Source organism: Culex pipiens, chromosome 1 (genome assembly GCF_016801865.2).
Source record: "Culex pipiens pallens isolate TS chromosome 1, TS_CPP_V2, whole genome shotgun sequence".
NCBI lineage: Eukaryota > Metazoa > Arthropoda > Insecta > Diptera > Culicidae > Culex > Culex pipiens.
This window is the reverse complement of record NC_068937.1, coordinates 12,352,446-12,570,678: the sequence shown is the minus strand read 5'-3', so window position 1 is coordinate 12,570,678 and position 218,233 is coordinate 12,352,446. Positions and strand designations below refer to the sequence as shown.

Below are 218,233 nucleotides of genomic sequence, written 5' to 3'. Positions count from 1 at the left end.
TTTACGAATTTTACAAATTTTACAAATTTTACAAATTTTACAAATTTTACAAATTTTACAATTTTTACAATTTTTACAAATTTTACAAATTTTACAAATTTTACAAATTTTACAAATTTTACATATTTTACAATTTTACATATTTTACGAATTTTAAGAATTGTATGAATTTTACGAATTTGACAAATTTTACGAATTATATGAATTTAACGAACTATACGAATTTTACGAATTATACAAATTTTGCGAATTTTACAGATTTTACAAATTTTACGAATTTTACAGATTTTACGAATTATACGAATTTTGCGAATTTTACGAATTTTACGAATTTTATGATTTTTACGATTTTTACGAATTTAACGAATGTTACGAATGTTACGAGTTTTAAAAAATTTACGAATTTTACAAATTTCACGAAGTTTACGAATTTCACTAATTTCACTAATTGCATGAATTTCACGAATTTTACGAATTTTACGAATTTCACAAATTTCACGAATTTCACGAATTTCACGAATTTCATGAATTTCATGAATTTCACGAATTTCATGAATTTCACGAATTTAAGAATTTAAGAATTTAAGAATTTAAGAATTTAAGAATTTAGGAATTAAAGAATTTAAGAATTTAAGAATTTAAGAATTAAGGAATTTAAGAATTTAAGAATTTAAGAATTTAAGAATTTAAGAATTTAAGAATTTAAGAATTTAAGAATTTAAGAATTTAAGAATTTAAGAATTTAAGAATTTAAGAATTTAAGAATTTAAGAATTTAAGAATTTAAGAATTTAAGAATTTAAGAATTTAAGAATTTAAGAATTTAAGAATTTAAGAATTTAAGAATTTAAGAATTTAAGAATTTAAGAATTTAAGAATTTAAGAATTTAAGAATTTAAGAATTTAAGAATTTAAGAATTTAAGAATTTAAGAATTTAAGAATTTAAGAATTTAAGAATTTAAGAATTTAAGAATTTAAGAATTTAAGAATTTAAGAATTTAAGAATTTAAGAATTTAAGAATTTAAGAATTTAAGAATTTAAGAATTTAAGAATTTAAGAATTTAAGAATTTAAGAATTTAAGAATTTAAGAATTTAAGAATTTAAGAATTTAAGAATTTAAGAATTTAAGAATTTAAGAATTTAAGAATTTAAGAATTTAAGAATTTAAGAATTTAAGAATTTAAGAATTTAAGAATTTAAGAATTTAAGAATTTAAGAATTTAAGAATTTAAGAATTTAAGAATTTAAGAATTTAAGAATTTAAGAATTTAAGAATTTAAGAATTTAAGAATTTAAGAATTTAAGAATTTAAGAATTTAAGAATTTAAGAATTTAAGAATTTAAGAATTTAAGAATTTAAGAATTTAAGAATTTAAGAATTTAAGAATTTAAGAATTTAAGAATTTAAGAATTTAAGAATTTAAGAATTTAAGAATTTAAGAATTTAAGAATTTAAGAATTTAAGAATTTAAGAATTTAAGAATTTAAGAATTTAAGAATTTAAGAATTTAAGAATTTAAGAATTTAAGAATTTAAGAATTTAAGAATTTAAGAATTTAAGAATTTAAGAATTTAAGAATTTAAGAATTTAAGAATTTAAGAATTTAAGAATTTAAGAATTTAAGAATTTAAGAATTTAAGAATTTAAGAATTTAAGAATTTAAGAATTTAAGAATTTAAGAATTTAAGAATTTAAGAATTTAAGAATTTAAGAATTTAAGAATTTAAGAATTTAAGAATTTAAGAATTTAAGAATTTAAGAATTTAGGAATTTAGGAATTTAAGAGTTAAAAAATGTTTAGAATTAAAAAATTTTAAACCTTGGATTTTTTTTTGTTTTAATTTTGATTAAATTTTCTATTGGGAAACTTGTTTTTATGTATTTCTGTCTTTTCTTGGTTGGCTTGAGACTTAGCTACTGTTAAATTTGATGACATTTATGTTTATATCCGCTCGAAAGTGAAATAATGTGTATGGTGTGTTGGTAAGTTTCATGAATATGATTTAGAATTCCGTGAAAATTTACATTTTTAGGGTAATTCATCTCAATTCGAGGAAAAATAAATACATTTTCATCCAAACTGAAATAAGTTTGTTTCTTAATTAGTAAAAACGTTTGAAGCGTTTGGTACGGTAGGTCCACGCATCCTTCCTCCCCTATAGATTGTGAAATCTGAGATCTGTAAAATTTTATTCGTTCAAAGAATCCTCTCTGCGGTAAACGCAACGCAGTAGGGCTGGTCACTTAATGTTTTGCAATATATTTTCGGATGTTCTCGGATGTATTGCAATTATTAATATTGACATGAAAAGTGCTTGGGGCGTAATTTAACCACGAGACTTCCCAGCATGCTTCCATCGTCTGGATTGCGTCTGGGTTAGATTAGAAAAGATATGGATAATGTTGGACTTTCTTTTAGTACTATTCACTGAAACGACTCAATTTAATTTTGTTTTTATTTTCAATTATGAGTAAAACCTTTATATGCTTACATACATATACATAGATGGTTAATTGAATATTTCTTTTTGTTTCCATATGTGTTTTTTTACTTCTTCGTCCTTTGCTTTCCGTATTAAGTTATACTTAGTTTGTTTCATTATGTTTACTCCAATTTCATTTTAAAATGTCAACACTTTCGCCGCACTGTTCTCATGCTTCATTTCGTGTGCGCGCGCTTCACACACATCAATAATTAGCTTCAGATTTTTTGTTCATTTTCCTAGTTTTTTTTTTTTGTGTGTGTTTTTGTTTGTTTTAATTATTATTTTATTCACTTAACGGATGCTTGTTCAGCTTTCATTCTAATGTTTTTTTGTCATTACATCACACCAACTTTTTTTGTTCTTATTTTCTTTTTTTCTTTCACATTTTCTTTTTTTATTCAATACGGGATTATAGAGTATAACCTAAAGCGGTCTACCTCGCTCGAGGCGAACGGCTTTCGCCGTTCCCTCGGACATTTCAAAATAAAAACACTCTTTGCTGTGACAGTTCACGATTCGATGAGCAATCTGTTGTTTTTTTTTCGTATCTTTTCCGTGTGTCGACCGGTTTTTGTTTAGTTTCCTTCTTTGATTTTTTTTCTCTGTTGACAGGAAGTAAAATAGGACGATAAAGGAAACAGAGCAAACTATGCTAGGCAAACTAAGCGACGTTTTTTTTTTTTACTTTGTGTACCACAAAATAATCCAGAGAAACAAGATCAATCGTTTGCTCCTTGTGTTTATGTTTTTACCTTTAAATTTTAATAGTAATCACAGATTAAGATTTATTCATCTCTTATTAAATGGCTATTTTTTTTTGTTTTAAATTTTTCTCATTTAATGTTTTCCTCTTAAAATACACCAAAAAATCAATAAACACATTTCCGTGACGTACGCGTGCGTGTGTGTGGGTGATGTTTTCGCGCTGTTATGTTACTCACTAGTTGTAACAACTCGCGCCGTTTTCAGCTTGCACGTTATTTCTAACTTTTTTGAATTCTGGTTCCCTTTCGTGTAGAGCGTTAACGGATAAGATAGCTTGTGTTAATTCACCTTCCTGTTGATGACTGTACAAAAAAACGGGTTACTTGCGACTGTAATGTCGTTTAAATTTAACTAATTTTTCGGCTAGCAACTCTCATTGTTACACTGCTTTATCGGGGGGTTTGCAAAACATTCTGTATAAAAAAGAGGGCGGTGTGCTGTGGATGGGGGTTACAAAAAAACTATCGGTTGGGTTCACAAATGTGCTAATATTGATTTGATATTAGTTTGATGTAGAAAACAATACTAGAGACGGTGTTTATTTGTTTCTTTTTTTCAAATTACGGTACGCGTGAAAAGACGACTGAAACCTAACCGGACAATTTGTATTTATTTTTTTTTGCTGGACTACGATTGTTTATTTAGCTAGTCTCTGCTTGAGTGGTGATTTTCCTTGATAAAATTGTCATAAAAATGGATAAATAAAACGAATTGTTAAAAAATCAATAAAACATTAAAAATGCAAACGTCAAGCCATACAAAATCATTCACGGAAGAGATCCGGCAGCAAATTTGTACTGACTTGACGTTTGCTGAGGGAGTTGAAAAGTTTGGTTACGTTTGAAAACATCAATATCATCGATCTGGACCAAGGTATTGTGGATCGCAAGCAGTGACATTCACTTAGCAAACATCAAACCAGTATAAATTTGCTGTCGGATCTGTTGCAGAAAAGATCCAGATTGAGTTTAAATTGACTAATTTGTAGATAAATTTCACTAAGTAAATCAGTTAAAAATTACCCAAACAGGAGCGTAATTCAACCACAAATGAGTAAAAACTACCAACATAACTTCAACATGAGTAATTTGAAGTGAACATGTAAAGGACAAAATCAAAAATTAAATTTAATCGAAAATCGATCAAATCGTGCTTGCCATTTCATTAGGGCACATAACTTTTTTAACCAAGAGTGTGTCCCTTTCACACCTTATGTAAACTGTCATTTGAGTGAAAGGGATACACTATTGTTTACAAAAGTTATGTGCCCTTTTGGAATGTTAGGCTCCAAATATTAACTTTACGGAAAATCACATGAAATCCGCTTTCCGTGCAAACCATGTTTTGACAGCTGGAAGATCTGCCTTACCTTGAATAATCCACACACCTTGGACAATGACGTTTGATGATTTCAAACAATGCACGCTTAAATGAAATTACGTCCAAAGAGATAAATTTTAGCCAAGGTTTTTTTACCCAGTGTTGCATTCCTAACTGTTTTCTAAATTTGAGACGTACGGATGGAAGATCGACATTGATCACATGAAAATATGCGTAAAGCAAAGGACCTCAAACGAAAGTTTGGAATGTTTGCAGTAAGTTTGATCAAATATCGTCAAAATAACGCTGAGCTGAAAATCACCACCGGTAATACTTTCATTTCATATAATTTGTCTAATTTATTCTCCAAAGCTTCGCATTGTTTCTTTTTACCTTTTTGGTTAAATTTTAGAATAGTTGATCGTTGATTTATCTATCTACCTAAAATGATATTTTCATCCTCCCCCTTCTATCTCTTTTTCTCAATTGGCCCTTTTGCTTTGCTGCGCACCTCCCCATCGAAAAATTCAATACTTTTGTTTCACCTTTGACGCGGGACTACGCGTCACTTCTACGCAGTCTACAGCGGTAATAGAAAAGCGCGCGACACTACCTTTCAGCATTTGCCTAATTTTGTCACTCGCGCAAACGGTCCCAAAAGTGGTCCATTTACCCACCCCGCTCCATCTTCGTACACATTAACTCAGTACACACGCACCCTTTTGCTCCTCTAATGGATTTTTTTGCTGTTATCAGGGGACTTTTTTTTCTGTTCACTAGTTTCTTCTTCTTGTTTTACTTATACGCGATTGCATCAACTAACTTTGCGGTGTAACAAATTCATTATTGCCAACGGCTTAACGACGACGACGATGATGACGGCGACACGGGGTACTATCAATGTGTGTGTGTGTGTGTGTGTAATAACAACGGTGGCGATTCAAGCTCCTCATTCTCGTCCTGCTTCCTAGCTTTGTTGTCCTTGCTCGTGGGGAACTATTTCTGGTTTTTTTTTTATTTTATTTTGTTGTATAATTTTTAGCCTTTTCTCTTTTTCTACACGCACGCATCTTTTCTTCAGTAAAACGAAAGACTTTGTCGTTTTCCATTTTTTTCCAGTTGCATGTGTGTTATTTTAGCTCTTTTGTCTACTGTTTGTTTTACTTTACTCTCAATAGAGATACTTTTTTCGTCTATTATTTACAACAATTACTCAACGTAGCATGCAAAACGGGTTTCCCTTCCGTTCTTTCTCCCATCTCCGAATTGATATTGCGAGAAAATGGGTGTAAAATGTTGTGACTCGGTCAAACGGAAACACAAAGGAAGTTTGCATATATTTTTTGTTATTATTTGCAACACTGACTGTGGGTTCAAACTGAAAGCCTGATGTGTTTGGTTTGATCTTTTCTCCTATTGCAAAGAGTGTAGCGGATTGTTAACAATTATTTCTCTTTTCTTGAATTCTTGCTTTTTTTTTGCTGTGGTTTAACGATTATATCACTACATAATTTACCTTACAATTATTGTTTAATGTGTGTGTGTGTTTTACTTTTGTCTTCGATTTACCTTTTTTGCTCGATTCACTATTTTTAATCAGTTATAGATTTTTTTGTTTACCTTGCATTAAGATCTATGTGTTTAATTTCTTACCGTTGCTTCATTTTTAATCTGTCAACTATTTACAGAGCGAACTGGTCGCTGCACTTTTTTTTATCTCATTCTTTCCAGAATCAACGAAAAAGAAAGAGCGTCACCGAGTGGAAACAGACATTTTGACAGGTGTCACCCAAGTTTAGGTTAGAACTGAAGTTACTCAAAATTTAGTTGGGTTACCCACTTTTGCGTTGTTGAAGTCATGACAGCTGTAAGGTTAATTTTTCGTCAAAGTAAAAATTTTCATTGCGGAATCCAGCTCTTATTGGCTAGTCTATTGCCTCTATTGATCGATTTATTGCGACAGTACAGTAAAAAGTTGCACATTGTTTGCGTTTGGGTGGTTGTCCTACATAAAGATTTGTCCCTTTTCGTCCCCATTCCTGCTGGTCGTTCCGACTGTCTGTGATCTGCTAAAGTTAGGTTCAACAAAATAAATCCACAACAAAAATAAGTAACTTTCCCGATTTACCCCTTCCCTGTTCCAACTGCCCGGTTGACTCTTTCTTCCCTTTCGATCTCACACATTCACAGTTGATCAGCTTTGTTTCTCTTCTCTTACCTTCCGCGTTCTCTCGCTCTCCCTCTGCCCCTCCTCAATTACTAATTACATTAGTTTAGTTGTTACACTACTCTACTAGAATTAACCCCGCGCGTGCTTAGTACAAAACCCACCCCGTTTTTCGCGATTTTTTTGTTGTTGTTGTTTGTTTTTATTATTTACTTTCCGGGGGGCCTAGTTTCACTAGTCGCCCGGATGTTCCGGGCAGCTGCGATTCACCTCGAACCATTTGTCGATACATCTACAAGACGAAAAAAAAAAAAGAATGAGTCCAACCATCAACGACCCCAACTTTGGGTACACTCACCCTTTATGGTAGATGCATAAGCATGGTAGTCTAGCAATGATATCACCGGGACATAAATCTTCTAAACATATAACACATTCACCCTTGGCATCCGTTAAGCAGTCCTCTGCGGGTTGCGCGAATCCGGGAGCAGCGTACATAGAAAAAAAAATGGGTAAAAGGAGAAAAAAACGGGTAAGTTTGACGACGACGGCAGGGTTTAAGGAATGAGGTCACGCTGCGGGTCCAGCCGCACATGTCCTGGCGGTCGTACCCACCATTGTAAGACAAACGAGGTTTCGTTAGGCACATTACTAAATGACACTCTATATCGTCGGGCATGACAAACTTGCTGCACACTGGACATTTGATGCCTGCCGGAGAGTGGAGAGAAGGAAGAAAAAAAAAACATGTTCTGTGAGTAAATCATTCCGATGTGGGTGCAGTCGAGTCGAGGTGGACAGGACTTATTTGGATTTGGTGGGAACAGGTTCTTAAAGATGATGATTTCAAAATTCAAGCGAAAACCCAGTCATTTTAGCTACACCGTTGAAGAAAATAAATTCTTTCAACGAAACATCCCTGCGGTAACAATACGGTAGAGGGCTGGCCGTTTTGACAGTTGTCGTTTGTTGATCCAATTAGGTTGAAACACGATGCCACAAAAAAGTAAAGGTACAAAAACTACTCAAAATTGAGTAAGGTAAATTACTTTGTCATTGTGATTGATCCGTAACAGTGAATTTGATTTCGAGCAATTCTCTACCAAAACCGGAAATGGATTTTATTTGTGTTTTTTTTTATTCGGCTCAAACTTTGTGGGGGCCTTCCTTATGGCCTAAGAAGCTATTTTGTGTCATTGGTTCACCCTTGCAAGTCTCTATACAATTTTGGCTGCTGTCCATACAAAAATGGTACGTAAATAATCAAACAGCTGTAACTTTTGAGTGAATTTTCTGATCAATTTGGTGTCTTCGGCAAAGTTGTAGGTATTGTTGAGGATACTATTTAATAGTTACACGAAAAAAAAATTGCAGATTTTTCAATTAACTTTTTTCACAAAACTCAATTTCCCAAAATACGTATTTTTTTTTATTTTCGAGATTTTTTTATATGTTTTAGGGGACAAAAACCCGCAACTTTTGAGCCATAGAGAAACATGGTCAAAAAATATGCCGTTGACGTAATTTTTAAATGTAATATTGAATTTCCAATCGAAAAGTACTTTACAGATTTTTTGATAAAGGGCTCCGTTTTCAAGATATAGCCACCGAAAGTTTGATTTTAGCTAAATATTTGCAGTTTTCAGATTTTAAGAAATAGTGACCATGAATGACCATTTCTAAATTTATTTTTTTTGAAAAGTTCAGAAAATATACTATAAAATTGTTCATGAGACATTGAAGATTGGACCTGATTGGTTGCTGAGATACAGCGACTTCAAGAAAAAGAAACAGGAAAATTGAAGTTTTCTAAGTCTCACCAAAACAACTCACCATTTTCTAATGTCGATATCTCCGCAACTAATGGTCCAATTTTCAATGTTAAAACATGAAACAATCGTAAAATTTTCCGATCTTTTCGAAAAAAAATATTTTTAAATCAAGACTAACATTTTAAAAGAGCCTAACATTGCATATTGCGCCCATTTATAATGCTAGTCTTGATTTAGGTTTTTATTTTTTTTTTTTTCAAAATATTTTTTTTGAAAAGATCGCAAAATTTCACGATTGTTTCATGTTTTAACATTGGAAATCGGACCTATAGTTGCTGAGATATCGACATTAGAAAATGGTGGGTTGTTTGGGTGAGACGTAGAAAACTTCAATTTTCCAATTTCCAAACCAATCAGGTCCAATCTTCAATATCTTTTGGACAATTTTATAGTAAATTTTATGAACCTATATATATATATTTCGCTAAAATCAAACTTTCGGTGGCTATATATTGAAAACAGAGCCCCTTATAAAAAATCTGTTAAGTACATTTTGATTGGAAATTCAATTATACATTAAAAAATTACGTCAAATTTGTTTTTGCATGAAATTTCGATTTTTTTTCCAAAAATCACCATTTGACCATGTTTCTCTATTGCTCAAAAGTTGCGGGTCTTTGTCCTCTAAAACATATAAAAAATCTCAAAAATAAAAAAAAGTTGAGTTTTTGTGAAAAAAAGTTGATTAAAAAATCTGCAATTTTTTTCTGTGTACCTATTTTTTTCTCAATAGTCCTCAACAATACCTACAACTTTGCCGAAGACACCAACTTGATCAGAAAATTCACTCAAAAGTTGCAGCTGTTTGAATATTTACGTACCGTAAACCGGGGTGACTTTGATAGGATTTCAATTTGTTTTTGGAATATTTTCCAACAGGTAAGGTTTTTCTCAAGATTATTATTTTTAAAACATGTACTGGGGGGCCACACAAAGTCCATGCACTATTTTGGAAAAAAGTTTTTTCAATGGTGTTTAGAAAAATAGTTACGTTAAAAATTCTTAGTTTAAATTCCGGGGTGACTTTGATAGTCATAGTTTTTCTGGTTGAAATCATATTTAAGATGTTCAAACTTTATTTGTACGTTAAATGTACCATCACTAAAGTAGCTGATATAGTTTTTCAGAAAAAAAATCAATGTTTATATTTAGTTAACTAAGTTTATAAGCTTTTTTACAAAATACATATAAATTTTAGGTAAAATTGTTAAAAAGTCGGAATTTTGCCTGATATTTATTAAAACTAGTTTTGTTTATACAATTATCGATTTATATTGCATTTTGTACTGCATTAGAAGCAAGAATCACAAGTTTTCAAATTTTACATGAAATTTGTACAACTGAAATTGCTTATAAACATGGAGATTTTTTTTTTAAATTATGTTTCAAAAACACATATTATTTATTATTTACAAACTTACTTAACCTTCTCCTAGTGGAAAATTGTCCAAGGAATCCAAAAATGCATTCCGTTTTCCGATTCTAAATCATGTTCATTGAGAAAATCATGACACTTTGAGAAGTTAAAAATGATGACTTTCATCAATATTTTCCTTACTTTAGTTAACTAACTTTTTAAACTTTTAAAATTTTTAGAACAGTTCTTCTTGAGGTACTTTGAATACTTTCTTACCATAGTCAGTATGATTCTAAGCCTTTCCGTAAGTATTTTAATTGTACTCTTCATTTTGCTGGAAAATTGCGAACCTATCAAAGTCACCCCGGCTATCAAAGTCACCCCGTTTTACGGTACCATTTTTGTATGGACAGCTGCCAAAATTGTATAGAGACTTGTATGGGTGAACCAATGACACAAAATAGCTTCTTTGGTCATAAGGAAGGCCCCCACAATGTTTGAGCCACATAAAAAATACATAAAATAAAAATGGTCGAAATCGACCGATTTCGTAGAGAGCTGCTCTTGAGTAAAAATGACACAAATTTGGCATTACTAGATTAAACACATGTTTAGGGTTACATAAAATTCTAGAAATGTCTAATTTCTATTGAATTCAGCATTTTGGAAATAAGCCTATAAAGGTATCAAATTTTGTTTGAATCCGAGTTTAACTGAGTAACTCCTCGCCAGAGTGTAGCCACAGCAGCTGATGATTTGTTATGAAAACAAAGAGCCTTTTAGGGGTTTTTTTCACTCATTTCTAGGAGAACTTCACCAGTTTTTGAGAAATTTTACCAGAATTCGAGTAAAACTCACACAGAAATGAGTTAAAACGACAACGACCAAAACTCTTTTTAGGGTAGGTTCGATTTTGACAATATCTCAGCGAAAACAACAACAACAACAACAAACTAAGTTTTTTTTTTAAATGTGCGTGCGGAATCAATCTCTCTCTCTAAATTTTGCATGAAATTTACTCAAAATCTGGAAATGCTCCACTAACTCATTTCTGAGAAGGTTCGGAAAACAGAGTGATTTGAATTTGGCGTGAACATCGTTGAAAGAAGTCATTCACGCTGACATGGAATGGGTTATTTTTAGCACATGTTGAACTTGACCATAATTTTTTCAGTGGAGTCAGGCAAGATTCCAAACAAAACTGAGATGTATCAAGTAAAATTGTCACGTTAATTCCGTATCGAAACCAATTCTCACGGCACTTTGACAGCTCGTTTTTTCCCCCATCTCGCACCGTCGACTGACCGTTGTCCATCAATCTTAATTAGTACCGTACAGGTAAATTACTTTGGTCCGAAGCAGAAAAAGGGGGAAAGAGGCAAAAAATCGCCACCGTGTTGGTCCACTAATGGAAGGAGGCCAATCGATATAGCTATATCCATATGTAATTCAAGGCCATTTATTGACATTGCTTTTGGACTCCCGGCATCACCACCGCGACCACTACTACTACCGTTCCACTCTGCTGGCTCTTTTCCGAGCGCACACAAACACACACTTTAATAGGAGTAGTAAATCGTGAAACTTTTCTTTTTTTCGACCAAGAACCACAAATCGTCAGGTTGTTTTGGGCATTTTCGTGCATTTTGTTCTCATTTTGGGCCTCGTTCATTATTCAATTTTAATGCGAACAATTATGTATATGAGATGGTGATCCCTTTTTTTCTGCGCCGCAGTGTTGCCAGACGATCCGACGGTGTTGCACGGCTAAAAGTTGTTGCAAAATATTTACTAAACTTACTTGAATAATTTTTTAAAGAAATGTTTAAAAGTTTCTTCATTTTTTTATTCTAAAAGTGCCTAAAATTTTCCAACAGTGCACATCCCATTAAGGCATCACTTTACACAGCTGCCAGGAGTTTGGGATACCGATCTAATTGCGTTTTTTGCTGCTTCTTCATCGGAGGATGGAATTAGCTGCTGACGAGCCGACGACGACGACGGTTGTTGTTTCAAAATTTGGGCACAAAAGGTTCGTTGGTCGTAAAAAAAAGTTAATTCTCAGGCCTCCGGTGTTTCCCCGCGGTGCCGCGCCACAGACAGCTTGGTTAGGGATGTTAATTTTGAGGTTAAGTGGGGTGAAATGGGCTATTCTGTTTTGATAAATGAAATATTATTTTTTAAGTTCAATTACATGTAATTTATTGTCTTTTACTGCTAAAAATAAAAATTCTGAAATAAAATTTTTCATAGGGGTAATTCTCCGCCAACTCACACAGCAGTTGCCCCGACCCCTCTTCGATTTGCTTGAAACTTTGTCCTAAGGGGTAACTTTTGTCCCTGATCACGAATCCGAGGTCCGTTTTTTGATATCTCGTGACGGAGGGGCGGTACGACCCCTTCCATTTTTGCACATGCGAAAAAAGAGGTGTTTTTCAATAATTTGCAGCCTGAAACGGTGATGAGATAGAAATTTGGTGTCAAAGGGACTTTTATGTAAAATTAGACGCCCGATTTGATGGCGTACTCAGAATTCCGAAAAAACGTATTTTTCATCGAAAAAAACACTAAAAAAGTTTTAAAAATTCTCCCATTTTCCGTTACTCGACTGTAAAAAATTTTGGAACATGTCATTTTATGGGAAATTTAATGTACTTTTCGAATCTACATTGTCCCAGAAGGGTCATTTTTTCATTTAGAACAAAATTTTTCATTTTAAAATTTCGTGTTTTTTCTAACTTTGCAGGGTTATTTTTTAGAGTGTAACAATGTTCTACAAAGTTGTAGAGCAGACAATTACAAAAATTTTGATATATATACATAAGGGGTTTGCTTATAAACATCACAAGTTATCACGATTTTACGAAAAAAAGTTTTAAAAAAGTTGGTCGTCATCGATCATGGCCGTTCATGGTCACCCGCGACAGACACGGACGACGAAACAAAGAGAAACGCAAAAAGTAACTTTTTCAAAACTTTTTTTCGTAAAATCGCGATAACTTGTGATGTTTATAAGCAAACCCCTTATGTCTATATATCAAAATTTTTGTAATTGTCTGCTCTACAACTTTGTAGAACATTGTTACACTCTAAAAAATAACCCTGCAAAGTTAGAAAAAACACGAAATTTTAAAATGAAAAATTTTGTTCTAAATGAAAAAATGACCCTTCTGGGACAATGTAGATTCGAAAAGTACATTAAATTTCCCATAAAATGACATGTTCCAAAATTTTTTACAGTCGAGTAACGGAAAATGGGAGAATTTTTAAAACTTTTTTAGTGTTTTTTTCGATGAAAAATACGTTTTTTTCGGAATTCTGAGTACGCCATCAAATCGGGCGTCTAATTTTACATAAAAGTCCCTTTGATGCCAAATTTCTATCTCATCACCGTTTCAGGCTGCAAATTATTGAAAAACACCTCTTTTTTCGCATGTTCAAAAATGGAAGGGGTCGTACCGCCCCTCCGTCACGAGATATCAAAAAACGGACCTCGGATTCGTGATCAGGGACAAAAGTTACCCCTTAGGACAAAGTTTCACGCAAATCGAAGAGGGGTCGGGGCAACTTTTCCCGATTTCGTGTGAGTTGGTAGAGAATTACCCATAGATAACTCCGATAAGACAGTGTGCAAGACAGCAGCTCCAATTTCGTAAAGATAATGTGAAAACTAGAGCAAAAGTAAGCAGCGTAGATGAAAAAGAATAGTAAAAATAATAAAATAAATCTAGAGCAAAGAGAGTTGCCTTCTTGCTCACGCACTGTCTTGCTCGGACGAGACAGTGAGCAAGCCAGCAACTCTCCTTTTTCAAGATTCTCCCTATTTCTCCACTCTTCACATTCTCCAGAGGAAAGAGAGCTGCTCACTTGCTCACTGTCTTGCCGAAGTTATTTCTTCATTCTGCAAACTTATTAAAAAAGTTGTAGAGAATTTTCATATCATAATTTCAAATTAGCTGAAAAAAAGGTTTTAAAAATTTTCAGAAAGTGTTCCATTCAACCCCAACTTTCCCAGGCCCCTTTCAGCCCACAACATTGTACCCACAACTCTCCAGAGCGTGGGCTTCTGGAGGGATTTGTATTTACATTTTCGCCTTTTCTCACCAGAACCAGACACACACACACAGGAGGGAGTTACAACAATGTAACATTTTGCGAAATGGCTTTCGGTTGTTCTATACAGATCAGCAACTTTCAAGAAACGATGTCCACATGGAACGCACCACCACCACTAATCCGACGACCACTTTCTGGCCAACCACCAGATGCTGGTTCTTCCAGCCTTAAAATAGGGTTAAACCATGGGACCAAGCACCTGCTGACGGGAGCGCGCGCGCAACAGTTTTGTGGTCAGAGGAACTTTATGATGGGTGAGTGGAGGAAGGTGGACCCTTTTTGGCGGGGATGGAGGAAGGTCTAATGGCCGCAACACACTAATTGGGAGGGCATATCCATGGATTATAACCGATAGGATAGGGACAAATGGGATTTTCGAGTGTGCGTTACAACATTACGTTTGTTAGCGAGTATGACAGAAGGTAATTGCCAAGGCAGGTTAATGACATTGGAATAGAGAATTTCTTTAGGAGGTATCAACCTTTCTGAAAAGTGAGCTCAATAAATTTATAGTGGTTGATTCTAAGTTGAGTTGAAGGGTATAATTTTAAAATAAGTAAAATAAGAAACCCAAATATGAGCCTGATTGGTTGAAACTACAACTTGTGAGAGTCATTTTATCACTGTTCCCCGTGTCTCATTGATGACTACTCTACACAGAAAAAATAATGTAAATTTGGAAGCTTTAATTTTGGAAGGTTGAATATTACCTCTTTTATGATGTAATTTTACCTCAATTTAGACTGAAAAAGTGACATTACAACAGAAAAGTGGTAAAATTACACATTTCCAGAGGTAAAATTACACCTTTTTTCTGACATAAAAGATGTACCCCTTCCCAGATGTAATATTACCATGATTTTTTTTCTGTGTACCCTAAATGTGGTCATAGCCATTTTTAGAGGTATTTTTTGGACAATTTTACAGATAATACTATCTGTTGAGACGTCGCGCCCGGTTGAAATACCTCGTACGAACACCCCTCGTACGGACCGAACCCAAAAGTGGGTAACGGTCAGGCATGCTATGAGTAGTATGACTGACAGGGTGGGATGAGCAAATGTAAACATTGCAAACGGAGAAGAAGGCGAAGGTAGATTTCTTGTTCGAAGGTAATTTGTAACGCGATGGTGAGAATTTAGTCTAATTATTGAAATTAAGCTAGTTTTCGACCGTGTTGTGAGCGGAGGCTGAAGAAGTTCGGCAAAGGAGAACGGCGAAGTCGTCCAGTCGGGCAGGGAAAAGTCCTGGAACTAGAGAAAAGATCAAGTTAGTATTTGTTTACAAATGTTAGGTTAGAAAAGCAAAATGAATTAAGCTAAATTAGGAAATTACTTACCTACAGTTTCTGCAGTTGGAATCGCGAACGTAGTTGGTTAATCAAAAGGCAAATCAGGAAACCAAATGTAAGTTAAACCTATAACAATATTATGAACGATGAATTAATAATAAACATTAGCTTTTAGCTGTTAGTTACCAAGTAAAACTGGTCCACTCTGCTGAAAAGAGGTTATCCGATTCCCCGCAATACTATCAAATTAGAAGAATTCAGTTTCAAACAAAAAGCCATTCGAAAACATGCGCGTAAACTGCTTAGGCCCAAAATTTGAAGCATTTCCAAAATGTATTTCCAGTGATATAGCCATATTAGTGTTTTTCGTCTTATTTTTACCCTATTTTTTTCCTATTAAATTTTTGGTTTTATACAGAATCATATACTGAGCATCAAATTCGAAGTTCCGGCTCTTTTTCGCTCGAAAGATCGACAAGTCGTCAAGTCGAAGCATAAACGCCAGCACATTTACGCTTGCGCGTGAAATTAGTGTTCTTTCTGGCTTCTGATATTAGATCGACAAAGTGCAATATCGATACATATTCTTTTAGTTATGCATAGACTGACATCAAAGACTGAGTACCCTTTATTTTTTTTCTAATAATGTCAATCCAATAAGTTTTTCCAAATTAAATATAATTATCTTGCGACCCATAATGTACTTCTGAAATAAAAAAAAAAAAATGCATTCAAAGTTTAGTCTAAAAAGATTCGAAGCTTTAGGTCAAATTCTCACTGGGTTGTATCATTATGTTTCTGAAAAATTAATTGCACCAATATATTTTTCGGAGTGTCACCATTTTGTCTCTTACGTTAAGTAAGAGAGGGATAGACTGCTTGTTTACAAATGCAGATTCGCACTGTTGAACTGTTGCTACGGATTTAAGTATTTTTTTATAAAAGTTTTTTTTTTGAATGAAGGGAGGAGGGAGCTCAACAAAATATATTCGTTAACGTTCAGTTTAACTTCAATGTGAAATAAACGTTTTATTTTTTTACGTAGAAAAATTGATATTTTCTTGTAAAAAATATTTGAAACAAATGTTGCCTTACCACTTCATTCAGCATAAGATTTATTTGTATTTTTTTCACTCTCGTCACCAAAAATACCATTTAAAAATCCGGCTTGCCACACCGTATTTAAAAAAGAAACAAGGCTGGTAAATTTCTGACAAGGAAGGCAACATATTCAAAGTATGTTTGCATGGCAGTTGCGGGTTTGTTTGCATCAGATTTGCTCCCTCTTGCTCAGGCCAAAAGGACCAAAATCACCAAATTGACGAAATCGATCAGAATGACCAAAATGATCAAAACGGCCAAAATGACCAAATCGGCCAAAATGACCAAATCGGCCAAAACGGTCAAAATGACCAAATCGGTCAAAACAATCAAAATGATCAAACGGTCAAAATGATTAAAATTACCAAAATGATCAAAACGATCAAATGACCAAATCGGCCAAAACGGTCAAAATGTCCAAAACGACCAAAATGACCAAATCGGCCAAATTATCAAAATTACCAAAACGATCAAAATGGCCAAATCGGTCAAAATGACCATAATCGATCAAAATGACCAAAATGGTCAAAACGATCAAAATGACCAACATGGTTAAAACGACCAAAATGTTCAAATCGACCAAAATGGTCAAAACGGTCCGAATGACCAAATCGGCCATACGGTCAAAATGATCAAAATGACCAAAATGGTCAAAACGATCAAAACCTCCAAAATGACCAAATTGGCCAAAACGGTTAAAATGATCAAAATGACCAAAACGATCAAAATGACCAAATCGGTCAAAATGACTTAACGGTCAAAATGATTAAAAAGACCAAAATGATCAAAACGATCAAAATGACCAAAACGACCAAATTGACCAAATCGGCCAAAACGGTCAAAATGGTCAAAATGACCAAAACGATAAAAATGACAAAAACGGCCAAAAAAAACCAAAATGATCAAACGGTCATAATAATTAAAATTACCAAAATGATCAAAACGATCAAAATGACCAAATTGGTCAAAACAACTAAACTGTCAAAATGATTAAAATGACCAAAATGATCAAAACGATCAAAATGACAAAAAAAAAAATCAAAATGATCAAAATGACCAAAACGATAAAAATGACCAAATGGGTAAAATAACCGAAATGATCAAACGGTCAAAATAATTAAAATTACCAAAATGATCAAAACGATCAAAATGACCAAATCGGTCAAAACGACTAAACTGTCAAAATGATTAAAATGACCAAAATGATCAAAACGATCAAAATGACCAAAACGACCAAATTGACCAAATCGGCCAAAACGGTCAAAATGTCCAAAACGACCAAAATGACCAAATCGACCAAATGATCAAAATGACCAAAATGATCAAACGGTCAAAATAATTAAAATTACCAAAATTATCAAAATTACCAAAATGACCAAAACGACCGAAATGACCAAATCGGTCAAAACGACTAAACTGTCAAAATGATTAAAATGACCAAAATGATCAAAACGATCAAAATGGCCAAAACGACCAAATTGACCAAATCGGCCAAAGCGGTCAAAATGATCAAAATGACCAAAACGATAAAAATGACCAAATGGGTAAAATAACCGAAATGATCAAACGTTCAAAATAATTAAAATTACCAAAATGATCCAAACGATCAAAATGACGCGTCGTGCAGTCATTTATAAGTTTTAGCTTAATTTTATTAGAAAAATAGCTTTTATAAACATAAAACAGAAATTAGAAGATGTTTAGCAATATTATTGTGAAAATTGTAGATCACTTGTACGTTACGATTCCTTACAAAATTAGAGGGGAAAAACAATATTGATGAAAATTAAAATATTCATTTAACAAAAACTCGTGCCATCTATTGGATTTTGTTTAACGATTATTCTTGCATTTATTATCAAAATTGTTTTTTTTAAGCATATAACAAATCCAGAGCAACATTTGAAAGGGGCGGTACGACATTGCTCTTACGGCCTTTCATTACACGCGTTTAAATGGGACGAAAGGCCGTAAGAGCAATGTCGTACCGCCCCTTTCAAATGTTGCTCCAGAAATTATGAATTAAAAGCCACTAAAGGAGCATGAGTTAAGTATACAAAATCTGAGATTTTTTTTTAACACGCCAACTCGCCTTGGAGTTATGAAACAGCCAAGCGCATTCGTACCATAAAGCGCTCAATGAAAATCTAACGCGCACTGTAAATTCTTCCAAGCAGCCGCTAACCTGTCCGGATTTCACGAGTGCATGCACGAGTTCCCATACATCGCATCCAAAAAATACACTGAAAGCCCTCCCATCCGTACACGAAATACGGTATGAATGTGTGAGTTCAGGGTGTGCATGAAAGCTTTTGGACAGTCGCCATAAAAGCGTGCGAGCCGAGACGAGAGCAGGGAGAGGGCAACGTTCATAGGGCCTGTGACAGCACGAGCTAGACCATCGCTTGCATCAAGACACTGTGACGAAGAGTTCGTCATTTTTTAAGTTAAATTATATTTTTTCACTGGGCCTACAAAGCCTTATGGGCCATTCAGGGGATTGGCATAGAGCCGATTTAGAGACATTCCCTGGCTCGATTTTTTGAGGAAAAATTAAGCATCTGTGCTATTTTTTTTACTGTTATGTTACTACCGCTAATTTGTTAAAAATACAATAAATATCAATGAGTTCATGCAAATATTTATGTTTTTCTGATCTGTGGTTCCAACATCCTAAATTGCCAAAAAAATAATCAAAAATGCCCTATTTGCATTATACAATGTATTTTAAATAGTTTAAAAACAAATTTTATCACAATTGAGTAAAAATTAAAACTTAGATAAGATTTTGTTTACAGAAAGGCAACTTTTTATTTAATTTGAAAGAGTTTTGATACAAAACCTAAAAAAAATGTTAGTCCTGAAAAAGAACTAACATAAAAAGATAATCAAAAGCACACATGATATTCATTCCATCAAATCTGTGTGTGTGTGCGTGTGTGTGTGTGCAACCAACCAAACGGGACCACGCGGTCGCTTCTTACAAATTGAGTTGTTTCCATGTATTTTTAGATCTACATTCTATACATGCAAATAACTCGCATAGGCATTTGGAAGGTGTTGACTCTGCCGAGCTTCGGTGACCCATTTCTGCGCTGGCTAGCCGAGCGCGAGGTACTTCAGCTTTATCGACAAGCCCCGCCCTGAAGAACGTTCGGACCAATCGGATTCAAACGTTATTTAGAACTTCCGAACCCTTGTCAAATGGACAAGGACCCAGCGCGTATATAGTTATATAGTAGTAACAGTATTCCTTATTCCAGTCATAGCTCACCAAGTTGCGAAGGCATAGTGGTTAGCATTTTTGCTTACCAATCCAAAGGACGGGGGATCGAACCCCGACTCGAGCGACTTTGATTTTTCGTTCATGTTCAGAGTTTCAAGATTTATATTTCCTATACTTTCTCGTTGGGAGCAGATGGGAATCGAACCCAGGACCATTCGCTTACAAAGCAAACACCGTGACCAGTCAGCCACGGCCGCTCCTTCATGATATTCATTCCATCAAATCTACTTCGATATCGATCCAGTTCACGGCGCTCCTGCCCCTCTGCCAATCTGCGCTAACTTTTCCACAAAACATTGCAATTATTTGACCAAGTACAACCAACTAAGCAAAAATCCGTTCCCCACTGCTGCTCCTCCTCCTCATTTACCAGCATTTTCCTCTCTCGCGTGGAGCAACACGTGGATAAACACGGCCGCCGTTTCCCGCAACAAATGCGTTCAATATTTTACAACACAAAAGCCAACACCAACAAGAACAAAAAAAAAACACAACAAAAATAATAAATAAATATTTCGAGGTCGCGTTCCACCTCCCCCTCCCCCCTTCCTTCAAAGCCACAGAGGAACGCTCAAACGCAGAAGGCACCACTACAAGGTGAGGTTGGTTGGATAAAATACAGAAAAAACGCACCAGAGATCCGTACATCAAAACCAAGGAAAACCGCACGTTTTGTGAGTGCGATTTGCCTGCTGACTTTTGCGAGGGGGGAGGAGGGGGCGGCTAAGTAAAAACTTGGGCACAATAATTTTCACCAAAAGCAGGAAAGCAAGCAAAACAGCCAAATGGCAAGGCAACACGAAACCCCGCTTGGAGATATGGAGTACACGAGGCAAAACAAAAACTACTACTTTTTTTCGGGGTAGGATTCTTAGAAAGGACGCGGAACTCGGGCTCAAAGTATAACGATAAAGTAATCAGTATGTTTTATTGAGTGGCCATGTGAAGGAGTTGTGAGCAAATGGTGCCATTGCAAGTAAATCAGCACTTAAGTTTTTTACAACATGTTAAAACGGTTTTTATCTAAAATTTTTGTAAGAAAAGAAATTTCTTTGTTCTCATAGCATCTCAGCTTGGAAGGCATCGGTGGCGGGGAACATTCATCTTTTTGAGAAGGCGCCGGTATTGACAAGACAATTTAAAAATTTAGAGGGTTTCTGAGTGGGGATGAAAAACTCTAAAACAAGTTAGATATTCTGAATTTTTTGGCAGTAAAAACACTGCTATATACATATGTTTTGTTTTTTTTTTTTTTTTTTTTTTTTTTTTTTTATTTTTACTTTTTAGCAATTTAGAATATGTGAGCAACTCTTTACTAAATCGGCCGATTTCGACCATTTTTATTTTTTGTATTTTTTATTTGTCATTGGTTCATCCATACAAGTCTCTATACAATTTTGACTGCTGTCCATACAAAAATGGTACGTAAATATTCAAACAGCTGCAACTTTTGAGTGGATTTCAATTTGGTGTCTTCGGCAAAGTTGTAGGTATTGATGAGGACTATTGAGAAAAAATAAGTACACGGAAAAAATTGCAGATTTTTTAATATTTTTTTTTTCACGAAAACTCAGTTTCCAAAATACGTTTTTTTTTTTATTTTCGAGATTTTTTTTATATGTTTTAGGGGACAAAACCCCGCAACTTTTGAGCAATAGAGAACATCGTCAAAAAATCTGCCACTGAGTTATGAATTCTTGAAAAAATAGTGATGTAATATTTAATGTATGGCCCTTTTTAGAAGTTTTGATTTATTTTTTTCAAAATATTTTTTTCGAAAAAATCGAAAAAATTCACGAATGTTTCATGTTTTAACATTGAACTTAAAAAAAAAAAAAAAATATATATATATATATATATATACATACATATATATATATATATATATATATATATATATATATATATATATATATATATATATATATATATATATATATATATATATATATATATATATATATATATATAATATATATATATATATATATATATATATATATATATATATATATATATATATATATATATATATATATATATATATATATATATATATATATATTATATATATATATATAGTATATATAATATATATATATATATATATATATATAATATATATATATATATATATATATATATATATATCTATATATATATATATATATATATATATATATATATATACATATATATATATATATATGTTTTAACATTGAACTTAAAAAAAAAAATATATATATATATATATATATATATACATATATATATATATATATATATATATATATATATATATATATATATATATATATATATATATACAGCAATTCCATTTGAAAAGAGCCTAAACCGAAAAAAAAGTTCTCCGATCGGGCTCAACATTTTTCTGAGGGTTCCTAGGCCAAAATAATTAGACCCGTATTTTTTTGTTTGGCCATTAGGGTGACCTACATCGTGCTAGGGTGGTTCGAAAAATTGCAATTTTCGTCATTTTTCGCAAAAACCACTTTTTTCGAAAAATCATATCTCCGCGCCAATTCATCCGATTTTAGCTGTCTTAGACGCAAAAGAAAGGTGATGAGTTTGACTATTTGAGAAAAACAGTAAGAAGTTCCAAAAATCTAGCTTAACTATTGAAAAAGTCGTATGAAAACTTAAAATGGCGTTTTGACCGTGTTGCGTCTTTCAATTACGAAAATTTTGATACCCAGACATGTATAGGTCATCGCTGAAATTTTTAAGTTATCGCAGTTTTAGTGAAAAAAGTTGATTTTTTGCCGATTTCGTCATTTTCCTGTTTTTGCGCGTGGCGCGTCGAAAAACTCAGTTTTTATTTTCAAAAAATCATATCTTGTAAACGTACGGTTCGACATCGCCAATTTTTTGATATTTTATGTGAAATTTTCCGAGGAATCCGATAAAAATATTTTCAGACATAGGCTCTTTGGTCCAGACACGGTCAAAACGCCATTTTAAGTTTTCATACGACTTTTTCAATAGTTAAGCTAGATTTTTGGAACTTCTTACTATTTTTCTCAAATAGCCAAACTCATCACCTTTCTTTTGCGTCTAAGACAGCTAAAATCGGATGAAATGGCGCGGAGATATGAAAAAAGTGGTTTTTGCGAAAAATGACGAAAATTGCCATTTTTCGGACCACCCTAGCACGATGTAGGTCACCCTAATGGCCAAACAAAAAAATACGGGTCTAATTATTTTGGCCAAGGAACCCCCAGAAAAAATTTGAGCCCGATCGGAGAACTTTTTTTTTGGTTTAGGCTCTTTTCAAATGGAATTGCTGTATATATATATATATATATATATATATATATATATATATATATATATATATATATATATATATATATATATATATATATATATATTCACAATTTTTAAAAATCGAAAAACTGCAAATATTTCGCCAAAATCAAACATTCGGTGGCTATATCTTGAAAACGGAGCCCTTTATCAAAAAATCTGTACTTTTTGATTGGAAATTCAAGAAAAATGAAGTCAAATTTGTTTTTGCATTATATTTCGCTTTTTTTCAAAAATCACTATTTTTTCAAAAATTGCTAACTCAGCGTCAGATTTTTTGACCATGTTTCTCTATGGCTCAAAAGTTGCGGATTTTTGTCCCCTAAAACATATTAAAAAATCTCGAAAATCAAAAAATACGTATTTTGGGAAACTGAGGTTTTGTGAAAAAAAGTTGATTAAAAAATCTGCAATTTTTGTTTGCGTGTACCTATTATTTTTTTTTTTTCAAAAGTCCTCATCAATACCTACAACTTTGCCCAAGACACCAAATTGATCAGAAAATTCGCTCAAAAGTTTCAGCTGCTTGAATATTTACGTACCATTTTTGTATGGACAGCAACCAAAATTGTATGGAGACTTGTATGGGTGAACCAATGACAAAATAGCTTCTTTGGTCATAGGGAAGACCCCCACAAAGTTTGAGGCAAATAAAAAAATACAAATAAAATCCATTTCCGGGTTTGGTAGAGAATAGCTCATGTGCTTACTCAAGGTGGTTTTAAAGACACTAAAAAAGTAAAAAAAAAAAAATGATAATTCTGTTTATTGGAATCCCCGGCTTATAAGACTTAAAAAATACAAAAAATACTCTAGATTTGGAGTTATCGGCTTGAACAAATTAAACATATATTACACATTATTGCATCATCTTAAATTCCAAAACCCACAATCAGCAAAGACGAGACAGTTTGTCCAAAACAAAATCAAAGATTTATGGAACAGAATGTGACCTAGTGGTCCTGATTAACACAATGAGTAACACGAATAATTCTTATAGGTGGATCGATAAGTGACTTCAACACAAAGGATACGAGCAGCTACGCAGTTACTGGTTGACTACCTTTATTCTGCTCTATTGAATTGCTTTATGATTTGTTTCTTTGTTATTTTGGGTTCGAAAAAAGATTATAAATAAAAATATTGTTTGACTAAAACATTGAAAAATCTATTTAAAGCAATCCAAAACTTCGTCATTTCTTTAGAAAACCTCAAAATCAAATATAAAAAAAAAACTGATAAAAGATCAAAAGGCCTGCCTCGATATGACCACTAACCAAAACGACAAAGGCTACTACGACCGTCGACGAGTGTCGCGATGACGTATGTTGGTCAAATATATAATGTTGTTATTATCACTTTGAGGGAGCTATTTTCCCACTCGCGAGCCAAACAACAAACGAAACGTTGAACAAAAAATAAAACACGACGGACGGTCATCCACGCGAAGAAGCACACGACGAGAGAGCTTTATTTTTGTTCTTCCTTGTGCTGTGTTGAGAAGGAATCCCAACACCGTGCTAAACAGCTGCTTTTGGCAAACTTTTTTATTCGAGGCTGGGTGTTTCGCGATTTAGGGTAGAAAGACCTAGTTTTGTTTTTTTTATGTTTTGTTTAAACTTAAGTTAAGTATAAAGTTATAAAGTATAAAGTAAATTTGCAAGGCGACCTAAGGTCGGATCAAAAATGTCCAAAATTGTAAAAAAAAATTGTAGAAAGCTATTTAAATTGCTGAAAATTTTCTCAGCCCTTCGAATATTTTTTTTCAAAAATAGACAAGGATGTACACAATTTGAAGAAAATTAAAGAAGATTTTTGTTTTCACTTAAGAATGTAATTTTACATCTTTAAAATGTTTTTTTTGTGTGTACATTTTCGATTTTCTTTAAAAAAAAATTGTTCCAAAAAATCATAACTTGGCCAAAAAGAACACATCCGTCATAAACCCATCAAAATTTTGCGGCATGTCAATTACAAAACATAGGAATTTCACGGTACTCTGAAAACTGCTCAAAAATGAATCCGAAAATGTGTTCTTTTAGCATAATTATGAACAGAAAAGTGTCTTAAAAGTTTGCAGTAGTCCAAGATGCAAAATAAACCCCCTGAACGGTGCTCAATATACCGTAATCGTGAAAAAAAAAATGTAATCCGAGATTTTGTTGTCTATCGATTCCTTACACCATAACGCACCTCTGAGCAAAAAATGCAAACATTCGCTGATTTAGTTTTCTAAATACAGCCCTTTTAAGATGTTACATCCGATTTTCAATAAGAAAACCATAATAATCTATACAATTTCGGCATTTCAAAGAATATGCATTTCGAGATAATGCTGAATTTTGTTTTATATGACTGTCAAGTATCTCTGGGCAAAGTTTCAGAAGGTTGGCTGATGTAGTTCTCGAGATACAGTCATTTTAAAATGTTATTTCCGACTTTTTCTAAGAAAATCTATAAAATCGATACAATTTCAGCATTTTAAAGAATATGCACTTCAAGATAATGATTGATTTTGCTTTATATGACTGTCAAGTATTTCTAGGCCGAGTTTCAAAAGGTTTGCTGATGTTGTTTTTGAGATACTGCCGTATTAATATGTCATTTCCGACTTTTAACGCCGATTAAATAGATTTTCTTAGAAAAAGTCGAAAATAACATATTAAAATGGCTGTATCTCGAGAATTACATCAGTAAACCTTCTGAAACATTACCCAGAGATGCTTCACTGTCATATGAAGCAAAATTCGTCATTATCTCGAAATGCATATTCTTTGAAATGCCGAAATTGTATAGATTGTTATGGTTTTCTTATTGAAAATCGGATGTAACATCTTAAAAGGGCTGTATCTCGAAAACTACATCAGCGAATGTTTTCATTTTTTGCTCAGAGGTGCGTTATGGTGTAAGGAATCGATAGACACCAAAATCTCGGATTGCACATTGCGTGCGGCATTTCACGGTATATGCCAAATTTCACGGCCAGGGGCGAATTTCACGGATTACGCGGCTTTCGCGATATCGCGAAAAACCACCAGCCTTAGTCATAACCTTTTGTCAATTTTTCGAAAGGCACTAAATCGCTCAGATACATGATAAAAATAATTATGCAAAGTGGCTTACTTGGACATAAGGAATCGATTTACAAAGTTTCATACAAATTAAAAAATAAAATTTTCTGGGGTTTACAAGGATTTACAAGGTTTACTAATAGATAATTTTCCAAATTTCATGTTTTAGGCCAAATTATAACATTTTTGAAACCTTTTTTTTTAATTTTGTGAAAGTCTCATTTTTTAACAATGAAAATTGTACCAATAGTTTCGGAGATATTGTCAGTTGAAAATTACATACTAATTAGATGACAATTAGAAAAAATCATCGATTCGAATTCTTTGTAAAGCTATACATCTCATAAATAACTTGCTTGATTTTAAAAATTCCAGAGAGAAAGTTGTAGGAAATTTGCCAAGCTATTCAAAAATATTTTGTTCAAGAATTTTTTTCTCTCAAGATGTCAAGAAGCAATAACGAAAATGCAGGGTGACCACTCAAATTCCATTTTCAAATTCCCGACTTTTTTCCAGACTTTTTCAAAATGCTCAAATAATAGGCATTTCTTATCTAAAGAATGATTTCAAACAAAAAACTGTCTATAAAAAAGTCAATTCCACCGAAAACAAAAATTCTCAATGAATTATTAAAAATATCCAAATAGGCGTCATCCATAAAGTATGGCACGCTCTAGGGGGGGAGGGGGTTCTGAGCAAGTGTAACATTGCATGTTATAAGTATATAAAAAGCGTGACAAAGGGGGGGAGGGGGGGGGGTAAATTTTGGCTGATTTTTGCGTGACGTACTTTATGGATGAAGCCATATAGACATTTTTTTGTAAATACAGAAACTAAACATCAATTAAAAAAACTTCAAAAATGTATTTTCATTATTATGATTCAGAGTAGGAACACAAACAATAAGTCTTTGAAAAAATAATCGAAAGTTAAACAATACTTATAACTTCCATGTTATTTTTCAAATTGGCAAACGTATAGTTTTTGATACTTCATTTCAACTGGAAATGACAAAAAGTTAAAGATAACTGAACTTAAAATATCGTTCCTATTTTTTAAAAACTTCATCATCAATTTAAATCAAAGAACGGTTGAAACATAATTGCTGTTGTTATTCATTCAAAGGATTTAGAAAAATGTCGAAGAATTCATAAAAGAAAATGATTTTGCCAAGTTCCCTTTTTAATTTTGTAATTTTGATATTGAATTTTTTAATCAATGTTACTTTATCTAGTGGTCAGTATTAAACCTTTTTTTTCTATGAAAATTCAGTTTGCTATGATTTTATGTTTTCCTACTTATTTTAAGCAAAATGTTTGAAGAAACAATTTTGCAATAACTAAAAATTTCTTGGATTATTTTTTTACAATTTCAATATTTTCTTTATGGTTTCAAAACGTAAAAAAGTTTTTTAAATTTGGATTTTATTTGATTTTTACGTTTTCCGAAAACTGAAAATCAAGCTTTATCTATGGTAGGTAATTTACCCATATCCACAAAAAAAGTTCAAGGGCAACATTTGGAAAAAAACATATTTTAAATTACTTAATGAATTTAGTTGAACAATTTAAAAAATTTAACAAAAAAAACCATTGCCAAACTCAAGTTGGAATCTGTTTTCAAATATTCAATTATGTGACAAAATGCAATAGAATCATAATTCTAAGCTGGCAATTAGGCTCTATTTTTATTATTAGTTTTTCATAAACTTTACCTCTTGTTTGATGAACAAAAATTAATAGCGATCATTTGATTCATAAAAAATATTTTGAAAATCTGTGTCAAAGACTCCAATATTCAGAAAAATTTTGAATGTCTTAAACAGCTTTTCCATATTGAAATATATTGAAAGGTGAAAATAACCTTAAATTAAGTTACTAAAGCATAAATGAGTGAATTCAATTGGAAAATTGTACAAAATAAGACAAAATAAATTATTCAAGAGTTAAAAAATAAAATTTTCAAACAAGCATGCTCAGAATTCCCGACTTTTTAACAAAAAATCACAAATTCCCGACTTTTTCCCGATTTTTGGCGGATTTTGGCCAATTCCCGACTTTCCCGATTTCCCGACTTGAGTGGCCACCCTGAAAATGTATACCCAAAATTGGCTTTAATTTGAAAACGGTAAATTTTATCAAAAAAAATGTTATTACTTTTCGCGCGCTATGACTCAGAAGATGCCTTTTTTAAGTCTCCTAAAACATATCCAAAAAAATCTAAAATAAAAAAACCTATTTTGGAAATTTAACTATTGGTGATGAAAAATTGAAAAAAATCAGAATTCGTTTTGGAAAGTTTCAATTAATTCCATTGGTAACGCTATATTATGACAGGGTTGCAAGATGATCAAATTTTAAGATTAATTATTTTTTTTTTATTTTTAGATTGTAAGTTTATATTTCAAAAATGCAACACCTTCCCTTGTCCACGTTGTGGCGAGCTTAAACTCGTCGTCCACGGAAAAAGCGATTGTTTGTAATTTAATTATAAACCCTGCACAAACATATACTCACACACACACAACCATACGAAACAACAACAGTGCCAAAACGTGTGTTTGTTTGGGTTTGTGCTAACTCTACAACACAACACAACGTCACTCTGCTGTTTTACTCTGCTGTTGACGTTGGGATTTGTGTTGTTATTGTTTTGAGTTGGTCACCTCATCGCAGCTGTCCCTGAAGTATGTCTAATTTTCAACTTTTTAAGCATATAAAGTTAGAACGGCAGTTTTTTTTAGGAGCAAGGAGCTTATCCCGCATGGCAAAAGTAAAACAACGCAGTCTGACAGCCACACAAACAATTTCAATTTGATAAGATTAGTGGGGAACTGAACTGGAAGTTTGCTCACAGACTACCCACAGCGTTCCAGAGAGAGTGAGATGTAGCGTTCATAACGATGGCAGGAGTAGTGGGATCACAGACAATTGACTCATATTTTTTTTGCGAACATCAATTGTCAAAAATGCTACGCTAGCGCCACAGTGACGTGTGGTCAATCCGGGAACTAACCAAATAATCAAATTTAAAAAAAGTTTCGCATCCACTCGTCTATGATGTTTTACCTAGTACGGAGTGTGTCACAAGGCTCTAAGTACATAGGAGAAGACTACGACGACGACGCCGAGGACGATTGGCGACTAGACCTCCAAGAGCAGCGCTTCTTTGTGACGTGAAATTGATTGTAATGCGCACTCTTGTTCACAAAACCGTCTCGCAGGGGAGCGTCTTCTGGGTAAAAACTCATTGTTGAAGCGTGTAATCATCATCATCATCATCATACGGATGGGATGCAAACATATTATACAAACGCATAAAAAACGCACATTGCCGTCGTAATGTTATCCGACGACAAGGTGGAGAGAGGGAAATCCTTCCCTTTCGTATTTACAAAGAGCAAAAAAAAAGCAAACACACTCCGGGTGTCATCTTCCGACTGGATGACCTTAAGAAGTGAACCCAGTGCCTTTCGATTGCTGATAGCGCACCCTTGTTGCCTGTTGAGTATTTTCCTTTTTCCTCTATTTTAGTCTGTACAATATTTGGCTTACTCTGTGTGTTGACCGACAGCGAGGAATCACACTCTTGAGAAGAGGAGTCGTCGTTGATAAAAGCTGCAAATCGAGAATTGATTGCAGCGTTGTACCGCTGTACGTGTGCATTTTCTGATAAGCGATGTGTCCGGCGACTTCATGAGAATATTCTATTGTATACTGGTCGTTTGGAATGATTTAGTCATCGCTAGGTTAGAATTTAACAAGAAGGTAACAAATTTAATTTACTAGGTTTTATTTTTTAAACATTGCCAAAAATCATTTTTTCAACCAATTTTTGATCTAAAAATAGCATTGGAAAGAAGAACTCTACAAATTTAAGAAAATTCTAAGGTTGAATGTGTGACTTGTTCCATGTGACTTTGTCAATGTTTGTCTAAAAATGTATTTTTTTCTGGGGTCAACTTTTACTGTGTTTTTCACTGATATTTTCTTCATTATATGTAAAAGTAAGTATGCAGTAATATTTGTAGTGTCCCAGACTATGCCTCTACTCTCTTTTTTACAATGTATATAATAATGGTGCCAGCAGAATAAAATAAGCAATAAATTGAAAAAGTGACTGTCAAAACATGAAAAAATAGGTGGGTCCTACAATGTAATTATAAGAAGTGGTAGACTATGCCAAAAACCACAAAAAAAAAAAACAAATCAAGATAAATGCAAATAAAAATACTTTAAATAAAATAAGAGAAGTAAAGTTGCGTAGAACGAAAGTTGCTCAAAATGACCTCCTGAACAAAGAAAAAGTAAATATTTTCGAAAAAAAATGGGCAGTAGAGGGTCAACGTCTGTTTGTCTGTGCCGGTATTGTCGAGACTCGGTTTTTCAAAGGCCTCTGAATTACAAGTTTTGATAAATAAATTTTGAATCACAATAACTAATCAAACTTTTTCATTCTGCATCATCACATTTATCACTTCGCCTGTAAAAACCTTCATACAATTTTGGCAACTTTAAAAATGGTGTTGAAAATGAGTGGTAAAAAAGCTGTCATTTGATTATCTCTGCATCAAAAACATAAGAGAGTATAGCGACCGTCACTATAGCTTGTGAGTAGAGGGTGACGATTCTCGAGATTTTCAATTTCCCGGGAACCGGGAGTTTTTTTTACTATACCAATAGTGGCAATACATTAAAAAAGAAAAGTGAATAATATGATAAATAACGACTCAAACTAAAATTTAAACTTGTTTTTTTTTCCTTCATAAGGTCAATTTAAAATATTCATTGAAGCAATATTCACAGTTATCAGGAAAACCCGAATGTTCACAATTGGCGAACATTAACCATACCAAGATTGCCAGAGTTTTTTTCCCCAAAATATAATTTAATATTGAGGTTGACGTGAAACACAAAATGACTTATTGACATCAAAAAAGGAAATTACCTTGATACAGCGAAAAAAAAAAACAGATTTTTAGGATTGCTATGCTCGAGAGAGGATATGGAAATTGAGCTTATTTTAAAAAAGCTTTACCCTCTTAGAAATGATAAATAAAAATAATATTTAAAAACTTTAGATTTCATTTCTGGGGTGTAACTGCTTTAGGTAAATTTTGGGGTCCACATTGTTTTGGATTCTCTCAATCAGCGATGGAATAATCATCATCGAATGAAAATCATTGAATGTTCATCAAGAGAAAAAATCCAAAGGGAGCATGCTCTCCTCTTTCGCGCACGAAAAATCGGTAAAAAGAATCTAAAAAATCATCATCTTGATTATTCGGCGGAACATCTTTTTCACTACTACCCTTGCAAGTGTAACGTCACACGTCGGAAAATGACCTGTCACATTTTGTAGATGGTCAATGTGTGTAAACAAAGTGAAATAAACATTTTTAAGTGGTGCTGACAAGGAAATTCACAAAAAAAAAAAACATCAGCAGATTGATTTTCTTGGAGAATTTCGGTAGCGTTTTTCTTTTGCGTGATTTGCCTCCTCTCTCTATCGCGGGTGAAGAAAGTTCGCAAGCGAAATTGATTTTTTGCGATTATTCCATACCTGCTCTCAATTATAATTATTGGAATTTAAAATTAACACTTTCTGAAAAAGAAGATTAGAGAAGAATTGAAATCGAACTTGGACATCGAACATTGAACATGGAATATTCTAATCAATTTAGAATTTTCAAAAAAAAAAAAAAAAAAAAAATCTGATTAATTTATACAATTCTGTATCGATATTTATAAGTTTAAAATTTCCCGGGAGTCTCGACCGAATTTCCCGGGAATCAAGGGGTCCAAAAATGGTCGATTTCCCGGGAATTCTCGCTCATCACTCTCTACTTGTGAGATCTCTTCTTGTGTCTCGTGATTCTCAGCAATAGTATTCTCTCTTTATCACTCCTCCCCTTCTCCTCGACAATGCGCTCTCACCGCGGAGTCTCTCAATCTCTCCGAAATCTGTAATTAGAGAACGCGAGACGGCGATTAGGAGCCGACCACGCATGACGTCCCGCTAAACCTGCACTTGCGAAATTGGTTTTGTGACGGCTTTTGTGGAACGTTGTTGCGGTGGGATGATCGTGAAAGCGGGAATGAGAGAGAAAAGGAGAATGTCAAACGCGAGTGTGTAAACACAAAAACGTGTTCGGCTATGTTCGGCGCTGAGAGTATCAATACGGAGAGCAGAGAAGATGTATTTGGGGCATTTATATAATTGTCGTTGCTGAGAGCTGATAGTTTGATATTTTAACAGCACTGGTCAAAAATAAATATTAAGCCATTTCAAAAAGTTATTCTTGATTACTCAATTTCAAAATCATTTTAATTAGAAAAAGCAGATAATTTCACAATAGTTTCAATTCCTAACATTACAAACCAAACCATTAGTTTCTGAGATATCGCGAGTTGAAAAAGAGAACTAATTAAATACATGGAGAAAAACTTATTTTTCACAAAAATAGTTTTAAGGGGCTGTATTACACAAACCAGCAGTTCTATAAACAAAGGCAAGACATGAAAATTAAAAGAAAATTTTCTCAGCTCTTTGAAAATATTTTCTGCAGGGCTGCTTTTCCTTCGTAAAGTATTTTTAAGTTGCAAAAAACATGACCGTTTTTTTCCGAAAAATTTCACCTTAATATCTAGTTTTTTAATAGGTATGAAACACACAGCTTATAAGATCTTTTCAAAATAATAAAAAAAAACTCTGGATATGTCTAACTTAAAGCAGTACCTGGAAAAGTCATTTGAGAAAATGTTACTTTACATCTAAAACAGGGGTGCCCAAAGTATGGCCCGCGGGCCAAACGTGGCCCGCGGACCCATTTTGAATGATCATGTAATATGGCCCGTTGACCACTTGTAAAGTGATTTTATCCTTTTTCAAAATTAAGGTTTATTTTAAGCTTTTTTATGCTAATCTTTTTTATTTTTTTGTTAATAAAAAATAACTTATGATTGATCAATATTTTGATCCTCACTTTAGGATTATAGTTATATTATTTAGGAAATAATTTGTTCAAAATATTTTGTAATTAAAACAATTTCACACGTTTCAATGTGAGTGAAACTAGTAAATATCGTCAAAACTTTTATCAAACATTTTTAGAAATAACAAAAAAACGTTCAAGTTTGGCTTAGGTGGAATTCTATAATAGTTAAATAAAAGTTTTCTTTATTAATAGCCCTTTTATGAACTGACCCTCAAACTTACATTGTACTTCCTTAGGGATTCGAACTCATTACAGTTAGATAACGAATCTGATTGACTATCAACTGATTCAGACAGACAAAATGTGGAAATCTGAGAATCAAGTTTGCAGCAAAAATTTTACAAAGCTTTCGTCGATCAACCCACCCCTCCACCATTATTAAAAATTGGCTCGAAAACCAGGAGCAAAAATATATTTTCAAAAAACTTAACAAAATGAAATTTAAGTGCATTTAGCTGAAATTAATTAAATATGCATTCCTTTGAGCATGTTTGGGTTTATTAAAAATAATTTGAATTTTAGTAAATTTTCGATGTAATAAATAAATGTTGTTTCGCTTTTTTTTTGAAAATAATGATTGCAGGTTAACTATACGGAAGCTTAAATCATTTTCCAAAAGTTTTGCCTTTCTTACCAAAGAAAGGTATAGGTTTTACTTTAAGGCTGGACGTCATTTTCATCTTCGTAAATATGTCGATTCAGCATGAATTTTTATCGGAAAAATCGCCAAAAAATCACACTGCATCGATTTTTTTTCATTGAAATGTTGAAATTCTGGATCTCAACGATTTTTCATTAGCCACACTTAACTTATAGATGAATTGTTCAACATGTAATGTCACCACCATTTTCGAAATATAAAAACAAAACTGTTAATTTTTTTGAAAACACAAGTACATTAAGCTAAAAACTTTTTTTTAAATACCAGAAACAACAAAATCAACAATACCGATAGAAACCAGTTATTTTGTGGTTTCTATTATTTTGAATACACATTTTTTTTAAATAACAGAAATGTAATCTTTTACATTAAAATAACGATTTTTTTTAACAACCTTTTTTGTAAATTTGGCCCGCAAGCTCATTTGAGCTTTAAATTTGGCCCGGCCTCCAAAAACTTTGAGCACCCCTGATCTAAAATGATTTGTTTTTGTCAATATTTTTTTCAAAAACCATATTTTTCTTCAAAAGATTCCAGCTCCGGTACTGCACCGGCCTAAACTTTAGCACAAAAAAAAAATGTCTTTGTTAGTCCCCTAAAACATATAAAAAGATCGGAAATTTAAAAAAATACTCATTTAGGGAATTAATTTTTAGTGTTAAAAAGTCAAATAAACAGATAGGGGATTTTTTCCCGGTTTTCTTTTTTTCTGAAAAATCCCAATCATAACCTCCAACTTTTCCGAGGCCATCAAATCAGTCAAAAATTCCTTCTCAAGATTCAGATTTTTCAATGTTCACTCTGTTACTTTGTATAATTTTATCGAGCTACATATGTTTATGGTACGTGTCCCTATTTTGGACCTAACAAATAGCTGTATTTTGGAGTAAGTATTTTAACTAAAATAATGGTGAAAAATTCTAAATTCAGCAGGAAGTGATGAAAATTTTACCTGTTCCTGATGTAAAATTACAGATTTTGACACAAAATCACAACACTATTCCAAGATGCAATATTACCGTATTTTTTGTCTATGTAAGCAAAGTTCTCACACATTCTGGCCTGTTCTCGCGGACCATTAAACCGAAACTTGAAACTTATCAAAACTTCAGTTAAGTACTTTTTGATTGCAAATTTGATTTTAAATCGGAAAATGAAAAATTTCATTACTTGGTCAACGATTTTTTGCACAACCTGGAAACTTCTGAAAAGTTGGCTTTTGATGTCCCCTCAAACATATCAAAAAATAAAATAAAAATAGTGTTTTTTTTTTTTGGAAATCAAGTTTTAGTAACAAAAAGTGAAATAAAAAATCGCCTTAAAATTTTTACCGTACATTATTTTTTTCGGTGTAGTCCTTATCTATACCTACCACATTGCCGAAGACACCAAATCGATCAAAAAATTTCTTCAGAAAAACAGATTTTTGAATTTTCATACATTATTTTTGTATGGATAGTTGCCAAATTTGTGTGGAATATTATATGGACAAACTAGTGATGCAAAATGGCTTCTTTGGGCATAACTACCGAAGGCACCAAAAAAGTTTCAGCCGAATTGCAAAATACAACAAAAAAATTTAATCACCGAAATCAGAGAGAACTGCTCTATTTTGGACCTTCTATTTCTACTGCTCAGAGAAAATCCCCATGAGCTGTCTCCCAAATACGTTGCCATCCTAGCTGGGCAAAAAAAAGATTCTACAAGAGAAAAAGTTCTTAAATCGTTTAAATCAACATAATGCTACTGCTTTGCTCCAATATAGGTACTATGTCCAATATACTAACATTGGCCCTATTCGCATTCCCATTTGGTGTTCCCAATAATTTAAAAGAATTTAATGTTGAATTTTTGTGAGTTTCTTGAATAACCTGAATGTACTAAATTGTAGTTTTAGAAGATATTAAATTATTGTTTAAAAGTATTCTTAAACACCCCGTTCAACCCCATACTGCCCCCCTAGATCCTAGATCCCTTTTAACTTTCGGTAAATATGGCGCAACGCCCCGGTCGCAATCAAAGAGAAAGAGTTTCGGGCTCCCTTTTGGGAGCACTTTGAACAACAACATCGCCTCTATAGGTCCAGAATACTTGCACTTGGTTGATTCTAGGCAAAGGAAAAGCACAAAAAACAGTTCAAGTCCTGCCGAAGCCTCAAGTCAACTTGAGGACGCGAGGGTTTCGGCAGTGGGGTAGGAGGGTGTCAAACCAGCCGGGAACGGTGCCAGACGGTTATGATGATGGTAATGGGTTCTCCTCTATATAGAAGGTGTCGAGGCGGTGGGATACCTTTCACAGAGTATGAAGTCCCCCTGTTCGTTCAAAGCTGGCGTCAGGTTTGAAAGTGGTCAAAATGTAGAAGACTCTTTAAGGACATACTAAAGTTACGACCTTTCCGTAAGTTAGTCTAGATATGAACTAAATGCACACTGCTAGTCAACGTCGTCGTCGTGGGCAGCAAGCAAATAATCGCATTCACAGCTCTGGCAGCAGAAGGAGCTTCCTCGAGTTTACCGTCCATTCCGATATTAGGTTGAGCGCGAAGCAAATATTGTTATTATAATACACTCTACCAACCCCTGAAGCCCTAGTAGTGGGGAGCTGCAACGTGGACTGACCACGACCACGCACCACAAGTTCTACCAGGTTCTACTCCGTTGAGGTGGGCAAGGCTCTCGAATTTAAGGTTGGCACTATGAGCGAAATTATCCAACTTTTTCAGGAATCTCTTGAGTTATACTTCCCGAACGCAAATTTGAACATGATCAATATCAACCGACTTCCAACCTTTCAATCCAGAACCTCGAACCTTCGCCGAAGAAGCGCGCACTGTTGCAGAACGTGGCCACTAGCTACTACTACCACCACTACTAGCAAGCTGCTCTTGCTGGAATCGGCGAAGGCACGCGAACTCAATTTGACGCCCCAAACACGGACCAACCGGACCCGGTCCAGTTGACCTCGGAACGGAACGGAAGGCTGCCTGCACGCACATCTCCGCAATCTTTGGCGGCTCTCTCGTTCTCACTCTCACTCTCTTGCTTAAACCGCGCAGTAGTAGTCGTATAATGGGATTAGTAGGTTTAGTCGCCGATCGTCGGAGACCGGTTTCGTTTCAAGTTGACGGACGACCTGCTGTCGCGGTCACCGTCGCCGGCCTGATGGAGATTGAGCGGCGAAGATCTGAATCTTACAAACCGACCGACCAACCAACCACGCACCATGTTGTTTCTCTTTGCTAATGTGTTAAACGCTTGCTGCTGCTGCTGCTGTCATTCGTCGGCAACACATAATCGCTGGGATTGCTACTTTGGTTTGACGTCAGAGCCGGGCCACTGGAAGAGAACCAGACTTTGGACATGCGGTGACATTTCGAGTCAGGGCAGGAAGTACGTGACGGGCAACTTCATAACAGTTGAAATAAATCGTAAACAGTAAAAATTGCATAGCTTTTAATTGCAAAGGAATGATTAGGGAATTCAAAAATAGTCTCACATTTTTTTCAAAAATAAAATCAGAAATTCCATTTATTTTAAAGTATTTTCAATCATTTTTTTTGATGTATTACAAAAAGGTCGAAGGACATAAGGTCGAATGGACAAAAGGTCGAATGCCAAAATATTTTTATTAAAAAAAAAGTTATATGCGATAAAAACACATATATTTTAAGTCAGATTTTTCTAAAAATCCAATGTGACCATGAAGGATAGTTTGAAAAAGGATAGAAATCTTGAAATTAAGAAGCAACTGTTTCTATTTGAAAGATTGGAAAAATCACTGAAATATTTCAATATTTTTTTTATGAGTTAATTTTACTAAAATTAATTATTTTAGTAAGCTTTCATTTAAATTATGAAAGAAATAATGGTTGTAAAAAAAGTATTAAAAAAATCAAGATTTGGTTTTTCAAAATATACTATATAGTTAAAAAAAATATTAAAGAAGTCGGACTTTTGTCGTAACTTTTGTCCCTGATCACGAAACCGAGGTCCGTTTTTTGATATCTCGTGACGGAGGGGCGGTACGACCCCTTCCATTTTTGAACATGCGAAAAAAGAGGTGTTTTTCAATAATTTGCAGCCTGAAACGGTGATAAGATAGAAATTTGGTGTCAAAGGGACTTTTATGTAAAATTAGACCGAGACCCGATTTGATGGCGTACTCAGAATTCCGAAAAAACTTATTTTTCATCGAAAAAAACACTTAAAAAAGTTTTAAAAATTCTCCCATTTTTCGTTACTCGACTGTAAAAAATTTTGGAACATGTCATTTTATGGGAAATTTAATGTACTTTTCGAATCTACATTGTCCCAGAAGGGTCATTTTTTCATTTAGAACAAAATTTTTCATTTTAAAATTTCGTGTTTTTTCTAACTTTGCAGGGTTATTTTTTAGAGTGTAACAATGTTCTACAAAATTGTAGAGCAGACAATTACAAAAATTTTAATATATAGACATAAGGGGTTTGCTTATAAACATCACGAGTTATCGCGATTTTACGAAAAAAAGTTTTGAAAAAGTTACATTTTGCGTTTCTCTTTGCTTCGTCGTCCGTGAATGTCGCGGGTGACCATGAATGGCCATGATCGATGAAGACCAACTTTTTCAAAACTTTTTTTTCGTAAAATCGCGATAACTCGTGATGTTTATAAGCAAACCCCTTATGTCTATATATTAAAATTTTTGTAATTGTCTGCTCTACAATTTTGTAGAACATTGTTACACTCTAAAAAATAACCCTGCAAAGTTAGAAAAAATACGAAATTTTAAAATGAAAAATTTTGTTCTAAATGAAAAAATGACCCTTCTGGGACAATGTAGATTCGAAAAGAACATTAAATTTCCCATAAAATGACATGTTCCAAAATTTTTTACAGTCGAGTAACGGAAAATGGCAGAATTTTTAAAACTTTTTTAGTGTTTTTTTCGATGAAAAATACGTTTTTTCGGAATTCTGAGTACGCCATCAAATCGGGCGTCTAATTTTACACAAAAGTCCCTTTGACACCAAATTTCTATCTCATCACCGTTTCAGGCTGCAAATTATTGAAAAACACCTCTTTTTTCACATGTTCAAAAATGGAGGGGGTCGTACCGCCCCTCCGTCACGAGATATAAAAAAACGGACCTCGGATTCGTGATCAGGGACAAAAGTTACCCCTTAGGACAAAGTTTCACGCAAATCGAAGAGGGGTCGGGGCAACTGCTGTGTGAGTTGGCGGAGAATTACCCATATAAGAGATAAGATGAAAAAAAACTAGTCTGATTCAGATTATATTTTCTCACCATTTCATAGCTGGCCTAGATTAAAAGCACAAATACTCGCCCAAAATGAACCAAAAAAATATTTTTTATAAAATTCTTTATTTATAGCATGTCCCGTATGGACAGCTACACAGCAAAAAATCCGATGGTAAAATCGCATGCAAAAGCATGCACATCACCTTCGTCAAAAAAAAAACACTTAATATTACACACTGCATGTACAATTTTTGCAAACATAAAAAAAAGTTGCAACCGACGGGATTCAAACCCAGCACCAACAGTAAGGACTGGCGCCTTAGCCCACTCGGCCATCAGACCGATGAAGTGCTGCTTGGAGAAACGCATATTTGAGCTTGACATTTCGGTTAATTAGGTTTCCCATACTGATGGGCTACATATTTTAGGGTGTAAAATCACATAAAATTGCATAAAATAATGCAATATTTATTTTACACCCAGGCCTTTTACACGCAGCTGGATTACTACTTTTTAGCTGTGTATCAAAATGGGGTTTTGCGTTCTAACTTACATTTTTTAATGTTTTGATTCAATTTCTAAGAAATCATTGCTATTTTTATAATATTTAATTTTAAAAACATTTTTGAAAATGGTTCATTTTTTTGCAAAAAGAAATTAAAATAAAATGCATAGAAATATTACTGAAAATTACAAGTTTATCTTGGTTAGAGCTTTTTTTTTATCAGGTAGCACTTTGATTAAAAAATGCAAAACATAAAGTACCTTTACCTAAACCAATACTTTAAAATTTACAAATTTTTAATGAGGGCTTTTTTTGTCAACTGTGTAAAGTGTGTGCGTTCAATTCTATTAAATGAAGGAAATTATCAGTGTTTGATTCGTTAAACCAACTTAAAAATGTTCATGTTGCTAAAAATCGAGTCAATTTAAAAAAATAATATCGTGTTGTTTTTTTGCATATAACATATCAACAACTCAATAGGAAAATTTTAACTCAAAATTTAAAAAATGTTTCCTCGGCCCAAATAATTAAATTAAATTTTTAAATTTTAACTAGCATTTCGAACTGCTGGTATAATATACAAATGAAAACTCAATTTTGATACGGGTTCGCAATTTTTGTGCAGAGATCTGTATTTTACTGATATGACATTATGATATAATGCAGATTAGAGAAAAACATAAACATTCATTGTCAAATGTGCGATTTTAAACCTTTTTGTAAATTAGGTAAATTCAAAGAATATCATGAAAAGTGCAGAATCTCCCTTTAAAAAATATTATTAAAAATATATAAAAAAAACAGTGTTCCCGATAAATTTTCTTTTTTTTTCATTATTTTTAATTCAGGACAAACACTTGAAAGACCCTTATTTTAAATTTTTGAACCTTTCGGTATTTTAGGAAATTAAGTAAAATTTCCTAAAATACCGAAAGGTCCAAAAATTTAAAATAAGGCTCTTTCAAGTGTTTGTCCTGAATGAAAAATAATGGAAAAAAAATGAAAATAAAAGAAAATTTATTGAGAACACTGATTTTTTTTAAACAAAATATTTCAGAAAAAAACACTATTTTTTATACCGAAAAATCGATATTATTCTCTAAATCGAACTCTTACTTAAAAATTACCCACTTTTCGAAAATAATGTGTAAAAGTTTTTTTTGCGAGATTTCAATTTATTAAATAAAAAACATAACTTTGCTGCAAAATTTTCCCCATTTTTCTCTATGTACAAAAAATGCATTTTATGATTACTTACTCAGAAAAAAATGTTCAAATTTGGAAGGTGTAATTTAGCAATTCCAGCTCAAATCAGGAATTTTTCTGGTACTTTTGTACCCGACCCTCTCCCATTTCAATGAAACTTTGGAGACATGTTATCCTAGGCCTATATAAGTCATTTTTGTGTAATAGGAGCCAATAGTACTCTAAAATAACATTTGAGAAGGGCGTAATTTATTTAAATATGTTTGTATTTTGCAATTTAAAAATTACTGTATCTCGAAGCCTATCAAAAAGTGTATCAACAAGTGGTCAAAGACAAACTTGTAGGAAATTGGACAGGATTTCTGAAAAAAATGCACTGAAATAAAAATACACACCGCTTCTATGAAATTTTGAAGTCAAATTTCAAGGTGATGTCACGATTTTTTCGATAAATTTTTTTGAGGAAATAGCCTAAGAAATTACAAAAGGACTGACAAAAAATGCAAGATGGTATGTCTCCCCTAAAAAAAAACAAAAATCATCACTGTTTTTTTAAAGTGGTCTAAACGTCCAAATTTTTAAAACCGAGATTGGGAATCGATTCGCCAGACCATTTTTCATAAAAGTCTCCATATTGACCATTGTGCTATATCCAATCTTTGGAAAGATACAGCGGTTTAACAAATTAAAATGTCGAAATTGGTGGTTTTTGGCAATTTATATATGACATACTTGATTTTTCAGTCTCGATATGTGAACATTCAAAAAACGGATCGAATGTCTATCTGCCAAAATGTCATGGAAGCTTGTACGGAGGAACAAATATTAAAAAATTGCCTTATTGTTCATAGAGAAGCCCTTTAAAATGTTTTAGCCATTTACAAATAAAAAAAAAACACAAATGAAATCCATTTCCGGTTTTCGTAGAGAATGTCGATGACAATTCACTCAATGTTTACATTGGATTGGACGTCATCAAAAATTGTCGTCAAATAGAGTCCTGTTTTTTTTAATTCATATCTATACACTTTTTCAAAAATGTATAAGAAAGTGTCAAAACTTTTCGGATTATTGTTTATTTAATTTAAAAGGCTTTGGCAAAGTTAATACAAAATTTAATTCTCAGAAATAAAAAAAAACACATTTTTATCCTAAAGTCCCATCTTTTGATGTTTCCCAAAAGGGTGTGCATCGATAAAAGGGGCTTCAAGTGTATTTTTACTTTGATGGGAGACCAGACCAGACCCAGAACAACAGAGAGAATTTTTCCGCAATAGAACAAAAAATATCAAGAAGAAATTTAAAACGACAAAGGAAGATTGTGCTTGTGCACTTACTCCTTGAGTGACAATCACTATTTGTTTGGCACGAAAAATGCTCGTCTGGAGCTGTTGTTGTTGTCGCCGTCGCTGCAGACACCCTCTTTGTGCAGATAAGGGGAAAGAGAGGGAGAAAGATTTGTCGCGGGCTAAAACGTAGTTTCATTCAACGCTGATGAGATCAGCGCAAACTTTGGCGCACAAGTGTGGAAGAAACGATGACCGATCAAGATCGTGTCGCGACACGTTTGGTACACGGTGAAAGTTGATTCGTTTAACATCTTTCGGTAGTAACTTGACTCCACGAAGGCGACGACGACCTGGACTCTGCCCTTCCGGAACGGGTGGCGCGCTTCAAAGATCATCAACCACAAGACCGTATTCTTTCAAGAGTGAAAGGAAGTCGTTTGATTTTTAAGTATCATCATTCATCACCGTCATGTCCCGCGGGCAGGTTCTTTATGATTCACTCAAACAGCAAACACACACACACACACACACAATATGGAACGAATTCTGGGAAAACCCGTGGGCCGGCGTTCAATGCACCTGTTACGCGAACGAAGTCATCTGGATGGAGTACTCAGTACAAGTTCAATAAACCCAAAGAAAGAAGCTGTCAAGAGAGCGAAAGATTAAATCCTGCTAACAAAAAGGGATCACATTGTTGATCAGCTTCCAGATGCTGTCCCTTAATACCAACAAAGAACGGGATTTCGTCCCATCAGGCCGAAATCCACGGGGCAAATACCACCACAGAGTGGACCAGCAAAGCAGCTGATGGTCGCATTCCGGAGGAACAGCTGTTGCACATCCCCAAACCTAATGTCTCCTTCCCGCTCCACAGGTCAATCCTAATCCTCGACGTGGGCCAGGAAGCACGCTTTTCATCTCGTTGTTTGAAGCCTGCGAGTTTCATCCCTACTGGATGGAGCGCAGGGTGACGACTTAAGCAGATTTTTGAATATTTAATTTTATTTAAAAAAATAAAAAATCTTTTCAAAATCGCCTCATTAATTAGTGCCGGCCAAACTAAATCAATTACAAAAAAAAGCTTCGAAAAGATAGTTTCAAAATATTTCCACAAAAGGTCAAAGATATCTGAAAATCAACCCTTTTTCCACCTTTTTCCGTCATCCAAATTCTTTTTTGTGTACAACTTTTTAAACACTTTACCAAACGTAATAATCAGCCAGTTCCGAGAAATTCGAGTGAAAAAAAACGTTACTTACGTTGAGTGTAATGCTAGTTAATATCTGAGATCCGGCCTCCAAAAAGTTCATAAATAACACTTAGGTGCTTATAACTTTTGATAGGGTTGTCAGATCTTCAATCTATTAAACTCGTTGAAAAGGTCTTTTGAATACCTTTCTAAAAATGTATAATATGATAGGGCACCCTTTTTACAATCTTCCGAACTTTTGATAAAATTGTTTATTAGCATAACTTTTGAAGTACTTAACTAAACTTTATAATTTTCAATAGCGACTTATAGACCCCAAGACGGATCGAATGAGACCAAAACGGTCCAAGTCCGAGATAACTCAGTGCAATTTTTTTGATCAACATCCCACCACACACACAGACATTTGCTCAAAATTTGATTCTGAGTCGATATGTATACATGAAGGTGGGTCTAGGAGATCAAATTAGGAATTTCTTTTTTCGAGTGATTTTATAGCCTTTCCTCAGTAAGGTGAGGAAGGCAAAACAATCAAGGCTACCCCATAAGTGTAAAGGTGCTTATTTAAAAAGTTTATGTTTCGATGGATTTCAAGGCCTTTTCTCAGTTAGGAAGGCAAAAATAAACAATTTTAATAAAGCGGAGCAAATTTCTAGGACTTCGGTAAAAGATGAATATTTGTATTTTTAGATTTGGCTCTAAGTTTTGCACGCATATCGGGGAAATATGCCCATTTTAAGCCTAATAAGCGGTCGTGTTTAAATGATACTGGATAATCTGGATTGTTCCTTGAAATTCACTTAAACCAAGTACACCAACGAGTAGAGCAACTTTTTGTGAACATTTCTGTTTATTTTCACTTTTATTAAAAGTTATGCTATTCCTTTTACAAGCATTTAAAAAAAATATTTCAAAAATGCATTCTAATCAGTCGAGTGCATTGGGCCACGCCCATTTTTCTATTTTCAGCTTAGTTCTTTTTTTCTTCCAGCGCTCTTTTGGGTGCTGCCAAAATTGACGAAATTTTAAGCGAACACTCACGAAAAGTAGCATTTATAGCGAAAGTTTCCTCGCAGCACTTGCTCACTTCAACAGGCGCTGCACCAGTATGTTGGTGGTGTTGTTGGCCACCCTTTGTTCTTTATTTGCCTTCGCTCCTCGCTCGGTTTTCTTCAGCCTTCGATTGGAACGGGTCGTCGAAATTGAAACGTCAAAAGACTTGGCGCGTTTGTTTTTTTGATGGTGCTTGCTAATTATTTACATTTTTCGGGATTATTTTTCAAGTGAGTGACTAACTAATGTGCAAAAGAACATGTTGCCGGTAGTTGGAAGCAATTTTATATCTTAAGCGCTTTGAAATCGTTAGCGCAAGTGAAAAGATATTGATGGCGACTTTCGTTAAGCAGTTCACCTCTGATCTTGCGTGTGGATGTGTGTGCCACCAAAATGATGAGAAATGGTCTCGCAAAATAGAAATTATGATCAAAATTGCATTAAATTTGATCTTTTTGGCCAGTAAATGGCATAAATTTGCATTTACCATTATAAGTTTCCATACAGATCTGAGAGATGTTCATAAAAAATGCAAAAAAATCTATGTAAATGTTCAAAAATCTGTATCTTGAACAAAAATAACTGATCCATTTAATGGTTTTTTCGCAAGGATTTTAAGAGAGGTGGGCAAAATCGCTCTTTTTTAGGAGCCGCTCATTTTCGCTCGCTCTTGAAAATGAGCCGCTCTTTTGAACGGGTCTTTTGCTCTTTTTCAAAATTTTGTCTATTTTAAAGAATTGTGGGATTTTTTATGTTTTTTTTATTAGACTTTCATACATTATTTAAAAAAAAAACACGAAAAGATTCGCTTGAGATCCATAGGTCTAAACGTTCGAGTAATTGGATGGGGAGAGCATCCAAACTTGAATCTAGGATTTTGAAGAAAATGTCTATAAATTTTACGAATGCTAAAATTAAACAAATTTGGGTATTTTATTTTGAGAAAGTGTTCTGCGAACTTTTTTCTACATTCTGATTTAATTTAAAAAAAAATCTGTAAATGCCAAAGTTTTATCGGGCAAGAGGAGTTAGGATATGGCTATTAGGTAGTTATTCGGCAAATTTTTGTCTCATATTTGTACTACAATTTGTTGGAAATATAATTAATAATACTTGTAACATAAAATCTTCTATCTTGGCTCTTTTTTCGTGAGCCATGGTGGGTTCGCTCTTTTTAGTTAACCGGCTCTTTGAGCGGCTCGCTCTTTTTTGCCCACCTCTAACTTTACCGATAACATCAAAACATATCATATAGATAACGACAAAACATATCATATTAAATTTTCAATCCTTCACTAAGAATATATTTTTTAAGAGTGCAGTAAGTTTCAAAGTAATTGTTCGCAAAATATCGTATCTTTTTGAAGGTAATCAAATTTTCATAATTTGCAATATGGATATAAAACAAAGCGGAATTTTGTGTGCATTTTTACTGTATTAGTTTTTTTTTTGAAAATACTAAAATTGTTCACAAAAGATCGCATTTTTTCGAAAATACACAAATTTTCTAAATTCAAAGTAGGTATCAAGCAAAGCGAAATTTTGAATGCATGTTCACATTATTAGTTGTTTTTTAAATACTTTTTTATCACAAAATACCGTATTTCTCGAAAATGCTCAAATTTTCAAAATTTGCAATATAGGTATCAAACGAAGCAAAATTTTGTATGCACTTTCACATAATTTGGGTTTTTTTTGGTAAAAACTCAAATTTTCACAAATTACCTTATTTTTTTAAAAGCACTCAAATTTGCATAATTTGCAACATTGGTATCAAACGAAGCAAAGTTTTGTATGCTTTTTCACTTTATTAGAGTTTTTTTTAAGAAAATAGCAAATTTTTTACAATATACCGTATTTTTTCTAAAATACACTCCAGACTCGATTATCCGAAGGCCTCGCAAAAATTTCACTTCGGATAACCGAATCACAATTTTTTTTCATTGTCGAGCTTAAGTATGGCCCCTAAACTGCGCTAAAATGATTTAAAATTGTTAAATCCAACATGGCAGCCAAGATGTCGGTGATCAAATATTGAAAAAAAAAATCCATTTCAATTTAATATGCTATCAACTATTCAAAACTAACTAAAATGGGATCGCAGAACTCGAATTTGATGATCGAAGTAAGAAAATCAAATAATACGAAAAAGTTTGGCTTTGGATAATCAAGTACTCAAATTTTCATAATTTGCAATATAGGCATCAAAAGAAGTAAAATTTTGTATGCATTTTCACTTTATTAGAGTTTTTTTTTTGTAAAAACCTAAATTTTCCCAAAATACGGTATTTTTTTCTAGAATACTCAAATTTTAAAATTTTGCAATATGGGTATCAAATGAAGCGATTCTATTTTTAATTATTTAAAAAAAAGTATTTTTTTATGGCCATGGTTGACAACACCATACATTTTATTTCGAAAAGATCCCAAATTTTTGCGACAAGTTTCCTGTTAAGATAGCCTCTTAAAGAAAAGCGATTATTATTATTAAGGGGTTACATACATATAAATCAGCAAAAATGTCGGAGGTTGGTTTGAGCACAAACTCAAACTTTTTTAAAATCTGTTTTCAGGACAATAAAAAATACATTTTCGTTTTCGTTTTCGTTTTACGGAGCAAGGTGGGGGACGCGGCCTCAAGTCAGTCCAAGTCCGGTTTCTTGTGGAAAAAAGGGTAGTGGCCGAACTAGTATTGCATACCAAATGAACACCACCGGAAGATATAGGGGATCGGGAGGGGGGAGGTGAAAGAAAATTAGTGTTGATGTGAGTAGTAAGAACTTGGATGATTTGAGCAGTTACGGTAATCTAAGTTTAACACTGAATAAAGAAAATCTGAAATTATGATTTACAGCAAAAAGGCCCGGAATAAATTAAATTATTAGTTAATTAAATAAGAAAATGTAACTAATCGGAGATCTATACAAAAGAAACCTATGATGTATTCCAAATTTAAAGGAAATAAAAAATACTAGAGAAAAAAAGATGAAAACTAACTGCCGACCTGTCACGTCCGTCAATAGTCTTGTCGTACATTACAACTAGAAACAGATCTGCCAATGAAATGTTACACTTCGTTCAAATCAACTAATCATTTAAGTCCAATTATTCATCTACGGAAAACTATCTAACTTTAATCAACAACCTAAACTAAACTGTCTGAAAGTAAATTTAATCTCAAATCCCCGAATGTTTTATTATAACGCCAAATAAGGTAAAGGATCTTGTTTTTAAACCAGTCTTGCCGCTTCCAAAAACCAATAAACATAAATGAACAGTTCATAAGTTGAACACTAGTAATTAAGACGACTATTTCATGCCATTCATTTCATTAGGGCATAAGGCTTTGCAAACAAGAGTGCATCTCTATTATACCTTATGTAAACTGTCATTTGAGTGAAGGAGACACACTCTTGTTCACAAAACCCATGCGCCCTTTTGAAATGTTAGGCTCCATTTGATCGTCAAGGCTCCAGTAGACCCTCGATTCGCAACAATGGTCGATACAACCATAATCCGAAAACCGTTAGTTCAACAGATTAACGAATTTTGTCCGATATCATTACATTATTGATTGACCGAGACTCTATGGAAATTTTGACATATCAAAATGCTACGTAATAATATTTTTTTTAAATAAATTTCAAAATCTATTCTATCCTACAATGCCTAGAAGAGGCCTCTGTTTCTGTTGTGAGTAAGCGCTGGTTTCAGAGTTCATTTTTCAATTTAAAAGGGGTGGGAGACGACTAATTTGCTTCATGAACTCCTACTCGGCCTTGGGACCACCTCTTAAGACACTGATGGCTCCTAGCTAGGAATTAAACCTAGACACAGCGTCGAGGCCCGCTTCGCATGGCAAAAATGTTGGCTGGGGGGAAGTGATATTATCACGAAATTTTATTTTAAAGCCAACATTGCTAACGGCGTCGAGGTCCTTACTCATGCCCAAGGACAATAAAAAATACATTTTTAACTATTAACAAAATAAATTTGAAGACATTTGGTTGTATCATTGCCGAGATACAGCTATAAGAAGTAAGCATTTTCAAAAAACGGGTGCCTCGATATCTTAACACTGCCTTGACCAAATCGGCTCAAAATTTTGGTGAAGCCTCATTACATCGGTCCCGTGTGCATGACGAAGGCTGATTTTCAAAAAGTATATTTTAAAAAAAGATAAAAATACTTTTAAGTTTTTCATATAAAATATCGCCCGTTTTTATTCTTGTATTTTTTGAAAGTGCAAAGTTTCCCATCTCGAGATATCGTGGCGCCCGTAAATCAACTTGGTGTTCAGAGAAAAACACTCCCAAAGTTTGACAGTTCGCTTTGCGCATGGCAAAATTTGGAGCTTAAATTGTCTGTAACATGAGTGCTTGAAAATCATCTTTTAAGTGGATTAGATAATTATTTTTAATTTGAAATTTAGAGATTTTCTACATGTATGTAACTCCTTAAAAATAGTGTTCCTGAACGTAACTCAAATATCGTCAAATTTCTAAATGCCGATATCTCTCAACTTTAGAACCAATTTCCAATTCTACGAAGTGACTTAGTGTAACAATCAGCGAAAACAAACAACTGCAAAAATGATGTATAAATTGTTATTTAAATAAAAGTTAAGTTATCTCAATTGGAGTCCAAAAAACACCCAACACTTCAAGTACTGATTGACCAATCTGCCACCCTGTCCCCGTTTTCCAGGACACCGGCCCAAAACCCGTGTCGTCCTCTGTCCGCGGTCCTGTGTTGGCACTAGCTGTAACGCTTCATCGACTGCATATTTGACCCTTTTCATACATATTTGAAAAGAAGCTCCGCAATTGCAATCATCGCAATGTGCTTTCTTCTTGTCCCCTTTCGGTCGAGTTGTTGTCCAACAGTTGTTACCTGTGGACGACGGATTTTCGATTCTTTTTTACGTTTCGTTATTACTATTATTTTTGTCAGAATACCATTAGAAGCAGGTACGAACGGGGATATAAAAGGGGGTAACTTTTAAGGTTCCTTCTGCTGTATCAAGTGCTTTTCGTAGGACAGACAAAGAGTGTAGGTACTTTTGGTACGTGTCAGATCCTTTGTCTGGGACTGGCTAAAAGGGGATGGCGCCATCCCCTTTGATTGCGTCGTCGTCGGGGAAAAGGATTCGAAATGTAATCTGCCCGTGGGATTTACCTGCGAAAATGCAATACGTAATAAAAATCAGCTGTTGAACCTGTTCCCACACCGTAAACGAAGCTTAGAAGCTGGGAGAACTCACCATTCAAGGACCAGATGTGCGCCGGCAGCGAGGTGGCCGCGTACACCCGTCCGAGGGCGAGCGAGGCCGCACTGGCCGCGGCCGCTGCCGCCGCATCCTCCGCGGAACTGCTGTCGGTTTCCGGACTGGCGGAGGATAGCTCGTACGGCGCTCCTGTAAAGAAATAACAATAATTTAAAAAAAAATAGAAGTACCATAATTTACTTTATATACATCATTATAGTTATGCTACTGTCACAAATTTGCGTGATAACAATGAATTTATGAGTATTGTTTCCTGCAGCTTTAATTTTGTTTTAATATTCAAATACAACCAAAAAGCAGAAAAAAATAATTGAATGGTTTATTGAAACATTAGGGTGACCACTCAAATCCCATTTTCAAATTCCCGATTTTTTCCCGACTTTTCCAGAACCTCAAATAATAGACATTTCTTACCGGAAGAATGATTTCGAATAAAAAAAAACTCTTCATAAAAAAGTTAATAAAATAAAAAGGTAAAAAAAACTAAAAAAAAATCAAGCTACTGACAGTAATAGTAAAAAAACTTAATAATAAGCTCCTAAAAATTTCACTTCAAAAATGGAAACATTATTTTAAATAATGCATAAATACAGGGTTGTTACGGGAGAGTCGAAAAAAAATTAGCGCCGACCTAAAATCCGAAACCGCACAAAATCCACGCCATAAAAAAAATATCGCGACCAACATTTAAAATTTTATTTTTTAATAAAGAAAAACTAATTCAGAAAGTATTTGATTAAAAAAACTCGTTTTATGTTTGAAAAAAAAAAAAATCTTCAAGAGACGGTCAAGGCAAGGGTCATGAAAAAAAAATCTTTAAAATAAAAAATACAATATTTAAAAACCTAAAAATTTAACTTCAAAAATATAACCTCAAAATTAAATCAAAATCTAAAATTATAATATGATAAAATTTTTAATTTCGAAAGTCTAAATATTCAAAATCTAAGAATTTTTATACAGTTTGTAATCCAAAATCCTCGCTAAAATTTCACTCCGAAAGAAATTTAATTTCCAATATTTAAAATAATGTCTTCCCATAATTTGAAAACCTCTTACATAAAACAGGACTTAAAAATTGTGGAATTCAAGAATTTAAGAATTTAAGAACTAAGAATATAAAAATAAAAACGTTTAAGAATTTACTAATTTAATAATTTAAGAATTTACTAATTTAATAATTTAATAATTTAAGAATTTAAGAATTTAAGAATTTAAGAATTTAAGAATTTAAGAATTTAAGAATTTAAGAATTTAAGAATTTAAGAATTTAAGAATTTAAGAATTTAAGAATTTAAGAATTTAAGAATTTAAGAATTTTAGAATTTAAGAATTTAAGAATTTAAGAATTTAAGAATTTAAGAATTTAAGAATTTTAGAATTTAAGAATTTAAGAATTTAAGAATTTAAGAATTTAAGAATTTAAGAATTTAAGAATTTAAGAATTTTAGAATTTTAGAATTTTAGAAGTTTAGAATTTTAGAATTTTAGAATTTCAGAATTTTAGAATTTTAGAATTTTAGAATTTTAGAATTTTAGAATATTAGAATATTAGAATTTTAGAATTTAAGAATTTTGGAATTTTAGAATTTTAGAATTTTAGAATTTTAGAATTTTAGAATTTTAGAATTTTAGACTTTTAGAATTTTAGAAGTTTAGAATTTTAGAATTTTAGAATTTTAGAATTTTTGGAATTTTAGAATTTTAGAATATTAAAATTTTAGAATTTTAGAATTATAGAAGTTTAGAATTTGTATTTTGAATTTCAGATTGCCAAAATTTTGAATTTCGAAATTCAGATTTTTAAATTACGATTTTAGAAATTTCGAAAAAAAATTAATATGTATTTTAATTTTTTTTTGTTATTATAAAAACTATAAAAACATTTTTTTTTCGATTTTTTGAATTTCCAAAGCTTTGAATTTGGAATGTTCTGATCTTTTTATTTTTACCAAGAATGTTCAAATATAGAAAAAAATATTTTTACCGATGAAATTCCATTCCAAAATTCGAAAGTGGAGGCCAGCTTCTGTAACGTTCAATCAAGCTCATATTTAGCGCCCACCTGAACAAGCCCCAATAATAGTTTTTGTTACACATTCTAATGTCTATATCTTCGGGAAATGTTTGTAATATTTGATTTACAAAATTAAAAATTGAATAAATCCAGTATGAAATTAAAAATAAATAAGGTTAAAAATCATTACTCAAAACTCAAAAGAAATCCGCGCCTGAGCAAAATTAGCCAGCAAATCCGCGCCAGATCCGCGCTATCCGCACGAAACGCGCCATTCGCGCGATCCGCGCCGTCCGTAACAACCCTGTAATTAATCTTTGAAAAACAACCGAAAGCTTAACAATAATTATAACTATAAAGCTATTTTTTAAAATTCAACAGAAAGTTTTTTGAAGCTTTTGGTACGTTTGTTTGAAAGCTAGTTCCGCACTGAGTGCCTCACTCAGAGCTGTCAAAGTGATTTTTTTTGAAGAACCTCACTCTAGTTCCGCACGTGTTTCGCCGCCATCTTGGAAATGAAACTCTAGTGCCGCACTCGATATTTTTTTCAGTTTCATGCGAGTTCCACGCACACTGACACATGACGTTCGATTGAACTAAAACTGGCACCGACGAGTGTGGCACTCAGTGCCGCACCGACTGTTCAAACGAACGTACCATTTGTTTCAACTGGTAATGACAAAAAAAACAACAAAATTTTATTTCTAATGTTTTTATCAGGGGGTAGCGAAGAAGCCGCCATCTTGGAAGTTCAGATAACAAACACTGAGAATTAGTATTATACATATTGCTACCGTAACACGAAGTGTGTTATTCTGGTTGAACTCAAAAGTCCCATGCAAATGTGTAAAAACAAACTGAAAACTGTGTAATGTAAATTTTCAGTGTACGGGCGCACTGTTTGAGCATGAGCATGAGCATGAGCATGGTTGACTGCCAATGAGCTGCTACTCCGTTATTGACAGATCAGCTGAAGTTAAACAATGAATCAAAAATGATCAGTGGGAGCCAACCATCCGTTCACTGTTTAACCCCTGAAGACCCCGACTTTATTAGTCAATACCGGCGCCCTCCCAAGAAGCCTGCAGTTCAACGAAAGGGAGGAATGTTAGTCCGATAGTTGAAGTTGCAGACTCATCAAGCACACAGTTTTTCGCTATATACTTGTTGATACCGCTTGAGACCGTTGAATCCACAGCATCTCCTTCAAGCATCACGTGATAAATTTTTTTTTGGGTTAGTAGGATAAGGTATTGGCTTTTCGATGCCTCCCGAGCTACGACGCTATGGGAAGGACTTTCATAACAGACCCGTCGGCGAGCCTTCCGAGCAACGATGCTATGGGAAAGTCTTTCTGGTTAACACACAAAATCACACAGTTATTTTGCTCCACTATTAACTCGACGATCCAAATTGTCAGTGCGTCTTTCGTTCATTATATAGAATTGGCTTTTTCACCGCAAAACAAAATTAAACCTTATTCAAAAAATTTAAAAACAATCCACCCGACGCCGTGCCTTCCGATCAACGATGATATAGGAAGGGCTTTGAAAATCACAAAAGAAATCACTTTTCACTCCGCATATTTTTTACGACCACGAGTGTACGGGCGCACTGTTTGAAAGGAAAAAAAGGTAAACAGAAAAATCACTTTTTTCGATATGAATTTTTCAGCCAATATTGGGATGGAATCTCCAATAATGTGATAGAATTTGCCATCAGCAACACAATTCAAGTGTTATTTTTGCAGGAATTTATTGCGAAATTACGAAAAATTGTAAAATCAAAAACCCAAACATTGATTTGTTATGGGTTTGTTATGGGTATTTGACAGCTAGTGCTTTTTTTGTGGGCTCTCATTTGACAACCGTTCTGCTGTCAGTTTGCTTTGGTCTGAACAGGGTTGCCACTATGAGAAAGTTTTGACCAATTTTGGCAAGGTTTTTAATTTTTAGATCAACATGTAAACACGAAAACTATTAATGAAAATAAATCTTTTTTTTTTTAATTGTTGATGCAGTCTAGACTTGATTATCCGAAGGGCTTGGCAAAATTTCACTTCGAATAATCGAAACTTCGGATAATCGGGTCTGTAACCGTATATTCCTAGGGAAATATCAATTTTTGGTATAAATTGGGCACATTAAAGCGACCAAAAGTGACGTCCACTTAACGAGGGGACCACCAATGCATAATATTTTCCTGATGAAATACAACAATAAAAGTTAGTCCAATTTATTTACAACGCTTACTTTTATAATTCTTAAATTGTGACTTGAAATTAAATTTAAGTTTGAAAAAAGTATTTTATTTATTTATTGAACATGATTTTTGCATCCATTTACCCCTCGGTCATTTCGGTTTGTTTTGGTTTTTGACGTTTGTCTGCTGTTAACTGGGCTACGGCCCAGTTATCGAACAACTACTGTATAAATACCAAATTTTCGTATTCGTGAACGCTTCAAAATTGAGCTTTTAACGGAGCACAGATATTTTAGTATCTTCGATTTGCAACAGCCTTAAAGCACAAAACAAATCAAAAATAGATTTATATTAAACAAAAAATAAGCTTTTTTTTGATTTAGAGGTTTTGACTGAAAGTTGAAATTTCTAAACTTGTCTGTGGCATAAGCACGATGATCCTCACCTGCACCGGCGGACACCACGTCCGAGCTGCTGCTGGTGGAGAAGGTTCTGGCCCTAGGACTCGACTGTCCACCATTTGCTGTGCTGGCCTTTATTCCCATCTCTTTTCATACAAAGGGGAAGGCTCTTCCGGTCTCCTTCTTAGGTCGTCGTTCCGACACTCCTGGGGATAATCCTTGACGGTTCTGGGTTCTGATTCCCACTTCCGGGAGCCAGACTACAAAGAGCCCCCCGCCGCTCGCACCCTCCCCCCTTTTCAGATCTCTTGCTCGCGGATAAGATTCTCTCTCACTGACGACGGCGAGAAGCAGAAATCAACTCAAATTAACGCAAACAACAAACAGAGAAATAAAAAAGCAAAAAAAAAGCAACGACCACCGTTTTAATCCGCGAAATCACACACAGACACTCTCCCTACATAGTAGATTTCGTGGGGACTCCGCACTCTTGGCCCGCAGGGCCTGCTCCAGGCGATTGCTTGCTTCCTTCTTCCGGATTTCGTTTCTTCGCCGATGTCGGTTCCCGCGGGAGGGATGGTCCCTCGGATTTTGACGAACCACAGACTGTGTGTGTTCTGTGCTCACTCACACACACACACTCAAACACAAAGATTTGTGGACCACCCGCCGCCCTGGCCGGAGAGGGGGCTTTGGCGAGGAGGCTCAAGTCGGCGACGGACGGAATATTGCTTCTCGCTTCGCTCTGCTCGTCGTTCCCTTTCTTGCGGGGAGGGGACCTGCTGCTGACGACTGACTGACTGTTGTTATTATTATTCTGGCCGCGCACACTTACACGCAGCACCGAGCACACATACACACACACGCAAAGTGGGACGATTTTTTCGCTATTTTTTTATTCTATTTTTTTCCTTCTTTCTGCTGACGATCAGTTTCACTGTGCCAAAAGAGTGGGGAAAGAAAACGACACGACGAAGGCTTCGTAAATAGATCTCTTGTCGGTGGTCAGCACGGAACCGATCCCACGGCAGATTATCTAACCTTCCTCTTCCCGTGGAAGGAAACGATTGATAAACAAGACTCTCCCTCTATCGCTTTATCGGGTCAACTCCTGTGGTCTGGGTTTTTCCACCCCACACTCTCGAGACTTTGACTTTTTCCTCTATTCTACGGCAATCTTCCTGCTCCGACAATCTTCCTTTTATTCCTCTTGCCACCAGGGTAATCCGTTCTCAGCTGCTTCCGGTGGTCATATCCGCTTGGACCAGCCGCTCCGTGTGCCTCCCAACAGGTTCAGTAATCCAGGCAGGGCCAGCTCACCACCATGTTCTTCGTCCCTCGCGCAATTCCGAGAGGACACAAAACAAAGGAGGCCCTGTGCGAACTGTTCCGGCCAAAAATCCTTAATCCCCTCCCGGAAAAAACCCGTTACCCGCGCGCGACACCACTACAATCCGGTCCACGTTCCGACGGCGACGGTCGTCACGGCTTTCTGCGCTGAAGGTGGAAAAATTCTCATCGCAAGGAATCACCTTTTTTTTGCTGGACTTTTTTTTTTCTCCTTCAAAATCGCGAAAAAAAACGCACTTTATGGCCTATCTACAATCACTTAGCTTAGAAAATTTCACTTAGCTTAGGAATTTGAATCAATGGAAATGAATCTGAGTTTCTACAATGGAAAAATAATCAAATTAGAAACTGACGTTTGGTTTGGAAAATTTCAAAATCTACGGTAAGTTGACGTTTCCATATCAAAGGTAAACAAACAACTGCATAGCAACGTATATCAGCCCAGCAAGTTTTCTAAGTTGATTGTGGATGACGAACGTAAGCTGCAGACTTTCCTAAGTAACTACTTTACTTAGATGTTCTAAGCTAAGTGATTGTAGATAGGCCATTACTCCGTTCCGACCCGAATCTGACTGAAGTGGCGAACTGACAGTTCGCTGAGCGCTGCTGATGTGTGGGGGGTAGAGTGAGGGAGATGGAACGAAGTTGCGGTTTAGGTGCTGTCTCTGTCGCGCTCAGAGTGACAGGTGATAGAAAGAAGGGCACAGCGCTGTTTATGCACGCACAACTTGAAGAACTCTTTAACACAAATCGAATCTACACTTCACAAGTATCTTTTTCAAGTTCACCCGTCGTCATTCTTTAAGGTCGTCTCCTGGGGTGCAAATCAAATTTGCAAATTTGTAACAAGGCTAAAACAGCTGTCCCTTTTCGCCCCATACGCCCCGATTCACCCCAGATAACTGGACAACCTAACCGAAAATTATGATATTCTAAGTTCCAACTTTCCATACGATTTTCCAGTTCAACCCATATAACCATTTTAATGGTTGTAGTACCTGAACTCGGGCGGACCGACCCATTGATGCCCTCGGGCCTCTCTACAGCAAATCGATTCGAACCGCTTGTGGCTAGGCTTGTGGTCTCCTGCCTTCTACACCTGCTATTAACCAAATATGGTCTGCAAGCTACTATGCAAGCCATTGAATGGGAGAGGAGTTTTTTTTTTTCATAAATTTGCTCCTTTCGTTGTCCCGTCACGCAAAAAAAAATGGCTGGCAAAAACTCAAATTTCAACTCAAATTTCAAAAAATAAAAAAAGCTAAAAAATTAAGTTGAAGGCCACGGTTTCAACATTTGAATGAAAAAAGTGTTTTAAAATGCATCATACACCTGTCCAGTTGTTTTGCAATAATTTATTTCCAAAATTTCTAAATACTAACGAAAATTTTAATTTTGCGAGAAAAAAAAGTTTTGCGGTGCTGTAATAGGGTATTTTAACTATTAGTGGACCCCCTAGTAGAGTCGAAGCACATTTTTCATAAATTTTCAATATTTTAAGCACTTTTTCATAACCCTTTGTACAAAACAATGAAAACTGAAGTCTTTTGAACAATTTTGACTATTTGTTTCATCAGTTTATTTATTTTTGAGCAGAAAAATAGCCACTTGAAAAAAAAAATGTTTTTGCCTGTTATGGACCCCCTTTTCCTATAGTGGACCCGGGTCCATAATCCGATTGTGGACCCGGGACCACTATAGGCAAACTGTTATTTTTATACCAAATTTAACCGATATTTAATGTTATGATGCATGGTGAAGGTCTAATGATAGATATAATGAACAAAAGATGGATTTTGCTCACTTTTCACTTTTTTTTGTTAACAAATTTGGCTTTAAACAACAACAAAACCTAACAGACCGATTTCCGAAAAAGATCAGAGAAAACGTTTCAAAAACCACGGTAAGCATAAAAATAATTAAAAAACGTAATTTTGATGCACATTTTTTCATATTATGTACATAAATGGTTGACCGAAACTAAACAATATATTATAGATAGCTTTGTTTACAGTTGCTGATAAAACCACGCATGTTTATTTAAAAAAATGTTTTGTTCTTGATTTTTTATTATAAAATATCATTTTAAACTGCAATTTTGATGCTTCAGTTAAGTAAAATTGACTATAGTTTTCATCAATTATATTTTTTTACGGCTTCAGCATTTTTGGTGCTTTTAACATGAAACAACTATATTTATACTCATAATTGAAAAAAATATGCGTTGAGGTTGATAACAACAAGCCGGTGAACAAGCATTTATTGTATGTTTAGGAGAAACTTTTGCTTAAATACACAGTTTTCTTAATTTTTGAAGGTTTAATTAACAGGGGTCCACTTTTGGAAAAGTTTGGATTTTCGTTGTCCTATATTGGACCCCCCTAATTTTTGCTCGAAAATGAGCAGTTCTTCGCTTTATTTTAGTAAAGTTCCTTAAACTTTCATTAATTCGACTTGCTGAAGTTAAATAATCAGTCAAAAAATGATTGGATAGTTAATTCAATCATAAAATATAAATGCAGTCTTGTTGTGAAAATGCTAGTGGCCATGGCTGATTTCAGATGTCAAACTAAAACTCTTATTTTGGTGAAAAGGACAATTCAATATCAGTCAACATTGATTTAAATGATGCTGAACATGCCAAATAAAAGATTTGTAGACAACAACACGCTTGAAATTGTGATTTTATTGAATTTTTCATCAAAAACCCTTCAGAGGGTCCACTATAGGAAAGGGGTCCACTAATGGATAACGCATTGTAATTTCATGAAAGTTCAAAATATTTTTAAACGAATCCAAACATGTTAAATATGATTATCAATGCAGAAAAAGGCATTTAAGATTGTTCTCAGTTGATTAGACTTCTATTTCCATTGAAATTTTGATATTTTTTTGAAAAAATATAATTTTTGCACCCTGATTTTTCGGACCAATTTTGAAACGAGGGGGGGACTTAAACTTTAAAATTTATATTTGCAACGGCCTAAAAAAATTCAAAGAAAATTTAAAAAATTAAAGAAATCTAGAAAGAAATAAAAAAAAACAAAATACTAAAGAACATAAAAAAATATAAAAAATAAAAAAAAATAAAAAAATTTAACAAAAAAATCAAAATAAAAAAAAAACTTTAAAAAAATTAAAAAATATAAAAAAAATAAAAAATAAAAAAAAAATAGAAATTAAAAAAAAAAATTTAAGAATTAAAAAAAAATTAAAATAAAAAAATCAAAAAAATTGAAAAATATAAAAAAATTGGAAAAAAATTAAAAGATTGAAAAAATTGAAAAAAAAGAAATTGACAAAATAACTATTTAAACTTAAAAAATAAACAAAAATCAATTAAGCTACCTAATTAAACACATTTTTGTATTTTTGAATTTTAAAATTTTAAATTTTTTGAATTTTTAAATTTTTGAAAAAATTAAGCTATTTTAACGCATTTTTTAATTTTATTTTTGAACTTTGATATTTTTTTGAATTTTTTTTTGAATTTTTTACTTTTTGAATTTTCGAATTTTTGAATTTTTGAATCATACACAAGAGCAGACATACAAAAATCTCCGAAACACGCATTCAAAACTTTGCCCCCCGGCTTGCCGGTACTTGTCGGGTATCAGAAAATGAGTACCCGACACATATTTTTCTTCTACAGATGAACTTGAGATCAAATTTGATACCTGCTTTGCTAATAATCTAATCTAATCAGACCCTAAGCGCAGCCAATCTTTCGAAGGGATCCTGGAGAGTGCCTTAGATGAGATGACGCCTAGCACTCTTCCTGTCATTAATCAACATTTGTAGAGCGTCATTGCATTAGAATGCATTGAAACATCACGAGCGTTAAAGTGGCCAGGCCTACTGCGTAAAGCCGTATCGCAGAGATGACTCGTAATTGGGTTGAGTTTGAGCACGGAGTGTTCGAACAACAACACAATTCTGAATCGACAGGGGAGGAAGAAGTGTGGGGACACACCACCATACGCTCCGAGATTTTTTGATGTATTCGTTGGGAGCACCATGCTAAGAAGGTTTGGTACTCCAGGACCCTCTGGGATGGGACACTGTATTTCCACGAATGCCCTGGACACTATTTGCCGTGGTTATAGCGCCACAACTCGCTCTTGCTACGCGCGGTGGGAGACTCGGGGGCAAACTCGAGAGCAAATTTGCTGGGTATCAAATCGAGTAGCAAATGGTTGAACTTTCGACATTTTTGAAAAATGAAATAAACTTTTAGCATTTCTAGGCATACAACACATAATTATTGATTTTGAAGGTAAACGAGAGCAAAAAATGATTAAACCCCGCGGTGGGCTTGTTTTGGTGGCAAATTTGCTACCCTAGCGGTGGGTCCGATTGATCCTCACGGGCGGGACAGAAAAATAAATACTCAAACATTGTTTCTTAAATCTGGAGTTTTTTTTTTGAAAAGGTCCAATAAACCAAATTTCCAGTTTTTGCATTTTGGGTGTTTTTTAATACCCCTTACTCAAGGCGGTTTCAAAAACACCCAAAAATGCTCAAAAAGCAAGAACTGGAAATTTGGTTTATTGGTCCCGAGATTGGTCCTTTTCAAAAAAAAAAAAAAAAAAAACTCCAGAAATGTAGCATGCTTTAGCCTAAAAGTGAGTGACTCCTTTTACCGTGCAACAAGAAGTCATTTTGCTTTAGCGCTCACCTTTCCTTTCCGAAACCTTGATTGTTTACATCGCGCGTTCCGTCAAAGCGCAAAGTACGCAGCCATTCTCTTGACAGATTAAGAATCTTAAAAAAAAGTAGCGGCATTTTGTTTTTGCAGTCGTGGTGCGTGGCTCTAAAATTTAATTTCAAGTTTAATCTAACTAAAAGTGTAAAATTTGTTGTAAAAAGTACATCAAAAGTTCAATTAAGTGACAAAGCACAAGCGAAGCGTGAAAGATGGACGAAGAAACGCCGGAACTGCTGTTTTTCGACACCTTTTCGCACGACACCTACGAGGTGAGTTTTTCGGTCTTCTTATTCTTCCCGGCCGGGACTAAATTGTTTCCTTCCGCAGAAGTTGAACCTGGATCTGGTGCAGTTTCCGAAGCCGGTCTACATCACCGAGGTGCGCATCATCCCGCTGGGCGCGCGCGTCCAGGCGGACTTTCCGGGCGGCGTGCGGCTCGGGGCGACCAATCCGTCGCTGTTCAAAATCGAGCTGTTCGTGAACGACCTGGGGAAGCCGGGGGCGCCGACGTTCGAGTGTCTGGGGGACTTTGAGTACAACCAGAACAACTGTATCCACCTGGAGTGCGGCAAGCCGGACGATGGCGCGCGCCGCATTCCGACGGACGGGCTGGTGCTGAAGGGATTCTACACGACGATTACGTTGGCGGTTTATGGGATCTTGACGGCGAACATTGCCGAGCCGATTGTGTCGCCGCGGGAGACGACTCCGCAGCCGGAGGTGGCGCCGGTGGAGGTGGTGCCGGCGGTGGATGGACCGATTGCGGAACCGGGTGGGGTTGGGCAGGAGTGGCCGGAGGAACCACCTGCGGTGGTGGTTGCGACCGAGGTGTTTGTCCAGAAGGAGTACCCGGAGCCGGCGGATGGGGGCGAGGATATTCCGAAGGATCCGCGTCCGTACGCTCGGAGAGCGTTGCACGCGACGGCGGTCGTCTGCCCGGCGGAACCTTCCTCGCCGAAGCACGTCGTCGTGGAGTGTGAAGGGGCGGGGGGGAAGAAGCGGGTTTCCCGCTCGACGGAACGCCACTACGAGCCGAGGGGTGCGAGGGGTCGCTCGCACGAGTACTCGCGATCGCCGAGCTTGTGCAAGGACTATCAGGGCGGTGCGGCGCCACCTGTCGGTGGCCAGAAGCGCGAGTGGTCGCGCAGTCCGCATCGGGGATCGTCGTCGCGGCGGATTCGGAGCAGCTCGTACGATCGGGGTGGTGTGCGGAGGGGATCGACGGATGATCGCGGAACGACACGGGATGACCGGTCGGGGCGGCGTCCGCGTTCGCCGCTGGATTCGCCGCGGCGTCCCCGCTCGCCGGATCCGCACGACGATTACGACGAGGATGACTTCCGGAGGGGAGGTCACGGCAAGTACGGGGATAAGCCTCCGAGAATCAAAACCACTTCGGTGTCGGCGGCTACGCCGCCTGGTGTTGGAGGGGTCGAGGAAGAGGGGTTGGCTCCGCCAACGGAACTGTTTGAGGCCATTTTGAGCGACGAAGAGATCGTTGAGGACTTTGACTATGACGTGGAGTACGAGATGGGTGGAGGAGGTGCTGCCGGAGGGGAGGATTACGGCAAGGGATTCAATCCGTTTGCAGCGGTGCTGAAGAAGTTTGAGTTGGGAGTGGAGAAGGGCGGTGACGAGACGAACGCGGTTCGTCAGTTGGAGATTGTGTTGAAGAACAATCGGTATAACAAGAAGACGACGCTGGAGTTTGGAGCTGAGAGTGGAGACTTCAAGGAGGGGTTCGTCGATTATACGGAGCAGATTGTACTGCTGTTGAACCAGATCTTCAGTGAGACTCCGCAGAGGGTGAAGTTCGAGCGGACTCTGGAGGATTGGATCGCGGGGAAGAGTGAGGGCGTGGAGATCATGCTGAACTGTATCAAGTTGGGACTTGACGTTGATCGAGCTATGACGCACCCTCAGCCGGCGTACAAGCTGCGCCACATGAAGGCAGGGATTCGATTGATTGAGTTGCTCGGAGCAACGGACGCGTTCATCAAGGTCGTTCTGGAGCAGGAGGACTTCAACATCTTCGACAAGCTTCTTGGCTTGTACTCGCAGAGCTACATGGCGCTGTCGATCAAGCTGATGATCATCCGATCGATCTGCGCCTGTTTGGACACGAAGCGCGGCTTGGACTACTTCCTCAGCCCGGAGTACAACGGCTACCAGATTCTGCTAGATCTGATCCAGGAAAACCCCTCGACGAGGATCAGCTTCGCGCTCAAATCACTATTAAAGAAGATCAACCTGTACGAGAACCTGGATCTGGTGCGCAGCACCGTATCGGACGTGTACGCGACCCGCAACGACCCCGCCTTCAAACCGGACCCCGCCCAGCTCTCCGTCCTGGAGAACTGCTTCGCCGAACTAACCAAGGCCATCACCTGGGACGCGATCGCGTACAGCCAACCCAAGCGCTTCCTCCCAGTCTCCTCCAAGTTCGAGATCCACAAGGACATCCGCTCCTCCGTCACCGCGAACCGCAGCTTCGTCGCCTTCTTCAACATCCACCACCTGCTCGAAACGATCATCTTCCTCCTCGAAATGAAACTCCCCTCCTCCTCCCTCATCGGTGCCGTCTACGACCTTCTCTCCGCCCTCCTCAAAAACCACCAAAAGCTCGACTACCTCATGGAGAACGTCGACGCCGTGAACGTCCTGCTCAAGATCCTGTTCCAGCACTGCCCCTCCTCGAGCGCCGACGAAGACTTCCTGCACGACCTGACCCGCGGTCAGCTGCTCGGCCTCGAGATGGCCTACAAGCTGCAAACGCTGTACTACATTGACGCGATCGGGCAAACCCGCGAGGACGTCGACCGCCAGGTAGAATCGCTCCAAGCGCTGTTCCAGCTGGCCTGCAGCTTCGGCAAGCGGTACGTCGTCGAGGTGATTTGCATGGAGCAGAACATGAAGTTGTTCTTGGAGTTGATTGACGGCGAGAAGCGCGCACTCGCGAAGGAGGGTTCACCTGGGATGAAGCACAAGTCGCCGGTGCTGAGCTACAGCGTTGACTTGGTTGATTGCGCCGTTCGTCACTGCGAGCACGTCGGATATCTGGTGCAGCACGGCGAGAAGCTGCTCAACCTGGTCAAGACTCACGAGCAGTTCGAGTCGTCGGTTAGTGCGATGCTGCAGGAGATGGCGGTTTACCTGAAACCGCTGGAGATCCACGAGCTGTTTACGTACGAGGACATCAACCCGCTGGTGGAGCTGATGAAGCGCAGTCTGGAGTTCATCACGACCTTCCCGGGCGATCTGATCATGTCGCTGCGATTGCTGCGCTTCCTGGGGATCCCCGAGCACGACGGAATCGTCGGTGCCAACCCGAGCCACGTCGAGCTCAAGTACAAGTACACGATTCTGCAGTTTTACTCAGCCGACGGGAAGACCCTCCTCATTTCCATCCTGGAGAAGCTCAACACGTACTTTGACCAACCGGCGCTGCACGCCTCCAGCCTGGCCAGCATGCAGGGCGTCCTCCTAACCCAAATCCTGACCCCACTCGTCCAAATCCTCCGCAAAATCATGACCTACCTGATCGAGTGCCGCAACACCGAGTTCAAGGACCTGACCGTGATCGAACCCCTGCTCCGCACCTACGCCCTCATGCAGAGCGTCCCCGTCAACGCCGCCGCCATCAACGACGCCCGCGAAGTCCAAAAGGACATCATCAAGATCCTGCTCACCTTCACCCAACCCACCCCAATGGACGGCCTCGACACCAACAACATCCACAAAAGCCTCTGGACCCAAATGGTCGGCGAACTCATCAAGTTCATCCTCTACGGCCCCAACTACTTCATCCCCGGACTCCTCGTCTTCTCCGAACTCCTACCCCTCCCCCTCCCCATCCAGTGCCGCCAAGAACTCACCCCAACCGAAATCAGCAAACTCATCAACGAACGCCAACTCTGGTCCGCCCACCTCCATCCACAATCCCCCGCCATCACCGAAATGATCCAAACCATCTGCCCCTCCAGCTACACCCCCCTCCTCGTCATCTTCAGCCGCGTCTGTCTCCAACTGTCAGACCTCGCCCCCAACATGACCCTCCTCATCTCGAAAGCCATCACCGACCTAACCATCCAGGAACCCCTCCTCCCAAACGCCCCACCCGACGACCAGAAACCCCTCAAAGGACTCGCCACCACCGCCCACGCCCGGCTCTTCTCCTTCCTCGGCAGTCTCGTGTGCCACGCGTCCGTCAAAATCTCCGTCCTCTCGATCCTGTCCGGCCGCATCATGGACCTGATGACCAACATCCTGCTGAACCCGGGCCAAACCCCAGCGCACCAGCAAACCCAGGAGAACATCTACATCGTGTTCCAGAACCTGCTGGATTCGGAGTTTTCGATGGTGTTTGCGAACATTTCGCCGATGATGCAGCTGGCGTGCTCGCTCCCACCCAAGGAGATCATCGAGAGCTGCTGCGGCACGATTGTGGAGAACATTGCCAGCGAGGAGGTCGGCATGGGGGTGCTGGTGGCGGCGGTGCGGACCATGCTGCTGCTGACCGAGCATGAGTGAGTATTGATTTGAGCTTGAGCCTTTTTTCTGCCAAAAGTAACAATTCGATAGGGCGAATCTGCGTTTGTAAACAAACAGTCTATCTCTTTTGCTCTGTTAGCAAAAATGGGCAAATAGACGAAATTTGAGCCAAACGTTGAAAATCTTAGCGAAATTGATTCAGATTTAGCGATGTTCAAGAACAAAAGCTGGACGTGCGCGCTAAAGGCATCGTGTCTCGAGTTGTTTGACGGATGGAGGTGGAAGAGACCTCCGAGACGGATGATTTCCAACTCATCCCCGGAAATCGGAAGCGGAAGAAGACCCCTGAGATCACCGGAGCTGTCGTCGGAGAAGGAAAAGTGGAGCAGAATGTGCTCAATAACAACAAGTTCAGCCCGCTAGCGGAAAACAAAAACAACAACAATGCCAGCCGGCCAGTCGGCAGGTAAACAAAAGCAACCACCTTTGGTGGTGAAGAGCACCACGGATTTTTACAAGCTCGTGGCAATAGTGGAAAGTTGTAAATTTGGTTTCAACCCGATTTACAAACTAACCCGATTTGGAACCAAGGTGACCTGCTTCTCTGTCAAAGATTTTGACAAGTTGCAAGAGCTGTGGAATTCTACACCCACGAACGACGGAGCGAACGAAATCATCGGGTGGTTCTTCGTGGTTTGCCTGATGAACTGAAACCGGATGAGGTCAAGTACCTGCTGAAGAGGGATCTCAAGCTGGAAAAGTCCACCGTGGACGAAACTCCGTACATTATGGTCTTCCCCAAGGGATACACCAATCTGAAGAAGCTCTCTGCAATGAAAGTTGTGACAAGCACTATCATCCGGTGGGAGGCCTACCGGAACAAGCGGCCGAACGCGACCCAGTGCAGGAACTGTTTGCAGCTTTGCCATTGGACCAGAAACTGCCACCTCAAGGGGAGGTGCAACAACTGTGGGGGTCCCCACAAGACCAAGAAGCCGAGCCGAAGCGGTGTGCCAACTGCTCTGGAGCCCACGAAGCCACGGACCGCAGCTGCCCCAAGCGTGCGGACTTCATCCGGAGGCGCCAGCAGGCGTCGAAACCAACACCGCCGGCAAAGAAGGCGGAGAAGCAGAGTCCAGCAGTTCTGGCGTTTACGCCGGCGGAGTTCAATATGGAGAATCGAAGGATCGCCCACGACCCGCAGGAAGCAGCCAAGGTAGCTCCCGAGACGGTGGAGCCACGGAGAAGGAAGCCGGGGAGGTGCTCTACAGTTCGGCTGAGCTGTGGGGTATTTTCTCCGAATACATCGGCAGGTTCAAGACCTGCAAGACCCGCTTGGACCAAGTAACCCTCGGTAGTTACATGATCTCCAAGTATGGATTTTACTTTTATTATATATTAGATTTTAAACCGATCCTCGGTCCCAACCTGGTCGTAGCACCTAAAAGGACCTAATAAAAATAAGTTATGAATAAAAAAAAAATCGATTTATTCCAAAACATCAAAAACCAAAGGCAAAAATTTGAAAAGAAATCGAAATTAAAAAAAAAAGCTTCAAAAAGTTAATATTAAACCTGCAAATGAAAAATTCCATGTCAAACTTAATGCTTTACTCGGTAAAAAAATATAAATAAGGAAGTAAAGTTATGAAAAAAAAAATCTCTTTTTTTTAAATATTCTATAAAAACAAAATTTCATTGAAAAAAACACGATCAAAATTTCAAAAAATCCAAAATTTTCACGTTTAACAAATTAAAAAAATAACATTTTTTTTTGTGAAATCAAAAAATCTGTTCTTTTTTAAGAAAATATTTTTTTTTTATTTTTAATAGGTAATCTCACTAATTATCCCTGGGCCTTGTAAAGTCAAGGGGCATGATTTGATCCTAGTGCATTAGTTAAAATTTGGGTATACATTCTTTTTTATAAGCACTATGGACACCACTTCATGCTACGAGAACTCGCTTTGGCGCAGACCCAGGGCTTAAGCGCTGACCGATAAGCTGTCTTCGTGAACTAGGTAGTTCTCCGATAGTGAAAATATCACAATTGCACAAGACACCGCTGCTTCTGTGACTTTTTCACTATCACAATGTGGGATTTAGGTGGGACTTCAGGATAGTACAATTGATTTGTTGCTTAGCACTAGCATTTAAAATAAATCAGTATCTTTTCCAAATCTATTTGATGATAAATTTAGTTGCAATTGTTAAGTTAGAGTAATGCTGTCAATAAACTTTGATAGATGTAGAATACTAGGCATTCTTTTATGTCAAATTGTCCATAGAGTCTCGATCAATCAATAATGTAATGATATCGGACAAAATTCGTTGATCTGTTGAACTAACGGTTTTCGGATTATGGTTGTATTGACCATTGTTGCGAATCGAGGAACTACGGATCTTCTGACGTAAATGATCATTTCTTTTTAAAATCGCGATTTCTATCCTATTTGTACATTAGTTAACAAATTTTTATTGTTTTTTTTTATAGAAGTAGTACTGCAACAGTTAAAGGAACGTTTAGTTTTGAACATTAAGTTTAGAGGATTTTAGATTAAAATTGAGATTTTCAATCCAAAGTAGTTAGCAAATGAATATTTGGACTTAAATGAATAATTGAATAAAATGGACTTATGAATAACACACAACTGTGCATTTATTCTAGAGTCAGATCCATACAGCGTCAGTGTTTATTTGGTCGAAGTGTACTAATTCATTGGCAGATCAGATTCTTTCAACATCAACGATGTGCGGCTGGACCACCCTCCAAAAAAAAAAAAAAAAAAAAAAAAAAAAAAAAAAAAAAAAAAAAAAAAAAAATAAAAAAAAAAAAAAAAAAAAATAAAAAAAATAAAAAAAAAAATAAATAAATAAAAATAGGTAATCTCACTTATTATATTTTTTTAAATCTAAAATTGCAAAAACTCTTGAGTTTCAAAAAATTTCAAGAAAACAGAAATATATATATAAAAAAAACAGTTCTGTACTGCATGTACAGAGTTTTCGAGAATCCTTTCAGCTGTGTCGAAAACTTAAAATTGGTTGTAAAAGAAAATCTTTTCAAAGTAAAAAAATATAAATATTACAAAAATTACAAACAAAAAAATCATTGCAAAAGTAATACGCCGAACGACAAAAACGATTAAAATTTATCATTCATAATTTCTAAAATAACAAAAATGACAAATATAAAAAATAAAAAAATTACAAAAATGACAAGTATATTAAAAATAAAAAAAGCTAAAATGCCAAAAAAATAAACAAAAAGTAAAAAAAACGAACATATCATGAAAATGCACAAAATAAAAAATACAACAATGCAAATCATTACAAAAATAGCAAAAATGGCAATAATTAAAAAAAGGTCAAATGACAAATATGTATACAAAAAAACAGAAATTCACAAAAATGGCCAAAATGGTCAAAATGACAAAAAATGACACAGTCAAAGACCAAAATAGTCAAAATGACCGAAATCACTAAAATGACCAAAATGGTTTAAATGACCGAAATGACCAAAAAGACCGAAAAGACCAAATGATCGAAATTACCAAAAAGACCAAAATCACTAAAAGGACCGAAATGACCGAAAAGACCAAAATGACCAAAATTGTCAAAGTGACCAAAATGACCAAAATCACTAAAATGATCAAAATGTTCAAAATGGCCAAAATGGTCCAAAATAGTGAAAAAGACTAAAATGGTCAAAATGACCAAAATGACCGAAATTATCGAAATGACTAAAATGACCAAAATGGTCAAAATAATTAAAATGGTCAAAATGACCAAAATGATCAAAATGACTAAAATGACCAAAATAACTAAAATGGTCAAAATAACCATGACCTAAATGACCAAAATGACCAAAAAGACCGAAAAGACCAAAATGACCAAAATGACCTAAATGACCGAAATGATCAAAATGACTAAAATGACCGAAATGACCGAAATGATCAAAATGTTCAAAATGGCCAAAATGGTCAAAATAGCCGAAAAGACCAAAATGACCAAAATGACCGAAATGACCAAAATGACCGAAATGACCGAAATGATCAAAATGGTCGAAAAGACCAAAATGACCAAAATGACCGAAATGACCAAAATGGTCAAAAAGACCAAAATGGTCAAAATAACCAAAAAGACCGAAATGATCAAAATGACCAAAATAATCAAAATGATCGAAATCACTAAAATGACCAAAATGGTCGAAATGACCACAATGACCGAAATGACCAAAAAGACCGAAAAGACCAAAATGACCAAAAAGACCGAAAAGACCAAAATGACCAAAATGACTAAAATGACCAAAATCACTAAAATGACCGAAATTACCGAAAAGACCAAAATGACCAAAATGGCCAAAATGACCGAAATTCTCAAAATGATTAAAATGACCAAAATGGTCAAAATGACCGAAAAGACCAAAATGACCAAAATGACCGAAATGACCAAAATGACCGAAATTACCGAAATGACCGAAATGATCAAAATGACCAAAATCACTAAAATGGTGAAAATGTCCAAAATGACCTAAATGACCAAAATGGTCGAAAAGACCAAAATGACCAAAATGACCGAAATGACCAAAATGGTCAAAAAGACCAAAATGGTCAAAATAACCAAAAAGACCGAAATGATCAAAATGACCAAAGGTCAAAATAACCAAAATAATCAAATCACTAAAATAACAAAAATGGTCGAAATGACCACAATGACCGAAAAGACCAAAATGACCGAAATTACCGAAAAGACCAAAATGACCAAAATGGTCAAAGTGACCAAAATGACTAAAATGACCAAAATGTTCAAAATGACCAAAATGGTCAAAAAGACCAAAATGGTCAAAAAGTCCGAAATTATCGAAATGACCAAAATGGTTAACATGACCGAAATGATCAAAATGACCAAAATGGTCGAAATGACCAAAATGACCGAAATGACCAAAAATACCGAAAAGACCAAAATGACCAAAAAGACTAAAATGACCAAAATCACTAAAATGACCGAAATGACCGAAAAGACCAAAATGACCAAAATGGCCAAAATCACTAAAATGACCAAAATGACCAAAATGGCCGAAATTATCGAAATGACAAAAATGGTCAAAATGGCCAAAATGGTTAACATGACCGAAACGATCAAAATGACCAAAATGGTCAAAATAATTAAAATGGTCAAAATGACCAAAATGACCGAAATTATCAAAATGACTAAAATGACAAAAATGTTCAAAATGACCAAAACGGTTAACATGACCGAAATGACCTCAATGACCATAAAGACTGAAACGACCTAAATGACCGAAATGATCAAAATGTCTAAAATGACCAAAATCACAAACATGATCAAAATGACCTTAATGACCAGATGACCAAATGGTCAAAATAACCAAAATGGTCGAAATGACCGAAATTATCAAAATGATTAAAATGACCAAAATGGTCAAAATGGCCGAAAAGACCAAAATGACCGAAATGACCAAAATGACCAAAAATACCGAAAAGACCAAAATGACCAAAAAGACTAAAATGACCAAAATCACTAAAATGACCGAAAAGACCGAAAAGACCAAAATGACCAAAATGGCCAAAATCACTAAAATTACCAAAATGTTCAAAATGACCAAAATGGCCTAAAAGACCGAAATGGTCAAAATGACCAAAATGACCGAAATTATCAAAATGACTAAAATGACAAAAATGTTCAAAATGACCAAAACGGTTAACATGACCGAAATGACCTCAATGACCATAAAGACTGAAACGACCTAAATGACCGAAATGATCAAAATGTCTAAAATGACCAAAATCACAAACATGATCAAAATGACCTTAATGACCAGATGACCAAATGGTCAAAATAACCAAAATGGTCGAAATGACCGAAATTATCAAAATGATTAAAATGACCAAAATGGTCAAAATGGCCGAAAAGACCAAAATGACCGAAATGACCAAAATGACCGAAATGACCAAAATGACCGAAATGACGGAAATGATCAAAATGACTAAAATGACCAAAATCACTAAAATGGTCAAAATAACCAAAATGACCTAAATGACCAAAATGACCAAAATAACCAAAATGGTCAAAATGGTCAAAATAACCAAAATGGTCAAAATAACCGAATAGACCAAAATGGTAAAAATGACCAATTGACCTAAATGACCAGACGACCAAAAAGACCGAAAAGACCAAAATGGCCGAAAAACCCAAAATGATCAAAATGACCTAAATGACCAAAAAGACCGAAATGATCAAAATGACTAAAATGACCATTAGCAAAATGACCGAAATGAACAAAAGGATCAAAATGACTAAAAAATCGAAAATGGCCGAAATGACATAATGACAAAATTACCGAAATGATTAGTAGCATAGCATAGCATAGCATTGGTGTCTACCCGTAGCTGCTACTTCGTTATTGACCAGGACCCCCAAACATTGCTCCGTGGACCACAGATGAAAAGTAGGAACCAATCATCACCCCTTCGCAATTTTCAAAGGTCCCTATCGTGCTGATCAATACCGACGCCGGCCACGACCAGTGGTAAGACACGGGGAAGTGGATGGGAATGTTAGTCCGATACTTGAGTGATGGGACCGCCAAATCGACTGCGTCTCCGACAAAGTATCACATGAGTTTTGAGGGGTTAGTAAGATGGGTATAAGGTCAGGATTCACTGTGGTAGGTGATGCGACCATAAGCAATTTGTTTATCGGTTGAAATTTAAAAAATCTTAGGCAGCCGGCTGCGGAAAGATACATAATTAATTATTTAAAAAAGTTTTTTTTTTTATAATCGAACGCGTGCCAACCGAGCAGTAATGCTGTGGGATGGACTTATCAGTATCTTCATACTATTTGAACAATTTAGTTACCGAACGCAAAGAAAACAGGACACCGCGTAAACGATTGTTATGAAATTAAAACAATAACTTAAACGATCTAAACCGGCGGCGTGCCTTCCGATCAACGATGATTAAAGAAGGACTTATGAAAAATAAAATATCAAATAAAAGGCTTCAAAAAACACAATGCAAAGTAACCGCGAGGTCCCGCTATACAAAATCGAATCTTAACAGCGATACAACGATAATGGAAAAAATAGAATTGCAACTAAACTAACTAAACGATCAAAAACGCGTATACTTAGGGTAATAATAAATTATGAAACGACGAAAATATTCAAAAGGAAAATTTATTTTATCGACCGATTTTTTTAATTTTACGCGGCTTTAAATATTTATTGAGCTGAAAAAAGGAAACAATAAACTCAACCACGCTCTCAAACACACATAAACCAATACGCTATTCTAGCCTGAACCATTAGATTTTAGACATAGATTTTTATCATAATCAAACTTCCAAAATAGCTAAGTACCCAAAATTGGGCTGAATTTCAAGGACAATAATTACGGACAAGTGTGACTACTGTTAAAGCATAGCATGCCACTCAGTGAGTGACACTCACTTGTCCAAACAGTACTCACTCGCAGTTGGCACTCACACACACTCATCATCCATTCTTCTACACGCACACTCACACATTCTTAAGACGTCATCAAGAAACGAGCTCACCCATGTATTACAGGCTGGCAACAGCTCGCTTTTCCGCATCTGCTACTGCAACATCAATATTGGGTGCAACCCAACCGCACCGCCCAGACGACGGCAGCGTTGAACAAATCCATTTGTCGTCGGGCCCGCTGCCTATGACGTCCGTGTGTCCACCTTCCGGTCTACACCAACCGTTTCTATTAGAAAGCACCAACACAATCAAACGATTTTCGTAAATTTCACAACAATTTCTTCTCCGAAACACACCCTTTCTTTCCGCTCCCCCTAGACACTCACAAACCCAAGCTCGACATAAAACGAGCTCACCTGATCGGCTCGTAGTAGGCCTCACAAACACCAATCCAGCCATAAATAATAAATAAATCTAAAAAAACTAACTCTTGAATTCAACGTATTTTACACAAAACATTTAAATCAAATCCTTCCAAATACATTTTTAAATAAGTAGATATATCCAGCATAACTCTTAACGCATTCATGCATATTCCGATTGGATTTTGCTCGGCCGATTTTCAAACACTAAAATCCAGAGAGCTTTTGAACGCATTTACTTTTCTGATCGGGTCACACATTGATTATTCCACTGCGGGCGGCACTTCATTCGCACGCGTGCTTTCTTCTTGGGATGACAGCAGCTGATTTTCTTTTCTCTTTTCTTTCATGCGCTATCCCATGTAAACGATGTAAACGCCACTAGCGCATCTTCCGTCACTCTCACTCTTCCTTCGTGTATTCCCCACCGACAGCGACACCGAAAAAGCTTTACAAAAAGCTTCAATTCAAACCACGTGACGTTTCTAAGGGACAAAGTGAAACTGAAAAACACAAGCGAAGACTACAAGAGCAAAAACAAAACAAAGATTCCTTCCATGATTTGACGAATTCAAAAGCGAATATTTGATTCTAATTTTCGATATTCCGGCTGAACTCCATAATATTCCGACTCAAAACTTCAAAAACTATCATTTACTACCGATTACAAAACCAATGAGCGATTATTCACACTTATTTTCACAATTTGCCGCGGAGCCTCTTCACGACCGACCCGATCCGACCAATCCCCAAACATCACCTCCAAAATTACCGAAATGATTAGTATGATAAAAATCATGAAAATGACAAAAATAAAAAATAAATGTAAAAAATTACAAAACATGTAAAATTTACAAAAAAATCTTCGTCAAAGTTGTAGAGGATGCCTTATGTTACGGGCAGGCCTACCATATAAAGTTCAGCGCACATATGATTCGTTGAATCAGGTTATGTTTAGTGATATGTGCATAGAAAATTTTGCATTCTGTAAGATGAATCAATAAACATTGAAATAAATCAGTAAATTTCCACACATTTCCCTCCTCCGCAGCATCACCCTCTCAATCCTGCTGACCGCCGTCGAGAAGCGCAAGGACGCCATGCTCGCAGTCGTCCAAAAGTTCGCCGACAAAGCGCGCGAGGCCCCGGACACGTACCGCCAGCTGTTCATCCTGCTGACCGAGTTCTGGCGCTCGCTCATCACCATCGACGAGACGGCCCTGGTCGGATTTAACCTGCCCAAGCGCACCATCCGCCTGACGCCGGAACAACTGGGGGCCATGCTCGTTCCCAAGGTCATCAAGAAGGAGGGCCAGGAGCTGCCCCCGTCCGAACCGGGCGATTGTGGCCAGCTGTTGAAGGAGTTGCTGGTGTTTTTCAAGCCGGAACCGAAACCGGACGCGGAACCGGAGGAGGCTGCCCAGTTGGTTCCGCCGGTGGTGGACAATTTGGAGGATAATTTGTTGATGTTGCTGGATCAGCTGAAGGAGGCGAAATCGACGGGCGGCGAGTGTTTGTTTGACTTTGGCGTGGTGGAACCGTTGCCACAGGCGGAAGGCATCGTGACGCAGTACGCCTCGAGGAGCGTGTTTATCGTGAGTGAAGAGTTTGAGGATCAGCTGAAGGCGAGCTATTGGTTGAGCTTTTCTCCTTGCGATGAGGATTTGGAGCGGGAGCAGATTCCGTGCGACCTGCAGGAACTGGCCAAGAGTTGCCTGACCGGGGATTGTAACTTGACGTCGGATTGCAAGCGGTTGCTGCATTTGTCGGCGTCACCGCACTCGACGAGGGACCGCGTGGCCACGGCGCCGTGCTTCCGGACGAGACGGGTTGAGGTGGAACCCAGCACCGGGAGGCCGGAGAAGAAGATTTTCGGTGAGTTTGGGAAATGGCCCCCTTAAAATACAGCTCTAATATTTGTTCCCTATTCCAGCAACTCCCCTCCGCGGACGCGGCTTCACCCGTGCCCCCATCACCCGGGGAGACCTGTTCCGGTCGCGCCCACCAAACACCTCCCGCCCTCCCTCGCTCCACGTGGACGACTTCCTGGCGCTGGAAACGTGCGGCGCTCAACCGACCGGGCCCACCGGCTACAACAAGCTCTCGCGGGACATTATCACGATTCGGGGCAGCGGCCGGGGACGTGGCCGCTCCTTCTCGGATCGTGGCCGCTCGGGCGGATCGGGTTCCGGTGGGGGAGGTGGTGGTGGTGGTGGTGGCGGCGGGGGAGGTTGGAATCGCGATCGAGACGTTAGGCATGGCCCGTCCGGGGATCACTTTGGTGGTGGGGGTGGTGGCGGCGGTGGTGGACACAACCACTACCGGGAATCTTCCCAGAACCACTTTGGGGCGCCGCACGTGCGGTCCCGGTCCGGGCGTGGGTTCAACCGGTACGGCGGAAGGCCGTACTCGAGGCCGATTTAATAAACGGATTGTGCTGCGACATTATTGTGCGGGCTTGCACGCTATCATTATCTGATCGTGAACATGCAAATCATGTCGAGTGAGGCTGTGACGGCCAGCTTAACGTATGTGTGTGCATTTATCTAACATTGACTATATTTCACTATGAATAAATATGATTCTTCAATAAAATTTGATTTTGCCATTTTTTTTCTTCGTAGAACTCGCAAAAGAAATGACATACATAACCAGTTGGCGAAAGAAAAGAGACGAAATTTAAATCTCAATCTCTTCCTCTACAAAGCTTTTCCTTCTGTGCTGGGCAGGAAGTTACGTGATCGAGCTTAGATGAGGGAGTCGAATGCTAATTTGTGGAACGGATTGCAAACCAAAATTTTGGAGCGTATTCACCTAGTGGCAGTGGAAGTTTCGAAAAGAATTGCTTTTCGATACAAATGCTGAAAAGTACAAGCCCACCGTGGGTAGCAAAAAAAGCAAATAAATAGAAATCTTCTCGATTTTAAAAATGTCTTGATTTTTTTGTGTTTTCTTTTGTTTTATTGTGATAGCATTTACCGTTTTGCATGCATTTTGTGTTTAATTTTGGTGGGATCAAGCCATTCTGAAGCATTATCATTACAAAACTACCTAGATAAACATTCAATAATTCGCTATTCAACAATTTGTAGAATTTTTAAAAATGTTGAGATTTTTTTTTTATTTTTTTTTTTATCAATTTTATTCAAAAGTTTCAAGATTTGAAACATTTTTATCTTTGAAATTTTAATAAAAAATATTAACTACGAGCCATGTTTTTCACATGTCTAGAATTTTATTTGAAAAGGACCTATAAGCATAGAAAACAAAATAGCTTATTAACCTTTGACAAAACTCCAGATTTGAACAACGACCAATGATTTTCCTAAACGTTTTTTTTAATTTAGGAACTTAAAACAAAATTTAATATCTTGAGCATTTTTAAATTATTGTGAGATTTTTGAAATATTTTTTGTTTATTTTTGATTTATTAATTTTTTATTATTTCAGAACTGTATTGTTGTTTGAACATTCATGCTCAAACTAAATCCATGTCAACGAATCATCTTCGTGGTTAACTTTACGCAGTTGGTCTGAATACAAATCATCTCAACATTCTCCAGGATGATTTCGAAAGGTTAGATTGGATACGATACGACGAGAATCTTTTAGGTTATATTTACAAATTAATTTAAGAGTTTTTTTTTTAATTTTTTTTTAAATTTTTTTTCATTTGTTTTTTTGTAATTATTGATTTTACTTGAACAGAAATTTTCAATTGTTTTTTTTTACCAACTCTTCAAAATAAAGGTGAAAAGTCTCATGAGTTATATATTTCAGTAAAAAGTTCGTGTAAAACTTTGTCGAGACAAAATGATGCAGCAACATAATTAATACAGATTTTTCTAGAAGAGACGCAGACACTGCTTAAGCGATGTGGCAACCGAGCGATACGCATGCAAGGGGGTGTGGCTGCCAATCCCCCGCGTGGTCAAAAAGTCGAAAAAGCCAAAAGACCCGGCCTTTGAGGTTATGCAAAAATCACCCTTTTTGTAGCTACAAAAAAACTTTTTCTTTGCATAACTTTGAAAGTACTTCACTAAACAGAATAAAATTTAATAGGGTCTTAGGGGACCCCAAAACGAACAGAATAAGGCGGATCCGGCCAAAATCAGTACAGTCAGTTCTGAGATAATCGTGTGGAAAAAAAATCATGTCTACACACATCCCCACAGACATTTGTTCAGAATTTGATTCTGAGTCGATAGGTATACGTTAAGGTATATCTAGGAGTCGTATTTAAGAAGTTCATTTTTCGAGTGATTTTATAGCCTTGCCTCAGTGAGGTGAGGAAGGCAAAAAAAATGTTTAAAATGTCTTAGCTTTTAATGTTTGTTTGGTTTTGCTGATAACAAATAATAATAAATAATAATAAGAAATTTTCTTCATTTTCAAAGCCATCCCGAGCAGACGGAAATAACTTGAGAATAACATTTTTTGTTATTTGAAAATACTAGGCCAATAACATGTTATGTTATGTATAACAAGATTTTTTATTCGACGATATGATTTTTTTGTAATTGGATTGTTATTGTAATAACAGACTAATAACAGTTTTAGTTATTCTTCGAACAAATGTTTGTTATTATTTTTTGTTATTTTAACAACTAATCCGATCATCCCAATAACAGTTGGAGTTATTATTCCATAACAAAAAATGTTATTTCAAAGTTGTTTTGGCTTTCATTCAATATCAGACCAATAACAAATTTTGTTATGATAACATAAACTGTTATAAAACCCTTATGCAAAAATGGATTTTTCAAGAAGATTACATAACAATTTCTGTTATTTTAACAGTATTTGTTATTGAAATGGCATGAATTTTGTTATTACCGTCTGCCCGGGAAAGATTGTAAAATTAGGTGCGGAAAATTTCACCAATTTGAAAGTGGGATTGAATGGGAAAAAACCTGCAGAAAATGAATTGAGAAGGATGCATCTGCCTTTATAAAAATAATTTGTTATATAATTGATTCCTATGAGTTTTTAACATACCTATTTCAAACATCAACAGTTTTTAAAATCGAAAAATAAAAAAAATGAATATGCAAATATGCATTTTACTCTAGTTTAAAAAAATGTAAAATTTGACAAAAACAAAATTTTTGCGATAAGATTTTTTTTTTAATTCAAAAGATGTTTAATTCAAAGCGATTCAATGTAATTTCAGCTGATTGCACTTGAATTTCCATTAAAATTTTAAAGTTTGTTGAAAAAATAAAATGTTTTTGCCCCCAGATTTTTTTGTTTCGAAAAGTATTAATTTTCCCCGAGCAGACGGAAATAACTTGGGAATAATAATATTAGATATTTGAAAATACTATGCCAATAACGTTTTATGTTATTCAAACAAGATTTGTTTTTCGTCGTTATGATTTTTTTTTGTTATTAGATTGTTATTGTAATAACAGAATAATAACATTTTTAGTTATTCTTGAAACAAATCTTTGTTATATTTTTTTGTTATTTTAACAACTAATCCGATCATCCCAATAACAGTTGGCGGTATTCTTCCATAACAAAAAATGTTATTCCAAAGTTGTTTTGTCATTCAATCAATATCAGATCAATAACTAATTGTGTTATGATAACATAAACTGTTATTCAACTCTTATGCAAAAATGGATTTTGCAAGAATATTCCAGAACGCTTTTTGTATTTGTTATTGAAACGGCATGAATTTTGTTATTACCGTCTGCCCGGGTCAACATTTTTTTAATTCAAACGATTCAGTGACAAAATACATCAACATCTGACTTATAATTTCACTCAATGAATGTTTTTTTTTCTGAAATGCAAAAAAAAAGTTGTACTCGGTGAACCTCGTTGGATAAATGTACGACTCGTGCTGAAAAAATCCTCTTTTTTAACTTGTTGCACAAACTACTATTTCGAAACAAGTGCTGAAAAGTAGAACTTTTCAGCATTTATTTGAAACGTTTCGCGATTCGATTCTGTTATTTTTTGGTACAAAAAAGTAGGCTATTTCGTCGTTCAAGAATGACAGTTTCACGACGGAATTACCAAAGTATTTAAAAAAACGGCAATAATCATCATTAAATTAAGTTTTCCATTAAAAAAAAACTAACCGCATGACTGTTTCCCTCGCCAAAAAGTAAAACCAGCAGTGTTATAAAAACGCAAAAAAAAAAAAAACGAAAAGGTTATCGCGCGCGCGACACCACACCACATCACATAATGGGTTTAAGCTTTCGCACTATCCAACACCCCGCGATATCTCATCCACGCCGGGGGAAGCTTAATTATAATAAGAAATAGTAGGGTATTAAAACAAATCACGCCGAACTTCTCTCGAGCAAGAGTCACAACTTTGGGGAGCGACTTGAAGAAGCTTTTAAGCCGCGCACACAGATTAGACCACAAAACAATAAAATATGGCTCAAGATTCGACGAGGTTGTTGGTCATTCCGACTTGAAGATTTGCACAACAAAATCGAATCGGCGTGGCGTTGAGAGATTCAAATTTGCGCAGTTGCGTCTCGGGCTGAGTCAGTTCCTGGTCATTTTTGTGTTTGAAATGTTTTAGTTACTTTTTCTGCTATATTTGAGTAAATATTAGTATAAATCTCTTTAGAGTAGTTTAGGGGACATATTTAGCTCGACAATCGAAAATAAGACAGAGAAAAAATAATTTCAACCCATGATTTCTCGACTCAGCATTTGTTTGGGGACCATCCATAAACCACGTCGACACCTATAAATCTCAAACGGTGTGTGAGGCGAGAAATAGCCAAAAAGAGAACAAATCGTAAATATATTTAAAAAAAAAACAGCAACTATTACAAACAAAAGAAAAAATCTCAAAAGAGTGATTTCGAGCAGCACGGTTCGTCCATATTCAGCAAAGGTTGTTCCACGACACCAACCGGAAACAGCAGCGAATCCTCCTCGCACGAGTAGTACAGCGAGCTTCTGTCGCTCGCGTTGTCCAAGCTGAACGATTCCGGCTCGTCCGTCGCAATCCGAAAGATTTCCACCAACTCGTCCTCCGCAGTGGCCGTCCACGCGTCAACCGTCGCCACCGATGCTTGAACGGTGGTCGTGGAGGTTTCTGGGCGTTCCCGAACCGGATTGCGGACCACCGGCACCTCCCGGATGACCGGAGGAGCTGATGGCGGAGACTCGAACCGGCCGAGGAAGATGATCGAGTCGGACTCGGCTGCCGATGACGTTTCGGGGCGCCAGCCTAGATTTGGTGTGCGGGGGGTTCGTCTGCGGGGACGCTTCGGTGCCGGTTCCGGAGTGGCGCTAGGTCTGCAGGCCAGTCGTTTCGAGCGCCGTCGGGGGCTAGGATTGTCATTAGAGGTGCCTCTTCTCATTATTTCTTTTTTGTGGAGTCTTTTGACACTTGTCGGTTGATGTGTTAGCTTCTGGTCACTGTGAACTTGGATCGGATTTTTTAGCATTACAAATTCGAAAGTAGAACAAAACCAAAATTCCCACCAAGCAAAACATTCTTAACTTAAAGATCCTCGCGCATCAACCAAATCCCACTTTGAGTGGCGGAATTAGATTACCCTCACTTATGAATGCTGGTTGTGGCTGATCCGTCCCCTTACGAACCCGTAACTTAAGGAGGTAGGGGGATCGACTTTCTCCGCGCGCCGGTCGTGTATCAATGAATACTCTACACCACACACAACACTTGACTTCAATTAACGCGGCCATCTCCAGAGAGCACAGGACAAACTAGAGCAAATCTCGGCAACTCAGAGGCCATTGATGTCGTTGGCGAAGAAGGGGCCTTTGATTGAATAATACGTTTCCTGAAAGAGCCGTTTTGATTGAATTATAAGCGCGTTAGAGTCCGCGGCCCGGTCTTGCACGCGGTGGCCCTCCCCTTCGTGTGCAGTTTTGAAGTTTTTTTTTTCGGAAATTTCTAGAAAGTGTATGTGAGTGTGTCCTCAATACATATTGGTTTGAAATCGAAAATTGAACTTACGTTATACCTTTGACTAATTTTTACCAAGAAAAATCATCACCCTTAATAGTACAAGAAGATTTAAGCCATTTGCCAAATGTAGCAGCGCTGCCAAAGTCAATCTTTTTTTTTCATAAAATTATTTTTATTAGGTCCTTTTCGGTACTGGGACCTGATTAGGACCGAGTCGGCTTTTGTAATTACATTTTTTTTAAAGCTAATCTAATCTAATCTAATCTAATCAGACCCTAGCGCAGCCAATCTTTCGAAGGGATCCTGGAGAGTGCCTTAGGTTAGATTACACCTAGCACTCTTCTTGTCATTTATTAACATTTGTAGTGCGCCATTGCATCGGAATGCATTGAAACATCACAAGCGTTAAAGCGGCCAGGCCTACTGCGTAAAGCCGTATCGCAGAGATGACTCGTAATTGGGTTGAGTTTGAGCACTGAGTGTTCGAACAACAACACAATTCTGAATCGACAGGGGAGGAAGAAGCGTGGGGACACACCACCATACGCTCCGAAATTTGGTTGTATTCGTTGGGAGCACCATGCTAAGAAGGTTTGGTGCTCCGGGCCCTCTGGGATGGGACATTGTGTAATTACATTTTTCTTAAAGCTAAGAGTATTTACAGAGGATCTTGTATGTAAATGTTGGTGGGAAGGGAGCCGATTACCCGCGGCCTACTCGGGGTTAGTACACACAAAGAAAAAATACTCTAAATTTAAAAAGATCGTTCGTTGGATTAAAAGTTCACGTTGGTGAATATTCGTAGAAAGTTCAAACTTTTCAATTTAAAAGTTGAAAAGTTTTTGATACTACCATGCATTTATGGAACAAAATCGTTGTATCGGTTAAAGTGTTTTACTTTTAATTGGAAAAGAAACCTTTTATAGCAAGAATAATCAACATTTAATTAAATTTTAATACTACAGTGATAATTTCAGAAAAAATGAGTATGATTCTAGGCTTGAATTTATATTTATTTTTAAAAGTTTTAAGCAGTATGTTAAAAAAAGACATTTTGTTATTGTTTTTAACGCCAGCATCACCAGACCCACCAAAGTGTTTGGAACTTAGTCGTACACGGTTACACGAGAATATCAAAATGAAAGAAATTCCACAGTCGTATTAAAAGTTAAGACTTTTAAATCAGTTAGTAAGGAGATTTTCAAAAACTTTACCATTAAAAGTTTTCATTTTTTAAACAAGAAAAAAAACTTTCCCTCGAGCTAATTTTAGCAACTTTTTAAATCAAAAATAAGTTACTTTTGTCATTACGGTAATATTTTTTTGTGTGTAGGGAAGGGATTGATGTTAAAGACAAGGCGTGGGAAGGGGGATTGTGTAGGGGTCTTGGTTGGCTCTGCTGGCCTTTGTTTTCGTCCTCAGCCGCAACTCGGTATCCAGCTGCTGGGGCGATCTTGCTTTGCTTCCGGTGCAAACCAGAAACGACGGCTTTGTCTGAAGGCGAGTAATACTAACTGAAGGAAAACTAACTGGAGGAAAACTAACTGAAGAAAAACTAAATGGATATTTTGGAATCTAAGAAAGTCAATCATTCCACAATTTAAAACAATCCCTATGCTTTACCAAAACGCTGTGTACGCAAAGTAAATTATACATTCCATAAGTCTAAACGAGTCTGCTATTTCATAACTGAGACTACACATGCATATGTAACTATTGAAAGGTACGTTTTAAATAATGAATGCGATTATCAAAAATGTCGATTATCCAAAGTTAGAATATCCGAAGGTTTCGTAGAAACTTCAAGAAACTTCAGAGCATTTTTGGAGTCATATTAAATGTTTATATTAACAAATTTTGAACTCAACGATCCAAAATTAGACAAAGATATTTATTTTAGTTTTCGAGGGCTTAGGACAATTGAGTTTGGACTTGGGTTAACAAACATTTTTTTATTATACTTGTTGTAATGTGACGGATTTTATTGATAGTTTTTTATCGATCCATTTTAGTAAATCATTTATAAGTGATTAGTGGTAAGTGCATATCTGGAGTTTTTTTGAAAAGGTCCAATAAACCAAATTTTCAGTTTTTGCTTTTTGGGTGTTTTTTAATACCCCTGACTCTAGGCGATTCTAAAAACACCCAAAAAGCAGAAACTGAAAATTTGGGTTTATTAGACCTTTTCAAAAAAAAAAAAACTCCAGATATATATTAGGATGTAACAAAAAGGACTTATTGGCGGTCATTCAGGGGTTTGTTCCGATGGGCATTCTGAGCCCAATTCCCAAATATGAGCTTGATAGGACGAAACAGGAGTTGGCGCTTTGTATTTGAATTTTAAATGGGATTTACCCGTAAAAAATGTCACTTTTTGAGGCATTTTGGCCACTGAAGCATTTATTTTCATTATCACTATCATTAATAGAGGCTGACGATTCTCGAGATTTCCAATTTCCCGGGAATCGAGAGTAGAATTTGGCCATTTCCCGGGAATTCCCGGGACCCGGGAGTTTTTTTTACTATGCCAATAGTGCCAAAATGTAAAATGAAAAGTATTAAATTTGTTTCTTTTTAATAAATTCAGTTACAATTAATTCATACTAATTCTATGAAACATTAATTTAAGTAGCCTCATTATTTGGAGGTTCTATAGAAAACCTTTTGATTTTATTCTGAATCTGCAAATACAAAATCGATTCTTAAGTTTTTTAAAACTCAAAATTGTATTTTAAAATATTTACGAATCTTAATTCGCTCTGAGTGATTTTTCAAAAGTTGCATAAACTGGTAATTTTTTGTAAAAAAAAACTAATACAGCTAATATATAATTTCCCAGTATCGGAAATTTTGCAATATGATACACCCAAAGTTCAGAGTCGAGATAATCGTTCTCTCAAAATTTATTGAGGGCTCAGTGCCAAAATCGATAGAATAATGGTACCAACTCACACCATCATAACAAATGAGTTCATTCGTTAGTTGAAACAATAAATCTCCAACAAGTGTCATACATCGACTTCTGACTTCTCCTTGGTCACCAAGCTGTGGTGGCCGAGGCAGCTAAGTCATTGGATTGGTTTGTCAAAGGTCTCTGGTTCGATTCTCGTTGTCGACACTTTTGGTTTTTTGTTTGACGGATGAACTTTTTTTGCAAATGAACCTCGAGAGAATAGTTCTATCGCCCATCTCGAGCTGTGTTCTCTGCGTCCATGAATGGTACCACTATTCTCTCGACTCGAGACCATCATTCTCTCGGACCTGCGCTGCCAGTTTTGGGTGTATAAACAACGACTCAAAACAACAAATTAAACCCTTTTTTGTAATTTTTAAGGTCAACTGTTTTTATTCATTGAAGAAATATTACAGTTATCAAGAAAATCCATACGTTCTTTAAAAAAAACTAGATTATGAGGATTGCTATGCTCAAGAGAAGACATGGGAATTGAACTCAACTTGAAAAATCTTTTCCCTCTTAGAAAAAAATTACAAAAAAATATTTGAAAATAAAACATTTGGTTTCATTTCTGGGATGTAACTGCTAAATATTTTAAAGGTAAATTTTGGGGTCCAAATTTATTTTTTTGCTTCTCTAAATTATAGTTTTTGGAATTTTTGGCATGATAAAATTTACACTTTCTGAATAATAAGATAAGAGAAGCATTGGTTTATTCGAACTTGAACATCGAACATTGAGCATTCAATGTTCAAAACAATTTTGAATTGTTCAAATGTTTTTTTTCTGTTTAGTTTATATAATTTTGCTTCGATATTTATAAGTTAAAAATTTCCCGGGAGTCTCGACCGAATTTCCCGGGAATCGAGAGGGCCAAAAATAACCGATTTCCCGGGAATTTTTTCCCGGGAATTCCCGTTCGTCACCCTCTAATCATTAACATTGAAGTTTGGAGCACCCTGGAGCTCAGTACAGACCTTCAAAATTTGCAATTTTTCGAAAAATCGTCCCCGGCAAAAAAGATATGCGTCGCACCCCGCAAAATGCCTCAAAAAGTGACATTTTTAAAAAAAATCTCTTTTTACGGGTTAAATCCTATTTAAAATTCAAATGCAAAGCGCCAGCTGAGCAGTTCTCTAGGATTTCGGTCATTCGATTTTTTTTGTATTTTTTAATCCGACTGAAACTTTTTTGGTGGCTTCGGTATGCCCAAAGAAGCCATTTTGCATCATTAGTTAGTCCATATAATTTTCCATACAAATTTGGCAGCTGTCCATACAAAAATGATGTATGAAAATTCAAAAATCTGTATCTTTTGAAGGAATTTTTTGATCGATTTGGTGTCTTCGGAAAAATTGTAGGTATAGATACGGACTACACTGAAAAAAAATGATACACGGTAAAAAAAAATTGGTGATTTTTTTATTTAACTTTTTATCACTAAAACTTGATTTACAAAAAAACACTATTTTTAATTTTTTTTATTTTTTGATATGTTTTAGGGGACATAAAATGCCAACTTTTCAGAAATTTCCAGGTTGTGCAAAAAATCATTGACCGAGTTATGAATTTTTTAATCAATACTGATTTTTTCAAAAAATCGAAATTTTGGTCGCAAAAATTTTTCAACTTCATTTTTTGATGTAAAATCAAATTTGCAATAAAAAAGTACTTTAGTGAAATTTTGATAAAGTGCACCGTTTTCAAGTTATAGCCATATTTAAGTGACTTTTTTGAAAATAGTCGCAGTTTTTCATTTTTTTAAATTAGTGCACATGTTTGCCCAGTTTTGAAAAAAATATTTTTGAAAAGCTGAGAAAATTCTCTATATTTTGCTTATTCGGACTTTGTTTATACGACCTTTAGTTGCTGAGATATTGCAATGCAAAGGTTTAAAAACAGGAAAATTTATGTTTTCTAAGTCTCACCCAAACAACCCACCATTTTCTATCTTCAATATCATAGCAACTAATGGTTCGATTTTCAATGTTAATATATGAAACATTTGTGAAATTTTCCGATCTTTTCGAAAAAAATATTTTTGGAATTTTCAAATCAAGACTAACATTTCAAAAAGGCCAAACATTCAATATTACGCCCTTTTAAAATGTTAGTCTTGATTTGAAAATTTTGAAAATATTTTTTTCGAAGAGATCGAAAAATTTCACAAATGTTTCATATATTAACATTGAAAATCGGACCATTAGTTGCTAAGATATTGAAGATAGAAAATGGTGGGTTGTTTGGGTGAAACTTAGAAAACATCAATTTTCCTGTTTTTAAACCTTTGCATTGCAATATCTCAGCAACTAAAGGTCGTATCAACAAAGTCCGAATAAGCAAAATATAGAGAATTTTCTCAGCTTTTCAAAAATATTTTTTTCAAAACTGGGCAAACATGTGCACTAATTTAAAAAAATGAAAAACTGCGACTATTTTCAAAAAAGTCACTTAAATATGGCTATAACTTGAAAACGGTGCACTTTATCAAAATTTTAGTAAAGTACTTTTTGATTGCAAATTTGATTTTACATCGAAAAATGAAGTTGAAAAATTTTTACGACCAAAATTTCGATTTTTTGAAAAAATCAGTATTGATTAAAAAATTCATAACTCGGTCAGTGATTTTTTGCACAACCTGGAAATTTCTGAAAAGTTGGCATTTTATGTCTTCTAAAACATATCAAAAAATAAAAAAAATTAAAAATAGTGTTTTTTTGTAAATCAAGTTTTAGTGATAAAAAGTTAAATAAAAAAATCACCAAATTTTTTTTACCGTGTATTATTTTTTCCAGTGTAGTCCGTATCCATACCTACAACTTTGCCGAAGACACCAAATCGATCAAAAAATTCCTTCAAAAGATACAGATTTTTGAATTTTCATACATCATTTTTGTATGGACAGCTGCCAAATTTGTATGGAAAATTATATGGACAAACTAATGATGCAAAATGGTTTCTTTGGGCATACCGAAGGCACCAAAAAAGTTTCAGTCGGATTAAAAAATACAAAAATTAAAATTGAAGAAAAAAGACCGATTTCGTAGAGAATTGCTCAGCTCCTGTTACGTCCAATCAAGCTCCTATTTGGGATTTGGGGACAAACCCCTGAATGCCCGCCAAAAAAGTCATTTTTGTTACACTCTAATATGTAAATTAGTAAATGTAAATTTTAGAATAAGCATTTATAATTGTTTTTTTTTTTTCAAATCGGTTTCTAATTTGACATTAGATCTCCTTTTTTATGATAGTTTTTTTTAAGGCGCAATTCTCAGAAAAATTTTAATTGTAATTTGGCTTAACCTTAACCCATGGCCCAAAACAGAACACGGAAAAAAAATCAAATCTCGAAATCGTAAATTGTGTTCATGAATTTGAGAACCACGAAGGAATATATTTACGTTTATAGAGGAGAAAAGCAACTCGCGACAAAATTTTGAGGCTAGGAATTTTAACAGGTAAGATTTCCATAAAGTATAAAGGAGAAAAGCTCGGAACTTAACCTCAAAGGTAAACAACCGAATGAACTTTTTTGACAGGTGTCAGTTCCGAGACTTATAATTATAATTATTAATTATTATTATAATTTTGTTCCGGTTGTTCCGTTTCGCATGGGCACAAATACGACCAGGACCACGGCAAGGACACGGGAATGGCCAGGAACAGGCACCTACACGGCCTGGGACACGAAAACGGCCAGAAGCACGGGCAGGAGTCCGGACAAGGACACGGCCTAGAGCACGTCCACGGGAACGACCAGGAACAGGCAACTACGTGGTCAGGTGCACGTACACGAACACGGCCAGAAGCACGGGAAAGCACACGGGCACTTATACGAAAAAAAAAAAACGAAAAATCTATGACCAAATCATATTTTTTTGAAAAAAAAGAGATTTTCTCAGTGTTGCCTAATTATCTCTCGTTCTCGAAATGTTAGAGTAAAGAATTTCATTTTGAAAGATTTTAGCCCATATTTAACACTTATTATTCAAATTTTCAAATGTTGGGCCAGAATTTAATATTTCGAAATAATTTTTATTGAAAAGAGCAGAAAATTTCACACACTATTTATTTGTTAACATCCACATCAATTGTACACAGAAAAGTGATAAATTGATACAAATATTTTCTGATCCTCTGATTTGCATCCACCCCCTACTTTTTGGCACTATTACACAATTTTATCTTTTTTCGAGTAAATTGAGGAGAACCTTCATATTCGAACTGCGATGTCTCGGAAACCACAGATCTTAAAAGGTAGTTACAGTACTCATTTCGAAGAAAATTATACGTAGAATCGATTGGTGCAATCCATTTTTTTTTTATTAAAAATTGTTTTTAAAGATTGACAAAAGAAAAATTATTGGTTAATTTTCGCATCCGAGAAAATCGAATTAGAATGTTGATAAGTTTGAAGTGAAAAAAAAAAAAACTATCAAGCATTCAATATATTCTTTAATTTAAACCTTGAAGAATTGCATACAAACGATTTTTTTTAACTATGTTAGTTTGTTTCTTTAGTCAAGTTAACTTAATAAACCTTATTTGAACATAAAAAAAAATATTAACAAAAAAACATTCTGCATTGTCCTCTATTCCAAACAAAACACCAGCTCCCTTACACTCCAAGCGACGAACCCCCGTGAGCAGCTTTGCTCACGTCACTCGCCAGAACATGAAAGTGAGCGCCACACTCTCTCATTATCTCTCACTCACTTTTCTTCTCTCTTCGACCTCGCTCGCTTCGCGACAGAGAGTGACCCACCGCGCGCCTCCTCCACCCACAAACAACAAGCGCACCTCTTCTCACGTTTGGAAAGGTGTGTGGTGCTTTCGTTGTGGGTTGCTGGACAGCAGCCATGTTGGACGACGACAGTTTCGAGCTTTGCTCGCGATCAGTCGCTCACGAGAGCGTCACCGAGACGGTTGTGTGTGCTTTTCGCGGCGCCTTGCCCCAACTTGGATCGTGTTTTGGTTTTTTTTGTTTCGTTTCGTTTCGAGTTTTCTTTTGTCGATTCTTTTTTTTTTGGTTAGTTGTGCCGCTTTTGTTTTTGTTGTTGTTTCGCGGGCTTTTTGATTGTTTGCTTTTCCTGTTGGGCAATCATCATCGTCGTCATTCGCGGGGCGGCTTTGAGCTGTGTGAGTTGTGTATAGGTAAAAATCAGAGTGTGTGGAGCAAAAAGAGGTGACTTTGTGTTGGTGTAAGCTTAAGTGTGTGGTGCTGGTCGTAAGTGACTACTATGACAGAGGAGTGGTTTTAAGCTGGTTTTATTCGCGAATCGGAATCCGGTTTTCGTAGGGAGTTTTTTCATCGTACATTTTTGCTTAATTTATAGAAATTTTATCGTTTTGATATTGACTAAAAGAGAGAGGGTGTTGTTGTCAGTGAAACTATTTAAAGTTGAATTTGAACAAGGATAAGTTTAACCTAATTTAGTTTTCTTGTGAGTGAGAGAGTAAATTATTAGCGAATTAGAATCTCTAAGTTACAATTTTAATTTTCCGTTTTCCGCGAATTTTCGGGTTTGCTAGTGGCACCGCAGCAAAATGCTATTTAACTGTTTTCAGTTGATTACACCATAGAACCATTTGATAATTAAAACTGAGTTTAGCTAAAAAATAATTAAAAAATATGGAATTTTCTTTGAAAAATTGTAAAATACAAAGCTTGATGAGGCTAGTACAACTTGTATTTTAAGTTTTTGTCCCTCGCATGTGATCAAGTGACGTGAGGTAAAAATCATAAAAACAATTTTAAAGCCGGATTTTCCAAATTTAGAAACAAAAATCATCGAAAAAAGCTTTACACAGCAACAGTTGTAATACTATCAAATTTAGCAAAATACCTAAGAAGTTATGAAAATATTTGTTTCCATTTTCACGAGCTGTAGTACAAGAATTCAAAACTTGTAATTAGATTTAAATTTTCTTATTAAAATGTTTGCTGAAGCAATTTCAATCGATTTTACAAGATTCTTCCAATAAAAAAAAAACAATTTTGCCCCATGATTTTGTGGGGATATAGGAAGGACTACAACAACTTATTTTAAATTTATTTCAAGCCCGCGATTATTTTTATGATAATTATGTTTATTTATATAATGTATTTAACTTAACCCTTTTAAGCTAGATTTTTGATTATTTTTGTGTTGGTTTATATTGGGAACATCATTCTTATGACCATACCAAAATTATGGCTAATTTTGGAAATTTTGATCAGGCCTGAAAGGGTTAAAATTAGACACTCCAAAACTAATTCTTTCTTGAAAGTTACACTAGTTCTAGTGGTTGTATTAATAATGCATTATTTTTGATTCTCATTTTTTGCAGAGTTATTAAATTTTGATCGATTATAATAATAAAAAAGTGAAATTTCGGTTATAAATTGAAAGCTTATTAAGAATTCTTATTTAAAACAAAATTATGGAATGTTAGCATTCAGTATAGAAACACATTTTTGGCATTTATTTTGAGAAGCATTTTTATAATGTTGCAATTAATACCTACAGTTTTTCAAAGATTTCTTGTTCAAGAAATAAACAATATTTTGATGAAAAAAATAAACTGATGTCTCCTCATTTCAAGTCAAATTGGGCGATTCAGTGAAATTAAAAATAATAAGAATTGAAAATTATGGCCAGGAATCCGTGTAAAAAATATGACTTCTCTGGATTCTTTGATAAGTATCATGATTTCCTCTAACAAAAGCTCAACTTTTAACATTTTTTGAGCTTGTTTTTTTTTATTATTTTGCTTCATTATTTTAAAAGTTTAAAATTTATGTAGCAAATACTTTTTTAAAGTTTTTCAGAGTTTTTTTTAAAGGTCCTATTATCTATTGTCTTCCATATGTTTTTAGGGAATATAAAAAAAAAACATTAGAGTTCTTCCTTACTTAAAATTTGATGTTTTTTTTTAGAATGGCAACATAAAAATTGAATTGCATAAATCATCAGCGTAAGTTTTTTAATTTTTTTTTCAGATAAACGTTAAAATTATAAAAAAAAAATTAAAAATTAATAGTTTGTTTTCCAAATATTTAAACTATGATAGATTTAACATAAAAAATAAATCATATAATTGTAACATTTCATTATTTTTGCCTTCCTCACCTTACTGAGGAAAGGCTATAAAATCACTCGGAAAATGAACTTTTTAATTAGACCTCCTAGACTTACCTTCATTTGTACATATCGACTCAGAATCACCAGCTGAGCAAATGTCTGTGTGTTGGGCTGTATGTAGACATGTGTACCAAATCAATGTCACTGGAATATCTCGTCACAGGCTCAACCGATTCTGGTCGGAATGGTTTTAATCGATCCGTCTTAACGTCCCCTAAGTTGCTATTTAAATTCATGCAGTTTTATCATGTATTTAAAAAGTCATGTTAAAAAAACTGTTTCATATTAAATTAAAATTATGGTAAAAAGGGTGGTTTTTTCATGAAACCCTCACATGTTATATATTTTTAGAAAGCATATGAGAAGACCTTTTAGGTGGAGTAAGAATTTTCAAGATCTGACTTACCTATCTTAAATTACAAGCAGTTTAAAAAATGGTCTGAATTCACATAACCTCAACTGGTCGGGATCGCCACGAAAAAGCCGTGTAGAGGGATGCCATTTTCCTCAGAGGCCGTGTCTGTATAATCTTGACAAAAAGTCTGCAGGTAGTCTGTTTTTTTACTAATCGCTTATTTTTATTAGGACCTCTTAGGTGCTGCGAACGTTAGGGGAGATCCATAAACATGTGGACACTTTAGGGGGGTTGGAATCACTATAAATGAGAGGAAGGCACCAACCACCTAAAGGTGGATTAAGTAACGTTTTTTTTATAAGGCCGATGTAAATATTTTTCAAAGTTTTTGTCCCGCGGCTCTGGCCGGGGTCGAGGGGGGCAAAATAATAAAAATAAATAAATATTGAAATAACAAGCCATAGTTTCAACAATTTTCATGGAAAAAATAGTTTTAAAATGCATTTTATACTAGTTCAGTTGTTTTGCAATCATTAGTTTTCAAAAAAAAAGGAAATATTTGACGAAAACAAAAAGATTTTTTAATCAACCCGAACATGCTAAAAAGATTCTAAACGCACTTAAATTTTGATTAAAATATTGAAGTATTTTGAAAAACATATTTTTTTTTGCCCCTGATTTTTCGGGCCAACTTTGAAAAGGGGGATAAAAAAAACTTTAAATAAAATTTGTACTAGCCTTTTAAAATATACCTACAAACAAAAACAAGGGAAGCAAAATAATGTCAATCATCAAGAATAAAGGATAGTTAATTTTTTCTTCCCTTGCCAAATCCATTGTTAGAATATCCAATAATACATCAAAATAAACTATAGTACAAATCATAGTTGAAAGGACCTCAAAAACTCTATAAGGTTATATGAAACACGAAATTGTGAAGTTTTTATTGTGAAGTTTTTATTAGTTATAAAAAAATTCTGCAAAAAAAACAAGCAGTCTAGTTATTTTTTTTGCAGAAATATTTTTATTTTGGTCTGGCAACACTGCTTTGGTATGGAAAAAGCTTGATTATTTAATAAAATAACTGTTCAACTGTTAACTTAATTGAATCAAGAAAAGAAATGATTTGTAAACCGTTAGTTATTACAAAGATTTCTGAACAATATTCATTTATTTAAAAGCATGAGCTTATTAAAAAAAAATCTAGTTGAAATTCTTTCTCTTTTGCTCAAAGGTTTTAAGTCTAACTGTTTTTTTAGAAATATTTAAATTTGACCTGGCAACACAGCTTTGGTATGGTAAAAGCTTGATTTTGTCAATAGATTTTCGGCAAATTTAGGCTTGAAACAAGCTTGAAAGAGACATAACAACTTGTTTTATTATGGAAAAATCTAACTTTCATGTTAAATTAAATTTAAATTGAAATTAAATTAATTTTACGTATTATTAGCTAGGGAAGCACCACACATTTTTCAAGAGTTTTTTTGGAGCAAGAAAGGTACGAAAACAAAAATCGAGTGTAATTAAGCGCACAAGCAAAGCCAAGTGAGAAGAGACGAGAAGACATTGACGAAAGAGGATAAAACACAAAACACAAGAAGAAAAAGAAGAACTAGAGGAAAAAAACGCAAGCAAAAAAAGCAATCACAAAGTGCACTCTTCTCCGCGGTGTGGCGCAAGATCGCGACAAGAGGAGAAAAAAAAGGCTTAGCAAAGAAGAGTTTAACTAAGAAGAAGCAAAAGTCACTCAGGTGTGCATTTGTGGTAGTTGTGTCTAAGTGTGTGTGTCCAAATAAATGATGGTATGGTAATCAGACATCGCCGCACAAGTGAGGAATAAATTGAAGCGAAGAATAGAGAGGACGGTGGATCTCTACCCTCCCCCTTCATAAATGGATAAATTCTACACAGCGGCAGTGTGGAGACCTTCCAGCCTCTTGAAAGTGTGAAATATCGCTCAACCTGTGTGCAGCAGCGGTCGTCAGCAGTCTTGTTCGGAATCTTCAATTAACGGATCTTGTCGGAGCGGTTGAAAACACGACAAGAATACACAACAAGAGAACGCAGACGACGACGACAACATCAACAATAATAAGCACAGAAGGTAATCTTCGTACATGTACTTCGCTGTGTAGATTTAAGTTAAATGCATTGAGTAGTATTCAAGATCGAAAACTTTCTTCTAAATTACGCAAACAACTTACTAGCAACACTGCTGTCAAAGTGACAGCTGTCACTCCAAAGTGACATTTTCGCACGAGTCTTCACCTCAGTCTATGGCGAAACTCTAGACTTGAAAGAAGATCTCGTCACCCATCTAGTCAACGTTATTACGCAGGAGGATCGTGTCTTGGTTACGTCTCTATAACTGTGTGTGCGTAGCACACAAGTGCAACACACTACAGCTCGAGCTTAATTTTCTTCAATTGCTTATTACGCGCGCGCAGCTCACCGACTGAGACTTTCAGATTCGGTGAGAGAGAGAGCAAGGAGGCATATTAGATGGAGACGGATGAGGTGACACTCTGAAGTCTCTTCTTATTGTTGTTTGGCTTATTTTTGGGGGGAAGGAGGTTAGGCTTTATTGCCTCATTGTCGTGTGTGACATGGCTTAGGTTAATGTTACGAGCCGGCTTAGATGGGCAGTTAGATTGCGGTGGTGGCGGCGGCGTGTTTGTGAATGAAATGCGTTTTAAGGAGGTGGTGGTGGTTTTACCGTTTGGTTGAAAGGGGGTTGTTTGAGTAAAGGCTCAATTTCACAATTTGATGAAATCTGGTATTTTTTTTGAAGCATTTGTATTTAAGTGTCTTAAGAAATCGCCCAAAACCAGGTTTTAAATATTTAAAAAATCTTTTTCGGAAAGATTTTTTTTTTAATATTTCAAATACGAAATGTTTGGTGGTTTAACTTGATTTTTTGGCTCGGTTGAATTTTAGGATTGTTCATAAAGTGGTACTCTTCAGAATATTTTTGGAATTTTGATCGACTTCTGGAAAGTTTTTGGTTATGCAATCAGTATTTTGTACTTTCTGAAGCGTAATCTGACGTTATATGAAGCGTCCGAAACCAATGATTTCAAAACAACTGGACAGGTGTATAATGCATTTTAAAACACTTTTTGCATTCAAATGTTGAGACTGTGGCTTGTAATTTCATTTTTATTTTTTTTGCCCCTCCACATGCTCTACATGAATCTTTACTGTAAACTTAAATTTCTCGAAAACTTTAAAACGAATTGAAATATTTCTTCTTTCAAAATCCTGTTGCGATATTTACCAATTTAAAGTTGTAGATGGTGTCCTTCATTTTTGGGGCAATGACGTTCAATGATGGTTCTGATTCTGATTTGTAAAAATAATCACGATTTGTAAGATGCTTCGAGCAATTCAAGCTCAAATCGAGAATTTTTCTGGTACTTTTGTACCCGACCCTCTCCGATTTCAATGAAACTTTGTAGACATGTTATCCTAGGCCTATATAAGCCATTTTTGTGTATATGGAGAAAACTGTACCCAAAAATAACATTTGAGAAGGGCGTACGTTATTTAAACATTTTTGTATTTTGTAATTCAAAAATTACTGTATCTCGAAGCCGTTGCATCGTATCAAAAAGTGGTAAAAGTCAAACTTATAGGAAATTGGACGGGCTTTCTGAAAAAAAAAAAAAACACTGAAATAAAAATACACGCAACTTCGATAAGATTTTTTGATCTTTAAGTTTAAAAGTGAAATTTTAAGGTGATGTCACGATTTTTTTGTTCAAAACTTTTGTGGAAATAGCCTAAAATGTTACAAAAAGACTCATGAAAAATGCAGGATGGTATGTCTCTCCTAAAAAAAAAATACAAAAATCATTTACTAAAACTGTTTTTTTGAAAAGTGGTCTAAACGTCAAAATTTTTGAAAACTAATAATGGGAATCGATCCCCAAACAATTTTACATAGAAGTCTCCATATTGGTCATTATCCTTTGTCCAATCCTTGTAAAGAAAATAAAAATGTTGAAAAAGCAGTTTTTTTTTCTAAAACAAACATGGCAACCAAATGGCCGATCGGGAATAATCCCTTTCAGAGCCTTAATTTCATTCAATTTGGTCATGTTAAATGAAAACATAAAAAATCAAGGGGTTATTGGTTAGTTTTAACCAGGCCCGTGATACTGACGTAGCTTGCTGAAGTCGCCACAAAATGTTTGGTGGCGCTGTTTCGGGATTAACATTTCAGAGGGTCACAAATCAAAATATAATAAATTTTATTCATTTTGTTATGGAAAAAAAATCTTGTAACTGATCAGAATGAGCTGATTTTCATTCATTTATGCCTACTCTTTAAAAAAATAAATTAAAAAAAAATAAGAATCTGCTCTTGTCAGTTGACATTTCGTATCGTTGGATATGAACCATTATTTCCAATAAATGTGAATCGGCGATTTTTTGAAATTTTAGTTTAGTAAAGTATTAATGGATAAATATAAACATTTTAATACATGTTAACAAACCAACTTCTATGGCACCTCGTGGTTTGAAAGTGTTGGTAAATTTTCGACCGAAAGCCTTCTATGAACAGCTGTTTCTAAACATAAATGTTCAAATTCAGAAACTAATTTTGTTGTTTTGTGTCTATTCTCACTGAAACCAATAAAAAAAATATCTTAATATTGTGCAAAAACATTGCTAAAATCACTTTCCAATTCACCCCATTTGTCCCGTTTTGCCCCGGATAATGGTACAAATTTAATTTCATTTTAACTAACAAAACAAAAATAAAGAAAAAAATGGTTTTCGTCCTTTCGATTTTGAGCCCTTTTCGTCATGCTACTCCCCATAATTTTGACACTAGACACCAACACTTTGGTACTTTTTAGGCTTCAGTGACAGTGTATGCAGATGACAGCCGTAGCATCCCCGTGGTTTCAACCCTCTACTGTCCAATTTTTTTTATTTTTCCCGTGTTTAGGAGGTCATTTTGAACAACTTTTGTTCTACGAAAAACTTTAGTTTTATTGTGTAATGTTTTTCTTGTTTTATTTTTAGTATTTTATTTTGCATTTATCTTGCTTAGTTTATGTTTGTTTTTGGTAGCATTTGGCCTATTCTACCACCTCCTATCATTACATTTTGCCTATCTAACTTTTTCATGTTTTTATAGTCACTTTTTAAATTTTTAGCTTGTTTTTCACATTTTTTGCTAGAAAACGGCACCATTATCATTTCAATTGTAAAAAATGCGTAGAGGCATAGTCTGGGACACTAGAAACATTACTGCATACTTCATTTTACTCAAAATATAGGAAATGTTAGTAAAAAAAACACACGCAAAGTTGACCCCTAAAAATAACATTTTTAAAAACATTGGAAAAGTCACATAAAACAAGTAAAACATCCAATCCATAAATTTTCTAAAATGTTTAGAGTTTTCTTTCCAATGCTTTTTAAATATCAAAAATTGGTTGAAAAATTGATTTTTGGCTATTTTTGCAATCGAAGCCCGTCTAAAGGCGGGGTTGGGCTGTAGAGGGTTAAGTTCTCCGTTTAAAATCTTACCAAAATAACATATTTTATTTTAATTCTATAATATTGTAGTTTTTGTTTTTAAACAGAAAAAGCAAAAGCCCAGTTTCGAATGCTTCAGATATAAGAATTGTCTGAAATAACTGATTAGTTCAATAAGATCAGTGAATTGAGTTAAATTAAGTTTACTAATTTTAAATATAATTTTCCTAAAACATTTCCAAAAAAGGGTGCCAAAAATATAAAAAATAAGAAAATGTATACTTGTGCTTTGATCCTGGAAATTTAAATTTACGGGAAATCCCGGAAATTCCCGGGATTCTTTTTCCCGAAAACGAAACTAAACGAAACTATTGGCACTACGCCCCCCGGGGCATGGCCTTCCCCTCTAACGTGGGATTTCTGCTCCAGCGCCTCTGACGAGACAGGAGAAAACGGGACCGACGTTTTACTTCACCATCCGATAGAAGCTCAGTGGATAAGGCGGGAATCGAACCCGCGTCTCACAGCATCATCGGGATCGGCAGCCGAAGCCGCTACCCCTGCGCCACGAGACCCGGGAAGGGTAATTGGACGCTCTACTCAAAAATAATCATCATCAATTTAAAAACTAACTTAATCCACCTATGTGGTTGATGCCTTCCTCACTTTTTACCAAAAATGGGTATATGAGTGGTTTCATCATTTTTTTAGATCCAGAAAAAAAACACAATGTATAACTTATGTGGTCATAACTCAAGACAGGGTTGCCAGATCTTCAATATTTTGGACTCTTTGGAAAGGCCTCTCAATTACCTAACCAGCAATGGGTCGGATGATGGATCCGGACATAGTTTACATACATTTAAGTGAGATCCGGCTTCAAAAAAGTACATAAATATCACTTAAGTGGTCATAACTCGAGACAGGGTTGCCAGATCTTCAATGTCTTGGACTCATTGGAAAGGCCTTTCAATTACCTTAACAATGATGGGTCGGATGATGGACCCGGACATAGTTTACATACATTTAAGTGAGATCCGGCTTCAAAAAAGTACATAAATATCACTTAAGTGATCATAACTCGAGACAGGGTTGCCAGATCTTCAATGTCTAGGACTCATTGGAAAGGACTATCAATTACCTAACCAACGATGGGTCGGATGATGGACCCGGACATAGTTTACATACATTTAAGTGAGATCCGGCTTCAAAAAAGTACATAAATATCACTTAAGTGGTCATAACTCGAGACAGGGTTGCCAGATCTTCAATGTCTAGGACTCATTGGAAAGGCTTTTCAATTACCTAACCAACGATGGGTCGGATGATGGATCCAGACATAGTTTACATACATTTAGGTGAGATCCGGCTTCAAAAAAGTACATAAATATCACTTAAGTGGTCATAACTCGAGACAGGGTTGCCAGATCTTCAATGTCTTGGACTCATTGGAAAGGCTATTCAGTTACCTAACCAACAATGGGTCGGATGATGGATCCAGACATAGTTTACATACATTTAGGTGAGATCCGGCTTCAAAAAAGTACATAAATATCACTTGAGTGGTCATATCTCGAGACGGGGTTGCCAGATCTTCAATATTTTGTACTAATTGGAAAGGCCTTTCAATTACCTTAACAACGATGGGTCGGATGATGGACCCGGACATAGTTTACATACATTTAAGTGAGATCCGGCTTCAAAAAAGTACATAAATATCACTTAAGTGGTCATAACTCGAGACAGGGTTGCCAGATCTTCAATGTCTTGGACTCATTGGAAAGGCTATTCAGTTACCTAACCAACGATGGATCGGATGATGGATCCAGACATAGTTTACATACATTTAGGTGAGATCCGGCTTCAAAAAAGTACATAAATATCACTTGAGTGGTCATATCTCGAGACGGGGTTGCCAGATCTTCAATGTTTTGTACTAATTGGAAAGGCCTTTCAATTACCTTAACAACGATGGGTCGGATGATGGACCCGGACATAGTTTACATACATTTAAGTGAGATCCGGCTTCAAAAAAGTACATAAATATCACTTAAGTGGTCATAACTCGAGACAGGGTTGCCAGATCTTCAATGTCTTGGACTCATTGGAAAGGCCTCTCAATTACCTAACCAACGATGGGTCGGATGATGGATCCAGACATAGTTTACATACATTTAGGTGAGATCCGGCTTCAAAAAATTACATAAATATCACTTGAGTGGTCATATCTCGAGACGGGGTTGCCAGATCTTCAATGTTTTGTACTAATTGGAAAGGCCTTTCAATTACCTTAACAACGATGGGTCGGATGATGGACCCGGACATAGTTTACATACATTTAAGTGAGATCCGGCTTCAAAAAAGTACATAAATATCACTTAAGTGGTCATAACTCGAGACAGGGTTGCCAGATCTTCAATGTCTTGGACTCATTGGAAAGGCCTTTCAATTACCTTAACAATGATGGGTCGGATGATGGACCCGGACATAGTTTACATACATTTAAGTGAGATCCGGCTTCAAAAAAGTACATAAATATCACTTAAGTGATCATAACTCGAGACAGGGTTGCCAGATCTTCAATGTCTAGGACTCATTGGAAAGGACTATCAATTACCTAACCAACGATGGGTCGGATGATGGACCCGGACATAGTTTACATACATTTAAGTGAGATCCGGCTTCAAAAAAGTACATAAATATCACTTAAGTGGTCATAACTCGAGACAGGGTTGCCAGATCTTCAATGTCTAGGACTCATTGGAAAGGCTTTTCAATTACCTAACCAACGATGGGTCGGATGATGGATCCAGACATAGTTTACATACATTTAGGTGAGATCCGGCTTCAAAAAAGTACATAAATATCACTTAAGTGGTCATAACTCGAGACAGGGTTGCCAGATCTTCAATGTCTTGGACTCATTGGAAAGGCTATTCAGTTACCTAACCAACAATGGGTCGGATGATGGATCCAGACATAGTTTACATACATTTAGGTGAGATCCGGCTTCAAAAAAGTACATAAATATCACTTGAGTGGTCATATCTCGAGACGGGGTTGCCAGATCTTCAATATTTTGTACTAATTGGAAAGGCCTTTCAATTACCTTAACAACGATGGGTCGGATGATGGACCCGGACATAGTTTACATACATTTAAGTGAGATCCGGCTTCAAAAAAGTACATAAATATCACTTAAGTGGTCATAACTCGAGACAGGGTTGCCAGATCTTCAATGTCTTGGACTCATTGGAAAGGCTATTCAGTTACCTAACCAACGATGGGTCGGATGATGGATCCAGACATAGTTTACATACATTTAGGTGAGATCCGGCTTCAAAAAAGTACATAAATATCACTTAAGTGGTCATAACTCGAGACAGGGTTGCCAGATCTTCAATGTCTTGGACTCATTGGAAAGGCTATTCAGTTACCTAACCAACGATGGATCGGATGATGGATCCAGACATAGTTTACATACATTTAGGTGAGATCCGGCTTCAAAAAAGTACATAAATATCACTTGAGTGGTCATAACTCGAGACAGGGTTGCCAGATCTTCAATGTCTTGGACTCATTGGAAAGGCCTCTCAATTACCTAACCAACGATGGGTCGGATGATGGATCCAGACATAGTTTACATACATTTAGGTGAGATCCGGCTTCAAAAAATTACATAAATATCACTTGAGTGGTCATATCTCGAGACGGGGTTGCCAGATCTTCAATGTTTTGTACTAATTGGAAAGGCCTTTCAATTACCTTAACAACGATGGGTCGGATGATGGACCCGGACATAGTTTACATACATTTAAGTGAGATCCGGCTTCAAAAAAGTACATAAATATCACTTAAGTGGTCATAACTCGAGACAGGGTTGCCAGATCTTCAATGTCTTGGACTCATTGGAAAGGCTATTCAGTTACCTAACCAACGATGGGTCGGATGATGGATCCAGACATAGTTTACATACATTTAGGTGAGATCCGGCTTCAAAAAAGTACATAAATATCACTTGAGTGGTCATATCTCGAGACGGGGTTGCCAGATCTTCAATGTTTTGTACTAATTGGAAAGGCCTTTCAATTACCTTAACAACGATGGGTCGGATGATGGACCCGGACATAGTTTACATACATTTAAGTGAGATCCGGCTTCAAAAAAGTACATAAATATCACTTAAGTGGTCATAACTCGAGACAGGGTTGCCAGATCTTCAATGTCTAGGACTCATTGGAAAGGCCTTTCAATTACCTAATCAACGATGGGTCGGATGATGGATCCAGACATAGTTTAGCATTAGCATTAGCATTAGCATTAGCAATAAAGGTCGCACAATTCCGGATGGCTGCACAACGCTTATCTTGCTGTTTAACTGTAATTAAACGTATAATAGCACTAGACTCTCATCCGGTTACAATATTCCAACACGGGAGATACCATGTTTTCCTCTTTAGATGAGCGTGTAATACTATCCAGTAAGATAAGGGGCTCCTGGCCGGTACCTTGCTAACCTCGGGGATTGGAAGGTATGTTAGTAAACATCTATCTAGAATGCGCAGAGATCTCTACGTCACCTAGTGGTATAGATGTTTGTAGGGAGGTTTTGGACTCAATGTTAGTAAATTGAAAGTTTGTTTTTTTAACACCACCACCACCACCACCAAAACCATACCATCACCACAAAAAGCCATGCTAGATTTTAATACAAATACATTACAAAACGAACAAAACCATAAAACCATCTTCCTGGCCCTGCTGCGTACACGATACTGACGCGCAATAATATTAATTACCACAATGACCCCCCACTGCATGCATGACTTGAACATGAACACGAACATAGCACAAAGAGAACACCACAAAAATCCACTTTCCCATCACCACTGCTTGCACGATACTGACGCGCAATAATATCAATTACCACAATGACCTCCCACTGCATGCATGACTCGAACATGAACACGAACATAGCACAAAGAGAACACCACAAAAATCCACCTTCCCATCACCACTGCTTGCACGATACTGACGCGCAATAATATCAATTACCACAATGACCCCCCACTGCATGCATGACTCGAACATGAACACGAACATAGCACAAAGAGAACACCACAAAAATCCACCTTCCCATCACCACTGCTTGCACGATACTGACGCGCAATAATATCAATTACCACAATGACCCCCCACTGCATGCATGACTCGAACATGAACACGAACATAGCACAAAGAGAACACCACAAAAATCCACCTTCCCATCACCACTGCTTGCACGATACTCATGATGGATCCAGACATAGTTTACATACATTTAAGTGAGATCCGGCTTCAAAAAAGTACATAAATATCACTTAAGTGATCATAACTCGAGACAGGGTTGCCAGATCTTCAATGTCTAGGACTCATTGGAAAGGCCTTTCAATTACCTAATCAACGATGGGTCGGATGATGGATCCGGACATCGTTTATATGCATATAATTGAGATCCGGATATTTGCGAAAACACATTTTTATGCATAACTTTTGAACTACTTATCGAAACTTCAAATAATTCAATAGCGATGTATGGGACCCTAAACCAAGTCGAATGCAACTGGTTCGATCAAAATCGGTTCAGCCAGTGCTGAGAAAACTCAGTGAGAATTTTGGTCACATACATACATACACACACACATACACACACACATACACACACACATACACACACACATACACACACACATACACACACACAGACATTTGTTCAGTTTTCGATTCTGAGTAGATATGTATACATGAAGGTGGGTCCAGGAGCTTTTAATAGAAAGTTCATTTTTAGAGCAGGATTATAGCCTTACCTCAGTGAGGAAGGCAAAAAAATGGGCGTATTGGTTACAAGAAATTTAAGGTAAAAACTTTACTTAATTCAGACATTTACCCAGAATTTGATTCTTAATTTTCCGAGTGTTTTTATAGCGCTTAATATTTAAAAATAAAACATTTTCAAGGGAAGAGTGTGTGCACAGCAAAAAAAAGTAGTAATCCAACCGCGTGTAAAAGGCCTCGGTGTAAAATATATTTTGCATTATTTTATGAAACACTATGTAATATTACACCCTGAAATATGTAGCACATCAGTATGGGAAACCTACTTGACCGAAATGTCAAGCTCATCTATGCATTTAACCTATCTATTCTTCAACGGTCTGATGGCCGAGCGGGCTAAGGCGCTAGTCCTTACTGTTGGTGCTGGATTTGGATCCCATCGGTTGCAACTTTTTTTTTGCGTTTACAAAATTTTTACATGCAATTGCAATGTGTAATATAAAGTGTATTTTTTTTACGAAGGTGATGTGCATGCTTTTGCATGCGATTTTTCCATTTGATTTTTCCAGCGGAAACCGAATTGAGCATAATCGTCAAAATATTGGCTTTTGATCATATTTAAGTTATAAAACGAATTTAATAAGTTTCAATTGATCAAAAGATTAACTTTCAATTGTTTTTTTGAAAAATATTTCGATAGTGAAACTTATGTTTTCATGCTTTTAGTACTTTGTGACACTGTTTTCTTTTTATAAAAAATGATTTAGTTTGGAATTATAAATTCTGTTTTTTTTTACGCCAAACCTATAATTTAAAGCAAAAAATCTGCTTTCCATTGCTTTCCTTGATTAAAAACTGGTTGAAAATATTTTTTTCAAATCAGTTTTGGATAATTTTGAATCTAAAATTCGAATAACTCTAATACGTTGTGGATTGCCTTTAACTCGTTTACATATAACTAATTTTTGTTAATCTATCCTAAAGTGCTCTCTACTGCTTGTTGAGGTTGCCAATTTTGTATTTTGCAAAATATTATAAAAAAAAAAAAAACAGAAAGTCATCAGCACCTCCAAACCGGCATCGCCACCAAGATGTGACGTGGTCGATTGGCCAGGCCAGTCCACCAGAAGGAAATCGCGGTCGTCGTCGTCTTGAAGATCTCTCGGCCACCAGCACCAGCACCTCTCTCAACTCAGTTGATTGGCTGGTTGCTTCGCCCCCCAAGTGTAATAGCGAGAGAGAGAGAGAGAGGAAGGAACGAGTTGTTTGCGACGACCGGAGATGGCCACGGCGGTGCTGCTGCTGCTGTGGGGGCCCACGGAGAAAGGCCCACTCGCCGACGAACAAAACCAGTTTCGAAATCAGCCAAGAAATGGACACTTACTTATACACTCTTACAAAGTCATCAACACGAAGTGTGATGAGGGGAGAGAGAGAGAGAGAGAGTGTATATCATAGGCCAAGTGAAGACCCGCGGCCGGGGCCGAAATCCGTTTGTGCCACACTCTGACTCTGGCGGGGTGGCCTCCGGTTGATTATATGAACAGGAAGGAGCTGTGTGTGTGTGTTGGCAGGGAGGTATAATGTACGCGTACCTACTCTATGTAGAGGTTAGGCGGACGGCAATTTATCAAAAGTGACATTTGTCAAATTGAAAATGAGTTGAAGTTTGTTAGCTTGTTAGAGATTTTTATTGTATTTTAAGAAGAATCTCAATTTCAATACAATTGAACCTATTTTTCAGTTTTGGAAATCTGATTTTGATATTGTTGTTATTTTTTTAATTCCTGGCGCTTATCCGCTGCCAAATCTGGTTATGGTATACATTGCATTGCTAAATGTTTTCTATTTGAGTAATTCTCAACCAACGTACAGCAATTCGAAAAAAAAATCCCCGGCACATCTTTGGTTTTCGTAAAAACAATTTCGTAGAGATAGTTGTGGTTGATGATCCAGTTAAGATATTTTCTAAAAAATGCTTTTAAATCAAACCGTGATTCGTTTATGAGATTTATTTGAGATTTGGTATCTAAGTGACTTCAATGTGAATTTGTAGGCACGATTTTATGGTGAATTTATTTTTTAAAGGTATTTTCAACGTTGTTAAACGATAAGGTTATCGCCGATAATTGTATCTTCCAACGGAAAAGATAAGATTTCGTTTTTGAAATACGATCATTTTATCGGTGCTATCGGACTGTAACTCATTAAAATTATCATCTTAAAGCGAAACTTACAACATAAATCTTCCTAAACTTTGACAAAATTGTTTTTTTTGATAATTTAGCAAGTTTAAAAGTATAAGTACAAAAACATATCGAATTCTTATAATGCTAAATTTCCATACTTTGCAAGATGGTTTTCAAACGATGTGAAATTTCAAATTTATTTGCACTGTTTCACAGATTTAATTTTACAAAAAAAAAAAATCCCAAAATACTATTTTTTATAGATTTTTACCGTATTACAATTTGTTTTGTGTTCAATATTCGAATTTTCACAAAAGTTTGGTAATTTGTAGAAATTTGGTAGAGAAATCAGAAATAAGCACTGTGATTTTTTTTGTACCTTTGAAAAAGTATTGTAAAAAAATTGCAAAAAAAGTTATGAAATCTCTGTCATTTTCTTCTATTCAACATTAAATTTTTAGGTGTGTCAAATTTAATCTTTTTACAAAAAATTTAGAGGGATCATTCAGATTAAACAAATTATAGATCACAACATTTGGCATTTTTGCCTTCCTCACTTTACTGAGGAAAGACTCGAAAAACGAACTTTTTAGTTAGACCTCCTAGACCTACCTTCATTTGTACATATCGACTTAGAATCACCAGCTGAGCAAATGGCTGTGTGTTTGGCTGTATGTAGACATGTGTACCAAATCAATGTCACTGGAACATCTCGGCACATGCTCAACCGATTTTGGCCGAAATGGTTTTAATCGATCCGTCTTAACGTCCCCTAAGTTGCTATTTAAATTCATGCGGTTTTATCATGTATTTAAAAAGTTATGTTAAAAAAAACTGTTTCATATTAAATTAAAGTTATGGTAAAAAGGGTGAAAAATGAAACCCTCACATGTTATATATTTTTAGAAAGCATATGAGAAGACCTTTCTTGTGGATTAGGAATTTTCAAGATCTGACTTACCTACCTAAAATGACAAGCACTTTCAAAATTTACATAACCTCAAATGGTCCCGTCTGATCGCCACGAAAAAAGCCTTGTAGAGGGATGCCATTTTCCTGAAAGGCGGTGTCTGCATAATCTTAACAAAAAGTCTGTAGGAAGTCTATTTTTTTACTCGTCACTTATTTTTATTAGGACCTCTTAGGTGCTGCGATCACGTTAGGGGAAATCCATAAACCATGTGGTCACTTTAAGGGATTTTAATTACTCTATAAATGAGAGGAAGGCACCAACCACCTAAACCCAAGTAACATTTTTTTTCCCAGGAGTTCTACAAGAGCTCTTCATGATAGCTACAGCATAGCAGTTTGGACCGCGGTAGGATAAAACTCTCTTCAAGTACTCTTCCAAACTCTTGAAGATGTTTTGAAGGGAATTTTATCCTACCGCGCTCCAAACTGCTATGCTGTAGCTATCTTGAAGAGCTCTTGTAGAACTCCTGGAAAAAAATGTTACTTGGGAAAGGTGGATGAAGTAACGTTTTTTATTAGCTATTCGAGTTGTTTTTTAACATTTTAAATCCTAAGTGTGTTTTTTTCCGTTTTTCGTATAAAAAATTATCTTTTTTTTGCGATTTTTGTTTGAGTTCCGGGGATGTCTACACAGCAAAAAATCCGATGGTAAAATCGCATGCAAAAGCATGCACATTACCTTCGTCAAAATAAACACTTAATATTACACACTGCATGTACAACTTTTGCAAACACAAAAAAAAAGTTGCAACCGACGGGATTCAAACCCAGCACCAACAGTAAGGACTGGCGCCTTAGCCCACTCGGCCATCAGACCGATGAATAGCTGTAAGGATAAACGCATATATGAGCTTGACATTTCGGTTAAGTAGGTTTCCCATACTGATGGACTATATATTTCAGGGTGTAATATTACACAGAATTTCATAAAATAATGCAAAGTTTATTTTACACCCAGGCCTTTTACACGCAGCTGGATTACTACTTTTTTAGCTGTGTAGAACTTCTCAATACTGTTCTTTAAATTAATTATATCGACAGAAAAAATTGCAACTTTATCAAAATGTTGCTGATATACAATTTTTATTTCAAACTTTTTTTTGCATCCACAATTTGTTTTTGTATTTTTCTCTAGTTTAATAAAAAATTACAGATATATATATATACCATTTTTATTTCTAAAACTCCAACTCTTGGGTAAAAAATTCGTCAGTCATATAAGAGAGAGTAAGGAAACTTGATCCCATGTTTTTTTGTATCGCACATAACTCTCATAAATTCTCACATTTCTCAAATTTCTCACATTTAAAAGAACTTTTTTCATGCATTGAGAGCTCAAACAATCAACTTTGTTTGGCTGATAAGGGTATTTAGTTAGATGAACTCTTTGAGTCATGTCAAGCGATTTAAAAACATTTTTTTTAAACTGGCATTTTCAAAATGTTAGGTGTAACTTGATCCCCCTTTCAAACTTTTGAAGAAATCATAAGCAAAATGTTTTGTATTACCCAAACTATTGATTTTCTACAAGTAACAGCAATTTCACAAAAGCCTTTACGTTTTTGTTCGAAATATAACAAGTATGTAAAATATTTAAAAACTAAAATAGTAGTTTATGCAACAAGTTGCAAAAAGATGTTTTTTTCAGCACGAGTCGTACATTTATCCAACGAGGTTCACCGAGTTGGATAAATACGAAGAGTGCTGAAAAAATCAAGTTTTGCAACGAGTTCCATACAACATTTTTTGCAATTCCAAAAAACACGCACTGAGTGAAATTTTATGTCAAATTTACATATATTTTGTCAATAAATCGTTTAAATCAAAAAAATGTTGAAAAGTGATACTTTTCGAAACAAGTGCTGAAAAGTTAAACTCTCCAGCACCCATTTGAGTGTGTGTGTGTGTGTGTGGTCCAATCCAATACCCGCTAACCGGTAGCGAAATTATGGGAAAGTATAATTTGTATCAGACTTTGTATATGCCGAATGCTGATACATATTATCTCATTGTTCGGCCCCGCATTGTTCGGCCCCGCCTAAACATAGAAGCAAGCATCTGAAGGAAACTCGATCTATATTTAGACTTCCAATCCCGTCAGGCAAATCAAACCTTAACAACACGAATAATTAATTAGTTTAAGAGAACCTATCACTGTGTTAAATAGTTTTATTGAATCACGCAAGCACACAAATTGTAACAATTAAAAAGATTTTATCTTACGTTACATGAATAAATAAATAAATAAATAAATAAATAAATAAATAAAATATTCAAAGTTCCAATTCCTGATTCCAAATTTCAAAGGTACCAACCGGGATTTGATCCCTGAACCTTCTGCTTGTGAGGCAGAAGCCGTAACCATTAAGCCACGGAGCCGGTAACTCTCCAGCACCCATTTGAGTGCTGAAAAGTAGAACTTTTCAGCATTTATTTTGAAAAGTGTTGCTATTCGATTCTGTTATCTTTGGTACAGAAAAGTAGGCTATTTCGTCGTTCAAGAATGACAGGAAAAGTGAGTAGTTTCACGACGGAATTGCAAAAATAGGTATTTTTGCAATTCCGTCGTGAGCATTAGCACTTGTTTCGAACACGAACACTTTTAGCACTTGTTTTGGAAAGTAACACTTTTCAACATTTTTTTGATTTAAACGATTTATTGACAAAATACATGAAAATTTTACATAAAATTTCACTCAGTGTGTGTTTTTTAAAATTGCAAAAAATGTTGTATGGAACTCGTTGCAAAACTTGATTTTTTCAGCACTCTTCGTATTTATCCAACTCGGTGAACCTCGTTGGATAAATGTACGACTCGTGCTGAAAAAATCCTCTTTTTGCAACTTGTTGCATAAACTACTATTTTAAACCAAAATTGATCATGTTTACAAAAGCTGGTAATTTTTGTTTACTAAACATTTGAAAAAAAAATGGTTCAAACTGCAGCAAGTCAGGTACAATCTATACTAAAGGAAACCATGAACGAAAAAACAACTAACCTTTAGGCTGATTCCAGTGACTGTAAAAATGCAGGGATCAAATCTCCCTAATTGCATTTTTTTAAACAATTGATTTTAAAAATAGTATGACGATAAATTTAACGTCAAATTTGTGAAGGTTTGGTAGTTAATAAGTTTATAAAAAAATCATGTATAAAACATGTTTTTTCAACAAATTTCAATTTTTTCTGCATAAATATACCAAAACTAAGAAAAAAAAAGATCTCTCGGAGTTTTTTGCTGCACATTCTAGAGGATCAAGACTCCCCACTCTTCCCTACAACAACTCAAAAGTTAGAAATTGGCATTAATAAAAATATAAATATAAATTGTGAAAAGATTGTCAAAATCACGTTTTTCTGACAGGACCAACTTTTTATTAAGTTTCTTGCCCCCCTTCAAAATTTCCTCATAAATCAGAAGAAAAACAACTGCTAGCATTTGAATTTTTTATTGAAAAGACATGTAACATCATTTGCAAACTGTTTATAAATAAATTTATAAATTGTCTAACGTTTATTAAGACTAGTTTCTACATAAATTGAGGTTATTCATCTTTTTTTTGAGAGCACAATTCGGAAAAATAATAAAAACAATGTGACAGGAGCATAACTGTTAAAGTGCATTAATCATTTAATGGCACTTTTTGCTTGACTTATAATCAAGAAATTTAATTTGAAAATTTGACGGATGAATGTTTCCATTTTCCCAACATTTCTTATTACCAATGCACACGGTTCCTAAGAAAAAAAAGTTCATCAGACCCAGTCATGTGACCACTCGTATCTCGATTACTTGCGTTTTTTATAGAAAAAGAAAAAGAACAACTTTTAAACAACATTAAAGTGACACTATTCTTCGAAATTTTTCAAATGCATGCTAAATTCATGTCTCATAAATTAACTCAAATTCGTCAACTGCAACGCTTATTGTCGAACCGAAATGCATTGAGACGAATATCTGCGAATTAAACCCACCCGACTGTTGATCGTGATCTCATTGGCGCGGGGTTTGTCCATGTGACTCAGTTGACACTGCGCTCAAACCGTCCACTTTCACTTGCGAATCGAGTCCGGGCGGAGAAGCAAAAAAAAAAAAAAGAGTCAAACGAGTCAAAGTGTCCAACGACGACAGGCAACACGCACGACTTATCGAACTGCTCCGGTTTTTGACAGTATTAATGGGTTGTTTCCGGTAGAGAGTTTTGGAATTTTTAAGTAGTTTGGAGATTAATTTTCGATTTTTGTTTTAGGTTTTAGGATATTTTGACATTTAATTTGACATTTCCAAAAAAGTTTGAATTTTTAAATTTTCAAGTTTTGAAACTGTCAGCTCAAAAATTCCTCACCCAGTTCACAACGCACAAAAGAGGTATAGGAAAAAAAGAGACCGTCCAACTTCCACTTCACCATCCAGGAAGTAGATTTTCCAGTCGACTGAGCCCGCGCCATTACGGCGAGCACGCAGCTCAACAACTGCGCGACTGTACGTAGTAGGTACGTCGTACGTAGAGTTTACATGCCAGACCCCGTGGCCAGGTCTAGGTACCAGCAGTAGTTGAGGCCCCGGAATTTCACAACATGTTGTTATGGAACCTCACGAACTCGTCTACCTTTTGACGATTTTTTCGAATTTTAGTGAAATTAAATTTCTCACTGAAAACATACAAAATTAAAAAAAAACATAAAAAAACAATTATTCGATTCGCCCTTCTCAAATGTCACACCCTCGAGTTTTCCGCGTCACAAGAGAAAAATAATAGAAAGAGAGAAAAAAAGTGAGTGACTCCTCTTCCTCACCGGTCGTCGCTCGTGTGGCCGATGGACTGTGACCGACCACACTGCCTCAACTTTTTAAGGTCTCTGCAACGTGGACAAGTTTTCCTCGCGCTTCTTCTTGCTGGTTCATCTTGACACATGTCTCTTGACTTATCAGCAAAAAAAAGTGAAAAGAGCGTGTGTGTCGAAAAAGCTCCCATCATCGTAGACAGCCATGACGAGCGCGGAGAGAGAACGTGAGTTACCTCTCTCGCGAGAGGGAGTGAGAATTTCTCGCGCGCTCACTGGTGACTGGTGAGATTTTTCGTTCGTGAAGAAGAGTGATCTTTCTTTTTTCGTCGTTCGTTCTGTTGATTGAGTTTTTTTTCTGTTTCAATAGTTTTATTGTTGGTATGGTTGTGACCCCTCGGGGTTAAACTCCTCTGGAACGTGTGTGTGTGTTGGCGACGACGACGACGACGTGAGCTAAGCACCATGACAGCAGATCGATTAATATCCTAAACACGATGACGGGCACAACTCGATTGACGAATGATGATCATCGTCCTCTTCTTTGGTGAGTTTTCTTGTGCAATTAGCTTGAATCGTGCGCGATGTTGTTGATGGGCACTTTTCGGTGGGGTTGACTTGCAATTTTTTAAGGTGAGGCGCGTGATAAAAAGCGCAGGTTAATGGAACGTTATAATCGAAAATTATTATTTCAGGTTTACTTGTCTCATACATCGTTCTGCTTAACTTAAAAACATGGAAACGATTTGAAGTAACTTTTTTTAAATCGAAAAACCCTGATTTATTAAAAGTATTTTAGGCTTACACCTTAATCTGTCATGACCACATTTGTCCCAAAGCGACACTTATCAGGTTAAGCCACCCCGCGGGTCCAAACAAGTTCCGAGCCCCTCAAGATTGGTCAAGCTCAAGCTGAAGTGAGCATAGTTTCACTTCCCCGGTCGTCCGGTCTCGTCATTTTGGTCGTCCGTAAAAGTGGCGCCCTCGTTTTTGAAGATTTTTTATTTGAAGAAAGAAAGAAAACTTAAGGTAAAGTGCCGACATTACTTGGAGGTAAGCGAAAGGTGAAACGAATTGGGCAAAAGTTTCTAATTGTCCACTTTTTGGGCAGCTGCTGAACTTTGGTGAAGCGAATTGATTTTGATTCGAAAGGGATTGAGGCGTCAAGGGTTTTCGACAATTATTTCATTTTTTTTCTTCAAAAATATATCGATATTACTGGGCAGTGTTCCCAGAATAATAAACTATTCCAAGTGTGAAAATTGTGCGTTACGTAACAATTTAAAGCTCCCTAACAAAATGACCAAAACGTACAAAATAATCAAATTGATGACCTAAATGACCTAAATGACCTGAATGACCTAAATGACCTAAATGACTTAAATGACCTAAATGAACTTAATGACCTAAAAAACCTAAATGACCTAAATGACCAAAATTACTAAAATAAGTTAAATGACCAAAATGACCAAAATGACCAAAATGACCAAAATGACCAAAATGACCAAAATGACCAAAATGACCAAAATGACCAAAATGACCAAATGGCCAAAATGACCAAAATGACAAAAAATCGTGTTAAGAGGTAATTTTGCTAAAAATTTAAATGATTTAATAGATTTAATTTAAATGATAAAATAGATTTAAAACAGTTGACTTTTTCAATTAATTCTAAAATGAGCAGCAAACTCAAGTTTGAAGATGATTCAATTGCGGGAAACTTTGTTTGCAAATCAGAGTCAGTAGACTGACAAGTTCACAGTTGATTATTTTAATGTTATTAAAATTATTTTTCCAAATTTCTGGTCAAAAATGACAAAAATGACAAAAATGACAAAAATGACAAAAATGACAAAAATGACAAAAATGACAAAAATAACAAAAATGACAAAAATGACAAAAATGACAAAAATGACAAAAATGACAAAAATGACAAAAATGACAAAAATGACAAAAATGACAAAAATTACAAAAATGACAAAAATGACAAAAATGACAAAAATGACAAAAATGACAAAAATGACAAAAATGACAAAAATGACAAAAATGACAAAAATGACAAAAATGACAAAAATGACAAAAATTACAAAAATGACAAAAATGACAAAAATGACAAAAATGACAAAAATGACAAAAATGACAAAAATGACAAAAATGACAAAAATGACAAAAATGACAAAAATGACAAAAATGACAAAAATGACAAAAATGACAAAAATGACAAAAATGACAAAAATGACAAAAATGACAAAAATGACAAAAATGACAAAAATGACAAAAATGACAAAAATGACAAAAATGACAAAAATGACAAAAATGACAAAAATGACAAAAATGACAAAAATGACAAAAATGACAAAAATGACAAAAATGACAAAAATGACAAAAATGACAAAAATGACAAAAATGACAAAAATGACAAAAATGACAAAAATGACAAAAATGACAAAAATGACAAAAATGACAAAAATGACAAAAATGACAAAAATGACAAAAATGACAAAAATGACAAAAATGACAAAAATGACAAAAATGACAAAAATGACAAAAATGACAAAAATGACAAAAATGACAAAAATGACAAAAATGACAAAAATGACAAAAATGACAAAAATGACAAAAATGACAAAAATGACAAAAATGACGAAAATGACAAAAATGACAAAAATGACAAAAATGACAAAAATGACAAAAATGACAAAAATGACAAAAATTACTTAAAATTACTTAAAATTACTTAAAATTACTTAAAATTACTTAAAATTACTTAAAATTACTTAAAATTACTTAAAATTACTTAAAATTACTTAAAATTACTTAAAATTACTTAAAATTACTTAAAATTACTTAAAATTACTTAAAATTACTTAAAATTACTTAAAATTACTTAAAATTACTTAAAATTACTTAAAATTACTTAAAATTACTTAAAATTACTTAAAATTACTTAAAATTACTTAAAATTACTTAAAATTACTTAAAATTACTTAAAATTACTTAAAATTACTTAAAATTACATAAAATTACTTAAAAATTACTTAAAATTACTTAAAATTACCTAAAATTACTTAAAATTACTTAAAATTACTTAAAATTACTTAAAATTACTTAAAATTACTTAAAATTACTTCAAATTACTTCAAATTACTTAAAATTACTTAAAATTACTTAAAATTACTTAAAATTACTTAAAATTACTTAAAATTACTTAAAATTACTTAAAATTACTTAAAATTACTTAAAATTACTTAAAATGATTTTAAATACAAAATATTTCTTTTTTAAATATTTTAATGGGTTATTGAGAGTTTACTTATTTCTAGTGGGGAAAGGCCAACCTGAAGCTTGTTCGATGAGATCTGTAAAAAACACGCCCCTATTGAAGCAGATTTGTTACAGTTTTGCACGCTGCAAAACTTGTTTTTAACCTGACGTGACTGGGTGCCATTTGCTGATGTTGGTCCAGCGCTTTGGTCCATTAGATCTCTCGTAAGGCAAATAAAACCCGATAGGTGTGTGACCCTATTGCTGCTCTCTCAGGGAAATGCAAGATGGAAATTTGACCAGAGATTAGCGCGTCACATAGATGGGGTAAGTTGTTATGTGAGAGGAGGAAATGTGAAACAAGTTTTTGACAGGTGGCAAAATCATAAAGCGTGAGTAGTTCACAAGATATTGATTGCAGAAAAATTTGTTTCATTTATTGATGCTGATTTAGTCACCAAGAATTCGACAAAATACAGAGAAATTAATTACAAGACGTCCACACGTTCAGCGAAGCTCATTGAATATTCAATTGGCAATTATATTTGCATTTAGAAGCTACATGTAACATGATTCAAACTATTCTAGAATCAACGCAAGTTTACACGGCGAGGTGGTTAATCACCTTCATCAACGATAACTTTGTCATCACATGCGATCTGCGTGGTAGTTCCGGGAATTTAGAGGCCAATTATTTTGTTTGGCCGTAACTGGAATCAACTGTGGCTTTTAAAGAATTTCTTACAATAATAAGGTTCTAAGTCATTTAGTTTTTGCTAAGTTTTACCGATATTTCAACCATTTCAAAGAACCATTTGTGATATTATTTTTAAATTTCATTCAAACTATCGAAACAAAAAATCTAAATTTTTTAATAAATCATCTAACCGTCCATTGAATCAACTGTGGCTTTAAAAAATCTTTAGGAAGTTTTAGCAAACAACATTATAGGCTTCTCTGATCTCTTTTTTCCGTGCAAACTAACACAAAAAAATCAACTGTCTGTCAAAACAGTTCATTCTGTATCGTCTTAAAATCAACTGTGGCTTTTCTAGATCTTGAAACAATAATAGGAAAACTGTTCAAAAATCAAACTTTTAATGTCAACAAAAACTGCTGCTTTGTTTTACGAGTTCTAACAATGTCGAACATAAATTACGTCGTGTAACATCCATAAAAAGAAAAACATTCCACCTTCGAGATGAAAGCAACCCGCCCTTTTTCTGGAAGATAATTCCGAATATAATTAATGACAAACAGCTCTTAAAATCATCACTTAACTACACCGTAAAAAATTACAACATTGTGTCAGAACGCTTCCCGAAGTGCTTTTAGCACGTTGACTGCAGCCACTAAACAAAACATTAATTCTAGCAGCGCGCCTCTAATGATTCTACCCTTTCATCGACCGGCGTCCAGGCAGACACTTTAGAACAATCTGTTAAAGGTGGGAAAGTCCCACAGGCGGCTGGCGAGATCGTGCGGCAAATTCCGGTTTGACCGGTCATTTATCAATTACTTGTTAAGATTGGGTGAACTCAGGTGCAGTGCGGGGTGCTGAAAGTTCACAGTTGACTTTTTTTTGTTGAGGGGGGAGTGAGGTTGTGATTTAAATGATTTATTGCTCGTTTTAAGAGGTTATTTTGCTGAAAATTTAAATGATAGAATAGATTTAATGTTTTTTTTACCACAGTTGACTTTTTCAGTAAATTCTAAAATGAGCTGCAAATTTAAGTTTGAAGCTGATTTTATTTTCTCATAACTTTATAGCCTACGACTACTTAATGACGGATTAGTCTTAAGGAGGTATTCAACTGCGGGAAACTTTGTTTGCAAATTAGAGAAGACTGACAAGTTCACAGTTGATTCTTTGAAGGTCATTATAACTATTTTTTTCAAATTTCTGGCCACACTGTCTTAATCATTTCCTTAATCAGATTGTCAAGAGTTGCGCCCAAACTGCCTTAACTACACCGATTAGCGACGCAGACACATACGTCAATTCACCGGCTGGTGGCAATCATTAGAAAGAGGGGGCGCCGTGTTGCAGGAAATTCACGCGGAAAGGGTGAGTGAAACAAAACGACCGCGGCAACAACGTATGTGTATGCCGTGATTAGGTATACTTTCCACCAGTTCCAGCCCCAAAAGTGTGTAATGTGTGTCGTGCGGGGTGTGTGAGTGTGAGTTGAGACTGACGCGGAAAACAATGAATAATGGCTGGTAACATTTTTCCTAAATAATAGCTGGCCCCAACTTGCTTGTTTGGTAATCAGTTGGGGGAAGGGGAGAAGTTGAGGGGGCACATGCTCAACACACGCCACGCTGGGCGGTCGTCGGAGATGACGTCGATTTTGGGTGATGTTAACCCTTTCATGGGTAAGACTACATTTTCAGCAAAAAAATAATGATTTGAAAATGTAGAAAAAAAATCAAATAAGTCAAACCGTCAAATGAAGAGCGCAAGGAAGAAAACATGAGGAAAGACAGAGAGCGAGAGAGCAACTCTCTTTCCTCTAGACCGTTCTCTCGGCTTTGCGAGAAGAAACATGGAAAGAGAGTTGGTCTCTTGCTCACTGTCTTGCACTGAAAAAAAGGTAAAGCATCAGATATTAATTGTTTTGTTGGCTTGTTTTGCTTTCTTAAAGAAAAGAAAGTATTTCTAAGTAATTTTTTTTCATTCATCACCAAAAGGGTTCGTTGCATTCTCCAAGTCTCCAAGTGAACAGTAGAGACAGCATGGGAGAAAAAAATGATGAATGACAATGAGCGAGAGAGCAACTCTCTTTCCTCTAGACCAGTCGTCCTCACGGCACTTTTTTCCAAGTGCTGTAGAGCAGCCCCTCAAATTGTATTGTTATTATCATGATATTCCAATGCTCTAGACCTCTCTCGATCTCTCTGCTTTGCGAGAAGAAACAGCGGAAATGATAGCAAGGAAAAAAACGCGAGGAAAGACAGTGAGCAAAAGAGCAATTCTCTTTCCTCTAGACCTCTCCCGTTCTATCTGCTTTGCGATAAGAAACAGAGGAAAGAGAGTTGCCCTCTTGTTTGCTGTCTTGTACTGGAAAAAATAGGCATCAAACATTAATTATTTTGTTGGCTTGTATTGCTTTCTTTAAGAACAAATGTCTTTTGTAAGTTTTTTTTAACTCATCATCAAAAGGGTTCGTTGCACTCTCCAAGTCTCCAAGGAAATAGTAGAGACAGCATGTTGAAACATATTGAATGACAGTAAGCGAGAGAGCAACTCTCTTTCCTCTAGACCCTTCTCGTTCTCTCTGTTTTTCGAGAAGAAACACTAGAAATGGTAGCAAGGAAGAAAACATGAGGAAAGACAGTGAGCGAGAGAGCAACTCTCTTTCCACTAGACTTCGTTCTCTCTGCTTTGCGAGAAGAATTTATGGAAAAGGTAGCAAGGAAAAAAAACACGATGAAAGACAGTGAGCGAGAGAGCAACTCTCTTTCTTCTAAACTTTGCTCGTTTTCTTTGCTTTACGAGAAGAAACAGTGGAAATGGTAGCAAGGAAGAAAACATGAGGAAAGACAGTGAGCGAGAGAGCAACTCTCTTTCTTCTAGACTTCGTTCTCTCTGCTTTGCGAGAAGAAACAGTTGAAATGGTAGCAAGTATGAGAGCAACTCTCTACCAATACCGGAAATGGATTTTATTTGTATTTATTGATATGGCTCAAACTTTGTGGGGGCCTTCCCTATGACCAAAAAAGCTATTTTGTGTCATTGGGTCACCAATACAAGTCTCCATACAATTTTGGCAGCTGTCCATACAAAAATGGTACGTAAATATTTAAACAGCTGTAAATTTTGAGTGAATTTTCTGATCAATGTCTTCGACAAAGTTGTAGATAATATTGTATGTTTTGCCCTTTCAAAATGTTAATCTTGATTCAAAATTTTTTACGAATGTTTCATGTTTTAACATTGAAAATCGGAAAATAGCTGAGATATCGACATTAGAAATGGTGGGTTGTTTTGGTGAGACTTAGAAAACTTCAACTTTCATGTTTCTTTAAGCCGCTGTATCTCAGCAACCAGATGTCTAATCTTCAATGTCTCTTAGACAATTTCATAGCAAATTTTCTGAACTTTAAAAAAAAAAAATATATATATATATATATATATATATATATATATTTTTTTTTTTAGAAATGGTCACTCATGGTCAATATTTTTAATAATCGAAAACCTGCAAATATTTCGCTAAAATAAAACTTTCGGTAGCTATATCTTGAAAACAAAGCCCTTTATCAAAAATCTGCAAAGTATTTTTCGATTACAAATTCAATTTTACCTAAAAAATTGAGGTCAAATTTTGTTTCGGTTTATATTTTCTACAAAAATCAATATTTTTTCAAAAATGCATAACTCGGCTGCAGATTTTTTGACCATACTTCTCTATGACTAATTAATTAAAATTAAAAAACCGGCAATTTTTTTCCGTGTACCTATATTTTTCTCAATAGTCCTCAAAAATACCTACAACTTTGCCGAAGACACCATATTGATCAGAAATTTCACTCAAAAGTTACAGCTGTTTAAATATTTACGTACCATTTTTGTATGGACAGCTGCCAAAATTATATGGAGACTTGTATGGGTGATCCAATGACACAAAATAGCTTCTTTGGTCATAGGAAAGGCCTCCAAAAAGTTTGAGTCAAATAAAAAAATACAAAAAATAAAAATGGTCGAAATCGGCTGATTGCGTAGAGAATTGCTCATGACAGTGAGCGAGAGAGCAACTCTCTCTTTTCTCTAGACCTCTCTCGTTCTCTCTGCTTTGCGAAAGGAAACGGGAGAAATCTAATGAAAAAAGAGAGTTGTTCTCTGGCTCGCTATCTTGCAATGAAGTAAGCTATGAAAAATCGAAAAATTATTAACTTTTTGGGAAGTTATAAAAGATATTTTTAAAAATTCATCACCAAAAGGGTTCGTCGCATTCTCCAAGTCTCCGTGCAAACAGTAGAGACTAGACAAACATTGCATGCAATGGCCAGCGCGAACAAAACAGCATCCCCCTCTCTAGCGGTGTATAATTAAGAACTATTGTGATGCCCCTTGGTTACAAGTTCCCGCCCCGCTTCGTTTCCCTACGCCAAACGTGAGAAAACTAGCCCCACCTGGGCGACGCGTCATGCGATATCAAACTATTCATTCTACAGGCAGGGATCACGTTTTTCCTCGTCAGATAGTTTCGTGCCGATAAGCCACCCTGGCATTTTGTGGTGGATTCGTTAGAATTGTTGTGAGGGGGTTTTGTGTTCAAGGAATTTGCATGACTTTTTAAAAATCGTCTAAATTTCTAAAATGAAGTTTAGAATATTATTAATTTTTAATTTTGTTAAATTTAACAAAATTAGAAATTCTCGGAAACACCCTAAACGCATCAAAGTGTAATCGGTGCAGTGGTTGTTTACAACCACCCACTTCCGCCTGCTGTGTGTCCGTCTGAAAGGGCCCAAATAGCCCCACAATTTGAGGCTAATTAACGCCTACTGTGCAGCAGCCTGCTGGGACAGTGTCCAAGTATTTAGATGAACGGTCGTACATCTTGAAAAAAATCAACCATCGAAAATTTAACGATCAATTTGAATGAAACTCACCACGGCAGCTAGAATTCACCACAGCTCATTTGCGCGCGCTTAACAGTTGCGTTGACAGTATGGTGAGCACGTTCACAATTAGGTGGCTCTAGTCAGCATTTTTTTGCTTTTCAAAACTGAAAAGCAGTTCAAAATTTCCCCTTTTACCCCTTTTTACTCAATAGGGTGTACAGGCCTTGAATGAAAGTGGTCACTTTTCGCCTGATGTTATTTTTTCTTCTTCTGCTACATATTTAAACAACTCTTTTTTTTTGCGCGCACTACCTTCCCTCTGACATAGAAAACGAGTTTGTGCCATTCAGAGAAGCGAAAAAAATAGTAGAAAAAAAAACTGGCGCGGCGTGTCAGTCCAAAAGCGTGAAAGTGAAGCGTGGTGCGGAAATGCGTTCACTTGCTGCAGAAGCTGTTTTTTCATGCATTATTTTCCAGCCCGCCAACCGGCTTCAGGTCGACCAAACAACGTTTGGTAGCACGAAGAGTTGGTGGGTTTGTAGGGTATTTCCACGGTTTGGTTGTGATTAATTTCTGGGTTTTTTTCCTTTTTTAAAAAAATAACCAAATTTCCTGACACTGTATGTCAATTTTACCACAGACAATCAAACATAAACTCTTTGAAAGTTTTTATAAGAATTCTCAAACGACACAAAATTTATAGCTCAAACAACTGTCAAACGCGTGTAAATGAACTGTGGTGAATTCAAAATTGCAGTGGTGAGTTTTCAAAAATTCAACTTCTGTTGCTATTGATGTCAGAACTTCTGTCAAAGTCGTCACAACATTTGGCTGCTCTCGTATGGGTGTAAGCTCGCAACAGAAAATTACATAACAAAACGAAGCAAATTCTTCGAAGCCATCTTCGGGCGATCTTCTGTGTGATTCCATGATTATACCTCTCACCGAACCCGGTGCAAAACCCCTAGAAGCAAAGAAGTCAAGATTCGATATCCGGCTTAATGCTATATACGAGAGCGCGAGAGAGACATTCTACCAGTTCGCTGGGTGACTTTTTATACCCCCCTCAACTCGATTCATATCGCTATAAAAATATTGTATAACTGTGATTTCTTCTAGACCCGGAGACCCAGCCCGGTGCCACATCATTATTATGAGATCTTCCCCTCACTTCACCTGAGAGCGCAACACTCCACCTTCACCTCCCCCCCTCTCAAGTCTTGTGTGACTTGGTATTATTTGCATTTTTTATTCAACCTTATGCCTGCTCATCACCGACTTTGGCCGGTCGTCGCCATCAACCACACACCGAATGATCACCATGATCAGCTTCTTCTTCGTTTTCTTCGTTTTGTTTTGAATGATTCTCCGGCCAGCGGTCAAATTCTGCGGTCACGGTAGCACAGTGCAAATTGTTTCTTGTTTTTGAATGCAGAGTTTTAGTTTTTTTCATGTGATTTGCAACATGTTTGCATCAAAGAAAAAACAATTATGTTGCGTTACGTTTCTGTTGTGCAACAAGAAATACTACTTTTCAAAAATTTTAACTTTTCTGCAAATTGATAAGCTTGTTTTAAACAAAATAAGTTGTATCAAAAATGGAATTGTGCAACAAAAAAAAAAAAAAATTGTCATTGCAACATTTTTTGCTGCTTGATCAACAAGGTTGAACAAGATGCTCATGGATTGTTTTTTTGTGCTTTGTTCAACAAAGCAAAATAAAAAATGTCACTGCAACAAATATAAAAAATATGTTTTTTTTGCAGCTGCAACTTTTCTGCATTTTGATCAGAATTTTTGCCATTAAACGGGTTAATTTTTGTTTCTTTTAAGTATTGTACAAGTATTTTGTGCAACAAACAAGATTATTTTGTTGAGGATCAAAACTATTATTTAACAAGTTTGAATTTTTTTTTGACAGTTACAAATTATCAGTTTAGACAAAATACAACTCATTTGCAACAAAGGATGTCGCTGGGTCATTTAGCATTGACAACATTTATGATGTGCAACACCCAAGATTAATTTTTGACCATCGTAATTTTTTTTCAAGTTTATCAAAATGCTTGGAATAAAAGAAGTTGCATATAACTTATCTTGATTTTTTTTTCTTAATTTGCAACTTTTCAGTTCGTGTCATCTATGTATGTACTTTGTACTTTGTGCGACAATCAATAAACATTTTTAACCAGCACAATAGTTCTGCAACATGACCAACATGTTTGAAAAAAAAAAAAAAAAAAAATGCAGCATGGCCATCTTATCTTATCTCGCCTACTTTTCCATAAGATTATATGCACATAGAAGTTTAACATCTCGTTTGCACAACAATTAACCCTCTACAACCCAAATTTTTTTGTTCGAAAATGGTAATTTTTCTCGTGTTCAGGTGGTTTGATCAACTTTACTCCTCTTTTTTTCTTGTTTTATGTGTTTTTTTTTCTATTTTAAATTGCATTTATCTTGTTTAGTTTATCTTTATTTTTGCTATTATTTGGCCTATTGTTTTTACAGTCACTTTATCAATTTTTTGCTTGTTTTTTAACATTTTCTGCTATCGAATGGCACCATTTTCATTTAAATTGTAAAACAATGCGTAGAGGCATAGTTTGAGACACTACAAACATTATTGCATACTTCTTTTTACTTAAAATATAGAAAATGTTAGTAAAATACACAGCCAAAGATGACCCCTAAAAATGACATTTTGAAAAACATTGGCAAAGTCACATAAAACAAGTCAAACATCCAACCCTAACATTTTTTAAAATTTCATGAGTTCTTCAAGCATCCAAAATTGGCTGAAAAAATTTTTTTGTTGCGATTTTTGATATCGAAGCCCGTCTAAAGGCGGGGTTGGGTTGTAGAAGGTTAGCAAGATTGACAATTATCTTGTGCAACAACCATAAGTGAATTTTATCTTTTGCGACTAACAAGATAAACAAATTTCTCATGCAAAAACATGATTAAAATATATCTTGTGCAACTAAAAGATTAACAGTTACGTTGTACAACTTAAAATATTTACATTTATTGTGCAACAAAATGGAATGACTTTCATGTTGTTCAACAAACATGATAAAAAATTCTTTGTGCAACCAACAAAATCACCATTAACCTTGTGCAACAAACAGGATGGAGTTTTATCTTGTGCAACAAATATGACTAAAATTTATCTTGTGCAACAAGATTTACATTTCTTGTGCAACAAACTGGATTGACTTTAATCTTGTGCAACAAAAGTGATTACAATTTATTTTGTGCAACTACCAAAATTAGCCTTTATCTTGTGCAACAAACAAGATAAACATTACTCAACTGGATTGACTTTAATGTAGTTCAACAAACATGACATAAAATTTCATGTGCAACAAACAGGATTGAGTGTTATCTTGTGCAACTGAAGTCATTACAATTTATTTTGTGCAACTAATACTAATACTACTTGTGCAACAAATAAGATTAAATTTTATCTTGCACAACAAAGATTATTCAAATTTATCTTGTACAACTTAAAAGATTCACATTTCTTGTGCAACAAAATGGATCAACTTTTATGTTGTGCAACAAACATGCTTAAAAAACTTGTGAAACCAACAAAATTAACATTGTGTTGCACAAGATTGGAACAGGATTGAGTTTTATCTTGTGCAACAAACATGACTAAAATTTTTCTTGTGCAACAAGATTTACACTTCTTGTGCAACTAACTGGATTGACTCTAATCTTGTGCAACAAAAGTGATTACAATTTATTTTGTGCAACAAACAAATTTAGCATTTTATCTTGTACAATGAACAAGATTAACTTTTATCTTGCGCAACAAAGATGATTAAAATTTATCAGGTGCAACTACCAGGATTGACATCTATCTTGTGAAACAAAGTGATTAAAACTGATCTTGTGCAACTAACAAGATTTACATTTGTTGTGAAATAAACAGGATTGACATATATTTTGAGCATCAAACATGATTTAAAATTATGTTGAGCAACTAGCAAGAATATAATTCATTTTGTGCAGCATACAGGATTAACTTTGATCTTGTGAAACAAAGATCATGGAAATCTATTTTGTGCAACTAACAAAATTAACTAAATCTTGTGAAAAATAAATATCTTGTGCAACTAAAAAGATAAACATTTATCTAGTGCAACAGACAGGATTGACATCTATCTTGTGCAACAATGATAAAAAATGTATCTTGTGCAACTTACAAGAATACGATTCATCTACTTCAACAAACAGGTTTGACATCTAATGTGTGCAACAAACGTGATTAAATATTGTTTTGTGCAACTACCAAGATTAACATTTCTCTAGTACAACAAACAGGACTAACTTTTATCTTGTGCAACAAACGAGAAAAAAAATCTTGTGCAACGAACAAGATTAACATTTATCTTGTGCAACAAACGGGGCTGACATCTATCTTGTGCAACAAAGTGATACAAATTATCTTGTGAAACTAACAAGATAAACAGTCATCTTGTGCAACAAACAGGATTGAATTCATTCTTGTGCAACAATGTGATTTAAATTTAACTTGTGCAACGAACAAGATTAACATTCATCGAGTGCAACAATCTGGTATGAAATCTATCTTGTGCAACAAACATGATTAAAATGTACCTTGTGCAACTAACAAAATTTACATTTCTTGTGCAACAAACAAAATTCATCTGTTGCCATTGTGTACAAAAATGTCGCAACAAATTTATTTTGCTCAGCAAAAAAAATCTGACACTTGATCATATACCATCTTAATGTTTTTTGCAGCATAGTCAACGGATTTTTACATAATTAAGACTCATTTTTTATCATAATACAACTGTTTGCAACTTGATCAACAAGCCAAGAATAATGATAATGCGAAAATTAAAAAAAAAATCATTCTAAAAACTGATTAACAGATTTGCTTCAAAAGATGTTGCACAACGTTGAAACTGTAAACAAGACAAGTTTCCTATTTTACCATTTAAACAGTTATAGCAAAAGTTTAGCAAAATATGTTTGATTTTACAACAATATTAATGGAACAATTCAAAGTTGTTCCACAAAACATGTTGCACAATATATATGTTTGGTTTTCTGTAACTTGATAAACAGGTTTGCTACAAAATATGTTGCACAGGTTAAACTTGTTCAACAAAAGATTTTTTTTTATTAATTGAAACTATTTCAATTTGTTCAACAAATTTGCAACAAAACTTGCAGGATTTGTTAAAACAACCCAAGTTGCACAATTGTTTTCAGTTACGACTTTTTTTTTCCACTGTGCCTCCCTCTAAATGAGTGGCCCGGGGCAGCTTGGAGACAGGCCAGGGAGTTATTATATTATTACGTGCTAGAATAGACATAACTTTTTTTTTGCTCATCGCCTCTCTGCCATATCCCGCTGGTTCCCGGTATGGTTATCTTAAGGTTGTTGATTTTTTCTCTCTCTGCAGCTTAGCTCCAAATGACCCTCCCTCCCCCTTCACCCCCTCTTTTCAGAAGGGGGGGATTCTGGAAGAATCGTTCCTATGAACTTGGGTTTTTTCTTGGACGTTGGCTCTCCAAATTGGGTACTTGGAGCAGCAGCACGTTGCCTTCTCATGATTATATGACGCGCGATCGGCAGGTTGTTGTTGTTTTTTTTTGCTCTATTTTCTATGCGTCATTTTTGCTTTGTTTTGAACTTTGTGAGGGTTTATGAGCGTTTATGATGATTCGCGCTGCGAGCATGATCAGAGAGGTTGGAAATTGCAGGTTATTTGTCTATTTTTAGAAATAATTGGATTTTTATTGCGGAGCATTATTTATAAACCTTGCTTTTCTGAAAAAAATAATTAAAGGTAGGATTAATCAAAAAATCAATTAACTGAAAACCAAGTTGGGCTACCGTTCCAAGAAACCGGTTGGTCGGGTAAACAAAACAGAAACCAAAACAAAATAATTGCGCGGCGAGCAAATTGTGTCGCCTGAACAGAGTAACGTAAAATGAGTCATTGAGCATGAGGTTCTTGAAAAATGACACGTTGCGTCGTCGTCCTCGCCGCTTAATCGCTGAGGGACGATATTTTTCCTTTTCAAAACGTGACCAAATTGCATTGTTTGTTGTTTTTTATGTGTTCTCAGAAAGAGCGGCAATTGAGTTGTTTGGCCTACATGATAAAACGTAAAAAAAGCAATTTTACAGCCAAAAAACTTCAATCAATTGACTGGAAAAATTACACACACCTCCATAACGAGAGAGGCCCCCAAACAAAAGAATTGGGGGGTGACCTTTATAAGGCAAAGTGCTATTAATTTCCATTCATCAAAAAATCCGCTCTGCTCTGCGAGCTGAGAGTGCATCAACAAAATCCCGTTCAAAATGCGAGTACTCACCTGTTGTGCCAAACCGCGCCACACTTGTGATCACATGAGACAGTCTTGGCACTAAATCAGTAGTGGCTCAAAACTGGAATAAATGTCCGCCGGTTTGGCGTTTTATTTCATTCATGTTGTGGTTGTTGTGATTTTCAATCGCGAGGCCGTGAGTGCGCCGGCACTCACGCTCTCTTGTGAGCGAGTGAGAAAAAAAATCTCTCTTCGCTCATTTTATGCTGCGCGGTCACTCACTTTTCTCACCTTTCTTACGCGGTTGCTCGAGTGTAATAAAATATAGTAAAATAAAAGCTACTTTTCTGCTGATAACCAAATATTGTTCTTTAAAGCAAGAAATCGAGGAAAAGCAGATATTATACATTAAAGTACATTTTTTTTATATTTCTTCAATAAAGATCTAAACAGAAATAACCTTTGAAGGATCAATACTCAGAGGTTAGAAAAGTATTTAAAAAAAATGAAATCAAAATCATATAACTTATTTTGCTATGAATAAACACAACATTACATTCTTTTCGATAAACTTTTATCTTTTTAACAAAAAAAAATATATACTTTGCAAACCCCTGTTTTGTTTTTGATTAATGGTCGAAATCTTAAGCTTTCTCATTTTTTTATCTTTTTTCTGTATCATTCTGAATATTTTTTCCTTTTATTTACCTTTAACTCTTGAATTTAAATTTATATTTAAGGCTGGTACAAATATTTTTAAAAGTTTTTGTCACCCCCCCTTCAAAATTGGCCCGAAAAATCAAGGGGCAAAAAAAATATTTTTACAATAAACTTCAAAATTTCAATGAAAATTCGAGTGCAACCAACTGAAATCAAATTAAAATACATTCTTCTGCATTTAAAATCATTTTTAGCATGTTTGGGTTTATTAAAAAATCTTAAGATTTTTTGAAAATTTTCGATGCAAAATCTTTTTTTTCGATACAATTTTTGTTTTTGTCAGGTCTTAGATTTTTTGAAAACTAATGATTGCAAAACAACTGAACTAGTGTAAAATGCATTTTAAAACACTTTTTTCATTAAATTGTGAAGACTATGGCTTGTTATTTAAATTTTTATATTTTTTTATTTTTTTGCCCCCCCCCCCCCCTTGACCTCGGTCAGGGCCGAGGGACAAAAACTTTTTTAAATATTTGCATCGGCCTAAAAATCAATTTTTAAATTTGAATTGTTTAGTTTTTTTAAATGTTTTTTTCATGCGTTCCTTAGCACAACCTATACATATTATTTTTTGCTTTATTTTGTTTTTATAATTTTGCAAAACTGTCTCTTCCTGCCCATTTGTTATATTTTTTTTTTACAGAATAATTTAGACATATAAAGAAGGGAATAATAATTTAAAACACAATCAAGGTTGACCTCCGAAAATAATATGTTTTTTTTTTCGAAACAGCGGCCAAGTTGCCTGAAACAAGTAAAATTACTAAAACCAAGATTTTCTAAAGATCTCCTTTCCAACGCTTTTTGAAGATTGATAAATGATCTAAAAAATTACTTTTAGCAAATTTTCAGGTTGAAGCCCGTCTAGGGTTGGGTCAAAGATTATTAAACATGCAGTCAAAGCTAAAAAAAAGTTTTTCTATAACATCGGATGAATGAAACTACTTACTTTTGCTGTCATTCTTGGACGATGAAAAAGCCTACTTTTCTGTACCAAAAATAACAAAATCGAATAGATAAAAATGCTGAAAAGTTCTACTTTTCAGCACTGAAATGGATGCTGAAAAGTTGAACTCATCAGCACTTGTTTCGAAAAGTAATGCTTTTCAACATTTTTGTATTCAACCGGTTAATTTACAAAACACATGAACATTTGATTTATAATTTCACTCAAAGGGAGTTTTTCAGAATTGCAAAAAATAAAAAAAAAAATGTATGGAACTCGTTGCAAAACTTGATTTTTTCAATGTACGACTCGTGCTGAAAAAATCTTCTTTTTGCAGCTTGTTGCATAAACTACTTTTATTTCGTTTAGAGCGTTGATCAAACAATGTTTTGATATTCCTAAACAAATAAAAAATAGCGTTTGTTAGAAAAAAAAATTAATCTGTGCAACAAAACTCAACTCAAACTACATTTAAAACCAAACCGAATTCCGAATTCTACACCCAAAACTGGCAGCGCTAGTCCGAGAGAATGATGGTCTCGAGTCGAGAGAATAATGGTACCATTCACGGACGCAGAGAACACAGCTCGAGATGGGCGATAGAACTATTCTCTCGAGGTTCATTTGCAAAAAAAAGTTCATCCGTCAAACAAAAAACCAAAAATGTCGACAACGGGAATCGAACCAGAGACCTTTGACAAACCAATCCATTGACTTAACTGCCTCGGCCACCACAGCTTGGTGACTAAGGAGAAGTCAGAAGTCGATGTATGACGCTTGTTGGAGATTTATTGATTCAACTAACGAATGAACTCATTTGTTATGATGGTGTGAGTTGGTACCATTATTCTATCGATTTTGGCACTGAGCCCTCAATAAATTTTGAGAGAACGATTATCTCGACTTTGAATTTTGGGTGTATTGATTTGGTAGTTTGACGTTTTTCGTGTGACTCTGCTATTGTTTTGGAATTAGTTACGATAAAATAAAAACTTTTTTCATATACATGATTTTTTTATATTTAAAAAAATGTGCTTACAAAAAACCGGTAATCATTTCAACAGTTTCTTTAATTAGTTGCTGAGAAAATTCTTCTAAATGTTTTAGAATTTGAGTTAATTCAGTGTCTTGGTAACTCTCGGTCCGATTTTCAATGCTTGAAAATTCAAATTTGGTGCAATTCTGAGATCATTTTATTTCAATTATTTCCCCTTTTTTATTTGAAAAAATTCGAGTTCTCAAAATCACAGCAAAATTTTAAAATAAATTTTAAAATTCATCCTTGCATTACGAAACAATCAAAATCCTTGTTTTTATCCCCCCCCCCCCTAGTCCAGAAACAATTTGATTATACAAATAGACTAACTTCCTCTGAAAATTGGACCGATGGTTGTCGAGCTGTCATAAGTGGATGAAGGAATTCTAGTTGAAAATCATTTATAAAACTAAATCTTCGCAAGCTATTTTCAACAATTAATTATTGCAAAGTGCGTGTTTTTTGAGAATTTTCGAAGCTTTTTTCAAAGAATTTTCTGAAATGGACAAAAAAAAAAATAAAAAAAAAAATTGAACATAAAACATTGCCCTATAACAAAAATTTTGAAGTACTTCGATTGAAAATTTGATTTTATTACCAAAATGATTATTTGGCTCTTGTGTACATTTTCGATGTTCATTTTTGAAATATCATGACTTTTTCGAAAAAATAATTGTGAACAAATATGTTTGCAACAGCCTGAATCTATCGCAAACATTTTTCAAAGTTTATGTTGAAGTTTAATTATTTAAATTTAAAATCAGTTAAAATTGTTTTTTCATTATTGAAAAACTTGTCAAAACAATTGTAAACATTTTAGAATGCATTGTTAATTTCACGTATGCATTTAAAATCAAATAAAGACTTTTTTAGCTTTTCAACAAATTTTGCATTTGAGGCCACAGGTGGCTTATAAAAAGATGACTTAAATGTTTGAGGAAAAAATATGTTGTCGAAAATTCATTCATATTTTGCTTATTATTAATAATGCACTGAATAATTTATTCTAGGAATTTTGCCTCCTTTCCTTATTTAGTAATTCGAAAAATCCAATTTCTAAATAAGGAAATAAGGTAAATAGAATAAAGGAATTTTGTACATTTTTTTATTAATTTCAGTGTAGCATATAAAAAAAATATCTATTCGACCAGAGCCGAGGGACAAACAAAACGGCAAAAAATAATCGTTTAAACTTAAAGTTTTAGAAAACAGCGCACAGTGGGCAAAAACGGGTGAAAAAACGGATCTTTTGATGCCGTCAGTTTCTGCTTTTAATGTAAAAAATTACGAAGAATCGATTGGTGGTACTCTCATTACCGGCAAATGACGGGAAGTGGTCCATTTTACCCCATTCTGCCTTTTTTAGGGTGTTTTTCTCGAATATCTTCAACTGTCGTAGTTTGCCGCACTTCTAAAGTATCTTATTTTATGTAAAAAAAAACCACGAGAAATCGATTGGTGACACTGTCAATGGCGGCAAATGACGGCAAGGGCCCATTTTGCCCCATGTATCCCCTTTTTAAGTGTTTTTCTTTAATATCATGAATTGCTATAGTTTCCTACAGTTTTAAAGTATGTTATTTTATGTAGAAAATCGCGAGAAATCGATTAGTGACATTTTTATTGTGCGGCAAATGGCAGCAAGGACCCATTTTGCCCCAGTTACCCCATTCTATGTGGTTTTCGTCAATATCTTTAATTGCCTTTGTTTTTTTCCTTTAAAAGTATACTTTTTTTTTAAAATTTGCGAGAAATCGACTGGTGACACCCTCATTGATGGCAAATAACGGCATCGGTCCATTTAGCCCCAATTAAGACTTTTAATGTGTTATTCGTAAATATTTTGAAATGACATAATTTCCTACAGTTTAAAAGTACGTTATTTTATGTAAAAAATAAGAGGAGTCGAGTGGTTATGTTCTCATAAGCTTCAAACGACTGCAAAGTCCCGTTTTGCTCCATTTACCCCATTTTATGTATATTCTTTAATATCTTGATTTCCCGAGGTTTCCCAAACACAAAAAAAGTTATTTTATTCAGAAAATCAAGTAGAATCTATTGTAGCTATCTCATAAACGGCAAACGACGAGAAGGGCCTGTTTAGCTCCATTTACCCCTTCTTTATGCGTCTAATGCCGTGGTTTACTTAACTTAAAATAAACGTTATTTTATGCAGAAAATCACGAGGAATCGATTAAGAACACTCTAATTTGCGGCAAATGACGACAAGGGCCCATTTTGCCCCATTTACTCCCTCTCGAGATTGTTATTGTGAATATCTTGAAATTACTATGCATTGTACAATAACGTTCTTGTAAACTGTATAGGAAATCACGACACGTTCAATGTATTGACTAAAAACACATGAAATGGGGCAAAATAGGCCCTAGTCGCCATTTGCCGTAAGTTAGAGCGTTCCCAATCGTTTCCAACTTTAAGAACCACTGCAATTCAAGATATTCAAGAAAACACATAAAATGGGGTAAATGGGGCAAAGCTAGCCTTTACCATCGTTTGACGTTTATAAGAATTTGGACCCATACCGTCATTTGCCATCAATGAGGGTGTCACCAATCGATTTCTCGTGATTTTTTACATAAAATAGTATACTTTCAAAGGAAAAAAACAACGGCAATTAAAGATATTGACGAAAACCACATAGAATGGGGTAACTGGGGCAAAATGGGTCCTTGCTGCCATTTGCCGTACAAATAAAATGTTACTTATCAATTCCTCGCGATTTTCTACATAAAATAACATACTTTAAAACTGTAGGAAACTATATTAGTTCATGATATTAAAAAAAATACTTAAAAAGGGGATAAATGGGGCAAAATGGGCCCTTGCCGTCATTTGCCGCCATTGACACTGTCACCAATCGATTTCTCGTGATTTTTACATAAAATAAGATACTTTAGAAGTGCGGCAAACTACGGCAGTTGAAGATATTCGAGAAAAAACACCCTAAAAAAGTCAGAATGGGGTAAAATGGACCACTTCCCGTCAATTGCCGCTATTGAGAGTACCACCAATCGATTCCTCGTAATTTTTTACATTAAATATAAAACTTTGATAGGCAGAAACTGACGGAATCAAAAGATCCGTTTTTTCACCCGTTTTTGCCAGCCGTCCCCTAATATGACAGTTTTCGTGAGTTGCGCGTATCCACCGACAGATGGCAAGTGGGCCTCGTTGGATTCCGACCATTAAATACGCAACTCAAAAGTTGCACGGAAATTTTTTTTTCGTGACGGCTTTCGCGGTACGCTCTTTCCAACTTTTCAAGACTAATATTTTAACATAGCGTATCTCTAAACAAGTTTTTCAAGAAAATGATTCAAGAATGCTTATTTTGTCGTTTTAAACCGAAATAAGGCTAAAACTATATTAATTTAAACTATTTGCCATTTTAAGATGTTTGGCTAGATAATATCAAAGGCCGCCATCTTGGGCCCACTGGGCCCACAAAAAGGGGTACGCTCAGTTTGTATGGGAGCTTTCAACATGCTCCCGGGCTGGTTTTTGCCCACTGTGCAGCGGTTGTATGCAAAAAAAAAAATTGCAAAAAATTTACAAAAAGCGGGAACAAAGCATAACATGGTTCAAAAATAAACTGAAAACCCGATTAAATTTATGAAATAATAAAAAAAAACATTTTTTTCAAATAGCGTAACAGCAAATCAAAATTACGATTGCACTAAGCGATCATAACATTGACACCCCACCGATCATACTGACGTTTTGTGCAACATATCCAAACTGAGTTCCTTTCTCACTTTGAGTGCCTCTCTCCAAAGTTCCACAAAGTTGTCCCATTCTCACCTTTCGATATCTCTCTCACCTCCCCCAATTCGCTCCGAAGTTCGCTCGCCGTGGGCTCCGTCCGAAAAAATCACGATCAGTGAGCTGAGCACCGTCGTCGAGTGAAGATCACAAGCCGTCTTTCTGTGGCGGCGCGTGATCACCGAAAGGAACCTGCTGACTGCTGAAACTGTTGGATACAGGAGAGGAAAAGAGGTGTGTGTGTGTTTGCGGATCAAAGTGTTGGGGGGATTCTGTGTGTTTTCTCGCGCAGCAAATCCGGATATTCGCGGGGAAGGGCGACACGATCGTGCGCCCGAAGAAGCTGAAGTGAAACTCGCGATCGCGTCGAATCGAAGGTGAAAGGAGGACACGATCTCTCGGGGTGGTGACCAAGTTGAAGGTGTTTCGATGTGGTGATCAAGCAGGAAGAAAGTTGATCGCCAAAGTGTGGAGTTTGTGTTCTAGATCGACGGAATAGCTGCGCCGCGATCAAGAAGTAAGTTCAAGTGTGGAATGAAGGCGACGAACTCTCTTCTTGTCTCTCTCTCTCTCTCTCGCTGGATACCTGTTTTTAAGTTCTTCACCACTTTGCTTTGCTTTCCTTCTTGAAACTCTGCTGTGTCGTGATCCTCTCGAAGAATCGCTGCTTCGGCTTCAACCTCAACTTCTATTGCATATACGTAAACCGGGCCCCGTGTCAAGTAAGGTGTTTTCTGTTGGATTCTCGGCTTTTGGAACAAAAAAAAAAAAAAACGTCGACAGGTCGTGATAGAGAATCTTGTTCGTTCTGCTGGTGCGGTGAATGTCGGAAAAGGCTCTTTTTGGGCTCGACCGACCAAAAGAGCAGCAGGGTTCGTGCGCTCTGCGGTATTTGGCCCTGGCATGGAATTTGCTTTTGGAGCGCGAAGGTGTGGAAGAACAGCGGAACGTAGGGAGTGATGATTTGTTTGTGGTTTTCGAGGAGTGTGTTGACTGTTTGAAGAAGATTTTTGTTATCGTCCTTTTTGGAGTTTATAGAAAATGCAAGAAAAAAATGGTTGGAAGTGTAAATAGAGGATAACGTGCAGAGTTTGAAATTTGGTCATTGAAATATAGCTAAGCTTCGTCTTAAATCAAATCCAGATTTAATTTTCAGTAGGCCTTATCATTATAAGAAACCCATAGCATATAAGATGCTCTTGAAATTTATTCAAGAAATTATAATTTGCAGTAACATCAAGGAAATCTTGACTGATGAGTTTTTATTCAGCGTCTTGAATTTAAAAAAAATATTCCTTGAGAGTGTTTTATCTTTTCTCAAAGAAAATAACAAAAAAAGGAAATTATGTTTAAAATAACAAAAGTGGGGTTTTATCAACTTTTCTTAAAAAGACTAACTTCTTGTGATATGTTTGGTGATTGTTTCTTGCCCTAGAACCAGTTTTGCATCATCAACTCAAAAGAGATAAACTGATATGAATATGAGACATTTTTGTAAACATGAGCAGCCAAATAACCAAACACGATTTTTACATTACGATTGCGATTCTTTTTAGTCAGAGTCTCAAATGATCATTCTGGTTTCTCCGCACGCGATTTTTGGTTTAGTATTTATTTTTATTACTTTAAATCTTCTATTGAAATTTCTATATTGATCTCCATTCACTAACTTTGCATCAGATCCATGAATTCGATTTTGCAAATTACTGTAAAAATATTTCAAAAGGGGCCTAGTATTTATAAATTTATTGAATTTAGTTTTCGAAATATCATAAAATCGATCATAAAATTTCACATTCATTCTGTCCGCCAAATCGTGAAAATTCACTAACCCTAGTCATAGGAAAGACCCCAAACAGTTTGAGCCAATACCAAAAATAAAAATGCACGAAATCGGCGAAATTAATTAAATTTGAAAATGTCCGTGAAATCTCGTGGAATTTATCATTTTTTTTCAAATCAATGCTAAAAAATAACAACATAAAATAGTTTAACAGCTTTCCAAAGAAAATTTACTGAATTTAATAATATTTTCATAAACTTACGAAAAAATTATCTATCATTTTTTTAAAAGTTTTTTTTTTAAAATTCTTCATACAATTTGAAATGAATTTTGCTTACTAAAATTATTTTTGATCTTTAAAACCAGACCCATTTATAACATAACAGATTTTTTTTTCTGAGTCCCGTTTAAAATTCAAGATATTTGATTACGAAGTTTGATGATTTTTAGCTTGAAAAATCAAATGATATTTTTGTTATTTTTCTGCCAAAAGATTGCAAAATATCTACAATTTTGAAAATTTACTTTTCTTTGTATTTTTATTTGGATGAAATTTTGTCCATGTCCCTTTGTTAAAAGAAGTCATTTTGGTGCTTCATACAAAATGGATACGTAAATATATGAACTTCTGTATCTGTATGAAGGGATTTTCTGATCGATTTGGTGTCGGCAAATTGCCAGGCTATGATCAGGACTTTTCACAAAAATAGTTACACATATTTCTTTAATTTGACTGTTTAACAGCAGAAGTTGAATTTCCCAAAAAGTATTCAGTCGACGCTCTGGTTGTCGATCTTCTTTAAATCAATATTACTCCATATGAAAAAACACACACAAATAAGATGCAAAATCAAATTTGCAATCGAATAGTACTTTACTTTCTTTTTCAATAAAAAGTTATTGTTTTCAAGTTAAGGTATAACATTTTGATTTTTTTCGATTTTTTGAGCTTTAAAAATAATTCTTGAAAGAATAGCACCTCTGAAAAATACATTTTTGAAAATCAAAGAAAATTTCCTATAACTTTCTCTCTGGACTTTGAAAAATCGGGCAGTTGGTTTCTGAGATACAGCCTCAGAATTCAAATAGATGAAAATGAGTTTTTCTAAATTTCATCTAATCAGTATGTAATTTTTGAACTGACAATATCTAGGAAACTATTGGTCCGATTTTTAATGTTAAAAATTGAAGCTTGTGCGAAATTTTCTGATTTTTTCAATGAAAATAATTTCAAAATTTTAACTTTAAAAAACTAACTTAGAAAAAGGCCTAAAAAGAGCAATTTCTTTATTTATATTTTAAACCAATGATTTTTTTTTCGAAATATATCTATTGAAAAGATGAAAAAATCAGTTTTTAATAATTAATTGAAATTTGAGGTCTAAAAGCATAAAAAAAACCTGAAATCCGCATTTTCGCAAAACTCAAAAAAATCCAGTTGAAAAAAGTCTAAAAATAGACAATTTTCCTTATTTGTATTTTAATCCAAAGTATAATTTTTAAGAAATATTTTTATTGAAAAGATTAAAAAAAACATCAGTTTTTTTTAATATATTGATTGAGGTCTAAAAAGCATTTTCATAAAACTCGAAAAAAATCCAATTCTCTTTATTGCATTTGAATGGTCTATCATATGTCTATCATATGTGTCATAAATTCATGGATTGATTAGTTTTTTTTTATTATTTTTTTCGAGAATATCAGAAATTTTAAAGATTTTTTTTATCAGTTTGGGGGTGTTTAGGTGAGACTTAGAAATAAAATATTTTTCTGTTTTTTTAGTTAAGTTGAAGTTTGAGTCAAATATAAAAAGAACGTTTATTTTTTTTCAGTTCTTGTGTGTGTTTTAATGTATATTGAATCGCTCCGCTGACAACATCTTCAATCAAATCTTTTTAAGTTTAATATATTACAAAGGGCATAGATTCCTAGTTTACTGAACCCGTCGCGTAATGACTCGTTGGAATTTATGATTTTCTGGACTTATCATTTCCAGTAGATCACCTTCCAGCGCCCAATTACGGTTCTGATACGATTTCAAGATATGAATTAATAAATTCATTTCGCCACCACGCCAACGCACGTGTGCAATCAAACGTCTTGTTATCTCGTCTAATTTCACACCAGACTGCCCTCCCGCGATGCTTAGTCAGTTTTCACTCTTCTCAAAAAAAAAAGCAGTAATAAATAAAGCAAACTTGACTTGAGGTCCAAAAAACTTAAAATTCAGTTTTGAACCAGCTGAGGTGAGTACATTGAATCCCCACAAATCACATGAATTAATTTCGTTGAGGGTAGCCGACGTCAAATGAGCCAACGAACTCGGCCTCAGACAGTCTTGGACGGGCTAGGGAAGACGAAGGAGAGTTCACGATCATTGAATTTCTAAATAGGAGCGAATATGCCGCTTTTCTGCTACTGCTGAAACTTACTCTCTTTAGGTTTTTTTTTCGCATAAAATTAGTGGGCTTCTTTTCGGTTTGCTTCTTCATTTTTTGCACACTGCAGGAACCCCTCAACCCCCCTCCCTAAAATGGTTTATGGCATGACCATATCAGGAGGATGAGTTTTCTTCGTTTACTTTTCTTGCAAGTTTTGCAACGCTCTGCTGAGTGTACGATGTTATGTGGTAGACGCAGTGATGTTACTTAAATGATGATTTCGCAGAAACAAAAATGTAAATCTGTAACATGTAAAATTTTACAGTGTAAATTTACCTCTTTTTCATGTAATTTCACATGCATTACAGCCCAGCCTCGATTAATCAAAGCCTCGACTATTCGAAGCAAAATCGAGTCTGAACTATCTGTCAAAAGAGTAGTATTACACATAAACAAATGTAAATTTACACATCTTTGAGGTAAAATTAAATTTTTTTTTGTTGACAGGAAATCTGTCTACATCCTCACATGTAATATTACCATGTTTTTTTTCTTCAAACTGTGTTGAGCACCACACAGCTGGGCACGTGATCGGGAACGTTTGGTCCACAACTTCTGGAGCTGGTTGCAACTGTACAACTGCAACCAGAGTGCATCGAGAACGTGGTCTGCATTGGAGGTAATAAAGCCCAATTATAAGCAGTGTATACAGCAGAGCTCATTAGTATTCCATGTGGATGGTCGTGCCCATGTAGAATCTCGGAAACAGGAGGAAAACTACTTCACAGAAAAAATAGTTTAATTTTGAAAGGTTGAAAATGTGATTGTTGTGATATGTGAAATTACTCATAAAACATGTAATATTACATGATGATTATTATTACCATGTTTTTTACTTTGTTGGTGGTTGTCATAATAATCAGTTCTTTTTTGTACTTTTTTCTAAAGTCTAAGAAAATATTTTAAAAAATATAACGAATTTTCATCAAACAATTGAATTGTTGTGCACACAATGTTGTCATGCTCGACAACTGAAGCAAAAAAGGGGTGACAAATGCAAAAATGAAAGCCTCACTTTGGCCAACTAATCCAGTCCCAACTCCAAGAACCAGCCTGGCCGGGCTAAACCCAAGCTCGGGTTGCGGTTTACCCCGACTCCAAGAAGAAACCTCCCGACGACGACGCAGGTTTGGCATGAATGGAGGAGACTCTGGAGGCAATATTAATTAAGGTAACGGTACAACTCGCTGGGCTGGGTTGGGCTGGGCTGTGCCGACCGAGTGGGTGGGCGGGGGTGGTGCTCAAACACACACAGACTTCCACCCAATGCCACGACGAGACTTGGCAAGACATGCCACAAGAAAGTTGATCGTCGTCGTCGTCGGCCTCCACAAGAAAGTCGCAAAGTCAGCGCTAAGCGCTCGACTTGTACTATCTCTATACACACTCAACGAAAATGATGCTTGTGTTGGTGTCGTGTTGTTGTTGAGTCTCTTTTTTCTTGAGGTATGTAAACGGCGTGCAGAACAAACCACCTCTTTCTTCTTCCCAGCACAGCGACACGACGAAAGTTGGCTGTTTTCTCTCTAGCTGCTAGGAAAGCCAACCCTGAAGAAGTGCGCAAACTCAGCAAAACTCGGCAAAACTGTGCGTTAGGGGCGCTATTTCGCTTGAACTCATTACGCGCGGCGAACCTCTGCCGTCGTCGGAGAAGGTCAGATTGTGTGATCAACAACGTGGAGATTGGGACCAAGATATTACAGAGACGAGTAATTTACTTTTTAAGTTTGCGCGCGGGATGATGGAAAGGTACGTTGATTGGTGCGTGCAAAGGTCTCTGGCAAGATTGAGTAGCACGGGGAAGACCTTTGGTGGTTCGACCCATCATTAAAACTGTCAATCTGGAAGCGTACACCAGGTGTGGTGATACAAAATAATTGAAATTGTTGGAAAGGGGACATCCATAAACCATGCAGGAACTTCAGTTTGGCGATTGTTCATGCTTAAAAAATTAAAAAAAAAATGTATATTAGGGATTGCCACTAAAAGGAAGAGAAATTGGGATCTGAAATTTAAAAAAAAAATGAGTTCTAGTTATCGTTTACAGAAAAATGTTCAGAAAAGTGGAAAACACCATTATTGATAGATTAGTTCTGAACTCATCGGATATTTTAAATGTCTGTAAACTTGCAAATGTCTTGATTCTGATTCTACAAAATTCTTTAATACGCTATACAAGATAATACACATGATTTCTGCATTTCTTGTAAATTCGGCAGGATTGATTCCTATTTACATTCAATTTGTTTATATTTATAAAAATGTCTTGGCTAGGCCACATTCTGTCCATATTCAATCTGGCCTCAAAATAGTTATTTTTTCAATGCTTTCAAAATTCCAGGTGGCTTTGAAAGTCTTTGTATTTTTACAAAGATTTAAAGTGTAAAATGGACCATTTGCTTTTAATGCTTGAATCGAAAATTTCTGGTTTAATGTTTGTCTGAAATTCACCAAAAAATAATGTAATGAGATGGAAGTTTGACTTGTGCGATTTTGCCAATGTTTTTTTTAAATTTGTATTTGTATTTGTATTTGTAAATGTAAATGGGTTATGCATAAATAAGTATGTTATATTTTTTGTTATTTCCCAGACTATGCCTTTACGCATTTTTTCTACAATTTAAATGACAGTAGAATAGCAGAAAATGTAAAAAAAGCAAAAAATTGTAAAAGTGATTTAAAAACAAGAAAAAACTAAAAATAAAACTAAAGCTAATGATAGGAGAAGGAACACACAAAAAATATTTCCGAATGCTTCATCATTTGTGTGTAGAATTAGCCAAATAATATCAGAAACAAACTTTAAATAAACAATAAAAAAAGGCATATTAAAATACTAAAAATGAAACTAAAAAAAAAACAATAAATATATAAAGTTTAGGATTTTTTTTTTACATTTCAGGGTTAACTTACTTTTAAAACACGCAATAAAACACATTAAATCATTTATAAAAAAAATTTAGGTTTAGCATTTTAGCAAATACAAGTTTATTACTTTGCTGCTTTTTTACATCAAAATATATTTTGATATTAAACCATTTAAATGTTTGTTAAGGTTTTTCTCCTCAAAATTTGTTCACAAAAATTAGAGGGCAAAAATAACATTGAAAAAAAGTATTGTGAATTTTCAATCACTTAAGAAAAACAATGTTTTCATGAATTTATTGACATTAAAAAAAATACTGCAGCATGATTGTTATAGTTATGTTAGGCATTTAGTAAAACTTTTGGTTAAGAAAAAAATTAAATGAAAATTAGGCTAGAAATTAGATTTTTTTATGCCTATCTAGAGCCAAAGGAACAAACAATATAAATAATATTTATTCTAGCCTTATCGTCCAAACCAATTTTGGAGAATGAATCAACATTTTTCCACATTTTTGAAGATTCCTTTTTGTACTGGAATTGCCTGTATTGAATAACACATGTAACTTGAAAATTAATTTTATATGTATTAAGTCGATATTTTCGAACTCATTTGCATTGAGAAAATCATAAAATTCTAAAAGACTCCCATTTATCAATTTTTTTGTCTTTATTTAAAATTATTAAATTTTTCATTTTTGTAAATCATTATGTACACAGACATTAAACTGATGAATATTCATTAATTCCTAATGTAATATTACACAATTTATTGCCATAAAATCTTTCATCGTTTTTTGATGAATATTACCATTTTTGTCTGTGTACCCTGAAAGTTTCTCCACCAATCTCTTTGTATTAAATGCATTATTTTGATGAACAATTTAATCTCCAACCTTTGAATAAATTTCATCGTCTTTTCGTGATTCTCAACATTTATTATGCTACTATGGATTGAATTTGCAGTTTCAATTTGTTTAGTTACACAAACAAAAAAAAGTTAATATTCATTAGGGAATGGTGACAGATTCTGTGCCAATAAAAGATGAAAGATTTTAACGGTTTCTGGTAGATTTTCATCAGGTTTACATTTTTTCTAATTTTTAAGGTAAAATTGCTCATAAAACAATTAATATTCAACCAATCAAATTTTCAACCTTCCAAAATTCTACTTTTTTCAAACTTATTATTCATACCGTCCCTTTTTTAATTCACTAACAGTTCGCAAAACGTTCCTCACTTGTCACTCATCGCAGTCTTTTTCCACTGCCCAAGTTCTCATCCAGGTCAACCCCCGGCACACACAATTCCACATTTCCAGGAAAGTCCTACAACTCTCTCATTTCCTCTCATTTGGCCACAATGACAACAGCATCACAGCATCAGCAACAACAGTATTTTTTATGTTTATGTTTTTCTACGAAATGATCTTTTCCGAATTTTAATTCACACCTTCTTTCCTCTCACATTTTGATGGTGTTTTTTTTTCACTCACTCCTCACCACGAGAGTGGAGTGAGCGTGTTTGATTAGTTCTGGATGGCACTCGGGCCGGAATTTCTCTTCCTCTTCCACGTAACGAACGAAACTAAAAAAAAAGAGTTTTAGTGCTCACCACGTTGAACGAAACACGTGAAGGTCAAAGGAGAAAGTTCGCTTTGGGTGTGAGTGCGAGGAGAGGAGGGGGAGGGGGGGTTTTGCCTCTCCCATTAGTTATGCTACGAAGTTATGCTTTGAGTGAGTGAGTGAGAGAGGTAAAAAGGGAAATAAATACACACAGCACAGCAAAATAGAACAAATTACTCTGGCTGGCAGCTGATGGCAGCCAAAGGGCAAGCTTAATTTTTCAGGTTTATTGCCTCTGTCGAGTTGTGTGCGTGTGTGCCCAGGTGACTGATGGGCAGGTAATAGACAGAAAAAAAGCAGGGAAGAAGGAAGAGTGAAGAGGAGAGTGAACACTTAAATGGCACCGTGCAAATGTCACCTGGCTCAGAATAGCGGGACTTTGCTAGGAAGGGAACCACCGCATCAAGCTTCAACAGGTGGAACAGGTGGAATTGTGTCTGGCAGAGCAGTGACAAGATTCTTGTTGGAATTTGTTTAAGTACTTGAAAGTGAAAAAAATGGAAGAAAGAGGTCGAGAATTATAATTAAAGTAAATTTTATCCAACAATGAAAATAACAGGATTTGACAATAAAGTCTCGAAAAATTCAAAATCCATGAAATCAAATTGTATGTATAATTTAAAACTTATAATTTCGATGTAATGCTTAACAATGTAAAAACATTTCCAAAACATTTGCATGTCATGAAGAACTGTACAAAATATCGTGATGATTATCGCACTCGTTAGTAAAATTTTGATCGTAATTTTCCAACAACTAACAATTTTCTCGATCGTAATGAACGGATTTTAAAATTTGAAAAATTTAAAATTAAAAATTCAGCAAGCAAAGTATTAAAAAAAGTTTGAATTATAATACAAATTTTAAATAACAATAATTCAAACAAAAAATATGTTTTTGCGAATCTGAAATTATTTTTTTTATAATTTTCAGATTTTTTTATCTTTTACACAAAAAAAAATAATTTTGATTTTTTTAGAATTTTTTTTTGAAAATTTTAGATTGAAAAGTACTTTTTTCCTTTTTCCGTTTTTTTAATTATTATGGAATTTCGTTTTTTTTTTAAATTTTCTGATTACATATTTTAATTGCTATTTCAAATTTTGATCGTAGTTTCTCGATTTACCATCGACATTTTTTAATAGTAGATGGAAATCTTTATACACAATGAAATTTCAAGCCTTATTTTATAAATATTCAAACCAGAGCTTTACAAACTGCATTTTTTCATTTTTTGTTTATTTTGATAATCCTTTGCCTTTGCAATTTCTGTGTTTTTTTTTAGTAAAAATACCTAAATTTTAAGAACAAGCAATATGTATAGCAAACGAATTTCAGTAAAACACTCAAATTTGTGAAAAAACTGTATTTTGTGAAATTGGTGAAACTGTTAAACAAAAATCTCTTATGTTGAAAAAATAGTAATTTCAGAATTCTATATTTCAGATTGAACATATGCAAACTTGTGTATCGTAAACCAGGGTGACTTTGATAGGATTTCAATTTGTTTTTGGAATATTTTTCAACAGATAAGGGTTTTCTCAAGATTATTATTTTTAAAACATGTACTGGGGTAGGCCACACAAAGTCCATGCACTATTTTGGAGAAAAATTCAATAGTGTTTAGAAAAATAGTTACGTTAAAAATTCTTAGTTTAAATTCCGGGGTGACTTTGATAGTCATAGTTTTTCTTCTTAAAATCATATTTAAGATGTTCAAACTTTATTTGTTCGTTAAATGTACCATCACTAAAGTAGCTGATATAGTTTTTAAGAAAAAATCAATGTTCATATTTAGTTAACTAAGTTTATAAGCTTTTTAATAAAATACATATAAATTTTAGGAAAAATTGTTAAAAAGTCGGAATTTTGCATGAAATTTGTTAAAACTAGTTTTTTTTTAAATAAAATTATCGATTTATTTTGCATTTTATGCTGAATTCGAAGCACGAATCACCAGTTTTCTTACTGTACATGAAATTCGTTCAACTGAAATTACGTATAAATTTGGAGATTTTTTTAAATTGAGTTTCAAAAACACATATTATATACTATTTACAAACTTATTTAACCTTCTCCTAGTGGAAAGCTGTCCATAGAATCCGAAAAATGCATTCTGTTTTCCGATTCAAAATCATCTTCATTGAGAAAATCATGACACTCTGAGAAGTTTAAAATAATGACTTTCATCACCATTTTCTTAACTATAGTTAACTAACTTTTTAAACTTTTCAAAATTTTATGAAAAGTTATTTTTGAGGTACTTTGAACACTTCTCTACCACGGTCAGTATGAATCTAAACAATTCCGTACGTATTTTAATTGTACTCTTCATTTTGCGGAAAAATCGCAAACCTATCTAAGGCTATCAAAGTTACCCCGTTTTACGGTATTTGTAAAAATACCGTATTTTGTGGAAAATTTAGTATTGGAGCAATGATGATAACAATAAATAAATAAAGTAATCGGAAAGAATCTTGTATTAAACATTTTTAAGGAATTTTGCAGAAGAAATTTAAAACTTTTATGAAAAATCCATTAGACACAGTTTAAGCTCTTCTAACGCAACTCGATGTCGCAACCTCTGACAAAGTCTCCGAAACAAAACCGATCGTCGATTTCACCGCTCAACCTCGACATTTTCGTCAAACGAAATCCAGAGGGTGAGGGGGAGCTCCAAAACAAACGATTCGTTCAACGATACACAATCAACTTCCAATCAGCGGCATCCGATCGTTATGGCAAAAGGGCAAACGAGTCACGATCGGTTCGATCGATCCCTTCCGATCGTGCGTAACTTTTTATTTATCAATCGACTCCGAATCGGGCTTCTTTACGAGTGAAAGTTTTGCGACACACGACACGACATCGGGGATTTGGTCTCGTAAAATGTAACGATTTTCGGAAGTTTGTCAAGTGGGGGGGAGACAGGAAATTATCGCTGGAATATATTTAATTTTTGAACCACAGATGTAAATTTCGTCCGATGATGAAACTGCTCGGCACAGTCGAAATCGTCATCTCGTCGTGGCCAAGTTTCACAAACACCGGTTGAAACGAAAGGGGATTCGACGAGAGTCCGAGAAACGTCGAGAAGAGATAAAATAAATAACAACACCACTTTCGGGAGGTGTAGAGCAAAGCGTGCGAGTCAAAGGATGAAACCGGTTTCGGCGAAATGAACTGACGAGGGAACAGCAATAACAACAATAAAACAAATATTATCGCGATGCCCCCGAGAAACGGAGCCACCTCGGCTTCAGAGTTGGATCTTGAAGTAGTTTTGGAGTTTAGTCGAGTGGGTCAGCGAAGGAGTTGGGAAGAGAGTTCGAAGTAGATATCTTTGGTGAATTCTGGTTTGCACTTCTTTAGCTAGGTTTTTGCTGGATTTTTCCAATTTTTATTTTGAGCTGTAAAATATTATTTAAAAAAGGCTTTTAATACCAATGAATTTTGTCAATCCAATAAAAAATAATTCAATTATTTCTTTATTATATTTTATTTCCATGCTAGTTTTTTCAAACAGATTACAGTCCAGACTGGATTATCCAAAGGTTTGTTTGGAAATCGGATAATCAAACCAGAATTTGTTTGTGTTTATTTTAAATTTCTTGTTTTAAGCATACAATTTATGTTCAGCGACCCCATTTTAGTAAAATTGGAATAGTTGATTGCCTATTAAAATTGAAAATGCATTTTTTCAATATTTTATCTCCGCAATTTTGGCCGCCATCTTGGATTAAAAATTCTAAATTACTTTAGCGTAGTTTAGGGGCCATACTTAAGCTCGACAATCAAAAATAAGACAACGAAAAAAAAATTGGAAGCATTTGGATAATTGAGTCTGGACTGATTTATTTATTTTAAAGAAATACAATGTTTATTGTTTTGTAAATTTTATAATAGCATTTAGCTAAAAACGCTGAGAGCAATTCTTGGATTAATTGGCAATGTCAAAACATTAAAAAGTAATGACATTCTGCTAACATTCGGCTAGAAATGAAAGTGCCAAAAAATTTAACAGCAAAAGAATAAAATGTTATGCAAAAAATGCATTTTTTTACAATTGTTTAAAAAAATATATAGGGAAAATTCTCGTATGTTTGGCAGGTTAAGCACTTGCTCCTAACTCCATCCAATTTGCTGATTTTCACTATTTAAGCAACTTATTTTGTAAAAATATTGATAGAAACTTGCTTGCACACTTCCTATTGACCTATTAATCACTCGATTTCAGTTGAAAACGCTTTTTATGAGCTGTAATTGAATGTCAAAGTGCTGATTAGAGGCACGCTGGAATCAGAAGCCGTTCCCCTATGAACCTATATATTTATGACATATTAAATTTAATAGCTTTTAGTTATATTTGGAAAAGAATACAAAAAAACCAAGGTTGTTAATCGATAGAATTATCGATAACGATAATGGTTATCGTCATCGTCGGGATGATAACGATAATCTATCGTTATCGTTATTCCGATAATTCTATCGGCGATAATTTTATCGACGATAACGGACGATAACTTATATTTAATATATTTCTAAAATTGACTAAAACCAACCAAATTATGTTGAATTTTCAAGCTTCCTCTAAGTAAATATTTTTTGTTAATATGGTAAGTATAAATACTAAAAAAAAACACAAAATAACGTATTTTCTCGAAAATACTCAAATGTTTATAATTCGCAATATTGGTATCAAACGATTTGAAATTTTGCATGAATTTTCTCTGTTTAAGAGTTTTCTGAAAAAAATACTCAAATTTTCACAATTTACCGTATTTTTTGGGAAGTACTAAAATGTTCTAGGATTTGCAATATGGGTATCAAATGAAGCGACATTTTACCTGCTGTTCCATTCAAAAAATTCTAAAACAGTTAAAATAAATGCAAAATTTCAAATCGTTTGATAATAATATTGCAAATCATAAAAAATTAGAATTTTCGAGAAAATGCGGTTTTTTTTGTGAAAATTTGAGTATCTCATTCAAAAAAAAAAAAACTCTAAAACCGTTAAAATACATGCAATATTTTTTTAGTATTTTCGAGAAAATACGCTATTTTGTGAAAATTTAAGTATATCATTCAAAAAACTTTACAACAGTTTAAATGCAAATTATAAAAAATTGAGTATTTAAAAAAAATACGGTACTTTGTGATTTTTTTTAGTATTTGTACCATATTATCAAAAAAATATTTACTGAGAGGAAGCTTGAAACTTCAATACAATTTTGTTGATTATAGTCAATTTTAGAAATATATTAAAAATAAGTTATCTTCCGGTATCGTGAGATAAAATTATCGCCGATAGAATTATCGTAATAACGATAACGATAGATTATCGTTATCGTCCCGATCGTTAACAACCTTGTGAAAAAACAGGCAAAATCGCTTAAACATATATGTACAGAGTTTCTTGAGGGGTTTAGTAAATTTTGACATTAACTCACATTTAAAAATATTTTTTTAATCACTATTAAGGGTAGTAAAATTTACATTTTCATTTGCTCCTAAAATAAATTTAGCGGAATTTAGTCTAGAACTGACCTGGGGTATGATAATTTGGCGATAATTTCCTTGAAAAAAAGACATAATTTCATCATTCCAAATTTCAGCCGACTTGGTTCACAGCAAAAAATCCGATGGAAAAATCACATACAAAAGCATGTGCATATCCCTCGTCAGAAAAAAGAGTCATTTTTCCTCTTAAAAATGTGTAAAAATACCAATATTCTGTTGTTATGCTGCTTTTTCAGACTAAATTGAGATAATATTACTACATAAAAGAGGTAATTTCAAACCTTCCTATTTTGCACCTTCCAAATTTACACATTTTTTTACTGTGATTAACCAAGTGGTGATTATTTTATCTGATAAAAACTATTGGTAAAATAATTTTGAACCTTTAAAAAATTTTAGTTAATTTTCCTAAAAATACACAGTAAAAAGTTGTGTAAATTTTGAGGGTGTAAATTTGGAAGGTTGAATATTACCTCTTTTGTGATGTAATTTTACCTCAATTTAGACTAAAAAAGTGACATTACACCAGAAAAGTGGTAAAATTACACATTATCAGAGGTAAAATTACACATATTCTCCCTTCCCAGATGTAATATTATCATAATTTTTAACTGCGTAGAAATCTTTTTTTTTTTAGTTTCGAAACAAAATTTTTAACTTTTTCGAAAAACGCATTTTTTAAAAGAATTTGTTGAATTTATGTGGAAACAATTTTTGTTTGAATAAATATTTTCCTGTGCAAAATGCTTAGCAAAAAAATACCATCAGCAAATTGGTTGTGTTTCTTTTTTTAATTTTTATTAGGAAAATTTCAAAAAATGTTTATATCATGGCACAGTGTTCCACAAGATTGCAAGATATTTCAACTCCACGTGAAATTTTTAAATCTATTTATGTAAAAAAGTGGAACCAAACATAGAGTCAACTGGACGCATCGGGACTAAGTTTTGAATTGGGACAGCAGTTTTAAGAACACCTAAAAGATTAAAATTAGGAAACTAATCATCACATTATTAGAGTAAAAACATCTAATTCGGCCAATCTACATATTTTTAGAAATAAATTTAACTTTTTTTTTCCTGTGTAGATTCTCTGTGACTATCTTAATCCTTGCTTTAATTTGGATTTTCCCCTAAATTGAGGCAATTTATATGATATACAGCTCACATTTATGATACAATCTATTCAACCAGTCATACTAATCAGTCTTGTTTCCTCTTTTTTCTCTCTATCTTCCAGATTGGACATGGACCCCTCTTAAAAAAAAAGTGCAGAACTCGTTCGTGGGGAATTCCCCGCGGCCAGAACATGGATTAGCTCGCGAACCTTTTAAACTCGACCTGAAGAAGGTTGACCAAGGTGATCCTCTCCGGAAGATAACCGTGGCCAACGACTTGTGTTCATCATGCCATCATTAAGAACCCGATATGACCCGAAGATAACCAGGAAAACTTCTGTTTGAGTCTGTGTGTGTGTTTGAGAGTGTGCAAGTTTGTGTGTATGATTGTGTGTGTGCGTGAATGATCGAAGGGGGGTTTTTCAAGGAAGAAGCGCTCGCGAAGATCCTTGGATCGCTTAATCGAAGGAAATTGAAAGTCATTCCCCGTACGAAATAAAAAAAATATATGATAAAAACGCATATCAGCGCGGTGGTGTCGATTAAGTCAAGTGCAGCAACTCCCGACTCGACTGAGTTATAGGGTGTTCCAAATAAGGAAGCAATCGACGGTGGTGCAAGTGCGCGTGTGTGTAATGTAATTTAATGATCTTTTCACAGTCAGCTCAGGTGCGTTGCAACAAAAAGAAGAAAACGAAGAAGCTGTGTAGAAAATAAGGAAGTTGAACGTCACGTCGACCGTTCTGTCCTCCGAAGAACCTCGAGAGGCGTGAGGGTTGAGAATTGTAGAAAACAACAACAACAAAAAGTGCATCACAAGTAAAACAAGAAGAAGAGCAACAAGAAGAAGAAGAAGCTTGGCCTTAGCCTTGAGTTGTGCGCGTTGAGCGGTTCGCCGGTGCCCGGTGCTGGCCCCCCTCCGCCGCAGGCATGGGAACGCAGGGCCGGAGGCGGAAGACCGACCATGACCGGTGGAAACCGATGTTGGCGCGAGCGGCCACGGCGACGGCACTGCTGACCGGATGGACGGTCTACCTGGTGCTGGCCAGTGTGGTGCCGGCGCGCGCAGAGTCCAAATTAGAGTTAGGTGAGTAGAGTGTCGTCAATAATCATAAAAAGTGTGATATTCTTATTTTTTTTTTCCTGTGAATAACCGATCGTAAAAATTGTTGTGTGCCACCTTTGATGTGTGTTATTAAGCACCTGTCATGGAATTCAGATCATAAGACATGCTTTAGGAAATTGTTGCCCAAAACCATTGGTAATTAATGCTTGATCTGCTGGTTGGTAATGATTGGTATCCTCTGTTGGTGTTGGGAATGGGAGATCGCCTGAGGATTGTCAACAGTTCATCTCTGCAATAATTTGAAATTTCATTAAATTTAAGATTTCTGCGATAAAGCGTTTTAATACAATTTTCAAATGTAAGATATTGATTCGAATATTTTTATATTTTTTTGGCAACAAAATGGAAATTTTATAGACGTTTTTTATTTAGACCTTAAAAATCGGACCGATTGTTGCCGATACGTTAAAAACAAAATGCTAATTTGGAGAAACTAAGAAAAACTACATTTTCCTTAATTTGCATCATTGCCAAGGTAATCTCAGGTATCTCAGCGACTAATCCTCAAATTTTCATAAAAATGGAAAAATTCAATAAACTTATTCTTAAAATGGGATATTTCTGAAAAATATTAATAAAAATTTATTAAAATTAATAGATTTTTATTTTTTACTTCAAATAAAACTCTAAGTGGCATGGTTGCATTGGTTAAACAAAAAAAATGTTTTCAATTGCAAATTAATTTTGATATTTTTTAAATTTTATATTGAATATTTTAAAAAATAATAAGTATAGTTTGATTGCATCAAATTAGATAAAAAATACATTTATTTAAATATTAATAAGTCCCTGATATAAGATTCCTTTTCTTTTATTTATCTAAAAGGTAGATTTTTCATGTTTTTTGAAACTTAATGGAAAAATAAAGAAAAAATCAAATGAAAACATTACTTTCCATCTAGTTTTCACACTGTGATTTAGAATTTGAAGCAAATCGAAAAGTGATTTGAGTGAAAATGGAAATTAATGTTATTATATTCTGGACCACTTATTGCACAATATAATTTTTTTAAATAAGATGCTCAAAATTGAACAATTTTTTTTTCTAAATTTTTGAAAGAAAAATTGTTGATGAAAATACATTTTAAATATTTTTTTAACTGTGCAAAAAGTGAAAATAATGATGAAGGTTCATTTCGGGAGTATTTTTTGAAAAGGTCCAATGAACCATTTTTTTACATTTTGAGTGTTTTTGAAAAGCCCTTAAAGCAAGAAATAAAAAATGATTTATCTGACCTCTAAAAAAAGTCCATCCGTGAGAGGTATTTTTTCTCCATATTTTGGATTAAAGTTTCAATTTTAATTTCAATTCAAAAATTATGGTAACATCTATTTTAAATTCAACAGTTTTTTTACGAAAAATTACACTTTTTTCTGAAAAATCTGTATGAAACAGTTTTTTTTTACATAAATAATAAATATGCATAATTTTCCCAAATTTTCCAAACACCGTGCTTAAATATGTGTTTGTGTGATTCTATTTTTTTAACATAAATTAAGATAATACTGCAAATTTACACCTAAATTATATGATTATAGAGTTGAAAATTAACAAAAATTTATGAAAAACTGTTAAATACACGATGAAATTTTTTGATTTATCCATTTTAAGTTAACTGCAATATTTATAATTATGAAATAATTATACCTTATTAAAAATTAATTTATTTTCGAAAAAAAATATAAACTAGTTTAATTGGTTGGAGACTGTTTTTGAATTCATTTTTTGCTGGTTTTAGCTCAAATATTTTATTAACACTGAAAAAACATCAATGTATGAATAGATTCAATATATTGTAACCTTTTGCAAATTTGAAAATTATTGAAATAAAAAAAATGCTATTTTGTCTGACTGCGTGATGTTAACCTTACACAACTAATTCAATATTATTCTACATATTGCAGCTATTTTTTTATTTGAGAAGGCCAGATTTATTAATATTTCAGTTTTAAGAAACTCAAATTCGCATAAGGCGAATGATAATTTTACTTCAAGTTTATGTCTATGTTAATGTTTATGTCTCTTCAGAAAACTGCTAAAATCTAAGAGGAAAAAATAAAATGTTTTGTAAAAAAAATAAAAAATTAATTGAAAAAAAACTAAATTATTAATTTATTAATTATTAATTTAATTATTAATTCATTGTAAAAAGTTAATTTTAGTCATTTTCGTTGCGCTTCGATCAGAGAAGATGAATTCAGCGGATTGCAGACTGGATTTCGCCATGTAAATGATGATTTAAACTTTTTTTTTTATTGAGATGATCAAATATGGTAATTTTGAGCATTTTAGAAATTTTGTAAATTGGGACTACAGATCTTGACGTTAATATAACTGCAAGAATGAATAAAGCAATTTGTGAAACTTTAAGCTCAAAAATTAATTTAATAAATAGTTTCTTATTGCCTCCTCCTCCACGTTGGCCAGAGTCGAGGGGTAAACATTTGAAATAAATGTTGTACTTGTCTTATTATTTAAAAAAATATGTCGATTTTTTGGGGTTTGTTTTGAAGATTTATCTATGCTCGATGTATGCTTCTCAAAAATTGACAAGAATTTTAATAAATTTGTAAACAAAAATTTAACAAACCTTAAAAAATGATTTGGTGTACACCTCAAAAAGAAATCGTCAGCTGTGTGCTATCTTGTGACAACGACTATTTAGTACTTTTCGAGAAAATCGATTTTTAAAGTTTGTAGGTAAATAATTCCAAAACTATGAATGAAAGAGCCAAAGTTTTTGAAGCAATCGGTTCGTATACTATCGCTTAACAAACGCTCCAAGTTTCAACTAATTTGGTTATACCAGTTAAAATATACAGTAAATAATGTAAACAAAAATCTGAAAAGCACGTGTCACAAGTGTGTTTCGAAAGTAAATTTGTACTACGTGTCACAAGTGTGTTTCGAAAGTAAATTTGTACTACGTGTCACAAGTGTGCACAGAATTCCCATACAAACTAAAATAGACTTAAATCAATAGTTTAACCGACTGAATCAGTATATTTTCAAAACAAAAGGTTGCATTGCCTTTAGAAAGTATGTGTGTACATAAATTTGTGAAAAACAAGAAAATTTTTACACATTTTCCAATAACATGTATGACGTGTCACAAGTGTGCACGATCATTTTGATGATAAATTGGTTTATGTCACAAGTGTGTATTGCGATATCCGGGAAACGGAAGCGAGTTTCCAAAATCGGGTTAAAGCATCTTGTAGTGTTTGTTAAGTATAGCAAAACGTCATCATCAACTCATTTTCGACCAAAATGGTCTATGTCACAAGATAGCACATAGCTGATGAAATGTTGAATTGAATAATCATAGCATCAACACGAAATTTGCAAATTTATTCAACTACAAATCATGTCTGATAAAAATGTAAAGAAAAAAAAAACAAAATGCTAAACATTCCTTTCCTCAAACTACAAATTCAACACTAACACGAACTGCAACTCAGCAACAGCAACAACAAAAAAACAATGCATTATTACGTAAACCAAAATCAGTGCTTATAATTATTCTCCCACCAAGGTCAGATGATCTCTCTCCCTCACTTTGTCGGTCCGTCGGTTGAATTCTATCTAACAAATCCCAGGCCTATAACGCGTTCATTGTTCCAAAAATAGCCAAAACAAGCAAAAATTGCACGTGAATCCACCTAGCAGTGTGATTTTTTCTATGCTTGAAAACTATTTCTTTTACAAAACCGACATTTGCAACAAAAAAATAACTAATCTGTTCCGCCACAGACAATGCTACAATTTAGTTGCTAATTTGGCGTGAAAAAAACGATATCATTCTTTTTTCGCCTGATTATGATCGCGCGCTCAGTGCGAAAGTGTTGCACGAAGCATACCCACCACCGTCGTCACCACCATCAACCTCGCAAGACCAGACCGAGGGAGCGAGAGAGAGAGAGAGTTCAATGGCCCCATTTGTCCCACCTGAAAAGCCACCCACACACAACCCAGCCACAAAAAAAATAACACCCATGCGAGAGGTGGTGGGTGCTGGAAAAAAGGGCTTGGAAAAAATCCATGTTGTATCATTGTGTTTTTTCGTCTGTGGCTGTTTTATACGGTTCATTTGAATTTTTGTGTGGAGCGAAAAAATGCATAATTGTGCGAGATTTGAGCGCAACTAAGCGGATTTAATTTGTACGGGGAATTTTAATTCAAGAATCGACCTTCGTTAAGTTGGCTTTTTTTTGTAGATTTTTTTCTTTGGAAAAATAATCATTCTGCAACAAATTTTGGTAAACAATATACCAGAAATCTCGGCTGCAATAGAAGAATCTACATCAAATGAGTTTTAGAGAGAAAAATCATGAGGAAAAACCTCTCTTTTATGTTGATAAATTTATAAGAAGTTCGCTTGAAAATTTTATCATACTTATACACTTCTTAGCTAAAACCTAATTTTTCTAACAAATAGGGAAAATTTTCTATTTTTGTAGACTTTTCAAAAGTTATAAAAAGGTGATTTTAAAATTTTGAACTTATTTTCATTGAAGCGATCAGAAAATTTCACGAAAGTTTCATTTTTTAACATTGAAAATCAAAAAAATAGTTTCCGAAATATCGTCAGTTGAAAATTACAGGCTAATTTGTGACACTTAGATAAACTCATTTTCTTCTATTAAAATGTTTTGTGATTCTGTATCTCAGAAACTAATTGTTTAGTTTTGAAAGTCTAAAAGAATAAAAATAAGGAAATTTTCTCAGCATTTAAAAAAGTCGAAGCACCTGTATGTTTAAAGTACTTTGCAAAAAAACACTACAAGAATTCGAAAATATACACCCATATAGCGGTAAATTCTACTTTAAAAATGGAAGTTGCATTTCGATTCGGTTTTCAAATACAATTCTTTTTTACGGGTTGAATCTCATTTAAAATTCTAATGCAAAGCGCCAGCTTCTGTTACGTTCAATCAAGCTCATATTTGGGATTTGGGCTCAGTATGCCCACCGGAACAAACCCCTGAATTCCCGTCAAAATGTCATTTTTGTTACACTCTAATACATACCCATTTTGTATGCCCAGCCCCCAAAATTAAATGGAGACTTTTATAGAAAAAATAATGGCGCAAAATGTTTTTTTTTTTACGAAAGAAATACAATCTTGGAATTTCAATTTCTAAAAAAGTTAGCAGGTTCGAGGGGTTTTTTTCATTAAATATTAGGGTGGTTCACACTTGAGATTTAAAAATCTACTTTTGCAATCTTTTTGTATTTTTTTTAACTTCAAGAAAGTTATTGACTATGTTTATCCGAGCAGTTCCACCAAAATTTTATTTCGTAATCTACGTCTTTTACGCCCCCAGGTAAAACCACCACCCATATTCTTTTGCATAATGATTAGGGTGATCCTGGCTGAAATAGACTGGGCCTAATTTTTTTCGACGTTCTTGGCAAAACCTCTTTTTTCAAAAATCGTAACTCTAATCTGTGCACTTGCGAAAAAGTTAAAAAAATAAATGTATTAGGCTTAAAATCTAAAAAAAAGGCATTGTATTTAGCTTTGAGAAAATTTCAATTATTCGATGTTATGGTACCACCTGAACTAAATTAAATACTAATCTGCCCTCAAAAATGAGCCCAAAATTTGACAATGTGCGTCAATATTATTTTGATTTTATAAAAAAAATTGAAAAATTGTTCGCCGATTGAACATTTGAAACAATTTAAGATCAAGTGACAGATTTTTACTCATTCTAAAAAAAACATAGAAAAATCTAAATTTGATTCTCAAAAAAAAAAAAAAACAAATATGTTGTATTATTATTCCAAGTCAACTCCTTTGCAGCACTTTTTCGTCAGTTCAATCGCACCGGTTCATACCTCATCTGGTTCATTGTTTTGGAGCCGTTATTGATTGTGTGCATGATACACTATTAGCGTAAAGAGTTCGTAATGAATTAATGAAGAGAATCTTACCGAGGCGAAACCAATCGCCGCGGCACACATTTTGACTACCAGACCAGAGGCATCATAAAAATGAGCAGCAAGTAGAAGAAGAAGACAACAAAAAGAGAAAAAAAATAAAAAGATTCACAGAGCCTCATTTGCGTGAATACGCTAATGGCTAGAGCGAGTGAAAGTTTGTAAACTACAATCAAAATAACCTTTTTGCTTCTTCTTCTACCTTTTTTTTCGTCTTCTTTGCTTCATTCGCTCCGTGCATAATTCACTCTTTCTTTCTTTTCTCTCTCTAGCTTTTCGTTCGCTCTTTGTCTTATCTTCTCTTTATGATTATTTCTTTCCTATACGATATTAATTTGGTTCGCTTCTTCTTCGCTACCGTTTTTCTTTCTTTTCTTTTCGGAGCTTCCTCTTTATGGATTTATGTTTCCATGCGTGTATATCTCATCGGAAAAAATCGAAAGGAAATGTGTCTGCTCGAATGTTTACAAAATGTTTTTTTTTTGCCCGTCCATTGTGAGCCGAAGCTCGTCAATGAAGCTTCAAATTGCGCGCACCCCGCTCAAACGAGGGAAAAACTTGAGGAAAATGTGTCCATGAATGATGTCTGACAACGCGCGAAAGTGTGAGTGACGTGGCCGCGCCAGGGTAACAAGGAAATGTACTTATTATGAATCGAGCAAGTACTTTACGGGGCCGAGCACATACTTTCACACCGACTTTGGGTTACGCAATGTACAAGGGGGATTGTTTGAGACTTCAGCGATGTTGCGGGGTTCGTGAGAATGATCGAGAAGACGTTGTGGCTGAAGTTGACGCTTGAAGTTGTAACTAATTGCATTTCCTATATTGTTATCAATGTATAATTTCAATAAATGATGATGTGTGTTTGTGTGTGTTTGCAACCAACCAAACGGGACCACGCGGCCGCTTCTTACAAATTGAGTTGTTTCCATGTATTTTTGCAATTCCGCCGTGAAACTACTTACTTTTCCTGTCATTCTTGAACGACGAAATAGCCTACTTTTCTGTACCAAAAATAACAGAATCGAATAACAACACTTTTCAAAATAAATGCTGAAAAGTTCTACTTTTCAGCACTGAAATGGGTGCTGAAAAGTTGAACTTTTCAGCACTTGTTTTGAAAAGTAACACTTTTCAACATTATTTTGATTTAAACGATTTATTGACAAAATACATGAAAATTTGACATAAAATTTCACTCAATGGGTGTTTTTCGGAATTGCAAAAAATGTTGTATGGAACTCGTTGCAAAACTTGATTTTTTCAGCACTCTTCGTATTTATCCAACTCGGTGAACCTCGTTGGATAAATGTACGACTCGTGCTGAAAAAATCCTCTTTTTGCAACTTGTTGCATAAACTACTATTTTAGATCTACATTCTATACATGCAAATAACTCGCATAGGCATTTGGGAGGTGTTAGCTCTGCCGAGCTTCGGTGACCCATTTCTACGCTGGCTAGCCGAGCGCGAGGTACTTCAGCTTTATCGACAAGCCCCGCCCTGAAGAACGTTTGCACCAATCGGGTTCAAACGTTATTAAGAACTTCCGAACCCTTGTCAAATGGACAAGGACCCAGCGCGTATATAGTTGATAGTAACAGTATTCCTAATTCCAGTCATAGCTCACCAAGCCGTGATGGCCTAGTGGTTAGCATTTTTGCTTACTAATCCAAAGGACGGGGTATCGAACCCCGACTCGAGCGAGTTTGATTTTTCGTCATGTTCAGAGTTTCAAGATTTATAATTCCTATACTTTCTCGTTGGGAGCAGATGGGAATCGAACCCAGGACCATTCGCTTACAAAGCGAACACCGTAACCAGTCAGCCACGGCCGCTCCCTATAATTTCAATAAATGATGATGACTACCAAAATATGTTGTTAAACATTCGTACAGTTCAAACTAATAAACATAAGAAAAATACAAAAATTATTCCTAATTAGTTGTGAGATTAACATTGATCAGCATTATATTGATTTTTTGTTTAATTTAGCCGATATCGACAGTTTTCAGTGTATTGTTTGATTGTGTTGAAAGCACATGGAATCAGTGAAATTTATCGTTTTTTTCTAAAGAAATGATGTAATCGCCTATTTTTAAAGAAATATATATATCGACAGCCAGAGAGTCCACTGTATTTTAAAAATTTCATATCTAATGGATGTGTACTGAGGAAAAGCGTTTTTATTCATTAAAGACGTTTTACAAAAAATATTTTCAACTTAATTTTAATTTGGAAGATCCATGCATTCCCGTTGTCAAAAGAAGCAATTTTTCATTATTGAATGTAGCAACAAAAAAAATAAAAAATTAGAGATGGTCATACAAAATAGGCTTGTGAATGTTCCAAAATCTTCATCATAGGAAGTGATTTCCTGATCGATTTGAGGTCTTCCGCAAAGTTGTAGGTTATGATTAGGACTTTTCAGAAAAAATAAATCAAGGAAAAAATCCCGTTTTTTGTTATTTCGCTTTTGAGTTCCCTTAAAACGTTTTTTTTATTTCTATTTTTCTGGTACCAAAGCTATGACTTTTTGAAAAAATGTAAACGCCGTCAATAAAAATATTTTAAAATCCATGTTTAGATGCATTATCAAATTAGCAATCGAAAATGATTTCAATATTTTTTGATAAGATGTACCGTTTTTGAGTTATAGGCATTTTCAGGTTAAAACATTTCGAGAAATGTTCCCCTGCAAAACATATTTTCAAAAAGCTGAGATTTTTTTAAATATTTGTTTACACTGTTGATCAGACTGCTAGTTTCCAAGATACAGCCTTCTAATGTATAAATTTTGTGAAAAGGGTAATTAAAAATAATTTCGAGTTTTTATAAAGGGCTTAAAAACTTATTTTGGAAATTTTCAATGTTTTAAAAAATTTAAGCGTTTTATTATAAGAAAGAGCAAAAAAATTCCCTAAATTTTTATTTTTCAAATTGAAAATTGAACTAATAGTTTCCAGGATATCGCAAGTTGAGAAATGAGGGGTGACACTGAGTAAACATGATTTTTCATCAATCTTTAAGAAGTTGTATCTCAGCAACCATGACTCCGATCAAAATGGAATTTTTTTGGAAATTTTCTTCACTTTTTTGTAAGTATTTTTAGCAGGAGTATACAGAGAAGTGCCAACAGAGACAAGATGCAGTTCTTTCATGACGTATTTTCAAATTTCAAAAAAAATAATATTTTTTTGTTTTCGTGAAAAAATCCTCAATAACTCATAACCATATGGAACATTTATGCGAACAGAGACAGGATGTTATTCCTTCATGAAATATTTTCAAATTGTAAAAAATACAATTTTTGAAACTTTTAACTCTGTATCCTTCTAACAACTGCATTTTTTCATTTTTCGGATTTTCTGATCGGTGTCTGTAAATTGCACAAAACATAAAAAAATTGAAGCACATTTTTTACCTTTTTGAGATTTAATATAAACAAATCGAAAAATGTATAAGTTTTTTTAGACTTTATTTAATATCTTGAAAAGAAGAAAACAAAAGTAACGACCTTATTTTCTAAAGATAAACTGTTTTCATGAATCTGAATTTTCAATATTCTAATAGAAATTTTAAATGGATTGCTTCCAAAGTGGTATGAGTATTGATGTACAATTGTCTCTTTAGCAATAGAAAATTTACTGACAGTGTCAAAATTTATTGACAAAACCAAATCAAAAATGCAAAAAAAATATCGTTTCAGTTTGGTTTGGTTTAATTTGTATAGTTTCTGATATTTTGTCTGCATGTTTTTTCATTTTTATACATGCTTTTAAGTTTTTTTTTTATTAATCTATTCAGTTTGAAATTGTTACAAATCGTTGTCTTGTTTTTTGAATATCGAGCTTAAGTACTCTTAACTGATTTAGAATTTTCAGATCCAAAATGGCGGTGATAAAATATTGAAGAATGCATTTGGTAATTTACTAGGCAATCATTCAAATTTGACTGAATTGGGGACGCTTAACTCTAATTTGATTTTGATGTTGATGATGATAAAGCAATACAAAAAATGTATTTTTTCGTGATTCGATTATCCGAAGTCTCATACAAACTTTCGGATAATCGAGGCATCAGAAAGTCGAGTCTGGACTGTATCTATCTATCTATATATATATAAAATTTCGACGTTTTTGTTCGAACGCGAATCAGTTCAATACGGAGCGTCGGATCGAGTTGCTTTTTGTTGCGTTGGGTTCGTATAAGCCCAAGGAAGGTTCTTACGCTAACTAATTGACACTTTGGACACTCTGGAACCGATTCCGAAGCATCGGCAAATTGTATGGAGAAAGTTACGTAAAATCATATTTTGATCACAGGAGGCTGAATAAGCAAAAAATCAAGAAACGTCAACAAACGAAAAAAAAGGCAGAACAAAGTTTGTCGGGTAAGGCTTGTTTATTAAAATAAAATTAGAAAATCGACTTAACAGTTTCCAAGTTATTTATACCTTACATAAAAAGCATTGATTTGGAAAACTTTTTAAGAAAAAGCCACATAATTTCATTATCTAATTTAATTTGATACAGAGCGCACATTCTTTAAAATAATGCAGGGGAGGAAGAGTGCGTGGACATACCTTACCAACGCTTCGATGAAATAAGTCAAATAATTTCAATATGAGTTTTTTGATTTTACTTTGTGTGGATATTGTTTTTAACGGCACTAATTTTTCTGTTGAAATCCTAAATTCAAACTTAAATCACAAATTTGAAATCATTATGCAATAATTCCACTGAAACTCAATCTCTCATTCCTTTTTGCCCATTAGAACGTCTTCCACCTCATCATTTCCATTACCACGCGATCTTTTCAGAAATACCAAACCTTCAGAACGTGATTGCACGCCTGTCAGATCGATTCGGATAGAAGGTTGGTCGTCTGCCGGGCGCGAAAAAAAGTCGTGACTTCAAGTGAGGCATTTTCTGCCATCATGGGGGGTTCAGCTTTCATAGAAGAAGCCGATAACTGTGCTTTTTGTCGAAACACCTTCACCACGACTTCAATAACAACAACAGCTTCTGACAGCTGATTGATGGTAATGTAGATGGGGGTTCCTTTTTGTCAAACTTCTTCGTGAGAGCGCGCAGCCCAGGGTTGCAAAATGTCACACGTTATGCAACGAATGTCATTGCTCCTCATGAGTCATCGCTCATCGCGCAAAAAGATCGCGAAAATCGCTCACACTCCTCCTCCGCCTTTGGAGAAAGTGCGAAGAAACTGACCGATCGGACTCTCACTCTGTCTGACTTTTCAAAGCGCGTGTGTGTGTGTGAAATTCATGAGTGCATAAATTTGAAAGATGTTTTTTTTCGGTGATCGCGCACACACAAACACAGGGCGACAATAGACCGAACGGAAATTAGCATTCACTGGCTAATTAAAAGTCGAAAGTCGCGCCAATTGGATTTCGGATGAAATGTGTGAACGTGGGCAGTGCTGGGTTAAGTCATGGGGTAAACGAAACGAAACCCCGTGATAATGGGGCGGGTCTGTTTGGTGGACAGGGTGACACAACGTCGGGATGATCGAATTTGGATTTTGCGAGGGTTGTGAAATTGGAAAATTGAATTATTGGATTGACAAATTAATTTTTAACTTACATTACACCACCAAAATAAGGTTTTTTTTCATTTTTTTTACAAACATTACAGTTGTGTACGACAAGTGACAGTAGTTTCTCCAGAAAAGTTCTCTTTTTCGATTTTTTCTCTCAGTGATTGCTCAGCGAAATTCTTCCATCGCATGCTCTCACGCACACTACTAAACGTTTGTTTTGATTTGCATTTAGCAGTGTGCGTGAGAGCAGTGAAAAGGTGACTATGTGAAGTTTCTTTTCTTTCTTCCAATTATTTTTTTAGGGTTAAACCCTTTCAGGGTTTAGGGTCTTCCGCAAACCCTACCAAAATCAGGGTTTTCTCAGATCATTTGGAAAATTTGTTTTTAATGACCCCACGAATACACACTTTTACGCTAAACTTACAAACCTTTTCGGACGGGGGGGTCAAATTAAGTCCAAGTGGTGGCCGGAATGGTCCGGTAATTAAAGGGTCTTACGAAGTTCATTCTGCCCCTCTCGCTCACCCACGACGCGACGTTTGCACACGTGTGAGTGTGAGTGAGGGGGACAGGGAGAAAGTAAGTGCTGCGGGGTACTTTTTGGCATGTGAGTGAACGGCGAGCTTTAATTGCCGCGGCTAGTTAATTTCGGAATGGCGCTAATGGGACAATTGACGGGTGTAGACGCGGACGTTCGTACGGTTTCCTCACCGGGTTTTGAAGTGTTTTCTTCCGTTTGATTTTGGGTGAGGAGTGCTGGGTGTATTTTGGGGGAAAAGCTTGTATCAACCTCACCTTAAAATTGGATTAGATCTTCCAGAAATAATACATATCACTGAAACCTCTCACTAAAAAGTCAATAACTAATGCTAGACTACACAAATCAGGCTGAAATTTGTTCAGTAGATACGTAACAATATTACCTAACGATTGTCGAGCCAGTTTTCTAAGGAAAGCTACCGTTTTCAAAAAATCTTAACTTTATTAAAATACTTCAAAACCTTTCCCTTAGCCCTTAATAAATATAAAAGTGATCTGTCAAAAGTAGTGTTGCCAGTTTTCACTCATTTTTCTTTTCTCAAATCAGTTTCGGAATCCCTGCCCAAGTCAAACAAACCATCAACCTAAGTCCATAAATTGGCATCACTTGACCGACTTATACGATGCGATAAATTAGCTTTAATCCGATTAGAAGACATGTCCAAGCCCCAAGCCAACGCCATATTTGGCCCAAACGAGAATATTGCTGTCATTACGTGACTTATGGCCGACAACAAACCCCTCGCAGCAGTGTTTTCAAATCCATCAAATTGCGCAGAACAGCAGTTTGCCCTAAGCCCTAACGCGACCCGTATTCTTCACCGTCATTTGGTCATTACTGCATATCAACAACATTAGAGCGAGAACGAGACCTCGCTCCCTCTCCTCTGCATAAACATCAATGAACTCGTTGTCAACTCCAATCGTCGCCGTCATCGGCTCAAGTTGACGCTAGTTTACTGAACTGCTTGAGGAATTGTGGGGTGACAGCGCGGCGCAGCGTGTATTGTGTGCCGGACCGGAAATTTTGTTTACTTAATTGAATAAAATAACCTTTTCGAGAGAAGCTTCAAATCGTCGCCAGGCTATTGTCGGCACAGCAAGTGAGCTAAACTGTCGGTTGCGGTTGATATCATCGCTATTGGTTTGGGGTTCACTGGTGCCGCGGCGTAGATTTGAAAGGGATTATTTCAAATCTTAAAATCAGTAAATCTCGAAATAGGATTGGATTACTTTGAGATTTTCGGTGATTCTTATGTAAAATTAATGGAGGAACAAGATTCTGGCAAAATTAAAAATATTTAAAAATAGGTATTTGCAAAAAAATACAAATTTCCAAACCCAGCCAACAAAACTCAGCAATGCGGTTTAACTACTTTACAATGGGTGCCATAAATTGTGCTTTGTACAAATCCCAACTGGTTGACAGACTGCCCGTCGAGACTGGCGGCTATAGCTCGCTGCCTGTGGGAAGGTTCTGGCCGCCGTCATTCAAAGTCGAGTCGCGCCACGCGTGTGCAAACAAAACCCTGCTGAACGTGCTGCTGGCTGCCCTGCAAGCGCTTTTATTTGCATTCCAGAGGAATGGTCAACAATTGCAGCTTTTTTATACTGCTGCTGCTTTTGTAAGGATTTTCTCGTTAATGCCGCTGACGAGGTTATGTCGGAAGGGAGGGCGCCCTCCCTGCATGGTGTCAGATTTTTTATCGATTGCATGCAATATTGCATGAAATTTCGCTCGATACTTCTTCAAAATGAAAATTTTGGCAACACTGCCTTTAAAAATCACTAATAATTCATCAAGAGGATTAAATCGAAATTACCCTCAATCTCCATATAGAGCGCAATTTTTGTCCACATCAAATTCCCACATGTGGTTTGAGAGTCACGTTCCATGATCCAGCAGGGGGTTTTGTGGTCACCGCCAAGTACTGTGACTAGATCAGACCAGCTACGGCACGGAGAAAAATTCAGTTCACGAAATCGTGAACAAGCTTTCATGAAATTTGGAACCACGAACAAAGTGTTCATGAATTACATGAATTTTGTCAAAAATTATATCTTTGAACAAAATTAAGAAAACTTTAGGGGTAATACTTAAACTCGAAAATCAAAAATGGACAACAAAAAAATCGTGTTTCGTTGAATAATCGAGTCTGGACTGTACAATTTAAAAAAAAAGTTAATCATTGACAGTCTTTTTTTAAGAAAAAAAATCTTCCGATCTTTTCAAAAAAGATATTTTCAAAAATTTTAAACCAAGACAAACATTTTAAAAGGGCGTAATATTGAATGTTTGGCCCTTTTGAAATGTTTGTCTTGATTTAAAATTTTTGAAAATATTTTTTTCGAAAAGATCGGAAAATTTCACGAATGTTTCATATTTTAACATTGTAAATCGGACCATTAGTTGCTGAGATATCGACATTAGAAAATGGTGGGTTGTTTGGGTGAGACTTAAAAAACATCAATTTTCTTGTTTTAAACCTTTGCATGGCAATATCTCAGCAACTAAGGGTCGTATTAACAAAGTCTAAAAAGGCAAAATATAGAGAATTTTCTCAGCTTTTCAAAAATATTTTTTTCAAAAGTGGGCAAACATGTGCACTAATTTTAAAAACTGAAAAACTGCGACTATTTTCAAAAAAATCACCTAAAAATGGATTTAACTTGAAAACGGTGCACTTTATCAAAATTTCACTGAAGTACTTTTTGATTGCAAATTTGATTTTACATCGAAAAATGAAGTTGAAAAATTTTTGCGACCAATATTTCGATTTTTTGAAAAAATCAGTATTGATTAAAAAATTCATAACTCGGTCAAAGATTTTTTGCACAACCTGGAAATTTCTGAAAAGTTGGCATTTGATGTCCTCTAAAACATATCAAAAAATAAAAAAAAATAAAAATAGTGTTTTTTTGCAAATCAAGTTTTAGTGACAAAAAGTGAAATAAAAATTCACCAAAAAAATTTTTACCGTGTATCATGTTTTTTCAGTGTAGTCCATATCCATACCTACAACTTAGCCGAAGACACCAAATCGATCAAAAAATTCCCTCAAAAGATACAGATTTTTGAATTTGCATACATCATTTTTGTATGGACAGCTGCCAAATTTGTATGGAAAATAATATGGACAAAGTAATAATGCAAAATGGCTTCTTTGGACATACTGAAGGCACCAAAAAAGTTTCAGGCGGATTAAAACTTACCAATGAAATCGAGAATATTTTTCAAAGCTTTTCAAAACGCATCTATAATATTGAAAATTAATTTAGTAAGCATACAAAAGCAATTCCCTGATACTTTCAAAACGATTTTTTTTGCGTTTTTGATTTGGCCATTGTGCTTCAATATTCATACATCTTAGGCAGCAATCCATATAAAATTCTTATTGGAATAAAGAAAATTCAAATTCTTGAGAATGGTTAAATAAGGTCGAAAATTTAAAATTTAAAAACTTTATAAATTTTTCGATTTCGATTATTAAACAAGGGAAAAATGTCTTTAATTTTTTTATATTTTGTACATTTACAGACACCAAATGGATCAGAAAAGCCGAAAAATAGAAAAATTAGCAGTTGCTGTCACAGATAAAAAAATTTAAAGTTTCAAAAATTGTCATTTTTTTGCAATTTAAAAATACTTCATGAAGGAATTGCATTCTGTCCCTGTTTGCATAAATGTCTCATATGAATTTTCATCATACAAAAACTGAACATGAGCAGTGTATCCCTGCTACAAAATATTTACGAGAAAATGGCGAAATTTCCTAAAATTTTCCTCTTTTGACATTGTTGATTGGACTGATGGTTGCTGAGATACACCCTCTTAAAGTTTAAATTTTGTGAAAAGTCATATTTTTTTTAGTGTCACCCCTCATTTTCAACTAACGATATTTTGGAAACTATTGATTCAATTGTCAATTTAAAAAATAAAATTTAGGAGAATTTTCAGTTCTTTCCTCTAAAAATCTCTTCAAAATTAAAAAAAAATAAAATTTACAAATATTCCAATAACCCAATTTTTTTTTATTTTTTTTTCACAAAATTTGAACTTTAAAGGGCTGTATCTCAGTATCTCCACTACCAGGTGGATCAATAATGTAAAAAAAAACAAATACAAATTCTCAGCTTTTGCATTTCCTTCTTCATTTGTTGAAAAGTTTTAACATAAACATGCCTTTAACTCCAAAATAGCACACTTCATCAAAAAAAATTAAAAAATTGTGAAGCTACGGCACGGAGAAAAATTAAATTCACGAAATCGTGAACAAGCGTTCATGAAATTCATGAACACTTTGTTCGTGGTTCCGAATTTCATGAACGCTTGTTCACGATTTCGTGTACTGAATTTTTCTCCGTGTGGCGGCGCAATCTGTCATCTGGACCACGTTGCTGCTTTACTGGCTGCGGTATATCAGGGCAATTCAATTTGTGCAAACAAAAATGATGGCATTTATTGTGTTGTTTCGCATTTTTTATAGATTGTCGTTGTTGCAGTAATGCAGGTGGCGTGCAGAAGTTACATTAAATAGAGGCGAGCGCCACGTGTAGTTGAAATTGAAGTTTTGCAGCGCGCCTGTGTTTCAAATGTAGGTGGCGCCAAAATGAGGTTACTTGCCAAAAATCGTATTCATTTCTGCTGGATTGAAGAACATAATCGCTTATTTCTCATGATTCCCTGCATCAATTTTAATGAAACTGGTTGCAAAAGACGAGAAAATTTGTTTGCTTTAAAATAATGAACATCATTTTTTGGGCGCGCAAAAATTTGTGACCTTTTTCTTTAAAAAACATTCATTTCCAGCAGAAATGAACACGAAAAAATGAGTTTCCCCGTATATATCAATGAAATAAACAGTTTTATAGTTGATAACAGATGTGTTAACGTACATTCAACAATTTTTATTAATTTTTGACAGACATTCTTGCTAAATAGTCCAAATTACTATCTTTTTATAAATTTACAGTTTTCTCATATAAAAATCAAACAAATATTGGAAAGTTGTACACCAAATTGTAGGAAATAATTTTTCTCATCCGAATCCGGCATAAGTTTTATAAAAATGTTGATTATGAAGCAAAAAACACATTTTTTCAAAAAATCATAGGTTTACGCTATTTGTTCATAGGTGGCGACATGTGTCTTTTAGCTTTGCTGCAAATCCTCTATGGAAATGATGGAATTTGTTTTGATTTTGAGGCTAGAGTAGCTAGAGTTGGCAGCACTGCATTTGATAGATCGTTAAGGTGAAATGTTTTTCAATTCGATACCCGTCAGCCGGCAGCGAAATTATGGGAAAGTATAGTGACTTTTTTCAGCCCCGAGAATTGTCAGATTTGGGCGAATTTCCCTAAAAATTCAATGAATTCTTAGAGAAATTCCTAAAAATTGTAGTGACTTTTTTATGGTCACTTAAAGTCTTATTACCAGCGTTCCAATTTCAAACAGTTACCGCACATATTTCCCAAAGACCTTGAACGTGGCTAATCCTCCACTGGCCAACGACGACCACGCGATACCACAAACACTAAACGGCAGGAGGGAAGTACCTAGTGTTCCAAGTGTCCGGATAATCGACATGTGCAGCGCAACGGCAGTAAAGTACAAACATCCAACAAACATCCGCGTTTCTTCGCGGAATCTTCGCCCGGTTTTCTTGCTGCCGGTGGAACTAATTAAGACAAGCGAGAGAAGCCCGTCCGTCGCGGTTGGACACGACTTGGCCGCGCGGAGGGACTAAGCTAGTTAGTGTTACGAGACGACGCTCGCGGTAATTACGGGGCAATTTGAAGTGAGTGTGATATGGCAAAGTGGGGTGCACCGTTCCTTGTTTCGCGCGGGATTATGCTGCCGGGGCTTGTTTGCCGAGTTATTAGCAGAGTCGTGGAACGCGCGGTCGGTTACTTCCCCGTTTTGACGGGGACGTCACGGACGTAATCTCGACCCAGAGATCGGACCAAATCTTGGCGTTTTTTTCTTCCTCTCCAGCTGGTGATGCATTGCTCTAGCGTGGATTATGAGGTCTATGGAAGCAATTTAGATTCATTAGGCTGGTGATGCAGTGATCTCGGAACTGGTCGTTGGGGAAAATGGGATTCGTGGAAGTGGTGAACAACTCGGTGGAATTAGCTGGTGCGAACTGGGTTTTATCAGGTTTTCAGATTAGAAACAATGTTTTTCCTTGACTTTTTAAAGAAAAGTATTTTACATTCATTCCAAACATCTTCACAGAACGAATCGATTTTCGTTTGAACTTGTATTCACAAAACAACAAAAATCGATACCCCATTTTCCTGAGAAATCATCGAACTTGAGTCGCTCGACCTTGGTGCAATTATTCATAAGAAGAGAACAAGAACTCATGGTTGTTGTTTTTCCATCGGAACATTTTCTGCCCTGGTTCTGGCGACCATACCAAGCAGGAAGCCTCAAATTATGTGTGACTCTCTGCAAACAAGTCGCCTTCAGACGACAGTAAACAGATGGAAGGAGGGTTGAGGGAACTCAATTAGGATCAATTATGCATCGATCGCTTTTGCGAGCTCATCCAGTTGTCGGTGACCGGCTGATTGGTTAACCCTTTAGAGTTCATACAAATTTCTTCTTTTTTTAGCATTTCTTAAATTTGAAATCAAAACTGAATTCTTTAGCAAAATTCGACCAAATTTGTCAATTTTAAAAATATTTTAATCGAAATATCTGAGATCTGACTAAAAAAAACAGTGTATAAATAACACTTAAGTGCTCATAACTGTTGATAGGGTTGTCAGATCTTATTTTTTTATCTCGTCAGAAAGGTCTTTAACACTTGTAGCATCAAGGGGGTCAAACAATTTGGAAATGCAATGTATCTCGGCGGAAACTAAACCGATTGTAGTGATTCTCGTTTAATTTCATCTGGAAGGATGTCAAAAATCATCTACGACAAGGTAGATCCAAAATAGATGCATCTACCCTAAATTAAAATGAAAAAGACATTTCCAACTTTTTTCCAAGGGTTCAAAAAGTTAAATTGTAACTTCAACCAGTTGTATTTCGGCGAATTCTCAGCAAATTTCAGTGATTCATGTTGAATTTGATCTGGAAGGATGTCCAGAATAATCCTTACCAAGGAAGATCCAAAATAGATGCATCTACCTTAAGTTACAGAGGAAAAGGTATTTCCAACATTTTTTTCAAGGATTCAAGCAGTTGGAATGCAACTTTATCCAGCTGTTTTTCGACATAAACTCAACCGATTTGGATGTTTCTTGTGTTATTTGATCTAGAAGGATGTCCAAAATCATCTCCAACAAAGTATATCCAAGAAAGAAGCATTCACCCTAAGTTACACTAAAAAAAGGTATTTCCAACTTTTTTTTCAAGTATTGTATCTCGACGAATTCTCAACCGATTTGGATGATTCTGGATTCCTTTGATCTAGAATGATGGTCAGAATCATCTCTACCAAGAGCAGTTCTCTCAGATTTCGGTCATTCGATTTTTTTTTGTATTTTTTAATCCGGCTGAAACTTTTTTGGTGCCTTCGGTATGCCCAAAGAAGCCATTTTGCATCATTAGTTTGTCCATATAATATTCCATACAAATTTGGCAGCTGTCCATACAAAAATGATGTATGAAAAAATTTCAAAAATCTTTATCTTTTGAAGGAATTTTTTGATCGATTTGGTGTCTTCGGCAAAGTTGTTGGTATGGATACGGACTACACTGGAAAAAAATGATACACGGTAAAATTTTTTTTGGTGATTTTTTATTTAACTTTTTGTCACTAAAACTTGATTTGCAAAAAAACACTTTTTTTAAATTTTTTTTATTTTTTGATATGTTTTAGAGGACATAAAATGCCAACTTTTTAGAAATTTTTAAACCAAGACTAACATTTTAAAAGGGCGTAATATTGAATGTCTGGCCCTTTTAAAATGTTTGTCTTGGTTTAAAAATATTTAAAATATTTTTTTTCGTAAAGATCGGAAAATTTCACGAATGTTTCATTTATTAACATTGTAAATCGGACCATTAGTTGCTGAGATATCGACATTAGAAAATGATGGATTTTTTGGGTGAGACTTAGAAAACATCAATTTTCTTGTTTTTCAACCTTTGCATGGCAATATCTCAGCAATTAAGGGTCGTATCAACAAGCAAAATACAGAGAATTTTCTCAACTTTTCAAAAAAATTTTTTTCAAAAGTGGGCAAACATGTGCACTGCCCATGTTCACATAAATGTCCCATATGCAAAAACAGCAAGCTGAGAAAAACGCAAGGGAAGTTTGTCCCACACATAAGGCTATGTGTTAAGTTTTCACGAAAAAACAGAATTTCCTCTTGATTTCTAGAACAAAGTACTGGATGTTATAGGCTCTTTTGAAAGAGCACACGATTTTGAACAAAACTGCATCAATAACTCAAAAGTGATGAAAATGCATATGGGACATTTATGCGATCATGGGCAGTCACTACTTTTGAAAAATGAAAAACTGCGACTATTTTCAAAAAAGTCACCTAAAAATGGATTTAACTTGAAAACGGTGCAGTTTATCAAAATTTCACTGAAGTACTTTTTGATTGTAAATTTGATTTTACATCGAAAAATGAAGTTGAAAAATTTTTGCGGCCGATATTTCGATTTTTTGAAAAAATCTGTATTGATTCAAAAATTTATAACTCGCTCAAAATTTTTTTGCACAACCTGAAAATTTCTGAAAATTTGGCATTTGATGTCCTCTAAAACATATAAAAAATAGTGTTTTTTTTTTGCAAATCAGGTTTTAGTGACATTAAGTTTAAAAAAAATCACCAACATTTTGTTTACCTTGTATCATTTTTTTGCCAGTGCAGTCCGTATTCACACCTACAACTATGACGAAGACACCAAATCGATCAAAAAATTCCTTCAAAAGATACAGATTTTTGAATTTTCACATATCATTTTTGTATGGACAGCTGCCAAATTTGTATGGAAAATTATATGGACAATCTAATGATGCAAAATGGCTTCTTTGGGCATACCGAAGGCACCAAACAAGTTTTAGCCGGATTAAAAAATACAAAAATTAAAATTGAAGAAAAAAGACCGATTTCGTAGAAAATTGCTCCCAAGAAAAGTCCAAAATTTATGCATCTACCCTAAATTATAGGTGAAAAGATATTTCCAACACTCTTTGAATGGTTCAAAAAGTTGGAAATGTAACTTCAACAGGTTGTATCTCGGCGTAAACTCAACCAATTGGGATGATTATTGTTCCATTCGATTTGAAATTATGTCCAAAATTATCTCCAACAAATTAGATCTAAAAAGAGTCATTGAACCCTAAGTTACATTGAATCAGGCTTTTCCAACTTTTTTCAAAGGGTTCAACAAGTGAGAAATTCAACTTCAACCAGTTGTATCTCTCCTGATTCTGAATCTATCTAGAAAATCTTCCATTTAATCTGGAAGGATGTTCAGATTCATCCTTACCAAGGTAGATCCAAAATCAGATGAATTTACCCAAAGTTACATTGAAAAAGTTGTTTTCAACTTTTTTTTTTTTCAAATGTTTTAAAAAGTTGGTCAACTGATTCTTTTTTCATTCGATCCGGGAGTTTGTCAAAAATCATCTCCAACAAGGTATATACTTTCCAACAAGGAAGAATACCTTTCTAAAAATATATAACATGACAAGTTTTCTTCGATCTTCTTTATTTATACATTTTTTAGCATAACTTTTGAAGTACTTTACTAAACTTCATAATTTTCTAAAGGGACTTGTGGGATCCCAAGACGGATCGAATGACACCAACCCGGTCAAAATTGGAAATGCTAGTCTCGAGATAATCGAGTGACAATTTTCATTTAACATCCACACAAACCGACTCTTTTTCAAAATTTAATTCTGAGTCAATATGTATACGTGAAGGGGGTCTAGGAGGCCTAATTAAGAAGTTTATTTTTCGAGTGAATTTACAGTATTTCTTCAGCGAGGAAGACAAAAAATGGATTTCAAAGGGTTAGCCCATAAGTAATTGTAAGCAATCTGCGCTTTGCCGAAGATTCTTCAGTAGGGTGTCCAAATTTGCGGGTACCCCATGGTGCTTCCAATTAAAATTTGAGCTCGATCTTACCACAGGGACTTTGTCAAACTGTTTGGAAGTGGCAACTGTTTTAGTTTTTGGACTCGAGAAGGCGCGATTCTTGAATTTAGTATCTTCATTGTAAATGAAAAAAAAAAAACTTTACCGCAGACATATTTTTTACGATTTTTTCCCCACAAACTTCATTATCTCAAGGATAGAGGTTCCCTAGTTCAGAATGATCTCAACCTTGGAATTTAGCCTTCGATTTCATTGGGTGTCACCATGATTTCCCGAATTTGGACCACCCTATTACTCCGTCTCGATTATCAGCCCAAATGACACCGGACTCGGTGCAATCATGGACAAAGTGTCCACCGTCAGAGTGACGTGCCCTATTTCCCTTCGATTCCTTGAAGGTATTGCCGCAATTCGAGACATCCGGATCCAATTTCGATATGTTTACCACGATGGGCAAGGTCTGATTTAATGGCGATCAAGATTAATAATACCCCTACTGATGGCTAGTGGAGCTCCCTGGAGAACGATTTTATTGCACCATATCGATTGGGGGTTTCTGGCGGTGGGAATGTGTAATGATGTTGACATTGCTGGGTTGACGACAGGTTGATTAGTTTTGCTGTGGTGAAATATCTAATAATACCACAAAAGCTATCAACGAAGACATTTCCATCGGAAATGATCACAATCGTCAACTAATAAGATTCAAGTGTTTCTAAACATGGCATTAATAAAACCTGAATTTCAACCTAATCAACCAGGTATCAAACAAACCTGAAACAAATCTCACCAAGCAAAAGCGCATAAAACTCGTTCCCAAAACGAAAGCATCAAACGTCGCTCGATGGGATCGCTAGACCGTGAGCAGAAGCTCACCCTTAATGATCGGAATGATGATCATCATCGCCGCCGCCGCGAGTGAATGGGGAGTAGGTTCGATGGTATACGCGATAGTGAATCGTAAATGCCAAACGTCTAAAAACAAACACTGAGGGAGGAGGTAGCGCAGCGCAACATAAAAAGTGATGGTTGAGATAGTCGAGAGCTGTCGAGGTGATGGTAGATTGCCAAACTAAATCGAACGAAAAGTGGTCGCGACGCGCGGTCGTTGCACTCTTGTGGTGCAATAGGTGCAACTACCTTAATTTTTTTTTTAAATCTGATCTTTCTATTTTTCTTGTCAAAATTATAAACGCAAAGATTATTTTAGAAAGTGTGTTATTTTTACTATATTTTGAATAAAAAAACAAATTATCCACCCCTTTTGTGCAATACCGGTGTTCACAGCAGCACATAAGTACATTCAGGTAATTCAGCGTGTGTCGCTATAAAAAAAGACGTACGAGGCCCAGATTGATCTTCACCATCGGCGGCAGCAGTATCGTCAGAGCTTTGAGTAATGGCAGCTCCACGAACTGACTGACTGACGTGGGGTAAAATGCCGTCAAAACAATGGGAAAAAAGTTGAGTTATCGCGCAAATAGGGGAAATGTACCTATTTTCAGCACTTTTATGATTTTTTTTAAATTTTGGTTTGAACATTTTAAAAATATTTCAAAATTTTTAAAGTAGATAAAAAGTAGATCGAAAATATATACTTTTACCCTCCCTAACATGTTGCATGTCCGCACATCAATTGTTTTGTTAACGTGAAAGAGATTCCTTCGATCGGACATTGAACACGATGGACCATGACGGGGACAGTTTCTGACTTTTGCTACCGTGGGAAAGCGGGCGTTTCGGCAAGACCATTAATCAGTTCCTGGATTTCGTCATTTAGAGTGATTGAGCTATTTTATTACACTATTACTATAAAATTAAAAAAAAAAGCATTCACGACAATTTCAGACGATTTCAAAAATGTTGGCCCAAAAAGACATTTTTTTATTTTTCAAATCAGAGCCAAGTATTTTTTTCGCAAAATTTATTTTCCCAAAAAGAGCACTCAGCTAGCAAAATCTAAACGTAGAAATATGTACCCTCCCTGCAAAGGCTTATGAATTGATATCAAAGGTTCTCCAAATCTCTGAATTGCAAATGTAACATTCTGGAAAAGAACTGCTAAATTCTAATAAAACACAAATTGAATTGATTTTTTTTTCAAAAAACTTTAGAATTTCAATGGAAATAGAAGTCTAATCAACTGAAACCAATCTGAAATGCATTTTTCTGCGTTGATGAATTCTTTTTTTGGGATTTTTGGGCTCGTATAAAAGTATTTTGATTTTTTATGAAATTCTGATGTACAGCATCACAAAAAAAAAATTACGCAAAAAAATGATCGTCAATACTTAAAAATTTTGGAAACTAATAACTGCAAAACAACTGGACGGGGTTTTTTTTCATTCATTTGTTAAACCGTAGCTTTTAACTTATTTTTTTAGCTTCTTTTTATTTTTTAATTCGATAAATTTCACTTAAATGAATTTAATATGTTTTTTACATAAACATTTGAAAATATTTGCATCATCCTTACTCATTGTTGATAAATCCTTGAGAAAAAAATGCAGATTTTGTTTTAATTAATCAGATTTGGATATATTTTTTTTCTAAACAAAAATCTGAAATTTTTGCTCCTTTACATATTTTGCAACAAATGGTTATGAAGCATTTAACAGTAAAATACCTATCGAAATGTGTTGAACATTCAGCATTCTGATTGAGCTACTCTCTACGAAATCGGCCGATTTCGACCATTTTTATTTTTTGTATTTTTTTATTTGACTCAAATTTGTGGGGGCCTTCCCCATGACCAAATAAGCTATTTTGCGTCATTGGTTCACCCATACAAGTCTCCATACAATTTTGGCTGCTGTCCATACAAAAATGGTATGTAAATATTCAAACAGCTGTAACTTTTGAGTGAATTTTCTGATCAATTTGGTGTCTTCGGCAAAGTTGTAGGTATTGTTGAGGACTTTTGAGAAAAAATAGGTACACGGAAAAAAAAAATTTGCACATTTTTTAATCAACTTTTTTTTACACTAAAACTCAATTTCCCAAAATACGTATGTTTTGATTTTCGAGATTTTTTGATATGTTTTAGGGGACAAAAATCCGTAACTTTTGAGCCATAGAGAAACATGGTCAAAAAATCTGCCGCCGAGTTATAATTTTTTGAAAAAATAGTGATTTTTTGAAAAAATCGAAGTTTTATGCACAAACAAGTTTGACATTATTTTTTAATGCAAAATTGAATTTGCAATCGAAAAGTACTTTACAGATTTTTTGATGAGATTTAGAAAACTTCAATTTTCGTGTTTCTTTTTCTTAAAGCGGCTCTATCTCAGCAACCCGATGTCCAATCTTCAATGTTTCTTAGACTATTTTATAGCAAATTTTCTGAACTTTTCAAAAAAATAAATTTTTAGAAATGGTCACTCATGGTCACTATTTTTAAAAATCGAAAAACTGCAAATATTTCGCTAAAATCAAACTTTCGGTGGCTATATCTTGAAAACGGAGCTTCTTATCAAAAAATATGTAAAGTACTTTTCGATTGCAAATTAAATTTTGCATTAAAAAATAATGTCAAACTTGTTTTTGCATGAAACTTCGATTTTTTTCCAAAAATCACTTTTTTTTTCAAAAAATTATAACTCGGCGGCAGATTTTTGACCATGTTTCTCTATGGCTCAAAAGTTGCGGATTTTTGTCCCCTAAAACATATCAAAAAATCTCGAAAATCAAAAAAAATTTTTTTGGGAAATTGAGTTTTAGTAAAAAAAAAAGTTGATTAAAAAATGTGCAAATTTTTTTTTCCGTGTTCCTATTTTTTTCTCAAAAGTCCTCAACAATACCTACAACTTTGCCGAAGACACCAAATTGATCAGAAAATTCACTCAAAAGTTACAGCTGTTTGAATATTTACATACCATTTTTGTATGGACAGCAGCCAAAATTGTATGGAGATTTGTATGGGTGAACCAATGACGCAAAATTGCTTATGTGGTCATAGGGATGGCCCCCTCAAAGTTTGAGCCAAATCAAAAAATACAAATAAAATCCATTTCCGGTTTTGGTAGAGAATTGCTCGATTTCAAAGTTAAAAATAAAACATTAGTAAAATTTTGTTATCTTCCGCGTCACATGTTTTTTTTTAATCTATGCCTAACATTCCGATACTTTGGAAATTTTTTTTTTAGTTTTTCAAGCTTGATCATAAATTCTAATTGCAAAAAGTCGCTTTTTATACAAGCAATACTTTTAGATTAGCACAACATGAAAACAAAAATGGAACTCTTTTTGATGGATTAAAAAAAAATCTTCATCTGAAAATAAAGCTTAAAATTTGCTAGATTTTATTTAGACGTTTTCGAAAAATGGCATTTTCAGTAAACAAAAACATTCAAAAATTATTATTTTGCGCAATTCCGTTTGCATGTGAAAAGATGAAAACGTTTTTTTTTATTTTTTTTAGAATTTTTCTCAAGAATACCTACAATTTTGCCGAAGGTAATAATCGATCATATAAAAATGTTTTCATGATACCAATTTTTCAATATTTTTATTACATTTTTGTATGGACAGCTGTCAAAATTCATTCATGATTGCAATGATGCAATAAGGTTTTTTTAATGACTGAAAAAGAACTCACAAAACTTCAGCCAGTAGAAAAAATCAAAGAAATTGCTAGTTCTTAGAAGAATAGGTCTTTCTCAATTCTAATGGGCTTTTTTATGATTTCGGTACAAAATTGAAAAGTATTTGTAATAGTGTTGTAAGCCATGTATTTTTCAAAATCTTCTCTACCTAATTAAAATTTTTCATGATATCACGCCATGGCTGAAGGAGATTATTATTGCAAAACAATGCACCTAAATTTTTTTTTCGGCGGAAGGACGCTTAGAAGGTCGTTTTCAAATATCCGTGAGCTTGAAAAAAATACCCAGTGTTTTGGAAAACTGAAGGGCATGGAGTTTAAAAAATTTTTAGTGACGAAGCACTGAAACATGCCGAAAAACACTCAAAATTTCGTTCCGTCAATCAAGATCTCCAATGCAAAAGAATAAAAAAACTCCCATGAGTAACTCATTTGCACTTTCTTCTGAGAGTGTTTCAGCAAAACTTTTCACTCTGAGTGAACTTTCATGAGAAAAATCGTGAGTCACTCATCATTTCTTCTTTTTTTTGTAATCGCCTTAATGTTGTCAAAACAACACCCCCGCGCCAAAAGTGCTTGTAATCCCTTCGTATCGCATAAAATCTTCACAAAACAGATTGATCTCAGCCCGCTAAGTGAGACCCCGCGCGATCAAATTGCTTCGAACACAGCACCCTCTTATTCCCGTGGATAGTGGTTGCACGTCGAATCACGATTTTAGTACCGACCAGCCTGCGCAGCAATGAGTAGCGAGAAGCGTTAATTTAATTAAGCGATTATTTACGGCAGATGCTTCAAAGTTGGCGGAGTTACTCTGCGAGTGTGTGAGGTGTGGAATTTTTTTTTCAATCAGGCTTCCAGATTCCATTCGTAGGAAGGTTTGCATTGTTTTAGTGACGGCCAGGAATTTGAATTCGTTTCGCTTCGCGAAAATTTTGCCATCAAATTAGTTTTGTTGACAAACCTTGTGCTGACCTAATTTTTTCAGCTGTAGCTTCTCCCAACTTTTAAAAATTAGCTCTGTTATACAGCTAATGATACCCGGCTGACATTTCGCGATTCAAAGCATTCAGTTGAAATGGCAAACCCATCCCCATTATTCTGTGGCATCAAGTTAGTCGACGATCATCGGTGAGCTTTGAAAAGGTTGGAAAGCACTGCCAAACGAATTGTCGATTGTGTTAGGTTAGGATGCCTACTCCCTCCTCTTCTGGTGTAGAAATGATTTGAATACAGAACAAAAGCGATAGCATCGCATGAACTCTACGCTTTTTGGAGAAGGGCCCTCGGACAATCGATCGTTAAAGTTGTTCAATGGATTTTGATAAGGTTTGATTCATGGATCACATCAAAATATCTTTTTTCCTGTTGGGATGGTTGAACTTTTCCACTATTTGCCTAGCTTGCTAAGGAAAAGTTATTAAAATTGTATACAAACATGATCTTCTAGATTTTTATTGACTCACCTTCACGTATACCTTTCGTTTCAAAAATAGAACAAATGTGATAATTCAAAATGAAACAATTCAAAATTACACAGTAAATTTGTTTGTAAATTTGGAAGGTGTAATTTGTAATATTACCTCTTTTATGATGTAATTTTACCTCAGTTTAGACTGAAAAAGTGACATTACACCAGAATAGTGCTAAAATTACACGTTTTCAGAGGTAAAATTACACATTATTTCTGACATAAAAGATGTACCCCTTTCCAGATGTAAAGTACCATGATTTGTGCTAAAACGGTTTTGGAAAAGTTAAAAAGTAATTTTCTAGAATTTCCCATTTTTTGAGATTTCTAGTTTTATATATTTTGTTTTGGATAAATTACACAGCAAATAAAGTAGTAATCCAGCTGCGTGTAAAAGGCCTGGTTGTAAAATAAACTTTGCATTATTTTATGAAATTTTATGTAATATTACACCCTGAAATATGTAGCCCATCAGTATGGGAAACCTACTTGACCGAAATGTCAAGCTCTTATATGCGTTTATTCTTTCCATTCTTCATCGGTCTGATGGCCGAGTGGGCTAAGGCGCCAGTCCTTACTGTTGGTGCTGGATCTGAATCCCGTAGGTTGCAACTTTTTTTTTGTGTTTATTAAAATTGTACATGCAGTGTGTGATATTAAGTGTCTTTTTAAACGAAGGTGATGTGCATGCGTTTGCATGCGATTTTACCATCGGATTTTTTGATGTGTACACATTCCCTATATCAAAAGACGATATTTTACATGCTTAGTTTTTCCGTACAAGACTTCATAAAATTTTGCGGGCTACACAAAAAAAAGGCTTTTACCAAAAAAAGGTGTAAAATTGTAAAATTCAACAGAGACTAATGAAAATTTCACCAGTTCCTAATGATAAAATATACATTTTTAACACAAAATCTGTCACCATTCCCAGATGTAATATTACCATTTTTGATGACTTTTTATCAATAAATTTTAATTTTTCAAAAAAGGGATTTTTAAATTTTCAATTTTGCCTTCCTCACTGAGGTAAGGCTATAATCCTGCTCTAAAAATGAACTTTGTATAAAAACGTCGTAGACCCACCTTCATGTATACATATCGACTCAGAATCGAAAACTGAACAAATGTCTGTGTGTATGTGTGTGTGTATGTGTGTGTGTATGTATGTATGTGACCAACAAACTAGCTCATGTTTCTCGGCACTGGCTGAACCGATTTGACCCGAACCTGTTGCATTCGACTTGGTTTAGGGTCCCATAGATCGAGTTTTATACAGATTGAAGTTTCGATAAGTAGTTCAAAAGTTATGTATAGAAATGTGTTTTCACATATATCCGGATCTCACTTAAATGTATGTAAACTATGTCCGGATCCACCATCCGACTCATCGTTGGTTAGGTTATCAAAAGACCTTTCCAACGAGTCTAAAATATTGAAACATTAAGTGATATTTATGTACTTTTTGGTAGCCGGATCACACTTAAATGTATGTAAACTATGTCCGGATCCACCATCCGACCCATCGTTGGATAGGTTATCAAAAGACCTTTCAACGAGTCCAAAACATTGAAGATCTGGCAACCCTGTCTCGAGATATGGTCACTTAAGTGATATTTATGTACTTTTTTGTAACCGGATCTCACTTAAATGTATGTAAACTATGTCCGGATCCATTATCCGACTCATCGTTGGATAGGTTATCAAAAGACCTTTCCAACGAGTCCAAAACATTGAAGATCTGGCAACCCTGTCTCGAGATATGGTCATTTAAGTGATATTTATGTATTTTTTTGTAGCCTGATCTCACTTAAATGTATGTAAACTATGTCCGGATCCACCATCCGACCCATCGTTGGTTAGGTTATCAAAAGACCTTTCCAACGAGTCTAAAACATTGAAGATCTGGCAACCCTGTCTCGAGATATGGCCACTTAAGTGATATTTATGTACTTTTTTATTCCGGATCTAAAAAATAGATGAAATTTGTGTACAACCCCATCAAATCAGCCATTGTTGGTAATGAGTGAGGAAGGCTCCAACCACATAGGTGGATTAAGTTAGTTTTTTTATATGTTTTACTAGAAGACATCTTTTATGCGAAAATTTAGGATGTTGCAAAAACTGGTAATGGAGATATGATTTATTGGAAAAAATGGTTTTTGAGAAAATTAAAATACTGTCAAACATAACATTAAAAACTATTTTTGAAAGCAAAATCAAATTTGAATTCGAAAATGACTTGACTTTATAAGGCGCGTTTTTATGTATTTAAAAAAATAATGTTAAATTTTTGCAATTACAGAATATTTCATGAAGGAAAAGCACCCCCTCAAAAAAAAAAGATTTTTGAAAATCTGAGAAAATTTCCTAAAATTTTCATTTTTTGATTATTTTGATAGGTCAGTTGGTTGATAAGATTTAGCCTTTTAAATTTTAATTTTGAGAAAAAAAAATGTTTTCCTCAATGCTATCGAATTAGCCTTTATTTTTCAACAAGCAATATCTCGGAAAAAATGTTTCGATTTTCAATGTTAAGAAAATAAACTTATGTGACATTTTCAATAAAAATTATTTCTAAATTTAAAAATGAAGAAAAACTTTATAAAATGGCTCAAACTCATTTTCATTTTTAGAAGCCAGATTTTGAACACTGTCGAATGTAATTTTTTGGGTAACAATATTTTCGAGGCTGAAAAATCAAGTCTTACTTATAGAAATAGCTAAAAACCACAAAAAATTGGGCTAAATCCTTGTTTTTCAACATTTTTATTTAAAAAAAATGATGAATCTTCAAATCAAATCCAGCGACTGGTTTATGAAAATTTTATGTTTAGAACACTTAACAATAATTTTTTTCTAATGCAGGCTTAGGCTATTTAGACAAAAAGAAATTTTAATTTGAAACCTTAAAATCAAAACAATCTCATAAAATAGCGTTTTTTTCCCAGTAAATTTTTCTCAGAACCCGAGTCAAATATTTTACAAATCTTTGACCACTTTTTGATATGATGCAACGGTTTAGAAATACAGCAATAATAAAATTACGAAATACAAAATAAAACTTACGCCTTTCTGAAATGTTATGCTTAAATGCAACTGGCTCCATTGCTCAAGATAGTATTGTTAAAAAAATACTTAAAATACCTTTTTTTTAGGATATCGAAGATTTGGCAACCCTGTCAAAAGTTATGTGTACTTAAATGAAACATGAATAGCCTTTCAAGGTTGGAGGGAAGAATTTTGATAAATATTACTTCTGGAGTCGTCTTACTACCGAGAGAGTAGTATGAGTCATGAACTTTAAAATTTGGCAACCCTGTCATGGAGTTTCTTCAAACAATTTATGGTCGATTTTAATCAACTTTGATGAAAATGACTTTGAGAACCGTGTAATTTTTCATTAATTTTAGAGTTCTGGCAACCCTGACGGATTTGTCATTTGGAATTTGATCTTATTACATTTTACAAGATGTATATCTACCAAACCTGGAAATCTGGGAACACTGCCAGGAGATATCGGTATTCATTTGAAAAGTATTTCATTGAAAAAAAGTTAATAAATTCATAAATTTAGTTTAATTTTTTTTTAAATTTAGGTGGTATAATTTTAAGCTCAAATAATATAAAAAATGATCTTGTTCCAAAAGCATGACACCAAACGAAACGTGGCAACAACTTGATCGGTTATTTACGATTGGTTTGAGGAAAAAAGTAGTCCACAAAAAGTATAAAACTCTTCAACAAACCCCTCGTCTTCTCCACAGCTTCCACATTTAGGAATGAATCCGACGTGCCATGTCCATCGGGGACGTTTCGATGCTCGGAGGGCAAGTGCATCCCTCAGACGTCGATCTGCAATTATCAGAAAGATTGCGAAAAGGGCGAGGACGAGCTGAACAACTGTCGTAAGTATCAACACAAAAAAATCTAATTTTTTGACGTTTCGGCTTCCACTGTAACCTTCTTCAGGGTATTAAACAATCCAAAAAGTTGCATAATCATCAATTACACCCCCCACTAAAACACGCGTGGTAATTGATCGGTAATTGGACCTCGGCACGTGAGTTAGACAGAATGTGCGGAAAAATGAAAGGTGTTCGATAATAGGCTTCGCACCTTTCCTTTTCCAGCTCGCAGTTGTAATACCTACTCCCCCAAAAAAATCAGAAAATGCAGAAGAAGAAGAAGAGTTGGCAGCTGCCATAATTTACACGAGCTTGTTCACGGGCATGAAACGTTGGGGCACGTGCAGATCGTCGGACCACATGTCCGAGCGCGCGCGCGCCATGATGATTAGACCCGAGCATGGGTAAATAACAAGGGAAATGCGTAATAATACCTTTCTCTGGTAGCAATACCAAATTTTGGTATTCCTGGCCCCTTTCAAATTTGTCTTAAGGAATATGCAAGAGCAAAATGTGGTATCATACCAATTTAAAGTATTGTTTTGATATTGCAAAATTGCAGAATTTGTCAATGGTCGAACAACACATTTTGGTATTCTTTTGGTATTACAGTGTTTTATCAAATTCCTCTGAAACTATGGGAAAATTTTGACCAATTTTGACAAAATAATTAATTTTGCGCTAAAATGATGTCTCAAAGCGAATGCTTTCGTTGAAAACCGGAAATTTCAAACTTGATTTTAAACATTTTTGATATACCCCCTAAAGACATGACTTGAAACCTGGAAAAAAAATTCTAAGTCAGGATGGCACATTTTGGTATTATTTTGGTATTGAAAGATTTCATCAAATTCCTCTGAAACTATGGGAAATTTTTTATAAATTTTGACGAGATAATTAATTTTGGGCTAAAATGACTTGAAACCCAAAAATGTTTAAGCTGATTTTCAATATTTTTTTATATACCCACTAAGATTTTTTTTAAAAACGTTGAAATTTCTCTAAGTTGGGATAACCAAATCTTTTGAAAAACGAGTTAATCGACAGATTATTGAATTTTGGTGAATTTCAATCCAGTTTCATTTTAATTACACTTATTTTTCAATCTAGTTATTTTTCAGAATCTTCAAGAACTTCAAGCACAGGCCGTTCATCAATGACAATTGCATTCGATGTGGTGAAGAATATCACTAAGAACAACATGGAATCATCAGGTGAGTAGATGTGGCTGTCGCATATGGATCATTTCCGTTTTTTCACTAACTGCAACTGCTGCACTTAAAAATGGTATGAAAATACCAAATTTTGGTATTACTTGTGCAAATACCAGCGACCAAAATGTGCTCTTGGTTGCCCAGTAATAGATGAGCAGTTCTCTACGAAATCGGTCTGTTTTCGTCAATTTTAATTTTTGTATTTTTTAATCCGGCTGAAACTTTTTTGGTGCCTTTGGTATGCCCAAAGAAGCCATTTTGCATCATTAGTTTGTGCATATAATTTTCCATACAAATTTGGCAGCTGTCCATACAAAAATGATATGTAAAAATTCAAAAATCTGTATCTTTTGAAGGAATTTTTTGATCGATTTGGTGTCTTCGGCAAAGTTGTAGGTATGGATACGGACTACACTGGAAAAAAATGATACACGGTAAAAAAAATTTGGTGATTTTTTTATTTATCTTTTTATCACTAAAATTTGATTTACAAAAAAACACTATTTTTATTTTTTTTTATTTTTTGATATGTTTTAGAGGACATAAAATGCCAACTTTTCAGAAATTTCTAAGTTGTGCAAAAAATCATTGACCGAGTTATGAATTTTTTAATCAATACTGTTTTTTTCAAAAAATCGAAATATTGGTCACAAAAATTTTTCATCTTCATTTTTCGATGTAAAATTGAATTTGCAATCAAAAAGTACTTTTGTGAAATTTTGATAAAGTGCACCGTTTTCAAGTTAAATCCATATTTCAGTGACTTTTTTGAAAATAGTTGCAGTTTTTATTTTTTTTGAATTAGTGCACATGTTTGCCCACTTTTGAAAAAAATATTTTTGAAAAGCTGAGAAAATTCTCTATATTTTGCTTTATCGGACTTTGTTGATACGACCTTTAGTTGCTGAGATATTGCAATGCAAAGGTTTAAAAACAGGAAAATTGATGTTTTCTAAGTCTCACCCAAACAGCCCACCATTTTTCAATGTCGATATCTCAGCAACTAATAGTCCCATTTTCAATGTTAAAATATGAAACATTTGTGAAATTTTCCGATCTTTTCGAAAACAATATTTTCAAAATTTTCGAATCAAGACTAACATTTTAAAAGGGCGTAATATTGAATGTTTGGCCTTGTATTATTTTTTTCCAGTGTAGTCCGTATCCATACCTACAACTTTGCCGAAGACACCAAATCGATCAAAAAATTCCTTCAAAAGATACAGATTTTTGAATTTTCATACATCATTTTTGTATGGACAGCTGCCAAATTTGTATGGAAAATTATATGGACAAACTAATGATGCAAAATGGCTTCTTTGGGCACCAAAAAAGTTTCAGCAGGATTAAAAAATACAAAAAAAATCGAATGACCGAAATCCTAGAGAACTGCTCAGATGGTAAAATACCATGAAATCATACCAAAATCATGTATGTGAAACCACAGGAATACCAAAAGCTGATTTTCCAAGGGCGCGGGAATACCTAAAAATAAAACCATGGCAATACCAAGTTTTGGTATTCAAGCGATGTTCAAAAATCCAGAAGACCTCAACTTGGTATTGAAATGGTTTTATTTTGAGGTATTATTTTACCCTTGGAATAACATGGTTTGGTATTGTTGTGCCCTTCCAAATACAAGATTTTGGTATGATTTCATGGTATTTTACCATCTATTACTGGGCAACCAAAGGCACATTTTGGTCCCTGTTATTTGCCCAAGTAATACCAAAATTTGGTATTACCGTGTTATTTACCCCTGCTCGGGGAGTGTGGTGCAGATCGTCGAAACAGCGCCATGAACATAGTTTGAGTGCGATGGGCAACAATCTCACAGTTGGTTTCCGCGATTGATTAGGACGTGAGTTTGTTGGAAGGGGAGATTGTAGTTACACCTTGTAGGGGTGGTATGCAAAGCTTGTAAGAGGTTGGCAAAACATTGTTGCAATTCTTCAGATATTTAATATAGCTTGTTGAAGAGCTTTGAAATCTATGTTTGTCATATTTTTAATGATATTGCTAGACTTTTATGCACTTTATGCAGTTTACCCATTTCATCAATTTTATTCGCATGAAATCGAACCTTATTCTTAAACTAGCGTTCTATAACATGAAGTTAAATTTGCTAAATTTCATAAATTTGCTAAATTTTATTAATTTCAGAAATTTCATAAATTTGCTAATTTTCTCCAACATTTTATGAATTTACAAAATTCCATAAATTTTCTGAATTTCACATTTCACATTTTAAAAGACATGAAGTCTTACGTTACCGTAAACTGGGGTGACTTTGATAGCCCGGGGTGACATTGATAGAAATTTGATTTGGCCACTAATTTTGATACATCCACATTTTTGTATATATGTTCGATAATAAGCTATCCCTTAATGCCTACATACTCAAAATCCCAAAAATGTTTAGATATTAATTTTACGGGTATTTGAAAAACCTATCAAAGTCACCCCGGGCTATCAAAGTCACCCCAGTTTACGGTACTTAATTGAATAAATAAATAAATAAATAAATAAATAAATAAAAAAAATGTTTCAAAAATTTAAAAAAATTGCAAAATGCAAAATTTTGTAAAATTTCTGATTTTTATAAATATGCAAAAATTCAATAAATTTGCTAAATTTAACAAATTTGCTGATTTTTATAAATATGCTGAATTAAATAAATTTGCTAAATTTGCTTAATTTCATAAAATTGCTAAATTTCATGAATTTCTGAATTTGATAAATTTCATAAAATTGCTAAATTTCATGAATTTCATGAATTCGCTGAATTTTATAAATTTGGTAAATTTCAAAAATTAGCAATTTTCAAAAACTTGCAAATTTAATAAATTTGCAAATTTCATAAATTTGCAAAAAATCATAAATTTCATACATTTTATGAATTTCATGCATTGTATGAATTTCATAAATTTGCTGATTTTCATAAATCTGCTAAGTTTCATAAAATGGCTACATTTCATGAATTTCTTAAATACGCTACATTTCATAAATTTGCAAATTTCATAAATTTGCAAATTTCATAAATTGGCGAATTTCATAAATTTTCAAAATTTCATAAATTTGCTGATTTTCATAAATCTGCTAAATTTCATAAATTTGCTAATTTTCATTCAATTGCTAAATTTGCTAAATTTTATAAATTTTCTATATTCATAAATTTGTTGAATTTCATACATTTTCTAAATTTCATAAAATTGCAAAATTTCGTAAAATTGCTGATTTTTATAAATTTGCTAAATTTCATAAATTTGCTTAGTTTCATAAATTTGCTAAATTTGCTGAATTTCATAAATTTGCTAAATTTCATAAATTTGCTGATTTTCATAAATCTGCTTAATTTAATAAATTTACTAAATTTTATTCAAATGCTTAATTTGCTAAATTTTGTAAATTTTCTAAATTTTCTAAATTCATAAATTTGCTGATTTTCATAAAATTCCTGAATTTCATAAATTTTCTTAATTTCATAAAATTGCAAAATTTCGCAAATTGATGATTTTTAGAAATTTGCTAAATTTCATAAAATTGTTAAATTTCATAAATTTGCTAAATTTCATAAATTCGCTAAATTTCATAAATTTGCTAAATTTTCTGAATTTAATAAATTTGCTAAATTTCATAAATTTGCTGATTTTCATAAATCTGCTTAATTTAATAAATTTGCTAAATTTCATTCAATTGCTAAATTTGCTATTTTTTATAAATTTTATAAATTCATAAATTTGCTGAATTTCATAAATTTTCTATATTTCATAAATTTGCTGAACTTCATAAATTTTCTATATTTCATAAATTTGCTGAATTTCAAAACTTTGCTAAATTGCATAACTTGGCTAGATTTCATAACTTTGCTTAATTTCATTAATTTAATTAATTTCATTAATTTAATTAATTTCATTAATGTAATTTATTTCATTAATTTAATTAATTTCGTTAATTTAATTAATTCATTAATTTCATTAATTTCATTGATTTCATTAATTTCATTAATTTCATAAAATTTTTCCTAAACATCATCGTTCATTTCATCCTAAATTTTATCCTAAATTTCATCATAAATTTCTAAATTTCATTCTAAATTTAATTTTAAATTTTTATCCTTAATTTTATACTAAATTTCATCTTAAATTAAATCCTAAATTTCATCATAAATTTCACCCTTAATTTCATCCTGAATTTCAAAATCCTATATTTCAAATATTAAAAAATTTCATTTATGTTTTTTTTATTTAAATTTTTAGAAATTTTGTAAAATTTTCAAACTTTGAGAATTGTTTGATTTTAAAATTTTATAAATTTAACAAATTTATTGTATTCAACAAAATCAATCAATTTAATTGAATATGAAAAACAAAATTTATGAAATAAATTGCACGACTAAACATTAACTTTATGTTATTCATGAAACTTTCTCAAATGTTTTGAAACATTTCTCTAATTTCAGGGTTAATTTGGGCCACAAAATGGTTTTGGTGTTATACCATAAAATATATTTATTTAAAGAAATTTCAAAAGATTATGATGAAGGCAGACTGTCTTCTCTAAAAATAAAAATAAAACACTAAAAGAATGATACCATCATTTTATAAACATAAAAATTGAAAAAAAAAACAAATCAAATGAAGTTATGTCTTCAGTCTTCTCGAAAAAAAAAACTCAACTACCATTTAATTAAATTTACAATAAAAAAACGATTTGCGAAAAAAAAATATTTTCGAAAAAATTGCCAGTGTTGCCAGTATATTTTAAAGTTTTAGCAGAATTCTTTTTATTAAGTGCATCATTTTCAACGTAAATCCACCTAAAGTTTGATTTTTGCTAAAATAATGCAATTTATCGGGTTTTTTTTCTTTAAATACTGCTTATAGTTGCTCAAGTCTGAAAATTTCGAAAACATACGTATTTATCGAAAACATTTTTTTTTATCTTGCCGATAAGTGTTATCAGAATTTTTAAATTTAACACTCACATTTGAAAATGGCCTAATATATAAAACAAGGCCTTTTTTAAATATTAGTTTTAGGCGTTGTCTATGCAACCACTTAAGTTGCTGTCAAAAGATTTTGAAGAAAAAGATAAGAGAGTTTTTTAAGGGTGATGCCATAAATTTCACAGCATTCCCCAGAGAGGACTAATTGCATCACAAGCTTGGGCAGAGTTTGTTTCCTGGAACACGAATTATAATTTCAAGAGGTTTTTAAAAAATCCATAAATTGTTCAGGTTGGTACCAAACTTCAAAGCCAATATGTCAGGTTTTGTCGCAACACGGAAAGAATCAGTTCATAAAATCGTGAACGTTTATTCACGATTTCGTGAACTAATTTTCTCCGTGAACCAATCAAGCTCAAATTTGGTGTTTGGACTCAGTAGAGCTAAGCAATAATGCCTGCAAAAATGAGTGATCTTTTACATCTTACTGTGTTATATTGTGTGATCATCCCATAAATTATTGACTGGTTCATATGGAAAGTGGTCATTTCCAATTCGGAGTGGACAACATTGTCTCTCTTTTATTTCTTATTTTTTATCTCCAAAACCACAAAGTCACCACACGTCTCAATGTTCCCTGTTTTCCCCGCTTCTCTCCCCCGCAGCTCCCCCGGAATGCGAGCAGGGCCAGATCAGCTGCGGCCAGTACGTGTTCAACAAGACGTACTGCATACCGCCGCACTACAAGTGCGACATGACCGTGGACTGCGTCGACGGCACGGACGAGTCCGACTGCAGTAAGTATCTCTATCAGCCGCTTCTTTTTTCTAATAAGGTAAGGTGTCCCGACTTCTGAAGCTCATCATCATCGACTGGGTCGAGTCCAAGAGTCGTGACTTGTTCACGACTGGGCAGAACACAATTCTGCAGCCGGTTTGTACCGGTTGGCAAATCTAGTTGGAATTAATTTAAATAATATTTATACATATAAAAAAGCATGACTTTAAGTTGAAGCATCCAAGCACTCCGAGTTCTAAGGCTTAAGCCCGGAGCGCACTTCAAGGTGATCCACTTTCCAGAACTTGCTTTCCGCGATCGCGCGCGCGATCCTGTATGCGCTTCTAAATGTTGCTTTATTTGTGTTTGTGTGTCCTCATGTGTAAGTGTGTGTCTGACTGTTAACTGTGCTTTGCCGGCATTTTTTATTGCTTGCGCCATCCCACGGGGCAATCGATTGGCCGGTTTGTTGATGTTGATAGAGGTGATCAAGCTCGGTGGACTCAAGTTATAGAGGTATCTAGTTGCTAGTTATCGCGATAAGTTAAGCGATAGCGTAATTATTGGATGTTGTGAGAAAAGTTCAATTCAATTTATAAGGAAAGCTAATTTAAGATGAGTCAGTCTGGAAGTTGTGTCTGGAAGTGACAGTTGTCGAAGACTTTTCCATAATTTCTTTGCCGGCCTCTAAAACGAAACAAAAATCATCAAATAGGCCAGATTTTGACAGATTTACTGTTTACTCTTTACTCTTCGCTCTTTACTCTTTTTTTTTATTTTGACAATTTTGACATTTTTGACAATTTTGACAATTTTGACAATTTTGACAATTTTGACAATTTTGACAATTTTGACAATTTTGTCAATTTTGTCAATTTTGTCAATTTTGTCAATTTTGACAATTTTGACAATTTTGACAATTTTGTCAATTTTGTCAATTTTGTCAATTTTGTCAATTTTGACAATTTTGACAATTTTGACAATTTTGACAATTTTGACAATTTTGACAATTTTGTCAATTTTGACAAATTTTGACAATTTTGACAATTTTGACAATTTTGACAATTTTGACAATTTTGGCAATTTTGACAATTTTGACAATTTTGACAATTTTGACAATTTTGACAATTTTGACAATTTTGACAATTTTGACAATTTTGACAATTTTGACAATTTTGACAATTTTGACAATTTTGACAATTTTGACAATTTTGACAATTTTGACAATTTTGACAATTTTGACAATTTTGACAATTTTGACAATTTTGACAATTTTGACAATTTTGACAATTTTGTCAATTTTGTCAATTTTGTCAATTTTGTCAATTTTGTCAATTTTGTCAATTTTGTCAATTTTGACAATTTTGACAATTTTGACAATTTTGACAATTTTGACAATTTTGACAATTTTGACAATTTTGACAATTTTGACAATTTTGACAATTTTGACAATTTTGACAATTTTGACAATTTTGTCAATTTTGACAATTTTGTCAATTTTGTCAATTTTGACAATTTTGACAATTTTGACAATTTTGACAATTTTGACAATTTTGACAATTTTGACAATTTTGACAATTTTGACAATTTTGACAATTTTGACAATTTTGACAATTTTGACAATTTTGACAATTTTGACAATTTTGACAATTTTGACAATTTTGACAATTTTGACAATTTTGACAATTTTGACAATTTTGACAATTTTGACAATTTTGACAATTTTGACAATTTTGACAATTTTGACAATTTTGACAATTTTGACAATTTTGACAATTTTGACAATTTTGACAATTTTGACAAATTTTGACAATTTAGACAATTTTGAAAATTTTGACAATTTTGACAATTTTGACCATTTTTACCATTTTGACAATTTTGACAATTTTGACAATTTTGACAATTTTGACAATTTTGACAATTTTGACAATTTTGACAATTTTGACAATTTTGACAATTTTGACATTTTTGACAATTTTGACAATTTTGACAATTTTGACAATTTTGACAATTTTGACAATTTTGACAATTTTGACCATTTTGACAATTTTGACAATTTTGACAATTTTGACAATTTTGACAATTTTGACAATTTTGACAATTTTGACAATTTTGACAATTTTGACAATTTTGACAATTTTGTCAATTTTGTCAATTTTGTCAATTTTGTCAATTTTGTCAATTATGTCAAACTTTGACAGTTTTGACAATTTCGACAATTTTGACAATTTTGACAATTTTGACAATTTTGACAATTTTGACAATTTTGACAATTTTGACAATTTTGACAATTTTGACAATTTTGACAATTTTGACAATTTTGACAATTTTGACAATTTTGACAATTTTGACAATTTTGACAATTTTGACAATTTTGACAATTTTGACCATTTTGACAATTTTGACAATTTTGACAATTTTGACCATTTTGACAATTTTGACAATTTTGACAATTTTGACAATTTTGACAATTTTGACAATTTTGACATTTTTGACAATTTTGACAATTTTGACAATTTTGACAATTTTGACAATTTTGACAATTTTGACTATTTTGACCATTTTGACCATTTTGACAATTTTGACAATTTTGACAATTTTGACAATTTTGACAATTTTGACAATTTTGACAATTTTGTCAATTTTGTCAATTTTGTCAATTTTGTCAATTATGTCAAACTTTGACAGTTTTGACAATTTCGACAATTTTGACAATTTTGACAATTTTGACAATTTTGACAATTTTGACAATTTTGACAATTTTGACAATTTTGACAATTTTGACAATTTTGACAATTTTGACAATTTTGACAATTTTGCCAATTTTGCCAATTTTGTCAATTTTGTCAATTTTGTCAATTTTGTCAATTTTGTCAATTTTGTCAATTTTGTCAATTTTGTCAATTTTGTCAATTTTGTCAATTTTGTCAATTTTGTCAATTTTGTCAATTTTGTCAATTTTGTCAATTTTGTCAATTTTGTCAATTTTGTCAATTTTGTCAATTTTGTCAATTTTGTCAATTTTGTCAATTTTGTCAATTTTGTCAATTTTGTCAATCTTGACAATTTTGTCAATTTTGTCAATTTTGTCAATTTTGTCAATTTTGTCAATTTTGTCAATTTTGTCAATTTTGTCAATTTTGTCAATTTTGTCAATTTTGGCAATTTTGTCAATTTTGTCAATTTTGTCAATTTTGTCAATTTTGTCAATTTTGTCAATTTTGTCAATTTTGTCAATTTTGTCAATTTTGTCAATTTTGTCAATTTTGTCAATTTTGTCAATTTTGTCAATTTTGTCAATTTTGTCAATTTTGTCAATTTTGTCAATTTTGTCAATTTTGTCAATTTTGTCAATTTTGTCAATTTTGACAAATTTGACAAATTTGACAAATTTGTCAATTTGGTCAATTTTGTCAATTTTGTCAATTTTGTCAATCTTGACAATTTTGTCAATTTTGTCAATTTTGTCAATTTTGACAATTTTGACAATTTTGACAATTTTGACAATTTTGACAATTTTGTCAATTTCGTCAATTTTGTCAATTTTGTCAATTTTGTCAATTTTGACAATTTTGACAATTTTGTCAATTTTGTCAATTTTGACAATTTTGACAATTTTGACAATTTTGTCAATTTTGTCAATTTTGTCAATTTTGTCAATTTTGTCAATTTTGTCAATTTTGTCAATTTTGACAATTTTGTCAATTTTGTCAATTTTGTCAATTTTGTCAATTTTGTCAATTTTGTCAATTTTGTCAATTTTGTCAATTTTGACAATTTTGACAATTTTGACAATTTTGACAATTTTGACAATTTTGACAATTTTGACAATTTTGACAATTTTGACAATTTTGACAATTTTGACAATTTTGACAATTTTGACAATTTTGACAAATTTGACAAATTTGACAATTTTGACAATTTTGACAATTTTGACAATTTTGACAATTTTGACAAATTTGACAAATTTGACAATTTTGACAATTTTGACAAATTTGACAAATTTGTCAATTTTGACAATTATGACAATTTTGACAAATATGACAATTTTGACAATTTTGACAATTTTGACAATTTTGACAATTTTGACAATTTTGACAATTTTGACAATTTTGTCAATTTTGTCAATTTTGTCAATTTTGTCAATTTTGTCAATTTTGTCAATTTTGTCAATTTTGTCAATTTTGTCAATTTTGTCAATTTTGTCAATTTTGTCAATTTTGTCAATTTTGTCAATTTTGTCAATTTTGTCAATTTTGTCAATTTTGTCAATTTTGTCAATTTTGTAAATTTTGTCAATTTTGTCAATTTTGTCAATTTTGTCAATTTTGACATTTTTTACAATTTTGTCAATTTTGTCAATTTTGTCAATTTTGTCAATTTTGTCAATTTTGTCAATTTTGTCAATTTTGTCAATTTTGTCAATTTTGTCAATTTTGTCAATTTTGTCAATTTTGTCAATTTTGTAAATTTTGTCAATTTTGTCAATTTTGTCAATTTTGTCAATTTTGTCAGTTTTGTCAATTTTGTCAATTTTGTCAATTTTGTCAATTTTGTCTATTTTGTCAATTTTGTCAATTTTGTCAATTTTGTCAATTTTGTCAATTTTGTCAATTTTGTCAATTTTGTCAATTTTGTCAATTTTGTCAATTTTGTCAATTTTGTCAATTTTGTCAATTTTGTCAATTTTGTCAATTTTGTCAATTTTGTCAATTTTGTCAATTTTGTCAATTTTGTCAATTTTGTCAATTTTGTCAATTTTGTCAATTTTGTCAATTTTGTCAATTTTGTCAATTTTGTCAATTTTGTCAATTTTGTCAATTTTGTCAATTTTGTCAATTTTGTCAATTTTGTCAATTTTGTCAATTTTGTCAATTTTGTCAATTTTGTCAATTTTGTCAATTTTGTCAATTTTGTCAATTTTGTCAATTTTGTCAATTTTGTCAATTTTGTCAATTTTGTCAATTTTGTCAATTTTGTCAATTTTGAAATTTTTTGACAATTTTGTCAATTTTGTCAATTTTGTCAATTTTGTCAATTTTGTCAATTTTGTCAATTTTGTCAATTTTGTCAATTTTGTCAATTTTGTCAATTTTGTCAATTTTGTCAATTTTGTCAATTTTGTCAATTTTGTCAATTTTGTCAATTTTGTCAATTTTGTCAATTTTGTCAATTTTGTCAATTTTGTCAATTTTGAAATTTTTTGACAATTTTGACAATTTTGACAATTTTGACAATTTTGACATTTTTTACAATTTTGTCAATTTTGTCAATTTTGTCAATTTTGTCAATTTTGTCAATTTTGTCAATTTTGTCAATTTTGACAATTTTGACAATTTTGACAATTTTGACGATTTTGACAATTTTGACAATTTTGACAATTTTGACAATTTTGAGTTTTTAGTTTTAGTTTCAGCATTAAAAATGACAAAAGACGAAATTGATTCCTTTTCCAAAATGGCGGCCAATATGGCGACTGTACGAAGTCGAATCTATCGATTCTAGAACGTCAAAAGATCTGTGAAGAGACTCTTCCCACCAACCAGTCCACAACAGTTTGTGTACTCGTTACTGCACTGAACATCCCCCCTCATAATTAGCTGCAATGAGTCGTTCAGAGCTATTACACTCGCTGAACTGCAGTTGTTGGCCAGCGCAGTAATTGAGTCTGGAATACCGTGAAGCACATAAAATCAGTGTAGTACGTACTTAATGTTGCTGCTGGCTTGTACTATTTTTCTGCGCAATCACAATTGACCACACCATAATGACACTAAATTGTTTAAATTAATCTCTCGAGACTTCCTGTGTTTCATTCTCGTGTTTTCTCTCTCTCTCTCTTCACAGCATACCGCAAGTGTCAACCGGAGGACATCCACTGCGGGGCGCCGACGACGGGTCTGCTGTCGCCGGTGGGCCGCGCCGCCAACATTTGCGTGCCAAAGGAGAAAAAGTGCGACGGTTATCTGGACTGTCGGACGGGGGTGGACGAGGACGGGTGCCCGGGGACGGCCTGCCGGCTCGATCAGTTCCGGTGCGCCAACGGGCAGCGCTGCATCGACACGGCGCTCAAGTGCAACCACAAGAACGACTGCGGCGACAACTCGGACGAGCTGAACTGCAACTTCCCGCCGTGCCACGGGGGCCAGTTCCGGTGCGCCAACTCGCTGTGCATCCCGGCGACGTTCCACTGCGACGGCTACCACGACTGCTCGGACGAGAGTGATGAGGCGAACTGCACGGCGATCGCCTGTCCGGACAACAAGTTTTTGTGCCCGAGGGGTGGACAGAACGGCCAGCCCAAGTGCATCCCCAAGACGAAGCTGTGCGATGGGAAGCGGGACTGCGAGGACGGGACGGATGAGGAGACGGCCTGCTCGACGGCGTCGTGTCCGGCGCTCGGGTGTGAACACAAGTGTGGACCGTCGTTGACGGGGGGTGTGTGCTACTGCCCACCGGGAAGGACACTGTCGGCGGACAACCGGACCTGCGCCGATCTGGACGAGTGCACCGTGTGGGGTCACTGCGATCAGCTGTGTACCAATACGGACGGGTCGTTCATCTGTGCTTGCGCCAGTGGGTATACGTTGATGGACAAGTCGCGTTGCGTGGCGCCGACGGCGTCCAATTTGGAGCTGATCTTCGCGTACGATCGAGCGATCGTACGGATGAGTTCGCACGGGCAGGACTTCAGGACGATTGCGAACGCAACGGGAGCGAGTGGGTTGGCGTATCACTACGGCAAGAATCTACTGTTCTGGTCGGACATCAAGACGAGGAAGGTTCAGTCGCAGGTGCTGATGGACGGCGGTTACGGAGGGCATGACTTCACGCTACCCGGAACCTGGGCACCGGTCGCGATCGCGATCGACTGGATTGGGGACAAACTGTACGTGGCGGATCTCGTCGGCCAGAAGGTCGACGTGTTTGAGCTTGACGGACGGTGGCACGCCGTCGTACTCGGATCGAACCTCACCAGTCCAGCGGATATCGCACTCGACCCAACCTCCGGTCTGATGTTCGTCGCTGACGGAAGTCACGTCCTGCGCGCCCACATGGACGGAACGCACGCCAAGTCGATCGTGTCGGAAGCCGCCTACAAAGCGTCCGGAGTCGCGGTAGATGTCGTCGCGAAGCGAGTCTTCTGGTGTGACTCCCTGCTGGACTACATCGAGTCGGTCAACTACGAGGGCGAGTACCGCGTCATGATCTTGCGAGGTCAACAGGTACCTTCCCCTTCCCGACTAGCTCTCTTCGAGAACCGTGTCTTCTGGACGGACGCCACCAAGCAGGGCATCATGTCCGTGGACAAGTTCGAGGGATCCTCCAGCATTCAGTCGATCTTCAAGGCCAAGGACATCCGCGAGCCGAAGGCGATCATCACCGTGCACCAACTCACCCAACCCAAAGTGTCCAACCCTTGCGGCACCAACAACGGCGGATGCTCGCAGATGTGCGTGGTGACCGCCGTCCAGGGCGCCCCATCAGGCCTAGGCTACCGCTGCGCCTGTCACACCGGTTGGCAACTCTCCAAAGATCTGATGGGCTGCCACCTGGTGCGTCAGTTCCTCATGTACTCCCAGCAACGGTTCATCAAGGGCAAGGTCCTGGATCCAGTGATCGAGGGCTTCAACGACGCGATCCTCCCGGTCGTCTCACGACGAGCCCGCTTCGTCGGCCTGGATTTCGACGCCGTCGACGAGTTCATCTACTACTCGGACGTCCTGCAGGACGTGATCTACCGAGTGCACCGCAACGGAACCGGTCGCGAGATCGTGCTCGCCTCGCAAAACGAAGGTGTCGAAGGCCTAGCCGTCGATTGGGTGTCCAAGAACCTGTACTACATCGACAGTCGCAAGGGAACGCTGAACGTGCTGTCAACCCGAACCGTCCAGTACCGACGAACCCTGCTGAAAAACCTGAAACGCCCCCGCGCGATCGTAGTCCACCCAAACAAGGGTTACATCTACTTCTCCGAGTGGGACCGCCCCGCCAACATCAGCCGAGCAAACTCAGACGGAACCGGCCTCATGGTCTTCAAGAACGTAACCCTCGGCTGGCCCAACGGCCTCTCGATCGACTTCAAAGCGGATCGCGTCTACTGGTGTGACGCCCTGCTCGATCACGTCCAGCACTCGAACCTCGACGGAACCGACGTCAAAACCGTCAACTCCCGACTCATCCGCCACCCGTTCTCGATCGTGATCCACGAAGACTGGATGTACATCACCGACTGGCGGCTGGACGCGATCGTCCGGCTCAACAAGCTGACCGGCGAGCAGGAGGAGATCATGGTGCGGGAACCGCAAACCAACCGCCTGTACGGCGTCAAGGTGTACAGCCACGAAACGCAGTACGTGGACTCGACGCAACCGTGCTCGCTGAACAACGGAGACTGCGAGAAGCTGTGCTTCGCCGTGCCGAGGAACGACTCCAGCGGCGGGCTGTCCGTCAAGTGTGGCTGTCCGTACGGGGAGCGGCTGGCGGACGATGGCCGCCGGTGCCTGTCGGATCCGAACGCGGAACCGCCGCTACAATCCTGTCCGAACACGTGGGACTTTACGTGCAACAACCAGCGGTGCATCCCGAAGAGCTGGATCTGCGACGGGGATGATGATTGTTTGGACAACAGCGACGAGGAGCAGAACTGTACGAGTGAGTATTTTGAGGTTAAGTTGATGTAATCATATGTATCTCTAACGATCAACCCTTTTCACAGAACCAACCTGCGGTGCCAACGAGTTCCAGTGCAAGTCGGGCCGCTGCATCCCGCTGAACTTCCGGTGCGATCACGAGAACGACTGCGGCGACCATTCGGACGAGTTCGAGTGCGGGAACGTGACGTGTGCGGCTTCGCAGTTTGCGTGCGAGAACGGGCGCTGCATTCCGAACATCTGGAAGTGTGACAGCGAGAACGACTGCGGCGACGGGTCGGACGAGGGGGATTTCTGCGCGGAGAAGACGTGCGCGTACTTCCAGTTTACGTGCCCGCGGACGGGTCACTGCATTCCGCAGAGTTGGGTGTGCGACGGGGATGACGATTGCTTCGACAAGCAGGACGAGAAGGACTGTCCGCCGATCACGTGTTTGGCGAACCAGTTCAAGTGTAACGATTTGAGACAGTGCGTTGAGGAGACTTACAAGTGCGATGGCATTCCGGACTGTAACGACGGTAGTGATGAGTTGGGTTGTCCGACGATGGAGCCGAATCAATGTAATCTGGAGAAGCACTTCCGGTGCAAGAGTTCCGGGGTTTGCATTCCGGTGGCGTGGCATTGTGACGGATCGAACGATTGTGAGGATCACTCGGATGAGGAAGAGTGCGGAAAGATCACGTGTCCGAACAACTTCTACAAGTGCAAGAACAGCAAGTGCGTGTACAAGTCGTACATCTGCGACGGTAAGGACGATTGTGGTGACAACTCGGATGAGGGTGTCGAGCATGCTTGCGTGACTCCACCGCTGAGATGTCCGCATGGACAGTGGGCTTGTCCGGGAATTACGGGACGGTGCGTGAACATGACTTCCGTTTGTGACGACGTTGAGGACTGTCCGAACGGAGCTGACGAGGGACTTGGATGTGATCTGGCTCAGTGTCAACATCAGACCGGATTGTGCTCGAACGGATGTCAGAAAACGCCAAACGGTGCCCTCTGCATCTGTCCACCTGGAGAAGAACTCGGACCGGACAAGTTTACCTGTCAAGATTTGAACGAGTGCGATCCTCCGGGACTCTGCTCGCAGATCTGTACCAACACCAAGGGATCGTACTTCTGTTCCTGCACGGACGGATACATCCTGGAACCAAACAAGCACAGCTGCAAGGCGGTGAACCATTCGTCAGCCTTCCTGATCATCTCGAACCGACACTCGATCTTGGTTGCCGATCTCAACGAACAAGGTCTGGAACGCGTGCCGATCATCGTGGAGAACGTGGTCGCGACCGCTTCCAACATGCACACCGGCACGATCTTCTGGAGTGACATGAAGCTTAAGAAGATCTCCCGACTCGATCGCGGCCAGGAACCACAGGAGATCATCTCAACCGGTTTGGACCTGGTGGAAGGACTCGCGTACGACTGGATCGGCCAGAACCTGTACTGGCTCGACAGCAAGCTGAACACGATCGAGGTCTGCAACGAAAACGGCTCCAACAGAATGGTCTTAGTTCGCGAGAACATCACGCAACCTCGTGGAATGTGCCTCGACCCAAGCCAGAACGCCAAGTGGCTGTTCTGGACCGACTGGGGCGAGAATCCTCGCATCGAGCGTATCGGAATGGACGGAACCATGCGCGAGACCATCATCAACACCAAGATCTACTGGCCCAACGGGCTAACGCTGGACATCTCAACCCAGCGAGTCTACTTTGCCGACTCCAAGCTGGACTTTATCGACTTTTGCTACTACAACGGAACGGGACGTCAGCAGGTGCTCGCAGCCAGTCACTACCTACTTCACGCCCACTCACTGTCACTCTTCGAAGACACCCTCTACTGGACGGATCGTCAGCTGAACCGAGTTCTGTCCGCCAACAAGTTCCGCGGAAACAACCAAACCGTGGTGAGTCACCTCATTTCCCAACCACTCTCAATCCACGTCCACCACCCCTCCCTTCAACCACTGTACGAGAGCCCTTGCAAGGGAGCCCCGTGCCAGCACATCTGCCTGCTCAGCCCATCCGAGAAGACCAACTACTCGTGCAAGTGCAAACCGGGCTACAAGCTGATATCCGAGGGACGCTGCGTCGAAGAGGAGAACGCCTTCCTGATGGTCCTCAAGGGTAACCAGATCGTGGACGTTCCGTTCAACGGAGGTGACGCCCGCGCTGGAAGTCTGATCCCGGTGGTGGGAATCGAAAGCGGCATCAGTCTGGACTACGATCGCAAGGGGGAGACGCTGTTCTGGGTGCAGGGCAAGGAAGATGACGACGAAAACTGCACGATCTTCACGAGCCCGTACGGTGGGGGTAACAAGACGGACTTCTTGGGCGTCAACAACGGTTTGGTGGGAGCGGCTTACACGATCGCGTTCGACTGGATCGGAAGGAACCTCTACATCGGCAACAGGATCGCGAGCAACATCGAGGCGATCAACGTGGACGGCAAGGTCAAGTACCGAACCGTGGTGATGGTCAACAACGGGAACGCTACGTCGGTGAGCAAACCGAAGCAGATCGCGCTGGATCCGCCGAGTGGAAAGTTGTTCTGGATCGACGAGGGAGGTTTCGGCGTTCCCACCAAGATCGCGATGGCCAACATGGACGGTTCGAGTCCGGCGATTCTGGACGAAAAGGTCAACTATCCGGAATCGATCACGGTCGATATCGACAAGCGAACGGTTTACTACAGCACGCAGCACCCGCCGGAGGTGCGTTCGATCGATTACGAGGGCAACAACAAGAAGACCATTCTGAGTGAGGTGAACGCGATCTCCAAACCGCGAGGCTTGGGCGTTCTGGAGTCTCGATTGTACTTTATGGATCCGGTGTACGAGAAGGTGGTGCGGGTTGACCTGCCGAACGGTGACAACGCAAAGACGATCTTGGATAATGATGCCGACCTGAAGAACATGGTGATCTTCAAGAAGCGATCGATGCCGCAGCATCCGTGCATGATGAGCAACGGCGGTTGCGAGCACATCTGTATTCCGTTTGAGAACGGAGCTCGGGTGTGCGCTTGCGGAATGGGTTACAAGAAGGAGAACGAGGTCGTTTGTACGCCGTACAAGACGTTTGCCGTGGTTTCTCAGCTGGATATGACCCGTGGGTATAGTTTGAAGGACAGCTCGGAGGCGATGGTGCCGATCACGGGTCCGGGACATCACATCTTGCACGTGGATATTCTGTACCGCGAGTCGTGGATCTACTGGGTTGAGTACAATCGTGGACATTGGAACGGAATCTTCAGGATTCGACCGAACGGTACGGAGTTGACGAATATCATCAAGGATGGTATTGGTAGCAACGGAATACGAGGTATCGCGATCGACTGGGTCGCTGGAAACATGTACTTTACGAACGTATTCCCGCACGAGAACTACGTGGAGGTCAGTTGGTTGGACGGCACGCACCGTAAGATCATTGTAAAGACTACGAATGATGCTCCGAGGGAGCTGGCGGTGAATCCGATCAAGCGACTGCTGTACTGGATCGACTACGGACAATATCCAAGAATCGGCAAGTGCTACTTGGATGGGTCAAATTGGATTCCGGTTGTGACGTCGGGTATCTCGAACCCGCGCGATCTTACCATTGACATGCTGACGCACGACGTGTACTGGGTGGACTCCAAGCTGGACATGATCCAGAAGATATCGTACAGCGGCGGTAACCGACAGGTTATTCGGCGAAATCTCGCTAACCCGATGGCGATCGCGGTCTACCTGTCCGACATCTACTGGGTCGACCGAAACCTGCTTACGGTCTTCAAGGCGTCCAAACTGCCAGGCAATACCACACTTCCGGAGAAGGTTCGCACGAACCTGCAGAAGCTGCGCGACATCTCGATCTACGACATCAACAACCAACCGATGGACGACAACAATCCGTGTCTTCGACTCGGAAACGGCGGATGTGATCAACTCTGCTTCAGCTATCCACCGGAAGCGAACCAAAAGCCATCCTACAAGTGCGATTGCGCCGTGGGACGACTGTCTACCGACGGACGTCGCTGCGAGCAGACCGACGAGTACGTGGTGTTCTCGACCCGTACGGAAATCCGCGCGATCGAGCTGGATCCGGCGTCAACGAACGTGCCGTTCTCAACCGTTGCCAACCTGACGAACGTCGTCGGGCTGGACTTTGACTACGCCGACAACAAGCTGTTCTTCACGCAGATTCGTCCGTGGGCCAAGATCGCGTGGACGCCGGGCGATAAGCCGGATACGACGAAGATCACGCCGGTCATCAGTCGGGGAATCAATCCGGAGGGAATCGCGTACGATTGGACGCAGAAGAAGATCTACTGGACGGACAGCTCGAACAACTCGATCTACGCGATGAACTTGGACGGGTCGGATTTGGTGATGATCGCGCGGGTTGAACGGCCGCGGGCGATCGTGCTCGATCCGTGCAATGGAACGCTGTACTTTACGGACTGGGGACGGTTTGGGACTTCGGGGAAGATCTTCCGTACGACGATGGCGGGGTCGCTGAAGCGTGCGATCATCGATAAGGATCTGTCGCAGCCGAGTGGGTTGGCGATTGATTACGAGGAAGCGATGCTGTACTGGACGGACGCCGTGAGGGAGAAGATCGAGCGATCGAAGCTGGACGGAAAGGATCGCGAGGTGTTGGTATCGGCTACGATCTATCCGTTTGCGATCACGGTGTTTAGGAATTACATCTACTGGACGGATCTCCAGCTGCGGGGAGTTTACCGGGCGGAGAAGCATACGGGAGCGAACATGGTTGAGATGGTGAAGCGGTTGGAGGATAGCCCGCGGGACATTCACATCTACAGCCACAGTCGACAGCAGTGTCAGGCGAATCCGTGTCTGCAGAACAACGGAGGATGCGCGCAGAGTTGCCATCCGGGGCTTAACGGAAAGGCCGAGTGCAAGTGTGACGATTCGACGAAGCCGGTGAACGAGGGACGGATGTGTGCGCCGAAGAACCATACGTGCGACTCGAGCAAGTTCTACTGCCAGAACGGCAAGTGTATCTCGAGGATGTGGTCTTGTGATGGGGACGATGATTGTGGAGACAACTCGGACGAGGACACGAACTACTGTGCGTTCCATTCGTGCGGACCGAACGAGTTCCGGTGTAACAATGGACGGTGTATCTTCAAGTCGTGGAAGTGCGATCACGAGAATGACTGCAAGGACGGATCGGACGAGGAGAACTGCTCGTATCCACCGTGTGTTGATGGGGAGTTTACCTGCTTGAACGGGCGGTGCATTCCGCAGAGTCAGGTGTGCAACGGAGTCAACGACTGCAAGGACAACGCGACTTCGGATGAAACGCACGAGCGGTGTCCGAAGAACACGACCTGTCCGGCGAACCACCTGAAGTGTGACAAGACGAACATCTGCGTTGAGCCGTACTGGCTGTGCGATGGGGACAACGACTGCGGTGACAACTCGGACGAGGACGTGCTGCACTGTGCCCAGCGGACGTGTCCGCAGAACAGCTTCCGCTGTCCGAACCATCGGTGCATCCCGGCTACGTGGTATTGCGACGGAGACGACGACTGCGGTGATGGTGCGGATGAACCTCCAGAGTACTGCAAGTCCGAGGGAAGGACGTGCTTCGGCGATCTGTTTACTTGTGACAACGGTAACTGCATTCCGAGGATCTACATCTGCGACGGGGACAACGATTGTCTGGACAACAGCGATGAGGATAACCGGCACCAGTGTAACGACCGGAAGTGTGACGAGGAGACGGAGTTTACCTGCATGGAGAACAAGGCTTGGGCGCGGGCGCAGTGCATCCCGAAGAAGTGGATCTGCGACGGTGATCCAGATTGCGTTGACGGAGCGGACGAGAACACGACGATCCACAACTGTCCGACACCGCAGCCGTGCAGCGATGATCAGTTTGCGTGTGCCAACGGAAGGTGTATCAATCAGGTAAGGTCTCCACTTCTTCAAGATGTGAATTTAGAGGTGAACCATGTGTCTCTTTGAAGGGTTGGGTGTGCGACCACGACAACGACTGCGGCGACGGGTCGGACGAGGGCAAGAACTGCAACAGCCAGTACAAGACGTGTTCGCCGCAGGAGTTTACCTGCCAGAACTTCAAGTGCATCCGGAAGCAGTACCGGTGCGATGGGGAGGACGACTGCGGGGATCACTCGGACGAGGTGGACTGCAAGAAGGAGAACAACACGTGCCCGGAGGGCAAGTTTACGTGCAACAACGGGCAGTGCATCGATAGTCAGCTGGTGTGCAACAAGGTGCCGGACTGTTCGGACGAGTCGGACGAGCCGCTGCACTGCAACGTGGACGAGTGCGCCAAGGTGGAGATCCACCGGTGCGGCCACAAGTGCGTGGACACGCTGACCGGGTACTACTGCGATTGTAACCATGGATACAAGTGAGTATTAAGGATAATTTGAGGTTACAGCTGAAACCTAACCCCAAAATTGTTTCTTTTCAGACTCCTAGAGGACGGCAAGGCGTGCGCCGATATTGACGAGTGTATCGAAACGCCGGGTGTTTGCTCGCAGCACTGCTCCAATACGCCGGGTGGGTTCTACTGCAAGTGTGACGAACGGTACTACGAGCGGCAGAACGACGAGCACACGTGCAAGCGGAAGGACGCCACCGAGCCGTGGTTGATCTTCAGCAACAAGTACTACGTGAGGAACATGTCGGTTGACGGACGGCAGTACAATCTGATCCACCAGGACTTGATGAACGTGGTGGCGATCGACTTCGACATGAAGGAGGAGGAGATGTACTTCTGCGACGTGACGGCCAAGACGATCTTCAAGAGCAAGTTTGGCGCGATCGTGGACGATGTGAAGATCGAGAAGGTGCCGGTGATCAAGCATGACTCGCACGGCTTGGAGGGCATTGCGATTGATTGGGTTGGAAGGAAGTTGTACTGGTTGGATAGGCACTCGAAGAATTTGGACGTTTCCGAGCTGGACGGAACTAAGCGGAAGACGCTGAAGAGTGGAGTGGTGGATCCTCGAGCGATCGTGGTTCATCCGGGTATTGGATATCTGTACTTTACCTCGTGGCATCTGCAGGCTTACATCGCCAAGATGGGTATGGACGGGTCGAACTTCACCAGGATCTTGACCTGGGAGGACGACATCGCCTGGCCGAACGCGCTGACGATCGACTACTTTACCGACCGTATCTACTGGGCGGATGCTCACTTGGACTACATCGCGTTCGCGGATCTGGAAGGTCGCCATCGGCACGTGGTTCTCTCCGGTAACAAGGTTCCGCACGTGTTTGCGCTGTCCATCTTTGACGACATGCTGTACTGGACGGATTGGAACATGAAGGCGATCATCCGGGCTAACAAATTCACCGGACAAAACTTCACCGTGATCAGAAACACAACACATCGACCGTACGATGTCCACATCAGCCACCCGTTGAGGCAGGTCCCGTACAACAACCCCTGCGGACAGACCAACGGCGGTTGCACGCACCTGTGTCTGCTCGCCCCACCCCTCGAGTCGACCTACCTGAACGTCGAGGGCTACATCGAGGAGGGCGCCCCCAGCTACAAGTGCGCCTGCCCGAACCAGTTCTACCTGGCGCGAGACATGAAGACCTGCATCGCCAACTGCACGAGCGGTCAGCATCGCTGCGGCGGAGCCGACGAGAAGTGCATCCCGTGGTTCTGGAAGTGCGACGGCGAACCGGACTGCAAAGACAAATCGGACGAACCGGAGTCGTGCCCGGCACGGCACTGCCGAGCGGGTACCTTCCAGTGCGGCAACGGAAACTGCACCCCGTCGACGACGATCTGCGACGGCACGGACGACTGCGGCGATAACAGCGACGAGCAGAACTGCGACCTGCCCTGCCCGGTGTCGGACTTTAAGTGCCGCTCGAGCGGACGCTGCATCCTGGACAGCTGGAAGTGCGACGGGGATGCCGACTGCAAGGACGGCAGCGACGAAGATCCGGAGATTTGTCGTGAGTACCACTTCTTCAAAACTTGATCGTTTTAGAAACCTAACCTCACTTTTTTCCAGACAAACGATCGTGCGATCCGGACACGGAGTTTAGCTGCAAGAACGGCCGCTGCATTCCGAAGCTGTGGATGTGTGACTTTGACAACGACTGCGGGGACGATTCGGACGAGCCGGCGTACATGTGTCGGCAGCGGAACTGTACGACCGGATGGTCGCGTTGTCCGGGCCAGTCCAACTATCGGTGCATTCCGAAGTGGTTGTTCTGCGACGGGAAGGACGATTGTCGGGATAATAGCGACGAGCTGCCGGAGAACTGTCCCAAGTGTAACGCGGAGACGGACTTTAAGTGCAACAACAACCGGTGCATTCCGAAGTGAGTGTGGGGGGTTTGGACTCAGGGTGGATACTTAAGTCGGGAAAAAGTCTGGGTATTGCGAAAAAAATCTCGATAAGCGGGATAGTTTTGGCAATTAGCAACATTTATTCGTAATGTTCGGACAACTTGGGAATTAAACAGTTTATATTTAAAAAATCAAGAAAATCTTACGATTTTTAAAAGATAAATTGACCAAATTGACCTAATTGACAAAATTGACAAAATTGACAAAATTGACAAAATTGACAAAATTGACAAAATTGACAAATCGACCAAATTGATCAAATTGACCAAATTTAACAAATTTAACAAATTGACCAAACTGACCAAATTGACAAAATTGACCAAGTTGACCAAATTCACCAAATTGATAAAAATTGACCGAATTGACAAAATTGACCAAATTGACAAAAATGACAAAATTGACAAAATTGACAAAATTGACAAAATTGACAAAATTTACAAAATTGACAAAATTTACAAAATTGACAAAATTGACAAAATTGACAAAATTGTCAAAATTGTCAAAATTGAAAAAAATGTCAAAATTGTCCAAATTGTCCAAATTGGCAAAATTGACAAAACTGTCAAAATTGTCAAAATTGTCAAAATTGACACAATTGACACAATTGACAAAATTGACAAAATTGACAAAATTGACGAGATTGACAAAATTGACCAAATTGACAAAATGGACAACATTGACCAAATTGACAAAATTACAAAATTGACAAAATTGACAAAATTGTCAAAATTGACAAAATTGACAAAATTGACAAAATTGACAAAATTGACAAAATTGACAAAATTGACAAATTTGACAAAATTGACAAAATTGACAAAATTGACAAAATTTACAAAATTTACAAAATTTACAAAATTTACAAAATTGACAAATTTGACAAAATTGACAAAATTGACCAAGTTGACCAAATTCACCAAATTGATAAAAATTGACCAAATTGACCAAATTGAATTGACCAAGTTGACCAAATTCACCAAATTGATAAAAATTGACCGAATTGACAAAATTGACCAAATTGACAAAAATGACAAAATTGACAAAATTGACAAAATTGACAAAATTGACAAAATTGACAAAATTGACAAAATTGACAAAATTGACAAAATTGACAAAATTGTCAAAATTGTCAAAATTGACAAAATTGAAAAAAATGTCAAAATTGTCCAAATTGGCAAAATTGACAAAACTGTCAAAATTGTCAAAATTGTCAAAATTGACACAATTGACACAATTGACAAAATTGACAAAATTGACAAAATTGACGAGATTGACAAAATTGACCAAATTGACAAAATGGACAACATTGACCAAATTGACAAAATTACAAAATTGACAAAATTGACAAAATTGACAAAATTGACAAAATTGACAAAATTGACAAAATTGACAAAATTGACAAAATTGACAAATCGACCAAATTGATCAAATTGACCAAATTTAACAAATTGACCAAACTGACCAAATTGACAAAATTGACCAAGTTGACCAAATTCACCAAATTGATAAAAATTGACCGAATTGACAAAATTGACCAAATTGACAAAAATGACAAAATTGACAAAATTGACAAAATTTACAAAATTGACAAAATTTACAAAATTGACAAAATTGACAAAATTGACAAAATTGACAAAATTGACAAAATTGACAAAATTGACAAAATTGACAAAATTGTCAAAATTGTCAAAATTGAAAAAAATGTCAAAATTGTCCAAATTGTCCAAATTGGCAAAATTGACAAAACTGTCAAAATTGTCAAAATTGTCAAAATTGACACCATTGACACAATTGACAAAATTGACAAAATTGACAAAATTGACGAGATTGACAAAATTGACCAAATTGACAAAATGGACAACATTGACCAAATTGACAAAATTACAAAATTGACAAAATTGACAAAATTGTCAAAATTGACAAAATTGACAAAATTGACAAAATTGACAAAATTGACAAAATTGACAAAATTGACAAAATTGACAAAATTGACAAATTTGACAAAATTGACAAAATTGACAAAATTGACAAAATTTACAAAATTTACAAAATTTACAAAATTTACAAAATTTACAAAATTTACAAAATTTACAAAATTTACAAAATTGACAAAATTGACAAATTTGACAAAATTGACAAAATTGACCAAGTTGACCAAATTCACCAAATTGATAAAAATTGACCAAATTGACCAAATTGAATTGACCAAGTTGACCAAATTCACCAAATTGATAAAAATTGACCGAATTGACAAAATTGACCAAATTGACAAAAATGACAAAATTGACAAAATTGATAAAATTGACAAAATTGACAAAATTGACAAAATTGACAAAATTTACAAAATTGACAAAATTGACAAAATTGACAAAATTGACAAAATTGTCAAAATTGTCAAAATTGACAAAATTGAAAAAAATGTCAAAATTGTCCAAATTGGCAAAATTGACAAAACTGTCAAAATTGTCAAAATTGTCAAAATTGACACAATTGACACAATTGACAAAATTGACAAAATTGACAAAATTGACGAGATTGACAAAATTGACCAAATTGACAAAATGGACAACATTGACCAAATTGACAAAATTACAAAATTGACAAAATTGACAAAAATTGACAAAATTGACAAAATTGACAAAATTGACAAAATTGACAAAATTGACAAAATTGACAAAATTGACAAAATTGACAAAATTGACAAAATTGACAAAATTGACAAAATTGACAAAATTGACAAATTTGACAAAATTGACAAAATTGACAAAATTGACAAAATTGACAAAATTGACAAAATTTACAAAATTTACAAAATTTACAAAATTTACAAAATTTACAAAATTTACAAAATTTACAAAATTTACAAAATTTACAAAATTTACAAAATTTACAAAATTTACAAAATTTACAAAATTTACAAAATTGACAAAATTGTCAAAATTGACAAAATTGACAAAATTGACCAAATTGATCAAATTGACCAAATTTACAAAATTAAAAAAAATTACGAAACAGACGAAATTTTCTATATTTATTAAATATAACAATTTTAAGAATTTGCGATTGTTTAGAAATAACGAAATTAACGAATTATATGAATACAAAATTCTCAAATTTTTTATTTTTTACGAAATACCAAATTTTAAGAATTTTACGAAATTCGCAATAATTACCAAAATTACAAATTTCACGAATTTTGCATTTCTTGAGATTTTTTAAATTTTTAGTAGGTATTCTACAAATTTTTGAATTTTAACGATTTTTTGGGATTTATAAGCTTATGAATTTTAAAAAAATTGCGAACTTTACTAAATAAGAGAATTTGAGGACATTATAAAAAAAATTACAAATTTATGGTTTTTACAAACATTAAAAAATAAAAAATACAGATTTTAGGAATGTTACGAACTTAACAAGTTTAGATTTTTTTTTTTCAAGATAAAACAATTTTATATAATAATTTAAAAAAATACTTATTTCAGGAGTTTGAACTATTTTTTATGGAATTTGGAATGTTACGAACTCGACTTTCTTAATATTTTTAAAGTTTATGAATTTACAATTTTTACGATTTTTTAATTGAACTGAGTTTACCATTCATAGTTGAATCTTAATATTTAAAAAAAATACAGAAAAAAACAGATTTAAAAAATTTTCCGATTTTTTGAATTGTATGAATTTATTTATTTCGTATAATTCAGTAAATTCAAAAAAAAACTCCATGTAATTTTTAATTTTAAGAATGTTTCAATTGCTGCGGATTTTAGCAAAGTGAAAGATTTATGAATTTTCCCTTCTACAAATTGGATTATTTTTTTTGTCAAACTTCACGTTTTTTTGAATTTTAGGAATTCTATATTTTTTTTTTCTGGTTTTAAACAATTTTAAGATTTCCAAGAATTTAACAAATTAAAAAAAAAAATCAGAAGCTTGCAAATTTTATAAATATTCCGAATTTTACAAATTACGAATCGATGGTTTAATTTTTTTTTATGAATTTTAATGTGAGGCTAATTTTACCACATTGTAAATATTTTATAAATTTCAGAAATCTTACTTATATGACGTTTTTTTATGTTAAATTTTACCAATTTTACCAATTTTACAAAATTTTATATTCAATAAATCAAGAAAAATCCAAAGTTAAGAAATTATTTTTTTTATTAATTTTGTAATCTATACGAATATAACGAGGCTTACAAGTATGAAGAATTTGACGAAAGTTTTAAATTTTCAAAATTTGTTCAAATTACAAATTTCACGAAATTTAAGAAATTTGAAAATGTAACAAATTTGTCAGGTTTAAGAAATTAAAAAAAATATCATGAAATTTAAGAATTACAAAATTAGAATTTTAGAATTTAAGAATAAAATGAAATAAATAGATTTTTAGAATTTTAAAATTTTGGAATTTAGACATTCAGAACAAAATAATTCAAATATTGTATGTTTTAAATCATTAAATTTTAAAATTTTGAAATATTTTTTTTTAATTTAATAATTTTTAAATTCTTTAAAATAGCAAATTTCAAAAATTTTCAAAATGTAAAATTTTTAAATTTTATAATGATCAAATTTTATTATTTTATAATGTTAGAAAAAATTTATGATTTTATAATTTTATTTTTTTTTCATTTTAAAAATTTCATAAGGCTGGTACAAATATTTTTAAAAGTTTTTGTCACCCCCCCTTCAAAATTGGCCCGAAAAATCAGGGGGCTTGTTATTTAATTTTTTATATATTTTTATTTTTTTGCCCCCCCCCCCCCCCTTGACCTCGGCCAGGGCCGAGGGACAAAAACTTTTTTAAATGTTTGCATCGGCCTAATTTTAAAATTTATAATTTTACATAATACATTAATTTTGTAAGTGTTAAAATTTTATTATTTTGCAATTTTAAAATCTTTTAGTTTTAAAATTTTATGGTTTTAAAATACACTCAAACCCCGATGGTTTGACACCAACTGTTGTCAAACGAACGGGGTCACTTTTTACTTTTACACCCCTTCTACACGGAGTTCACACACACTACCAAACTTTTGTTTTGATAGTGAGCGTGGGCGCCGTGTAAAAAGTGACCTACCAACGGGGTACAAACTAAAAAAGTGTCAAACGAAAAATTGAGCAACCACCGGGGGTTGAGTGTATTATCATTTTAAAATTTCTGAATTAAACAATTTAAAATTTCGTTTTGTTCAAACCTTATAATTTTGTAATTTTATAATTTTTAGATTTCATCCTTTTAAAAAAAATCATTATTAAATTTCTTATATTCAAATTTCATAATGTTCATACCTCAGAATTTAGACATTTTTGATAATTTAAGAATTTTCGAATTCAATAATTTTCAAATTTTATAATTTTTAAATTTTATAATTTTCTTTTTTTTTAATTTTCAGATTTTATAATTTTTAACTCTATGAATTTTAAAATTTGAGAATTTGAAAATTATAGAAAAAAATAGTATTTTAAATTATTAAATTTGAATTAATTTTTACAATTTAATTTTTTTTTAATTTTCCAGGAATTTTGAATTCTATTAGGTCGCTTTCTAACTCTTCCTTTCCCTTTTCCAGACAATGGATGTGCGACTTTGCGGACGACTGCGGCGACGGGTCGGACGAGTCGGACGCGCAGTGCAAGGGCAAGTACCGGGAGTGCTCGGAGTCGGAGTTCCGGTGCGGCAATGGCAAGTGCATTTCGAGCAGGTGGCGCTGCGACCATGAGGACGACTGTGGGGACAACTCGGACGAGTTCAACTGCGAAGGATTCGCGTGCAAAAACGGAACGTTCCAGTGTACTTCTGGGCATTGCATTGCTTCGTACTTTAGGTGCGACGGTGATCGCGATTGTCGGGATATGTCGGACGAGATTGGGTGCCCGCCGAGGTTCCCTGGGGGAAGGTATTGTCCGGAGTCGCGGTTCCAGTGTGCGAACAATTTGTGTGTGTCGCCGTCGGATCTGTGCGATGGAACGGATGATTGCGGGGATAATTCGGACGAGGCGGCTTCGGTTTGTACCAACTTTAACTGTGACACGCTGAGGAGGTTCCAGTGCGCTAATCATCGGTGTGTGGCGAGGTATCAGATCTGCGACGGAGTGGACAATTGTGGGGATGGGTCGGATGAGAACAATATGACGCTGTGTGCGACGCGGCAGAAGTCGTGCGATTCGTACACGCAGTACCAGTGTGCGAACAAGAAGTGTATTGATCGGGCGCAGATTTGTGACTATGCGGATGATTGCGGGGACAGTTCGGACGAGCTGGGATGTCACCACACGAGTACGTGCTCGGTGATGAACAAGGGAGGTTGCGAGCATCACTGCATGAATTTGACTGATGGTGGGTACATTTGTGCTTGCTATCCAGGGTTCATTATTGACGCGCAGAACAAGAAGCACTGCTTGGATATTGACGAGTGCGCGACTGGAACGCACAAGTGTTCACAGATCTGTCAGAATTTGAACGGGTCGTATGCTTGCTCGTGTCGGGATGGATTCCGGCTGGCGGATGCCGTTTCTGGAGTCTGCAAAGCTTTGAAGGACGACGTGCTGGTTGTGTTCAGCAGTGGTCCCGAGATTCGAGCGTACGATCTGAAGGTCAACGATCAGTTTGACGTGATCGGTGGCGAGAAGCGTATTGAAGCGATCGATTACAACCCGGAGACGCAGATGATCTTCTGGGCGGACAGCTACGACAAGACGATCAAGCGAAGCTACATGATCAACGCTTTGAATGGGGAGGCCAAGATCGGGTACGCTCAGGACCTGAACATGAAGGGTAACTCGAAACCAACGGCGCTGGCCGTCGACTGGGTTGCGGACAACCTGTACTGGGCGGAAACCGATCGTACCGGATCGAAACCACGAGGTCGTGTCATGGTGGCGAAGACCGATGGCCGGTACCGTCGTGCCTTGGTCAACGCTGGCCTCGAAGTCCCGACCTCGATCGCGGTTGATCCTCAACTGGGTCGCCTGTTCTGGGCTGACGCCGGTTCGGCTCCCAAGATCGAAGTGTCCTGGATGGACGGATCGAAACGACGCCCGTTGATCACCGAGGCCATCCGCCATCCGGCCGGTCTGACCATCGACTACTCCCAGGACCACATGGTCTACTGGGTGGACACCAAGCTGAACACGATCGAGGTCATGAAGCCGGACGGATCGATGCGCAAGGCCATCCTGAAGGGCGAGATGCTGAAGCACCCGGTTTCGCTGGACGTGTTCGAGTCGTACCTGTACTGGATCACGCGGGACACCGGCGAGCTGCTGCGCCAGGACAAGTTTGGCCGCGGAGTGCAAGTCGCGGTTCAACGAAGCCTCGCCAATCCATCTAGTTTGAAGGGTGAGTTGATCAGCATGTCTTCTTGTATTTCAACCTCTAATCTTCTTCTCCCCTCCAGTTTATCACGACCTTCGTTACAACACCTCGCTGAACAACCCATGCTTCAAGAACCCGTGCACGCACTTGTGCTTGCTTGTTCCCGGAGGACGACGCTGCTCCTGCCCGGACAATACCGTCCAGCAGACGTCGCACCGCAGCACGGCCGAGGTCGTTTGCGATGCCCGTGAGTATTCCAAACATCCAAATCATCCACAAGATCTTAACCTCAATTTCCCCCTCTCTAGCCGTGGAACGCATCCGGCCCTCGCCCCGGATATGCCCCTGCCAGAACGGTGGCCAGTGCCGCGAGGACGACACCGGCAACGAGCTGGTGTGCGTGTGTCTGGCCGAGTTCAGCGGCGCGCACTGCGAGTTCTACAGCGAGCGCATGTTCGGCTCCAGCCCGGGCAGCGCCGCCGCCATCTACATCCCGATCCTGGTCGCGATCCTGATCGCCGCCACCGTCGGGCTGTACTTTATCATCAAGAAGAGGCCATTGTGAGTAGAAGATGAGTCCTAACCTCAAAAAGATCACCCTAACCTCATTTTTCTTCCAGCGGCAAACCAAGTCTGACCTCGTCGCAGAGTGTGTCGTTCCGGCCGGGGACGAACGTGGAGTTCAACTCGCCGGACTTCCCCTCGAACAGGCCCCCCACGGGGGTGATACCGGCGGGAGGTGGTGTGGCCCCGCTCGACGGGTACAGCCTCGATACGCTCGGCAACAAGACGACCGATTTTAGCAACCCGATGTACGACGCGGTGCAGTCCGGGACGACGGCCGATCCCGGCGGCGTTGGGAACGGATCGGGTAAGTGGATAACGGAACATTTACAGGGATTAAGCTAAAAAATATGAGATAAACTATTGTTGGTATACCTATTTTTTATTTTGGTAATGGTAAATTGAATATTTAAAAATCATAAACATTTGCAAAAACTAATTAAAATTGTTGAAGTTGTGTTAAAATAAAATCAAATATTGTATTTTCATTTTAAAAAAACTTGTTAAAAAACTTTAATTTACTCCATATTTCCTAATGCTGTACAACACTTTTCATCGCTTGGTACCAAAGTTGTTAACAATAAAATTATCGAGGCTCGATAACGACAACGATAGTGCTAACGTTATCGTTATTTCAATAATTCTATCGGCGATAATCTTCCTAAAATCGATTGATTCAACCAATTTTCAATGCCATCACTAAGAATATATTTTTTGAAAATGTAGTAATTTTCATAGTACAGTCCAGACTCGATTATCCGAAGCCTCGATTATCCGAAGGATTGTATGGGACTTCGGATAATCGAATCACGAACCAAAATATTTTTTTTTCTTTTTCTTGTTTTAAATATCAAATTCGAGTTCTGCGACCCCATTTTGGTCAAATTTGAATAGTTGATTGCCTATTCAATAATAAAATGCATATTTTCAATATTTCGTCACCGCCATATTAGGGGCCATCTTGGATTTAAAAATTTTAAATCACTCTAGTGTAGTTTAGGGTTCACACTTAAGCTCAACAATAAAAAAAACCTGATTCGATTATCCGAAGTATTGATTATCCAAAGTGAAATTTTTCCGAGGCCTTCGGATAATCGAGTCTGTATAAATACTCAAAATTGTTCACAAAATACCGTTTTTTTTTGTAATGAAGTCAAATTTTCATAATTTGCAATATGGGTCATGCATTTTCACATTATTAGACTTTTTTTTCTATAAAATACTTAAATTTTCACAAAATACCGTATTTTTTCGAAAGTATTCAAATTTCGCTTCGTTTGATATCCATATTGAAAATTTTGAAAATTGAAAATTTTCGAAAAAGGCAGCATTTTGTTAAATTTTTAGGTTTTTACAAAACAAAAACTCTAATAAATTGAAAAAGCATACAAAATTTCACTTCGTTTGACACCCATTTTGCAAATCTGTAAGCATTTAAGTATTTTCGAAAAAATACCGCATTTTTTCAAAAATTTGTAAAAACTTTGTGTTTTGAATAAAGTGAAAAAGCATACAAAATTTCGCTTCGTTTGATACCCATACTGCAATTTTTAAAATTTTTGTGTAATTTCGAAAAAAATGTCTTTAGCACTTTCAAAAAAAAAAAAATGAAAAAAATTAAGTAACATATTTCTAAATACTTTCGAAACTTACGGTATTTACTGAACAATGTTGTGTATTAATACTTTGAAACTAACTCCATTTTCAAAAATATATATTCTTAGTGAAAGCATTGAAAATTTAACAAGATATGGTTGAATTAATCGATTTTAGAAAGATTTTAAAAATCAGTTATAGTTGGTTATCGGTGAAAACATTATTTTGAATTTTGGGTTTTACCAAAATAATGGTTTTTCTATGTCTTTGGAAATTTCCAAAATCATTACAATTTTTTATAATTTTTTTTTCATAAAAAAAAATTGAAAATGATTTTTTTTTGGCGTTTGTGTCAATGTTGCAAATTTCGTATTTTATGAAAAAATTAAATTTTTTACAGAATACTGAGTTTAAAAAAACTTAAATATGCAAAAAATCAAAAAAAAAATTACTGAAAATGTTTTTGGCGTTTGTGTCAATGTTGCAAATTTCGTATTTTATGAAAAAAATATTTTTTTTGCAGAATACTGAGTTTCAAAAAAACTTAAATTGGCAAAAAATTAAAAATCATTTCAAATAGAAATGGTATTTTGGTTAAAGAATTAATTTCACACTAAAAATTGAAAAAAATGGATATTTTAGACAATTTTAGTGATTTTAGTTAAAACAAATTTTTGCTCTCTTTGTTTCCATGTTACAAATTATGATAATTTTAGTGTTTTCATAAATGATGGACACTTTTTTTCTAAACCTCAGATATCCCCTATCCCTCTTTAGGCAATGTTTTTTTTCCTCAAATGTAGTGAGTATTATTACAACATTTTTACATTAACATTTTTTTGCATTTTGAGTGTTTTTAAAACAACATTGAATTAGGGGTATTCTAAAACATTCAAAAAGCAAAAAAGTTTTTCTATGTCGTTGGAAATTTCCAAAATCATTACAATTTTTTATTATTTTTTTCATAAAAAAATTGAAAATGATTTTTTTTTGGCGTTTGTATCAATGTTGCAAATTTCGTATTTTATGAAAAAAATATTTTTTTTACAGAATACTGAGTTTAAAAAAAACTTAAATATGCAAAAAATCAAAAAAAATATACTGAAAATGTTTTTGGCGTTTGTGTCAATGTTGCAAATTTCGTATTTTATGAAAAAAATATTTTTTATACAGAATACTGAGTTTCAAAAAAACTTAAATTGGCAAAAAATTAAAAATCATTTCAAATAGAAATGGTATTTTAGTTAAAGAATTAATTTCACACTAAAAATTGAAAAAGAATGATATTTTAGACAATTTTAGTGATTTTTGAAATTTTTGCTCTCTTTGTTTCCATGTTACAAATTATGATAATTTTAGTGTTTTCATAAATGATGGACACTTTTTTCTAAACCTCAGATATCCCTTATCCCTCTTTAGGCAATGTTTTTTTTCCTCAAATGTAGTGAGTATTATTACAACATTTTTACATTAACATTTTTTTGCATTTTGAGTGTTTTTAAAACAACATTGAATTAGGGGTATTCTAAATCATTCAAAAAGCAAATAGTTGTTTATGCAACAAGTTGCAAAAAGAAGATTTTTTTTAGCACGAGTTGTACATTTATCCAACGAGGTTTACTGAGTTGGATAAATACGACGAGTGCTGAAAAAATCAAGTTTTGCAACGAGTTGCTTACAACATTTTTTGCCATTCCGAAAAACGCTTATTTAATGGAATTTTATGTCAAACATTCATGTGTTTAGTAAATTCATCGTTCAAAACAAAACAATATTGAAAAATTTTACTTTTCGATACTAGTGCTGAAAAGTTCAACTTTTCAGCACACATTTCAGCACTGTTTGTCAGCACTGAAAGGTCTTAATTTTCCATTCTGTTACATTTGGTAGGGAAAAGTAGGCCGTTTCGTCTCTCCAGAAGGGCAGGAAAAGTTGACAGTTACACAGTGGAATTGCAAAAAAATAGTTTATTGAACCTTTAAAAAAACCATAGAATTATATTTTTTTATTTATTTTGAAATAAAAAAAGTACGATATTTTGTGCAAGTTTATGTGTTTTTTCATTAAAAACAAAAATGTTTTAATATTGTTGGGTATCAACGATAACAATAATATTTTTGATATCGTTCCGCGATAACGTTATTGATCATCAGTTATCGAGAAGAGACAAAATAAAATTTGTACAAGAAATAATTCTATAATTTTATGTATTTACCTTGAATAAAATCTTTTTCTAAGAAAAGCACCTTTCCAGAGTTTTTTTGAAAAGGTCCTATAAGCTATTGTTTTTCATATGTTTATAGGACCTAATAAAAAAAAGTCGAGATTTTTTCCATTTTTTTTTCTTGAATGTATTAAATAATAAAAAGCAAGCGCAAATGCAACAATTTTAAAAATAATTCGAAATTAAATAAAAAAAAACAGCTAAAATTTAAATTATGACTAACATTTTAATAGATTACAAATATAAAACATTATTTTCAATCGTAAATTTTGACAAAAGACACGAATGTCAATAAATATTTTTAAAACAGCTTAGAAAATTTTGTAGGCATAAACACGAAACGAAGATTTGGAAAAAATCAATCCAAAATTTAACGAGATTAAGTAAACGGAGAAATAGAAGGAACTAAATTGTCCGATCGAATAATTTATTTAAAATTTCAAATTAAAATAAATTTATGTTAGGTACTACATTACTAAGAATTAAGAAATCTTAGGCAAATTTTAAAGTTTACTAGGAAGGTTAATCAGTTTTGGGCATTTTTGAATTCCAAAATAAAAACATCACAAAAAAGATTGATTTTTCTTGTAATTTTTAAAAAATATCAATTTCCTTCCAAATTCTCCAGGTATCTACGAGGTCCCGTCCGACGTGAGTGCCAAGGGTGGCAAAGGGGGAGCCCCCTCTTCGGGGCCCTTCGTGGAACCCGTTTCGGCGATCCTGGCGCCGAGCAGTATAACGCACCGCACCTCCCCCCAGCTGCACCTCCGCCCCAAGGAGCTGAGCCCGTCGTCCCACGACACCGGCCGGGACACCCAGCTGCTGGTCGAGGAGGACAAATCCGAGTGCTGATGAGCTGAGGGAGAGGAGAGAGCGGAGCATCAACCAATGAGAGCGGGAGAGAAACATACACAGAGAGAATCGGAGCAATACCGTACACGTCACATATGCACACACTCACACAGACAGAAGAGAGAATGAAGAGAGAGTGAAGGCACGCACGCAGTAAGGCAGCTTCTAAAAAAAGTGAGAGGGTGTTAAAAAAGTAACAGAAGATGTGCCTTTTAATATTTATACTTTTTTTTTTAATTATTATTTTGTTGTTGATTGGAGCCAAGCTCAAGCGAAATGGTTGGCCAAAAGAAGGAAGTCGTTCCGGAGGGGTTTCCGGAACGGACCGGTGGCCAAGCGTGCGGTGTCAAACTTTGTGAGTGCATACACAAAACTAGAAAACGTCGAATCATTCCTGGTTGAGAGAGTTTTCTCAACTAAATATTTATACAGCAAAAGTGAGTGAGAAAAACTACGAAGATGAAGAAAACAAAAATCACAAGTGAGCTTTGTAAGAAACGTTTGTACATAGACTCTAACTGTAAGCTCGTTAAATTTTTAAAATGATATTTATAACTAGCTGAGAAGCTGAGCTGAAGCACAAAATACACACCAATTTGGAAAAGAAAAGTTAACGACATCATTTTTATCGCAAAAACTATTTTGTGAGGTCCAAGATATTCAAAATTTTAAAGACATGTTATTACTATACAAAAAAAAAATACATTACATTCAGTGTATGTTGCTTTTAAATAGAGAAGAAGAAACATAAAAAAAAACTGTAACATTTGATGACTGATTGTGCAATCGAGAGCGAGAACGCGAGAGAGAGAGAGAGTGAACACAACTCATGATATTCTTTGAGCTGAACGAGGTGATATTTTCTAACGCAAGCAGACACAAAATATTCAGCGCAAAAACAAACAGCATTCCTACTTGAGAGAGCAGCAAATCCGTCCACGAGAGAAACATTCCAAATTTGAACGAGAAAAAGCGAGAGTGCCTTTGTTTTTGATTCGGCTCATTCCGGCGGATATTTTGTACAAAGAACTGAATTACTGCTGAGGCGAAGAGAGCGCAGCAAAGCATATCAGAGAAAAAGCGAGAAACAAATAATATCACACACTTGTTAAACTTTGTAAACTATTTGAGCAGAAGAGAAAAATCAAAACAGAAAAAAAGCAAACACACAGTACTATTGAGAGCAAGAGCGAGAGAGAGCGAAACGTGAGTGATTTCCTAATTTTATTAAGCGAACCAAA

General features: G+C 35.6%; 4 protein-coding genes and 1 long non-coding RNA gene across 8 annotated transcripts; 2 read left to right on the top strand and 3 right to left on the bottom strand.

Moving 5' to 3' along the window:
* Window positions 1–2,445: 2,445 nt before the first annotated feature.
* Window positions 2,446–55,808, bottom strand: LOC120430683 (E3 ubiquitin-protein ligase ZNRF1-like). Its single transcript, XM_039595784.2, has 5 exons — window positions 54,239–55,808; window positions 49,551–49,703; window positions 7,357–7,452; window positions 7,100–7,205; window positions 2,446–7,033 (listed from the first exon to the last, which is right to left on the bottom strand). The coding sequence occupies exons 1-5, from the start codon at window positions 54,336–54,338 to the stop codon at window positions 6,976–6,978; spliced, it is 513 nt and encodes a 170-aa protein (XP_039451718.1). The 5' UTR covers window positions 54,339–55,808; the 3' UTR covers window positions 2,446–6,975.
* Window positions 47,873–49,544, bottom strand: LOC128092406 (uncharacterized). The gene is made up of 2 exons (XR_008211736.1): window positions 49,246–49,544; window positions 47,873–49,180 (listed from the first exon to the last, which is right to left on the bottom strand). It is a non-coding gene; the product is annotated as an uncharacterized LOC128092406 (long non-coding RNA).
* A 4,511-nt stretch (window positions 55,809–60,319) lies between the features above and the next one.
* Window positions 60,320–75,236, top strand: LOC120430692 (protein virilizer). Its single transcript, XM_039595799.2, has 4 exons — window positions 60,320–60,521; window positions 60,580–64,778; window positions 73,690–74,513; window positions 74,572–75,236. Exons 1-4 carry the CDS (start codon window positions 60,462–60,464, stop codon window positions 75,060–75,062), a joined length of 5,574 nt encoding a protein of 1,857 aa, XP_039451733.1. The 5' UTR covers window positions 60,320–60,461; the 3' UTR covers window positions 75,063–75,236.
* A 4,167-nt stretch (window positions 75,237–79,403) lies between these two features.
* On the bottom strand, window positions 79,404–80,083 carry LOC120431275 (uncharacterized). Its single transcript, XM_039596411.2, has one exon. The coding sequence runs from the start codon at window positions 80,066–80,068 to the stop codon at window positions 79,463–79,465; it is 606 nt and encodes a 201-aa protein (XP_039452345.1). The 5' UTR covers window positions 80,069–80,083; the 3' UTR covers window positions 79,404–79,462.
* An 8,341-nt stretch (window positions 80,084–88,424) lies between these two features.
* LOC120430744 (low-density lipoprotein receptor-related protein 2) lies at window positions 88,425–217,897 on the top strand. Of its 4 annotated transcripts, XM_052706541.1 has the most exons (15): window positions 92,641–93,095; window positions 147,366–147,485; window positions 147,904–148,330; window positions 180,348–180,488; window positions 187,316–187,447; window positions 193,275–196,082; window positions 196,147–202,004; window positions 202,064–202,470; window positions 202,534–204,038; window positions 204,098–204,410; window positions 210,012–211,780; window positions 211,839–212,003; window positions 212,065–212,317; window positions 212,377–212,627; window positions 216,769–217,897. In XM_052706541.1, exons 3-15 carry the CDS (start codon window positions 148,174–148,176, stop codon window positions 216,990–216,992), a joined length of 13,983 nt encoding a protein of 4,660 aa, XP_052562501.1. In that variant the 5' UTR covers window positions 92,641–93,095; window positions 147,366–147,485; window positions 147,904–148,173; the 3' UTR covers window positions 216,993–217,897. The 4 variants fall into 4 exon arrangements, with proteins under 4 accessions (XP_039451787.1, XP_039451804.1, XP_052562501.1 ...); XM_039595853.2 differs by lacking the exons at window positions 92,641–93,095; window positions 147,366–147,485 and adding an exon at window positions 88,425–88,666; XM_039595862.2 differs by lacking the exons at window positions 92,641–93,095; window positions 147,366–147,485 and adding an exon at window positions 131,999–132,126.
* Window positions 217,898–218,233: the final 336 nt, after the last annotated feature.

What these genes read in the sequence shown, in the direction of transcription:
- LOC120431275 (XM_039596411.2), bottom strand. Translation starts at nt 80,068, where the DNA reads ATGCTAAAAAATCCGATCCAAGTTCACAGTGACCAGAAGCTAACACAT.
- LOC120430683 (XM_039595784.2), bottom strand. Translation starts at nt 54,338, where the DNA reads ATGGGAATAAAGGCCAGCACAGCAAATGGTGGACAGTCGAGTCCTAGG. An exon ending in GCACATCTGGTCCTTGAATG is followed by an intron (nt 7,453 to 49,550) that starts GTGAGTTCTCCC and finishes ACTCTCCGGCAG; the next exon opens with GCATCAAATGTCCAGTGTGC. An exon ending in TTATGCATCTACCATAAAGG is followed by an intron (nt 7,034 to 7,099) that starts GTGAGTGTACCC and finishes TTCGTCTTGTAG; the next exon opens with ATGTATCGACAAATGGTTCG.
- LOC120430692 (XM_039595799.2), top strand. Translation starts at nt 60,462, where the DNA reads ATGGACGAAGAAACGCCGGAACTGCTGTTTTTCGACACCTTTTCGCAC. An exon ending in TTTCGCACGACACCTACGAG is followed by an intron (nt 60,522 to 60,579) that starts GTGAGTTTTTCG and finishes TTCCTTCCGCAG; the next exon opens with AAGTTGAACCTGGATCTGGT. An exon ending in GCCGGAGAAGAAGATTTTCG is followed by an intron (nt 74,514 to 74,571) that starts GTGAGTTTGGGA and finishes TCCCTATTCCAG; the next exon opens with CAACTCCCCTCCGCGGACGC.
- LOC120430744 (XM_039595853.2), top strand. Translation starts at nt 148,174, where the DNA reads ATGGGAACGCAGGGCCGGAGGCGGAAGACCGACCATGACCGGTGGAAA. An exon ending in AGAGTCCAAATTAGAGTTAG is followed by an intron (nt 148,331 to 180,347) that starts GTGAGTAGAGTG and finishes TCTTCTCCACAG; the next exon opens with CTTCCACATTTAGGAATGAA. An exon ending in AACAACCGGTGCATTCCGAA is followed by an intron (nt 204,411 to 210,011) that starts GTGAGTGTGGGG and finishes TCCCTTTTCCAG; the next exon opens with ACAATGGATGTGCGACTTTG.